This window comes from Pristis pectinata, chromosome 27 (assembly GCF_009764475.1).
Source record: "Pristis pectinata isolate sPriPec2 chromosome 27, sPriPec2.1.pri, whole genome shotgun sequence".
In the NCBI taxonomy this organism is placed as follows: domain Eukaryota; kingdom Metazoa; phylum Chordata; class Chondrichthyes; order Rhinopristiformes; family Pristidae; genus Pristis; species Pristis pectinata.
The window spans coordinates 17,370,784-17,611,949 of record NC_067431.1 but is presented as its reverse complement, the minus strand read 5'-3'; the positions used below and the strand labels follow the sequence as shown (position 1 = coordinate 17,611,949).

The 241,166-nt window shown below is 44.5% G+C and overlaps 2 protein-coding genes across 2 annotated transcripts; one reads left to right on the top strand and one right to left on the bottom strand.

Annotated features, from left to right (window-relative positions):
- Positions 1–28,443: 28,443 nt before the first annotated feature.
- On the bottom strand, positions 28,444–42,452 carry LOC127583720 (uroplakin-2-like). Its single transcript, XM_052039995.1, has 5 exons — positions 42,269–42,452; positions 33,713–33,856; positions 33,487–33,628; positions 31,460–31,518; positions 28,444–29,068 (listed from the first exon to the last, which is right to left on the bottom strand). Exons 1-5 carry the CDS (start codon positions 42,327–42,329, stop codon positions 28,938–28,940), a joined length of 537 nt encoding a protein of 178 aa, XP_051895955.1. The 5' UTR covers positions 42,330–42,452; the 3' UTR covers positions 28,444–28,937.
- A 56,695-nt stretch (positions 42,453–99,147) lies between these two features.
- bcl9l (bcl9 like) lies at positions 99,148–211,129 on the top strand. The gene is given in 19 exon segments (XM_052039709.1): positions 99,148–99,447; positions 153,818–153,942; positions 164,576–164,892; positions 186,957–187,336; positions 195,961–196,080; positions 196,970–197,180; positions 197,881–197,980; positions 200,049–200,241; positions 200,291–200,466; positions 200,468–200,530; positions 200,532–200,855; positions 200,857–200,905; positions 200,908–201,005; positions 201,008–201,167; positions 201,170–201,211; positions 201,214–201,254; positions 201,256–202,381; positions 206,378–206,614; positions 207,727–211,129. Coding segments are annotated over 17 exon segments (4,812 nt in total). The 5' UTR covers positions 99,148–99,447; positions 153,818–153,942; positions 164,576–164,587; the 3' UTR covers positions 208,914–211,129.
- The last annotated feature ends 30,037 nt before the right edge of the window (positions 211,130–241,166 follow it).

The window sequence follows — 241,166 nt, the reverse complement described above, 5'->3', positions numbered from 1 at the left end:
AAATGCTGTTTGCTCCCAGGCAAGATGCAGGATGCGAGTTGCTCAGACACCACATCACAGATCACCTAGAGACTATCCTCCACTCAGGCTGCAACATAATCCCATCCACCTTCCCCTTGCTCTATCCCTCTATTTCCCATTTCCTTCAACCATCCATCCAACCCATTTTCGAATCCTGATCCACTGCTTCAACCCCTTCCTCCACAGTCTCACAACCCTCTGTGAAAAAGCTGTCCGGCTGTTTAACGATTTCATCCCACCTAAAAATATTATAATCCCATTGTTTACTCCCTACTCTTGTTTGTAGTTGTTTTATTAAATCAATATATACTGCTGAAGCCCTCAGTTTGACCCCACATTCCTCTGTGTTTTCTTAAGGAGATCCTGGTTTGTCCTTTTAATTCATAAGGCAGTATTAGATGAATCGAGTATATTCAGTGACTGACCAAGTTTCTTGAATATAAATAAGTTTATCAAAATGCTGAAAAGGAGAACAGATACTTCCAGTGCTGGCAAACCAATAAGACAGTAGAAATTCTATTAAAAGTATTGCCTTTGAATGCAAGTCAATTACAACATACAAGAGAAACTGAGACAATCACTTAAAAAGGAAAAATACTTTAAAAAGCTCAAAAAAAATGGTAATTGGAGAAATCCAAAACTTGCATATATATGGCCCTTTTAACAGATGAAATATCCACAGAGCTCCATGGGATAAACTACCAAACAGAATTTAGGGCAGCACAGTGGGGCAGCTAGTAAAGCCGCTACCTCACAGCTCCAGTAGGTTCAATCCTGGCCTCCAGTGCTGACTGTGGAGTTTGCACATTCTCCATGTGACCGTGTGGGATTCCCCCGGGTTCTCTGGTTTCCTTCTGCATCCCAAAGACATGCAGGTTGGTAGGTTTATTGGCCACTGTAAATTGTCCCTCCTGGGTAGGCAAGTGATAGAATTTGGGGTGTGTTGATGGATAGTGGAGAGAATAAAAATGGGCTGAGTGAAAATCGATGCTTTATAGTCAGCACAGACTCAGTGGGTCAAAGGACCAGTTTCTGTGCTGTAGGACTCTATAAATTTGACACTAAAGTACATAAAGGAGATAGAAGGAAAGCTCAGTCAAAGCAATAGGTTTTAACAATTGTCTTATAAAACACGAGCAAGTTAGTTCCAATCTATGCTTCGCAACTCGAGCAAGTAGTAATGACCTTTATTATGAGAGGATTTAAGTACAGAAGTAAGGACTTCTCACTGTGATTATGTGGGAGTGATATCACACTTGGAATATCGTATATAGCGTTGATGTCCTTGCCTACAAAAAGGATGTACCTGCCTTCGAGAGAATGTGATGAAGATTCACCAGCCTGTTTCCTGGGATGGAGGGTTTACCATTTGAGGAGAGATCACACAGACTTGGCCTATGTTCACTACAGTTTAGAAAAATGAGAAGTATTCCCATTGAAACTTACAAAATTCTAACAAGGCTTGACAATATGGATGCAGAAAGGATGTTTCCCCTGGGCTGACAGTTCTAGAACAAAGTCTCAAAATAAGTAGGCCAATTAGGACTGAAAATGAGGACAAATTTCTTCACTCAGAGAGTGGCTAAGCTTAGAGTTCTCAAATCTGGAGGCTCAGATTCATTCAAAACAGAGACCGATAGGTTTCTGGATGTTAAGAGAATGGAGAGATATGGGATAATGCTGGAAAATGGAGCTGAGGTAGAAGATTAGTCATGATATTCATGAATAGTGAAGCAGGCTCATAAGGCCAACTGTCTGTTCCTGCTCTTAGTGAGCAGACAACTGAAAAGAAACAGATTAAGTGGAGGGTAAATGTTCCCCAGGACAGCAGGAACAAATTTCCCAATGGAATATCTTAAATCTACCCGAGTTTGCAGATGAATAGCCTGCTTATTACTTCATCCAAATTAAAAACCATCTCCTAAAATGCAACATTCCCTCCATACCAGTGTTGCAGCAGCCTAGACTTTCATAGTCAAGCCTTGGACCTGCTACATCTGATTCAGAGGTAACAGTAGTACAAAAATGGGCCACAACTGGCACTTGAGCAGCTGATTTGAAACTCATACTTCAAAAGTTAAGAGATTGTAGAAGACGACACAGAGTGTAGTAGTCCAGGAGATTAACATTAGGGATATTCAAAAATCAGAGGTGATGCAGTGTGCTTAGTTCAGCAAAGTGAAGGTGCAGGGAGACGAGGAAAGGCAAAAGGTGTGCGAGGCAGCATCGCAAATGGACACTATGTGCTGTTGATGGATCAGAGGCAAGGATACGACAAGGAGAAGCATAGACAAAATAGGGATGAGCAATCAGGCAAGAATTTAGCCTACTTTCCCCAATATGGAAGCAGTCTGATTTGCCACAGGCTTTATCGACTGATGCCATATCAACGCAATAAAAATAACTGACTCATTTGAAATGGAAAACTGTCATTTAGGATCCAGAGGACAGAATCATTATTCTTACACATTTAAGAACAATTATTCATAAAGGCTGACATTTATGACTCTACTCTAATGGTTCAAAACCATCAGCAGAATTAAAGGTTTTAATAGTTTTTATTGATCACTTTTATGATCTTTGAAATGATCTCTTTCCAAATGAACTTTTGTAAAAATATTTTAATGTTTTTTTGCTCATGTCAGAGAAATATATAGAAACCAACACACTTCCATCATCCAAAAGTAAGGTGGCTCCAGATGGCCAGTTTGTCTTCCAATCCCCAGACTATTTGCAATCAACATTAACTAACAACTGTTTGTCAAGGGGACAGTGCTTCTGTCACCGAATCCTGTTCCTTGCAGGCAGGAGGTTTATACCAGGCTTCTGGGAACCAAATAGAACAGGTGAAAACTCACCATTATGAAACTGGATCTTACTTTCCAACTAGCAGTCTGGCCATTTGATTGGCAAACCTGTAAACTGCATACAAGTCAAGTCAGTAATGGTCCCTTCAGCACACAGAGTCTTGGTTTTCTTTAAAATTGCACAGTTGAGATTGATGGAAGTGCCAGAATATCTTCGAGGAGCTATAAATGACCACTTGGTGACAGATGAAATCAGTGCAGTTTTAGCCAGTGTCCAGTGGGTGTGTGTATATTTTGGGAAGTGATGAACGATTGTGTGTTTCCAATCAGTGGTGGTGTCACATCATATCTCAATCCCTCACCATGACAAGGTGAGATGGCCAGGAATGAAGCCTTGATGTCTGACAGGTCGGCATCAGGGATAAATTTCAGCAATGCTGTCAGGCTCATTTCAAAGTCACAAACTTGAAGTCAAACTTGTCTCTTGGTTAAAAGCTGACATAAAGCTGGAGGGGTGGGAGGCAAGACTGGAGAGACACAGCCCTCTATTCAACCACTATCAGCACAGGTCCAGCAGTGGCTGCACGTCACAAGCAATTCAATGACTCTGGAACACTTTGACTTGGCCTGAATTAAAAGTGCATGGAAAAAAAAATTGTGGATGCTTGGAGACCTGAAATAAAAACAGGAAGTGCTGAAAATACTCAGCAGGTCAGAGAGAGAGAGAAACAGAATTAATGTTTCTGGTCTATAATCCTTCATCACAACAATATGTTGTTTCCTTTGTAATGTCCATGGTGTATTTGCCCAATTTATATCCAATAAAATCTTACAGCCCAGAAGGGGAGGTCATTCAGCCCATGCTCCCCACTCAAAGTCTTTGATGCAGATGTGCAGCTAATCCCAGAGGAAAGCCACTTGGCCTATCATTTTGACCATCCAGCACCAAAACTACAGTCCCTCAGATTAACAGCAGATTCAAAATGTTTGTTGCAAAGATTTTGGGGATTAACACTCAAACCTTGACATCTAGAGACTCTTGGATACTGGTTGGTTTCTATACATTTCTCTGACAAGGAAAAAAAAATTAAAAAGCCAGCTTTGGGAATGATTTATCCAACTCCCAACACTTTCCTCTTGGCTCACCAAATGTTTTACTTTAACTATTTATCTGATTCAGCTTTGAAAGTTACTATTGAACCAGCTTCCACCTATATCGTTCAGAGAATGCATCTCAGATCATAGCAACAGGCTGTATAAAATATTCCTTCCAGCCCCACTTCCAATTTGGTCCTTTGCAAAATTTTTTAAACAAATGAAATGACATCGGTCTGAGCTGTAGGTTTGCTCTTTCTGTACCAGTGGTTTATGCAAATTGTTAACCTTGCATTCCAGCTGTTTCTTCTTCCATGCCACAGCTAAAATGTTCTCCGACGGCAAACCATTGTTGGCTCGTTGTCAAGGTACTGCATAGTCACACCACTGGGAGGTATAACCTTGAGAAGAATGATCTACTTATCCTGGAGATGGGGGGAGATTGTAACCATACATCCTTATCAGTGGTACACTGAGCACATAGCTGGGTTTGGAATCTCTCAGAAAACCATGATCAAAAAGCAGAAAGACTTCTTACATTTTGTAAAAGTTTGGCCCTTGAGTTGAAGACAATTGTCAGTGCAGTAAACAGAACACTTCAAATACAAGTCAAACATTCCCAACAGGTGCTATGTGGGGTTAGATACAGGTATTAATCACTTCCTATACAAGAATAGGTTAGGTGTAGAGTACAATTCCCACCACACTGCTCCATCAAACACTTTAAGAACAGGTACATAGCATTTAAATTCGTGGCAAGGTTTCCCATGCATAACAAACAACAAATAAGCACCCAAGGGTGTCCCTACGCTCTACATCATCCCATCAAACATTTCCTGACCAGATGTGGACAAGAGGTGGCAGAATATTGCAGATAATAGCACCAGAAGACTGCAGATAATGGGAGCTAACTATTCTTGTGTTCCTGCTGGGGGTTGGCTCCTGTTTCTGACTCATGCCTGTACTCATTATAAGCCAACCTCCTGTAGATATTTGAAATATTCAATAGCTATTTGTTTTCATTTATTCTGCAGCCTGAAGCAAAGTTTGAATATGGATGGATCGATTGGGCCTCAAGGACAGCAGCACCCAGTCTGAGCATAGAGCTGGGCCATTGCCTCAGAAGCATTCAGGGCCTGGAGGAAAACACTGCCTTGAAATTCTACCTCTCTGCAGTAACACTTTCAAGATTATCTGTAATCTGCTTGTGATAAATGTTAACAAAATAACTCTTAATTTATAATCAAGAAACAAAGAGACAGGCAAGAGGGATGATGGTATCTAGATGCATACAGAAGGCACCTGACATATAATGCATAGAAAACACAGTATGGAGACATGCTATTCATTGCCAGTGTGTGTATGCTCGATAGGTGCCTCCACCTATACATTTTCATTTCACCCTTAATGATAGATCCTTCTAATCCTGCCTGCCCCTTGCAAATATATTCTCTCTTTACACCTGTCTATGATAGTCTACTCATCCACATTTTGTGGCAGCAAGTTCCACTGTCTCACTACTCCCTAGGTAAAGGGGTTTCTCCTGAATTTCTTATTGCAGTTGAGTCACTACCATATAGTTATGGCCCCTAGTTTTGGCATCACCATAAGTAGAAATATTCTCTCTACATTTGCCTTGTCCTTCTTTGTAACTGGGTCTAATTCCTGGGACAATCCACCCAACAACACTGTTAGGGGATAAAACAGAGACACTCAGCATGTCAGGCAGTTTCTGCGGAAAGAGGAACAGAGTTAACATTTCAACAATCCTGATGGAGGGTCTTTGACCTGAAACTTTAACTCTGTTTATCTCTTCAGATGCCATCTGATCTGCTGAGTATTTCTAATAAATTGTTTTTATTTCAGATTTCCAGCATCTGCGTATTTTAATGTTCACTTCAGAGACTGCTGAGATCAGCTCAGGATTCATGATATGCTAGTCATGTGGCTAGTGTATGAAGTTACATCACCATACATAAAGAACTGCTTTAAGGGAAGGAGTGAAGCAAAGAACTAAAAGTTTCAATATATTGTCACCTGTTCATCAATTAGGGCAATACACATCCTACATACTTACTGGTTGGTTATTTGCTGTACTTAATCATTAATGTCATTGATTGCCAATGTATTGATTGTCTTGTGGAACAGATGTACAAGCTATAGAACTCCTTGTGGTAACGGACCTCTCATACTGACTCAAAACAGGGAATTAAAGGATACTGATCCCATGATAATAAAAAGCTGGAGGTATTTTAATAGTGACGCAATCAAGACAGGTCACAGGAATGAGAAATAAGTGCTTGGAGTATCCATACTGCAGACAGTGCATCATTGATGGGAGGGTGGAACACAGTGACTTCAGTGACAGGGTCAGTGATAGAGCATCCAGCTGAACATTATCCAAGTGACTGGAGAACAAAATCACACTCATGATTTCAACCTTGAAAGAATTTAAATGGCAAATTATTTCTATAGTGTATCTTACTGTAGTTAATTTTGTTGATATAGTTGATCTCAGTTAAACTTCTGGTCAATGTTAACTACAAGATGTTTATGATTGGAAACTTGCCCTTTGAAGACCAAGGGCAGATAGCAGGACCATTCCACATTTGTGTTGCCTGTCTATGGCACAAATGTTCTCTGATACTTGGCAGAGTAAGGTATTATAGATACAGCTAAGTCTAGATCCATTATGGCAAGCCAAAAAAAATGGGAATTGAAATGTAATATTGGCAAAGCTATTATACACCTTGAGAAAACTGAGCAGCATTCAGGTACAGAGAAGAGCATTAGTACTGGCAGGCAGAGAGGAATCAATTAGCAACAGACTTGTCCCTTTTGAACTGATGAATTGAGTAGTACCGCTCCCCAACCACTTGAACTATAAAAACCCAATTGCATTTCCAACCTTTTCATTCTGGATTGATCCACAATTTCCACAATGTTTGCACTGACCCAGAAATGATTTTCAACCCCCCTTCCTTCTCTCCATCCCAAAGACCACCAACTTCCCCCTCCAAAACATTCATCTTCATCCATGCCTCACACCCACCCAAGTGAAAAAGATTTTTTGAGAGAACATCTCACATTTAGATATTTAAAACTTTTTAATCGATTGGAGCACCACACAGGACAAACACTCTGCACCTTCACTGTCCCAACCATATTTTGAATCTACAAGTCAGTAGCTTTGTCTAGAAAAGTCATAAATCAGCAAATGCTTTCTGCATCACAGCCTGCAGTGCCCCCCAGTGCCCAGAACAACATGACAAAGTACACAAAACCATCCAGAAAACAAAACCCAACATCAAGCCACTCAGATCAACACCAAACCAGTAAATTCCTTGTTTTTTTTCTTCCACCAACCACACTCCTGAAATTTACCTGTTGACCCCTAGAATCCATTTATTTTGCTTCTTCACTGAAGACACTTCACAATTCTTCACTCTCTCTAGTTGCAAAGGTTTTACACTGTTCCCCTTCTTACCCCTAATTTCCCTTGAACTCTTGGCCCTGGGATTACAGTTTCAAATTTTACAATTAATAGGTGGTGCAAATTCCAAGGACAATTGTAATTAACAAGGAAAAAAAAAACACAAACTGGGTTTGTAACTGGCAAATGATTAGTGAGGAAACACCTTTTATGAGGAAGTTCAAGGATAAAATAAATTCCTTTGAAAATGTCTAAATGGATTAGTAAAGCAAGGGGTCACAAATACACCAAGGAGTGGTATAGGTTAATGAAATGAAAACAGCATGCTGGGGTTCAATTCTAGTCAGATAGAATTGAAAAGTGGCAAAGTGTGAAGAGAAAACAAGGAGATTACTAAGAGATATTCTCAAAGTGAATGGGTTTGGAAAAGTGTTCAATTATCTATTTTATCAGAAAAAATAAAAAGCATATGATCTGAATGGTGGTGGATCCAAGGTCCTAGTGCATGATTCACAAAAGGCTAGTGTGCAGATAGAATTGGTGATTTGGAAAACTAACGGAACATTATCATTGTAGACACTAGAGACTGCAGATGCTGGAATCTGGAGCAACAATCTGAAGGAGTATCTCAGTGGGTTGTGCAGCATCTGTGGGAGGAAAGGAATTGTCGATGTTTCAGGTTGAAACCCTGCATCAGAACATTATCGTCTATTGCCGGGGGGAGTAGAATTCAAAATGAAGGAGTTCATGCTTCAAATATATATGGCATTGGTGACACCACATCTGGAAGTCTCCATATGCAAGGAAGGCTGTAAATGCATTGGAAACAGTCCAGAGAAGGTCAACTTTTCTATACTTCAATGTGTACAGGCACAACCTGCTCAAAAACATTCTTCTATGTCAATACCTTCATCTGAGCAATTAACCCAATGAACATCTTTTGAACTGCCTCCAATGCAAGCATATTTTCCCTTAATCAAGGAGAACAAGACTGCACACAGTGGTCCAGGTACAGTCTCACCATCACCCTGTATCAAAACATTCCTACTTATACTCAATATGCCATCACTAAAGGCCAACATTCCATTTGCCTTCTTAATAATTGACTGTGCTTACTCGTTAACTTCTTGTATTTCATGTACTAGAACCCTCAGATCCTTTTGTACCACATTATGGTCTTGTTCTGTTTAAATAATAATTTGCTCATTCATTCTTTCTTCCAAAGTTAATAACCTCCATCTGTGAACTTCTCCACTCACTAAGCCTATCTATATCTCTTTGCCGGTTCTGCACCTCTGTCCTCCTCAGAAATAGCTATCACACCAATCTTTGTCCCATCAGCAAATTTGTCTATAGTACATACAGTCCTATCATCCAAATTGTCAATGTAGACAAGAGACTGCTGATGCTGGAATCTAGAGCAACACACAATCTGCTGGAGGAACTCAGTGGGTTGAGCAGCATCTGTGGGGTGGGGGGGGGGGAAAGAGAGGAATTGTCGATGTTTCGGGTCAAAACCCTACATCCTCCAGCAGATTGTTTGCTGCTCAAAATTGTCAAGATAGATTATTAATAGTTGAGGCTTCATCATCGATGCCTGTGCTACACCACTGGTTAACAATTTCCAAACCAAAATGGACCCATTTATCCCAATTCTTTTCTATTAGAAAGTCACTCTTGGGAGCCACCACTCAGCAAAGGCAAACATCGATGGCGAACTTCACCACCGCCTTCAATGTGCCATTGCAGCCTTTGGTCATTGAAGAAACAGGTATTTGAAGAGCAAAACTCATGGGCTACAGCATGATCCTGTCCTCCTATACACTTCCGAAACTTGGACCTACAGCAGGCATCACGACATTGGGAAAATACCACCACTGCTGTTGCTGCATACTCACCCAGATTCACAGGAAACACAGGAGTATTCCCGATATTAAGGCCCTGGTTACACTCGGTTAACCACACCAGACGTCTGAAACAGACACACCATCCAAGCTCTGCTGTGGGAAGAGATTGCCAGGCACACAGAATCTCCTTGAAGATGTGCAACATCTCCACCAAGTCCTGGGAATATCAGGGGGCAGTGTACACGCACCTGTCTACATCAACGATGCGGAGGTCAGGAGGGTTGAGAGCTTCTTTTACAGATGCACCATAGAAAGCATCCTATCTGGATGTATCACAGTTTGGTATGGCAACTGCTCTGCCCAGGACTGCAAGAAACCGCAGAGTTGTGGATGCAGCCCAGCACATCATGGACACCAGCCTCCCCTCCTTGGACTCTGTCTTTACCTCTCGTTGTCTTGGTGAAGCAGCCAGCATAATCAAAGACGCCACCTACCCAGGACATTCTCTCTTCTCTCCTCTTCCATCAGGTAGAAGATACAGGTGCCTAGGGCACATACCACCAGGACAGCTTCTACCCCACTGTGATAAGACTATTGAATGGTTCCTTTATACAATGAGATGGACTATGATCTCACGATCTACCTTGTTGTGACCTTGCACCTTATTGCACTGCACTTTCTCTGTAGCTGTGACAGTTTACTCTGTATTGTTACTGTTTTTACCTTACTACATCAATACACTCTGTACTAACTCAATGTAACTGCACTGTGTAATGAATTGGACCTGTATGATCAGTTTGTAAGACAAGCTTTTCACTGTACCTCAGTACAAGTGACGATAATAAACCAATACCCAGTCCACAACTACTCAAAGAAGGAACATTTAGGATGGTACCAAGAATGCCAAGATTCCATGCATCAGGAGCACACAGAAGTCCTACATGAGGAAAGAGAGTGGAACACCTCAAACTATCCACCTGCCCACCCCACTGGGTGCCAACTGCCCCATCTGTGGAGTCTGCCATTCCCACATAGGCCTCATTAGCCAACTCAGAACCCTTAAAAACTGAAGTAGAAGACATCCATCCTCACCTCCAAGGGACTGCCTCAGTAAGAAGTCTCCCACAACAATGCCAATGCAGAATAGCACAAAAAAATTGAAGGGGAAATGAGAGAAGTAAGAGCATGTGAAGAGAGAAAGGTTACATTGATAGGATTAGATGAAAGGGACCGAGAGGGGGATTGTTCGAGCATTAACCATGGTATGGATACATTGGATGGAATGCAACATTCTGTATTATTAATACTTTGAAATCTTTACCCCAGGAAAAATATGCAGAACTCAATTTTATCCTTCATCACCTTGACAACTTAAGTTCTATTATCTCCCAGATTCTTTCCTTAAACAACCTGGACTTCCCTGCACAGCAACTCCCCACAGTTGGAATAATCTACAGTGCTATCCTTGGAACCTACTCCCCAATGATACTACTTTCAAGTGCACACTGTTTCCATTGAATTGGTAACAAAGTAGATGGTGACATAATTGACCATTCCGATTAAATCGAAAGAGAATTGAATGTGAATATAGCCAGAATCAGTCTGAGGCCCTTGTGATACATTTACAGTTGTTTATGACTCTCTAATTGTATCTGAAAGGCCCAATAGTAAAGCTAACCACTACACAAACCATCATGTACATTCAGCCTCAATTATTTATTCCACCCAGATCCTCCTACTACAGCGCAGCAATTCTGATAGGTCCCAGAGGCAATGTTAGAGCAGTGCCAAGCGAATCAGGAACAGAACTAATTAAACAGGACACACAGTCCCATAGAGGGTCTCATTGCTTTTTATTCAATCACTCACACTCTGTCCCTGGAATGAAAAGGACTAGCAGTATCTAAACTATGAATCACATAACTCCATTCCATCCTCAAAGGGGGATTCTCACACTAAATGATCAGAATGTACCAGTCATGTTTAGTAAGAAACTCATTCAGCTTCTGGTCAGAAGGTTGAATGCTGAAGTCCTGTTCCAGGGACTCGAACACATTATCCAGGTTGATGCTACCAGGGCAGTGCAGGAAGGAGGACTATATTACTGGAGTTTGTCTTAGATGTCATCCAAGATGGATGTAGGAGATCCCATGGCTTAACTGGTCAATAAATATTCTTCAACCAACATCTAAAAGCTTAGCCCAGATAAAGGGTCTTGACCAGAAATGTCAACTGTCCCTTTTCCTCTACAGATACTACCTGACCTGTTGAGTTCCTCCAACAGTTCATTTTTTAATCTAAAAGCTTCCTTGCACAATTACTACATTGCAATTTGTAGGGGATTTGCAAAAGACAAATTGACAGTCATGGTTCCTACTTTACAAGTGACAACACTTCAAAAGGTTCTTTGCGCTGTAAAACTTTGGGATGTCCCAAGGCTGTGAAGTAGGCTGGGCTTTCAGCTAACAAATCCTCTACAAGCTGATGTTATTTTAGAGTCCCAGATTACAGAGATGGTTCAATATATTATTGGTTGAATCCAGACATGAAGGTGTGAGCAATGGTCTGGTAGGATCATCACCATCATTCAGGACACTTTTTGCTGGGGTCCATTTCTGCCTATCCAAAAATATATCCCCCACCCTCCATATAAACCACAGGCTTGGACACCTCAAACAAAAAAAGCTTTTGCACAAGGTAAATTTTATTTACAAGAAGATTATTTACAGGAGCATCAATGGGCATTTATAGAATTTTCTATGATTTGCAAAATTTAATTGAGAGAAAAACAACCATAGAACTGCTTACCCTGCTGAACAATTGCTCCATAATTTAGCAGGAGAATTAAAAGTACAAGAACTTAGTAATCCCCCTTCCCCTCTGCCCAGGTGCCCACCTGCTTCAGCAAAGGTCACTTCTCCAGCTAACCCAAGGATCTACAGACCCCCGTCTCCAGAGTGGTCCAATATGAAGGAGTGAGGAGGAAGGAGTGGAAGAGTAAATGGGGTAATCTAAAACTGAGCTTCAACCCAGCACAGTGTCCTGCCTGACCTGACACAACAAGGAGGGGCCAATAGGGTTCTCCGAGAGGAGAGGCTGAATGGCAAAATATTTCAGTGGAAGTGAACTCTTTTCCTAGTTGCCGCCATTAAATGAATCCAAGAGTATCAGTCCCCAGTTGCACTCCCCTCGCACATTTAGATCTACTGACTTCAATGGTAATGATTGGAATTTCATCACTCTCACACTTAAATGCTAGTGGCCAAAATCTAAAACCCCTTCTCTAATAAAAGCCTCACAGAAAACATTGGAATCAGCAGCTCAAAAATAAATAAATCAGACATCAGCACATCTGTGGCAACCAGACCATTCTCCCTACTGAAGGAGCCCACCACCTCAGTGTTATAATCCCAGACCTGCTGAATGTGGAGATCCAAATAAGAGAGCACAGTGAGGGAATGGGGAACTACCCACCAGATCAGATGTGTTTGAGAAGCCAGGCTACAGGATAGATGTTCAAAATATTGTTCCCCACATTTATCAGTCTCTTGACCTGATTGCATTGCAAGCTGTACAGAAATGCTAAAAAAATAAAATTTTCCAAAGTTATGGCAAGAGTCCACCAAACTGAACTAATATTTGCAGTAGTTCTGCAAGCAGAAGCCCAATTCTTCAAACAGTGTCAACAGGATCCCTTACTAAGAAAAATAGTATTCAGCACTTTTGTTCCAAAGTGCAAGATGGAGGAATCCATGGGATATAGTGATTGAAAAATAGTCTTGTGTTCTGGCTTTACTATTTCCAGTTATTCCAGCTAGAATTTCCACAAGGGAAGGAAGTGGAGGCAAGGCAGATAATCCTCGAGACATTTCAAGTTCTTAGAAACCAAGCAGGTGTTTGTGGGTTAGAGGCATGTCTGAGGCAGCAGCAGCAGCTAATAAGTATCTTCAGCTGTTAGTCCATGAAAGAGCAGTCAGGCATGGACTCATCCAGAGTAATTAATCCAGTGAAGACTGGAGGAGAATTTCTGCATCACAAATATAAAGAGATTGTTTTAGCTCCGCCTTAACTCCAAAGTTCAGCTGACAGGACACAGTCACAGAGTTTCTCCAGTTCTGTACAATCCTGATAACAACAAACACAGGCAGATAATGGGCAGAAAGAGTGATGTGTAAACTCAAGTCTACTACCCATTGCCCACTTAGTGATTCCCAGGTCACGTAACCCTTCCATTTTAAAATTCACGTCCTCATTTTCAAGTGTCTCTATCCCACTCGCCCTTCAAACCTTCCAGGATCGCCACACACTCCCATATTTGGTATTTGTCCCCATTACTCCACTATTGGCAACTGTCCTCCAAACCCTTACTCACCCGTGTTATTCCTTCCTTAATTTGTCAGGTCCATTTTTGATAACATGTCTGTTTAGAGCTTTAAAATGTTTTGCCTCAAATGGTTCTTTTTAAATGCAAAGTATTGTTGTTGAACTTGCACTTTTAAAGAATGGAAAGTTCTGTTGAGATTTACAAGTTGAGTCAACATGCTGCCTTTATAGGAAAGCAAGGAGCAGTGAAAAATCCTCAATGGCCAAGCTGGGAAGCAGAGGGGATTAGGTTTGGGATGAGCTTCCAATGGATAGGAACATAGATGAAGGCATTTCCAAGGGTTTGGAGTCCAGGGTCCCCCAGCTGAATGATCGGTGACCCAGAAGTGGAACTAGTTAATAAAGAAGTGTTAACTTAGAGAAAATCAGAGACAAACACATGCTTGCAACCACTGGGTAGATCTAAGCAATTTAGCAAGTTTAGACAATTTGTTTAAAAAAAAAGTGGCCACTGCTCTTAGGGATGCAGAACAGAGTAGATCAATTGGTTTTCAGATACCGAGTTCATGGAGGGGTGAGGGGTGCAAAGCAGAGTGAGGGGTGGTAGAGTTTTGAAGTGATATGGTGTGTTAGAACCATAGAACACTACAGCACAGAAAACAGGCCATTCAGCCCTTCTAGTCTGTGCCAAAACAGTATTCTGCTAGTCCCATTCACTTGAACCCAGTCCATAACCCTCCAGACCTCTCCCATGTATCTATCCAATTTATTCTTAAAACTCAAGAGTGAGCCCGCATTCACTACATCAGATGGCAGCCCATTCCACACTCCCACCACTCTTTGAGTGAAGAAGTTCCCCCTAAACTTTTCCCCTTTCACCCTAAAGCCATGTACTCTTGTACTTCTCTCTTCTAATCTAGATGGAAAGAGCCTACTCGCATTAACTGTCTGTCTATACCCCTCATAATTTTGTAAACCTCTATCAAATCTCCCCTCATTCTTCTACGCTCCAAGGAGTAAAGTCCTAACCTGTTCAGTCTTTCCCTGTAACTCAACTCCTGAAGACCCAGCAACATTCTAGTAAATCTCCTCTGCACTCTTTCAATCTTACAAATATCCTTCCTATAGTTAGGTGACCAGAACTGCACACAATACTCCAAATTTGGCCTCACCAATGTCTTATACAACCTCACCATAACATCCCAACTCCTATACTCAATACTTTGATTTAAGAATGCCAGGATGCCAAGTGCCTTCTTTACAACTGTCTACCTGCAACGCCACTTTCAGGGACTATGTATCTGAACTCCCAGATCCCTTCGTTCCTCTGCACTCCTCAATGCTCCACCACTTACTGTGTATGTCCTACCTTGATTTGTCCTTCCAAAATGCAACACCTCACACTTGTCTGCATTAAATTCCATCTGCCATTTTCTGGCCCATTCTTCCATTTGGTTCAGATCCCTCTGCAAGCTTTGAAAGCCTTCCTCGCTGTCCACTACACCTCCAATCTTAGTATCATCAGCAAACTTGCTGATCCAATTTACCACATTATCATCTAGATCATTGATATAGACAACAAACAACAATGGCCCCAGCACAGATCCCTGAGGCACACCACTAGTCACAGACCTCCAGTCTGAGAAACAATCATCCACTACCACTGTCTTCTCCCACACAGCCAATTTCAAATCCAGTTTACAACCTTTCCTTTTGAAAAAAGTTTTGACCAAAGAGAGCAATCCCAGAGAGGTAGTGGAAAGTGACGTTAATCATAATGAGCTCTGAAGTCCAGCTCTAGGTCACTGAAGCCTTGAAGGTGATTGGATGGAGTGGTCGAGGATACAGATCCTCATTAACATCTTTCTCCATCTGCTTCCATTCCATCCCTTCTTTCCCACCACCAACTACTTTCTTTAAATCACAGGTAAATGGTGCAACATTCCAGATGACGTCCACATTCCATGGAGGAACTGGAAATCCCTCTTGTACAGTCTAATTACATCAAAGACTTTCTTCTATTGCAAGGAAAGCTGTAGGTACAAAATCTACAGTCTAGTTAGAGAAGGTCTTCAGATCTTCTGCCTTCAGAGGTAAAGCTCCAGGGATACAACTCCTCAACAACAGTCTTAAAACTTGAACACCACTAAAGCAGATTTGATGGAACCTGTTCTTCCAAGCTTTGGAGTTAGAACCCAGGGGGAATGCAGGCTGTAAAAGTAATGACCAAAATATTCAACAGTTTGATAGGAAACCATTTCAATTATTACAGATCAGCTACTGTTAACTGGGGCTAGCTGGAAGCCTGCAAGCCAGGTAGCAATGTTGGTTAGCCTGTTAAAGGCCCAGGACCACCCCAGATCCCAATTCTGCCAACATAGAGAATGGAAATCTGCAGACTAAGTAGAACATTTTACAGGTGCATTGGTTTGGAGACCCATAGCATCTCATTTATACACACATTACACTAAAAAGGTAAAAGGCAAAATATTTAAGAAACTTATGTTTCTCTTACCGGTAAGTCCTTGCAATTGTCATTCATGATAAACCAAGGAACAAATCTCATCGGTGGGGAGAGGAAATGGGAAAAATAATCTCCACAGTTGGGCCTACTCAGTCAATTCTACTATAACAATCATATACCATCTACAATACAGCAAAACAGTCCAAAGTATTTAACAAGCAGCACATATACAAGACAATTTTGACACCAAGCTGTGGGAGGAGATGCCACGAATTTGTCCGAAAGCTGGGTCAGAGAGGTCAACTTTTGGCGATTTAAAGGAGGAGAAAGGTGGATAGGTGGGAATGTTTAAAGAGGGAATTCAGGAGCTGAAGGTTAATCTGGTGGGACACTCCTGGATAGCAGTGCAGTGATTAAACTCAGATGCTCACAGGTCAGAACTAGCAGAGTCCAGAGATCTCAGAGGGTCGCAGGCAGGTACATGGAAGCATTTGGGTCATCGACAAATGACTTCAAAGTTGAGCCATTGTTAGAGCAGGGTTAACATGGTTCAGTAAGCACGGGGGTGATGGGTGGGTGAATGGGACAATGCAACACATGAGCAGAGTTTCAGGTGGTACAAATCATATAAACAAAAAATATACAAAAGCACATCCAAAACATGCAAACCATTGAAATACTCAAAAAAGAAACATTGAGACACCACATCCTGCCAGGAGAAACTCTTTGGAAACCTTTCCTCTTCCCAGTGTAGGATTTCAAAGTAGACTGCAGCACCCTTCACCAATACTTTAGTCAAATCAATCAAACTCAACATAGGTCAGGATTGAACACCGATATCAAGAACGTGCCACATGGGCAGAGCACTCACACACAAGCTTTCCCTCCAACGATGACGAATTAACTTTACACTATCCTGTTACCCTCAAATGATATCAACAAAACCAGTAGTGTGATCCAAGGGAATGCAGACTTCCGCATCCACAACCATTGGAAGCAGATTTTAACCATTACCACCACAAGCTGTAGACTTCTGACAGTCAGACATGGGTGATTAGAGGATACTGCTTGTTCTGGGGCACTGTTCACACTCATAGTTCATGTTTGACAATTGAGTGCAACCCAAGAAAGGGACAATGGATAGAACTTATCCTCAGAACCCAAGTTATTCACAACCAAAGTTGGAACTTCAACATGTGGTCCACACTCTCATGGCAGACTAAACCTTCACCATGTCCTACACACATCCTTGTGCCAGAATGACCCAGCCACCATCTGTTGTAGGATTATTCACTTACACAGAATTATGACAGCCCTCAAGGAGGAAAACAGTTAAAGAAACCACAAGGTCAGCTCCCCCTCCAGTTAAAGTTACAAGCTCATTAGATGTTAACAATTGATTGGCATGTTAGAGCAGCAGCTAACTTGAATACTCAGCATGCCAATCACAGGGTTTTGGGTGTGCATTTTAGTTCTCTCCCCATCTATTACCACTATCCAGAGGGCAAGGATAATTCAGTAGCTTGAACTAATGAATCCTAACAGAACTAAGTGTCCTTTAGTTGGATGACAGAGGTAAGAGGTCAGATGAGCCCCGGAGTTGGCCAATGTAATCTGTGGGTGCAGAGGTTAGTGTTGGAGCTCAAAGTTCCACATGGAAACCCTTGTGCAATAATTCCAGCTGCATTGGTGCAAGCCACACACACCACTACCTACAACTGCAATGGCAGGTCATTCAAGCTGTCAATATTAACTGTGATACAGATTGCATTGATAAACCATAGCCAAAAGCCAACCAAGTATTTCATTCCCGGATGGAATCAGAACTCCATGTGTGCCCCTAATCTCAGATCACACATGGAGTTCTGATCTACAGATTACTATAGAGCACAGGGACACTGGAGAAGATACAAAGAGAAAGGATTTACTGGAATAATATCGAAACCGAAAAGTTGTACTTACCAGAAGAGATTGAACAGGCTGCTAATCTTTGCTCCAGAGGGGTAACCTGGTAAAGAAAACAAAGGTTTGCTGAAGTAGCCCGTGAAAATGTCTCCACCAAACCAGTGGCACTCCAAGATAGTGATAATAAATCCAAAAGGAAAGTAGGAGAGGAACACATCTAACCTGAGAGAAGTGATAATGTGCAACTTGTTACCAAAAGGTGTTTCAGTCAAAAAGAGACAAGAAATTCTGCAGATGCTGGATGTATCTGGAGCAATACACAAAAAAATGCTGGAGGAACTCAGCAAGTCAGGCAGTGCTTTATTGCATCCAGTGCAGCCTCCTGTACATCAGTGAGACCTGACACAGATTGGGTGACCGCTTCATTGAGCACCTTCACTCCATCTGCCACAACAGCCAGGACATCCCAGTGGCCACTCACTTCAATTCCATATCCCATTCCCATACTGACATGTCTACCCATGGCCTCCTCTACTGCCACGTTGAGGCCAGGTGCAGGTTGGAGGAGCAACACCTCATATTCTGTCTTGGTAGTCTCCAACCTGATGACCTCAACATCAATTTCTCTAACTTCCAATAACACCACCCCTCCCCCCCCACTCCTTTGTCTTCCCTTATTTCCATGGCTTCCTTCCCCCACCTTGATGACCTGCCCATCACCTCTCCTCCCCCTTTATTCCATAGTCCACTGCCAGCTCCTACCAGATTCCTCCTCCTTCAGCCCTTGGCCTCTTCTACCTATCACCTCTCAGCTTATTACATCTTCTCCCCCTACCTTCCCCCCTCACCCATCCCCTGAACTCACCTATCCCCTGCCTGCATGTACTCCTCTCCCCCACCACCTTATTCTGGCTTCTGCCCTCTTCCTTCCCAGTACTGATGAAGGGTCTTGGCCCAAAATGTCAACTGTTTATTTCCTTCCATGGATGCTGCCTGACTTGCCGAGTTCCTCCAGCACTTTTTGTGTATTGAATCAAAAAGAAGAGTCCCATCGCAGGTGAAACTTGTGGAAGGCAGGAGGGAGATGAAACAGAAGGATACGGTGACAACATCAGATGGAGTAGGGTGGCTGGAGGTTCTGGGGAATCATAAATCAGTCAGGCTGAATGGTCCGATAATGCTAGATAATCAGCCTGAATTAATGCAGAAAATTAAACTGAGCTACATAGTTAACTGTACCTTTTGTTTTGCAGATTTTAAGCTTCAAAGGAACCCATCAGAAACCAACATTAGGTGGGACTCTGGTTCCATCCCGACAGGAGTATCAAGATCACATGTACCTGTTCAATATCCACAGGGTGCGAGTATGCTGGCTCCAAACCTGGCAGTTAGATACTCCACTAATACCAAATCAATAGAGTCATGGTTTGAAGCGTAGCACTCTCGTCTCAGAGTGTTATGGGTTCAAATCCCACTCCAGAGACTACAGCATGTAACCCAAGCTGATGTTCCCAGTGCACTTGAGGGAGAGCTGCACTGTTGGTGTCACTGTCAGCTGAGATATTAAGCCAAGAACCCCACCTGCCCTCCCACAGTAATATTTTGAAGTGAGAGAGCTCTTACTGGTGTCCTATCCAATGTTTGCCCCTCAACCAACAGTTTAGGCGGTCATTTATTCCACTGACATTTACAACCCAACACCACACAATGAACTAATAAACAGCACAAGGAGTATATACCACCAGGCCAGTGAGAGGGGCAGATGATGACAGGGGAAGATTCTCTGAGACAGCAGCCATTGGTCAGGGGTTTCTGCTCTGGATATTTAATGATACAGGCCAGTCTTGGATTCACCATCAGCCACAAGTGGGGGTCTCGCATCTGTCTCTGAAAATAAAGAAGGGTGGTTAGCAATCACATGAGAACATAATCCCACACGCAGTCAGAGGAGGATGTGGTTATATGGCTGAGAGAAGTCTGAGCTATGTCCCTGTCTACTTGGACAGTGGAAGCCATGCGGTCAAACTAGTCATCATTTTCTGGAACGTTTTACCATGGAAACACACAAAATACAAGAACTAATGAAAAACATTCCTATAAAATGTCAATACATACAAAATAAAATTTGAAGGCACCTGCATTTCTATAGCACCTTTCACAACAGTGGGATGACCTCAAGTGCTTTAAAACTGAGGAGATCCTTGTGAAGTGCAGCTCTTATCTTATTGTTGTGTTGGAGGGAATGCAGCAGTTGGTTTGTACACATCAAGATCCCACAAGCAACAAAACTAAGTGCCCAGAAAATGTGCTGCCCAAGGAAGAAATAGCAGCTAAAGCACAGATTGATTCTCTTCAACATAGTGCTCTGGGATGGTTTCACCCACCCCACAACAGACAGGACCTCAGTTCAGCAAACCACAGTGGTGGAAGGGCCAGAGGGAGACGGCACTTCCAACGGCACAGCATTCCCTCAGTACTGCACTGGGATCAGCCTATACTCGGCCAGATCATGCCACCAGTTCCAAAAAGAACCACCAACAAGCTGCACCACACACAGCAAGATCTATCAGGCACCTGTACCTATGTATACTGCAGTGGTGAGGAAGCACAAAACACAGGTCAGGCAGAGGCACATCTAACCTCTGGTCTGGACTCCCCCTCAAGTCCAGGGGTTTTCCATAACGTCCTGAACCAAGGTGCGGGATACACTGACCTGTCCCCTTAGCCATGCACCAGCCAAAGGTTGCTCAGCCAGTGGGACCTCACTCATTTGAATGGGGTGGCCAACCTTCACTAGAGTTTAGTTTATTTCACTTAAGTAACAATCAATTTTTTTTTATATAAATATTTCAATTAAGGTTTCAATTTTAAGAAACAATTGAAATTAACTTAAATTACCCGAGCTGGTTAGGAACCACACAATCATGAAAGGCAAGTGCAGCATCAAGGTTGGCACAGTGAGCACTCAGACAGAGCTCAACTGGGCCCAATGTGAACTTACGTCTGAGGTGCAGGGGGCTTGAGCCCAAAGTGTTCCGAGCATGGCACAACCAGCTGACCAAGCAGCAGTCCAGCCCAATTCCCCACGAAGTCCAATTCTCTCATTGCGCTTGATTTCAGGATTCTCACAGTATGTTATGTTTATTTTTACACACATGCAAGTTATGTACAATTTATGATAATTTAAGTTTGTGTTAATATCTGTAATGTACTGTGCTGCTGCAAAAAGCTAATTTTCACAGCACTTATACCCCAGGTATATATGACAACAATGAACTTGAAGATGTTGAGACAAGGGAAGCCTTTTTTAAAAAAAGAAATTCTCAATGGTGTACACTCAAGACCAATTTTTAAATCGATGCACTGTAGAAAGCATCCTATCCAGATGCATCACAGCTTGGTACGGCAACTGCTCTGGCTGAGACAGCAAGAAACTGCAGAGAGTTGGGGACACAGCTCAGGACATAACAGCCAGCCTCCTCCCCTTTCTGTTCTCTTTCCGGTTTCAAGCATCCGCTGTATTTTGCTTTCGTGGAGTATACCTTCTATTTGTGGTCCAGTACAACGTGAATGAGTTGTAAATTAACCAGCTAAGCAATCACTTATTGTAAGGGCTCACTTACTTTCCAAAGTGTGATATTTGTATTTTGCTCTCGCGCCTCAGTAGATTCTCAAGGATAATATTCTCGTTTGCTAAATTGCACTTTTCTTTCAAAATATAATTTAGTCAAGCGATGATCATGTGAGGTAGAACTATGAAGATGCAAACAGATGGGATTCCTCCTCTCTTGAATTTAGCCTCCCGTCCTCTCTCACTGAGAGAAGCTCAAGTTTTGAAATTGGAACCGAACAGGTTAAGTGAGGACGTGTTCAAAAAATTTGTCAAAAAGATTAAATAGAGAAGAATATTTAGCCCAGAAACGAGTGATCTACCTGGAAGTTCACTGGAAGCAGATTCAATAAGTACTCTGAAAACTTACGGGGAAAGATCGAGGGACTGCAACCAAACAACGTTTAAAAGACATTCTTGGACAGGTATGTAAAAGTAACTGAGAATATAAGGGTTAATGTTGTTCAGCTTGTTGTGGCCTAACCACAGCATGACTATAGTAGAGATGCACAATGTCCAGGTGTCTTGTGTAAATCAAAGTAGTTAGTTAAAGGAATATCCTGTCTTTGCAATAAGCGGTTATCCTGGAGCTGTCTGTGACTTCAGATTGTAGCATGATGAACTGCTGCTGAGTTACAGAGTGCTCAAAGATAAGAAAGTAACGGATAATGAGCAAAGACTAAATCATTATGATTAAGCAAAAAAAAATCGTTATGATAGCTCGGTATGTGGAACTTAGCATGTAGGCTTCTTTGTTTTGAGTGTAAAAGGGAGACCCTGGAACATGAATCTTTGAGTCTAATACGGAGCTCAGGTTACACTGCTTACTCTCTGTATCCCTCGCTCTCGCTAGCGTTAAACTAATAAAGCATTAATCATAAGTTCTTTGGTTCTGCTGTTGTCTGATTTATTACAGAGCATGGGTCGATTTTTACAGGTACATGGGTAGGAAAAGTTTACAGGGCTATGGGCCAAACACAGGAAACTTGGTTGTCATGGATGAGTTGGGCCAAAAGACCTGTTTCCATGCTGTATAACAGACCTGATCATACCGGTGCAGTACAGAGGGTAGGTTACACTGTCATAGGTGCCACCCTTCAAATGGAAACATTATCAGTAAAGGTTCACCCACTTTCCAAAGTGTGATCACACTTTTGATCACATCAGTCACCTCAGGTGAATGCAAAAGAACCACTGGGGCTTCTCAAGTAAGAAGCGAGTTCCCCGCAATACTCATCCCTCAATCAGTAGCACTGAAATCAGATCAACTTGCCGTTATCACTTGGCTGCTTCTGGGATCTTGCTGTGTAAAAGTTGGCTGCCACTTCCACAATGTTACAAAACTGACCAGTTCAGTTGGGAAGGAGGCCACGGCAACGTTTAAAGTTGGCTCTTTGCACCAAAAGATGTGGATGACGGCATCACCCTTGATGCACTGACAGCCTCCTTGGCAAAGATTCCCGTCGCCGCCTTCACTGTCACAGCCCAGCACTCACCACCCACAGCCTGTGACATGGAAGGATTTGGCGCTACGTTTTTGCCGCCTCTCCCACGAGCTACTCTCACTCTGTGCCACCATGCCAGGAACTCGTTACCTGCCGACTCCTCTAAAGCAAACAAAACTCCAGGTTCATCTTCAACCATAGAATTCCCGGAGAAATCTTCACTTCCCAAACAAGATTCCAGAGGCGATTCACAATCGGGGCTGGGATCCCATCCCAAACCAGCTCCTGCCCCCTCCCAGCCCTTCCCCACACCTACCCCTTCCAGTTCTTTTCCTAAAAGATTCCTTCCGCATCCACTTCTATGATTTCGCATGCACACCCCAAATTCTTACACCTCCCTCAACTGGCTCCCAGCTCCTGCTCATTCACCACCATTCCTATCCACTCCAGCTCCCAACTTCCATTCCATCTGCAAATCCTGGATCCTGCCCCTGATCCTTCAGACAGATCTTGCTGATACTCCATCGATCTTGACGTCTCCGCAACCACCCTTGGACCTGCAAGTGTACTCTGTGCCCAAGTGAACTGTGACCACAATGGGACACTATCTAAGGGAGATCCATGGTCACTGGGACACTGTATCCCAGATGAGTTCAAGGGCTGGGAGAATCTGCTCTCTTTCAGAAGTTGGATTAAATTCTAAATTTCATTTAAAGGTCAAAACATGCTTACATTAACTGCATTTAAAAAAAGTCAGGAAACAATCCTGCCAGGACCCAGACAAAAGTCAACGATCAAGAAATTAGTAAGTATTCTTTGTTGCAGATATGAACAATTGTGCTGAGATGAAATTAAGGTGTGATGTATCCACCCAAGCACTGGGTGGTCAGTCAGTAGTGACTGATTGCACTAGTTTCACACAACAGCTCACTATAAAGTTAGTTTTCCCATAGTCCAATTTTAGAGATCTTCAAGCGTTTTCAAACTCAAATTATTCACACATACCATCTTCATCCAACTCCTACCATGAACATTAACAGCAGCCCACATTCCAACATGGTGCATGAATTCCTTGTAACCAACTCCAGTTCCAGCCTGAAGAATCCAAGTGATTAAAAATCAAGTATACTATAAACTCAGCTGTCCCACCAACAACTCACACTGTTTCATAGTGTGACAGGCAACCCTTGCTTGGAAGCACAGAACTAGGGGTTACAGTCTCACTATAAATGCTTGGCCATTCCAGATTGAGAAGAGGAGAAATCTCAGAGTATTGCAAGTCCACGCTAGTCCCTTCTCCAAAGGGCTGGAGGAAGGAGAGAGGAAAGACGAGGGTGTGGGGTGGGTAGGTAGGTAGGGGGAAAAGAAGGAAGGCCAGATGGGACAGAGGGAGAGGGGGAAGGAAAGGCGAGGGGTGGGGAAAGGAGGGAAGGCCGGGGTGGGATGGGACAGGAAGAGGGAGGGTGGTGGTGGGGGAGGGGGGGTGGAGAGGAAGGTGCTTGTTAGGGAGGGAGGGACGGAGTTGTCATTCAGCTCCCCGCCATCGACCCGCCCACTCCTCACATCTTGACCCCGGGCAGCAACTTTAAAACCTTTACCCACTTCTCCTTCGTTATTCTCTCCCAGGACGTTTAACCCGAAAGCTCGGAGTTTCTTTAACAAGCTGAAACTGCGTTGACGCGTGTTGGAGATGAGGTCCGGGACTGCTGTCCTTACCCAGGAGGAACTGGTCGGTGGTGGTGGCCAACCCCAGCTCCTCGTCCATTTCCCAGTCCTATAAGCAAGTCTTCAGGTGACAATCCATCCCATTCCCATATCCACGCCCTCTCTCCGTGAGAGCAAAGCCCTTAATGATATTAAACCAGATTCCCCACACCTGTTTAACTTGCACAATTAATTTAATCTCACGTTTTTTTGACGCAAATTTCAGATTTTCAGTAATTAAAATGCGAAACAACTGAAAGGTTACAAAAATAACGTTTGTTCAAAATAAAAGTAAATACGGAACAGGAAAGTGTCCCCGGCAATACTGAGAGTTTTGCCAGAACTCCGGGCAGGTTGAGCACATTAACCTGACCGACGCTTCAAGTCAATGCTAGGGGGTGGGCTCTCAGTGCACTGGGTGCAGTGTGACCGCGGGTGGGGGGCTTCAGTGCACTAAGACAGCAGGTGGGGTTCAGTGCACTGGATGCAACGTCAAGCAGGGAATTTGGGAATTTTCCAAGATCTTACCATGGACCTTCATTTTCAGTTAGTGTTGGAAAGCAGGGCAGATGAGTAGAAGGCTGATATTTTACTTTATGTACTTGCTTAGGGCATTGAAGGAGACCATTCAGTCCAACAAGTCTATACCAGTTCTCAGATCACTCCCATCAATCCCATTTCCTGTGACCCGTTCTCTTGCCCATCAACGTTCCAGCCAGCCCAGATATCCTACCACCCACCTACAGAGAGGGGCAATTTACAGTAGCCAATGTGGGAGAAAACTATCGCAATCATAGAGAGAAGGTGCTCAAGTGTAAGCCCCATTATCCTGTAAGCTTCAATGAATGAGCTGACGATTACATGGGGCTTGGCCTCCAAGCATGCACGTCCTCTGTGTACTGCAGAACATTGACTGAAGTTGGGGTGACCTTAGATCTGGATGGAAGTGATGTTGGTCTAACGGTTTCCCCTTCATCCTGTAGATTAGCAGGAAGCTCGGTGGAGATGTATTACAGCTCTGTGGTGAGAAAGATGGTGAAGGGTGTTGACTGGTCACTCAGCTTTGCTTGGCATCAGCCTACATTAAGGTTGCACCCTATGGTGGCACGGTAGTGCAGCAGTTAGCATGACGCTATTACAGCGCCAGCGTCCCGGGTTCAATTACGGCTGCCGTCTGTAAGGAGTTTGTATGTTCTCCCCGTGTGTCTGTGTGGGTTTCCTCCGGGTGCTCCGGTTTCCTCCCACGTTCCAAAGACAGACAGGTTAGGAGCTGTGGGCATGCTACATTGGCAATACTTGCGGGCTGCCCCCCAGCACATTCTCAGTAACGCAAAAAGACGCATTTCACTGTGTGTTTCGATGTACGTGTGACTGATAAATAAATACCTTAAATACCTGTTGCAGACCAATTGGTTAAAGTCACAGTTTGCATGACATAAGATGGAGAAGAGTTTCCGTGGGGAGCCAGATTTGGGAAAGATCCTCTCATTTGATGGAGTCAAAAGCTCTTATGAAGTCATAAAAGGGAGGAGTGCAGGGAGAATCCTCAGAGCCATGGCTGGTGTATTACAGTAGGGTGACCCTCAGTGCAGTGCCTGGTGTGTTACAGCGAGGAGACCCTCAGAGCAGTGCCTGGTGTGTTACAGCGAGGAGACCCTCAGAGCAGTGTCTGGTGTGTTACAGCGAGGAGACCCTCAGAGCAGTGTCTGGTGTGTTACAGCGAGGAGACCCTCAGAGCAGTGCCTGGTGTGTTACAGCGAGGAGACCCTCAGAGCAGTGCCTGGTGTGTTACAGCGAGGAGACCCTCAGAGCAGTGTCTGGTGTGTTACAGCGAGGAGACCCTCAGAGCAGTGCCTGGTGTGTTACAGCGAGGAGACCCTCAGAGCAGTGCCTGGTGTGTTACAGCGAGGAGACCCTCAGAGCAGTGCCTGGTGTGTTACAGCGAGGAGACCCTCAGAGCAGTGCCTGGTGTGTTACAGCCGGGAGACTCTCAGCACAGTCATTGGCATGTGCCAGCATGAGGCGCTCACAATGCTGTGAGCAGTAAGAACATGAGAAATAGAAGCAGAAATAGGCCATTCGGTCCCTCATCCCTACTCCACTATTTAACATCTTTCATCCTGGCATCTCATTCTGGTACTAACCTTTATCCAACACTATCCAAACACCTATTGGTCTGTCTTGAACATACTGGATGGTTGAGCCTCCACAGATCTCTTCAGTGGAGAATTCCAAAGTATATCTATCCTGAGAATGAAGAAATTTCTTCTCATATCAGCATCTTGGCCAACCTGTTTCTGAGATTTGAAACTCTTGGTTGCTGACACCCTTTCCAAAGCAAACATCATTCCTGCATCAACCCTGCACAGTCGCATAAGAATTTTGTATGTTTCAGTAAGATCACCTCTCATTCTTCCAAATTCGACAAATCATGAGCCCAATCTGCTTAATCTGCCCTCACAGGACAAAACCTCCGACCTAGGAATCAACCTGGAGAACATTTGTTGTACTTTCTCTATGTATGTACACCATTCACTCAGTAGGAAGACCAGTGTGCACACAATAGTCCAGGTCCAGATCCACCAAGGCTTTATATAATTTGATTAAGTCATCTTACAATAAATACTTTCAAACTGTTTGCCTTCCTAGTAGTTCATTTTACCTGCTTAAGTGATTCAGGTACAAAAACATCCACATCAAATCACCAACACAATCTGAACTCTTACCATTTAAAAGAAGTTCAGCTTTTTTTTAAACCAAAGTGTATTTTTCTATATTTTATTCCATTCACCAGGTCCTCACCCATCCGTTGTGCCTATTTATATCTTCCAGAAGCCTCTCTGCATTCCCCTCACAACTTACATTGACATCCAGATGTATGACAGTAGGAGGGATGGTCAGTGTAATGGATGTTGTGTGACAACAAGGGGATGCCATCAGTGCAGTGGGTGCTGGGTGACAGTGGGACAGTGCAGTGGGTGGTGTGTAACAGTGGGACAGTGCAGTGGATGACAGTGGGACAGTGCAGTCGGTGCTGGGTGACAGTGGGACAGTGCAGTGGGTGACAGTGGGACTCAGTGCAGTGGGTGGTGTGTGACAGCAGGGGAGTCTTGGTGCAGTGGGTCAGATCTGGTATCACAAGCTCCAGGAAGCATACTTTGTATTTTATTTCAACAAAGATTGGCCTCGCTGACTTTTCATCAGAAAGATATGTAAACAACATAACAGCTATAGTAAAATTGCAAGCTCTGAAATACTCTCAATGCCTGCGTTAACAACTTTCTTCAGCAGAATGTACAACACAAGACTTAATCCAGGACATTGGCTTCTGGTGGATTCTGTTACTGCTATTCTCAAGCCTCAAGGAATCCAGTCATACCTTTTCAATGTCGTGTCTGTCACCTGAAGATGCACACTGGCACATCAAATCCACATTGACAACACACCAAACCACTCTCCCCAAACACACCCATACACACACACAGACACACACATTCACATCCACACGCACACAATTATACACACATATACCCATATAGACACAGACATTTACATATACACACACATATGCACAGTTACATACACACATACACATATTGACACACAAATTTACATACATATGCACACATACATACACCCCACACATACACACACTTATACACCCATATACACATATATACATACACAACACATATTCTGAACACAAACACAGCATCACTTTCACGATGCATTCAAGATCAAAGCCACACACCCATTCCACTTTCATTGAAAGTGAAGAATGAGACTGGATTATAAATACAGACTTTAATTATAAAATAAAAGGTTTCTGAAATGAACTGTGGTTAGTAATTAGGTTCACTACAAGTGCAGAACCATCATTTCCAGACACTGGGATCTGCTGCACCTCTGAGCAGTCCCAACCCAGGTGTCTGTTGCCCACTGACACATCCATTGGAGCCAAGTGATCCACAAGTGATACTTCAAGAACTGGAGGATCATTTGGAAACAAATGGAGGTTGAAAGTTCTTGGGATCACAGGGGATGAAGGAATGGATCATTGACAGGGGGCCACAAGAGACCAGGAACTTCATCAGGTTCAAGGATAAATATTTTCAAATCTCTACAGATCAAAACATGTTCACAATAGGCAGATATTCTTCTGAATTAAATCCTAATTCTCATCAAACAACAGAGTGCAGGTTATAAAATACATGGCAGATAAAGAGAAAAATTGTTCATATATTTTTGACTGTAAATGTTCCTTCATCCTTCAGCAACAGATTTTACTTCCCAAGTACAACAGCGACAATGAAACAGACAATGAGCACGGCCATGGCGACAACAAGAAGCACAGTGATCACAACCATTGCTCCACTCCGACCAAACCCAGTATCGATGTTCTGGTAATTCATTGCTGAGAAAATAAAACAATTCAGTTACTTAATGCAGGCTGGGTCACTTTCTCACACACCAACTCACACACACACACACACACTCAGTCATACAGACACACACTCATACGTACACACATTCACTCACACACACAAACACGCACAAAGACACACACACACTCACTCTCACACACACTCATATACACACACACACTCATACACAGACACACACACTCATACACACTCACTCACTCTCATACACACACTCACACAAACACATGCACGCACACATACACACGCACTCATATACACACACATACATTCACTGTCATACACACATTCACACACATACACTCTCATACACACACACTCATGCTCACATACACACTCAGGTGCATTTGCACACAAACCTATACACACAACACATGAACATACACACAAACACGCAAACAGTGTATGCACAAATGCACACATACACAAGTATACATACATACATACACAAACAAATGCAGACAACAGCACACACACACACATGCATTTGCACACAAACATATATACACAACACATGCAAACAGTGCATGCACAAATGCATACAAACACACACACAAGTATACGCACATACAGAAACAAATGCACACAACACGTGCATACGTGCACACACACACACACAGAGAAAGTGAATAGTAAGACTGGATGGTGAATGATTAGGCTGACACACTCCACGCCCACAGGATTAGCACAATGATTCCCCAAGACTTCTCCTGGCCATGCATTCCTATTGTAAATGAATGTTCATGGATCTGGATATCAAATAAAATGAAAGGATGGGGAATGGTTACTTGATTTATCCCAAGTGACAAAAGTGGATTTTCGTCGAAAGTGACAAAAATGTTCACCAGTGGACAACTGGGCAATAAACTCTGATAAGCCTCTTCACTTCAGGGACTCAGTGGGTTAATCAGCCATCTGCTGTTGTACTGAGCTCCACAGAACACCACCCTTCACCCCATCTCTGCTCTGCACCGAGTTAAATGATCCATTTCCAAGTGCCACTATCTGTGGATGAGGAACAATGGGAGAGAAGGAGAAAAATCAGTTCTCTACTTCCTAATCATTGTCCAGTGACTCTACATGAAAACAGCTATGTCAATGGAAGCCTAGCCTCAACTATGACATCCAATTGGCCAGAAACAGGCCCTTCAGCCCACCAAGTCCATGCCGACTATCCGGTATCCATTTATACTAAACCCATTTACCAGCACTTGGTCTGTGGCTTTCAATGCCTTGGTGATGCAGGTGCTCAGCTAGATACTTCTTCAATGTTGACTCTAATAGCCAGGTCTCACAGTTCTGCTACATCATTGAAGAATTGGGCTTAATTTGACAAAATTAGATCCTGAATGAATTGACTGTCAGTTCCAGAGGGACTCAGCAGCAGCTTGCTGCCAAAAGGTTATTGTACATTGAGGGGGTGGGTGGGAGGAGTGTCTCAGGTTCACATCAGGGGATCACCAGCTCCATGAAGCAACATCCAGAGCATTAGAGTCATACAGCACGGCAACAGGACCTTCAGCCTGACTCCTCCACACCAACCAAGTTGTCCACTTGAACTATCACCATTTTCCCACATTTGGCCCATATCCCTCTAAACCTTTCCTATCCACATACCTGGCTAAATGTCTCTTAAACATTGTAATTGTACTCTCCTCTACCACCCCTTCTGGCAGCTCGTTCCATACACCCAGCACTCTCTGTGTGAAAAAGTTACCCCTCAGATCCCTTTTAAACCTTTCCCCTCTCGCCTTAAACCTGTGCCCTCTAGTTTTAGACTCCCCTACTTTGGGAAAAAGACTGACCTTTCACCTTATCTACGCCCCTCATGATTTTATAAACCTCCATAAGGTCAACCCTCAGCCTCCTATGCTTCAATGGAAAAGAGTCGCAGCCTATCCAGTCTCTCCTTATAGCTCAAGCCCTCCAGTCCAGGTAACCTCCTTGTGAATGTTTTGTGCACCCTTTCCTGCATAATGACATCCTTCCTAGATCCAGGTGACCAGAACTGCACACAGTACTTCAGGTGCAGTCTCACCAACGATTAAACAGGTTTAACATGACATCCCAACTTTTGTACTCAATGTCCTGACTGATGAAGACAAGCATGCCAATGACCTTCTTTACCACCCTGTCTACCTGTGTCTCCACGATGTACCGGTACCCCTGGGTCCCTCTGTTCTACAACAGTCTCCAGGGCCATAACATTTACTGTTTAAATCCTGCCCCAGTGTGCAACACCTCACACTTGTCCAAGGTAAATTCCATTTTCCACTCTCTGACCTGTTTCCCAAGTTGGTCTAGATCCCTCTAAACTTAGATAACCCTCTTCACCATCCAGCATTGTGGGAATGAGCACTCACCCGTGGTGGTCTTGATCTCCAGTAAGTTGCTCACCTGGCTACCAACATGATAGGACACACTGGGAAAAAAGAGAACAGACTTATCACAGTGAACAGCAGGGACCATTGAAGAAGAGGTGGTTGCATCAAAGGGAAAAAGGAACGTGTGGTGTGGGTGAGCGATACTCAGCAGAAGGGAGAGACGGAGAGATTTGTTTAGTCAGTATTGAAGAGGAATGTAGGTGTGAAACTTCAGCAGAGGTGAGGAGGAGTGAAGTCAGGTCAAGTCAAGTCAAGTTTATTGTCACGTGCACAGCTATGGTGAGGTACAGATGCAACAAAAAACTTGCTTGCAGCAGCAACATAGGTACATAAATTATACATAAATTATACTTAAATTACACAAGACAATGAAAACAAAGACTGTGCAAAACAAGATATTAGTGCAAAAAACACAATCAAAGATATATCCTTGGTAGTGTAAGAGGTAGTCCGTGGTGTTCCATTGCTGAGGTAGGGTTAGGGTTGTGCAAGTTGGTTCAAGACCTGAAGGTTGTAGGAAAGTAGCTGTTCCTGATCCTGGTGGTATGGGACTTCGGGCTTCTGTACCTCCTGCCTAATGGTAGCTGTGAGGAGATAGCATGACCCGGATGGTGGGGATCCTTAATGATAGATGCCGCCTTCTTCAGGCAGTGCCTCATGTAGATGCTGTCAATGGTGGGGATTCTTGTGGAGCGTTCAAAGAAGGGATTCTAGAGAGAGGAGGATGGAATGTAGGGAGAAGGGGTTTAAGGGGAGAGAATGGGAGAGGTGTCGTAGAGAAAATAAGAGATATAGCAGGGGTGAGGGAAGGGTTATGGGGAAAATGTGATGGAGGGGTGTGGGATTAAGTGGAGAAAGGATTTGGGAAGAGTTTGTGGGGGAAGATGTGGGTAGGGAATGCAGAGGTGGAGGGATATAATGGAACTGGCAGTGGATATAATGGTGCAGGGAGAGGAGAAATAATGTTGCTGGGAGGAGATGTAATGTTATTGGGGAGTGGGTGTTTGATGATGAGGGGAGGATCTGAGAATCTGCAATACTGCATGGCGAGGGGATATAATGGCGTGGGAAGGGGATGTAATAGTGTCGGAAATGGATGTAATGATGTGGAGGAGGGGTTGTAATGCATGGGAGGGGATGTAATGGTGTGTTGGAGGGGTTGCAATGTTGGAGGGAATGTAATGGTGTGAAGGAGGAGTTGTGATGGTGCAGTGGGTTGTAATAGTGTTTGAGAGGATGTAATGGTGTGAAGAGGGTTTGTAATGAAGTGAGGGAGGGAGAGGGTGTGTTGCAGTGGGAGAGGGATGGAGTTGGCAGGGGTAGCAGAGTGGCAGAAAGGGAGGAGCCTGCTGGGAAGTAGTGTGATGGAAGGAATGTAGGGGAGAGAGAGGAGTTACAGTAAAACAGGGTGAGGGGAGGTAGGGAGGATAGTGTTATTGATATCGGGTTATTATTGCCACGCGCACCAACCAAGATGCAGAGAAAAGTTTTTGTTTTGCGTGCCATACATAATTACATCGAGGTGGTAAAAAGAAAACAGAATGCAAAATATAATGTTGCAACTACAAAGAAAGTGCAGTGCAGGTAAACAAATAAAGTGCAAGGGCCACGACAAGGTAGATTGGGAGATCAAGAGTTCATCTTTGGTGTATGAGAGGTCTGTTCAAGAGCCTGATACCATCGGGATAGCAGCTGTCCTTGAGCCTGGCGGTACATGCTCTCAAGCATTTGTATCTTCTGCTGGACGGGAGAGGGGAGAAGAGAGGATGACCGGGGTGTGTTGGGTCTTTGATTGTGTTGGCTGCTTTTCCAAGGCAGCAGGAAGTGCAGACAGAGTCAATGGAGGGGAGGCTGATTCAGAGGGTAGTTTTTTATTACAGAATAAATTACATTGCCCAGTTCCTTGTCAGAGCCAGATGCTTGAATTCTAAAGGGTTAACTTCCTGCTCCAGTGAGATGGAGCCCAGTCTCCTACCCTGAACTCTCCCCAGCAAATCTTCACTTACTTGTACTTAGTATTTGCTGTTAGCCCTTTCACCTGGTAGCCCACATTCAATGTTTGTGAAAAGCCATCAGCGTTAGACATCAGACTGATCAATCCACGCTTGAAGCGGCAGAAGGGCATCGCAAAACTGCTTTGTGATATCCCTGAGAGAGAAGAAGAAACAATCAGAAGCTAAATAGGGAAGAAGAAGACAGCGAAGTTAAATTAGCTGGAGTATTAAAGGATACCTGGACTGCCAGCCATGTTGGTGACATTGACCATGACTGTCGTCCCAGCTAAGTTGCAAGGCGGCAGGGTTATAAATGCCGAGGTCGAGCGGATACTTGCCACAATCCCACTTGCAGTCTCGTCCACCAGCGAGATATTAAAATCTGTTCATATTTAAAAAAGAAATGTTTTAAAACATAAGATGAGTGTTGCAGTTGTACAAGACATTGGTGAGGCCGCATTTGGAAAATTGTATTCAGTTTTGGTCACCCTGCTATAGGAAAGATACTATTAAGCTAGAAAGAGTGCAGAGGAGATTTACAAAGATGTTGCCAGGACTCCAGGGACTGAGTTATAGAGACAGGTTGAGCAGGTTGGGACTTTATTCATTGGAATGGAGGAGAATGAGAGGTGATCTTATGGAGGTTTGTATAATAATGAGGGGCATAGATAGGGTCAATGCCCACAGTCTTTTTCCCAGGGTTGGGGAATCAAGAACTAGAGGGCATAGGTTTAAGGTGCGAGGGGAGACATTTGACAGGAACCTGAGGGGCAACTTTTTCACCCAAAGGGTGGTCAGTATATGGAAAGAGCTGCCAGAGGAAGTGGTTGAGGCAGGTACATTAACAACATTTTAAAGGTACTTGTACATGGATAGGAAAGGTTTAGAAAGATACGGGCCAAATGTGGGCAAATGGGACTAGCTTCGATGGGAATCTTGGTTGGAGCAAAGTAGTTAAATTACTTTTAAGTAGTTAAACGAAGTAGCAGAGCATGTTGGGCCGAAGGGCCTGTTTCCATGCTGTGTGACTCTATGGATCTATCTATGACTCTACGAATCTCTTACATCTTTCCTGTCACTTACATAGATGGAAATTGGAACAAAATCCAAGGAAATGTGTCTTTCTTCTTCCCTTTTATAAAATGTGTGCTCCATTTTACACATCCTGATGTTGAGCATACAGCAGGCCCTGCCTATGTAAACACGTCACGTTCCACTGAGGAGCCTGTCACCAGGGGTGGCTGGCGCTGCAGTCAGTAGTGTTGCTGCCTCTCAGCTCCAAGGACCTGGGGTCAATCTTGGCCTCAGGTGCCATCTGTGCAGATTTTGCACATTCTCCCTGTGACCGTGCAGATTTCCTCCAGGTGCTTTGGTTCCTTGTCCTGACAGGTTAATTGGCTGCTGTAAATTATCCCTGAGCATGGAAAAATGACAAAAGAATCAAAGGAGAGTTGATGGGCTTGTGAGAGAATAAATTGAGGGTGAGAGGGAAATAAGTAAGGGGGGAAATGGGACAAATGGGATTGTTCTGCTGGAAGCTAGTGTGGACCCACTGGGCTGAATGGCCTCCTCCTGTGTCATAGTAAGTAACTCACCAGGTGATGCTGCAACACCTTAGGTTCACGTTCCACTGGGAACTGAAGGAGGACATTCCTGCTGTTTCTGTTGGATGATGGACCAGTTTTCTAACTCCATTTGCCTGCCTTGTTTCCACAGCCCACAATAGCTCAGCCTTATAAAATCCATAGACAATTGTGAAATGTTTAATCTGTCCAAGCGCCAGCAGGTTCTTGAGGGAAAGGGTTCCAGATGTCTCCGACATCCTGCCTGAAGAAATTCCCTCTGGTGGCACCCTGAACTGCCTGCTTCTAATTCAGCCCCCCACCCCGTGACAATGAGGAAATTGTGGATTGTACAATGTCAGGCTTCAACCAAAATGGGAAGTGTTGTCCGACCCACTCGTGGTCCCTGGGTCCCTGGCCTCTCTGTCGACCACTCCTGGGGCTTGCCATCTGCTCACATCATCCCAGACCCCAGACTCACCTGTTTGTGCAGTGACCCTTTCCTGCAGGGTAGGACACACAGTGTATGGCAGGGCCCTGGGGAGTGTTACGGAAGAGAGGGACCCAGGGGTGCAAGTGCAGAGTTTGCTGAAAGCGGCGTCACAGGTAGATAGGATGGTGACAAAGGCATTTGTCACACTGGCCTTCATCTGTCAGAGCACTGAGTACAGGAGTTGGGAAGTTATGTTGCAGTTATATAAGACATTGGTGAGGCCACACTTGAAGTATTGCGTACAGTTTTGGTCACTCTGTTACAGGAAAGATATTATTAAGCTATAAAGAGTGCAGAAAAGATTTACCAGGATGTTGCTTGGACTTGGGGGCCTGAGTTACAAGGAGAGGTTGTGTAGACTAGGACTTTATTCCTTGGAACATAGGAGATTGACGGGTGACCTGATAGAGGTATATAAGATCACAAGGGGCATAGACAGGGTGAAAGTAGTTAATCTTTTTCCCAGGGAGTGGGTGCTAAAAACAAGAGGGCATAGGTTTAAGTTCAGAGGCGAGAGATCAGGGGCAGCTTCTTCACGCAAAGGGTGGTGCGTATTTGGAATGAGCTGCCAGAAATAATGGTTGAGGTGGACACATTAGCAACATTTAAAAGCCATCTAGATAAGTACATGGATAGAAGTTTAGAGGGCCAAGGCCCAAAGACAGGCAAGCAGGACTAGCTCACTGGGTAACACAGTCAGCATGGATGAGTTGGGCTGAAGGGCATGTTTCCATGCTGTATGGCAGCAGTGACTGCAGTGCGGCAAGGGACGTGCCTTGAAAAACAATAGTTACAAAGATAGGTATTGTTAATGGCATAACATAAATGTTTTAACCAAGTATAAGAAGTGTTGCAATAGCTTTAGCTGCCCAGAAGCAAAATCCTTACTGACCTAATTGCCACAATTAATTTCATTGCTTTTGCAAATTTTGTCTGTCTTGTCCACATTGTTTTAAAATTCATCCTGCAATTTAGGTAGAGCCTTAATCATCTCTTCTTACTCTGGACCCTCCCTCTTGAGGAAATAGTTTCTCTCTTTCTCTCTCTCCCTTTCTCTCTCTCTCTTTCTTTCTCTCTCTCTCTTTCTCTTTCTCTCTCTCTCTCTCCGACCTCTCCATCCTATTAAACTCTTCCATCATCTTAAGTCCTTCAATTCAGTCCCAGCTCCTGAACCTCCACAGCAGAAACTCCCCTGTTCCAAACAGCTCCACTTTCGTTCCCTAAATAGCTGTGACCTTTTTTTACTCATCAGTAAAGGGAAATCTAAGCACTAGTCAAAGTCGGGATTTGATGGACATTTGTAAAGCAAGGACTGAATACCTACAGCTGGGCCAATTCAGCTGACTGTAAGCCTGAAATAAGGTCATACTTGGCAACTATACTGGAGACAATTGTGAATTCCCTGTTGTCCCCTGCTACAGATGTGGAAAATTACATCTGGTCTTGAGTGTGTAACCACACAGCAGATTAAAGAAAATCTCCAAACTTTCCAATAATTGTCACTCACTAAAGTCATGGTTTTTGATCACGTTTATTCCATCTTCATTTTGCAATGAAAATATCTGTGCTCTTGCTTAAGGTGGGCTCACATGTAAATCACATGCCTCAATCTGCAGTCACAAGGTGATGAGATTCTCTGGTGCTCAGAACAGAACACTACAGGAACCAGCCAGAACGGTAATAAATGAATAGAGATTTCAAGTCTTAGGTTCTACCTGTTCTGCTGGAAGGACTGAGGCTGAACAAGCCAGTGAAAGGTCAACCCCCATTCACTGATCTAGGTGTTCACTCTCTACCTGCCTCAAACCATTCCGGTAAACTCATCCCAAATCCTGCTGCAATCTTTCTTACCCTTGCCATCTGCTGCTTCCCCCTCCCTTCCCTTTTTTATTTTCCCAATGGATGTTGATTTGAGCATGCAGTTTCACACAGTGAATATTCTCCAGAAGGAGGCCATTCTACCATTGTGACTGTACCAGCTCCTTGAAAGAGTTATCCATTCACTCATCCTCACTCTACCTTCAACCTCAGCACCTCATCGAACGTAGAACATTACAACACCGTACAGGCCTTTCGGCCCACAATGTTGTGCCGACATCTTATCCTGCTCTAAGATCTATCTAACCCTTCCCTCCCACATAGCCCTCCATTTCTCTATCATTCATGTGTCTATATAAGAGTGTCTTAAATGTCCCTCATGTATCTGCCCCCACAACCTCTGCAGGCAGTGCGTTCCACGCACCCACCACTCTCTGTGTAAAAAACTTACCCCTGACATCCCCCTTATACCTTCCTCCAATCACCTTAAAATTATGTCCCCTCGTGTTAGCCATTGTCGCCCTGGGAAAAAGTCTCTGACTCTTCTGTTCATGTTCTGCCTGGGCCGTCTCCAACCTGACGACATAAACATCGAATTCCCAAACGGCCGGTCACCGCTCCCCTTTTCCCCATTCTTTACTTTTCTCTCTCCTCCTGATCCAACTAGCCCCCATCACCCTATCACTTTCCCCTCCCCACCCTCTCCATCTGCCCATCACCCACACACTCCTCCCACCGGCTCCCCTCCCCACCTCCCTCCCTTGATTCCGAGCTCCACCGTCCTCTCCTATCAGATTCCATCATCTTCAGCCCTTTGTCACCTCCATCTATCACCACCCAGCCTCTGACATCATTCCCACTCTCCTCCCCTCCCTGATCTGCCTATCACCGCCCTCACTTGGATCCACCTATCATCCGCCAGCTCTTGCTCCCTTCCCCCCACCCTTTTATACTGACTACCTCCCCTCTTTCTTTCCAGTCCAGATGAAGGGTTTTGACCCAAAACACCGACTGTCCATTTCCCTCCACAGATGCTGCCTGACCCACTGACTTCCTCCAGCGCCTTTGTGTGCAGCTCCAGATTTCCAGCACCTGTAGTCTCTTGCCTCTTCCCTCTTCCTCTGATTCTTTTGCCACTCACACTAAATTACTGTCATCTTACACCAGCAAAACTCTTCGAGGTTTTGAACACCTCTGTCAAACCTACTCTAAACCTTCTCTGCCATAGGAAGTGAACAAATGTTCCACATTCCCCTCACGTTCTTGTAAAGTCTCCACCTTCCCCAAAGAATCAGACATAATATTTCACCTGGAGCCTAACTAAAGTTTTAACACAGTTTTGCCTAAGTTCCTTGCTATTTATTAATTGAGCCAAGGATCTACCACACATTCTTTACATAGTTTACCCTTAATTCCCTCTCTTCCACAAGAAGGATGGAGCTCGCTGGTTGGGTCAGAACAGGTACCAATTATTGGTGAGCAGAGACCCGAACTCGGTGAGTTACTTTGCAAACAATTACTGAATGCCTTCTTTGACTAACCAAATATGGATGGCTCTGGAACCAAGAAAAGTTTTTACTCTGAGGATAACTCTGCAGCAGCATCAGAAAGTTTGAGGAGACACAACTGACAGAACAAAACACTCCTGCTTTCCTGTCATAGCTTTGATGCACAGAAAATTCTCAGGATACAGCCCTTTGAAACTCCCCACCCAATATGACACATTTGAACTACTCAAACTTAGTCCTGTTCTGCCCGTAATATCCAAGATGTCAAAACTTACCTTTTACATTTAAGTAAAGTTCTATTTCAGCCAATGGTCAGGATTTAATATTGACCTCAGTCTTTGAACCTGCTTGGGGTTGTACTCTCAATCCCTTCCCAACAGACTCTGTACGTGATGGGAATCTCGTTCAATAGCGTTGCCTTTACAGTCAAACAGCCTTTAATCTGGAGAAATATAATGTCTGATTCTTTGGAGAAGGTGGAGACTTTACAAGAATTTGAGGAGAATGTGGAACATTTGTTACCTTCCTATGCAGAGGTTTAGAGTAAATTTGACCGATTTCAAGAAGGTGGCATCCATCATTAAGGACCCTCACCGCCCAGAAAATGCTCCCTTCATGTTACTACTATCGTGGAGGAGGTACAGGAGCCTGAAGACCCAAAATCAACATTTCAGGAACAGCTTCTTCCCCTCTGCCATCAGACTTCTGAACCATCCATGAACCCATGAACAGTACCTCATTATTCCTCTTTTGCACTACTTATTTATTTTTGTAACTTATAGAAATTTTTATGTCCTTATGTCTTGCACTTGTACTGCTGCTGCAAAGCAACAAATTTCACAACATATGTCAGTGATAATAAACCTGATTCTGATTCTAAGGTGTTCAAAATCTTGAAGAGTTTTGCTGGTGTAAGTTCATCCCCTTGAGTCTGACCCAAAGATCCAGAACTAAAGGTCTAGTTTCAGAGCGCACTGTGGGTCAGGGACTCGGGAGTAGCAGGTTTCCACAGGACCCATAGCCCTGCAACATCAAAGAGGTGGCTGACTGATGTGGGACCTGTACATCTGTTGGGGCAGGGAGTGGGTGGGTAATGTGGGACATGGTCCCAACACATCAACCCAAGACCCTCAATGCCATCCTGAATGCTCCTCCTGCAGATTGAGCAGTTACTGGCCAGGGATTCCCACTGGGCTGTGGGAGGGAAAGGTTTTTCAAGGAGGCTTTGACCACATCCTAGAATTGTTTCCTCTGTTCATCCCTTGCCATGACAGAGCTTGAAGTAAAGTATCGGTTTCAGGAGTCTAGGGTCAAGTGTGTGATCAATATGGCGTCCCTATTGAAACTGACTGAGTGTAATTAGGTCCTCAATACTGGAGATGTCGATGTGGGAGGCGATTGACGTTGGTTCACTTATCCTGCCCATGGATTTGGAGGATTTAGGGCAGACAGCATTAGTGATATCTCTCCAGTGTTTTGAGGTATCTGCTGTAGGTAATCTCTGTCTCAGGAACATACAGGAAGCTGGAGATCACGGGTGCCAGATACACATGAGCTTGGTGACAGGTTTGAGGTCTTGATCTTCAAATACTCTTTTCCTCAGACAGCCAAATCCTAACAGACTGCAGGAAGAGGTAAATGTCCTCATTAATGACTGCCTTTGTTGAGAGGTGTCTCCTGAGAACGGGAAGTGGTCCACTTTTGCCAGGGTCTTGTGATGGGTGGAGGTGGTCATGATGGGGGGGGGGGGGGGGGTGCATGAGAGGGGACGGTGTTGTACAGCAGGGTCAGGTTGGTAGGTTTGTTTTGCAGATGTTTAATGTGAGGCCCATTATTGTGAGGTAAAGCCCTTTCTCTTGGACTCTTCAGTGAATGACTCAACAATGACTCGAAGCTCAGCCTGCAGACGTACTGATACCCAAGTGTGGTCTGTGTATTACAGCTAGATAGAGTCAAAGAAAGATGCAGCATGGAAACAGGCCCTTGGCCCACCATCTCCATGCTGACATTTTGCCCAAGCACAGTAATCCCATTTACCCCCATTAAGACTATATCCTTCTCACCACTGCCTATTTAAGTGTCTGCCTAAATGCCTCTTAAACACAGCAACTGTACTTGATTCCATCATCTCCTCTGGCAGCACGTTTCAGTTATCAATCACTCTCTGTGTAAAAGACTTTCGCCTTGAGTCCATAGCCTTCTGTGTCCTGTTCTCCCCCCACCCCCAATATTTTTACCTCAGCTAATATCATTAAAACAGTGAATAAAAATTAAAAAAAGACGTGACAAAGTTCCATTAGATACAGAATAGAAACAGGCCCTTCGGCCCATCGAGTCCGCACCAACCACACACACACTAAGCTTACGCGAATCCCATTGTTTGATTCTCCCCACTTACTCATCAACCTCCCCCTTCCCCACCCCACCCCGATTCTACCACTCACCTACACACGAGGAGCAATTTACAGTGGCCAATTAACCACCCAACCCACACACCTTTGAGGTGTGGGAGGAAACGGGGAGAACGTGCAGACTCCATACAGACTGAGTTGAATGGCACAGTGAGACAGCAGCTCCACGAGCTGTGCCACATTGTTGCCTCTGAGGCTGAGGTGACAGGAGTGCAGGCAATGTAAGTTAAGCAATTTCCCACGTAGTTTAGTTCCTCTCCAGTGGAAAGCTTGTTGGAGGTGAGGAAAAATAGCAAGGACAACCCAGCCCTTCTCTAACTATTCCAATTATCCAGTGCTGTGCATCTTGCCGTTATTACCAACCCAAGCACCAGAGGGAGCTCCAGCTCCATTCTTAATCACACCCCTCCCTGAAAGTGCGCAAGAATGTAGGAATGTCAGATCACCCAAGCGTACGGGGGCTGTTCGGGGGTAATAGGAGTTAACTGGGGTCCACACTGAGGATCATCAGAAATACGCAGGAGAAAATTGAAATAATAATTTAAAAGTTGTACTTTACAAAAGTTAAAAATTTAGGAGGACGGAAATCAGGAATAAAGTAGAAATTGGGAAAACACCTGTGAGCAATGTGAAGCCACCATAATGGGTCTGGAACCTAAGAGAAAGATAGACAAGGGGGGGAGAGAGAGAGAGAGAGTGAGAGAGAGAGAGATAGAAGGGGAAATAGTATAGAGGGAGAGACAGACACACATCTAGGAGAAAGATGGAGGCAAACACACAGGAAGAGATTTAGAAAGGGAGTGAGAAAAGCAGAGGAGTAGAAGGATTAACAGGGAGAGGAGAGAAAGGTTAGAACAAGAGGAGTAAAGGAAAGTCACAGAGAAAAGACTGAGAAAGGAAAATAAGAGAAGAGCTGAAGAAGAGGGAACGGGACTAAGATTCAGAAGGAGCAGGAGAGGGAGAGAGAGGGGGAGGGAAGGCACAGGGTGAGGAGACACTTACCTGCCGCCCCTGTGATAGAGGCCAGAGCCAGGAGAATGAGCAGCCTCACGGTGTGAGCCATGTCAGTCCAAGGGTGCAAGGGATCTCAGCAGAGGCACTGACTGTGACTTAGGAGGCACTGGGACAATGTGAGGAATCCCAGCTCAAACCAGAGCTTGCTTCGATGGCCACAGCCAATTGTGCAGTCGTCAAACAGGCCGAGCAGGTTCAACCAGAATCATTAACCTGTCGCTCATCACAGTTTACTTCTATCTCGGGCCTCCACACCCAGCCCCTGGGCCTCCAGCTAAACCTGCCCAGCACGAGCAGGCCACAGAATGCAGACGAGACACAAAAGACTGCAGATGCTGGAATCAAACAATCTGCTGGAAGAACTCAGTGGGTCGAGCAGCATCTGTGGGAGGAAAGGAATTGTCGACACTTCAGGTCAAAACCCTGCATCAGGACTCGGCACATCAGGACAGAATGCAGAGGAGCAGATGTCACACCAATCACAGGAGGGTTACAGCATAATATAAGGGGATACCAGCCATTGAGTTCATTCTTGCTCAATGCATGAATAACCCAGTTAATCCAACTCCCCCACTCTCTCCCTGTAAATCCTTTCCATTTAGATACTTATCCAGTTCCCTTCTGAATGCTAAAAATAAGTCTGCCTCTATTACCACCCTGATACTTCATTCCCGACCCTAACTACATGCTGAGACAAAATACTTTTCCCCTCATCCTTTTGCCAATTACCATCATTCTAGATTATCCTTCATCTGCCTATCACCCCCTCACCTGGATCCACCTATCACCTGCCAGCTCTTGCTCCATCCCTTCCCTCCATCTTTTATACTGGCTATCTCCCATCTTTCTTTCCCGTCCTGATGAAGGGTCTCGTCCCAAGACATCGACTGTCCATTTCCCTCCACAGATGCTGCCTGACCCATTGAGTTCCTCCAGCTCCTTTGTGTGTTGCTCAGAATCAGAATCAGGTTTATTTTCACTGACATAGAAGCATAGAAAACCTACAGCACAATTCAGGCCCTTCGGCCCACAAAGTTGTGCCGAACATGTCCCTACCTTAAAAATTACTAGGCTTACCCATAGCCCTCTAAGCTCCATGTACCTATCCAAAAGTCTCTTAAAAGACCCTATCATATCCACCTCCAGCACCGTCGCTGGCAGCCCATTCCACGCACTCACCACTCTCTGAGTAAAAAAACTTACCCCTGACATCTCCTCTGTACCTACTCCCCAGCACCTTAAGCCTGTGTCCTCTTGTGGCAACCATTTCAGCCCTGGGAAAAAGCCTCTGTCTAGCCACACGACCAATGCCTCTCATCATCTTATATACCTCTATCAGGTCACTTCTCATCCTCCATCGTTCCAAGGAGAAACGGCCAAGTTCACTCAACCTGTTTTCATAGGACATGCTCCCCAATTCAGGCAACATCTTTGTAAATCTCTTCTGCACCCTTTCTATGGCTTCCACATCCTTCCTGTAGTGAGGTAACTAGAACTGAGCACAGTACTCCAAGTGGGGTCTGACCAGGGTCCTATATGTCCTACCAAGTACATGTCATGAAATTTGTTGTTTTGTGGCAGCAGTACAGTGCAAGACATAAAGACCTAAAAATTATCATGTTACAAAAATAAGTAAATGGTGCAGAAGAGAAGTAACGAGGTAGTGTTCATGGGTTCATGGACCGTTCAGAAATCTGATGGTGGAGAGGAAGAAGCTGTTCCTGAAACATTGAGGGCGGGTCTTCAGGCTCCTGTATCTCCTCCCCGAAGGTACTAATGTGAAGGGGGCATGTCCCGGGTGGTGAGGGTCCTTAGTGATTCTGCCTTCTTGAGGCACCGCCTCTTGAAGATGTCCTCGATGGTGGGGAGGGTCGTGCCTGTGATGGAGCTGGCTGAGTCTACAACCCTCTTTCGATCCTGCACATTGGAATCTCCAAACCGGGCGGTGATGCGACCAGTCAGAATGCTCTCCAGCATACATCTATAGAAACTTGCAAGCGTCTTTGGTGACATACCAAATCTCCTCAAACTCCTAATGAAGTAAAGCAGCTGACATGCCTGCTTCATGATTGCATCAATGTGTTGGGCCCAGGATAGATCCTCTGAGGTGTTGACACCCAGAAACATAAAGTTGTTCACCCTTTCCACCGCTGACCCCTCAATGAGGACTGGTGTGTGTTCTCCTGATTTCCCCTTCCTGAAGTCCACAGTCAATTCCTTGGTCTTACTGATGTCTAGTGCAAGGTTGTCGTTGCGACACCACTCAACCAGCCGATCTTGCTCACTCCTGTACGCCTCCTCATCGCCATCTGAAATTCTGACAACAATAGTGATGTCAGCGGCGAATTTATGGATGGCGTTTGAGCTGTGCCTAGCCACATAGTCATGAACGTTAGCCCATTCTAGGTTCCCTGTTTATTATGGGGGTAGTTTGTCTCTCTCTGCTCGGTCTATACCCTTCATGATTCCAAGGAGAACCTCCTTCTTGCAAGGAGAACAACCCCAGCCTCTCCAGTCTGAAATAAGTTCAGTGAATCTCTTCTGCACTCCTTTCTGAAGCCTTTCTATCTCTCCTGAAGTGTGGTGGCCAGAACTGGGCAGAATACTCCAGTATGGCTGAACCATTGTTACATAACGGTGCGGCGTGACTTCCTTGTTCTTTACCCGGTGCCTTTGTTTGCTGCTCTCACTGTCCTCTTAACTCGCCTCTCCACTTCTGAACTATGCACACATACGCCCAGTTCCCACTGTTGATGTACCCTTTTCGAATTGCACCCTCTGGCTTCCTCTCATTCATCCCACCAAAAAAATGTCACACTTCACATTCCTCAGCATAAAGTTCCTTCTACCACCTATCTCCCCATTCCACCAGCCTGTCTGTATCCCCTTGAAGTCCTATCCCCCCTCACTACTCACTACGCAACTCAAGAAAGTAGTAGGAGTGGGCAGACCAGCCCCTCAAACCTGCCCCTCCAAGTTCAAGTTTATCGTCATTGGCCCACATACCCAGGGTATAAATGCCATGAAAGTTTGCCTTTTGTAGCAGCAGCACAGTGCATTACAAATATAACAAACATAAGTTACATAAACTTAAATTAACAAAATTATACATAACTTACACGACAAAATAAACAGACAACATTAGTGCATGTTGAGGAAAATACAGTCCAAGGTAGTGTTCAGGTTTTTCAGGTGGTTTCAAGAACCTGATGGCAGTGGCAAAGAAGCTGTTGTTGAACCTTGAGGTGTGGATCCTCGTACCTCCTGCCTGATGGCAGCAATGAGATGAGGTCATGGCCTGGATGGTGGGGGACCTTAATAATGGATGTCGCCTTCCCGAGACATTGCCTCTTGTAGGTGTCCTTGATGGGGGGAGAGCCGTACCCATGAGTCCATCAGCACCAACAACCTGTGTTCAATTCCGGCCGCTGTCTGTAAGGAGTTTGTACATTCTCCCCGTGTTTGTGTGGGTTTCCTCCGGGTGCTCCGGTTTCCTCCCACATTCCAAAGACGTACAGGTTAGGAAGTTGTGGGCATGCTATGCTGGTGCCGGAAGTGTGGCGACACTTGCAGGCTGCCCCCAGCACAATCTACGCAAAAGATACATTTCACTGTGTGTTTCAATGTACGTGTGACTAATAAAGGTATCTTATCTTATATGATACGACCACAACTGATCAGCCCCAAGCCTCAACCACACCGCTAACTTATATCTCAGCTGCAAATCTGGAAATTGTGTCCCATCCTCAGGACCATCCCTGAGTCACTGGATGGTCAAGTCATTAACATGAGGAAAGCAATGGTCCCGTTACCTCTGCCAACACCACACATCCCTTGGGAAACTCCACTGTACAACAAACAACCTTTCACCACAGCTCCATTTTGCCTGTTAATTTGCCCATTTCCTCCCCTTGCTGCTCCTGTCCTCAATGGCAAAGATCGAGCACTGTCCAGCAGCAAATGTAATAAGGAATCCTTAAATACTCTCATAGACTCATAGAGAGATACCACACGGAGACAGGCCCTTCAGCCCACCAAGTCCGTGCTGCCCATTAACCGTCCACTTACACTAAACCTACATTAATCCCAGTTTTTGTTCTCCCCACATTCTCATCAACTGCCCCCCAGCTTCTCATCTAGTGGTCAGTTACTCTACCATCTTGGGATGTGGGAGGAAACCGGAGCACCCGGAGGAAACCCAGGCAGTCACAGGGAGAACGTGCAAACTCCACACAGACATCAGCCAAGGTCAGGACTGAACAGAGTGCAGTGAGGCAGCGGCTCTACAAGCCGCACAACTCCACCCTTATTCTACGGTATGTGAGCAGGGAAAAGAGTTTGTAAGGGGAGAAGTGGGAAGATCAGAGACCCAAAACGAAATTTCGTCATGGAGGCAGAGGACAAGGCTGTGGCACTGAGTACATCATCCATCGGTCATCACCAGGGGAAAAGATACAGCTGAAATACAGCTGAGATTTTGGATGGGCTAAAAATTGATAAAGAGGAGTTACTAGAAAACCTAAATGCTCTTAAAGTGGATAAATCTAGATAGCTCTGTCTGGGACCGCAAGAAACTGCAGAGAGTTGTGGACACAGCCCAGTGCATCATGGACACCAGCCTCCTCTCCTTGGACTCTGTCTTTACCTCTCGTTGCCTTGGTGAAGCAGCCAGCATAATCAAAGACCCCACCCACTCGGGTCATTCTCTCTTCTCTCCTCTCCCATTGGGTAGAAGATACAGGAGCCTGAAAGCACATACCACCAGACTTAAGGACAGTTTCTACCCCACTGTGATAAGGCAATTGAACGGTTCCCTTGTACAATTAGATGGACTATGATCTCATGATCTACCTTGTTCTGACTTTGCACCTTATTGCACTGTACTTTCTCTGTCACTATGACACTTTACTCTGTACTGTTATTGTTTTTACCTGTACTACATCAATGCACTCTGTACTAACACAATGTATGCACTGTGTAATGAATCGACCTGTACGATCGGAATGCAAGACAAGTTCTTCACTGTACCTTGGTACAAGTGACAATAATAAACCAATACCAATACCAAGGATGTATTCTGGGTTTCTGAGGGGAGTAAGGGAGGAAATTCCAGACATAATCTTCCATCCTCTCCAGATTCAGATGTGGTACCTGACGACTGGGAAGTTGTAAACATTACCCACCCTTGTTCAAAAGAGGGGTAACGATAAACCCAGTAACTGCAGAGCAATCTATTTAACCTCAGTGGTTTAGAAAGTTCTAGAAATAATTTTCAGGAACAAAATTAGTAGTCACCTTAACGAGTGCAGGTTGATTAGAGAAAACCAGCGTGGCCTATTAAAGGCATAAGGTTTTTTAAAGATTCATGTTTATATCATCTTCACCATATGAAGGCATCCCAAAGCACTTTATAGCCAACAATATGTTTTTTTGAAGTGTAGCCACTTACTTTAATAATCCTTTACTGCAAGATCCCACACACTGCAACACGATAATTACAAGATGTTAACTGGGGGTTCACCAACAAATGTTGTAAGGTGACTGAGAAGAATGAATGCTGGGAATGTTTTACCTGTGTGTGTAACTGAGGCCTTGGTTTAACATCTCAGCTGAGAAATGGAACATGTGACCCTGCAGCCCTCCCTGAGTACTGTACCGAGCTGTACTCGGTGCTCTTCAGTGGTCTTTGAACCCACAAGTGTCTAACCCAGATACAAGGTTACCCATTGAGCCATCGTCATGTTTCACCAATCACCTGGGCTACAACAACAGTCAGTCGAACCTCACTGTAGGTAAAGGATAGATAAGATAAGGTTCAGCAGGGTTTAATGTACAACTGAGTCAACAACAGGAAGTAACAGGAATTTCACATGGTCTCTGCAGTTGAGTCTGGATTTTTTCACAACATTGGCCCTTCCCTTCTTGTAACCAGATTCAGAAGCTAATCCAGTTCTGACTTTGATTTTTTGGTCCACCTTTGCTTGCCGAGCCTAGATCCTCTCCCAAACTCTCCTCTTCTCTGAGTTGCTCTTTAAAACCTACTTTTTTGACCAAACATTGACACATTGACCACCACCACACTCCCCCAACCACATCTCCCTGTCAATGACTCATAGAGTGGTGCAGCACAGAAACAGGCCCTTTGGCCCACCATGTCCATGCCAGCCACTGGAACTTGTTGGTCTTCAGGTAAGGGGACGTCCACAAGTGAATGATGTCGACTGGCGCGTTCCAGGCTGTGGGAAGTTGTGCCGAGGGACGCAGTGAATCTTGGTGAAGCCACCACAAAGGAGCACAGTCTAGGGTCGTGCCACCACTGAACATTGAGGGGGTGGCCTCTGTGGAACAGCCTTACAAAGGCTTCATGGATGCATTGTTTAAGGAGGAAACATGAGGGGTGTTGACACATTGTCAGAGAACGTATTGAATTGATGGCACAATGAATGACGACATATACCAATTGTATTATAAAGTTTATTTCTGAAGCATAGAAAAATATCACAACCTAACCCCACCCTGGCTTCATGTGATGTTGCAGGCACAACATAGTCTGAGATGAATGCTTGCACACACACCCATCTATCAACACATGAAACACACATTGCACACACATCACACACACTTGTGCACAGGCATACACCCTTGCATAAATGTTCAGACACACACAAACACATGCACACACACACACAGACACACACATGCACGCATGCACACACTCAGGCACACACGCACACACACAGATACACATGCATGCACACAGACACACAGACAAACACGCACGCACAGACACACAGACACACACGTACATGCACGCACACAGACACACTCAGGCACACACACACACACACACACATTAGGGCACACCCTTACAAAACTGATGGAAGAGGCAGTTTGCACATTCAGTGTGCAGGCTGGTGTGAGGTTTTAAGTCCTGAAGGGCCACTGCTCATGCTGTCGTGGTTTCTGCACGTTGTCTACAGATGTTTGGTGTTGGGAGATGGATGGGCCTCACCATTCAGCCCAGGAGATCTGAACAGCTGGGTTTCTGAGCAGATGCAGTCCGAGACTCAACTCTATTCACTGGTTTCTTCTCCTTGCTCTGTTCAGTTTTTCCTCTTCACTCCAGAAAGCTCAGCAATCCCTCCCGTCCCCACCCCTTCCCCATCCTCTCCTTCCTCCTCCCAAACACACCCCCTTTGCCCCACCCTCTCTCTCTCCCTCCCTCTCCCTGTGCCTTCAGCTCCTCCTCCCTCTGCCTCTCCCACTTCCTCAACCTCCATGTCTCCCTCTCCCTCAGTCTCCTTCTCCCACTCCCTTTCTCTATCCCCCTTTCCCCTCAGCCTCCCCTCCTCACCAACCGAGTCTTTTTATGCAGTCCCTCCCTGTCAACAGTCCTTCTTGGTCTTGGGATCACCCTGAAATTAGAACACGGGCCATTCAGCCCATCAGGTCTGCTGCTGTTCATCCTCCACATATTAACAACCCTGTTCCCATTTCCCTTTAGCTTCCTTGTACTTCAACTATCTTCCCGTTTTGCCTCTGCTCTAACCTTGTCACCAGGGTGATGTAAATCCTCGCTACATGATTGTCATTCCAGAAAAGTGAGACCTGCCCAGACCAAAGTCCAGTGACCCTCTCACCCTCCCCTCTGCTCCATGGTTCCTGGTACAATAAAGTCTTGAAATTTAAAATTCTTTAACTCCCTTTGTGAAGCTGTCCCTCCTTATCAGGTGACATTAAGACATTAAGTGTGAGGTTATTGCAATAAACAACATTCCTGGGATTCCTCATTCTCTCTCTCTCTCTCTCTCTCTCTCTCTCTCCACCCGCCCCCCCCCCCCCACCGCCTCCCCCACCCCCACCCCCACAGGCAACAGCTAAACATTTAGAACATTAACTTGTCTGGCTTTCAGCTCTCTGCTATCCCTGATCCATGAGTTCCACTCTGAGCTCTGAGTCCTGGTCTCTGAAATTTACTCTCACTCCTGATTCCTCTGTCTCACTCCCAGTCAATCAGACTGAGTCACACTCCTGGTCTCCCAGCCCTCCGTCTCTCCCTCACCTTCGCGTGCTGTGAGTACATTTTCCATCCCAGAGACTGGAACACAAACAGCCGGCTGAGGCTCCTGGAGCAGCACTGATGAGCTGCTGCACTGTTGTGCGTGCCAACTTTTTGATGAGGCCCTGCCTGTCCCAGTGTTGTGTTAAGGATCTTGTGACACTATTTCAGGGAAGGAAAGAGGAATTACTCCCAAAGTCCTGGCCAATGCTTGTCGCTCATTGAGTCACAAAGGTTTAGAGTGAAGCTAAGATGTATCACCTGGCCGTTGCCACTCGAGGGACTCTGCCCCGTGAGAGCACTGGTTGTATTAGAAGGATTTCATCGGCAATGGGGCACTTTGATTCACCCTGAGGTACAGAAGGGTGCCCCTCCCCTTCCTCCACCTGGCTCCATCTGTCCATTGTGGAGACACAAGGGAGACTGCAGATGCTGGAAGTCGGGAGCAACACACACAGACTGCTGAAGGGACTCAGGGGAGTCTAGACCCGAAGCGACGACTGTTCATTTCCTCCACAGATGCTGCTCAACCAGCTGAGTTCCTCCAGCACTTTGTGTGTCGCTCATCTGCCCTCCTTTTTCACCCATAGCGTCTGTCTCTAAAATACGCCCTCCCCTTCCCCAACCTGCCCATCATTCCCCCTCCCCTTCCCCAACCTGCCCATCATTCCCCCTCCCCCACTCATCTGGCTCCACCTGGTCACCCCTTCATCTCACTGGCTACCTTACCTTCCGTCTACACCCTCAGTCCTGATGCAGGGTCCTGACCCGAAATGTCGACCATCCCTCTGCCTCCGCAGATGCTGCTCGACCCGCTGGGTTCCTCCAGCAGTTTGTTTATTTTGGTGCCAGAGAAGGACGGGCCTTTCATTCAAGGGGGAACAAATCACAAGGATATGGACAGCGTGCTGCATTTCCTCCCATCTTGCATATTTGTATTTTAAAGATAACCTCTGCATCTGAGTCAGGAGTTCTTGACTCAGCACCCACTCGGAAGGGAGAAGGAGTCTGCTGCTTCCAGAGCAGAGGAATGGGAACTCATCTGGCTGGAGATGGAGGAGGAGGGGTTCAAGGGGGAGGGATAAGCATCTGGATTGTACGAGGCTGTGAAAGAGTTCGGTTCTTACTGACCAGTGGGAGGAGGAGACTGTGGACGCTGAGATCTGGAGCAACAAACAATCTGCTGAAGGAACTCCAATGTGCAGGAACATAAGAGGCCGCAGAGGGTTGTAGACTTAGCCAGCTCCATCACAGGCACAACCCTCCCCGCCATCGAGGACATCTTCAAGAGGCAGTGTCTCAAGAAGGCGGCATCCATCATTAAGGACCCTCACCACCTAGGACATGCCCTCTTCTTGTTACTACCATCGGGGAGGAGATACAGGAGCCTGAAGACCCACACTCAACGTTTCAGGAACAGCTTCTTCCCCTTCGCCACCAGTTTTCTGAACGGTCCATGAACCCATGAACTCTACCTTGTTATTCCTCTTTTGCACTATTTATTTATTTTTGTAACTTATAGTCATTTTTATGTTTTGCACTGTACGGCTGCTGCAAAACAACAAATTTCATGACATATGTCAATAATAATAAACCTGATTCTGATTCTGGACTCAGCAGGTCGAGCAGCGTCTGTGGAGAGAAAGGAACTGTCGTCGTTTCTAGTTGAAACCCTACATCAGGACTGACAGTAGAGAAGGGAGATGGCCAGCAGAAAGGGGAGAGTAGAAGTGATGATACAGGAGCCGGGGTGATTGGTGAACTGGGGAGGGGTGAAAGATGATGGGCAGGTTGCACCAGGCATTGGGGGGGGGGGGTGGTGTGGAGTTGGTAGACAGTGGCAGGCAGGTGATAGATGAAGGTAGACAGAGAGAGGGAGAAAAAAACGAGAGGCAGATGGAAGGAGGGGAGGGTGAAGGTTGGAGAAATAAACTGAAGGCTGGAGGAACTCAGCGGGTCGAGCAGCATCTGTGGGAGGAAAGGAGTTGTTGATGTTTCGGATCCAAGCCCTGCATCAGGTTGGAGACACCTGCTGCAGGGAGATAAGCAGGAACACAGAGGGCTGCCAGCGCTGGAATCTGATAAGTAAAGGAGGTGATGCTGAGGATGAGGAACCTGGCAGGGGGGGTGTTCAGGTACAGGGTGGTGAGGGACGAGTTTGGTGTGTACAGGATCGGAGAGGTGAGGGACTGGAGTGCGTTCAGGATGATGGAGGGGTTAGGGCTCAAGTTGAGCTGACTTGTGGCCGAGGCCTGTCACATTCCAGGGCTGGGTGTTACCTGCGGAGGATTCCTGCTCCCAGGTGTTGGCTGTTTCTCTTCCTGCGTCAGGCAAGAGGCAGAAACTGTGGGAACGGGTCGGATCACATTCCTCTGAGAGCACATACGGCTTAACGAAACAAAAGGGTTGATCCAACCAGAGGGAGTCTGAACAAGAATGTGACGCGCGGTGAGAGGAAGTCTTGGCTTCATGTTTGCCATTCACTGCCTCAGGATGTTCCCCAGGGCCTTGTGAGCATTCAGGAGCTCCTGAGATGTTCTGATGTTGCGGCCAACTTGTGCACAGCAAGGTCCCACAAACAACAGTGTGGTGATGACTCAGTGAAAACCAAAACAAAAACTGCAGATGGGGGAAATCTGAAATGAAAACACTCAGCGGGTCAGGCATTATCTGTGGGTGGCACAGTGGCATATCTGGTAGGGCTACTGTCTGGCAGCTCCCAGGACCCGGGTTCGGTCCTGACCTCTGGTGCTGTCTGTGTGGAGTTTGCATGTTCTCTGGGCGCTCTGGTTTCCTCCCACATGTCAAAGATGAGCAAGTTGGTGGGTTAATTGGCCGTTGTAAATTGACCCTAGTTTGGTAGAATCTGGGGGGGTGGCGGGGGTGTGGGAGGGGAGGTGATGGGAATGTGGGGGGGAATCAGATGGGATTGGTGCAGAATTAACATGGATGGGTGTTTGATGGTCGGCACAGAGCTGGTGGATTGAAGGGCCTGTTTCCGAGCTGTATGACTCCAGTAACAGGACGGACACTTTAATTTCCTAGTGATGTGGATTGAGGGTTAAACACGAGGATGGCTGGCAGGGTGAACTGCTTTGGTTACATGCACCTGAGAGGGTGCCTGCGTTTAATACCTCTGACTCTGCAGAGCCTCTCAGCACTTCTTGGGTTGTCAGGCTAGATCATGAACTTAAATCATTGCAGTGGCACTCTCAATTTATAACGGTCCTGATCCAGAGTCTCAACCCAAAACATTCAACAATTCCTTCCCCCTCCCCCCCCCCCCAACAGATGATGCTTGACCCACTGAGTTCCTCCGGCAGATTGTATGTTGTTCCAGATTCCAGCATCTGCGATCTCTTGTGTCTCAAACTTATGGCCATCTGATACAGACAGACTGTGTCGATGTACACAGTCAGCACCCTCAGGAGAGGACGGGGCTGTGCTATATAAATGCAGTGGATACTGTTGAAGGTGTCCATTAGTATAATAGCACCATTAGTATAATAAAACACCCCAGGGTGGTAAACAGGAGTGCAATAAACAAAATCTGACACTGAGCTACATCGGGAGATATCACAACACAAACAAAGCTTAGCCAGTGAGGGTGGTTTTAAGGAGAGTCCTTCAGTTATAAAGAGAAGCAGAGGGAGTTACAGGGAGGGGACTCTGAAGATTGGGGCCTTGTAAGCTGAAGGTGAGGCTGCTGGTGGTGGAGCCAAAGGAAAAGATTTAGAGGGCAGAATTTGGGGAGAACAGTGACCTCCTCAGAAGAAGATTGGACCTGCCCTGTTCCTTGGTGCTAACTCTCACCAACTGCCACCCACCCACCGACCATTCTCCACGAGTTAGCAAGATGGAGAGTGTGCATACATGTGGTATATAAGAATGTGACAAGTGTGCAAGTGTGACCAACTACACATGTCTATGTGTTTACTGATTATTTCTTAAGTGATCCTTCCAAGATCGAGGATATTTTACTTCTGTTCCAGTTCTGTGGGAGCACAGAATGTGATTGAAAAAAAACAAAATGCTGACCTTCAACCTGGGAACGTTAACCCTGTTTCTCTGCCCACAGATGCTGCCTGACCTGCTGAGTACTTACAGCATTTTCCCTTTTTATTTCAGATTTCCAACATCTGCAGTTTGTTGTGTACACAGTGTACTCAACGACTTTCAACTGGTTTTGTTCACAAACCACATGCCATGTGGCAGAACAGCACCTGCAAGTCAATGGGAACTCTGCTCCGGAGTATTCAGAACCAGCTTGACTGCGACATCAATACCCCTTTAAATCTTTCTGTCTCTGTGTTTGTATTAGCAGTGTCGATTGTTAAACACCAGGTGGCAGTGCCTGCCTTACCAGGCGTCTTTATTGTGCAGCTTCTGCAGAAGATCAGCAGCTGATCACGAACCTCTGCAGCTTGGTGACATTACACAAAGATTTCCTTCCAATTACTGTGTTTTTATAAATATTTTTAGCTGTTTTCTCTCCTGGTAGTTGGGAGCCAAATTATATAATTACTTTCATTTGTACAATAATTTCAAAATGGTAAACTATCCCAACAAGCATAAATCAAACAGAAATTGACACTCAGCAGCATAAGACAATTTTGGGACAAGTGAGCAGGAGCTCATAGAGGTGGGTTTTAAAAGTGTCTTCAAAGAGGAGAGAGAAGGAGATGTAGAAGTTAAGGGAGGGAGTTCTAAAGCTCAGACCTTGCCACTAATGGAGCAACTAAATTCAAGGACGTGCATGAGGTGAGAGCTGAAGGATACCAGGGGATTGTAGCCCTGGAGGAGGTTACAGAGGTGGGAAGTGAGGCTGGGAGTTTCAGAGTTGGTGTAAGTCAGCAGGCACTACACAGCTGGGTGCCTGGAAGCTGGAGCAAGATAGTGAGTGGGCTGCAAATTTCAAATGAACTGTTAATGTAGGATGGGAGGATGGCAGAAAATTATTGGGAGAGTCAAATCTGAAGCTGACAAAAGCATGGATAATATTTCAGTGGCAGGAGCAGATGTAGGCAAATGTACAGAGGTCAGCGAGAGCTGTGCAGGGCAAGAGCACAGGCTGCAGGAGTCAGCTGACCATTGGCATATTAGAAGTATAAAATTAAATAAGATTTCTTTATTAGTCACATGTACATCGAAACACACAGTGAAATACATCTTTTACATTGAGTGTTCTGGGGGCAGCCCGCAAGTGTCGCCACGCTTCCGGCGCCAACATAGCATACCCAGAACTTCCTAACCCGTACGTCTTCCTAACCCATACGTCTTCCTAACCCGTATGTCTTCCTAACCCATACGTCTTTGGAATGTGGGAGGAAACTGGGGCATCCAGAGGAAACCCAAGGAGACGCAGGGAGAATGTACAAACTCCTTACAGACAGAGGCCGGAATTGAACCTGGGCCACTGGCACTGTAATAGCGTTATGCTAACTGCTACACTACAGTGCCCACAGCTAAGTTCCATGTTACTCCTCAAATGCAAGGAGACAGATCAGTTGAAGATGGTTGGTCCTTTACCACAATGGGAGATTGAGGCAGAGAGCATTGTACTTGTTTAAAGGAGAAATTGATTCATTATTTGAACCAGAGGTATGGGGAGAACTCAAATTGGTGGAATTCATTTTGGATTGTTCTGTTAAGGAGTTAGAGTAGCTATAAGATGGATGTGAATGCACAGGAGATCCACCGGGATGTCGCCTGGGATAGAATATTTCAAGTTTCAAGAGATTGGATGGGCTGTGTTTGTTTTCTTTGGAGGCCAAAGGGGGACCTGATATAGGGATACACACTTATGAGGGGCATAGCTAGGGTAGGTAGTAAGAAGGAGACACAAGAAACTGCAGATGCTGGAATCTGGAGCAACACACAACTCAGCGGGTCAGGAATTATCTATGGAGAAAAATGGACAGTCGACGTTTTGGGTCGAGACCAGAAGTGTAGATGGTAAGAAACTTTTCCCATGGCAGAGGTGTCTAAACCAGAGGGTATGGGTTTAAGATGAGGAGGAAGAGGCTTAGAGGAGATCTGAGGAAGACTTTTTTCACCCAGAGGGTGGGTTCAATCTGGAATGCACTCCCTGAGAAGTTGGTGGAGGCAGAGACTGTCACAACATTTAAGAAGCGTCTCGACAAGCACTCGAATCACCAAGGCTATAGACCAAGTGCTGGTTAACGCAATTAGTGTACAGGCGACCCCTGAGTCATCTGTGCATGCATCAAAAATGCGAGTTGAAAACAAAAAGTTGTGTTTATTCATTTACTTGTTTTACATAAATTTCATAAGAGCAAACTTGTATTCCATGTCTCAGATTTTTGGTGGTAATTTGCGAATTCTGTAAGAGAGGATTTCTGTAACCCAAACTGTGTTAACGCGGGGGTTGCCTGTAGACAGGCACCTGCTGGTGGGCTAAAGGGCTTGTTTCTGTGCTGTATGATTCTAAGGGATATGATGGGCTAAATGGCCACATATTATGCTGCAAATTCTGTTGCACTTTCATGTCCTCACACACCATCAAGGTTTCACAATTTGCAAGCAAACCCTGTCCAAAACTGTTTTACATCCTCCCGTTATTGGTATTGGTATAGGTTTATTATTGTCACTTGTACCAAGGTACAGTGAAAAACTTGTCTTGCATACAGATCGTACAGGTCAATTCATTACACAGTGCAGTTAACTTGGGTTAGTACGGAGTGCATTGAGGTAGTACAGGTAAAAACAATAACAGTACAGAGTAAAGTTTCACAGCTACAGAGAAAGTGCAGTGCAATAAGGTGCAAGGTCACAACAAGGTAGATCGTGAGGTCAGAGTCCATCTCATCGTATAAGGGAACCGTTCAATAGTCTTATCACAGTGGGATAGAAGCTGTCCTTAAGCCTGGTGGTACATGCCCTCACGCTCCTGTATCTTCTACCCGATGGAAGAGGAGAGAAGAGAGAATGACCCAGGTGGATGGGGTCTTTGATTATCCACCGTCATTGAGCACGGTGTCACTCTCTTGCCACTTCCCTGGATGGGACTGAGCAGAAATGGTAGAGTTCAACCTGGATCCACTGTTCAGTGTTGCCTCCTGGTGGTAGGCATCAGGCTTGCTTTCAATAAACAGACAATAACGTAAATCTAAACAAGATGAACCTCTTTGCAGCAGGTGGTTACTGATACAAACTGCTAGTAATGAGGAGTTGGAGAATGGTGAGAACTCTTTGGTGCTGGGAACCGGAATTACTGGGAGTGAAATCAGGCTCAGAAAAGACATTAACTCTGCCTTTTCACAAGTTCTCAACATTAATGGAGGGCAGGAGAGACCAGAGAAACAACATTGCGACCCGTTTATGGTTGTTGACGTGTTTACTCTGCTCAGCCAATCAGAGCATGAGGCAATGGGGACAGTTGAGCTTTTGATGCACCTGAGTTTGTCTGCTTTTGCCAGGATATACCTGGTGGACCCTTGGTAGATCTGGTTGGGGCTGGTTGTGACTGATTCAATCTCATTGTGTGGAGTTTGACTGGCCTTGATTTTAAGCATCGCCTCACCCCCATTCCAATGGGCAAAGTCAAGCAAAGGTTTTCAATGTAGAAATAGTAGTTCCTGCCTCCAGCTCCATTACAACTATTGTAATATTGTTATCGAGATTTGGGTCATGAAGAGATTTGCAATAAAAATAAATGAAAATAAAAATAAGCTTAAGATTCACAACTGGCACTGTGATCCAATACTAACATAGAATCATAGGCCCATCAGCCCATCGAGTCTGCACTGACCGTCAACCACCCACTTACATCAATCCTTCATTCCTGATGATGAGTCCTGATGAAGGGTCTCGACCCGAAACGTCGACTGTTCATTTCCCTCCGTAGATGCTGCCTGACCTGCTGAGTTCCTCCAGCATTTTGTGTGTGTTAATCCTACATTAATGCCATTTTTCATTCTTCCCACATTCCCAGATTCTACCACCCACCTACATACTGGTGGAAATTTACAGTGGCCAAATAATCTACCGCCTGCAAACAGTTTGGAATATGGCAGGAACCCAGAGCACCCAGCGGAAACACGAACGGCCACAGGGAAAACATACAAGCTCCACACAGACAGCACCTGAGGTCAGGATTGAACCTGGATCTCCTGCACTGTGAGGCAACAGCCCTACACACTGCACCATTGTGCCACCCAATAATAACACCAAGGAAGGAGAGTCTCACACTGTCCCAGAGGCTGCAACTGTGTCCCACTTAAAGTTAGTGCCCACAGGCCTGTGTGCCAGGAAGCATCTGTGTCTCTGGAATTGGACCCCAATGGAAGTCTCTGCCCAGAGAAATGATCCCCAGTGACACTCATCATCACTGCAAATAATTGTCACTGAAAGTCAGTACCTGATATGTCACCATTGTCAACATACTACTGCAGAGGGAGATGAAGGGGGTCACTATTGACTTGAAACTTAATGGGACAAACCGCCTAAATACCATGGCTATAAGAGCAGGCCAGGCACTGAGTGTCCTGCAGTGAGTGACTCACATTCTGACTATCCAAAACCATTCCACTATCTCCAAGGCACAGGTCAGGAGCATGATGGATGACTCTGCAATTTCCTGGATGAGTGCAGCTCCAAAATGAATTTCAGCACCATCCAGGACAAAGCCACCTGCATGATTGGCAGTAATCCCACCAGTAGCTCAAGTGTGTACCATCTACAAAATACACCTCCGCTGGTCCAACAGCTCATCCCAAACCTCTGACCTCAACTAAAGACCCCTCCCACCCCAGACATTCTCTCTTCTCCCCCCTTCCATCGAGCAGAAAATAGCTTGAAAACATGCACAAACAGGCTCAACGACATCTTCTATCTCGCCATTATAAGACCCTTATACATTAAAGACGAACTCTTGACCTCACAATCTACCTCGTCATGGCCTTTGCACCTTATTGTCTGTCTGCACTGCGCTTTCTCTGTAACTGTAACACTATATTCTGCATTCTATTATTGTTTTCCCTTGTACTACCTCAATGTACTTATGTTTTGAAATGACCTATATGGATGGCATGCAAGACTAAGTTTTTCACTGTACCTTGGTACATGTGACAATAATAAACCAATTCCAATTCCAACCGCTGAGGAGGACAAACGTGGAAGGTGGAAGGGCACTCTACAGCCTGCAGGTTCCCCTCCATGTCAATCACCTCGACTTGGAAATCAATAGCCATTCCTTCATCATCACTGTGTATTGGAACTCAATACCCAACTGCACAGATACAATAATTCACCAGGAGGCCTGCAGCAATTCAATAGGTGGCTCAGCACCACCCTCTGAAGTGCAATTTGAACTGGGTAACAAATGGTGACCCCCACATCCTGTTAATGAATGAAAAGCCTTAGCCCACCAAGTGCGTCTGTGGAATTGTATCCTGCGAGTGAGTGCATCTGGAACTGTACCCCAGTGGGCATCAATATCTGTGGATAGAGAGACATCGCCTGTGAAATTGAACCCCACTGAGAGTCAGTGTGTGAGAAGTGAATGGGATAAACAAGTGACAAGATGCAGTGTGCGATTTCTCAGGAAGCCTTGTGATAAGGTAGAGGGAAGTACGAGATCTATTGTCAGTGGTAAGGAGGTACAACGTGGTTCTCTGGCAATCACCAGCTGCCGACAGGTTGCCTCTTGGCGCAGAGATGTGTGATGGGATTTTAAAAAGTGCTGTGACCTGTCAGACTGCTCGCTTTTCACAGAGGAGCCTACGCTTGATGGTTGCCAAGGAAACCATTAGTTACCAAGCAACCGCTGCATCATCTGTGCTGGAGTTCACCGTTTGCATCTAATTAAACTGCCGCAGTGCCTGATTACTCCATTCAAAAAAAACCTCTAAATTAAGCCACGTATTAATTCCTCCGCCCATTTGTTTGGTGATTTTTTGCATCACGTAAATATTTGACTAGTAATTGTCAGCACCTCATTAGTGCTTGTGGTGAATTTCACACGGCTGGGTCTGCTTAGCAATGGGGCAGTAATTGGGGGCAATAGATTAGCTATATCCACTCAAGGAGGCAGGAAAGAAAGACAGGAGCAATATTCCAGTCAACAGCTGTAATCATTCACTGAAACACGTTTAATAGTCTGTTTAACAATTCCACCCGCCTCACTCCCTTCACTGGTGTATGTATGTGTGTCAGAGGAGAGGGTGGATTTCCAGGTCAGGAACATGTGAAGCTAAAAGATGATAGATTGTTCTTAGTAATATTGGCTTATTGTGACAGAAGGAATGGGTGGGTGATGGAATCCTTTGGGCACAGCGAGAGGCCATCCAGGACCATCAATGCTGGGTGTTCTCCACGGGGAGCAATCCTCTTGGCTCTGTTCCCCTGCTCCTTCCCCACAGTCCTGCAAATTACTTTCTATCAAGGGCCTGTCCAATTCCTTTCTGATTGTTGCCATCTCACTTACAGTTGTAACTCTCTGGCGCAAAAATGTTTGCCCTCACATCCCTCGTATGTGCTTTAAATCTGTGCTGCTGGTCCTTGAAGAGCCTTCTAATGAGAAGCTTTACTCCACCTAATCCACTCATATCACAGTTCATATCAATGTTAAATCGGGATTCCTCCTGACTGCACTGGCTGAATCCACTATCACTCCAGTCTTTCCTCCCTCTTTTCCTGGTTTTTCCTTCACCCCCCCCCCCCACCCCACCCACTCCACCTCTGCCCCAAGACTCTACCCTCAAACATTGCCACTTTAAGATCACAGAAGAGTGGACATTCGATAGCGCTGTTTGATAGTTAGCTTTAGGATTAAGTCCCACTCCAGGGGTCTGAGTCTATAATCCAGCCTGACTCGCTTTGACCTGAAGTGTGAGAAGTGCCAGCTTTCTGATGAAGCCTTAAAGCTCACGTCCTGACTGTCCTCTCAGGTGGACTTACATGATTCCGTGGTTTAGACGTGTTGAGTGAGTCAGCCTATATACACATGGCAGGTACAGTATAACTTGAATAAATGGGAAATTATCCCCTTCCATATGAAAAACATAAAGGCAGAGTATTAAATAAATGGTGATAGATTGGGAAATGATAATGTACAACGGGATTTGGGTGTCCATGTACACTTGTCACTGAAAGCAAACATACAAGTGCAGCAGGCTGTTCAGAAGGCAAATGTTATGTTGGCCTTCATAGCAAGAGTACAGGAGCAAGAATGTCTTATCACGATGATGCAGGGCCTTGGTGAGACCACAGCTGGAGTGCTGTGTGCAACTTTGGTCTCCTAAACAAAGAAAGAACGTACTTGCATGGAGGGATTGTGAAGAAGTTCAAGCAGACTGATGGCAGGATTGTCATATCAGGAGAGATTGTGTTGACCTTGTTGATATTCACTGGACTTTAGAAGAAAGATGAGATGAGATGAGATGAGATGAGATGAGATGAGATGAGATGAGATGAGATGAGATGAGATGAGATGAGATGAGATGAGATGAGATGAGATGAGATGAGATGAGATGAGATGAGATGAGATGAGATGAGATGAGATATCTTTATTAGTCACATGTACATGGAAACACACAGTGAAATGCATCTTTTGCGTAGAGTGTTCTGGGGGCAGCCCACAAGTGTCGCCACACTTCCGGCGCCAACATAGCATGCCCACAGCTTCCTAACCCGGACGTCTTTGGAATGTGGGAGGAAACCAGGGAAAATGAGAGGAGATCTCATTAAAATGCACAGAATTCTATAGGACTCAACAGACTGGATGCTGAGAGGAATCTAGTGAGTGTGGTCACAATCTCAGAACAATGGACCTTTAGGACTGATATGAGAAATTTCATTGCTTAGTGGGTGGTGAACCTGTGGAATTCTTTACCACAGAGGGCCGTAGGGAGAAATTGCTGAATGTATGTGAAAAAAGCGATAGATGGATTTCTGGACAGAGGTGGCATCAATGGGTATAGGGAGAGAGCAGAAATATGATACTGAGACAGATGATCAGCCACAATCATGTTGAATGATAGAACAGGCTCAAAGGGCTAAATGGCCCCCTATTGCTCCTATGGAGACACAGGAGACTGCAGATGCTGGAATCTGGAGCAACACACAAAGCACTGGAGGAACTCAGCGGGACAGGCAGCGTCTATGGAGGGAAATGGAGAGTCGATGTTTCAAGTCAAGACTCTTCATCTGGACTGGCCAGTGCAGATGAAGGGTCTCAACCCGAAATGCCAACTCTCCATTTCCCTCCGTAGATGCTGCCTGTCCTGCTGAGTTCCTCCAGTGCTTTGTGCGTTGCTCCTATTTTTCTTTATATCCATGAAGAAGAGTTGTAGTGTTCACCCCAGTTCCTGGCCGGTGATTCTCCCTTACTGCAAACCAACACTGAGAAACACATTATCTAGTCATTACCACAATAATCATATTGGGATCCTCCTATGCACAATTAGCTAGTGTGTGTCCTACATTACAACAAAGGTTACTTTTCAAGAAGTTCGTCATTGGCTGGAAAGCACTTTGGGCACCCTGAAAACAAGAAAAGCCCTATATAAATGCAAATCTTTGTTTCCTCATTCCACATCTTTAAATACATGGGGAGGTTCCTGAAAAAACTGAGTAAAAAACCAATCCTATGAGTGATGAACTGACCCAATGTCCAAATAATCAGGTAATAGATCCTTTCCTGTAGCATCTACTGTATTGATCTGCGTACTGGTGTATTCAAGGGGAAGGCAGTCACCATCACAGTCTGACTGGTTGACTGATTCCGGTCACAGACGGCTGTGGAGGCCAAGTCATTGGGTATATTTAAAGCAGAGGTTGATAGGTTATTGACTGGCAAGGGCTTCAAAGGTTATGGGGAGAAGGCAAGAGAATGGGGTTGAGAGGGAATAAAAATCAGCCATGATCGAATGGCAGAACAGACTTGATGGGCCAAATGGCCTGATTCTGCTCTGATGTCTTATGGTCACTGTAAATGAGTTTGGTGGCTTTGATATTTTTCATCAGCAGGGGGCACCGCTGCTGCAGCTTTGAGCAATGGATTGTGGGAGGAATGACATCACTGGGCTGATGATTCCTGTCAAGAATGATTCCAAAAACTTTGGCTCAAAGCAAGGAACAAATATTTATAAATACCTCAGTGTGGCCAGAATGTAAAAAAGATTCAGGAATTTAGGAATAGGAGAAGACTGCTTGAGCTCCTGAGTCTGTACTGCCATCCAATAACATTTCCCCAATGTCGTCTCAAACCCCCCATTCCTTTGGTTATCACAAACCATTGATATAAAGTTACCAGTTGTCCGAACAACGATTGTCCTTCACGAAAGAGAGCCCCAAATTTCAGCCACGTTCTTCCATGCAGAAGCTTTTCCCTCAAGGTTCTGGTTCTAAATTTTGGACAATCTCCCTTGGTCCTGGACTCAACATGAAGCAATGGCATCTCACTACTTACTCCCCAGTTACCCCGAATATTGTGAAAGGCAGGCAGATCATCCTTTCACATTCCAGGCAATACAAACATATTTTGGATAATCTCTCCTCATTCTTTAAACTATGGTGTCCAGGAATTACTTCAGTGTAAGCCTGTGGTTTACTCCCGAATATATCCTTCCAAATCTTTGACATCCAGAATTAAACATAGTATTCCATGTATTATAAACCCGCAGACAACATTGTCAAATTTCATGTCAAAAAGCATTCCTTTGGTAACATTTACTTTTCAATCCTTTCTTGTGAAGATGCTGACCCTCTCTTGGTTTCAGATCCACAAGGACTGACTCTAACTATATTATTCCTTAGACATTGACCCTCACTGGGGTACAGTTCCACAGCACTGGCCCTCACTGGGATACAGTTCCACTGCACTGGCCCTCACTGGGATACAGTTCCACTGCACTGGCCCTCACTGGGATACAGTTCCACAGCACTGACCCTCACTGGGGTACAGTTCCACAGCACTGACACTCACTGCGTACAGTTCCACAGCACTGACCCTCACTGGGATACAGTTCCACTGCACTGGCCCTCACTGGGGTACAGTTCCACAGCACTGACACTCACTGGGATACAGTTCCACAGCACTGACCCTCACTGGGGTACAGTTCCACAGCACTGACCCTCACTGGGGTACAGTTCCATGACACTGACACTCACTGGGGTACAGTCTTACAGCACTGACACTTTCTGGGGTACAGTTCCACAGCACTGGCCCTCACTGGGGTACAGTCCAGTGGCACTGATTGCAACTGGCTACAGTTCCACTGGAACTAGGTAGTTGCACAGAATGGTCACAAATGGAGTGCTTCTTAAACAGAGTATAAGGTTGAGAATCTGTTCTGAGGAAATCAGCATGAAGAAGATGCTGTCACATGCTACTTGTAGCAATTTATGTAATGAGCAGCACTGATAACTGTGACAACATTCCTGTATACCAACACACAAAGTCCAAGACACCAAGATGCTGACATGCCGGCACTGGAAATGACACTAAGGCACTGACATCAGCCACAATGAACTGGTGACAGTGGGACATGAAACACTGTGGCACCATCACAGATTGTTGAGGATGTGGAGAGAATAAAAGGGAATTAATGTAGGGTTAGTGTAAGTGGGTGGTTGATGGTTGACAGGACTCGGTGAGCTGAAGGACCTGTTCCCATGCTCGCTCGATGACATCAAGTTACTGACATCCAGATACCAAGGCACATCGTGACATGAATACACCAACAATGCAACAGCAACACCAATACACCAAGTCAGAGACACAGTGAGATTGAGACTCTGAGATTGACACTGAGACACTAATAATGAGATACCATCACTGACACCAAAGTCAACTCCAAGGCATAAACTATGAAACTATGAAATCAATGAAACTGCAGAGAGTTGTGGACACAGCTCAGCACATCATGAAAACCAGCCTCCCTTCCATGGACTCTTAAGTACACTTCTCCCTGCCTTGGTAGAGCAGCCAAATAACCAAAGACCCCACCCACCCCGGACATTCTCTCTTCTCCACCCTCCCACTGGGCGGAAGATGCAAAAGCCTGACAGCATGTACCACCAGGCTCAAGGACAGCTTCTATCCCACTGTTATAAAACTATCGAACGGTCCCCTAGCACAATACAATGAGCTCTTGACCTCACAATCTACCTCGTTATGACCTTGCACCTTATTGTCTACCTGCACTGCACTTTCCCTGTAACTGTGACACTGCATTCTATTATTGTTTTCCCTTGTACTACCTCAACGCACTGATGTGATGAAGTGATCCGTATGGATGGCATGCAAAATGAAGTTTTTCACTGTACCTCGGTACATGTGACAATAATAAACCAATTTACATTTTTTTATTTACCAATATGAAAGATGGTCAAGACACTGTCACAGTAATGGCATCAACACTGTGGTCATCACTGAAGTTGAAGCACCAACACCAAGACCCCATGAGACTATCACTCTGAGACACCAACAGCCAAACACAAAGGCACTGTGATGAGACACTGACACTCTGGAAATGTGACTCCGACATCATGCACAAGCACTGAGATACGTCGATACTATCACTGGAACAACACAGTGATACCATACTGGAACACCAGGACAATGGCACCAAGAAATGAGAAACACCGACAGTGAGGCACTGATAATGACACTGAAACAGTGACACCAGCACTGAGTCACTGTGATATCAACGCCAAGGTCCTGAGGCACTTTGATACCAAGGGAAGACCAAAATACCACACCAAGGTACCAAGACTGAGATGCAAGATAAGGGCAGCAACAGTGAGACAGAGACAGAAATGTTTTCATTGATTTCAGGTCAGCCATGGGAATTGCTAAAGATCATCAACAGATACCCATGGTGTTTGTTGTATGTTGCTGTGCTGTTTGATGGAGAGATTAGTGATCCAGGCCTTTGCCGATCAGCAAGTTTAATTGAATTGTGCCAGAGCGAGAGAGTCAGTGTGGAAGGGCACAAATGGGAAAGCTGGGAATGCTGGTCATGTAGTGGATTGAGGACAGCGTGAACTAGCTGCCCTACATCTCACTTCTGCAGTAAGGGCAGAGGTAGGCCATCCATATCTAGCCTGGTGCAATACATGACATTCAATCAAATTAATTAGCTCTGTGTTTAAAGTGTTGACATTCAGTGAGCTGCAGACAGTGGCACAGCCCCAGCACCAGAGCAACTGGCAGAAAAATTGCCAGCATGTTTTAAATCAGATCACCCAGGGTGCCAATACTCTCCCACTCCCTCCCTCGGTCAGTCCGAATAGCCTTCCTGTCATTCCCTCCAATTATACTGTGACAACTCACACACTGAGACTGGGACACCAACACCCCACAAGAATCCCAAGACACTGAGGTCAATTTATGCTAACGGTGCGATCAACACTGAAATAGCAACTGTTGAACACTTACACATTGTGGCAAAGTCACTGCCGTCAATACACCAACAGTGACACTGAGATCAACCCACTGACAATGAGACGCACTTTCCTTAGAAGGAAGCATAGTGGCACAGCTGTTCGCACTGCTGCCTCACTACTCTAAGGACCTGGGTTTGATCCTGACCTCAGATACCCTCTGTGTGGAGGTTGTGTGTTCTCCCTGAGACTGTGTGGTTTTCCACCAGGTGCTCTGATTTCCTCCCACATCCCAGCGATGTGCAGGTAATTTTATTGGCTAAATTGCCCCGTTCTAAGTAAGTAGCAAAAACAATCGAAGTGGAGTTGATGAGCACAGGAAAGAGAATAAGTTGCAAGTCTGTAGGGCTACAGGGGATAAGGAGAGAGAGGGAATAAGACTGACGGGATTGGTCTGTGTAGAGCTGGTATGGGCCAAGTGGCCTCATTCTGCATTGAAATAAGTAAGTCAAAGTAGACTGTGTCACTGAGGTACCAACACCCTAGTACTGAGAAGGGCACATCACTGTGACTGAGACCAAGATACCTTAAGACTGTGGCACTGAGTTACCAACACTGTGATAATGTGGCATCAACACCATGACTGACAATGACATGCAGCAACACCAGTGCCAAACCTGACCAGGACATCAGTGAGATATCAACAGTGATACTTGGCACTGAAACAGCGACATCAACACAGACACACCAATGCTGACACTGACTGTTGTTATACCAACACAGTGATAGCGACGCTGAGATACCGATCTTCTGACACAGTTCCTCAGGATTGAGGATGAGTTTCTGGTTTTGTCGGTTCTGAGGTGACCAACGATGTCAATGTGGGAACGGCAGACTCTTCCATAGATGGGCAGGAGGTACCTGATGGGGCGGTGGGCGGTTTGTGAGGTAGTGCCCTCCTTCTGTCATTTACCCTGAGTTTCTGTCTACTCCTGACACATGGACTTGGGGTTCTCAGTACCATCCCGGTTGCTCCTTTTCCACTTTGACTGGTCACAGGCCAGGGATTCCCAACAGTCAGTGGGGATGTTGCATTTTTCTCATTAGGTTTTGAACATATCCTTGAACCTTTTCCTCTGTCTGCTAAGTAATCTCTTTCCATGAAGAGCTCAGAATAGACTGCCTGTTTCAGGAATCTGGTGTCGGGCATGTGAACAATGTGACCTGCCCAACGGAGCTGACTGAGTGAAATTAGGGCATCCATGCTCATGGTGTTGGCCTGGGAGAGGACACTGAAGTTAGTTCGCTGATCCTTCCAGTGAACGTGCACGGTTTTGCACAGGCACAATGGTGGTATCTTTCAAATGCCTTCTGGTGCCTTCCAGAGTTAGTCCCGGTCTCAGAAGCATATGGAGGGCAAGGATCTCTCCTGCCCGGTGAGCCAGACTCTGGACTCTGACCTCACGATCTACCTTGTTGTGACCTTGCACCTTATTGCACTGCACTTTCTCTGTAGCTGTGACACTTTACTCTGTACTGTTATTGTTTTTACCTGTACTACCTCAATGCACTCTGTACTAACTCAATGTGACTGCACTGTGTAATGAATTGACCTGTACGATTGGTATGCAAGACAAGTTTTTCACTGTATCTCAGTACAAGTGACAATAATAAACCAATACCAATACCAAATACCAATACCATGAGTTTTGTTGCAGGTCGGAGGTGATGCACTAACAATAAAACACAAACACTGACACCAAGACCCTGACATGGGCACAGAGATACCAATACTCAGACACCATGCTATCAACACATAGTTACAAGATAGGGAGATGATTATTAAAAACTGAGATGTGTAGGAGTTCTGCTCACAGAGGGTACTGACTCTCTGGAATGCTCTACCCCAGAGGGTTGTGTAGGCTAGATCACTGGAGGTATTTAAAGGAGGTTGATTCATTTTTGAAGGTCAGGGAATTCAGGGCTATGGGGAACTGGCACAGAAGAGTAGTTGATGCCTGGGGCAGATCAGTCATGATCACACTGAATGGTAGGGCAGGCTTGAGGGGCTGGGTGGCCTAGTCCTGCTCCAAGTTTCTTCTGTTTAGCACCAAAGGCACTGTGACACCAAATCAGCAGCTACACACATTGTCACTGAGTAACCAAGATACCAGCATCAAGAACCAAGAATGAGACACTTTCAGTTCTGTAGCAGGGGCAGCTAGCTGTTCTTCAGTATCTAACTTTGTACAGTCAGCTCAGTACAAGAAATGTTCATTCAAATTAATCAGCTTTACATTTAATGTGTTGACGTTCACTGAACTACAGCCTGCGGCACAGCCCCAGCATCACAGTAACTCACAGAGAAACACTCAGTGCCAACAGGCTTTCACAGAGATCCCGCACAGTGATCATTTCTCTTTCGCTCCCTCCCTCAGCAAATGCTCTCTCTCTCTCTCTCTCTTTCCCTCACTCTCTCTGTAAATGCTGCCCCTCTTCTCTCTCTCTCTTACTCTCCCTCTCCCTCCCTCTCTCAGTAAATGCTGCCCCTCCTCTCTCTCTCTCACACACACACACACACACACACACCCTTATGGAACGATATATAATGATATAATAAATTGCATTATGTCCACCATGGCATCTGGGAATTTACATTTAGTTAATTAAATAACCTGGAATAAAAAGCTCACATCAGTAACGGTGACTATAAAACCACTGGATTATTGTAAAAACTCATCTGTTTCCTTTATGGAAATCTACCCATATTATTTGGTTTGGTCTTATGTAACTCCAGTCCCACAGGAACATGATTATTCCTTACCTGCTCTCTGAAATGGCCCAGCAAGCCACTTGATTGTGCTGAACTGCAATAAGAAAACATAATGATAACAAAGCTGGGTATAGCATCTGGCATAGACATCAGCATTAGGTTTGGATGTGACATGGGCAGGTGAACACAAGGTCCCAACCAGATGAAACTACAACACAGGAGCATGTACATGCTCAGTAGCAGAGAGACCATGCAGTTAATGGAGCTAAGCTGTGTGACAACCAGTGGATCAAAGCTCTGCAGTCCTGTTACATCTACTCATAAATACTTAGGCCATCTCTTGGAATTGAGGATGACTTTTTTTCTACTCTGATTTTATGGGTTCTGAAGTGGCCAACAAGACCAATGTGGGAACTACAGCCTCTTCCATAGATAGGGCAGAAGGCACCTGACAAGGCAAGTGATACATTTTGAGGTGGTACACTCCTTCTGCTGCTTACACAAGACTTTTGTATGCTTCAAATGCATGGCTTACGGGTTCTCAATAGCATCCTGAATGCTTTCTCCTCTTTGAGCGGTCATGTTCCAGAGATTCCAGGAGCCAATGGAAATGTTACATTTCTTTAAGGAGGCTTTATGCACATCTTTGAATCCTTTCCTCTGTCCATCTCGTAAGTTCTTCCCAAGAAAGAGCTCAGAATGGACTGCCTGTTTATGGATGGCAGCAACATAGTCTCCCCAATGAAGCCCACAGAATGCAACTAGGGGATGCTGTTCTGGGAGAGGACACTCACATTGGTTTGCTTATTCTTCCGGTGAATGCAGTGGACTCTGCAGAGACAGTGTAGATGGTATTCTTCCAGCACCTTGCCATGCCTGCTGTAGGTAGCCCAGGTCAGAAGCATACGAGAGGGCAGGGATCCATGCTTCCCAGTAGACCATGAATGTTGTTCCAGGTCTGATGTCTTGTTCTTCAAATACCTTTTTCCACAATCGACTAAAGACGCTGCTGGTACATTGATGCAAAGTTGCATCTCACCAACAATCTCTCCATGGGAGTGGAGCAAATCTTCAGAACTGCTGGGAAACTCTTCAATCTGTGGTGACTACAATCCAAAACCAAGGTCATCCAAACCCCAGATGAGCTGCAGAATGCAGGTGGTACTTGTGATGGCACACATTCAGAGGGAGAGATACAAGCCATTATCGACTCTTTTACTGAAGTCTATGAGAGGATGGGCCTTACAGTCAACATCCTGGACAATGGTCCACCATCAATCTGCCCTGCTGCACTGCACTGCACTGCCCTCGGGCAGTAAAGGTTCACAGCAACAATCTGAACACGTAGTCTACTTCCCACAAATACTGGCAGACAATTAAACAACTAACAGGACAGGAAAGTTCATGAACAATCCCTTGCTCAAAATGGGGAAACCCCAGCATGCATGTGTGAAGGACAAGGATGAATCATTCAGTCAGTGAAGAATCCATCTCAGGATCCTCCTGTGGTGTCAACCATCACAGAAGCCAGTCTTCATCCAATTCAGTTCACTTCACCTGATATCCTTAAAGAGAACTGGACATGGCAAAGACTGTGATGGCAAAAATTAATGTTCTAGTACTAGCCACATGTTCTGAACAATCTGTCCCAGTATTGCAATAACACAAACAGCTACCTGGAAAATTGCCCAGATATGTCCTCTCCATATAAAGTGGGGCCATTCCAATGTGGCCAATTACCACCACGTCAGGCTCCTCTTAAACATCAGCAAATTGAGGGATGCTGGTGCACAAAGTACTTTAAACCATACTTACTGCTAGTAACATGCTCATTAATGTTCATTTTAGATTCTGCCAGGGTCACTTCGCCTCAGATCTCATCACAACCCTGGTCCAACAATGGACAAAAGAGTTGAATTGGAGAAGTGAGCTGAAAGTGATTAGACTTGACATCAAGACAGCAATTGACCAAATGTGGTATCACGGAGTCTTAATAAAACCAAAATCATGGGAATCAAGGGGAAAAAAACTGTATAACGTCTGCAGTAATACCTTGCACTAAGGAAGTTTGATGTGATTGTTGGAGTCTATCACTCAGCCTCAGGACATCAATACAGGAGTAATTTGGGGTAGTTTGCTAAATGCAACATTCTTCACTTGCTTCCTCATGACCTTACTTCCATCATGCAGGCAAAATTAGGGAAACTTGCAGAGGGTTGCACAGTGTTCAGTACCATATGCAGCAGTTCCTAAAGAAAATGACACAATCTTTGCTCACATTTAGTAATACCTGGACACCATTCAAGCAAGAGCTGATAAAAAGACACAGCATTAATGCCACGTAATTCCAGGCTGTAACTACTTACAATTAAAGTCTAACCAACTCCCCACGACATTCAATGAGTTACTATTCCTGAATTCTTCATTGTTAACATGCTGAGGCTCATCATTGACCAGAAGCTTGTTTGGACTAGCCACACAAATACTGTGTGTTCAAAAACAGGTCAGAGGCTAATAATCTGTGGCATATGATTGACCTCTTTACTGCAAATGTCCTTTCCACCATCTACAAGACATAACTCAGGAGTGTGCCCGAATGAGAGCAGCTGTAACACTCAGGAAGCTCAACTCATCCAAGACATAGCAACCCATTTGTTTACTGCCCCACCCATTGCTCCAAATGTACACTTTATCCCACTATTGTGACAACCACATGCACTCTAACAACTCAATAGGATGATTTCAACAGCATTTCCCAAACCCACAATTTCTACATCCATTACTGATGAAGGGTCTCGACCTGAAACGTTGACTGTCCATTTTCCTCCACAGATGCTGCCTGACCCACTGAATTCCTCCAGATTTTTGTGTGTTGCTCCAAATTTCCAGCATCCGCAGTCTCTTGTATCTCCATTTCTACATCTAGGTATCTGAGGAGACAGAAGACCAGATGTTTCAGCTCAATGACCCTGTTAATCTCTCCAGAGATGCTGCATGACCTGCTGAGTATCCCCAGAATTTTCTGATTTTATTTCAGATTTCCAATATCTGCAGTTTTTTGCTTTTAGACCTCAGCAATTTGGTAGGACAAGGGCAGCAGATGCATAGGTACACCACGTTTCCTTCCAAGTCACATGCCTCTCTGACTTCAAAATACATTTCAGTGCAGGCTCAAAATCCTTGCTCTCCCCACCCACAGGACTGCATAAGTATTTTCACCATAAAGACTGCAGCAACTCAAACAAGCAGTTCATCACCTTCTCAAGGAAATTGGGGATGGACAATTACAGGCCTTCCCAGCAATGTCTGTATCTCAAGTACAAATTTAAAATAATCATGCTGAGAACTGTCGCTCTCCAATCCTAGCTATCACTTTTACTGTCTTCTGCTGAAACTGGTGGTTGAAAGTAACATTGGGGCTCTGGGGTGATTGTGTAGTCCTGTCAGAGACTGATTGTGAGCCAGCAGCTTTCAGCTACATCTGTGCAGAGATCAATGATCAGAACACTCCACATGGATAAACCCTAGTCACTCATAACTATTCTGCTCACCTTCCAGGCTGGTTAATATTCAGCACTGAACCCATTCAGGCTCCTAAACAATTTCTGCTCTGCACAGAGCAATCAGAGGGATAATTGATTTTTTTAAAAATCCTGACATATTCCCACACCAGACTGATCCTGGACACTGTGTGGCAGCTGATGGGAATGTGTTCTGCTCCAATAGATTGAGGCTGCACTTTTAAAGAGAATAAAAATGGGTCAACGAGCAAGTTGGAAGGTATCACTAGCCAAAGTTATGGTGTTGGTAAGGAGGCTGCCAAAGCTGGGCACTGTCAGCCACTGCTTCACCACGCAGAGTATCTAACCAATACTCCTCTCAGCACAATGAGTTTCCACTGAGCTTGGGGATGGATGTTTAACCAGCAGCATCGGTACATTATCCAACATGTAGCCTTCATCTAGAGAAAGTGCAGTGGAGATCTACTAGCATGAGCTGAGTGGTATTCAGTTCCATGGACAGAAATGGAGAAGCTGGATTGCTGTCTTTAGAGAATCAGAATCAGATTTATTATCACCGACATATGATGTGAAATTTGTTGTTTTGCAGCAGCAGTACAGGTCAAAGATATAAAATCTATAAATTACAGAAATAAATAAATAGTGCAAAAAACAGAATAACGAGGTAGTGTTCATGGTTTATGGAGCGTTCAGAAATCTGATGGCAGAGGGGAAGATGCTGTTCCTGAATTGTTGAGTTTGGGTCTTCAGGCTCCTGTATCTCCTCCCCGATGGTAGTAACAAGAAGAGGGCATGTCCCAGATGGTGAGGGTCCTTAATGATAGGTGCCGCCTTCTTGAGGCACCGCCTCTTGAAGATGTCCTCAATGGTGGGGAGGGTTGCGTCCGTGATTCGGCTGGCTGAGTCTACAACCCTCTGCAGCCTCTTGCAATCCTGTGCATTGAAGGCTCCATACCAGGTGGTGATGCATCCAGTCAGGATGCTCTCCACCGTACATCTGTAGAAATTTGTAAGAGCCTTTGGTGACATAGCAAATCTCGTCAGAACAGAGAAGTTAGGGCAAATTTAATGGAATCATCTGAAATTATGAGAAGTTTTGGCAGAAGGGGAAAAGCTGTTCCCACTGGCAATAACTAGAAAACATTGGTCATTGGCAAAACAAACAGAGGAGAGATGAGGAGAGTTTATTTTCATACAGCAAGTTGTTTTGATTTTGATTTGAACATGATGCCTGAAAGTTAGGTAGAAGCAGGTTCTGTAGCAAACTTATAAGGGAATTCCTTAAATTCCAGAAAAGGAAAAAAAATGCATGACTATGGGAAGAGGTTGGTGAGTGGAAAAGACTAGGAGGGTAGATCTTTTAAAACTAGTCCACAATGGGCCAAATGGCCTCCTTTCGTGCTGTCGGATGTTGGAGTTTGGATGCTGAATCAGGCAGATTTCAAAAGAAGTGAATGAACACAAAAAAATAAAACTAATTGGGATGTTTTCTCACCTTGAGTATACCAATGCTCACTGTGCACACTTTTGCGATTCTTTCCTGCCTGTGACTCGAGCTTTTTTCTGCCGTATACTGATCTACAGTGCTCCACTGATCTGACTCGACTGGACCAAGAACATGTTCTCACAAATCTGGACAGGTGAGTGATCAAGAGAGATGGCAGACTCTGAACAACAAGCTTCTCTACTTGGAGACATAAAGGACATTATCAAATGACATCTGGGAAAGTGCGGGCCAGTGAACTCAAAGCTCTTCCTGTGGAACTGCAGATGCATTACAAAGTAAATAAATTGTAATATAAATCTTACTTACTAAATAGTAAATGCTTTGAAAGTTCAAAGTTTCAGTGAATTAATTTGAGGAAGGATTTGACTCCTGCTGCCAGGATTGAAGCCATTGGCAGGAGAAATGATTAAAGTGCATGGGTGGGATCACAGACCTTCAAAACTTAGCACTTCCTTTGAAATCTTTGATGTTAATTATAGGTTATCTAATAATTAAAGGAGATTTATCCTTGTGCTGGTGCCAGTTTGCCAGGTCTAAAAGCAAGCATTCTTGCTCATCTCAGACTATCCAGAGTAATGGGAATTAAAACACAAAAATACAAGTCAAATCTGACTTTCTCTTTACTCTGTTCTTCAACTAGACTGAAAATTTTTCCTGTTTTTTTCTCCTCATCATTTTCAAATTCTTCATGACGTTTTAGGACTATCAAAGCCCATCTCTCTGTTACATAACATCCCCACCCCCACCCCATCTCTTCGAAACCTTTCACTTAACTATCAAAGTACTTGTTTGCAGTGTGGAGTTTTTCTTTGCCATTTTTCAGGATGTAGGTGTTACATATCCCAAATTGCCCTTGAGAAGGTGGTGGTGAGCTGCCTTCTTGAACAGTTGCAATCCTTCTGATGAAGGTACCACCACCATGCTGCTAGAGCCATAGAATCAAACAGCACAGACACAGACCCTTCAGCTCACCATGTCCATGCCAACCATCAAATACCCATCTATGATGAAGCAAAAAACAATCTGCTGGAGGAATTCAGTGGTCGAGCAGCATCTGTAAGGGAAAGGAATTGTTGACATTTAGTATTGGTATTGGTTTATTATTGTCACTTGTACCGAGGTACAGTGAAAAACTTGTCTTGCATACCGATCGTACAGGTCAATTCATTACACAGTGCATTGAGTTAGTACAGAGTGCATTGAGGTAGTACAGGTAAAAACATTAACAGTACAGAGTAAAGTGTCACAGCTGCAGAGGAGGTGCAGTGCAGGTAGACAATAAGGTGCAAAGTCACAACAAGGTAGATTGTGAGGTCAGAGTCCATCTCATTGTATAAGGGAACCATTCAATAGTCTTATCACAGTGGGGTAGAAGCTGTCCTTGAGCCTATTGGTATGTGCCCTCAGGCTCCTGTATCTTCTGCCTGATGGGAGAGAAGAGAGAATGACCCGGGTGGGTGGGGTCTTTAATTATTCTGGCTGCTTCACCAAGGCAGCGAGAGGTAAAGACAGAGTCCATGGAGGGGAGGCTGGTGTCCGTGATGTGCTGGGCTGTGTCCACAACTCTCTGCAGTTACTTGTGGTCCAGGTTTCAGGTTAAGACCCTGCATCCAGACCCTTCCCTCATTCCTTTCCCTTCACAGATGTTGCTCGACCACTGAGCTCCTCCAGCAGATCGTTTTTTTGCTCCAAGTTACAGCATCTGCAGTCTATTGTGTACCCGTCTATACTAATCCTGTTTACCAGCACTTTGTAGCCAATGCCTTGGTGATTTTGGTGCTCATCTAGATATTTCTTAAATGTTCTGAGAGTATCTGCTTTCACCACCGACAGAGGCAGTACATTCCAGATTCTAACCACCCTCTTGGTGAAAATGTTTTCCCTCAGATCCCCTCTAAACCTCTTACCCCCCTTAGCCTATGCCAATGCTTCTAGTTTTAGATACCTTCTCTGTGGGTAAAAGTTTCCTACTACCTACCCTATCTATGCCCCTCATAATTTGTATACTTCTTTCAGGACTCTCTGTTCCAAAACAAACTCAGCCCTCATAATTGAAATGCTCCATCCCCCAGACACCATCCTGGTGAGGATCCTCTGCACTCTCTCCAGAGCATCACAGCCTTCTTATAGTGGGGCAACCAGAACTGTGCACAGTTCTCCAGCTGTGACCTAACCAATGTTTTACAAAGTCTTTGCTCTTGTATTCTCTGTCCTGGCTAAATCCTGTAGGTCTTCTTCACCACCTTATCTACCTGTGCTGCCACCTTGAGGAATCCTTGGACTTTTACACTGAAGACCCTCCATTCCTCAATACTCCCTAGGGCCCTACCATTCACTGTGTATATCCGACCCTTATCAGTCCTCCAAGTGCATAACCTCCCACTTATCAGGATTAAGTTGCATCTGCCATTTCTCTGCTGCCTATCTTATCAAGTGATCAATATCATCATCAACAACACCAGGTTCTATGTTATCTGCAACTTACTGATCTTATCACCCCTCTGCTTCTATCACCAAGCCAGTGTTGGATCCAATTTGCCGACCTGCCTTGGATCCTCTGGGCTCCAACCTTTTGGACAAGTCTCCCAAATAGGACTTGCCAAAAGCCTTACTGTGTTGTGTAGGGAATTCCGAGATTTGGACCCAGTGATCATGATGGAATGAAGGGATAGCAATATATTTTCAAGTCAGGGTGGTGTCTGCCTTGCAGGTGGTGGTGATGATCACCAGTTCTTGGTGGTGATCATCATCTGTGTTGGTATTGGTTTATTATTGTCACTTGTACCGAGGTACAGTGAAAAACTAGTCTTGCATACCAATCATACAGGTCAATTCATTACACAGTGCAGTTACATTGAGTTAGTACAGAGTGCATTGAGGTAGTGCAGGTAAAAACAATAACAGTTCAGAGTAAAGTGTCACAGCTACAGAGAAAGTGCAGTGCAATAGGGTGCAAGGTCACAGCAAGGTAGATCGTGAGGTCAGAGTCGTATGAGGGAACTGTTCAATAGTCTTATCACAGTGGGGTAGAAGCTGTTCTTATGTCTGGTGATTTGATAGCAGAATGGTGAGAAGCCAGGGTGTAACTACTAAAAGCATGAATAAGAATTTGAGCAGCAATTGGCTTGATGCAGGGGAGAAGTATCTGCAGTCTTTATGATAGAGAGACTTATTGGGTCAAAACCTCAATATAATTTCAATAGGACGTTGAAATGATAACTATCTGGCTCAGTCTCATACCATTTCAGTAGAGAAGGATGCACTCAATGGCTGCAGAATGGGATTTCCAATGGACCAACCGTTTAGGTCTTTCCACTATTTACTTGGAAGAAATTTCTCCTCGTCGAATGCAGTACCAGGGGAAAAAATATAACGGGGTGGGGAGTGAAGGACCGTGAGATCTGTGAGGGTGGAAGGCAGGACTGATTAAATGACTGAAGTGACCTCTATACATGACAAAAGATGCTAATGGAATATGCCTAGGAACAATAGAAGGGCCCAGAGGAGGTGCAAATTGCTACATTTGGTCCTGAGGGAAATGGGAGCGGTTGTTAAGATGGTACCGTTGCCTAAGATTGGGTTGAGCTCCCTCGGAACGTTTCTGAAGCCGAGAGCGAGAGACCTGATTTTGCACCTCGGTTATTTTCCAGTAGGGGTCAGTGGCTAATAATCAGGAATTGGAACCCTAACGGATAGCTTTCCAACCCCCACCCCTTCACCCACCCACCCCCGCCCGGGGCACTGAGGTCCATTGCGGCATCTCCAATTTCTGCTCCAAAATCCCAACCCACACGGTTGCGAGGCGCAGCGATCTTTGAATGGAGCAGAGGAACCGAGAAATGACAGGAGGCTTCAGCCAGCCGCTCATTTTGTAACAAAGGAGGAACTGAGGAGTTAGCAAGGAGAAAAGCTCTTAAACTTGGCAGAGAGCAGTGTGTGTGTGTGTGTGTGTGGTTGCTTTAAATTTACATTTCTTTATTTTTATTATAAATAAATCTCCCGGACAAGAAGCTGAGTGATGCAGCTGAGGACCGGGGCTGCCCTCCCTCCGCTTCTGCAGCCCCAGACGCCTGCTGAACGAACAGGCTCCTTCTTATCATTCCCTCCCCTCTTATTTTCTGACCGGCTTTTCTGTGAGGGATCCTCGTTTATTGTGTCACGGAGCTAGCATTTGGAGCCAGTCTGCTCAGTTTTTTTTCCCCAAATGTTCGACTTCACATTAAGAGTCCCGTCTCTCCGCCAACCTCCCTTCTTCTCCGCTTCAAAAGCAGCGAGCATATTGCTGCTACAGAGGGGATTAACTCCTCTGTCGCCAAATCTACCCGAGTTCATCCTTGCACTTTGTACCCCCGGGGCACGAGTGCTGACCTTGAGTTTGAATTGATCCCAATAAATAAAACACGAGGTGATCCCGATATCCTCTGATGTCAGCAGCCCCGCCGATCACAATATATCTGATCCCAACACAGCCCAACTGCTGAAACACCCCCCCCCCCCCCGCACCCCGCCCATATTCAAGCGCAACCTTGATCCCAGATTTTCCCTTATAGAGTTATACATCGCGGAAACACGCTCTTCGGCCCAACTCGTCCATGCCGCCCCAGCCGGTCCCATTTGCCTGTGTTTGGTCCATAACTCACTAAAGCTTTTCTATCCAACAACTCCTGCATATTTTAAAACTATTTCAATGTTAATTTTTATTTCATTTTCTTTTTGTCTTGTTTTCCATTCAGGACACATATTCAGAGAGTGGTTGATTCCTGGAACATGTTTATTATTGGTTTATAATATTGGTTTAAAATTGGTTTATTATTGTCACATGTACTGAGGTACAGTGAAAAACTTGTCTTGCATACCGTTCATACAGCTCAATTCATTACAACAGTGCATTGAGGTAGTACAAGGTAAAACACTAACAGAATGCAGAAATGAAGTGTTACAGTTACAGAGAAAGTACAGTGCAGGTAGACAATAAGGTGCAAGGTCATGATGAGGTAGATTGTGAGGTCAAGAGTCCATCTTAACATACTACAGAACCATTCTATAGTCTTATTACAGCGGGGTAGAAGCTGTCCTTGAGCCTGGTGGTACGTGCTTTCAGGCTTTTGTATCTTCTGCCCGATGGGAGTGGGGAGAAGAGAGAATGTCCGGGATGGGTGGAGTCTTTGATTATGCTGGCTGCTTTATTGATGCAGCAAGAAGTATAGTGTATAAGTATAGAAATATAGAAGTCCATGGGGGGAGTCTGGTTTTCATGATGTGCTGAGCTGTGTCCACAACTCTGCAGTTTCTTACAGTCATGGATAAACCAGTTGCCATACCAAGCTGTGATGCATCTGGATAGGAAGCTTATATGAACCATAGAACCATACAGCACAAAACAGGTCCTTCGGCCCACTGTGTTGTGCCGTCCATCAGACCACCCTCACACTACCTAACCCCTTCCTCCCACATATCCCTCTATCTCACGTTCCTCCATATGCCTATCCAACAAGCTCTTGAACCTGTTCAATGTATCTGCCTCCACCACCACCCCAGGCAGTGCATTCCATGCACCAACCACTCTTTGGGTGAAAAACCTCCCTCTGACATCTCCCCTGAACCTCCCACCCATAACCTTAAAGCCATGACCTCTCGTCTTGAGCATTGGTGCCCTGGGAAGGAGGCGCTGACTGTCTACTCTATCTATTCCTCTCAATATTTAATATACCTCTATCATGTCTCCTCTCATCCTCCTCCTTTCCAGTGAATAAAGCCCTAGCACCTTAAGCTCTCCTCATATTCAATACTCTCCAATCCAGGCAGCATCCTGGTAAATCTCCTCTGCACCATCTCCAATGCCTCCACATCCTTCCTATAATGAGGCGACCAGAACTGAACACAGTACTCTAAGTGTGGCCTAACTAGAGTTTTGTAAAGCTGCATCATAACCTCGCGGCTCTTAAACTCAATCCCGCGACTTATGAAAGCCAACATCCCATTGGCCTTCTTAACTGCTGTTTCCATCTGTGAGGCAACTTTCAATGAACTGTGAATATGAACCCCCAGATCCCTCTGCTCCTCCACACTGCCAAGTACCTTGCCGTTTACCCTGTACTCTGCCCTGGAGTTTGTCCTTCCAAAGTGTACCACCTCACACTTCTCTGGATTGAACTCCATCTGCCACTTGTCAGCCCAGCTCTGCATCCTATCAATATCCCTCTGTAAGCTCCGACAGCCCTCCACACTATCCACAACACCGCCTATCTTAGTGTCGTCCGCAAACTTACTAACCCAGCCCTCCACCCCCTCATCTAAGTCATCTATAAATATCACAAAAAGTAGAGGTCCCAGAACCGATCCCTGCGGGACACCACTAGTCACTGCCTTCCAATCTGAGGACACTCCTTCCACCACAGCCCTCTGCTTTCTACATGCAAGCCAATTCCTAATCCACACAGCCAAGCTTCCTTGGATCCCTTGGCCTCTGACCTTCTGAAGAAGCCTACCATGAGGAACCTTATCAAATGCCTTACTAAAATCCATGTAAACCACATCCACCACACTGCCCTCATCAATCTTCCTGGTCACCTCCTCAAAGAACTCTATCAGGCTTGTGAGGCAAGATCTTCCCTTCACAAAGCCATGCTGGCTGTCCCTAATCAGTCCATGATTCTCAAGGTGTTCATAAATCCTATCCCTTAGAATCCTTTCTAACAGCTTACCCACCACAGACGTGAGACTCACCGGTCTATAATTCCCTGGCCTATCCCTATTACCTTTTTTGAACAAGGGGACCACATTCGCAACCCTCCAATCCTCCGGCACCACCCCCGTAGACAACGAGGACTCAAAGATCCTTACCAGCGGTTCAGCAATCTCCTCCCTAGCCTCTCGAAGCAGCCTGGGGAAAATCCCATCAGGCCCCGGAGATTTATCTGTCTTAATATTATTTAACAACTTCAACACCTCCTCTCTCTTGATATCAACAGCCTCGAGAACATTACCCCTACCAGCACTCCCTTCCGCATCATCAAGACCCCTCTCCCTGGTGAATACCGAAGAGAAGTACTCATTCAGAACTTCTCCCATTTCCGCCGCCTCCAGGCAAATTCTCCCACCTTTGTCCTTAATCGGACCTACCTTCACCCTAGCCATCCTCCTACCCTTCACGTACTTGAAAAAGGCCTTGGGATTTTCCTTAACCCTACTAGCCAAAGCCTTTTCATGTCCCCTTCTAGCTCTCCTCAGCCCTTTCTTAAGTTCCTTCCTCGCTACCCTATATTCCTCACGGGCCCTGTCTGAACCTTACTGCTTATACCTCACGTATGCTACTTTCTTCTCCCTAACAAGTCGTTCCACCTCTCTCGTCACCCACGGTTCCTTCACCCTGCCATTCCTTCTCTGCCTCACCGGGACATATTTATCCCTAACATCCTGCATAAGATCCCTGAATATCGACCACATCCCCATGGTACATTTTCCTTCAAAAAGGACATCCCAATTTACACTCCCAAGTTCTCTCCTTATAGCCTCGTAGTTAGCCCTTCCCCAATTGAAAAACCTCTTGTCCTCTCTGCACCTGTCCCTGTCCATGACAATTTTAAAGGTTATGGAGCAATGGTCACTGTCCCCCAAATGCTCACCCACCAATAGATCCTTCACCTGTCCCGGTTCATTTCCTAAAACTAGATCTAACATGGCATTCCCTCTAGTCGGCCTGTCAACATACTGCGTCAGGAATCCCTCCTGGACACACTTAACAAATTCCATCCCATCCAAACCTTTGGCACCAAGCAGGTTCCAGTCTATATTTGGGAAGTTGATTTTTCTTTATTTCAAAAATAGACTTTATTCACAATAAAAATATATACCAAGAAAGAAACAGTGTGAAAAAACATCTACATTCACGGTCGTTACATTCAGTGATGTTTTCTATGGTGCATCGATAAAAATTGGTGAGGGTCAAAGGGGACATGCCAAGTTTCTTTCGCCTTTATAGTTAGATAGATCTTAGAGCAGGATAAAATGTCGGCACAACATTGTGGGCCGAAGGGCCTGTACTGTGCTGTAGTGTTCTATGTTCTATGTTCTATCTTTCTTGGCCATGGCGTCAATGTGGTTGGACCAGGACAGGCTACTGGTGATGTTCACTTGTAGGAACTTGAAGCTCTCAACCCTCTCGACCTCAGTACCGTTTAAGAGATATTTAGACAGACACCTAAATAGGCAAGTCAGAGAAGAAGGTGGGATTAATGCAAATGGGCAAGAAGGTCTGCCTGGTGGGCCGAAGGGCCTGTTTCTGTGCCATACAACTCAATGCCTCTATGATATAATGCTCCAATTCCCCACACTCCTCTGAGAGAGTACCCCCCTCCCCTACTATATCATTCTCTGGATATGATGATCCATCACACCCTGAATGTGGTCTTTCACCATTACCTTTCACAGAATGATAGAGAAATGGGGAGCTATGTGGGAGGGAAGATCTTCAGAGCAGGATAAAATGTCGGCACAACATTGTGGGCTGAAGGGCCTGTACTGTGCTGTAGTGTTCTATGTTCTATAAAAGCACATAAGAAATGGAAGCAGTAGTCAGCCATTTTTTACCTCAATCCCATTTCCTTGCATTATCCCCATATTCCTTGATTCCTTCAGCATCCAGAAATTTATCAATCCCTATTTTGAATACAATCAATGATCACAGCTCTGCAGGGCAGAGAATTCAAAAGATTCATCATCCTTTGAGTGAAGAAATTTCTCATTTCAATCCAAAATTAGCCTACCCTTTATTTTGAGACTGTGACCCCTAGTTCTAGATTCTTCAGTTAGGAGAAAACCCTCCCCACATCCCCCTCCCCACCCTCCCCAGTCCAGATGAAGGGTTTCGACTCGAAACATCAACTGTCAGTTTCCCTCCACAGATGCTGCCTGACCCCCTGAGTTCCTCCAGCAGTTTGTTTTTTGCTGCAGATTCCAGCATCTGCAGCCTCTTGTGCCTCCCCATCTCCACTCTGCTGAGCAAGACTTCTGTCTGCTTCAATGAGGTCACTTCTCAGTCTTCTCCCGAAAAGGGGCCTAGTCTACTGAAGATTTCCTCACATGACTGCCACTGCAACCCTGACAACTAGGAGACACAAGAGACTGCAGATATCAGAACCTGGAGCAATACGCAAGATGCTGGAGGGACTCGATGGGTCAGGTAGCATCTATGGAGGGAAATGGACAGTCGATCTTTCCAGTTGAGACTCGTCGACTGTCCATTTCCCTCCATAGAAGCTGCCTGCCCTGCTGAGTTCCTCCTGCACCTTGTGTGTTAATCCTGACAATTAGTCCGGTGAATCTTTGCTGCACTCCCTCTGTAAAAAGTAGAACCATTTTTTAGGTAAGGAGACTAAGCCTGAACACAATATTCCAGGTGTTGTCTCAGCAAGGCCTTCTATAATTGAAGTAAGACATCTTTAGTGTTTTACTCAAATACTCTTGCATAAAGGCCAAAATACCATTTGCCTTCCTGATTGCCTGCTGTGTCTGCAACATAGCTTTCAGTGACCTGTGTACAAGGACACCCAGGTCACTTTGCACATCAACTTTTCCCAGTCTCTCACAAGTTAAAAAATACCTAGTATTTAGAAATAGCCAGTTGGTAGAAATGGAGAACCTCACATCTTTTCACACTGTACTCCATCTGCTCGCCTACATCCCCTCTTTGCATTCTCATCACTGGTCACATTACCACTTAGTTTCACGTCAGTGACAAATTTGTAAATATGTTTAGTCTTCTTCACCAAATTGTTGAATAGAAAGGGTCCAAGCACACAGTGCTTCACTTACCACAGCCTGCCAACATGAGAAGGATCCATTAATTCCTCTTCTTTGTTTTCTATCTGTTAACCTGCTCTCAGTCCACACTGGTATATTAAACCCAATTCTACAGGCTCTAATCTTGTTCACCAAACTCTGTTACGGGACCTTATTTAATGCATTACGAAAATCCAAATAAACGACAGCCATGGGCTCCCCTCATCCTCAAAGAACTCCAATGGATTAGCCAAACATGATTTCCCTTTCATAATTCCATGTTGACTGAACTCAATCATATTTGATATCACATTATTTAATATAGCTTCCAGGATTTTCCCCACCACAATGTTAGGATGACAGGTCGGTAGTTCCCTGTTTTCTCTCTAATACCTTTCTTAAATAGTGGAATTATTTATGGGATATGGTGTCCCATCCCTGCCATTTCCCAAATGTGATGTCTCAACCTCCCAGTCTTCCACCCCCCAATTTGCAACAGCGCTACGCAATATGTCAGACCAACCACTATCTCAGAGTTCAGTTGTGCCTCATGCTGAGTGTGATTAATTTGTAAAGAACTTTGGTTAGATATACTGCTCTATATACTGTTCTAGTATCAATATTTTCAAAAGGATATTCAGGAATTGGAGAAACAAAAAAAATTGAAAGGATGACACCAAAATTGAGAGACTATAAGGAAAATTTGCACAGGCTGGAGCTTTTTCTGCAGACAGTGATATATAACTTAATATGAAACATTTTTAGATTATGAAATTGTTTGTAAGTGTGGAACTGTAGATATTTGAACTTTTGGAGCGATGTTCCTAATTATAAATAGTCACTAATAAATTCAGCCAGGAGTTCATGAGACAAGTCTTTACCTAGAGTGGTGAGAATATGTGACTTGCTACCACATTGAATAGCTAAGGCAGATCAAATGGATGCATTTAAAGCAAAGCTAAATATGAGGGAGAAGGAGGGGAAGGTTATGCTGATGGGGTTAGGTGGGAGGAGCCTTGTCTGTTTTTGTGCTGTTCATTCCATGTAATACAACTGTGATTCAGAGCTTCACTAAACACAGACGTGTGTCAGGGCAGGAAGTCTTTATAAACCCTAGTAAGCCCTCAGTTACAGAACTGCGTGCATTATTAGGCTCCATTCTGCGAGAAGCATATTGAGACCTCAGTGAAGTCTCAGCACACATTAACAGACATATTGCTTGCTATGAAGAAATACAGAAACAAGGCAAGTATTGATCATTTGGGTTCTATTTTGTTATAAAATGCAAATTATGGGATGATTCTAAGAATTTCTAAAATTATGAAAGGATGGGTCTCCACTAGAGGAGGGTTTGGGAACGAAGAGCTATTGAATCAAAATTAAATGTAAGAGATTTATCAAAGTTGGCAGGAGAAATACCTCACAGAGTTAGGCTGTGGAAATATATTCCAGCATTAATGGTTGAGGCAGAAATTGAGATAATTTCAGATCAAATTGTGTAGTGAAAGGAAAGAAGAAGAGGAGACATGGGAGCAGCTGGGTGTATGTGATCAACACTATTACTCAAGCGATTGGCAAACACCAACTGAGACTGATTGGGCTCAATGTTCTCTTTTCATATTGTAATGACAAGGCACTTCCAAAAACAGATAGCAGGTTCTTCATCTTTTCAAGTAATTATGCAATGTTTCTTGAAAAATGTGGCTGCTAATGTTACCTGCATAATAACAGCAGCTACACTTGTTAAGAAAATGTAGTGAGTGTTAAATTTTTGACATGCTAGAATGCTACATAAATGCAGAAATTAATGCATGTTATTCTGTCTATTCTGTTTTCCATTGACTTTAGCAGCTTCAGGAAAACACACAATATTGACATGTCTCTATACAAGATGTTACAAACCTATTGGAAATAAAACTCTCTGCAATGACCAAATCTCCCCAAAATTTATTTGAATAATCAAAGCAGGGAGTTGGACAACACAGGGGTGTACTGGATGTAAACTACAGAACCACTCAGGCAGAGAGGGGGAGCAAAGCCCGACTTTTATTTCCATGGATAGGAGGGGTTTAGAGGGCTATGAGCCAAATGTGGGCAGAATGGACTAGCTTGCTGGGCAACACAGTCAGCATGGACGAGTTGGGCCAAAGGGCCTGTTTCCATGCTGTATGACTCTATGACTCTATGAATTCAAAAGAAAGATGATCTGATCAAATTGTTTAAAATTGTAAAGGCATGTAACCTTAAAATTCAGGATGGATTGATCAGGAATTAATTCAGGAAGCCCTTTTGCTCAAAGACTGTGGAGAATCAGACTGAGATTTCTAAATGTTTGATTGGTAAACATATCAAGGAAGCATTGATCAGGAAAAGGACCTGAAGTACAGATCAGCTCTGATCCAACTGAATGTAGGGCAGAGTGACCTCCTCCTGTTCCTAATTCCTGATTCCACATTGGTTCAATCCATCCTGCCTTCTACATGTTTACCTACTATTAGCAAGCTGTTTAACTACAGGTGGCATCAGGAGTAACTCCAATCATATCAATGTAAGAGATTTAATGAAGGGAGAAGGTCATGGGAGAGTTGTGAAGCTCTGGAGCAACAAACAATCTGCTGGAGAAACTCAGCAGGTCAAGCAGCATCTGTGGGAGGAAAGGAATTGATGTTTCGGTTCGAAACCCTGCAGCAGGACTCAGAGACTGCAGATGTTGGAATCTGGAGCAACAAACATCCGCCTGAAGAACTCAGCAGGTCAGGCAGCATCAGTGGGAGGAAGTGATGCTGCTCAACAGCTTGTTTCTTGCTCAGATTCCAGCATCTGCAGTTTCTTGTGTCTCCATTGTGAGGCTCTGGGATTCATTTCATGGGCTAAGGAAAGGTACTGAGACTCCAGAGAGGACTGATAAAAATACAAAGAAACTCTTGATAAATTGCATCATTTTTTTCTGAAAGTTCAAATTATTGGGCAATACGACAGAAGCATTTCCAGCTATGCAAGGGTAGGATGGGATAGACATTTTCAGCAGATCAGGATCAAAAGAAAGCGTAAGAGATATGTGAGAGAGATGGTTGGGAGAAACCTCATTATCACACACTGAGTTGTAGGGTGATGGGATTTGCCTCCAAGGCTTATGATTGAGACAGAAACTACTTCAACATCCAGGAATACATTGAAGACTTGGATAAATGAGGATTGGGGCAGATAAAGCCCACACCTGTATTTTTCAGCTCTACTGAATGGTGATCAAGAATGGGAAAATCATCTGATTTTCCCTCCAGCCCAATGGCACCATGACAGACTTCAGTTCTCTTAGACCAGCGAACTTTACGAGCATTCCAGAGGAATCCCTGCTTTATCAAGCAGAACAATTTGGAGTCTTTACCTCTTTTTTCTATTTTTGTGTAACTTTTCCACCCTACATTCCAATCGCTTTCTGCCTCCTATGTTCAGACTGTGTGCTTCTGTAGAGTCTCCTATCGAGCAGGAGGGCAAGGAGCCAAGATTCGGTGGGACTCTTGCAACTGATTGCGAGATGATTTGCAGGGTGTCAGTTGTTTCCTAGCTCACTGGCCTAAATGTTTTGTTTCAAATACTCCTTCTCTCCGTCTGTCTGAGTGGGATCTACACAAAGCCTGCTTTAAGCTCATTCTCAGAATCTTTAATTGGCCATTTCTTTTTCCCCTTCTCGCACACCAACCTCTCTTCATACTGCTCGCCTCTTTCTCTCTTCTGCTGGTGTTATTTTACTTCAGCTTCATTCTCAGTCTTTTTTTTCAAATTCTTTTCCCCAGGGCTGCTTACACTTGGCTGGGACATGCCTGCTAAATATAGCCCTGCCCTAATGTGTAGTCGGATTCACTCAGTGTTAATGATTTGCCCAAAAGTGAAGTTTATTTCTGGTGCTGTGTTCAGTAAGATTTTTCTCTCAGAATCTTTTTTTCCTCAGGTAGTATAACTTTCTGATTGATCCTATTGCTGTCTGTAGCTGTTGCAGTGGAAAGGAAACTAGGAATCTAGGAGCAGGGAGGTGCAGTAACAGTAACTACTGCCCCTCCCCCACTCCTTGGACTCCTTTCAGCCCAGCAATATAAAAGTCCTCTCTCTCTCATACACATGCACACATTGTTCTTCCCTGCCAATATGTCTCTATTTTTTTCTTTTCCTTCTGTGTCAGTCTGCATCTACCTGTACTTCTCCACCTCCTGTTTCTCTCCTTCTCCCTTTTGATCCCCTCCTCACTCCCACTCTCAATCCATTTCCCTTTCACTCCTTCTCCCTCTTTAGTAGCTGCATCATTTTATATTTTCCCCATGCTTTCTGTCCTCTTACAGGATTTTTAAAATTCATTTTCAAGGCCAGCATTTATTGCCTATCTCCAATTGTCCTTGTGAAAATGGTGGTGAGACACCTTCTTGATTCACTGCAGTCTTTCTGGTGGAGGTACTCCCACAGTGCCGTTGGGGAGGGAGTTCCAGAATTTGGACCTAGTGATGATGGAGGATCAGCAATATATTTCCAAGTAGGAATGCTATGTGACATTAAGAGGAAACTGCAAGTGGTAGTGTTCCCGTGAGCCTGAGGTCCTTGTCCTTGGTTGCCAGCTTGAGAAGTGCTGTTGGAATAGCCTAAGCATGTAACCATGCCTTTTATAGATGGTGTACACTGCAGCCACTCTGCACCAGTAGTGAAGGGAATAAATATTCAGGTGGTGGATGGGGTACGAATCAAGTGGGTTGTTCTGTCTTGGGTGCTGTTGAATTTCTTGAAAGTTGTTGGGGGTGCCGTCATCCAGAGAAGTGGAGACTATTCCAACACACTCCTGAATTGTGAGTGATAGAAGGGCTTTGGTGTATCAGAAGGTGAGTCATCCAGCCTCTGACTGGCTCTTGTAGTCACAGTATTTATGTAGCTAGTCCAGCTGAGTTTCCTGTCAATAGTTACCCTCCTCAGATGTTGATGGGTGGATACACTGCAGCATTAATGCCATTGAATGTCAAGGGAGGTGGTCATTGTGTGGTAGCAGTGTTGTGCTCTCAGTGAAGAGAGGCTTTCTTTCCATAAGCACTCTCCAGTAGTCACTTTTGCAATGCTATCATGAGCAGATGTGTTTGCTGGTAGAAATGTGGTCATCGGTTTATCCCCTGTGTCAGTTCTCTCACTAGCTTGCCACAGACCCAGTCTGGCAGCTCTGTCATTCCGGGCTCAGTCAGCATAGTGAGTGGTGCTGGCTACCGAGCTACTCCAGATGACGGATGTTGAAGTCCCTACCCAGAGTACATTCTGTGCCCTTGCTACTTTCAGTGCTTCTTCAAAGTGTTGTTCAACAAGAAGAAGAACTGAGATTACAGCTGAGGGAAGACAGTAGATGGCAAACAGGAGGAGGTATCCTTGCTCATGTTTGAGGTGATTCCATGAAGTTAATAATCAATGATGCAGAACCAAGGCCCTGTGTTGCCCATTAGTTGATCCACCCTGCCAGTGGGATAGGATGTACCTGGGGATTGTAATGAACAAATCTGACACCCTTGCACGTAGGTACAAACCCATATTTCTTGACTAGGGCTGTGGGACAGCTGTACCAATTTAGACACCAGTCTCCAGAAGATATTTGTGAGCAGGACTTTGCAAGGTCAACTGGGCTGAAAACCACTTCACCATGTCTGAAATGAGTGCATAGCTTGATGCCAGGTTTATCCATCTAGTTTTATTCTTCTTCTGCTTCAGCGTGGTGGCAGTAGTACAATTGAACAGTTTGCTTTGCCATTTCATGGTCAGACCATTTGTTGGGATTGGAGTCCACACATAGACTAGACCTAATAAGGATGGCAGACTTCCTCCCTACAAGACCAGGTCAGAGCTGAATAATCTGTGCAAGGGCACAAGTGAACCAGATGGGTTTTTTACAATAATCTGTTTATTTTTTGTGGTCATTATTACTTATGACTAGTTTTTTTCTTACAAAGAAACTCAGGTTTCTGGATTATTAGTCCAGGTTTGTGGTTACCAGTCTGGTAACGTAACCATTGCACCATCCAGATGCCTGCATTCTCTCCCAGTGTTTATTCAAGAGCCAGGCTCTGCTGGCCAGGTTTGCATGCAGAGATGCATGCATGTGCACACAGCTTGACGTTCTCTTTCTTGTTGCCTAAGGAAGTGAAACACATAGTGAGACAGATAGCGCCTCTATGCATTGCCTCAGTTCATTCTACATAGACTGAGAATCAAAATAGGTCAAAGCCAAGCTGGATGGCTCATTGACAAAAAGGTAGTCTTCAAATTCATCTCAGGGGTTCAAAACTGACCCAAAGTCTAGACACACTGAGGTCTAACAATTGTGTTATCTTATAGAAACAGAGGAAAGATTTCCCTGATTTGTCACTCCATTATTAGCAGCCTTGCATTCAGTAGCCAAGACTTTAAACTCTGGAATTCCTCTTCTAAGTCTCTCTTCTCTCTCTCTCTCGCCCCCCCCCCCCCCCCCCCCGTCTCTCTTCCTCTCGCTCCTGGCTGTCTTGACCACTCCTCATGTGGTTTGTTGTCAAATTTTCTTTGAGGATGCCCTTATGAAGGAGTTTGGGACATTTACTGTGTTTATGGTGCTCTATAATGCAAGTTAAAGTCCAAATCACACACTGAAGACTGGGAAGCCTTTCAATCAGGTCATGCCTGAACTTGTGCCCAGCAGCTGAAGAAAGCTCAGAAGTGGAACACTTTCGAACTTGTTCTGTCCTCTGGGTGTTTTTTTTAAAGGTTGCCCTGCTGATGAGGTTGAATAAATCAGGAAGTATTAGCGAGAATCCAGGTGAAAGGCCAAGGCTCTGGGAGAAAAATATCAATAAGGCTGGAAAGCACAGTAGACAGAGGAAGCAGTACTGGATGACGTCAAGCTGGTTGTGTCAGGTTGGAGAATGTGCAGACAACCTTGGCCAAGGCAGAGTTCTGTCACTCTCTATCTCCGGACACACACTCGACGCAATAATAAGTCCAGAGACGCATTATAGTCTTATTGGTACATTTCCCTTGTTCTTGTGAATTTAAGTTTGTTTCTGCATTAAATTATTGATGTTTTGAAAAAGTCTGAGTTTTCCTAGCATGTAAGAATTTTCTCTTCCCTGAAATGTTAAGATTATTGGCTGGTGCCAGGGGACACTTTGTAAACTAGGCCTAGCCAAGGTTGATGACATCAGCGTGTTTCACTCATGCTGTAGATGGCAAAAGCCTGCCCATCTATGGCAAGAAGGTGGTAGAAATCAGACAAATGGAGGTCAGGGTGGAGTTATCCTCGACTTCTCTTCTGTTTGTAAATAAACTTTGAGATGGTGTTTAGAGTTTGGGGTCTTTCTCAAGTTTTCTGATTAATTTGCATCTATTTGATTTCAGCCGGGGGAGTTTCAGCTGCATGGATTATTGAGCAAGTACCCAGGGTTGTTAGGGGAGGGGTGTCCTACATCATTGCCCTAGTTACCCCAAGCTGCAGCATCCTCATTCTGTGAGCCAAAAGGATATATGTGTCAGCTGAGTGCTATTTTCTCAGGCCAACTCTGACATTATAAACAGAAAGAGACTGCAGACGTTGGAATCTGGAGCAAAAATGAACTGCTGGGTGAACTCAGCAGGTCAGGCAGCTTCTGTAGAGGGAAATGGACAGTTGATGTTTCGAGTCGATGCCCTTCATTTGGACTGGCCAGTTGAAGGCCTGGATAAAGTGGATGTGGAGAGGATGTTTCCATTAGTAGGAGGGTCTAGGATCCGAGGGCACAGCCTCAGAATAAAGGGACGTCCCTTTAGAACTGAGATGAGGAGGAATTTCCTCAGCCAGAGGGTGGTGAATCTGTAGAATTCATTGCCACAGAGGGTTGTGGAGGCCGAGTCATTGGGTATATTTAAAGCGGAGGCTGATAGGTTCTTGATTGGTAAGGGGGTTAAGGGTTACAGGGAGAATGCAGGAGAATGGGGTTTAAAAACAATCAGCCATGATTGAATGGAGGAGCAGACTCGATAGGCTAAATGGCCTAATTCTGGTCCTATGTCTTATGGTTTATGAAGGGTCTTGACCTGAACATGGACTGTCCGTTTCCCTCTACACATGCTATCTGACCCACTGAGTTCTCCAGTAGTTTGTTTTTTGTTACAAACAGAAAGGTTTGGTTGTAACGTTTGTGGAATAGTTGGAACAGTCCCTGCAGAATCAAGATCTGCAAAAATAGTTTGCTGTTTTTCTTCTTCTCTACTTTCTCATTCAAACCATCCACTCCCCTCTTCTACAGGTGTTGTGTGTAATTTCTCTGACTATATAAATGCCACACATTTTCCAGCAAGTATCTTCAGAAAAAAAGACCTTCATTTATATAATGCCTTCATATCGTTTCAGAACATTTCAAAGTGCTCTACAGTAAATGAAGTTCTTTTGAAGACAGGTCACGGTTGTAACATAGGAAATAGGGAATCCAATTTGTGCACAGCAAGCTTCCACAAAGATTAATGTATTAATGATCAGATAATCTGACCTTCTGGTAAATCTGTGCTGCATCTCACCTCACACTCCTAAGAGTGATATTCTGGATCTGGGCCACATAAGTTGCTCCCAGACTCAGCAGGATTTGGAGCTCTACAACTCAATTGCTTGCCCTGGGATCAAGGAAAGAGGAATCAGCCAGTGTTCATGCTTCTGACTTCCATTCTGTTGCTCTACAGGAAAGCACATGTACGTGCACATCGGGTGAGACAAGATTAAGATCAGCTGTGATGCTCCCACGTCTAGATATTAGATCACGTCCTTTGGTTCACATTATATGTCAACAGTGTCCAGTCAGGAAAGTTGCAGAGAAAATACAGGAAATAAAGACAATCGTAGGGTTTTAAGTCAAAACTGATGTAAGAAAAATCTGTTTCTAAACAAAAGCAAAAATGCTTAAGTTTCAGCAAGATGTACCTCAGGATGTGAATGGCGAGGCCCTTCAATCCCCCGACAGTCTCTGAAAGAGCTATCAATTCTCTCAGTCCCATTGCATGCATCATTTGAAATCTTCCCTTTTAAGTATTTAAACACTGCTCTAAAAGCTAGTATGGGTTCAGGAGCAACTCAGCAGGTCAAGCAGCATCTGTGGAGGGAAAGGGATGGTTGACATTCAGGACTGATACAGGGTCCCGACCCAAAATGTCGACCATCCCTTTGCCTCCACAGATGCTATTTGACCGACTGCATTCCCCCAGCAGTTTATTTTTTCTTGCTCCAGATTCCAGCATCTGCAATCTCTTGGGTCTCTATTATGGGTCCTGCTTCTAACACTGTTTCTTTCCAGACATTCATGTCTAAATATCTTCTATTTAAAGTTCTCCAAATCTCTCCTTCTTTCTACTAGTGAATATTTGTCTTCATTTCCCAATTCACCAACCAGACGATGTTGTCCCAATCTGATGTTTAATCTGAAAACCTCCTTATCAAGTCTTCTCAGAACCCAGAATTAGTTGAATGAAAGCAACACCTTGATTTGCAACCAATGGTGATTCAATCACAAAGATAAGGAACTTCTGGAACCTCAGTGGAGAACCCAGGGAATTTTATCCGGAACTCTGTGGAACTCCCTACCACAGAAAGCAGTTGAAGCCAAGTCATTACATATGTTCAGGAGAGAGTTAGATATATTCTTAGAGGTAAAGGGATCAAGAGATATGAGGAGAAAGAAGGGGCAGGATAGTGAATTTGTATCAGCAAACAAACTGCTGGAGGAACTCAGGGGACCAGGCAGCATCTGAAGAGGGAAATGGAGAGTCAATGCTTTGGGCCGAGACCCTTCATCTGGACTTGTCCGTTTCCCTCCACAGATGCTTCCTGACCCACTGAGTTCCTCCAGCATCATGCTTGTTGCTTCAGATTCCAGCATCTGCAGTCACTTGCGTCTCCATACTGAATTTGTAATGATCAGCCACAATCATATTGAATGGCAGAGGAGGTTTGAAAGTCCAAATGGCCGGATCCTAAATTCCATGTTTCTATGAGTTCTGGCCAACATTCCTCCTTCAGTTATCACACTGAAATAGATTAACTCATCATTTTGGCAGGGGGAGGATCTTGCTGTCCACAAATTGTCTCTGCAGGCGAGCACACTTTGACTATAGCAGACTTTCAGGAAGTGCAATGTGCTTTATAAATGCAAATCTTATTCCTCAATGAGTGGGATAACCCGAGGACTAAAACACATTTTGAAAGGGTCAGAGCTTGAGCACACAGCAGCCTTTCTCTCAGTGTTCAGGGTGTCGTGGATTAGAGTGGGAGGGATATTCAGAAAGGGCAGCAGCTCGAAGCCAAACCTATGTTCAAATCAGCTGCCAATCCCTCTGTAACTGCCGACTGTGGAAGTAAATTACCGACACACACAGAATGAGCTGAGTGCACCTATTCAATAAGCAGAATGTTCTGGAAACCCTTCACTCAGTCCATGGAAAATTGGATAAATAAAACAGCCTTGTGAGTGCTCGTGGATTTATCCACCAGAAGAAATGTTATTCTTTTTGGTTTCCTGACGGTGCTTGTGTCAAGAAATTGCCAGACAAATCTCTCTGCTCCTTTACACAATTTCCATTCCTAACTCTCACAGTGTGGCTGACCATCTGACCCTGCCACTATCTGATCAACCATCTAATCCCAAGTCCTGCTACAGTGTGATTGACCCTCCAAGTAATATGACCCCTGTTACAATGCAAGTGGCCCTTCATTATCACTTGCATCAGGGTGATAATGGAGAGCATTTAAACTGTCCATCCAATCCTGCAAACCTGCCATAACGTGACTGACCCTCCCAAGATTGCAACCCTATCACGGTGTGAGTGACCATCTAATCTTTCAATCCTGCCAGAGTGAGACCAGTACTCCCAATATTATGACTCTATCACAGTGTTACTGACCCTCCAATCATGCAGCCCTGCCATAGAGACTGACCCTCAAAATCCTGACCCTATCAATGTGACTGACCATCTGCTCCTGTAACTACGTTACTATATGACTGACACTCCAGATACTATAATCCTGTCATAATGTAAATTACCATCCAATTCTACAACTACATTACAATAACTATGTCTGTTTAGATACTATGACCTCGTCATGGTTTAACTGGCCATTCCATCTGCAACCCAGTTAGTGTAACCAAGGCTCCCAATCTATTATTGTATCCCTGAGTAGATTAATCTACTAATGCTGTGATCATATCACATTAAATACCGCAACCCTATCACAGTGTTACTGACCGCCGAACATCGCAACCCATAACAGCTTGCTTGATCACCTGATCCATTACAAGCCCTTAGACTTCCATTGCCATCTTGATTCCACCTCCTCTATTCACTCCACTCTCCCAGTTTCTCTAGCTCCTTCACACCTGTTCTGACAATAACTCTTTTCGCATCCACTATTGAGATGGCTTCCCCTCCACCAGGCAGACAGGGATCTCAAACCACATAGAACAGTACAGCACCGGACAGGCCATTTGGCCCACCATGTTGTGCTGATCCTGATGCCAATTTATATATGTCCTCCTCCTGTTTACCATCCCATCTGTACCTTTCCTACACTCCTGCTCTCTCCCACTCCCTTCCCACATAGAGCAAGGATAGGGTTCCTCCTGTCCTCACCTTCCACCCCACTATCTCCACATTCAATGGATCATCCTCTGCCATCTTCAATGAGGAGCCACAAACAGACAGAATTTCCCCTCCTCTCTCTTTTTAGCATTCCAGAGGGAGCATTCCCTCCAGGACCCCCTGGTTCACTCTTCCATTCCCCCCAACACTCATGCCCCTTCCCATTGCATTTTCCTCACAATCGTGGCAGATGCAACACCTCCTTTTTTATCCTTCCCAAACACTCCTTCCAGGTGAAGCAACAATTCACTTGTATTTCTTACAATTTAGTGCACTGTACTAGCTGCTCACAATTTGGCCTCACCATTGGAGAGATCAAACACAGACTGAGCGGCCACTTTGCAGAACAACTCAGTTCAGTTGCAAATTGCCTGCCGCTAAAATTTTCAAACCCACTGCCACTCTGACCTCTCTGCCTTTGGCCTCTTACACTGTTTCATCGAGGTTCAAGGAACAGCATTCGACACGTTCCAGTTCTCAGGACTCAGCGATGAATTTAACAGTTGCAAGTAATTGGTCTTTCCAGTTTGTATCAGAACTGACCATTGCAACCTGTAGCATTAACTCAGTTTTTCTCTCTCCCCAGACGCTACCTGACCTGTTGAGTATTTTCAACATTCTTTTTCATTTTCAGCAGCTGCAATGTTCTGTATCCCACAGGTCCCGTGTTCTCTCTTCTCTGTCCTCATTCTCCGTCTCCTGATCACATCTTCTCCAGACAGCTTAGCTGTGATTAACAAATCAGACATACCATCGTCACTTGCATAATTCAGTCCCTTTTGGGTCTTTGCCTTATCATAGACATACCTGTTGTTCTCTCCGCTGCTTCCCCCTCCTCTGGAAATTGAAACATGCCTGTTTCTGAACTTTTCCTGCTTCTAATGAAAGGTGCTACGCTAACTCTTGTTTCTTTTCTCTCCACGGATGCTGCCTGACCTGCCGAGTTTTTCCACCACCTTCTGTTTTCATTTCGGATTTTCAGCATCTGCAGTTTCTGCTTTTCAATCTTATCCTGTGACCCTGCTACAGTGTGACTGAAGCAACACACACAAAACGCTGGAGGAACTCAGCAGGTCAGGCAGCACCTATGGAGGGGAATGGACAGTCGACGTTTCGGGCCCAGACCCTTCATCAGTGTGACTAACTCCCCCAAATCTGGTCACAGTGCCATTGTCCTCCCAACACGGTGATCTTCCACTGAATGTTTCACTGAGCTGAATACAGAGATTGATTTGCTGTAACTGTGCTGCAATTCGATCAAAGAAAGGAATGACTTGAACTTAAAAAATGTGCTTTTCATGACCTGAAGCTGCCAAAGTGCTCTACAACCAATGAAATTAGTTATTGTGGTAATGTAGGAAGCACGGCAGCAAATTTGCACACAGCAAGTTCCCACAAGCAACAATGTGATAATGACCAGATAATCTGTTTTTCAGTCATGTGAATTGAGAGATAAACATTAGTTTGGATGCAACAACTCCGAAACGTATTTACAGAGTTGTGTTTAATGTAGCAAAACACCCAAGGCATCTAAGGAAATTTCGTCAAACAAAATTTGATACCGTGAATAAAATGAGACATTGGAGCAGGTGACCAGAAGCTTGCTCACTGTGGTGGGTTTTAAGACAAAAGAGACTGTAGATGCTAGAATCTGGAACAAAAAAATACAGAACACTGGAAGAACTCAGCAGGTCAAGCAGCATCTGTAGAAGCAAAAGGTGTAAGTTGACATTTCAGGTCAAGACCCTGCATCAGTACTAAGAGGGAAGAGGAAAGATTGCCAGTGTATAACAGTACAGGGGAGGTGGAATAGAGACTAGTAGGTGATAGGTGGCCTCTCATCTACTAGTCTCCCATCCCCTGCACTGCTATACACTGCCAATCTTTCCTCTCAGTCCAGAGGTGGGTTTTAATGAGTACCTTAAAGGACAAAATGAAGGTAGAAGAATACAGAGATTGTTGAAAGGAGCTCAGAGCGAAGGTGGATGCAAGCACAACTACCAAGGGTGGAGTGATGAAAATTGGGTAACGGGCCAGAACTGGAAAAAAAAAACAGATATCCTGGAGGCACAAGAAATTCTGCAGATGTTGGAATCTGGAGCAATACACAAAAAGTGCTGGAGGAACTCAGCAGGTCAGGCAGCATCCATGGAGGGAAATAAACAGTCAATGTTTCGGGCTGAGACCCTTCATTGGGACTGGAAAGGGAGAGGGCAGAAGCCAGAATAAGAAGGTGGGGGTGAGGGGAAGGAGCACACGCAGACAGGTGATAGGTGAGTCCAGGCGAGGGGGGTGGGGAAGGTAGGTGGAGTGGGGTGGAAGATGTAATAAGCTCAGAGGTGTAGTATCCTGGAGGAGATGGCAAAAGGCAAGGGATGAGAATGTTAAAACTGAGGTATTGTCTATCTGGAAGCCAGTGTGAGTTGGCAAGCTCAAGGAATGGAACCTGGGTGCAAACTGGGCAGAACAATAGAGATTTTAGTGACCCAGAGTTTACAGAAGATAGAACGAGGTGTTTTGTTGGAATAGTGTACAGCTAACAGAGGCACAAGGCTTCATCAGTAGACGAGCTAAGGCTGTGGTGAATTGGTGATTATAAGGGCTGAAATGTAACCTTTGATAGAGCAAATATGTGGTCCATGCTCATTTCTAGATTATCTAAGGTTATTCTGGTTTAACTTCAGATAATTGCCAGGAACACTGATGCAGTTAGTGGAGAGATTTCTGTCCGGGATCGAAGTCAATGGTCTGGTCTTCCCAATATTTAGTTAGAGAGACTTTCTAGTTCTTTCAAATTTTGTCGTGGAATATCTTACATCTATTGAAGCGCATGGGTACGGCCTTGGATTAATGTTTTAACCGAAAGACGTCACCTCCGACAGTTCAGCAGCCCCTCAGTACAGCACTCTCGATCTTTGTGCACCGAATTGTCAGGATTGCAAAGGGCTATGCTGAAGACTTTCAGTGAGTTAAATGAGAACATCCTCTTGATGCGGCCGTACTGAGTGTATATGTGCAATCGAGTGTGAATGCCAGACTCTCTCTTTCTGGCTGCGTTCAGTTGCTGAACTCGCCATAGCAGCGCTGGGTGTGTATAGTGCGCTTAGAATGAGCTGAGAATGCCGTGCTTGCTGTGGGCTGTGTTGAGTGCTGGTGCCGCTTGGAGCTGCTGTGGGAGGGAGCAGGGACTCTTATTGTGACACGGCGGCTCCCTCAGCCCCTTCCTCTCGCTCATCCATACTCGCTGCCGTTTGACAACAACAGAGGAGCAGCGGCGCCGAGCAGCGGGAGAGAGAGAGACACACACACACAGACAGACAGACAGAGGGAGGGGGCCAGGGCTGCTCTCGAGGTTCGGGTTAAGGATTGTCCTGGGGCTGAGGTGGGGGCGGCAGGAGGAGCAGGGACGCCGCCGCCGCCACCGCCGCCGAGTTGTCCCCGAGCCCGGGGCCCCGGTCATGGGCCACGGGAGGTGGAAGAGGCCGAGGCCGCGCTCAGCGAGCAACATGAGGCGACTTGCCACCGGCGCCCCAGGTACGTGCCGGCTTGTGCTGTGGGGAGGAGGGGGGGCGGTTGGAAACAGGTGAGGGCGGCGGGTCCTTTGATCGCGGCGCGGTCGGCAACATTGTATCGGCGCGGTCGGCAACATTGTATCGGCGCGGGCGGCCCGTTACTTTGTTGCCTTGCTGTTAACCCTTTGTCTCCGGACCTGTCTTGGCCGGGCTGTAGCCCCGTGTGAGCGAATCCTGTCGCCGGCAGACCCCCGCTCACCTTTCGGCCTGTGGGAGCTTGTGATCATTTAATTTTTCTGTAATAAAAAAAATTTGTTCATGTCAACCGAACATCACCCGGGAGATGGGCCGTCACTCGTTGCCCGGTCTGGGGAGAGTTTTTTTGGGGGGGGGGGGGTGTGAATGATTGACGTGATATCAGGCCAACCAGTAGTAGGTGAATCCAGTTTGCGTGCGGGATATGGCCATCAGCGTTCGGGGGGGCGGGGGCATTTGTCGTCAAGCGTGGTTGGGCGCTGGGGGGTTCGGGAATTGTAGTCCGGTTGGCTCCGGCTCCTCACCTGAGGGTGGACAGTGATTTCGGCCAGGCTGCCCGCCGGTGCCCTGGAACCGACCTGGCCGTCACAGACGGAGGGGGGAGGGTGCTAGAGGGATGTTGTGGTGGATGGGTGTGAAGTCCCTTGGCCTTTGGAGTTTGTGAATCATAAATAGGCGAGTGTTGGAGAGACGTGACCAAACAGCTCCGTCTCATGCCTCACGGCTCCTCGGCAATCCATGTGGTTTAGGTGCAGTCTCAGTTATGCAGGTAAACAGCAACTGATCGGTACACAGTATGATCCCATTACTGAAAGTGAGCATCTGGGGAGGCGTGTTGATTAAATGAGAGAGAGAGGGGCAACCAGAAGAGAGTTGCTGTGAAGCATAAAGACATCTGAAAGCAGTTGGGCTGAAGTATTTTTTTGTGTGAAGCTTCACGATGGTTGTATGAGTGATCAGTTTCCAATGTATTTGAGGGGGGGATAGTACATTGGTAGAAGGACGAATATTAACCAAATGGCAGCAGAGTCGGTTTCCACAGATGCTGCCTGGTTTGCTAGGCACATTCAGTATTTTCTGTTTTCAACCAGTGAAACCATATGAAACTCTATGAACCATAAGTACTCAAACACCCAGTTTTCCAAGAATATTCTATCCAATCATCTCTGACATGGTTGGATTCACTTGGTACTGCACTGGGGGACGTCACCCTAGGATATGGACAAAAGAGTTGCAGATACCAGGAATCTGAAATAAAGTCAGAAAATTCTGAAATTCTCATCAGGTGAGGCAGCATCTATGGGGAAAGATATAGCTGACCGTTCATTAGAATGGGGGAGGGTTGTATCTTGGAATGGGACCTGAACCCATGACACTTGGATTTCAATGGAGTGAAGTCTACCATATGAACTGAGTTGGTTGAATGTTGGAGGAATGTAGACGAGTGTTGCGCTTTGAGGAGTAAGTATGTTTCATCAAGCTTTAATGGGAGGTAACAAAGGCGTGAAGAATATTGAATGGGTTAAAGTGTACCACAAGTAGTACTGTCTGATACACCAGCATGCAGGACTGCAGATCTCAAGTCAAGGTGTGCAAACATGCAGAAGATGTCAGGAAGTCATTCCCTGCTGAAGAGTCACAGTTTGATTGGAAACCATGAACTTCAGCTGAAATTAGAATTCTGGTCTGTTGTATGGTGCATTGTACTACAGAGTCACTGTCAGAGCAGAGAAGGCTGGTGCCAGGTGAATCAGGCAGGAATGAGTGAAATAAGATTATGTGTGGATGTGAATGTGGGAGCAATGTCAAACCTGGTTTGCAAAGTGCTCAAGGCATCTGTCAGACCCCAGATGTTCTTTAACCATCTGAGCTTAATTTAAATGTTTAGAGAGCAGGAATTCTGCAGACCCTGTTCCCCCAAATTTTGATATGTTGGAGGCAGATATGCATCAATTTACCCAACAGACCTGCACAGATTTCGGGAAGGGAGGTTCATGTACAACCTTTGTGGGAGAGTGGGGACAGATGTTTGAAGGGGTGTCAGCTTTTGGTGGCAGCTGGATAGAATTGTACCAGTCTGCACATCAGTGTTCATGTAGTTTAAATCTGGCTTTTAAAGGGAAGAGTAAATGAGGACTGAGAATTTAAAAGAAACAGTTGTATTTGTGTAACTGCCCTTGTGAATGCAGGTGCCTCAGTGTAAAGTACAGCCAATGAAAGCACTTTCAGAATGTAGTCACAGGTTCAATGTAGAAAAGTTCTGGTGTTTTGTACCACATGGGAAAGGGTTTGGTTAGGAGACCATGCCACAGCACAAAGTAGGTTCATTTCAGCATTGTAAGAATGTGGGGTAGAGGTGGGATGGAGTTTGGACCTAGTGGAAAGACAGGAGCGATCTCTGATTTATACACAAGCTCTCCACGGAATGACCCTTGTAACCTGTCCACTAGACTGACCTCTAACAGTGCAGCACTCCCTCAGATGCTATATTGCAGTATTCATCAAGAATGTGGTTTCAACTGGAGTTGGGATTCAGCCCACAACTTTGAGGAGCCTTGGATGCTATATAGGATGGTTTCTGTGCTGTTAAATAATTCAGGCTCTTTACTATACTGAACTATTCCAGCATTGGCTGTGTGATGTGGTTAGCAAACACAGTAAGTTGTGCAGATGAGAGCAGGAAGTGGCAAATGGACATAGCTTTGCCCACTCATGTAACTGTATGGCAAAATGGAATTCATATGGCAAAGTGTGAGGTTAGCTTCTTCATACACAATAATACAAATGTTAACACTTTTTAAATAGTGAAAGACCAGAGGGTGCAGAGGAGCAAAGGGTGCTGAAAGCAAAGCAAAGAAGTCATTCTGTGGTTGCTTACACCTCATCCGGAGTATCTGCATTCAATATTGGGCACTACACCCCAAGGTATACAGTGCAGAATTGTACTCTTATACAAGAGTTTAAAGGGTTAACTCATCAGGATACTGTTTGTAAACCCTGCATATAAATCTCATGGAGATTTTTTCTATGAAAAGATGGTGTATATATAAATGCACATTGTTGTATTTTCTCAAGTTCAAAAGTGTGAGAGGGGTGATCAAATAAGAATTTGATGGGGTAAACTGAAAATATTTTTTCTGGTGGGGGAATCCAAAGCAAGGGCAGAACTAAATTAGAGCTAGGCTGTTCAGGAATGAAATCGGGAAGCACTTTTTATCTCAAAAGCAATTCTGTAACAGTGTCTCACAAAAGATTACAGATGCCTGCCCCTAAACTCTTGAATTCTCTCCCTAATCTTTCTTTCTCTTTGCTTCCCCCTTTCTCTACCTCTTATCTCTCTCCCTCACCCTTTCTCTCCCTCTGCTCCTTTGCTATGCTCTTCAAAAGTCCATTCTTTGACTAAGTTTTTCTTTGGTTCTAATATCTCATTGTAGGTTTGGTGCCATATTTTGTTTGAAACATCCCTACAAAGTGCCTTGGGATATTTTACTGTTAAAGGCTCTAAATAAATACAATTTGTTGTATAGGAAATGAGATGACTACATTGTAATGCTGAGTTGTTAGATCAGAGACTGTTGGTACTTGACTGATAAAAATGAAGCGATAGCAGTCGAAAGTTTAGGAACTTTATGAAATTAAAATAAACAGTTTCAAGTATGTTCCATAGTTTTCTGTTGGGTAAAGCAGTTCTGGTGCCTACAGTTTTCCAATCTTGCCACAGCTTGTAATTGCTGATTCATCCCTGATCTCGATGCCAATCTCTAAATCGTCAGAAAACCGTGCAATTTCTCTCAACCCCATCGCCCTGCATTCTCCGTTCATCAGTGATATTTTGTTGCTCTGCTGACAGTATTGACGTGCTTAATGTAGTTTTATGGCAATGATCCTTCCCTGGGTTGCCCTTCTACACAAAATGCTGGAGGAACTCGGCGCGGTAGGCAGCATCTATGGAGAGAAATGGACAGTGGACATTTCGGGTCGAGACTAAGGACAGCTTCTATCCCACTGTTATAAGGCTCTTGGACAGACCTCTTGTATGATAGTGATGAACGCTTGATCTCTCAGTCTACCTCGTCCTGGCCATTGCACCTTGTTTGTCTCCCTGCACTGCACTTTTTCTGTTTCAGTAACACTATATTCTGCATTCTGTTATTACTTTCCCTTTTGTACTACCTCAATGTACTTACATTTGTAATGATCTGTCTGGATGGCATTCAAAACAAAGCCTTTCACTGTATCTTGGTACACGTGACAATAATAAACCAATTATTCCAATTATTATCTGGACTGAAATGTCTCGACCCGAAACGTCGACTGTCCATTTCTCGCCATAGATGCTGCCTGACCCACTGAGTTCCTCCAGCATTTTGTGTGTCGCCCCAGATTCCAGCATCTGCAGTGTCTTGTGTCTCCGTTGCACTTCTCCAGTACCTGACGTTCCCTTGGGCACAGATCATGACTGTCCTCGGATATAAGTGCCAAGAGGACATTCTTCATCTGTGATTCTTAAAGAGTGAATTTTGATGTTGTTCCACTGTAGGATGCATCACACTCATTTGATCCTGTCACTGGCCAATATCTGCAGGCTGGCACCCTCAGGATTATGTGCACAGTGATTAGTTGCAGTATCTCCACCTAACTCCTTTCCACTGTAAATTTTCATGTTCCAACTCCTGATATGAGCAAGCAATGAATAAAGCTGAAACTATGGGTCTGTTTAATGACGAGGCAGAGAGTGAACTCTTATACTCGTACATTATGTTATATTACAATCACAGGTTTGATTAATTACAAGATTCAGTTACAAATTGTTGGGGTCCATTGGCAGTTGGTTGAGACTGTTATCAAATGCTTATTAATGATAGATTATGACACAAAACCAGAGCAAGTGCCTCAGTTGATGCTGCAGAGTCTGAATGAGAAAAATTGACACTGATATATGTAAGAAAGAGCAATCCTGAAGTGCCTGCTCCACATCATCTTTTCCATTCAGTTGATGCATGATTTTGTTGATTGGGGTGTAATTTGTACACACCTCGATTGGAATAGAATTCTTTGCGAGTTTGACCACTCTTCCTGCCCTAGATTCCAGAATGAAGACATTTAGAACCTCCCAAACCAGGGTTGGTTTTCTCCATTCCATTCAACTGCCCCCTCCCCTCCTTCTCTCCCTCCTTCCCTCCCTCCTCTTAACCCACATAGCCCCCAGCTCTGATAACGCCTAAGATTTAAAGTGCTTATCCATGTATTTAAGTCCTTCCGTGACATCACTCCTTCGTTTAACTTCTTTGTGCCCCACAATTCTGCACTTTTCCATTCCTGGCATTTTTGCAGATCCCCAATTTTGATTTTTATTACTGCACTCTTGGTGGCAGGCCCTTCATTTGCTGCAATCTAAACTGTAGAATTCTCCCCTTAAATACCAACCGCTCTGTGCCTGACCCTTCTGAAAATCTGCCTCACTTGTTCTAATATCTCGTGATGTAGAATGAAATTTGTGTCATAACCATGATATGCCTTGGGATATTTCAACTGCATTAAAGAATTAAGTAAAAGCAAAGAAACAACCCCAAAATTGCTGGAATTACTCAGCAGGTTAGGCAGTGTCTATCAAGAGAGAAATCTCAACTGCCTCCCTCCACAGCTGTTGCCTGAACTGCTGATTATTTCTTGCATTTTCTATTTTTTTTCTAGATTTCTAGCACCTGCATTTTTTTTTTCTTTTTGCTTCTATAAATGCAAGTTGTTGTTTTTTGTTGACAGGTGTATCTCTGTGTCTGGTAGTGAGATGCATTTTTGGATACTTAACTGAGTGCCTTGACAGTGTAGATGAGACCAACAGAAGAAAAAGAAGCTGGAGTAGATCTCCCAACCCCTGAGCTCCCTCTCCCACTCAACTAAATACTGATCCTGCGCTTTGTCCACTTTCCTGCCCAATCATCATGTCCCCCAATCAACATCGTGTGCAAAAATCTATCCATCCCAACCTTGAGTATACTCTGCCTGAGAATCTACAGTGCACTGAGGTAGAGAATTCCAACTTCTTGCATTCATTGGAGTGAAAAAAACTTTTCATCTTAATACTAAATGCCATTCCCTTTTCTTGCGATTATGCCCCTTTCTGGACTCCATCAAACAGAGATTCTGAGCTTCTACCATATCATTTCCACTCAGAATCTTGTACATTACAGTGAGATTCTGTCTAATTTTAAATTCCAGTGTGTATACTAGCTTCATCCCAGGCCAGTAAGCATATCCTTCCTCAAGTATGAAGACCAATACTACAGATACCCAATATGGTGTCAACAAAGCCTGCACAATCTCAGCAAGCCTACTTTTGTGCTCCAGATCCTTTGCCGTAACAAACCAATGCACCATTTGGCATTTTGATTGCTTCATGTTTACTTTTTGCATCTCCTGAACCTCGATCCTTCTGTACAGAAACATTTACTAGCTCATTGCCATTTGAGAACATATTCTGCTTATCAAAGTGTGCAGCCTCACATTTTCCCATATGGTACTCTAGCTACCATCTTCCAGTCCATTTGGATAACTAAAACTATTCTCTCCTTTTTTTATTGAAGGGTAGGTGGGAAAGTTCAGCAAATTGAATACTTTGCATTCTGTCTTTTCATAAATTACTATCAACATAGTGTCCAATACCATGGCACTCCACTAGAAATACTGCATCAATCTGAAGAAGATCCCTTAATTCCCACTGTCCTTTAATCTATCCTTGGTTATACGTTATCCTAATTGGATGAGCCCATTTTTTGTAACAACTTTTAATTGGTATCTTTTAAAAGAGCTCTTGAAGACCAACTTGTGTTGCTTTCACTGGTTTACCCCCTTCCACCCTCCTTGCCACCCGAATCTTAAAAAAAGATTGTCAAACATGATTTTCCTTTCCTAAAATGGTTATGGAGCTGAGTAAAATAGAGGGCTATGGGTAAGCCTAGTAATTTCTAGGGTAGGGACATGTTCGGCACAGCTTTGTGGGCTGAAGGGCCTGAATTGTGCTGTAATTGTTCTATGTTCTAAACCACACTGACTCTGTAAAATCATGATCAGCTAAGTGCCTTGTTGCCACTTCCTTAATGATGGATTCCAGCATTTTTCCAGGCTAATAGGTCTATAGCTTCCTATTTTTGTGTCTCTCCTTTTTAAGTGGCAGTGTTACATTTGCTACCTTCCAATCTGTTGGCACTTTTCCAGAATCTAAGGAACTTTGGAAGATCATCAGTAATGCATCCACTATCTCTAAAGCCTCCTGTTTGAGAACACTGGGGTGTGAGTTGTCAGGTCCAAGGGATTTGTTGCTTAGTTTCTCCAGTATACTCTCTTTAGTGAAATTAATTATTTTAAGTTCCTCACTGTCATTAGATTCTTGGTTTCCTTTTTGTTGCGTATATCGTGCCTTCAAGGATGAAGATAGATGCACAATATCTATTTAATGCCTTCACAATTTTATCCCCGATAATTTAACGTGCCTTTGTCTCCAAAGGACCCAACGATATTTTTGCTATTCTCTTCCTTTTTACATAGCTGCAAAAGATGTAACAATCATTCTTTTATATTTCTTACTAATTTACTCTCATAATCTTTCTTTATCTTATTTTTGCCTGATTGTTGCCACCCCCAATGCACTGTTTCATTCCTTTTTTGGCAAAGTTGTAAGTCAGACACTTTAATATTATCCTTGACCTCCTTAATTATCCACAGATGGATCACTTTTCTTGAGGAATTTTTGTTTCTTAATCAAACGTACATTTTTGGAGAATTTTAAAATATTTCTTTAAATGCTTACTTCTATTTCTTACTGCAAAACCTTTTAATCTATTTTCCCAGTATGTTGCATGTAAGATGCCAGCAGATTATCTGACTCATAGTTGTGAGGCAGGTATTTGACGTAAGAACCCACAGAGCTCAGTGGCCCCTCCCCCCATAGTAGGTGCTGTTGTGACGTGTGTGACCTTTGTAAAGGGTCATTTTGTTTTGAGTGCTGGATAATCTTGAACCCTCATTGCATCAGTGATAAGCAGACTGTAGTGATTAAATTACTGATGTTGTTTCTTCTCTTGCCCCAATGTGTTAAACTAGGAATGTACAATATTAACCAGTGATCTCTTTTTTTTTAAAAAATAAACTCTTGCAATTTTACTTCACTGCTTATAATCTTAGACAACTCAGGAAGCATAAAACTCTATTTCTTTTGGAGCATACTATATTAATGTAGGAAAACCAGCAGCTAATTTTTACACAGTAAGATTCCATAACAATGTGGTATATGATCAGGTAGTCTGCTTGAAATGGTATTAGGTTCGGCATGATAATTGCTCAGGATGCCAGTAAGGAATACATTGCTCTTCAAAGTAGCGCCCCACATGGTGCGGAGAAATAGAGTGATGACTGTAGAGGACTGGATTGGGTTTGGCCATGATGCTCTTGTGGTTAAAATCTGACCGTATTTGCATCTCAAGCTCATACAAAGCTGAAATATTTGGTTGAGTTAGCTGACCTGAATCCTCGGAGGCACCCTTCCCTTCACTAGTGCTGCTTGCAACATGAACACGGTGGGAGTAGAGTTGACAGTGAGGTCAAGAGCAGGAAAAGCAAATGGTCGTCAAGTATGGTGGTGAGTGGAGCTGGTGCAGTCTTTGCAATGGCAACGGTTTGACGTGGTCTGTTTTCACTTGGTCCTGACTTCAAATGCAGCTGGTCTGGTGAACCTTTGTGGTTGACATAATGAGTTAGGACCATGGCCTTAGTGCCAACGGTTCAGTATGAATTGGCTTTAATCTGGTTGTCTCACTCGGGCAACATGAAATGTGTTGTGGTATGATACCTGGCATTGTAGTGCTGGAGCAGAGTGGAGGAAAGTAGCTACAGTGAATGATCTAGTAGAGCTGGATTTTAACATGACTTGCCTTGGCCCTGTACTAGCCACTGTGATCCCAGTCAGCACAACTGGTTTAATTGTGATAGGTGAACATTTCACAGGGTTTAACAGCTGAGCCCCAGAACAAATCTACTGTCAGAGTTGGAGGGGTATTCTGAGAACCTGCTTTCTTGGGCATTGAAGTGTCCAGAAGAGATTGGTCTTTGTACGTTCCCGCGGCAACAGTGTTGGTTTGTGGGTGATTTTGGACTGTGATCTTTTCCGATTGATGCCAGGATTGAATGTAGTGCCAATATGCATAATTCCATGGTGGCAGACTCCACACATAGCAGTATCCATGTATACTACATTATTTTGAGGAGTATATGTGTATTTGTTTGTCACATAGGTTTTCTCCATGTGCTCTGATTGAAGTTCATAAAATTATGAGAAGCATAGATGGGGTAGACAGCCAGAATCTTTTTCCCAGGGTAGAAATAGCAAGTATTAGAGGGCATAGCTTTAAGGTGAGAGGGGGAAAGTTTAAAGGAGATATGCAGGTCAAGTTTTTTTTCACATGGAGTAGTAGGTGCCTGGAATGCACTGCCAGGGGTTGTAGTGGACGCAGATACAACAATGGTGTTCAAGAAGCTTTTGCGTAGGCACATGAATATGCAGGGAATGAAGGGATATGGATCATTAGTTTAATTTGGCATCATGCTCAGCACAGACATCATGGGCCGAAGGGCCTGTTCCTGTGTTGTACTGTTCTATGTTCTGGTTTTCTCCCACATCCCAAAAACATGCAGGTTGGTAGGTTAGTTGGACACTGTAAATTGTCCTTAGTGTACAGGCAAGTGGTAGAATCTAGGAGGATTTGATGGGAATCTGGGGAAAATAAAATGGAATTAATCAAGATGGATGCCTGATGTAAGCAAGAGCTCAGTGGGTCGAAAGGGCCTGTTTGACTGTGACTCAGCGTAATAGGATGAGGCAGCTTATCATATTCATTGTTTTGGATGGGTACCTAGTTTATCAAATGTTTTGTGAAGGTTGTTGGAAGCTGAGATTCCTTTTAGGAGAATGAGGTGTGATCTTATAGAGATGTATAAAATCTTTAGGGGCATAGACAGGGTGAATGTGCACAGTCTTTTTCCCAGGGTTGAAGAATCAAGAACTAGAGGACATAGGTTTAAGGTGAGAGGGGAGACATTTAATAGGAACCTTAGGGGCAACTTTTTCACCCAGGCAGTGGTCAGTATATGGAATGAGCTGCCAGAGGAAGTGTTTGAGGCAGGTACATCAACAACATTTAAAAGGTACTTGGACTGGGACATGGATAGGAAAGGTTTAGAGGGACATGGGCCAAACACAGGCAAATGGGACTAGTTTAGATGGGAATCTTGGTCAGCATGGACCAGTTGGGCTGAAGGGCCTGCTTCTGTGCTCTATGACTCTATGGACAGTGAGTGTCCAGATTGGGATGTATCTCAAGCTCAGACAATCAGAGTTTAACACTAATACAGTATTTGTCCGCCTGTTGAAGATGTGTGAACCAGCAGCCTGGTTGGGGTTTCGGGGTTGCTGTGCACCCACAGCCCAGTGTTGGGGGAGGGTGGTGATGGGGGAGGGGATGAGGGAGAAAGGGAAGGCTAATGAATTCACATTCCCGGGGGAGAGCTCAGTACCTCCAGCACCTGTGGACGGACAGGCCTCGGAGAAAGGGGGATCATGGGTGGGCTGTGGACTCTCAGATGATGGTGGGTAGGGTTTGATGTTGGGAGACAGCTGTCTACTTGCATTCCTAGGATGGAGAAGGTGGGAGGGGGTAGTGGGTGTAGTTTCCTGGGCCAGTTAAAGACCATGTGGTTTTGTTGGGGGAATGCAGGCTGTTCATCTACGGGCTGGGGATTTGGAGAAGAGCCGATGAGTGGAAACCGGACCTGCGCCAAAAGCCTTCCCTTCAGACCCATTCTCTCAGAACAGAATCTTGGAACACAGCACCACCTCACAGCAGTTAGTGCTGCTGTCTCTCAAACCCAGGTTCGATCCTGACTTCAGGTGCCTGCTGTGTGGGTTTCCCCCAGATATTCTTACCCCAAAGATGTGCAAGTGGGTTAATTGGCTGTTGTAAATTACACTTGGTGTAGGTTGAGTAGCAGGAGAATCGGGGCAATTGATGGGCACATGAGAGAGAATAGACTACAGGGAAATAAGTGGGGGAATAGGATTGATGAGTGTGCTCTGAGAGCTGGCATAGACTTGATGGAATGGCCCCATCCCATATTGTAAAGCAATAAGATAATATATACTTACTGTATTAAGGACTCAAGGGATTTTGATGCCATTTTAAATGAAATCAATGGTGAGAAGTAGCTTCCTGTAGGGATAGTCCTGTTGCAGGAGACGTGCTGTCTGCTGAAGCTTGCAGTTTGATGAATTGCAGGCATCCTAGGAATTGGAGCTCTTCATGGGTTGGTGCATCCTATTTTTTCTGACTTTTTCCATAAGAGATTGAGGGAGGAATTTCTGGGAATGGTCCTTACTTCTTGGGGTGTTATTAATACTGAGAGAAGCATAAAACAGAAAATTCTGTTTAGTGTGTAAATGGCAAATATAATATCAGTATTAGTACGTGTGAAATGATACATTCAAATAGAGCCAAGGAGCTTCATACTACTTGGGAGTCTTGGGTAGATCAGCAAAGATATCCAGGGCCTATTTTAAATAAAGTGAAGCTTCATTTCTATCAGAATAGAATTGAAATGTGGTTCGGTTCTGTTAAGCTTGTACAGTTCTTCGTTTGGGTAGACCACATTTGAGTGGCCTGAGTTTGATTATCCAACTGGTAACTACCATCCTCCCTCACCCAACCCCAGGATGGGGTTGCAGTCTTTCCTGATGTTAAAAATATAGATGTAACTAGTGTGCCTGCAGGGTGGCCACTGACCTACATTCATGTTTGTACTTTATCCCTGCAGCCTGATGCAGACGGCCAGCAGAATGCAGACTGAGCTGCCGTACAAGAGGTCTCCTCTCTTCCATCACAGAAAGGCAGTGTAGTAGTGAGATGTTGTTTTCTACACTAGAGGGATGCATAGACTGGTGTTTCATCTGGGTCTGACATTAGGATGTCTGTTCTTTTTGGTGCATTTTAATGATTCGGATGCACATTTAGGGCACAGTTTCAATGTTTGGATTAAAATTTGGAAATGTAGTTTAATGCAAGTGGGGTAGTAATAAGTTTCAAGGGAATAAAGACAATAATAATATGACAAAAACATGGCAGGTGAAATACCATGCTAGATAATGTGAAGTGATTTACTTTGGGAAGAATGTGGTGGGATAGTATTATCAAAATGGTGTAATTTTAAAGGGGATGCAGGAGTAGATAGACCAGGGTGATTTAACACAAATCTCTGAAGGTAACAGTTGGACATTTTTTAGCATAGTTAATTCAGGCATATGGTACAAAGGCACACAACCTTGCTCAATCTGAAAAAATTTGGTTAAGCTTAGTAGCTTGTGTCCAATTCTGAGCATCAAGGGTTTAGAGTGTTGAAAAGACTTACTGGAAGGAAACTCGGGGATAATAGACTTCAGGTAGGCGGGGACACAGATACTGGAGCTGTTGTTCTTAGAGCAGAGGTTGAGGAGATTTGATAGGGATGTTCAAAATCATGAAGGATTTTTATACAAGTAAAGAGAAACTGCCTCCATGTTAAAATTGTTGGCTAGCTTACAGGCTGAAGATAATTGGCAAAAGTGCCAGAGGCAACATGAGGAAACAATTTTTATGCAGGGAATTATGATGATCTGGAATGCCAGGAAGGTTGGTGGAAGCAGATTCATCGGTAACTTTCAAAAGGAAATGGAGTTACACTTGAAGGGTTAAAATTGTAAAGCACAAGGAGAGAGAGGGGAAACGAGGCCCAAATGGATATCTCTGCCAAAGAGTTGGCACAGGCATAATGGGCTGAATAGCCTCTGTCTGTGGTGAATTGTTCTATGGTGTAATCTGTCGAAAATTATCAGTTTGTAAATATACATGCAGGAGAAGGGGGTTGATTAGAGTGAGTTTGGCATAGATACGTAGATGTCTTTTGCAGGATTTTTTTAATATGCTGTAAAATTATAAATTATTTTTGAGAGTGTAGATTGAAACTTTTCTGGTGTAAGTCCAAAACAAGGGGGCATAATGTTAAAATTAGAGCTGCCCCACTTAGAAGTAAAATCAAAGAAAAATGAAATCTGGAATATGAATGCTGGAGGGCAATAGAACAACTCAAAACTGTGATTATATATTTTATTATGTAAAAGGAAGGAGGGTTGCAATGCTAAGATGGAAAAATGAGAAGGTATATACCAGTCATTGTGAACTGAATGGCTGAACAGGTTGGAGGGCCGAAAATCCTTCTCTTTGTTCACATGTTGCACAGAGTTGCTGTTTATTCAGGGGAAGGATCACACATTGTGTAACTGTACTGTGACTGCTCATAGTCATTCTACAGGGTAAGAGCTATTCACTACAACAGTATAGAATTGCTGTTTATTCAGGATCATGGTTCTTCACTGTGTAACTGTACAGAGGCATTGTTTATTCAGGGTAAGGGCCACTCTGCTAAACCATGCACAGTTACTGATTTTTCAGCAGGGTAAGGGTTAACTTCTAGTGCCTTTTACCCATTGGAGAGGAAGGTGCTTCCTCTCCTTAGCTGTTGGTTTCCTTTTCATATCGGGTGTCCTGGAACCTGTGCAGGAATTGGCGTGTTCGGTTGCAAACAGTGACACGTCACCTCAGTAACTATAAATGTTTCACCAGTTTTTAACTAAAGTGTAGTTATATTGTGTTAACATTCAGAGCTGTGGAAAGAAAAATCCTTAAACTAGGTTCTAAGATTTTGTCAGCTATCTCCCCAAGTTCTCCCTCCTCTCAAGACTTCAACTGTTGTTGGGCTATGTGTTCCCAGTTCTCTTGTCCAGTGATTGCAAAGTCAATTATCTGTGCTCGCAGGAAGGCACAAAGAATTGACTGTGTTGTGATGGGACTGGAGTCAATGCATGGCAGGCCAAGGAGGGGTTTCTATCCCTGGAGGGTGTTAATAAATTAGTCTAATTTTTATATTAATATGGCAGTTTTGCAGCTCATATTCCTATTGCCAATCAAAAGTTGCCAGATTTGTTGACATCTGCAAAGTTTCAGGTTCCTTACTGCTCCTTCTGAATTTAACTCTCACAAAGGTACAGGTCCCCATCTGTCCTGAAGATGCCATCTCTCACTGGTGTTTCTAGGTATGTCATGCATGTAAATTTTTTTTTATGCTTGAGCCTTAAGGCTGACTATTGACAGGACATTTACCCACCCTCGTCTGAGTGAGTGTGCAGCAGTCCTCACAAGCATCAGTGTGTGAGATTGAGTGTGCAGCTGAGAGAGGGGCTTTAGGAGCGAGGCCCAGTGAGTGAGAGTGTGCAGCTCTGCCCCATGAGGATTGCCATGGACTGTGAGTAGCTCTCTCCGGGAGCTCAACTACTGGCTGTTTACACTCTGGGTTCAGATGGCTGAGTGTTTGTTATTTTTTTATGAGCTGCTAAAGCTGGAATCTCTCGGCTCTGCCAGAAGAAACAGGACGGAATTTCCTTTGCCGTGTGCCAGCTTTAGCTGTTTGGACCTGCTGTTCCTGCAGCTGGCCTTCTGCCAAGGCAGCCGGGCTCTGTCTGTAACAGGCAATCCATGTTAACCCTTTGCTCTGTGCTGTGTTAGCCCAGACCCAAGCTTGGGATCTGTTGGGACTACAGGGACCTTGAGGAAGATAAGTAAACCCATGGGTGATTCAATGCTGTAGGAATTTCTCTGATTTTCTATTTAAATCCAATGTTCTGTGGTGGTTTTGCTGACTGATACTGGGTGTGGTTTACAGAGACTTTGGTTTCAGTCCTGTCCCACACACTGAGTGGCCATGCTTTCTGTGGGAGTCCAGATAGTATGTCATCTCTGACTATTGGGGGAATGCCAGTTCACTTGACAACATGCATCCAAGCCTCCTGTGCATGCAGAGAACTTGTATAAATATACACACACCATGGGCACAATCTCTCTTTATCGCCCACCATTCTATCACATTCCCTCTCCCTCAGCTCAGTCTTTCCCTGCTCTTTTTTTCCTCCACTCTCAGCTCCTTCCCTTGGTCTCCCTCCAACCCTTGCTGTTCCCCAGCTCTTAAAATAGACTAACTCTCCCTCCTTCCCTCAATCTCTCTCTTCCCCCACCTTATCCCATCACCCATGCCCATCCCACCTTGTCCCTCCCCAGGCCCTCCCCCTCTTCTCCCAGAGCTCCTCTTTACCATTTCTTTCTTGTCTTTCCCCACTTCCTCCTCAGCCTCCCACCTTGCTATCTCTCTGTCTTGAATTCCCAAATCTCTTTCTTCCTATCCTGTGTTGATCCTTAGCCCAACAAGGAAGGTCTTGTTTCTGAGAGTTTGTGGACTTTCTATGGTCTACCTATTATGTGCTGTCCTGTTCTATGGGGTCATTACCCAAATGTTCTGATTTATCTCTTGGGTCTGCTCATGACCATTATGTATTATGCTGAACATTTGGTTCAGTGATGTAAGGACTCCATTTCCTGTTCTCTGAATGGATTTTGTATGAAACCAGAGTGAATGAAGTAACAGATTTAAAACACAAAGACTTAGTGCTCTTTGGTGGAAGCCCATATTCCCTCCATCTCCCTTGACCCCTTCAATCCCAATCCCAATATCCCACTCATCCTGCTTCCGGGGCAGTAGCTATTGAGGCCATTATGGGACTTTGCTAAGGAAAGCATAGATCATTTCCCAGAACCTGAATTACCTCATCTTCCAGAGACTGACACACTCGTTGGCAAACATGCTCTTGCACACATTATCTCTTCATTTGCCTGCATATGTTTGTGCACATGTGCATATGTACATTGGTGACGGGTGCACGTGCTCCCTTCTGCTCTTGTCCTTTCATTCATAACCTTGCCCTTTCTTCCTCTCACACTCCCATTTTTACCATAGCTGTCAACTACATCTTGGTTCACAAACTGTTAATGAAGTCAGATGTGCAAAGGTGCTTCACTGGAATGTTGGCCAATGCATTTTGATACTGAACCACTGAAGGAGGTATTGGGACAGGTAACGGAAAGCTTGAGATTAGCGAGAAGTTTATAGGGGGAGACGAAGAGGGGTGGAATTCCCAGGCTTATGCCCTGGGCTTCTGAAAGCACAACAGCCCATAGAGCCAGTGATTAAAATAAAGTATGTGCAAGGGGTCAGAATTGGAGGAGGACAGCGATCTGTAGGTTATGGGTCTGGTGGAGGTTACACTGATAGAGAAGGCAAGGGCATATATAAATTTGAAAACAACGAGGAAAATGTTTATATTGGGATATTGCACAGATGGTAACCAATGCCTATGAGTAAGCAGGACTTCATATGTCTTTAGGATCTGGGGATTAGTAATTTTGATGAGTTAACTTTATGGAGAGTGGAAGATGGAAGGGCAGGATGAGAACATTGGAAATGGAGGTAACAGCACGAATTAGTGTTTCAGCAACAGATGACCTGAGGCAAAAATGTTATGGAGGTGGCAGCATACAGTCATGGTGATGGTATGGATTTGTAGATGAAAACTTGTGTCAGGGTAAAATAGGACAAGAAGATTGCAAAGAATTTGCTTCAAACAATACCCGGGGTAGAGGTGGTGGCAGTGGCAAGGGAATGGTGTTTGTGGTGAGGTCTGAACGAAGTCTTGATGTAATGAGTCTGGGACTTGTCTGGACTATTTGGCTCATCTAATCTCTGGATAAAATCACTCAGCATTCAAGTTTGTATAGATTCATGGTAGTGGTGTATATGTGTACTGCTAGTTGAATTTGTGCATTTTCGAATGCCTGTACTCATGTTGAGCACTGTTGGCAAGTTCTGCCTTCATTAAATGAGCTATTCAATATTGAGTAGTTTTGTTGGAGTAAAAAAATTAAAAAAACTTTCCACTGGCAGGAGGGTTGGTAACCAGAGGACACAGATTTGTTGTTAGCCAAAGAACCAGAAGGGAGACAAACAGATTTAAAAAAAAATGCAAGTATTTTTGTGATCTTGGATGCAATCCCTAAAAGGGAGGTGGAAGCAGACTTAATCACACTGAAGAGAATATTGGATGAATATTTAAAGGGGAATTTTGCAGGACATTGGGTCTACTTGCTTTTGCAAAGAGCAGACATGGGGTGAAGGGCCAAATGGCCTCTAGCTATGTTGCAAGATTTCGTTATTGGCGAAAACCAGCTAAGCTCTGCCTGTGGCAAAAGGTTGTCATGGATGAAGTGTGTCTTGACTACGTGGAATTGTGACTCTAGGAGGTTAGATTTACTGAGGCTTGTCTCAACTGTGAGAGACGTAGCTTAAGTAGATTCTGAACAACAGTTGGACAGGAGTGAATTGTGTGTCTTTTCATTGTTTCTACATTCTTGGATCATATTTATCTGCCCAATTCTGCCCTTTAATGGAGTCTGTTTTAGGAAACATAAGGCAATATGGCTGCAAGATTTATTTATTGAAATGATCTGAATCCATGCCTCACCAACTCATGGTCTCATTCCCCTGTCCCTAGCTTGCTTGCTGTAGTTTCCCCCACCCCCTTGCCTCAGCCCCTTCTCACACCTTGCAAATTATCCAAAACAATTTTAAAAAGCTGTACTTTTCCAACTTCCAAATAACAATGAAATTTGGAATGACTGGTTCAGTACACTTAGGAACAGACTGCCATCGGCAATGAAGGGGCACAGATTCTCCCAAGCAGCAGAATTATAGAGCCCACGTTTCAGTCTCCTGCCTGTGCTGTGACTTGCCGTTGAAGTCTCCTCCTCCTGTGTAAAAGTATGGAAGGGTATCAGCTGTATTCCACTTGTACTTTGTAGCTCACAGAGTGTAATGCAATCTTTAAAAATGTGTACAAAAGCAGAAAGAATGCCAATTTTTTTCTGTCTTGAGATTTTCCTGACCTTGAGAAAACCTGATGGGATAGCCAGCTTCTTTCAACAACAAAACGAATTAATTTCAGGATCCACTGGTCTTGGAGCATCTTGTTGTAGAAACTGTGCCCTCGGCATCTTCTGGTATCTCCCACTGAAGAAAGGTTTTTTTTATCTTGAGTGTGCTCCCTTTGCCACACAAAGTGGGGGACTGTCTCTTTAAACAGCAGTGTCTGTGGATTCCTGATGGATTGCGAAATGTGAACTTACTCTTGCTGCTTGCTCCACTTGGCTCCATGTGCAGCATTCCTTGGGGGAGGGGATGGGGAAACATTCACCTTTAACCCCCCAGAACATGCTCACTCTCCATGTGTGCACACTGACTAATCATCCTGCTCTGTCCTTTCTCCCACTTTGACTGAGAATGAAAATTGCTTATTTCCTCTCGGCTCTCCTGATTAGTTTTTCTGGCGGGGAGGGGAGAAATGGACGGGAACCTGAATTAGAGAGGGGAGAAAGCTTTTTAATGAACCAGAACTGGGCACTCTGTGCTTTCCTCATCCCTCCCCATTAGGTTTAAAATGAGATTAAATTCAGCTTTTAAAATGTGATTGTCATTTATAAAACTTCCAATCAGTGCACCCTGGAGAGAGATTTTCTCCCAAACTGGTACTGGCATTGAGGGACTTCTGTTTTATGGAGAGACTTTAAAAAAAAAACTAGGGTCATTCTTAGAGCAGAGGTTAAGAAAGTTTTAACAGAGACGTTAAAAATCCTGAGGCATTTCCATAGAGTAAATAAGAAGAAACTGTTCCTGCTGGCAAAAGGGTCAGTTACCAGAGGACCAAGATTCAAGATGATCAGTAAAATAAACATTGAGGAGGCGCAGAGAATTCTTTTTCTACATAGGGAAATGTTGTGAACTGGAATGAACTGCCTGAAAAGGAGGTGGAAGTAAGTTCAATGAAAATGTTAAAACAGAATTGGATAAATGCTTGATGGGGGTGGTGGAGGATTGTAAGACTGGAAGGTAAGTGGGGCGGGAGGGGGACAGTGGTGGGGTTGCAGCAAATTTAAGCACATAGTACTTCCAAAAAGTCATAACAAATATGATTTGATAAGTTAATTGGGAGTAACGTCATATTGGTCACCTTACTGAATTAGTAACCCAGAGAACTAAATTAATATTCAGATTGAAGTTCAAATGCTACCACGTATGCAGGGGAATTTTAATTTGGGAGTGGAAAGCATGTGTTTTATAGGAGAGATTGTCTCCTGGGTGCTGCTGGTCGATGCAACTGAGTGGTTGCTTGTTGGTACATTTTCCAGCAGGGTCCCTAATGACGGTGCCTTTGATTTTTGGAATAGATTTCTACAACATCACTTGTCTCTGCCCTTGCATCAGCCCATCAGCTGAATCTCTTATCCATGCCTGTTACTGTGCATTTGATTATTCCAATACTTTCCTGGCTATTTTCCACCTTATACACACTGGACCTTCAAATCGTCCAGAACTGTTTGAATCCAAATTCCTCATCACTCACGCTTGATAATCTGTTGGCTTTTGCTTTGATTTTAATATCCTCCTACTTGCTACTCACTGGGGTACATCTTACCAAGGGTACATATTGTACAGGAACTGCTTTGCACTAGGTGTACATTCCATGGGCATTGAATTCACTGGATTACATCTTCCATGGTTGTTGAATCCATGAGCATTGACAGCACATCTGACCAGGAATGGGATCACAACTTGAGTCCAATACCACCTCAGAGAGCATATGTGGTGCACAAACTGAGCTAGCAGGCTGTTGGTGATTGGGAACAAGAAGCTTGATTGACTTGTCCTTTATTCCTCCCAAATAAACTGAGGCTGATCATTGGTCCTGAGGTTTAGCACTAGTCTGTGATCTCTTTGCTCCCTGTGGTTCAGTGATACTAAGAGTTGGAGGGATCGCTTCTATCGATCTGACCATTTACATCCACTTGATCTCACTGAGGACCTTCTGCCCATCGGGGGGGGGGGTGGAAGAGAGAGAGCCTTTAATCCCATCCATATCCTAGAGATAAAACCCACAGCATCGTTCAGTCATTCTCTCTGAGACCCAGACAGCATCAACCCCAGATGTCTGTTTTGGCACAAACAGAGCAGAGCTTCAACTTGATTTGCTGTATGGTTCACACACCCCAGGGGTTAGATCTGTCTGAGTGCAAGAGGCTTGGAGTTGGTTATCTACCCATTCTGGGCAGTTAGGGACAGGAGCTCTCAGCCAACGAACAAGTCTTTCAGGCTGTGACTCAAATGACAACCTTTTACTGAGAATTTTACTTCACAGCTTAACAGGAAGTGGATAATAATGACCCAAACAGGAAATGGTTGGAGGTTGTTATTTGTTCAAGTGTTGACGCTTGATGTTGAATGAGAGGAGCCGGGGGACTGGGTATGACGGCGGATTTGACGCGTTCCTTGTACATCTGAGACCAGATGTCTAATTGAGCTTGTGCTTGTTGCTGAGATTTCTTTCTGGTGTAAGGGTCTGAGCCTGTCAGCTGTGTGTAGGCAGAAAAAACAGTGCACACAACACTTAATATGTCATTAAAATTAGGTCATAGAAAGAAGACTTTCTGTTATACAGTGCCCTTCATGACCTTGGGACATCACAAAGCGTCTTGTAACCAATGAAGTACTTTTCAGCATTGTAGTCACAGCTGCAACATAGGAAATAAGGCAGCGACTTTGTACACAGTAAGGTCCCACAAGCATCCATAAGATAATACTCAGATTTTTAAAATTATTTTGTTTAATGGAATGATATATGCCAGAACACCAAATAATTTTTTAAAAAATAATTCCCTGGGATTTTTTGCATCCACATGAGAGAGCAGACTGGGCTTGTAATTGATGTGTCTTCATCAGTACAGTGCTCCCTCAGTATAGCACTGGGGATGATGGTTTTGATTTTGTATTTAAAGTGTTTGGATTGAAACTTTAACTCACAATTTAATAGGCAGCTAACAGTCCTTCTGTTGACTAGATCTTTGAGTCTTTTCTCATTTTTTCACAGGGATATAGACATCATTGGCAAGGCAGGCCTGTATGGTCCATCTCCAGTTACACTTGAGAAAGGAGTGATGACCTGCCACCTTGAACTGATGCAGTCCATGTGGTGATAGAACTTCCCTGGTACTGCTAGTAGGGACTTCCAGGATTTTGACTGAACTTGTGAACATGGTGTATGACCCAAAGAGAAATTTGCTAGTGATGTCGTTCTTGCCTTTAGCCTTTTAGCTGGTAGAAGTCATAGGTTTGGGCGGTGCTATTGAAGAAGCTCTCGTACATCTTATAACAGCTAGCTACAATGTCTTGATGAAGGGGGAGTAAATGTTTAAGGTGAAGGATGGGGTGTTTGGGTGATGTTAAACTTCCTGACTGTTGTTGAATTTGCACTTGTATAGACGAGTGGAGAACATTCCATGACACTCCTGACTTGTACTGTGTACATAGAGAAGGCTTTAAGGAGATGAGAGGTGAGTCATTCACCAGTACTGAGCCTCTCACCTGCTCGTGGAGCCACAGTTTTTATGTGGCTAGTTCAGGTAAACTTTTGGTCAATGGTTCAGGATATTGAGCATGCAGCAGAGGTTATGCCTTAGAATGTCAAGGAGGAGAGGGGAGTGGTAGTGAGGCACTTTTGTGTTGAAAATGGTATTCACTTGGCAATTCTGATTTGCAAATATATTTGAACCTCAAGTCAAAAACAGGTCTTGTAGAATGTAAGCATAGACCCATTCATCAAGTGAAGCATCTTGTCAGTAAAAATTGATGTTATACAATCATTAGTGAATGCCCCTCCCCCCCAAGTTCTTTCCTGATGATGGATAGAAGATCATTGATGAAGCCACTGAAGATGGCTCAGGAGAACAATGTCATGAGATGTACTGATGTCGTAGTGCTGAGGTAATTGGTCTGTGACACACATAATGCCTCTTTCCTTCTAGATATGGCACCAACCAGTGGAAATTTTATTCCTTTGATTTCTGTTGTTCAGTTTTACTAAGAATCCTTAATGCCACATTAGGTCAAATGCCACTTTGAAATCAAGGGGAATCACTCTCAACATGCCTTTGGAATTCAAGTCTTTTGTCCATATTTGGAGCAAAGCTACAATGAAGTTGGGAGCCAGATGGTTCTGGAAGAACCCAAACTGGCAATTGGTGGGGAGGTTACTGGTGAGTAAGGGGCACTTAGTGATTGACTGTAACTTGATAGGAGTGATTGACAGGTTTATATTTGTCCTAAAGGCAAAAAAACTTCAAGTGCAAGAAATCTGAAATTAAAGCGGCAGTTTGGGTAACATCTGTGGAGAGAGTAACAGAGTTAATGCATTAGGTTAATGATATTTCATCAGATCACTTATCATTCTTTTGGATAGGAGAGTATTGGGCAACATTTCTAACTACTGGGTAGATGCAATTGTTAAAACTATACTAGAACAGTCTGGCTAGAGGTGTGGCTAGCTTGGGTGCATGTCTTCATTAATACATCTGTGTATCGGTTTATCTTGTGTGCTTCTCCTTTTCTTGAAATCTTGTAGAATGTATAAAATTAGGTGAAGAGTGCCTTCAATGATGATGGCACTGCAGGCAAAGGTTAGATGCATCATTAATTGGATATCTCGGCCTGATGGTTGTAATGCTTCAATCTTGTCTTTGGCACTTGAATGCTGGCAAGAAGCTTATTCAAGGATCCTCTTCCTCCCATTAATTGTCCACCACCATACATGACCTGGAAATGGTAGGATGGAAGAACTTGATCTGTTTCATTGATTGTGGGATTAGTTAACTTTGTCTCTTGTGTGCTGCTTCCAGCATTTAGCATGAACGTGATCCTGTGTTACAGCATCAGTGGGTTGGCACATCGCTGGGCGTTTTTTCTGCACTCATCACTGAACCAGAGTTGGTTCCCTGGCATGGTAGAATGTGGGTCTTATAAAAGCATGAAGTTTCAGGTTATGGTGGAATCCAATTCTATTGCTGTTGATGGTCCACAGTGTCAACTTTGAATTGCGACATCTCTTTTCCATGTATGTAACGTGATGAGCATGCTACAGAGTATGATTTACTATGGGGTGGTCACAACTACCAATATTGCCATGGATAGGTGTATCTGAGATGGGTTAGATTGTTGAGGACTAGGTCAAGTAGGCTATTCCTCTGGTGTTGGTTCTCTCATCACCGGCTGAAAGCTAACTTCGTTTCCTTTGTGCTTCAGAGTTTGGCCAGCTCAGTTGGTGGTGGTGATGCTGAGCAACTCTTGGTGATGTACATTGTAGTTCCACAACTTGGAGTACTTTCTGAGACCTTGATACCCTCACTGTTCCCCTCAAGTATGTTCATGATGGAGTTGGACTGATTCATCAGCTGAGGGACGGAACTTGGAAGTTTCCTTGCCCTAGTTTGGCCTGATGCCATGAAACCAAGGTCCAGGTTCAGTGCAAGCTCCCACAGCCACGTACCTCTGACGAGTCTTACCTACTGTTTGGACAAGACATGCCCTGTAATGGTAATCGAGGTGCCTGGGAAGTTATCTGCAATATCTGATACCATGAAAATAACTATATCAGACTGTCCCTTGACTAGTCTGTGAGTCAGCTAGTCAGGGAGAATTTTTCCAAGGTTTGTGCCAGGATGTGCCTTGTTATATGCTACATTGCCTTTTTGGGTTTCTTCTGTTTTGCAGCAGTTTGATAGGTGCTAGGCCATTTCAGAGGACAGGAAAGTCAATTACATTGTTGTGCTTCTTGAGTCACACATGAACCAGACAGGGTAAGGACAGCAGATTTCCTTACCTCAAGGACGTTCATGAAGTAGATGGGTATGTATGGTAATTAGGTAGTTTCCTGGTCACTTTCACTGGACGGATGTGACTTTGACGTACTGAACACTGAGATAAGACCAGGGAGGTCTCTGAGAATGAGCGACTTAGAAGGCTGTGTTTGGCCAAGGGGCAGAATAGCGGGCTCTGGGAGTGGCGTCTCACTGATAGTCTCTGCTCCCATGCCTCTTTACTCAGCAAACAGCAGCCGAACTTGAACATGTTTGCTAAAAGACTATGTAATTGTTCTGTCACCAAGGCAACTGCCACTTCCTCGGTCCCTTTTATTTCTTAGCAAAAAGGGAGTAGCAACTGGGGCGTGTCTATCAATCAGCGCAGGCTTGCTGTGCTGCTTTTGCCGTTTAAAGCCTTGTAGTCCATGAAGCATCTCTGGTGATGGAAGTACATTGCATAAGCAGGCCATTTGATCCATTTGGTACACTCCAGTGTTCGTACTTATTACTTCATTTAAGGCCATCAACGTAACTTTCCATTCCTTTCTCCTCATTTAGTTATCTAGCTTCTCTTTAAATGCACCAATGCTGTTCTCCTTAGGCTGTTTAATATGGTAATATTTTCACCGCTCACTAATTAAGGTTTCTTCTGGATTCTCTACTGGATTTATTGATATGTGTCTTGTGTAAATATAGCCCCTAATTCTGGTCCTCCACACAATTGGAAGCAGCTACCCTATTGAACCATTTTAGAACCTCAAAGACCCTTTATCAAGTCACCCCACAGCCACCTTTTCTGAAGAGCTTGCCATGTTTCTAGTGTTCTGTGTGATTTTGTTTTTGCTGTAATCAAGAGTTGGAGAAAGGGGTTTGGGATTATTAAGAAAAGTTGAACTGTACTTGCCTCAAAACCTCACTAGAGATGTGGGTGGAAGGAAGTAAAACATCAGTTCCTTAGGAGAAAAGTGGCCTCTCACACTATATAAAACATCTCTGCTTGAATCTTTCACCCACTCCATGACTCCAAACTTTTTAACACTTGGGCTAGGTGAACTCTCAGTGTTTTCTGTTTAAGCCACTAATTCATATTAACTTTATCATAGGTTGACCCAAGCTATAACCTCAGTGTGTTTGCTGATGTTTGCATGCAACTTGCCTTGAATTTAGTGTTATTGCTTAACTGAAAATGGAAAATGATTTAATAATCTGAATTAAGCTATATGAGTAATACAACTAAGTAGGGACTTTGTAGAAGAAAATTTAGGTATCAGGTAATTTGAATAAAATGACTAAATAAAGCATAGCAGTAAAAGATCAGGGGTAAGACTCTGCAAACCTTTTAACACTGTATATTATAGTTAGATAGTGCACTGAGTTGCGCACACTGTGGTGCATGGTGCAGGGTGTTATACCCAGTAACCTGCAAACTGGTGTTAGTATGTAGAAGGGTGTAATCTCTATTCATTTATTGTGTGTTTATACAATGTTTACATCCAGTGATAGTCGATGTCTCAGTGTGGTTTACCATGTGGAGAGGTGAATCCATGCTGTAACCCTTTATCTTAAATGATTATATGTAGAAAATTTAAGAAAGCCAGTATTTGTGGATGGGAAACAAAGGGTTAATGGTGACCATACTATTCTTACTGTACAGAAGCAATGTTTCAAGCAATTTTCAAGTTTTATTTCAGACTTGCAATGTTTCTCATTTAATACATCTCCTGCAGCTCAGTGCCCTTCATAAAACATGCAGGATAATTAGACAACTGTCCTGGGGCTCAGGAGCTGGTGAAAGTTGGATGTGTCGATACCATTGAAACCCTTCTGGTCACCTAGAGCCTGATGTTGTTCCAGTGATATTAACTCGCCTCTTTATTAGCCTCTGAGAGTCTCTTGGTCAATCCACACCTCCAGGGTACAGTGATGGTTTAGAACTTTTAAGTTAATGAACCTAGAGAGAGAGAGAGAGACTCTGAGCTTCTGTGGGAGCAGCAGAGGTCTTAAAGGACGGCCTCGAGTAGTGTTGGACAGTCGGCTGCTCAGTCAGGACCTGGTGATGAATGTGCCTCAGCATAGGCAGCGAGGGAAGCAGGAAGGCTGATCGCACCACGGCTATTTTGGGAGTCTGTGCTAGCTGTGGAATGTGCTGCTGATGTCATTTACTACAGCAAGAATGGAACAGATGGTGTGGGGTGAAGAGCAGACACGGCTGGGACCAACTGGGTAGTTTTACGTTGCATTTAACTCTTTCCACCTCAGACTGCATCAGATGCTCTTTGTGTGATCTGTTTACCATTTACTGCCCATTTAATTTACAACCAACTAAAATAACTTGCTAATATATTTCTCCTTTACCATAATAAATGTCCTAAAGAGGGTCACAGAAGTGCTGTCAAACAAAATTTGACACTGAGAATGTAAATGCATAAGTGACTCAGCTGGGTCAAAGAGGTATGCTTTAAGGAAAGGTGAGGAGGTTCAGTGAGGGAATCCCAGAGTTTGTTGTTTGAGCAGTTGAAGGCAAGGCCACAGGTGGAACAGAAGAAGCTGGGGGATGTGCAGGAAGCCAGAAATGGAACTTGTAGGTTTGGAGATGATGACCCAAAATTAGATAAGATAAGATGGATGTGCAAGATAATGGGAAGGTTTGATAAAAATGGATGAGAATTTTCGCATTGAACTTGCTTAAGCAGGAGACAGTGCATGTGTAAATAAGAAAACCAGTGAACTTTGTGCACCTTGACCATCTCTGAAGATTCCATGTGCTCACACATCCACCCTTGAGACTTGAACACCTAATTCAGGCTGTTAGCGACTGAACATTATTTAAGGAATACCATGTGGTCAGAGATGCTGTGTTGTGGATGAGATACTAACTGAAGGCACCGTCTTACATCTCAGGTAGACAGAAAATACACTACAGCACTATTTGAAAGAACAGCAAGGGTGTTCTCCCTGCTGTCCTCTTGAATATTTACCTATTCAACGATACCAAATATGGCAGACCCGCAGTCCCTCAGGGTCAAAGCTGACTGGCTTCCACATTGGTTTGTGGGCTCTGAGGCCAATATGGGACTGTGGACTCTTCCACAGATGGGGCAGGAGGTGCCTGACTGGGCAGGTGGGTGAGTAGCTGTGAGATGGTGTGCTTTTTCTGCCATTTATGTGGGGCCTCAGTGTGCTCCCAGTGCATGGTCTTGAGGTTATCAATGCTAAGCCAAATGGTCCTATTCCATTTTGAGCTGCTGTTTACCAGAGATCCCTAGGAGTTGGTGAGATGTTGCATTTCTTCAAGGAGGCTTTGAGTGCACCCGTAAAACTTTTCCTTTGTCCACCTGGTAATCTCTTCCCATTCACCAGGATGTTGCCTGGGATAGAGCAGTTCAGGTATGAGGAGAAACTGGAGAAGCTAGGTTTGTTCTACCTGGAGCTGAGAAGGTTAAGAGGGGACATAATTGAGGTATCTAAAATTGTGAGGGGCATAGATAGGGTAGACTGTAGGGAACTTTTCCCCCAGATCAGAGGTAGATAAAACTAGAGGATGTAGATTTAGGGTAAGGAGGAAGAGGTTTAGAGGGCTATGAGGTGGACCACTGTCACCCAGAGGGTGGTCAGTACCTGGAATGCGCTGCCTGAGAGATGAGCACTCAGATGGCATGGCAGGTGATGGACCAAGTGCTGGGAGATGGGATGAATACAGAAGGGTGCCCACTGGTCAGCATGGAAAATATGGGCCGAAAGGCCTGCTTCCATGCTTTACGATTCTGTGACAGAAGTCAGAATAGGTTGTCTGGTGTCAGACGTACAAATGACATGGACTGTTCAACGGAGCTGAATGAATGAAATCAGGGCCTCAACGCTGGGTTATGTTAGCCTGCGAGTGGATTTTGAGGAGACAACATTGGTAGTACCTTCTGAGTGTCTTGAGGTGTCTGCTGTTGCTGACCAGAAATATTATAGGAGGGAAGAATTATTCCTGCCCAATAGACCATGAGTTTTGTAATAGGTCTGAGGTCTTAATCTTTAAATGCCGTTTTCCTCTGTCGGTCAGCCTGGTGTTTTCTATATTGTGGTGACTGCATTTCAAAGTCATCTCTTTAGCTGTAAATCACTTTGAGACACCCTTGGTTCTTGAAAGGCACATTGAAGTGCAGGTCTGCTTGTGTTTCTTTGTGTGAAGAGGAGTTCCTGATCATTCGTGCTAAATTGGCATTCATAAATTTGAACCTTGTATGACTGTTGTGGTTTGGTTTACTGTACCTAGTTCCAGTCTCCGCCTGTTAGGGTTTGATTTATTGTACCTATATCCACTGTAAACTTGGTTTGGCTTAATGCACTTGAGTCCAGGGTCAGACTGTTGGGATTTATTTCATTTGTCATTAGTGTGTCCAGTACCCAACTGCCAAGGTTAAGTTTAACGTAGTGTTTTCTGAAATACTCTAAGGTTGTCTATCTCTATACCTCTATGGTAACTCTACTCGAGACCACCTCTTGCTTGCAAAGCCTAAATTCTGCCAGCCCCTCCCAATAATTTGAGCACCCTAGTGATGCTGTCAGTGCTGCTCCCGAAACTCCATAGGTATTAGAATTTGCAATAGAAAGCTCCTCGTTGTATCACTTTTAACATTTAATAGAGTCTTAAGTTCTTTCATAGAACCGTTATCCAACATTGGGTGACAATTGAGTAAACTCCTTGTCATGGATGGTGTAGAGCCACTTGAGTGTTGTTAGATCAGCACTCATCCACGTAAGTGGAGAGTATTCCATCAAACTCCTGATGTGCCTTTGTAGATGACAACAAGCTTTAGGGAATCAGGAGTTGAGTTACAAAATACCCAAGCCACTGATCTGCTTCTCCAGCTGCAATATTCATGTAATTCCTCCAGTTCTCTTCCTAGTCACTAGTGGCCCCAGGATGTTGTTAGGAGACAGACTGCAGTTGTAATGCCTTTGTGAATGTCATGGGAAGGTGTTATACTCTTTTGCTAGATATGCTAGATAGTCTTCAAACAGCAAGAGTAACATGGCTACTTGCTATTCCATGTCTGAATATTGTACACAGATGGTTTTATTATGAGTTTCTAATGGAATTGAAAGTTGCCCAACTATCAATCCAGGAAATAAAGGTTGTTGGGCCTACAATCTGAATCAGAATTTATTATCACTGTCTTATGACGTGAAATTTGTTGTTATACAGCAGCAGTACAGTGCAAAGACTTAAAATTACTATAAATTACAAAATAAATAAATAGTGCCAAAAAAAAGGAATAATGAGGTAGTTTTTATGGGTTCATGGACTGTTCAGAAATCTGATGGCAGAGGGGACGAAATTGTTTCTGAAACGTTGAGTGTGGGTCTTCAGGCTCCTGTACCTCCTCCTTGATGGTAGTAAGGAGAAGAGGGCATGTCCTGGATGGTGAGGGTCCTCATTGATGGATGCCACCTTCTTGAGGCACCACCTCTTGAAGATGTCCTTGATGGTAGGGAGGGTTGTGCCTGTGATGGACCCTCTGCAGTCTCTTACAGTCCTGTGCTTTGGCACCTCCATACCAGGCTGTGATGCATTCTGTCAGTCAGAATGCTCTCCATCGTAAATCTATTGAAATTTGCAAGAGTCTTTGGTGACATATCAAATCTCCTCAAACTGCTAGCATAGTGGAACTGCTGGTGTGCCTTCTTTGGTATCAGTATTGGTTTATTATTGTCACTTGTACTGAGGTACAGTGAAAAACTTGTCTTGCATACCGTTCGTACAGGTCAATTCATTACACAGTGCAGATACATTGAGTTAGTACAGAGTGCATTGAGGTAGTACAGGGTAAAAACAATAACAGAATATGGAGTAAAGTGTCACAGCTACAGGGATGTGCATTGCAGGTAGACAATAAGGTGCAAGGTCAAACAAGGTAGATTGTGAGGTCAAGAGTCTATCTCATCGTATAAGGGAACCGTTCAATAGTCTTATCACAGTGGGATAGAAGCTGTCCTTGAGCCTGTTGGTGTGTGCCCTCAGGCTCCTGTATCTTCTGCCTGATGGGAGAGGAGAGAAGAGAGAATGACCCGGGTGGGCAGGGTCTTTGAGTATGCTGGCTGCTTCACCAAGGCAGCAAGAGGTATGGACAGAGTCCATGGAGGGGAGGCTGGTTTCTGTGACACGCTGGGCTGTGTCCACAGCTCTCTGCAGTTTCTTGCAGTCCTGGGCAGAGCAGTTGCCATATCAAGCCGTGATGCATCCAAATAGGATGCTTTCTATGGTGCATCATGATTGCATCAATGTGCTGGGCCCAAGACAGATCCTCTGAGATGTTGACACCCAGAACTTAAAGCTGCTCAACCTTTCCACTGCTGACCCCTCAATGAGGACAGGTGTGTGTTCTCCTGACTTCCCCTTCCTAAAGTCCACAATCAATTCCTTGGTCTTGCTGATGTTGAGCGTGAGATTGTCGTTACAACACTACTCAACCAGCCGACCTATCTCACTCTTGTACGCCTCCTCGTCACCATCTGATATTTCACCAACACCAGTGGTGTCATCTACAAATTTATAAATGGCGTTTGAGTTGTGCTTAGTCACACAGTCGTGAGTGTAGAGAGAATAGAGCAGTGGGCTAAGCACGCATCCTTGAGGTACAAGTCGCAGCCATCTTCCAGTGGCTAGATATGATTCCAGCAAAGGGAAGAATACTTCTCTGAATTCCTATTCACCTCAATTTTACCAGGATTCCTTAAAATCAAGGGCAGTCATTCTCACCTCAGCCTTGGGATCCTTTGTTTGAATTAAGGCCGTGATGAGCTCTGGAACTGAGTGGTTCTGGTCAAACCTAAATTGAGCATCAGAGATTATTAGTAAGTAAGTGTCGTTTGATAGCACCACCCCTTCCATCACAAGTCTTCAACTCCCATAAGTCTTGCTGTATCCAGTGCTCTGAGATCTTCCTTGATTCTAAGTAGATTGAATCAAATTGGCTGGAGACTGCTTTTGGTAATATTTGGCACCCCAGATTTGGCATCAAGTTGCATCACCAACCCAACCCTTCTGATTGAAGACAGCTGCGGATGTTTCAGCTTTGTCTTTAGCAATGAAATGCTGGGCTCTGCTACCACTGAAGAAGGTGATGTTCTTGGAGACACTTCCTTATGTGCTATGTTTTTTCATTATCAACCACTACTCATAATTGAATGTAGCAGGATGCAGAACCTCAATCTCATCTGTCCATGAGAATGTGATGAAAGTGCAGATTCAAAGTCAAGGTATTGCTTGAATGGGAATCAATGTAGATCAGTGAGCAAAAAATAACTGCTGGGAGAACTCAGTGGGTCAAGCAGGATCTGTGGAGGCAAAGGAATAGTTCACATTTTGGGTTGAGACCCTGCATTAGGACTGAGAGTGTAGAGGGAGGATAGCCAGTATATGGAAATGAGCGGAGGGATTGAGACAAGCTGGTAGGTGATAGGTGGAACCAAATGAGTGGGGGACGATGGGCAGATGGAACTGGGTGGGATAGGAAAGGCGAACCAAGGGAGAAGAAGCCCAGGTGGATAGGTATGTGAGTAATGGGCAGTGGAACAAGGTGAGGAGGGTAACGTCTTGGGACTAAGGGCAGGAGGAGGGATGGAAAAGATGAACGAAGGGAGAGAGAGCCTGGGTGAAAGGCGGGAGTGGGAGAGGAACAGGAGGTGTGGTTACCTGAAAGTGGAAAATTCAGTGTGGATACCATTGGGTTGTAGGCTATCCAGGCAGAATATGGAGTGTTTTTCTTCTAATTTGCATTTGGCCTCTCTGTGGCAGAGGAAAAGGCTGAGGACAGACAGGTCAGTGCTCTGCAAAACGGATGCTTGGTCTATGCTTTGTTTCACTAATGTAGAAGAGGCCATATCGGAAGCACTAAATGCAATAGTCCAGGTTGGAGGAGGTCAGTGAACACAGGGCTGATGGGTGAAAGAGTTAAATTATCAGGTTTATCAATTAGTTTATCAATAATTCAATTCCAAAATTTAATGAATCAAGACTTGTATTCTGGAGTGAACAAGACTGAAATGTAATACGATTGAACTGTTAAAGATGAGGTAGATATGGAGAACTATTTCCACACCCACATGATACTGTAGAAAACACAGCAGCTAGTTTTTGTACAGCTGGGACCCACAAACAGCAACAATCTTAATAAACAGATAATCTGTATTTTAGGTGATGGTTGGGGAATTTTGATGCATTTTTTTGAGGACACCAAGGAGATGACTCTTGATCCAGCCCAAATCCAAAGCTGATGTTCTGGATGCTGGTTGAGGTGTGAAGATAACTTGCCTTGAAATGCACAATCAGCATTTTTGAAAAGGAGAGTCCTGGAGTTTGAATCTAAAATTGTGATTTGCAAATCATTATGATCAACATTACTTGAGTTTCAAATCTGCACTTGAATCTTTGGTGTTTCAAATTAACAACCTGAGTCTGGAGAATGAAAATGAGTAAATGGAAGATTAAATAGCGTAGGTGTCAGAATGGGAGATGTTGAGGCTGCTGATGAATTGCTAATGCCAGGCAGCTCTCTTTAGCTTCACACTCTCACACTGGAGTAGCTGGAAGCAGAGAATGCACTCAAATCACTCACATCAGGTAACGCAAAATTAATGAGCTGCTGTTTGCAAACTAAGGGCCTCGGTAATAGCTGTTTAGCACCTCCTGCCTGTTACAGCATCGTTTGGAATGCCACTGCTCTCCCTCCAAGCAAATCTTTATCTAATTGGGCCCTGGTGTGATTCTGAAAGGGCAGAAACTCCTACAATGAAAGAGAGGCTGAGAACAGACCAGGAGATATTTCTGTGAGATGCGACTCACTGGTTCTGCCATGTCTATTGCACTGAAGTGCAGTGACTGTGCCACCAAGGTCCTTCAACCAGCAAATGGACAAGTTGCTAGCTAATTCCTTCTGGCAGTTTTGATAGAAAATACAACATTTATTCTTGTTAAGCAATTTGAAAACGTATTCAGAAGTACTTCATTAGTTGCAAGGATGACCTGAGATTGTAAAAGGTGCGATGTAAATGTAAAGTTTCTCAGCTGCATGTGTGGTAACTGCAGACGTACACAGCTGCTGAGTCAGACATGTGAGGCACGATGCTCCAGCATGGAACAGTTGGATAGGCAGGAAGTCCAACTTTAGATGATATTCTTGGGCTGGTAGTCGGCTAATTTTGTCGATGTTACAGGAGATGGTGTTGACCTGACCTCAGTACGATACATGTCTCCCAACTGCTTCCTGTGCTGTAAGTCAATCTGATGGCGGGGGGAGCAAATTACAGCAGGCAGTAAACCTCCTCTCTCCAGCTGGGTGAGCTGTTTCACTTCACCCTTGAACCATTACTCGGCTCGAGGGCGGTCAGTCCAGGGGGCAGTCAGTCCAGGGGCCGGCTCGAGGGCGGTGAGTCCAAGGAATGGTCAGTCTAGGGGCCCGCATAACAGGTGTCAGTCTATGGGGCAGTCAACAGTCCAGGGGCCAGCTCAAGGGTGGTCAGTTCAGGGGCCGGCTCGAGGGGAGGGGGAGTCAGTCCAGGGGCCAGTTTGAGGGGAGGGGTCAGTCCAGGGGCCAGTTTGAGGGGAGGGGTCAGTCAAGGGGCTGGCTCGAGGGGAGTCAGTCCAGGGGCCGGCTCAGTGGGGGGGTGTCAGTCCAGGGGCTGGCTCGAGGGGAGGGGTCAGTCCAGGGCCGGCTCACAGCTGCTGGTCCTGTTTGTTTGGTGGTGCGTTTACTTTCCTTAATTCCTGCTGATTTGTAGTTTACAGCTTTAGTAGAGGAGGGGTACTTTCAACAGCGAAGGGGTGACAATAAGAATGGCAGCGGAGCCTTTGATCCGATTGACGTCTACCATTCATTTATGTCTCATGCTCCTGTGTTTTTCCACATTCCTCCATTCTTACTGGGCCACAGTTCCCCACCCATTGACTCTCATTAACTGTAGACTGGCACACCGGTGTCAGGGAAGAGTCAGCCCTTTTAGCACCATCTCTTGGTCACCCTTGTCAGCAAGCACGTGAGGTTTGCACAGTGTGTGGCCAGGAACATTTCACTACATGATAGCGTGATTCATAAGCTTCAAGATGTGAGTAGCCCTCTCACCAACGCATTGTGCCCATCCGTTCAGAAGAATTTCACATCATGGAAAAAGATTGTTCCCTTGAGCTACACCCATATGTTATTGTACCACATGCCTCCCAATTGCTTCAGGCATTCCCCTCGCTGTGGATATTGGGTGAAAGTAAATTACTAAAGCCCAGTGGGAGCCAGTGCCTTTGGAACAGTGCCCAGTGGGGGGCCATCTCCACCTACTGGAGTGTATTTGAGGATGTCCCCATAGAACACACAAGGAAGAACCAGTGGATGTGGTGTTATTGGATCTTCAGTAGGCCTTTGATAAAGTCCCACATTAGAGGTTAACGTATAAAACTAAAATATATAGGATTGGAGATAATATGCCTGCATGGTTTGAAAATTGGTTGTCAGACAAGCAACAGAGTAGAGATAAATGGTTTTCTTTGGGTGGCAGGCAATAACCATTGGGTACCGCAGGGTTTAGTGATTGAGCCCCAGCTACTCACAATATAGACCAACAACTTGGACGAGGGAACTGAATGTAACATTTCTAAGTTAGTCAACAAAATGAAACTGGGTGGGATTGTAAAAGTTAGATGAATTAGACAAGTTGAGTGATTGGGAAAATACATAACAAATGCAGTATAACATAGATAAATGTGATGTTATCCATTTCAGTAGGAAGAACTGACAGCAGAGTGTACTTTAACTGGCAAGACATTGGAAAATGTTAATGAACAAAGGGATCTGTGTCCTTGTATAAAATTCACTGAAAGCAAACTTGGAGGTACAGCAAGCTGTTAAGAAGGCAAATGGGATGTTGGCCTTCAATACAAGAGACTTGAGAGGTATAGAAGCAAGGATATCTTACTGCAGTTATACAGGACCTTGGTGAGACCACACTCGGAGTATTGTGGAGTTGTAGTCCAGTGAGATTCAGTGCCACCAGAAATGGAGCCCAGTGAGATCAGCAGGGAAGGAGTGACAGGGAACAGTGAAAGAGGGAAGGGTTTGATGGTGCAGGTAGGCATATTTCCTGGTTCAGCCCTCCCCAAGTTGGCTTTGTATCTATCCTGAAGCAGTAGGATCTGTGGGACAATAATTGGAAACAGTAGTGGAAAGAGCAGTTCCTGCAGAATGTTTTCATCTTCCTGGGCCACAGAAATTCTGAAACATACGTTACTGCATTTCTATAGTGATCTACCTGTGTTCATTCCATGGAAAACCATCTCATCTGACCTAACCACCACACAGACCAACGAGGTCAAAAATACCACATCTCAACTGGGAAACATCAAGGCCTCTGCTGAGGTTCTAAAAATTCATACGTAGGAAATTCAGATGGATTTTAATCCAAGCAAGTATGAGGTGTTGCACTTTGGGAGGGAACGTAAGGGGAATGTACACAGTTAATGTAGGACCCTTAATGACATTGATGTACAGAAGGATTTTGGGGTCCAAGTCCATAGCTCCCTGAAAGTGGGCACACAGGTAGATAAGGTGATAAAGAAGGCATATGGCATGCATGCCTTCATTGGTTAGGGCACTGAGTATAAGAGGAAGGAAGTTGCATTGCAGCTATGTAAAACATTGATTAGGTCACACTTGGAGTATTGTGTGAATTCTGGTCGTCCCATTACAGGAAGGACCTGCAGGCTTTGGAAAGAGTGCAAAAGAGGTTTACCAGGATTCTGCCTGGATTAGAGGGTATGAGCTATAAGGAGAGGTTGGACAAACTTGGGTTGTTTTCTCTGGAGTGTCAGAGGCTGAGGGAAAACCTGATAGAAGTTTATAAAATTATGAGAGCCATACATAGGGTAGACAGTTGGAATCTTTTCCCCAGGGTAGAAATGTCAAGTATTAGAGGACATGCATTTAAGGGGTGAGGGGGAAAGTTTAAAGGAGATATGCGGAGCAAGTTTTTTTTTACACTGAACGGTAGGTGCCAGGAATGGGCTGCCAGGGGAAGTGGTGGAAGCAGGTACGATGCTGGCGTTTTAAGAGGCTGTTAGACACATGAGTATGCAGGGAATGGAGGGATATATGGATCATATACAGGCAGAAGGAATTTAATTTAATTTGGCATTGTGTTTGGCACAGACGTCGTAAGCCGAAGGGCCTGTTCCTGTGCTGTACCGTTCTATGTTCAGACACATTAACAGCTTTGTCTCCCACACCCGGGAAGAGGAGATGGCATGGATCCTCAGAAATGCTGTAATTGTAAGTGAGTTGAGTTGAGTTGATGGATTGAGCAAAGATCCAGATGAATATTTTTATCCCCAGTCGATGCTATCCTTATCTTAGTGAGTTACTGTCCTCAGGAATGAAGAGGATGATGCCCCAGAGAGACACAGCATTTTCCGGAGAGGCGGACACCCAGTGCCAATGAAGGAGTTGGCTCCCACAGGAGAGGGAACCTGCACCCTAATGAGACTCAGCACATTTGGGAGGGGCCAGGACCTGCAATTGGTGTTCTTGGGAGCTGGGGGAGCATAGATTCAGTACCTTCAGGGGAGGAGTTGTGTACCCTGCGAGAGGCAACACCTACAGCAGAGGGGGTGGGGGAACGCCTGTTTTAAATGATTGCAGCCAGATTGAAAGGCGTGTCATTGCTGTGAGACAGGGCCAGTGTTCATTGTTCCCTCTCAGTAACACAAGACGGTGTTTAGAAATCAAATGACATTTAAGATTGTAGTTTTATGCTTTCTTTGCACAGAGGCTCCCTCTTTTTTTTGAGGGACCAGCAGCTCCAGTACTGACTGATCACATTACACTCTGCATTTCCTCCAACACGTCACGTGACAGGACCCTGCAGCTATTTATGGAACAAGTGAGAAGCCTGCAGAATAAGCCGCAGCCAAAAACGCAGCCTGAGTTGCTGTCAGAGCCCTGCCTCTCAGCCTGATTTGTCCCTCAGCAGGCTCCCCTGCACACTCTCACCTCCCTGCCCCCACCTTTTTCTTTGCTCGTCAACCTGGCCTGTGCCCCCAGTGAGACTCTTCTCAACACACCACATCCCCCATCTTTGCACTGTCCCAGGTAGGACTCTCCCCCCCCCATCCCTCAACACAAGCCTCCATCCTCTGTCTCACCGTCTGAACCACCCCCTACCCCCACCCCCCCCGAAGCTTCCTCCCTGCGCCTCTGGCTCTTGGCCTCATCTGTCCCCCATTAGAGATTCTATCACAGTTACAGCTCAGTAGCAGCCGTACTGAGCGTCTGATTAAAAACATACAGATCCCTCACAGACCTCGGGTTGCAAAGGAACCGGGATTTGTGGAAGATCTAAGTCAAGCGGTATTGATAGCAAGTGTGCAGGGTGTTACCTGAAGCAACCTCTCACCTGGGTGCAGTAAGCTGCAGCCTATGACTCATTAATCTCCTCAGACTTACCTTTAACCACTCACAAGCACTCGCCATTGATTTCCTGTCCTCGGATGTTGGCATGTTTCTCACAGTGCCAGGCAGGGAGCTTCCAGTATGTTTGTAAACAGTCATTTATCATCCCAACGGAAGCAATTAACCTCCTCACTTCGCCTTCCCCTGGGGAGAAAGGCTTTATACAGAACACCACGTCTGTTTATCCCTGCAGACGCTGCATCCTGAGCTCCCAGAGGGTCTCGCCAAGTTTACCCACTGAATTGGGACAGCAGTGGGCTTGTGTGTATGTATAATAACCATGCTTTAAGATAGTAAATCATCCCACGCCTCTGCACAGGAGTGTTATGAAGTAAAAACTGACACCTGGCACACAACGAGATATTCAGAAGCTTGGTCTCAGCATTTTGCAGGGTCTTAAAGGAAAACAGAGGGGTGGAGTGGTTGTGAGAGGGGTTTTCAGTATGTCGTTGCTTGGCATCACCTCCAGTGGTGGGGCTCTGAAAATTGGAGATGCACGAGAAGCCAGATTTGGAGGAGTGCAGGCATTTGTGAGTGTTTTGGAGCTGGAGGAGATTACAGAGATGGGAGGGCACAGGCCACGGGTGGGGGGGAGTGGTGGGTTTGAAACCAAACGTGAAGATTTATATATCAAAGCTTGGGTTGGGTAGAGGACGTTAGAATTCAGCTTGGATTCCTGCTACTCATCACTATCCCATAATACATCTAAAAAACCCTTCCACCATGTGACCTTTGACTGTGCTGGGATGCTGCCAAAGTGGTTTTGGCATGACAGTGAGAGTAGTTATGCTTTAATGCGTGGGAGGGATGAGGATGAGGAAGAAGTTGTGTCCCAGGGATCGACTGGGGGGTGGTTCTCAGACACCCTCTGTAAGAAAGAGCAGTGCAAGTTGGACGGGGAGGGGTTCTCTGAATGTCGTCGGCATGTTTTCACTTAATTAATCTCCTCTGATTTAGTGATGTCATTTTATGGAGAGACTAATGCTAAAATTGTTCTCCCTAGAATGGGAAAGATTGAAAATAAGTGTGTAAAATTATGAAGTATTTTAAGAGTGGGATTATCAGCTAAATAGAGAGAAAATGAGTATTTCTTTAACTGAGTGAGTTACCAATATACTGCCTGAAAGGGGAATGGAAGGACGCTCCATGGAAACTTGGTTAATTTTTTCCTTTTCAATTTCATTGTGAATCAGGGTGACCTTTTCAAAGAACTTTCACAGGCATGATGGCCCAAATGGTGGCCTCCTGTGCAATTTGATTTTGTGTTCAAAGGGGAAATCTGGGCAGGAGCTAATGAATGGTGGACTGATAGCAATAACTGAGATGTGGACCGCCTCTGTTTGCACAGATTCAGTGTGATACTGCTAGCTCGGTGCTTTCAAGGTCTTTGTTCAGAGGCAGTGAACGTTTTCCCAGAACATAGTCACCTGATTGTTGTTTCATCATTAACTTCTGCACAGTTCAACACGATGGCGCCATGCTCCCAAAGGACAAGGTGATGGTGAGAATTGTGCACATCACAATTTCAAAAGCCAGCTCTCTACAGGCCCCAGTAGTGGACTTGTTTGCAGTAACTATCTATCTCAAATAAATACAGAGAAGGTGGATCAACATACAGCAAGTTGGCCTTTCAGTTTCATGGTCTTGGTTCAGTTACAACATGGACTCTTCTGAAGTTAGGGTGACTGGGGTAAAGAAGGAACATGAGGAGTCCCTCAGGCCTGCTCCAACTAATCAGTTTAATCATAGAAGATCTGCATCTCAGCTCCATCTACCTACTTGGGACCCGCTGTGCTATAAAATCTGTTGATTCTAGTTTTGAAAGTTTCAACTGACTCTCACTGTCCATAAACTTTTGAGGAAATTTTTCCAGATTTCCATTGCCTGCTGTGTGGGGAACTGGCGCAAAGGAAGAGATGAGGACTGCTGCAGATCAACCACAATCAGATTGAATCGCGGAACAAACCTGGGGGGCCAACTGCTCTTATTTTCCCTGCACAGGAGTCCTTGTGATTTCTGTCCTGAATTGCACCCCCCCCTCCACCCTTCTGTGCTCACCCTTCTTTACCTTATCGGGCGGCGTCACCCCCTCTCCCCTCCCTCGTGCCTGTCCCTCCCCCTCTACCTCCTTGCCTTCTACCCTGCTCCTCCCCTCCCCCTCCATGTTCTCCCTCCACCTCTCCCTCATCCTCGCCATCCTCCCTCCCTCTCTTCCCCTACATCTCCTCCTACTCTTCTTGCCCCATCTCCTTTTGACACACTTTAAACACTTGGTTAGCCCCTCTGTGTCTTTTTTACTCAAGGAAGTAGAAACCAAATTAGTTCATTCTGTTCTCATAATTAACTACCTGAAGGCATCATTCATGTGAATCTGCATTGAATCCTCCAACTGGCTAATGTATCATTACTTAGGGAGGGGGCATCAAACTGAACACAGTTGTCCAGGTGATGTCTGATCAATATTCTGTCAGACAGAAACATAACAGACTCACTTTGGTGTTCCAGCTTCCTTGTGCATCTAGACCCCTAAATCTATTTTCTCTCCTATTACTTCCTAGTTTCTCACCATTAAGAAAAAAGTCTAGTTCATGTTTTATTGATACAGGTTGGATGACATCACACTTCCCCACACTGAACTCCATTTGCCTCAGTTTTGGCATTGACTTAATTAATTCATCTACATCCCTTCTTGCTTGCCACAGCAAGAAATGCGATGGGAGCAGTTGTTAATTGTTATTTTCAAACTTCAGTTTGCAAATCTCTAATGCTTCATCCAGTTTATTGATAAAGATTAAGATATCTTTATTAGTCACATATACATCGAAACACACTGTGAAATGCACCTTTTTGCGTAGAGTGTTCTGGGGGCAGCCCACGAGTGTCGCCACTCTCCCGGCGCCAACATAGCATGCCCACAACTTCCTAACCTGTACGTCTTTGGAATGTAGGAGGAAACCCACGCAGTCACGGGGAGAACGTACAAACTCCTTACAGACAGTGGCCGGAATTGAACCCAGGTCGCGGGCGCTGTAACGCATTACGCTAACAGCTACACTACCATGCCTGCCCTGAAATACATCGAAGACCTGAGAATCCTGTGAAAGGCTTGGGTCACATCTGACTAACAAAAGTAAACAACCTTTATCCCTAATCTTTGTGTCGTAGCTCACAACACATTTCCCGAAGTTATTTCCAAATTCGTTTGCATTTGTTTTTGATGATTAGCTCTTGCTTGACTTCTGAAAGTTCAGGTAGACTATTCCTGTAGACATTCTCATAATTACCATGTCAGTGATCCCCTCAAACATTGGAAGCAGATTAGATTAGTCAGGTGTTACCAGCCTCGAAGTTTTAGTCTGACGTTGTACCTGACTCGTATTTATTACTTTGGACATTAGAGAGGAACTCCTTATTCTGTATTTAACCTATTGCTATACTTGGGAATCTTTGATGAAATTATACAGAGGGAGTTTTGATGAAATTATACAGAGGGAGTTTTCCTCTGTGTCTAACATTTAACATACTTGCTACTGTAAGTGCCAGATGAATCCAAAGCAGAAACACAAGAGATTGCAGATGCTGGAATCTGAAGCAACACGAAAAGCTGGGGGAACTCAGCAGGTCAGGCAATGTCAACTGTCTATTTCCCTCCATAGATGCTGCCTGACCTGCTGAGTTCCTCCAGCTTTATGTGTGTTTATCTAAAGCGGGTTGCTTTTAAGTGGGGAACTTACGAATGGCTTTTACAGAGGCTTGACCAAAACCTATTTGGAATACTGAGTTTTTTTATATGAACATCAAGAAGGATCTATGGACCTTGTGAGGCACAGGTTACCAGAATGATGCCAGAGCTTCAGTGGTTAAACTGTTAGCATTGAAAATAGACTTAATGTATTCCTTTGAGTTTATAAGATTATGAGGTGATCTAATCAAGGTGTTTAAAATTATGGTAGGATTTGATCGAGAGAAACTATTTCCTTTGGTAGAGAAATCCAGAACAAGGGGCCATAACCTTAAAATTGGAGTCAGACTATAGCAGTGGGGCACAAGAGGGGGATTGTTTTAAAAAAGTAAATCTGGATTCTGTTTAATGACAAACATAAGAATGGGTAAAGTTTGCATAATGTATAATGGAGCAACAGTCCCCATCCCCTCCTGTTCCAGGTGAGGAAGGTGAAAATTATTCCCAGTTCTACTGATTATCATCCTGTAACTCCAGTTGAGAAGCCCTTTTGTGTGGATGCCAACCAAGAACTGATTCAAACTGGTTTGTGTTGTTCCCCAAGAACTGCTTTATGTTCTGCCTTCATGTAGGAAAACGCTCTTCACAGGTATGCAAATCAAATAAAATGTGACGCTGAAACACACAGGGATATTAGGTCAAAAGGCCGGTCAAAGAGGTGGTTTTAAGGATCGCCCTGAAGAGTGAGTGAGCAGAATGGTTTAAGAAAGGAATTCCAGAGCCTGGAGCCCAGGCAGATGAGAGAGTGGCAACAAATGGTGACTTAAAACTTGGGATACACACGAGATCATAATTAGGGGAACGCACAGATCTTGGGAGGGGGTTGAGGGTTGCAGAGCTGGAAGAGGTTGGCAGGGTCGAGATGGGGGAGGGATTCAAGCACTATTTTGTGAATTAAGTTCAATATGTTGGCAGGTGAATAGATTAGAGATGAGTAAAGCATGGTCCAAGTTTGCACAGCAGAATATCTCACTCACCACTGTTGTTTTGGTCACACATGAGAAATGGAAACTGAAGGCAAGTGACACGGGAAACCAAGCCAAGGAATGAGGGGAGTTGCGACATTTACACATTAAACACTGAGTGATTCAGAGATGTCAGCAAGTGGGCTCTGATGACATACTTTCCCCCACCAACCCCTCTGGCTGCTTCTCTCCCCTTTTCCTTCCATCACTTCACTGGAGACAGACAAGAAGTCTATCCTTGTCTCTCCCTGTTACTCTTTTCTCCCCTACTCTCTCCACCTCTGTCCTGCCTCTCTCTCTCTCCCTTCCCCCACTGTTTGACAGTCCTTTTCATTACCCCTTCTTTCCATTTCCTGTTTCTTCTCCCACTCACCTTTCCAACTCTCTCTTTCCCTCTCCCTCCTACACAGTTTTCCCCTCCAGCCTCACTCTCTGTTCCCATTTGTTACTCCTCCCCCACCCCCTCAGACACAATCTCTTGCCATTTTACAAGGAGTTTCACTTGATTGGATAGATTATTTGCACCAAATCAATTTAATCTCAGCCCTGGGGGAAGTGGGGGAGGGAAGAGGGGTAAGGTAACGGAAAGGGAACGTAAATGGAACAGAAGAGAGGGTCGCAACAGAATAGGAAATAATGGGTCACAGTGAGAATGCAATCTAAAGGAGTAAGTAAATGAAACGGGGATGAGGACGAAGAAAAGTGTGGGAAGGAGAGTGCCAGTACAGTGCTTGTGTGTATCCAGGTAACCCAAGCTGATAGCTGTGTCCCGCCCTGTTGTGTCACGTTGTCCCAGGTGACTCACGACTGCCTTGCACAGAAACTACTGCAAGTCTGCTCTCGAAACCACAGGGATGTGACTGAGAGAAAGGGGCGTCTCGCTGGAATCCTGAGCTCGCCGTCCGAGCTACTGGAATAACACTAGTAAGAAAATTCCTTTGTTGGGAGTAGTGGCCTCGGATGCAGTTGTCAGTCTCTGCTGTAGGGAGAGTGTGTGTGCAAGAGAGGGGAGAGAGAGAAACTTGTTGTACAGGTTTGGGAGTCAGTTCTTGAGCTGTAGGAATTCCTGATTCTGTGTCTCAGGGTGTGTTGTGCATTAGAATCAGTGTTTTATAGCTGTTGCAGATAAGGGCTTGGCCAATTTACTGCGTTGTTTCTCAGTCTTTACCCGATTAGAGAAAATATATAATTTAACTTGGAGGTGAGACCTAGAATGATGAGAGAGCACCTTTAAAGGGCACATGCTGTGTCCAGGATAAGTTCAGTGGCTACGAAGCCTTGATGTTGGGACATTTACTTCTTGGTTTTAAAAGATAAATGTACATTTTAATGCCTAGTTTTCAAGCTCTTGTGTCATCCTTCACTATAGGTTGTTGATATTTCAGAAAACTACCTTGTTTGGGGATCTGAACTGGGCTGGGATATTGACAATGAATCCCCAAATGGTGAACTCCGATCTCATCTGGGCTGACAGAGAGGAGAGAAGGGGCAGGATTGAACTGTGACCCAGACATTTCCCAAGGGAATAGCAGCTCGTTCCTCCCTGCCCTTGGGCACTCCCTGCTGGTAGGCAACTACGCAGCACGTACTCTGTGACATGAGTGTTTCCATCCCTGTACCGCAGCTGACAGATGGCTTGAAGAAGCTGGATGTACCACGTACTGTCATTGTGATATCTGTAATGCTCTACCTCATGTGAACTTTTCAAACTGTGTCCAGCCTATCAGACAAAAAAAACACTGAGGGGTAAATTAAGATGATGTTGCACCAGACTTGGTCTGTGTCTGAAATTTGTTTTGATTGTCAGTGGGTAGCGGTCTGGCACTCTATATCACCGGGGTACATCACCGGTGGATTTGGATCTGTTGCTGTATAACATCGGTAAATAGTACTGGTGGGTACTGTTTGTTCACTGTGTTACACTCTCTGTGGTACAACACTGGGCTTGAGGCTGGTGAGAATGGGACTGTCAATTTATAACACACTAGGGTACAGTTGCGTCACTGGTATGTTTGGTATGTTGTACTTATGGGAATTATTAAATCACTGATTGAAATCACTGCAGGAAAAGAGGATGGTGAAACTAATCATCGTTCAATGCAGATTTTAAGAAATGGGGTTCAGAAGAACACCTACTGGACACTGAAAGACCTGGATAGAATGGAGCTTGAAAGGATGTTTCCATTAGTAGGAGCGTCTAGGATCTGAGGGCACAGCCTCAGAATAAATGAAGAGGAATTTCCTCAGCCAGAGGGTGGTAAATCCATGGAATTCATTGCCACAGAGGGCTGTGCAGGCCAAGTTATTGGGTGTATGTAAGGCGTAGATTGATAGGTTCTTGATTGGTAAGGGGTTAAGGGTTACAGGGAGAAGGCAGGAGAATGGGGCTGGAAAAATATCAGCCATGATTGAATGGCGGAGCAGACTTGATGGGCCAAATGGCCTAATTCTGCTCCTATGGTCAGTCACACTGGTAATACTAACTTGCACAGTTCACACCATTACTGTCACAATCTTTGACACTAACACAATTGTGCACACCATCAACCCATTGCTCACAGTCCTTCATACTGTTAGTATCATTGCTTCACAGTCATTGACAGGGTTAACACTGCTGCTCTTACAGCTGTTCACACTGCTAATTTGGCTAATTTCAGATATGTAATCTTCAAGTTTGTGCATTGGAAAAGGTGGATGTTGCCCTTAAAATGGCTCCAATAAAACACATCCAATGTCGAAGTGCTTTTCTCCATGCATTGCTAAATGATTTAGATATTACCCACTGTCTTTGGGATCCGCAAATTGTTACCATTGGAAGGACTATAAATATGAGGGTCATCCAAAGTTATAACCGATAAACAGATCCATAATGCTGGGAGGTATTTATTGGAGCCAGGTGAGAGACCATTACGCATTATATCACAGCTTAAACCTGAGGAGTGGTGTGGATGTGGAACTCGCTATAACAAGGAACAGTTGAGGTGTAGCACAGATATGTTTAAGGGGAAGCTAAATAAATGTGGCAGAAAGCAATATAGAATCTGCTAGTGAGATGAGAAGGAGACTTGTGTGGAACATGCACATTGGGACTGATAGGTTGGTCCAGTGGCCTCTGTCAATGCAGCCATTGTGAAATGTAAGCAGTGGCTGTGCTGCACTTCACAACTGAGGACTGAATTTAACCAAACTTTGGAAGAATTCTCCTTGCATTTGTGGCAAATGGACTGACTGACACTTGGAGGTGGAAATACTAACCTGGTAAGAAGCACCAAATCAAAAGGCTTTTGATTCCTATCTGAGGGAAAGGTTTGTGACAAAGTGATGGATGAAAAGTTGGTAAATGGGATCTTTAAGGAGAAGCTGTTGAATGAGTCTCACTTGGTTGTTTGGATTCTGATTTTCTGAGTAGCAGTGTGAATTGTGTCCCAGAGCTGATAAACCTTTAAATGGCTGATGTGTTACCAGCAATTCACTGGCCCCGTTCCTTTGCCCTTCTGTTCCTGGAGAGCCAGAGGGCGAGTGGGAGAGGAGGGGACCTTTCCCTCTGGCCTGCCATTTTTGCCTTTCACTCTCGATGGCCCCTCATCCCAGCCTCATGTTCCCTCTTTCCCTCTGAGTATATGTAAAGGTGTATGCCTGATCTACTTTGGATATGTTGCATTGCCTCAGACTGGGACAAATGCTTTAGAATGGGGCGGAATGGCAAGTCAGTAATATCAGTTTAAACAGCACACAGCAGCTTTGTGTCACCCTTTCTTCCACAGCTATGAGGGAATGACAAGTCTCCTGGGAATCTGAGCTTGAGAGGGAAGGATGGTAGCAACCATGGGCCTAATGTCAGGCTTTTAATGACCTCGCTGCGACAATAAGAGCTTCAGGGATTTGACTCGTGATTGTCGAAATATGTTCCATTAATGCAGGTTTCAAGTATTCCATCTGTGGTCCTGTTCCTTGCACTTCTCTAAGTTTAACTTTGCATCTCTTCCCCTCTCACAGCTGACATCAATTTTGGTGTATTTTTTTCTATTCCCTTTCTCTACATTTCTGCTTCACTCCTTCTCGTTCCAACCTCCACCTTGTTGCGTGACTCTTCCCTCCACTCACTCGCTCCCATTTCCACTCCCTCAGTTGCTCTCTTCACCTCGCTCAATATCCCTTCCCCAAGCGCTCTCTCCCTCCCCTGCACTCCCATCCCTCCCTCCCTCCCTGTCCCCCCCACATGCTCCCATTCTCCCCCACCCTCCCTGCCTTCCCGCACTCACTCCCCCACTCCCATCTATTTCTCCACCCCCCCAATCTATTTCTCCACCCCCCCCAATCTATTTCTCCACCCCCCCCCCCCCCCAATCTATTTCTCCCCCCTCTGGCCTGCTCTTTTCCACCTCTCTGCCTTGCCCTCTCTCTCGGTCTGGGCCCCTAATTGAAAATTTAACAGTTTCCCTGCTGAATAAGCTGGGACTGTTTGAAATTACACAGAAACTTTGTGATTGGTGCTTTCTCAGGGAGTTCTTGGAAGGGCAGACTTCCCATCTGTAAATAATGACCAGCTTGAATGAAAATTTACATAAAAATTCCTGTGAATCAGTTGTGTGAGGCTGGGCCTGATTGAACAGGCCCAGAGCTGGTTTAGGCCTCTCTGCATTAGGCCCTGTCTCTGTGGCCCATTTAAAAAAAATTCAACATTGTAAATATTTTGTTCAGCAAATTTACTGCTTTTTAAAAATACAAACCTGTTTGCAACATAGTGTGTGACAAATTGGGATGGGAATTGACAACAGTAGTAACTGCTTTACATCTGAAAATACGGATCCTGCTTTCCCCTCTGACACTAGTGCATGACATTCTTCTTCAGTGAGAGTTGTTGCCTGTGAAACTGTGCTCCCTTGGGAATTAGTGCCCATAGCACTGTTCCCCAGTGAGTCAGTGCCAGCTGATCTGTTGCCTGGTGAATCAGTGTTCGCAGGACCCTCCTTTAGTTGGAGGCAGTGAGTGTCAGTGTTTTCGACAGATAAGTGAGTGGAAAGTTAGTGCTCTGATCTACTTGTTTACTAGGAAATTGCACACTCAGCATCCAATGTTGGAACCGATCTCTAAATTTGTCACTGGAAATGTGTTCTACATTGGGCCAGAGCAACAAAATGTCACAAGCAAAAACCACTGAAGTGAGGTGTATCTGAGATGCCCATTTGTACACAATAAATAAAAAATAGATTTGTGTTTCTCTACTCTGCATCAGGATGTCCCAAAGCAAGTTTCAACCAATGAAGTGCAGTTACTGTGCTAGTTAGGAAATGTACAGATGAATTGAGAAACTAGGTAGTTTGTTATAATGGTTCTGGAATATACCTGGGGTATCGGCCTGATGGGGGTTAAAGAATGGGTATTGTATCTCTAAGCTCACACTCTCAGTTTGGTTCAAAAAAAATTATTATTATCCTGGAAGCGATACCGGAACTTGCAAGTACACACCTAAGGTGGTCAAGTTCTTGCATGTGGATGTGCAGACATTCACACACATGCACATTTGAGTGTACATGTATGCATTCACACTGACATTTGCACATGACATTTCCAGCATTTTTAAGTTCCAGAACGACTCAGATCTGTATATCTCTCTGTCCCTCTCCTGCTCTCTTTGACCTCGTTATAACCTTGCACCTTATTGTCTACTTGCACTGCACTTTCTCTGTAGCTGTGACACCTGACTCTGCATTCTGTATTTTACCTTGTACTACCTCAATGCATTGTGTAATGAATTGATCTGTACGAACAGTATGCAAGACAGGTTTTTCACTGTACCCCGGTACAAGTGACAATAATAAACCAATTCCAATTCTTTCTTTCTTCTGGGCTACCCCATTTCAACTGTTTCCTGAGCTTGCCCTCAGTGAATAACTTGAATTTCCATCTTAAGTGTTTCTAGGCTAAGATGCAGTGGCTCTTGTTTGCCTGCAGTGGATTGGGGTTAGGGTGGGGTGTTCACAGTCACAGTGCCAGCTTTGTGGGTAGTAATTGATTTACTATATCATCAGTGTCATCTCTTACTCATAGCTCAACCTGAGTCAGTGAGAGTATGAAAAGAAATAGTACCAGAAGTTTCAAGTTAGAAGGACTGTTGTCGGCAGCATGCATGTGGCTCAGTCTACAGTACCCCCAGAACCAGGTAGGCCTGTGTGTTTCCACGCTGCATTGTGTTTGTGTGGCCCGTCTTGTGTATCCCTGACTTTAATTGCTCTATCATTGTCAGGTGTGGTTTTATCTACCTTTTGGATTCCATCAGCCACACCATTTCTCTATCTCCCTTCCCTCCTTTAACTCTGACCGTATGCCTAGTCATCTGTAGTAATATCTCCTTCAGTAGCTTGGTATCAGCTTTTGTCTGATAGGGCTCTTGTCTATCACCTTGGGACATTGTTACTACATTAAGTTGTTGTAGCATGTACTAGATCTAAGTGGATTACAATCAACCCCTAAAACACAGCACCAGCACTTTGAGGAGATGGCAGAATGCTGTCACTCAGAAGGGGGCATTCGCTAGTCCTCCAATCACCAACTGCTTGAATGTCCAGCTCTGTCTGGTTTTGGACTTCAAAGACATGGGGGAGAAGTTTGGGGTGGAGGGAACCTAGGTTCCTTCCTCTGTTCAGTGTTGATCACAGGAAAGGCACCTGTTCTGAAAGGACTGGATGAATCTGTCAGGAAGGAGCCGCTCTTGCTCCCTGGCAGCTGCAAGAGTGGCTGAGAGGATCCTGGGTAGCAGTGGTTGAGTGCAAGAGGGGATATGTGAACCAGAACCAACCATGATCTGAGCGCACGCTCAAATGTAGTGCAAGAGTTGAGAGCACTGACGTATCCTGATGCCTCAATGAGTCCTCTACCCTGAAGCGAAAAAACAAACTGCTTGGAGGAACTCAGTGATGGGGAGGGGGAGAGGGGAAGGGTCATGACCCTGCATCAGGACTTCGTTTGTTTTTTGCTCCAGATTCCAGCTCCTGCAGTCTCTTGTGTCTCCAGTCCTCAACCCTGGTCTGTTTTAACAAAGAAACATAGAAAACATCTCTGGAGCCTGTTCTACCACTCAATATTATAATGGCTGTTCCTCTATCTTAATGCCATATTTCCATTTTCCCACACACCTTGATGCCTTTTGTGTCTGGAAATTAATCTCTTTCCTCAATAAATTCAGCAGCTTGGCATCCACCACCTTCTGTGGTAGAGACTTCGACAGGTTAGTTATCCCACAAAGTTAAGAAATTTCTCCTCCACATATTCCTATATGTGTCTTCCTTCATCCTGAGATCACTTGTTCTAGATACCCTAGCCAAGGAAAACATACTCCCTGCATACTAAGTAGCCCTGTCAGAATTTTGTGTTTCGATGAGATCCCCTCTCATTCTTCTAAACCTTACTGAATACAGGCCAAGTTAACCGAATGTCTCTGACAGAACCATACCAGAATCAATCTGGTGAACTTTCATTGAGCTCTTTCTTAAGCAAATATATTCTTCCTTGGGTAAGGAAACCAAAACTACAAGCAATTCTCCTGTCTCACTAAGACCCTGTATAATTGGAGCAAAACATCTTTGCTCCTGTACTCCAAACTTCTTGCAATGAAGGCCAACATACCATTTGCCTTGTTAACTGCCTTATTAACCTGCATGTTTGCTTTCAGTGACTGTTGTACAAGGTTAGCCAGGTTGCAATCTACATTTCCTAAATTATTGGGCACACCATTTAAATAGTATATCAACCTTTTTTTTTGCTAGAGAAATGGATCACTCCACATTTATCCACATTCTGCTTCATCTGCCCTATATTTGCCGATTCACTTGACTTGTCCAAATTCGCTTGAAATCTCCCTGTGTCTTTGCAACTCACAATCCTACCCTGTTTCGTGTTGTTGGCAAATCTTTGAAACAGATCTTGATGGGATTTGGTGATGAGCCATGAAGTATTATTGGAAAAGGTTGTTTGTGGAAGGATGAACCGGGTGGTAGGGGGAATGATAGGCAAGTCACAATTTGTCCTTGATCCCTTTCAGTGAAACCTGTGTGGAGCAGATGGTTTCACTCAGATCTGTTTGGTCCAAAGTGATGTGCATAGATGTGTGCAATCCAGTTATATTTGCTGAACCCAGACAATCCATTCAGATACGTAAAAACGTGTGTCATCCCTTTGAATTTATCTAATCATAATTGCAAGTTTCACAATTCGAAACGCAGAATGAAATTGGTAAGAAATTGAATGGATTCATTTTCATTATTTCTCAGTTTATTCAAGTGTCAGCTTGGTTGGTCAGTATCAGCAGGCTTGGTGAACTCAGAGTCACGTGGCATGGGAACAGGCCTTTCGGCCCACCGAGTCCGTGTCAACCACCAAGCAATCATTTACACAAATCCCGTTTAATTCTCCCCACATTCCCATCAACTCCTCCCAGATTGTACCATTAATGTGCACACTGGGGGGCAATTTACAGTGGCCAATTAACCTACCGACCCATACGTCTTTGGGATGTGGCAGGAAAGGCAAGCACCTGGAGGAAACCCATGCAGTGATGAGGAGAATGTGCAAACTCTGCACAGACAGCACAAGAAGTCGGGATCAAATTCAAGTTGTTGAGCTGTGAGGCAGTAGCTCCACACTGTGCCGCCCCAACTCTCCATTCATGGGTCTTAATGGGTGGCTCCTTGATGTTAAGGCTATAGTTGGTTTTGAAGAATCCACACACATTGAGGTTGTTGGGTCTCTCTGCACTTTCACCCACCATCCATTATTTTTTGTTGGACTTTGGTCTATAGATGCCTGTAGATCTATGTTTTATTTCCCATGAGTTATGATGGTGCTTCCAGCCTTATTATGGTGATTTATTAGCCTCTAGATCTCCTGCTCCCTTTTACCAAATCAGTCTGCGTGTTTGCAGGCAGAGAAACTGAGAGTCTCTTCATAGGTGCTAATTATGCTACTCAGAGTGGACAGGGCATTATGGACACTCCGTGGCTTCTGTTGGTTGGGCAGAGTCAGGTTGTCTCTGAGTCATTTGTATATGGAGCATTTTTAGCAGGTTCCTTGTGTTGCTTTGTCTTCAGCAACGGTTTTGTTGCCATCGCTGTTTAGGAGTCGGGTTGATGAAGATGACAAGAATGGATTCGGCAGAGGATGGTCCAACACTCAGTGGCTCCTATTGAGGTTCACATGAAGCAGACGTTCTTGCAATCCCTTGCCTAGGCAATGATGTAGATGAGCAGGGTTGCAGGTGAAGCCTTGTACTTGTCTTTGAAACAGGGTGTTGGTTATGACAATAATGTATCCATCACTTGAATCAGCACATGTTAATACTTATGTGGATCAGTGGGAGAGCTGTACTGTAAGGGCAAAAGTGAGGGAGTACGATGCCATCAGAGGGGGAATACTGAGGGGACACAACTGAGGGAGCTCAGCACTGTGAGGGAGGGGAACTTTGCAATGTTGGAGCAAAGGCTGCATTCCCAGTGGTGCGGTACTGAGGGAGCACTGCATCTTTGAAATGTGCCAACTCTCAGAAAGGTGGTACTGAGATTTTGCTGCATTGACTAGGTCCCCTTTGTTATCCAGGGTGAACATACAAAAATCCTACAGCATTTGAAGACGAGTAAGGGCATTGTGTTCCCAGGGCCAGAAGTCCAACCTGAAGCAGCATTGCCAAAAAACCTTAATTTAATGAGATTTTCTTTCCACATACCAAGAGTTCCTGCACTTCAAAGTACAGGAACTATATTATAGCAGAGACTATACTTCAAATAGTGCTTCATTGGCTGCATGGTTCTTTGGGACATCCTGAGGTTGTGAAATCATTATATAAATGCAAGAATTTCCCCTCAGCTTCTTTCAAAGTAATCATTGTGAACAAAAGCAGGTGAGAATGAAAGGACAAGTTAAAGTTTTAGATGCAGAACTATGGCTGATTTGAAACATTAGTCTGACTTTTCCACATCCAAATCAGAAAGAACTTTAAGATGGATTTCCCAGGAGAAACGGGCCATTTGACCCATCTGGGCCATGCCAACATTTATGTTTTACACTTCCTATCCCCTTCAATCATCAAATCCGATCAGCATACTCTTTCATTCCTTTCTTCTGTGTTTCCTCCTGAGTGGATCATTGCATTTCAGCTACACAGCCATTTGTTGTGGTAGTAAGTCTCACCATTCTTGGGATTTATTAACGTATCTCATACACCTTGGAGTCCTGGCAGAGTGGAAGTATCTTCTCCACATCTATTCAACCAAGACCCAAAATAATTCGAAAGGTATCCATCAAGTCTTTCTTCATTTCTAGAGAAAAGAGCCTCGTCTTGTTCAGACTTGTGTGTTTGGTCTTGGGTATCTTGTTACCTCCTTGTATTAGTAGGTTAGAATGTTTTCTTGGCCACTGCAGGTGTTTGGTGGAAGGGTGTTTGGAGTGGTGCTACACTAACAAGCCCTGAAGTGCCAGGTATCAATTGCCATGCTTGGTGAGGTACTGGAAATTCATCTACCAAGGTGGCATATTTCAGAATGCTCAGCAGCGATGTGGGATGAAACTAGCAAGTGAGAAAGTCATGCATAGAGACGTTCAGATTGTGGCTATAGATGACACGCTTCCCTTCCCCACACCAGCCTACCCATGTCTTCCATGTTTCTTCCCCCTCCCTTTTGCCCCTTCACTCCTTTCTCATGGAAATGGTGCCTTACTTTTGGGGCAAAGTTACACACATAGTTCCATTAAACCTGTGCCTTATCCGCCATGGCTGTCCTGAGTTTAGAGTTGCATGCCATTTCAATTCCCCTTCTCATTCCCACACCAATTTGTCCTTCTCCAGGGTGAGGACCAAAGCAAACTAGAGCAACAACACCTCTTATTCCGCATGGGTTGTATACAACCCAGTGGTATAAACATCGAATTTTCCAATTTCAGCTAACCCTCACCTCTGGTGTGTTTCTCTCCCTTTTCCCACCCCCCCCCCCCTTCCAATCCTCTACTGGTCCTCCCATTCCCCATACCCCTCCTCCAGCCCCACATTACCCAGTTTTGTCCCCTTCCCCCTCTTGGTTCCATCCACTTACTACCCACGTATTTCACCCACTATATTCCACTCTTGCACCCCTCCCCAAATCTGGTTCTTGTTCCATCTACCCTTCACCTCTCCCCTAATGGCTCCCATTATCACCTTCCTTCCTTAACAGATTTCAGCACTGGTAGGCTTTGTGTTCCCGTTTAATACCCTCCAGCTTCTGTCTCCACCTTCACCCTCCCCTGACCACAGCTGAACTCCATCTGCCTCTGTCTCCAACTCCACCCTTCCCCCTCCCCAACTGGCTCAATCTGCCCATCATCCTTCACCCCCTCCTCAGTCCACCAGTCATCTACTGGCCCCTGTCTCACCACACTCCCTCTCTTTATACTGGCTATCTTCGCTCTCTACCCTTAGTCCTGATTGACAATTCCTTTCCCCCACAGATGTCACTTGACCCGCTGAGTTCCTCCAGCAGATTGTTTGTAGTTCCATTCTCGTTTACAGCGCTCTGTCACCCCTCAAGATGTGGGAGTATTGCAGTAGACCCAGTAATTCCCTGCTGGTCAAATCTAAGGCCGCTTAATACAAGCATACATACATTCGAATTGAGAGCAGAAGTAGACCACTCTTCCCCCTTGGACTTACCCTGGAGTATAATAAGATCATGCAGATCTGACTGTACCCTCAGCTCTGCATTCCCATCACCCAGGTAACTTTTCACCCCCTTGCTAAAGAAGAATATATCCACTTCTGTTTTAAAAATATTCAGCGAGTGGAAAAAAACTTCATCTCATCTCTGTCTTAAATGGGTAACCCCATATTTTTAGCAGCAACACACAAAGTGCTGGAGGAACTCAGCGGGTCAGGCAAGCATCTATGGAGGGAAATGGGTGAGAGCCTTCATCGGACTGAGTCCAGGTGCTCTTGACCCGAAATGGACAGTCAATATTTCCCTCCATAGATGCTGCTTGGCCTGCTGAGTTCCTCCAGCGCTTTGTGAGTTGCTCCAGATTGCAGTATCTTCAGTCTACTGTCTCCAACCCCATACTTGTAGACAGTCCTAGATTTTCCCACAGGAGGAAACCGCCCCTCCACTTCCACCCTGTCAAGGCCCCTTGGGATCTTGTACATCTCAATCAAATCCCCTCGTACTCTTCTAAAGCTCAGTGGACACAACCTAACATAGCCTAACCTGTCCAAAGAGTTGATATGTAAGGTCAGCCAGTTGATGTTGAATTGTACAAACATCACTGTTGGCAGTGGGGACTACAGCTGACCACTGGCAGTGATACAGCTGATTGGAGGGGTTTAATTCTGTGTTTGAGGATAGACTCTGGAGCTCCCCCTAGTAGACTAACAGTGCAAAAGCTGGTGTCTCAGTTAAGCTGTAAGCAGTGTCACTCATTCATGTTCTTTCTGTTTGTTTCACAGACCAGTGAGAAGCGCTGATCCCAAAATACTGCGGAAGGAACAGGAATGTGTTACTATCAGGCTCTCTCATTGGTCGCTGCTTGCTTTCCAACTGCATAAGAAGCTGCCTGATTGGAGAATCTTCAGTAAGGATCTTAATTAGATTAAAGTTAAACTAGTTAAGAAGATGGGGAAATTACATCAAATGCTCTGATAGGGAGCTGAGTTTGGGAACAGTGTGATGGGCTGCCTGTCTGGCACAGCAGTGAATAGGGATGATCCTGCTGGGACAGCTCGCTAGGCAGCATGCTGTGGACCCAATGTCCCCCTTCCTACCAAGATTCATATGATTACAACACAGTTGTCCTCAGGCAGGGTTCCATTCCTGTGAACTGTCTGTAAGTTCTGTTCACAAAGTCAGAATTGGGGCCGCGAACCGGGTTCCCACGCAGCAGAGGTTGCCTGCAGCCCCTCAGCAGCTGGCAAATCCATCCTGCCGGTCTCCTAAATGCTCGCTTGCGTGTACGGACTATACGTAAGTCGGGTGTTTGTAACCTGGGGAGGACCTGTTTTTGGTTTTGGGGAGAGATTATTTTGGAATAGATCTTAGGGTGGGGGTAGGGAAAGGGTGAGGGGAATGGGTAGAATGTTCTATTGGCATTGAGATCAGGCCAGCTTTTTGCCAGTTCAGTTAAATTGTTACGGTGCGAATATTCCTTGTGTGTGGTTGTTTTTCTGTGTAGGGAATTGGCTCCTGCCCCATGTTTGATGACAGTGTATGGCCGGTTTTTGATGAGTCCCTGAGAACTGAGTTTGGGTGTGATGCGATGGGGGAGCTGGCATTGAGATGGTCTGAAGGCGGAGTGGGCTTTGAGACAAATGAAGGCAGTGCTGAGGCAGTAGGATGGGGAATTGGGCACTGGGTTGGTGCACTGGGGGAGTTTGATGGGGAAGTGAGGATGCTGTGTGTGCTGAGCAAGCCCATCAGGGGAGTTGGCAGGGCGGGTGGTGACGTGAGAAGGAGGGACTGCTGGGATGGGATGAGGATGCTGAGGCAGGACAGGAGGGGCATTGGCATAAGGATGGTCCAACACTGGTGTGAGGTTGGTTACAGTGGGAAGGTGAATGGCTGCCAGGATGTTGTGAGAAGATAGTGAGCATTATGAGAGGAGAGTGTGGGCTAGGACAATGTGAGTGCAAGGAGGGTGCAAGAGGAGAGTTTCTGATAGCTTGGTGCAAGAAGGCCGTGAAGTTTGGGAACTATGTTATTGGCGTGTGATGTCGGCCCAATGGATGGAACAATTTTTCTAAAAAAATATATACTTTATTCATAAAATATGTTGTAATATAGTGTGCCAAGCAATTCAGTACATTCTCTTACAATGTGTCAATATCACTGGTGTCTCATCTTCAAGCATTGCATCAGTTGAATTTTGGAGAGGCTGTTCCACAGGGCCCTGTCCCTTGGTGTTCAGTGGTGGCAGGATTCCAGACTGATCTTTCACCGTAGAGCCTTGTGACGGCTACACCCAGTTTCAGCTTGTCCCTGAGCAAGTCCTCCTGCCCCTTGGATTGTGCCAGTTGACAGCATTGAGTTGCAGTTAGCTCCTTGCAACCAAAGTGTGTCTTTTAGCTGACGTTTGCCTCAGCGTACATCCATGGTAACCGTGTGCAATTCCTCAAGGGCAGCATGTGGTGGGGTTGAGAGTCTGGCTGTGCATGATGGATCTGACAAGGAGGGCCCTCCCTATCACCAGCCACACGAGGTCTTTGTCCCTGTTTCCAAGCTTGGGTGATGAGGCCTTCTGCCAGATAACATCGACAGTGCTCGGGGAATCATTCAACACGATCCACTGTCTCCTTCTCCTACAGGACATCAAGGATATGCCATGCAGACCATTGCTTGATTGACGTAATCAAAGGCATTTTTCTGCAGAAGAGGGGGATATAGTGTGGCATTGTACAACTGAATGGAATGTTCTGCAGCAAAGGGGCCAGGCCTGTTTTTCACAACACTGGGGCCAGATGGAACCTCAGCACACAGTCATTATTTGGTATCTGCTTACTTGGGCTTTGTGGTACAGCTTTATGTGGCCAGACACATAGAAGACCATCAGGGGTTTATTTTCCTCTCCCTCCCACCCCCCCCCCCCCTTTCTCTGGAGACCTGTATATAATAACAACCTTCTGATCTCCACACAAAATGGAATGACTTGAGACTGCCTTATCACAGGATATGAGCTACACCTGCACCATATTACCTGGTAACCTGTTTCTTTCCCATGAGGGTGTGTGCCACTCCCACATTCCCAGCATGGTTTTTTGCTTCAACCATTTGTTGCTGCGTGCACGAGCTCCTCTGGACCAGATTCCCAGCACCATCAAATACCGAATCTTATGGAAAAGAAAGCAACAAATCAGTCAGACCAGTTGCTAAAGAACATGGCATCACTTTTGCTATGATTCACTCCGGCCTCTGAAGTCGGTTCAGACTAGCTGCAGATGCTTATCGATCCACAGAGATAGTGTGTTGGTGCAGAAGATGCTACATTGTTCACGTACAGGAAGGCTTTGACTTCAGTGCCCCCATTACCAGGGATCATCACCCCCTACTTTATTCCTTTCTGATGGATTTTTCAAGTTTCAATACAACACATAAACAAGACAGAGGAGAGAATGCAGCCTTGTCCAACTTCAGATTTGATCAGGAAGCTTTTTGTTTCCCACCTGTTGATATGACAGCACTGATGTCTGTGTAGAGCAGTTGTATCCAGTTATGGATTCACTCCCCAACAATGGAGAGCATGTTCATTATGTATGTATGTGCTATTCTGTCAAAGGCTTTATCCTGGCCCATGCTGGATAAACAAGTGTCCACCGCCTTGTCCTGTATGCAGGTTATTGCATCCCTGAGCAACTCAAGGTCATTAGAGATCTTTCTACCGGGTACAGTGCAGGTCTGTCTGGGTAGGGATTTGATTAACTTAGCAATGGCCTTGGTAAGAATCTTGAAATCCATGTTTAACGGTGAGATATGTCACCAATTTCTGATCTTCTCCCTTTCCCCTTTATAAATGATGCTCTTTCTCATGGATCCTGACATGCTACCAGGTAGAAGCATAGTGTTGTACACTTCCCAGCAGATCTGGGTCCATCCAATCCCACAGAGCCAACTACAACTCAGCCAGTCTCAAAGGAATGGATAGAGTTTGTCAGCAACTCCAAGGACATAGGAACGCAAGAACATGGAACAGGAGTGGGCCACTGGCCTCTCAACCTGCTCCACCATCAATATGATCATGGCTGATCATACATCAGGCCTTAGCCCTCCTGTGCCATTTCCCCATACCCTTCTGATCTTTATAAAAATATATCTACCTTCCCTTTAAACACCTTCAATGATCTGACCTCTACAAGCTCTTGGGTAGAGATTTCCAGTGACTCACCACCATCTGTGAGATGTTCTTGTGCACCTCAGTTTTGAATGACTGTCCCTGTAATTTCATTGCAACTCTGTCCCCTTGTTTTAGATTCCCCCACTAGTAGAGACAACTCAACACTTGCCATAGGATCCTACATGTTGGACTGCTTCAGTGCTCGTATATACTTACCTAAGTGAGGAGGCCAAATCTCTGCACAGTACTCCATGTGTGGCCTCACCAATGTCCTATACAATTGTAAGGTTACTTCCCTATTTCTTCACTCCAGCCCTCTGCCAGTAAAGACCAATTGCCATTTACCTTCCAAACCGCAGCCCGCTAAGTTTTTGCAGTTCATGCACAAGAACACTGAGATCCTTTTGTACTTCACTCATCTGCAATCCTTCTCCATTTAAATAATAGTCTTTCTTTAGGTTCCTCTCACTGAAGTGCGTAATTTCTCTCATTCCCACACCAAACTCCATTTTGCCAAGTTTTTGCTCACTCACTCAATGTATCTGTATCCTGTTGCAGAGTCCCAATATCCTCTCAGCAATATGCCTACTGACCTAGTTTTGTGTCATCAGCAAACTGGGATACTTTACATTCTGCCCTCTCCTCGAGTCATTCATATACATAGTAAATAGCTGAGCGCCCAGGACTGATTCTCAGGGCACTCCACTAGTTACACCCTGCCAGCCTGAAAAAGACCCATTTATTCCAATTCTCCATCTTCTATGTAATAACCATGCTAACACACTTCCCCTAATACCATGAGGTCTTATCTTGTGCACCAGCCTTTTCTGTGGCACCTTGCCAAATGCTTTCTGAAAATCCAAATACACACATTTACAGGTTCCCTTGTATCGACTTCACTTGTTACATCCTTAGACTTTACTGAGCTCTTCATTAAGGCTGCTAGTCATTGAGCTCTCTCTGTGAATTCCTTGGAAGGAGAAGTACGAACTCCACAGATTGCAGGGTGATCTTGGAGAATCCCCAGGCTCTTTGTGTTGGAGTTCCTTCTCCAGATCCACCCCCACTGACCACAGCAGGAGCAGATTCTACATGCTATTCTGGAGTTGACACAACTCCTCCTGACTCTTTCTCTCTTCTTTTCTGAACATTTTTAATGATGAAGAGCCTCTTGATATTCACCTTGATTGCTTCCCATCAGTACATGTGGAAATCAAAGAGGGTTTTTCACAGATATCCAACCTGATTAATACCTTTTAAATTCCTCTGTTTTATGGGGTCAGCAGTTTGACTTGTCAGCTTCTGTGTCCCTCTGCCAACCTTAAGCTCTTACTGTCAGTGACAGTCAGGCAACAGGAGGCAGTGGTCAAACAAGAACACTGACATGATACCGGTGGATCTCACCATGAATGGGATACAAACAGGAAGACTGCCTGGGACCGAACTGAGCCGTCTGGTCATGGCCAGGTGCATTGCCACAGTGCTCCTTCTACAGGGCTGCTTAAGATGTCGCACACCTTGGCATCTTTTACAGCTCCCATCAGGACTCTGGAGGTGACGTCCACTTTGCTTTCGACCCCTGACGCAGTTGATGTCCCCAGCCAGAATGATTGGCTGGGGCATCGACAGCAGCAGCAGGAGTGGCTGGAGTGCAGGGACACGGTGTACGCATTGATTAGCCAGAGCGGAGTGTTTCTCATCTGCCAAGAGGAGATGTCTATTGATGACTAATTTAACTTCAGTGATGATGAAGTTGCCTCCCCACTGTACCGAGGATGAAGGAGCAGCAATCAACGTGCCCCGACCACGTTGATTGCCTGTGGGACCACCATCACAACCACTGGTGATGCTTGCTGAGCTACAGTAAGCTGCACTCCTGTAGAAACAGCAGATCAGTCTATATTTTGGCAAGGTATCCGAAGGCTGCAATGTATCGCGCAGCACTTCTCATGCTGCGTGTTAGTTGGTGCGATATTTAAACCCATTGTATCGTTTAAATTTAGTGTCCAAAGTCAGTCAGTTTCTCTGTCCCAGCATTTCCAATCCAGCATAAATTGTTGCATGTGCACTGATTTGAGATACGAGCCTCCATTGCATTGAAGCTGGCAGCATTGCTGGTTCTCGGTCGCTGTTGTCTTCTCCATCTGATTCAGGTTCTGAGCCGATGTATCCAGTTTCCTATCACTAATGTGCCTCGGGCACTGCATTGCCCGAGGTCTCCCAGACCTGCTGTGCATTGGGCAGTGTATCGTTCCTGGTGCTGGGGTGCCCAGGCAGTGCGTTGCTCCCTGACTCCAGAGCTGGGGTGCATCGAGCTGTTCCCTTCCCTAGCAGGTTCATGGCCAAGGCTTCTTTCCATCATTCTGTCCCTTTCCTCTTGACACTTCTTCCATTTGTGGTGTTGACCTGCCTGTGAGCCTTAATCTTTGGGCAGGGAGAAGCTGCTGGCATCCACCTGGGATATCCACTGCTTTTTTCTATTCATCTTGCAGTTGTGAGAGGTCACAGAGGGCAGTTTATACGTTTTTTTTCTCTCTCTTCACAACCTGCCATAATCCTGTTTGTTCCCCTACAGCCTCCTCATTCATTATTTCAGTCTCCTGAGGAAGAGGCCAGGGGCTGACAGCTGGAGGTGGTTGGAATTTCCTTCCTTTCACTAGGCACAGTCTCAGCTGGAGTCTCAGCAGGGAGAGGGGAGGTGTTCTCCAGTTGCCCCTGTTATTTTCTGTACTTAGGTGGAAGAACATGTGGGGCAAGCCCTATGCAGGTGGCCTTCCTCCCCATATGGTCTCCTTGCAATCCTTGGTCTGGTGGCCTTCCTGCTTTCAGTTTTTAGAGTTGAGTGTGTTGCATTGGGTTGACCAATGTCCAGTTTGCTGCATATATGGCACTCTGGATGGTTTTGAAAAAATCATGTGATCATGGTTTCCTCTGGTTGTAGAAGATGGATGGCGGGTGGACAATGGCTTTAACCGTAATCTTAACCTGATGCTTTTTTGTCCAGATCTCAGAGGTTCTTCATGTAAGAAACTTCATGCAATGAAGTTTCCTGCTCCCTCAATGTAATCTAGACAGGACGTCAGCATATACACAGCAGGGGTGCAGAACTGTCAGCATGTGCTCTTTCTGCATCAGGAGAGTGAACAGAGGCTCTGACTTCAGAACCGACAATGCACTTCACTTCCCTTGTCCCAGAAGGATAGCGGCAGCTTTAAACGTTGGGCAGCATGGTAGCATAGCAGTTAGCGTAATGCTATTGCAGTGCCAGCGATTGAGGTTCAATTCCCACCGCTGTCCGTAAGGAGTTTGTACATTCTCCCCGTGACTGGGTGGGTTTCCTCCGGGTGCTCCGGTTTCATCCCGTGTTCCAAGGATGTACGGGTTAGTAGGTTAACATGGGTGTGATTGGGTGGCGCGGACTCGTTGGCTGGAAGACCCTGTTACCATGCTGTATAAATAAAAGTATAAATGTTTAAAAGTAACATTTGGGCAACCTGCAACAGAACATCAGAGGCTGAGGGAGACTTGATAGAGGTTTTTAAAATTATGAGAGCATAGATAGGCTAGATATGGTGTACCTGGATTTTCAGAAAGCTTTTGGTATTGGTATTGGTTTATTACTGTCACTTGTACCAAGGTACAGTGAAAAGCTTGTCTTGCATACCGATTGTACAGGTCAATTCATTACACAGTGCAGTTACATTTAATTAGTACAAAGTGCATTGATGTAGTACAGGTAAAAACAGTAACAGTACAGAGTAAAGCGTCACAGCTACAGAGCAAGTGCAGTGCAATAAGGTGCAAGGTCACAACAAGATAGATCATGAGTCCATCTCATTGTATAAAGGAATCATTCAATAGTCTTAGTGGGGTAGAAGCTGTCCTTATCTAGTGGTATGTGCCTTCAGGCTCCTGTATCTTCTACCCGATGGAAGAGGAGAGAAGAGAGAATGTCCTGGGTGGGTGGGGCCTTTGATTATGCTGGCTGCTTCACCAAGACAACGAGAGGTAAAGCAGGGGAGGCTGGTGTCCGTGATGCACTGGGCTGTGTCCACAACTCTCTGCAGTTTCTTGAGCGTCCTGGGCGGAGCAGTTGCTGTACCAAGCCGTGATACATCCAGATAGGATGCTTTCTATGGTGCATCGGTAAAAGTTGATGGAGTCTGTATAAAAGTTAAGAATGCAAAATTAAAGTGCATGTTATGGATTTAATGTATATATGTTCTATGTAGACAGAATCTTTTCCCCAGGGTAGAAATGTCAAACACAAGAGGAGATGCTTTTAAGTTTGGCGGCGCGGGGTGGGGTGGGGATGGAGCTTAAAGGCAACGTGAGGGGGCAAGTTTTTTTTACACACAGAGTTGTAGGTGCCTGGAATGAGTTACCAGGGGTAGTGGAAGCAGGCAGTTTGGTGGATTTTAAGATGCTTTTAGATAGACACATGAATATGAAGGGATGTGGATGTTACACTGGAAGAGGACATCTTATATAAATTGGCATCAAGATCAGCACAACATTGTGGACCGAATGGCCTGTCCAGTGCTGTACTGTTCTGTGTTCTATGTATTTCCAAAGGTAGCATCGAGATACCCCCGCCCTGAAGTCCTGCAGGCAAAAGCCCCTGGTTTCAAAACAGCAGCAATCCGAGAGAACCTTCTTGACAAAGAATACGTCCAAAGGGTTGCCTGCCACCCTGTGTCCCACTGCCATACTGACCGTGTTGCAAACACCTTGTCTACCTCCCAGATTTGTGACCATGGCTTCTACGAAAGAGCAAGCCGCAGTATATATGAGCAGGTAGAAGTCCTTTGGTGCTGCCTGTCCCCGGTGGCTCAACTTTTTCTCCCTCTTTGAATGCATAAATTACTGTTCATCATACCAGTGACAAACAATGTTTCTCAACAAACAATCTGCTGGAGGAATTCAGCGGGTCGAGCAGCATCTGTTGTGGTGGGTGGTGGTGGGGGATGCGGGGGAAGGAATTGTCAATGTTTCAGGTCAAAACCCTGCATCAGGACTGAGAGTGGAGAGAGATGACCAGTTTGTGGTGTTATGAACACATTAGCAGACATAGTTTCAGCATGTGGCACTGTTGTGTTTTTTTTTCTCAATTACATTTATGGGAATGTAGGAATGACTGGATGAAAATATTGCCAGGATCTCCGATGAGTTCACCACCGACCATCCTATTACTGGAATTGACAAATCAACAAGGCTGGGAGAAACTTTCGGAATTGTTGGTCCAAAGTCATAGAACAATAGAAATCTACAGCTGGCCATTTAGCCCATTGTATTCATTTTGACCAAAAACAAACTAATTAATATGATCCCACTTTAAAGGTCTTGGTCTGTCACTCTGTAGCTGTCACTTCTAGTGATAATTAGGTAATTTTCGCAATGCTGGGGAACTAATGCTCAAATAAACTGGTCAAGTGAAATTAGCAATGGATGAGGTCCCTTATACGATGAGATGGACTATGACTTCACGATCTACCTTGTTGTGACCTTGCACCTTATTGAACTGCACTTTCTCTGTAGCTGTTACACTTTAATCTGTACTGTTATTGTTTTTACCTGTACTGCATCAATGCACTCTGTACTAACTCAGTGTAACTACACTGTGTAATGAATTGACCTCTACAAGCTGTATGGAAGACTAGTTTTTCACTGTACCTTGGTACAAGTGACAATAATAAACCAATACCAATACCAATGGAATCCATTTGTTGCAATTCTTGGAGCAATATTTTGTGAACCCTTTCAGCAAACAAGCTATTTTAGTTATGGGAATGTGTAATAACACAGGATTAATTAGTCACCTCAGTAAAGTATCCTCTATGGGATATGATAGAACTTCCCATTCACTTTAAGCGTTAACATTTCAGGTTGATGACCTTTTGTCAGAGTTAGTTCTGATGAAAAGTTATTAACATGAAACTTAACTCTGTTTCCCCCTTCCGCATATGCTGGCTATCCTGCCAGATATTCCCAATATTTTTTGTTTTTATTTCAGATTTCCAGCAATATTTTGCTTTATAATTCTAAAATAGGGAGCTGCAGAGATAGTGGATGTATTGTTTATGATTTTTTAAAAACTTCCTTCGTTTCCTGATTGGGAAAACAATAAATTTAACATTCAAGAAAGGATAAGGAGAGAAAACGGGGGACAGACCAATTGGGTTAATATCGGATGTTGGGAAAATGGAGTCACAAGAGATTGCGGATGCTGGAATCTGGAGCAATAAGCAAACTGCTGGAGGAACAAGCGGGTCAGGCAGCATCTGTGGAGGGAAATGGACAGTCAGCATTTTGGGTTGAAACCCTTCATCTGGACTGAAAGAGTATAGGGGAGGAAGATGTTGAAATCCATTATTAAGGAAGTGATAACACAGAACTTAGAAAAGGTACAGTCAACGTGAGTTTCATGGAAGGGAAATCATTTTTAACATATTGGAATGCCTTGAGGATTTGATTGGCAGGATGAATATCATGGAAGCAAATGGATGTATATTGATCTCCAAATGATCTTCAGTAAAATGGCACAACAAAGATTACTGCATAAGATAAGAACTTATAAGGTTGAGAGAGTAATATATTACCTTGAATAGGGGATTGGTTAACAGATAGAAAACAAAGAATAGGGATAAATGGGTCATTTTCAAGTTGTAAGCTGTAACAAGTGACTTGTCTCGGGTTAGTGCTGAGGCCTCAGCTATTTGCAGTCTGTATGAATGATTTAAATGAAGGGGCTGCACATAATATATAAAAGTTAACAGATGTCACAAAGATGGTCATTAAAGTAATTTGTGAGGAAGACCAAGAGTGAATGCAAAGGGATTTAGTTAGGTTGGTGGTGGACTATAATGAGGAAAAAATTATGAGGCATCCTTTTTGGTAGGAAGTATAGAAAAACAAGATTACTTAAATGATAAGAAAGTATTAGTTGTCGGTGTTCAGAGAGGTTAAGGTGCCTTCGTATAAGACACTCAGAAAATTTGCAAGCCAGAGAAATAAAAGACTGCAGATGCTGGAATCTAGATGAGAAACACGATGATGCTGGAGGAACTCAGCAGGCCAGGCAGCATCCGTGGAGAAAAGCAGGCGGTCAACGTTTCGAGTCAGTACCCATCTTCAGGTCTTCCAGAATCATCATGTTTTTCAAATTTGCAAGCCAGTTTGGCAAGTGATTATGAAGGCAAACGGAATGTGGCTCTTATTGGCAGGGGCTAGACTATACGATGAAGTAAATATTGCTGCAACTCAAAAGTTTCTTGGCTCCAGATTATATTTTTGGCTCCGGGTGATGTTTTTGGTGGATTTTGTGTTTTTTGTTTAAATTTTATCTGGTTGCTATTTAATTTTACATTCTTTTTCTTTCCCTCAGTGAGCTCAGGAGATGAGAGAGTACCGGCAGCAAGAGCAGGCTGACCCTCAGCGGATACTCTCCGTGCCGCAGGAGCTCCCCATCCTGGAGCAGTTCGTTTGTCAGAAGAAAAACAAGAAGGAGAAAACTCGGCTGGCAGACAGTAAGATGTTGGCCGGCTCACAGAAGCCAGCCCGAGCCCAGAAGAACTCGAGCCCCAACAAGCACTTAAAAAGCCCGGGCTCACCTGGCATGATGTCCCACAGCCCAGGCACACTTCATTCGGGCTGTTCCAAGCCTCGGGGTCTGAAGAGCCCCCCACTGACTGACACACAAAGGTATTTAATCTGCATTACTATTGCCGAAGGGCCAATGCAGGGTGTTTGGAAGAAAGTTGCCGCTAATTTGCGGATATTAACTAGAAGTTTGGTTTGTGAAATTTGACATCTTTTAAACTTTGTGCAATGAATTACAAGTTTGGGGTAAAGGTTTGAGAAACAGGGCCTGGGGAGGAGGAGGTTTTGGCCCTGTCTGCCCATTCAGTTGCATGTAAAGATTTTTGAATCGATGCAAATGCAGACTTCTGCAAACAGAGGTTTTTTTTTCTAGCTGTCGGGCATCTTGTGTTTATTGTGAAATACAGTGAGTCACACTACAGAGCATTGGCCATCTACAATGGAGAATTGATAACTGTGCCCTGTGGCTGGAGTACTGGAGACTCATTCATAGAATGGGTTAGTGTTGGAAGTGCATAAACTTGCAATGTAGTTGGCTGGACAGTGCAACGATGTTCATTTACTTCCACTGGAGGGCACGTGATAGTGTTGAACCAGTGTCTCTTACGAGCAGCATGGTTGGGCTGTAGTGAAAGACGAGTGGCAATACAGGTGAACTAGGGTAAACAGACAAGTGTCAGCACAGCTGAACTGTGATGGCAGCATCTGTAGACTGACTAAATACAGCTGGACTGGAGTGAACAGAGTAACGGCAGCACAGCTGTATTATTCTGAACAGACAATATTAATAAAGATGGGTTACAGTGAACAGACTGGTGGACTGTAATGAACAAGCGTACTGAAATCACAGAACAAGAATGAACAGCCCAGTGACAACACAGATTGACAATATTGAACAGATTAGTGTCAGCCTGCCTCAACTAGAGTGAGAAAGCTAATGTTAACATGGCTGGACTGTAGTGGGCCATGTATTGTCACTACAGCTGGACTATAGTGTGTAGAATAATGGAAGCACAGCAGGAACGTGGGGGACAGACTGGTGCCACAACTGGATTGCAAACAACCTACGAGTGAGTGTGCAGTTGGGATTAGTCGGACAGACTGATGGCAGTTCGGCTGGATTACTGAATAGGGGTGTCAGTTCAATTAGACTATACTGAACAGGCAAGCATCATTGCAGTTGGACTGGACCGGACCGCACTGCACTGGTGTGGGTCGGTGCAGTTGGACCGGACCGCACTGCACTGGTGTGGGTCGGTGCAGTTGGACCGGACTGCACTGCACTGGTGTGGGTCGGTGCAGTTGGACTACACTGAACAGAGAGCAATTTTCAGCATAGGTGTTCAGTGAACAGACCAGCAGCAGTGCAGCTGGAATATAGTGTGGAGATAAAGGGCACCGTGTCATTAGCGTGAGACAACAGGGTGAGACTGGTATAAGTACAGCCAAATGGGTTTGCTAATGGCAGATTGTGATCACGGTGAACCAACTAGAAGTGGCACAGTTGGACTGTAATTGACACTCAATTCATTACAGTGATGATCATGAACAGACTAGTGTTGACCGACTAGTGATGGTACAGCAGGATGAAATTGATCACTGTGTTCTCTGCACAGCTTACGATGGACAGAATTGTAGCATTGCATTAGACAAATGTAAACAAATGTGTCAGTACAAATAAACTGGACTGAACTGAACAGTAGCAACACGGTTGGACTGAATTGAGTGCGTACTGCTGAATTAGTGTGTGTGGAGCTAGATAATAGTGAACAGACTTGTGCCAGTGCAGCTGGGCGGGTGAACTGATTTCAGCACACTTGGGCTGTTGTGAACACACCAGTGTACGTACAGCTTTAACATTTTCAATAAATCAGTTTCAGACACGGTTGGACAAGAATGTGTCAGCAAAGCTGGATCATGGTGAACAGTTAGTTTCAGTACAACTGAACTAGAGTGAACTTGCCACTGTCAGTACAGCTGAATGAAAGTGTGCAGGCTAATGACAGTGATGATGATAATGAACAGAGCAGTGTCAGTGGAGCTGGGCCAGAGTGAACAGACCTGTGGCTGCACAGCTGGGCCAGATTGAATAGACTAGTGGCTGCATGACTGGACAACACTGAACTAATTTCAGCACAGCTGGACAGCAGCTAGACTCATTGCAGCACAGTTGGACTATTGTGGAAGGAGCAGTGTCAGTATCGATCAAACCTGTGTGAGTACAGCTGGCTGGGCTGTACAGACTAGTGGTAGCACAGTGGACTATTGTGAGCAGATAGTGTCAGAACAGCTGGACTATGGAAAGGACGCATCAGTACAGCTGGACTAGAGTGAATGGGTCAGTGTCAATGCAGTTTGACTAAAAGAAGCAGTTAATTTATGGTAATATTGGGTGATAGTAAAGAGAGCAGTGTTACTGGAGTGAGATTATAGTGAACATGTATAATTCACCATTGGTGTAATATTATAGTGAACAAATTGCTGTCGGTAGAATTAGATTACAATGCATCTAATGAATCTGCACAACTCCATTTCACCACCATTGTTGTTGACTGCCCAATTAATGGTTTTGTTGATAGTGAGGATATGAGATCAGAAACTTTGCTCCTCTATCCAAGTAGAGCACCAAGAAGAGGAAAAATAGTTTGTATGTCCACGAGGTAAAACAAGCAAGTAAGTGTATGTCAAGGGAATTCAAAGCTAAATTGCATCTATTTTAATGCAAGGAGTATAAGCAGTAAAGTAGATGAACTCAAAGCTTTAATTAACATGGGGGTCTACGATATTGTTGCCATCAGAGACATCGTTGAAGATCAAGCAGGACTAGCATCTTAGTATCCCAGGGTATAGAAATTCTGGTGAGACAGAGAAGGGTATAAAAGGGGAGGAGGTATTGCACTGTTAGTCAAAGATTGCATGACTTGAGTATTGAGGGAGGATATCCTGGAAGGTTTCTCAAATGAGGCCGTATGGGTAGAGATCAGAAACAAAAAGGGTGTTGTTGCTTTGCTCGGGGTGTATTACAGACCTCCCAATGGTCAACAGGAGATAAAGGAACAGATATCTAGGTAGATATCAGACAGATGCAATAAAAATAGGGTTATCATACTGGTGGATTTCAATTTCCAAGTACTAACTGCTTTTGAGGCTCAGAAGGGGTGGAATTTTTTAGATGTGTCCGGGAGAGCTTTTTGATGCAGAATGTAGATAGACCAATGAGGGAAGGAGCATTCCTGGACCTTACCTTGGGGAATGTAGTTGGTCAAGTGGAGGGAGAATCAGTGGGGGATCAGTTTGGAGATGGTGACCATAACTCCATGTATTTTAAAGTGGTTATGGAAAAGGATAGGGGTGGACCAGGAATAAACTTTTTAAACTGTGGAAAGCCCAATTTCATTAACATAAGGGAGGAGCTGGCAATGGTAGATTAGGTGCAACTACTGGCGGGTAAGCATACATCTCCCTTGAATGCTTCCCAGTGTGTGGAAATAGCAAGAGTTCAAGGCCAACTTGTTCCTGTCAGGGTAAAAGTCACGGATGACAAGTATTGAGAACCCTAGACGTTGAGGGATAGTGAGGGTTGGATAAAGAGGAAAAAAAGGAAGCGTATGACAGGTATAGGGACTAATGATGGAGAAGGCCTGTCAAGAGTATGAAAAGTCTATGAGAGGTGCTTAAAAAGGAAATGAAGGCTTAGAGGGGTCACAAAAGATCACTAGCGGATGGGATTAAGGTAAATTGGAAGGCGTTCTATAAGCATGTTAAGGGCAAAAGAACAACTAGGGAAAATGTAGGGACTGTTGGGACAACATGGGGAATCTGTACTTGGAGCCAGAAGGTACAGGTGAGGTCCTAAATGAATACTTTTTATCAGTATTCACAAAGGAAACAGACTTTGTAATTGGAGAATTCATTGAAGGCATGGGTGAAAGTCTAGTGCCGGTCTTCATAAATAAAGAGGAGGTACTTGATGACTTAGCAGGCTTAAAAGTGGATATATCCCCAAGAGCGGATGGGATTTATCCATGGCTGCTATGGGAGACTAGGGAAGGGATGGCTGGGGCTGTGACTAGTGGTGTCCCACAATGATTGGTGCTGGGACCCCTTGCTGTTTGTAATTGTGAATGACTTGGGTGTGGGAGGCGTGATCAGTAAGTTCGCGGATGACATGAAGATTGACGGAGTTGTTGATAGTGTGGAAGGTAGTTTTAGGCTGCAGAGAGATATTGAAGTATTGGTGAATTGGGCTGAAAAATGTCAGATGGAGTTTAATCCAGACAAATGTGAGGAGATGCATTTTGGGAATACTAACAAGACTGGGACATACACCATGAATGAATGGTAGGGTCTTGAGGAACAGAGGGACCTTGGAGTACAAGTCCATGTATCCTTGAAGGTGGCAACATGGGTAGAAAACGTGGTTAGGAGGGCTTATTAGAATAGTGGCCTTCATTGGTCAGAGCATCGAATACAGAGAGGTTATGCTCCACCTTTATAAAACCTCGATCAGGCATCAGCTGGAGTACTGCGTACAGTTCTGGTCACCTTGCTATTGGAAGGATGTGATAGTGCTGGAGATGGTGAAGACTCACCAGGATGTTGCCTGGGATGGAGCAGTTCAGTCGTGAGAAGAGACTGGAGAAGTTAGGTCTGTTCTTCCTGGATTGGAGAGGGTTAAGAGGGGACATGATCAAGGTGTATAAAATTCTGAGGAGAATAGATAGGGTGGACTGCATGAAACTTTTTCCCATATCAGAGGTAGATCAGAGGTAATAGGGTAAGGGGGAAGAGATTTAGAGGGGATATGAGGGGGACCACCTTCACCCAGAGAGTAGCGAGTATCTGAAATGCATTGCCTAAGTGCTATGAAGCTGGGTCACTGACACCAGTGTCTAGATGAGCACTTGAATCACTTAGGCATAGAAGACTATGAACCAAGTGCTGGGTGATGGAATTAACACAGATGGGTGCCCACTGATTGGTGTAATAAGTTGGCTGAATGGCTGTTTCCATGCTGTACAATTCCATGACTCTTCTTTGTATGGCTCTATGACCATGGCTTCAAATGGTTTGGTCCACCACCAGGCAATGGTTAGAGAAAGCTAGAGAACAAAATCCAGTGGTGGGGACCAAAAACAGCAGCTTCAGACTTCCCCTAATTGATTCCTGGGTCTCTGCCACTTCGTGCGTTTTAACTGTTATCAGAAACTGCTACATCACGTCAGTGAGGGGATGATGACCACCCCCTTTAACTCTGCTCTCAAAGCTCGCTTCTGCCCATCTATAGCTGAGACCAGCAGTACTGGTCAAGTTCGAGCTCTTCTCTCTGAGACAGTTGGCCTAAAACCCCATGAGAAAGAACACTCGCATTTGTCTGGAGGTGCTGGGTGAAAAGAGCAATCTGGGTTCTCACCTGATAGCACTTGTGATTACTTAGAGAACTCTCTGCTATTACCAGTTTCAGACCTGGATGGCTGCTTTGTGTGTAGGTGGTACATTTGCTCGTCATTCTGGGGAATTTCACAATTGGTAATACAGAAAAATGTTTTTGGTGAAGTGACGTGTTAACTTCCTATTCAACCTGACAGCTGCTGCTGATGTCATTGGGTGTCACCCTTGTCTAAATGCCACTTGTGAATTTAGATGTTTCCTTTAAACCATTTTGAGTTGTTCCACGTCCCCCGCTGCCCCCGGACCCCCTTTACCCAGTGGTTTAAAAGACCTGCAAATGAAGCAAAGAAGAAATGAGGGGAAAAAAATGTTCACGCACTGGCCAGATTAAATCGAAAAGATTCTGATGGGGTTTTGACAGGGCAAAGGCTGTGAAGATATTTCTCCTGGTGGGGAAGTCTAGAGCTCAAGGCACTGTCATAAGATAAATAGTCGACCATTTCAGACTAAATGAGGAATTTCTTCTCTCAAAGAGTTGCAAATCTTTGGAATTCTCTACCCAAGACCTGTGAGGGACAAGTATTTTCAAGACTGAGATGGATTGATTATAGATGAATCATGGTTTAAGGAGCTGAGGAAGGAAAGATCTGATCAGCTGTGACCTTACTGAATGTCAGAGCAGACTTGAGGTGTTGAACGGCAATCTCCAACTTCTGCTATTTTTTTGTTGTTCTGCTCTTTTGGCCTGGAATAGAGTGGTTGAAAGGGCAGCTGAAGCAGACTGAATAAAAGCTTTCAAAAGGCAAATGAATTAAAAAAAAATTGAATGGCAACATTTTTTGCAGGGTCATGGTAAAAGGGCAGGAGAGCAGAGACCATTTGGTTAGCACTTCTAAAGAGCCATTATAAATACGATTGTCATTTTAACAGCTTCTACTGTCTAGTTCGATGAATCGTCTTTCCACAGTCACTGCGTGTGTCTGATCTGTGGGTTGTGGGGGTGTCCAGTAGTGAGCTCTTGGAGTTTCAGGTCTGCTGTGGGAACCAGTGGGCTGAAGCTTGTTGCAGCTGCTGCGTGCTTCCCTTTCCTCTGGGGGTTTCCCCCAGAGAATCTTGATCACCTAGCAACATTAAAAAGAATTACATCCAACTTGTCTCGACCTTTCCTCTCACAGCAACTTCACCATCTGCCAGAACTACTTCACCTCATTACATCCATTTTCACGAAGAAGTGGTTTCTGAAATCTGAATCCCCAGTCTGAGTTTTGACCCCTTTTCCTCAACTCTCTCAGCAGTACAGAACATTTCTTCCGTCTAATTATTTTCAAAATCCCAAACCCTCAATCAAATCATCTCACAACCGTTTATCAGAACATAAAAAACAGAAGCAGGAGGTGGCCATTGGGCTCCTTGGGCCTTCTCTGACATTAACCCCATATTCCTTGATTTCTTTAGTATCTGAAAATCTGTCTCTACCTTGAATATATCAGTGATTCAGCTTCCACAGTACTCTTAGGTACGGATTTCCAAAGATTCATTATACTCTGGGTGAAAAAATTTCTTCCATCCCTGTCCTAAATTTCAAAACTGTTGGGTGAAGCATCATTCTTGCATCTATCATAAGATGCTTGTATATCTCAATGGCATTCCTTCTAAACTGTAATGACTGTAAGCTCTGACTGCTTGACCTCCTAATCAGACAAGCCATACTGCCCTCCCCACCCCACATCTTCAGAACCAATCTGATGACTCTCCATATCCTCTATTGCAATATATCCTTCCTTGAATAGGGAAAGTATACAGTATTCAAAGTGCAGTCTTGGAAGGCATACTCAAACCCTCTTACAATAAAGACCAACATAATTCTTCCCTTCCTAATTCCTTGCTGTATTAACTTTCAGTGATTTCTTTAAGAGGATACCAAGATCCTTCTGAACCAACACCTTTCTGCCTCTGTGCCTATTTCTTCAGCAAGGAATCCTCACCTCACCCCACCCCCCCAACAGACAACTCTTTCTTGCCTCTCCAGCACTCTCCTCCTACTTGGACACTCCCTTCTGGCCTTTTACCTTGTCTTGATCATCTCGTTTCCAATTGCTGATGTGACATTGTCCGCTTGACTTCTCCACCCTCCTCACTCACTCCAACCTTACTGCCTCCGAACAAACAGCACTCTGCTCACTTTGGACCAATCCTGGCCTCGTGATCAAACCCACGGACGAGGGTTAGAGTTGTACACCTCCTCATACCTTCCCTTGGACCATAACCTGTGAACAAACATCAGGACTCTGTCTCCTGGGCTATTACAGATCTCATCGCATCAGGAGATCACCCCTTGATAGTGCAACTTGATCTGTTACCTATTTTATTTAAGTCATTGTTGTGTGAAAAAAGGCTCTTTTGGGATCTTAAAGATGGAGGACTCTGGACACAGGCTTTGGATCTTAAAAATAGTTTAATCGCAAAGGCAAATGCAGGAACAGAATGAATGGGAACGAATGTACACTTGCACACACACAGGAGATCACGAAAATAAGGGAAATCACAACGAGGGTGAGATACACACACACACCACACACACACACACAAAATAAAGTTACAACTTATCAAGGGATAAACACTTCAATGCCTGAACACCTTGACCTAGACAAGCATTGGCTCTAACACTCCCTGGAATCTGACTAAGATGCTCCCAAACCTCTTGGTGGTGCACACTCTTACCAATGATCTCTGCAACATTGTTTCACTATTCCTAGAGCAGTGCAGAGAGAGGGAGCCAGAAATGTGCAGCACTCTTTATAGTGCTGGAGGGCTGGGTGGAGCCAGACCAGGTACTTTAGACAGGCCAATGGTTTGGGGGTCAAGGACAAAGGTGTTTACCAAGGCCAATGGTCAGGCAGGCCCAGGAACAAAGGTGCTCTTCAAGGCCAATCCCTATGCTTGCAGCTGATGGGCGGGTGGAGCCAAACCTTGATTGACAGTGGTGTCACTTCCAATCCGATGAGCAATGCTGTCCTCCGATCAGAGGGGTCAGTGTTATCACTGTCACAGGACAGCCATGTGCTTTCATACTGCAGTCATGATGCAGGGTCTTGACCCAAAATGTGAACCACCCCTTTGCCACCACAGATGCATTTTGACCCACTGAATTCTTCCAGTGGTTTATTTTGTGCTTAAGATTCCAGCAGCCTCTTGTGTCTCCACCTTTCAGTCTCTTATATTTCAACAAGTTATGATTTTTTCCATAATCTAATCATTGCGCTCCTGTGCTATTCTGATAAATCTGCACTTCAGGCCTCTGCAGCCTTTCCACAATGCTGCTTTGTGTACACATAACCCAGTAGATTCTAAATAACTTGAGACTTCTTTACCCCTCATTATAAAGGCTAACATTCCATAGCCCTTTTTATATTTTATACCTTACTACAGCATTTTCGTGATCTGTATACATGGACCCCAAAATTGTCATTGATTCTGGCTCTTCACCATTTAAATAATACTTGGATCCATACTTTTTTTTAGTGTAAATGGTGACCTTGCACTTGCCATCAGTTAATCAGTGACTCTTATTAATTTTTAAGATGGCTTTACATACCACCCATCTTTAAATCGTTGCCAGATTGTGATACGTGACTCTTGCCCAAGCCGTGTTAAATATAGTGAATCGCTGAGAAGACAATGTACTCTTCCGAGCACCACTACTGCCCAATTCAAAGACATGCTCATTACTGTATTCAAATGTTTAATCAGGTCAATAATTTGCCTTCAATTCCATGCTATTTAATATTACCCAATTCTCTCTTGCGCAGAATCATATCTAATGTCTTCTGAAAGTCGTATAAACTACGCCCACTGAGATTCTACAATAGTTGTTTCAAACAATTCAGTTCTATTTATTATACATGACTACTCTTTATAAAACTACGTTGGCAATCCTTAATCAGTTCAACTTTCTACTAATGCAGCTTCCTCCCCACTGCTCCATTCCTTGCCCTTACCTCCCTCTCAGATCTGCATATTCATAATCCCACCAGGTGAGTGAACTGGTTCCAAGAGCCTTGTTTCATGACAATGGCAATCAGCATTGCTGATGATGTATCCCAGTCAGATAAGGCAGAGACCGGAACAAAAACACCTTGCCCTTAATGATCACCATAAGATAATTAAAGGGGAGATAAGTGAGTGGGGAAGGCACCAAAAGTGCGGGAACCCTCATAGCTTATTGGGGGGGGGGGATGGTGGGGGGGAGACATGAGGAGTGCCACTGAAAACGTGGCACCTTGTGCGTCTCCAATTTTCATTGCTCCATCACTGGCGGTTGTGCCATCAACTCCTTGGATAGTACACTGTGGTTTTCTCTCTAAACTTTGATCTCTGTGCTTCTCCACCTCTCTGCACCTCTCCCCTTTAAAATACTTCATAGAATCCATCTTCATGACCAACCAACCCTGATAACCACCAACAACCTCCTCCACCCGATCCTCCCGGATATCCAACGACTCACTGAGGAACTCTGTACAACCAGAAAGCTGAGACACCAGGGTAAAGGTTCACATCAGTGGGCCTGCTCCTTTACCCCATGCATGTGCCCTGCCAGGAATAGCTGGCACTGCACCTCAAACACTGCAAGTTGGCTCCAAGATCACCCTCATCAACACACCAAGTTCAAGTTCACTCAAACATCCCTGGCTCACTCACCATGCTAACCCAGTGGCACTGACTATATTTATAAAGTGCTTTGACAGAAGACAATTCAGTCATGAGTGGTGCAGGTCCACTTGTTATTCCCAGCTAATGTAGCTGATTTAAGAATGAAAATATATTTACATAGCTGATGATTTTGGGACATGTCAAACGGCCAGTGAACTACTTTTGAGTTTAGAAAGGCCGATTAAAATAGACATCATTGCCCAAACAGCACCAGATCTTTCATATGGTTGACTGATAAATTGGGCATGGGAGGCCTATGGAGAATTCCGCACTACTTCTCAAAGTCCTGTCCTCTTAGGGTCAGGAGAATTTGGGATGGGGAAATTTACCAGGGCATTTCATTCCCAGTTGATCGTATTGTGTTAAAAGTAACAGGCATGCAGACCATGAGTTGTGACACAACAAAACTCAGTGATACACCATCATGGTCGAGGAACCTACGCTTCTCACCATCTCTGCCATATGTTGGCCATTTGGGTGCTGAGCTGGAGAGAAATGATGGAAGCAACTGATCCCCAGTTTGGGGCACAGTTGGGTTGTCAGATTATTTTACCCTGCAGGTCCAGTGCCTGTAAGGACATTTTGTGCTTTGCACCAAAGGTTTATCAGGATTTCAGTGCCCATATTCTGCTAAAATCAGGATTCTCCTGGGCTGAGTGCTGATTTCCTTTTATCAGCTAATGGAGCTGTTAAACTTGAATCACAAAATTCCCTGGGCAGCACATTAAAAAGAATTAGCAAACAAAGTATCTGACAGGCACTCCCCTCTCTTTGCCTACACTCCCAGGCAAATATTAAAGAATCCAAAAGTGTTTTTGTTTAATCTGAAAACCGTTGAATCTTGCAGCGCTTGAAGGGACTTGAGTTCAGGGACACTTTTAACTTTGTGTAAGCTCTCCTGTTTTCTCTGCCTCATCTCAGTTTATAATTTGGATTCTATAGAGCAGCAGAGAGCAACAAGGAGAGTTTATTGATTCTGCCTGCAGCTGCTAACTTCCTTTTGGTGACAATTATATTTTTAAGTTTCCCCAGGGGCCCTCGGGGATCACTCAAGTCAAATATGATTGGCTGTCTCATAGCGCATTTTCTGAGTTAATTCAATTCTAACAACCCCCATAAACTTACAACGTGTTTGGAAATTCCAAGTGACTGGGACTGTTAGTTTGAGCCTGGATCTCCTTAACCCCACAGCACTGGTTCACGATCCGGAGAATGGTATAATAAAACTCCTGTGGAAAGCTGTGTAGAGCTAATTGAGGGTTAATTGAATTGCCTCATTCCCAAGATAATAGTTATTTTTATTTTGCCCTATCAAGAATACATCAAGTTGTAATTGAAAAGTGATTAACAATTTCTGTCTTGCCAGTTCAGTTTTCCCAGCTTTTTATTGCTGTAAATCCTTGGTGATTCCAGTCCATGGTGACCCACTGCTTCAGTCAGCATTCCTCATTTGTAACCACCCTTTTCCACATCTCGTCCAAGTTTTCCAGGTTGAATAATTCTTACAGTCTGACCGTGTGCTGCCTTGATCGCATCGTCATTTTCAGGTTTTGAAGATTGTGTCGGTATTCTGTGCTTTTAGTCTTGCTTGATTTGCTGTTTCGAACATAAACATCAGATTCTGGGATATGTGAATGATCAACACCTATGTTCCAGCCAGCAACTCGCTAGTATTAGAAAAATAAAGAATGTCATAATACCAGGAGATTCCCAAGCACTTCACAGCCAGTAAAATATATTTTTAGTGTTGCTACTGTCGTAATGTAGAAGAATTGAATTATACCCACTCAGAAAAGTGACAAGTTAATCAATGTTGCTACTATCTTTGGTTGCCTTTAATTATTGGGTGCTGTGCCTGTGATGACAAGATGGGAGACCCCAAAACTGGCAATGCTCGATGCACTGGTTATCACTCATGGACTGAAAGCACGTCCTGCTTCTGCTGTTGACAGACTTGATCCAGTTGTTACAGCATTTCATTACACAACGATTTATAAAAGAAATATGAGAAAATGCTGCAAGTACTCAGCAGGTCAGGCAGCATCAGTGGAGAGGGAAACAGAGTTAATGTTTCAGATCATTGATCTTTCATCAGAGCTAGTTAAAGGTTGAAATCAAGCCAGATTAAAGTTGTAGTGGAAGGAGCGGGAGGCTGGTGGAGAGAACAAAAGGAAGGTCTGCAATAAGGTGGAACCAAGACAGACTGAGTGACACACTGGTGGTGGTGCCAGCTGAAAGAGAGTGCTAAGTGCTGGTGAATAATGGTGACCCACTGTTGTCGGGAGTGTCAGACTGTGTCGGGAGGAGGTGCAGATAGAAGAAGATGAATGAAATCCGAAATGAGAACATAAAACAGACCAACCCATCACATCTGCTCGACCATTCAACGTGACGGCTGACATTTTACTGTGGCACCATTTTTCTGTACTAAGCCCATATCCCCACATCCTCGATTCCAGTTATACCCAAAAATATCTCAAGCTATGAATATTGAGAGAGAGAGAAAAGAAAACTGAATGCTGGAAATGAGAGATGGAAGACTAGAATGGCTGATTCCCCAAAGCAGTTCATTGTTGTGTCCTGAAGGCTATAATCTGCCAAGTTGGGAGGGGAGGTCTTGGGCTTCATTGAAAGCCAGAGGAGTTGGAGTGGGAAGGAAGTCACTGGTTTACCTGGAAGGAGTGTTTTGGTCCCTGGATGTCAGGAAGCGAGGAGGTAAAAAGGCACGTGTTGAGAAGATGTCATATAAAGGGAAAATGTATTTGATGGAGAGGGAAGAGTGGATCAGGGTTCACAGTGGGATTGGTCGCTTTGGAATGCTGAAAGTGGGGGGGGGGGATGAGGAAAGTGTGTCAAGTGGTGGCATTTTGTCAGAGGTGTCGGAAATTGCAGAGAATAGTGGATGGAAGGCAAGGACAAGGGAAAATCCTATCCGTGTCCTGTGTGGGAGGAGAGAGGCTGGAAAGGAAACAATGGTTGAAGAGAATGGAATTGTGAGGGGGACATCTTCTGACCAAGTGCAGCAGGGATGGAGAAGCTGTGAAAATGGAATGTAAACTGAAAGAGGAAGCAGGGCTCAAGAAGTGTAGTCAAGCTTGCAAAGTGAATCCGTTGACTTGTGGCAAAAACTGGTTGTTCACCTGTCCCTGAGACGGAGAAAGGGAATGGTGGACCAGGTGAAAATGAGTAGTTTTATTAATTACCTTTTTAGTTTTACTGGGTTCCAGAGGGAGGAGCGTTGGCTGCTGTTGGAGAACAACTATTTTAATTCATCATCTTATAAAAGGGAATTTCTCGGTTGTAGCAGCTGGAGCTCCACATTCCTGCCTCAGCCCGGGGTACTTTCCACTGGGAGAGACCATAGGAATGTGCTTTTTTTTAAACAATGTGCTTTTAATATTTACAATTAAATTTGTAATATTTTTAAAAGGGGCAGGTTGTGAAATGATGGGGATAGTGGATGCAAGATGTTTAAAGACTGTCTGATCATTTATTTCACTGCTGTTTGTCAGACATTGCAGAGCATAAATTCGTTGTCTTATGCCTTGGATTGTAAGAATAACTATACGACATTAAGTATTTCATTGGGTGTAAAGTACTTTAGGGTTTCCTGATGTTCTAAAAGTTGCTGAAGAAGTGGAGGCCACCCTGTTCTTCCTCACTTCAGTTTCAGTCTGAATCCATCTTGCTAGCCTGCCTTTCTAAATATGTGCACGTCCCTGTCCATGGACTGGCCTCTGAGAATCTGTTCTATGTTTATGTTCCTCCTTGTGATACACGTACAGGTCCTCCCCTGGTTACAGCAAGGTTCTGTTCCTGTGAACTGTTCATAACCCGGACAGGTCGCAAGTCGGAAATGTGGCCGCAAACGGCAGAAGAGATGCCTGTAGCCCCGCAGCAGCTGATAAATCCATCCCACCAGTCTCTCAACGACTCATACATAAGTTGGGTGTTTGTAAACTCGGGAGGACCTGTATCTGCTCTGCCCATTGGTCTACATCAATGTTTATGCTAGTCCTGAACCTCTGCTCAGCTCTCTTCATTATGATCACCATCTATCAATGTTGACTGTTTCGTTCTCCCTCAAGCGCTTAACTGGTTTTTAAATGACCATCCTTCTCGTTTTGATTATTCAACATACCTCATCACTTCTTGCTGAATTTCCCATTGGATTTATTTCACGTTTTATATTGATGGCTCCTTGTCCTAATCCCGCTGTACAAAAATGGAACTATCAAATCTGAGTCTGTGCTATCAAACTGATTTAATAATAACGACCCTAAAAGGCCAACTCTCAGCCTTCTCATTTCTAAGAGAAAATAATCTATCTGATGTGCACTTCTTCAACTCAGCTTTGAGATTTCTTTCGTAAGATCCCTTCATTTGTCCCAGTACCTCACCAAAACGCAGCTTTTGTCCTGGTGCAAGGAGGGTGCAATGCATGAGGGGATAATGTTGACTGACTGAATTTGTGGAGTTGGGGTGGGGCTCCTGACCAGCACTTGCTTGTGTGTGCCTGCACAAATGACGGTGCCCGCTGCTGACATCTGAAGGGTAACACACTCGGTGTGCTGGGTGGGAACCTGTGTGATGTGCTTTATGAGCTGAACGGGGCCGTTCTGGAATCACAATCTGTCTACTGAGGTTTCCATTGAGTCAATCTGGAGCTCTTTGATCCTGAAGCATTTGGATGCATCTTGCCAGTATTTGTGTGCAGGCATGCAGGAGCACACTCTCTCCATTCCAACCCGCCCCATAAAGGCTGTACTCCACACTTCACAGCCTCTCCATTGTTCACCACACATTCTGTCAAACACGGTCTTTTATATCCAGGTTTTGTACTTCCTCCATTTCTCTCATGCACCTTCAAAGGCATCGTTTCTCCCAAGGGGATATTTCCACAAATACCGTCCTCTCTCTGGGCTATAGGCACACAGGCTCAGACTTGCAATGAGCTACAGTTCCACACGCTGACCCCCACAGTTCCACAGGCTCAAGCTCCCACTGGGCTACTGTTCCCCAAGGTCTGGCTCTAGAAGGTGGAGGGGAGACATCTAGATAACTCTGTTTGAGAGAGAAGGGATTTTTGTAAGTGCAACCAAGTTTCCCATTCAGGGTGTAATAACCCGGCTACTGTTCCACAGTCTCCCTGCTCCCACTGGCATGGCCTCCTGCTCCCACTGGGCTACCGTTCCACAGTCTCAGCTGGTCCACTGTTGCTCAGGGTCGGGCTCCCCAGCAGGCCATTGTTCCACAGGCACAGGCTTTCATCAGCGTGCATCGGTTTTGGACATTGTTTCCATGCTCCTACCCTTTTCCTTATGGTGGAAGTACAGATTTTACATCTGGCTGATCTTCATCGTTAAGCCCATCATCCTTAACCCAGGTTGCTACCAATTCCAGAGCTGCTCCTAAAGCAAATAGGCATGGTAGTGTAGTGGTTAGCATATCGCTATTACAGCGCCAGCGATCGGGTTCAATTCTGGCCACTGTCTGTAAGGAGTTTGTACATTCTCCCTGTGTCTGCATGGGTTTCCTCCGGGTGCTCCGGTTTCCTCCCACATTCCAAAGACGTACAGGTTAGGAAGTTGTGGGCATGCTATGTTGGCGCCAGAAGCGTGGTGACACTTGCGGGCTGCCCCCAGAACACTCTACGCAAAGGTGCGTTTCACTGTGTGTTTCGAAAGAAATCTTATCTTAAATTTGTAAATCCCAAAAGCTCATCTGTTAATGACAGGTCAATGATTATCTGCTGTAGACTGTGTCTCTGCGAGGGTTAGTCACACAAAATCAGGATCAAAATATCACTCCTAGTTCCTATGTTTCATTTGCATTTTTAACAGAAACTATTAGACTCAGCAGGTCAGGCAGCATCTGTGAAAAAGAAACAATTAACCATTCAGATCAAACCCTTCATCAAGGATCTTCAGTTTGAAACATTAAGCCTGTTTCTCTTTCCACCAAGCCTCCCGACCTGCTCAGCATTTCGCTTCTGTTTTGCCTACCCTCTGCCCCATTTCACTTTATAGCAACCCTCTTCGAGGCTCCACCTGTACATACACGCTTTCTGTTTTTATTTCTAATTTCCAGTATCTGCAATTTTTTGAATTTCAATTACATGTTTTAAAAGGTCACATTTGTTTGTGCATCTTCTCCTACGATCCATTTCACCACATGCCTCAATCTCTACCATCCACATACACGTCATATTTGTCAGTCCCTTCACACTGTAACTCTCAGCCTCCTTTACAGTTCACTTGCACTTTTGATGGACAACCTACCCCTTAACCGCTTGCATTTATCTCCATCCAATCAAGGCCTGTGTACAGCTGAACATGAACTCGCTGCATTGAGAGGCTTGAAGAGGGTTACTGGAAAGTGGAGCGTGGGAGAGTAGTAGAGAAATGAAAGGGGCATTTCCCCTCTGTAATTCACTGACCCTGTCTTGCACCTCCCTGTGAGCAAGCAAGCAAAGTGGGGACTTTTCTTGTCCCTTGGCATTCTCTAATGTCACTCACCACCAATGCATACTGTAGGATTCCTAGGTATGGTGGGAGGGCTAACATACTTGAGATTAGTGAATCATTCTGTGCCCAGTAGAAGCTTTATACTGTGGACAGCCAGACGGTAGTGGTTCAGCTTTTGTATGGTAGTGATGCACTATCTGTGGATTGACCAACCCATTCCCATCAATCTCTTTTCTACCTCTATTACCCACCTGTTCCAACTTTATTCCTCACTTGCCCCGTCTTCTCTCATGCCCAACTTTGCTCCCATGCCTCTAAATTTGATCATCTCCCCGTATTCCACAATTCCATCCTATTGTCTGCAGTGGCCCCACAGCATCCCCTCCAACCCTTCAATCATCCACGGTTGTCAGTACCCCTCGATTTACTCACTTTTCTGCTGCCCCTTCCACCTTCTTCCAAGACTTCTCAGCTACCCCCTTCTCCCCCACTTGTCAGCCCCATCCCACCTCTCCCCGTCATCGTGTCGTGCCATCTTCAGAAACATTTGATGCTTTTTCTAACATCATTTTCACTTTTAATATCTAGCAACTAATTCCAAATCCTTTTAAATGGAGGAAATCTCAATTTACACCCTTATTCAGAAATTCTTCGCGGATATCTTGTTCTCTGGGATTGGTCCCTGGGAAAACATTATCCCAAATTGATTCTCCTCTGAATCCTGAAAACTTGGAGTTCTGTCATCTCACAATTGCCAAGTAAGAACCTTATCTCAATTCTGCAATTCACCCCAGTACTTAAAATAATTTCATCTAGCACCGTCTCAAGCTTTGTGTCCCTGACATACTGAATTATTTCTTTATTTGTCTGTGATTCATTATTTTTGCGTTGGTTGGTTGCATTCCGAACAAAGTACCTCACTTGTATGCACCTCACTGATCTAAGGTGAGCCCCTCACCAACAGTGATCTGTCTCTCTTAACTATGTGAATCTGGCCCTGTTGGTTGTGTTTAAAGGAGCAGTGATGTGCTGGTAACCACTTGATGGTTCCCAATGTCACTGGCCTGTGGGAGGTTCCTTTTACACCTAACCTGTACAGTCCCACTTTTGTTCCCTTCTGTGAGATGGCACGATGTTTATGAGTAGCAATTTCTAAATCATTCATTGAATTAGAACAGTTTCAAACTGAATATTTGTCTTTTTTATTTATAAGTTTGGTAGAGTCTATGCAGGTGGAGGCTTGAAGAGGGTTGCTGTAAAGTGAATTGCGTGAGAGTGAAGGAAAAACAGAAGGGAAAGACTGAGCAGGTCAGGCAGCTTTGTGGAAAGAGAAACAAGTTATGCCAAGTTCAGGCTGCATGCAAAGGACAGATTCTGTTGGGTCACAGCAAAGTAGATGAGAAGACAACGAGTTCGAACATTGGAGTGTTTTGAGAGAAAAAACGAACGAGGTCCTTTGTTTATGCCTGAGATTAAGAGCAAGGGTCTGAGAGCTGAATTCCACACATATAAATCGTGTAGCGACAGGCTGTGGTTTCAGGCATGAGTCATGCTTTCGTTTGAAGTGAGCTAAGTTGAGGGGAGGAAGCAATGTAGGTGCGAGGATTGAAGCCCTGTTCTGTAAATGTAGAGGGGAAGGAGCAGGCGGTCACAAGTGTGAGCGATTGGAGTCACATCGCCCACCTATTGTGTGATGGCAAGCTTATGCTGGAGGAATTAGCGACATTTAGAGCTGTGTGTTGGTGTAGTGTACGTTGTAGGGCTGCGAGGCAAACCTTTCTTCTGGGTGAGTAGAGAAATGTCTTGAGCTTTGTATAACAAAAGGGTCGAAGCTGGAGGAGTGATCTCTGTTTATAGTATTAAAAAGATAGAGAGAGTTCTTGTTTGAAGTTAGTCACTTCTCTCAGCTTGCCATATTCAGGCCACCAATATTTATTGAATAAATTTAGTTTGGCATGATTTGGAAATGAAAGAGTTCTGCTTTAATTTGTCCTGTGAACTTTTGACTGTCCCGGTCACCAAGCATGCCAGCAATTGGATAGATGTGTAAATGAAGTGCTTCTGGAGAGAAGAGTTGTCTGTACAGAAGCTTGTGTGAGGACAGGCAGTAGCTGTGCACTGGCCAGGTGCAAACTCTGTGTGCAGATTGACTGTCTATAACTGCAGTCGCCAGGTGTGCACTGCCTGTTTATTGGGTGCAAGTGAGAATTGGTCAGGTGTCCTCAGGCCAGATGTTAGTTGTGTATTCTGGTTGACAGTGTATGATTGCAACCACCAGGTGTTCACTATTGGGTGCAAGTGAGAATTGATCAGGTGTGGTCTAGCCAGATGTGAGGTCTGTGTGCTGGTTGGAAAACTGACTGCTGTGACCAGGTGTACATTGTCTACTTATGAGCTGCAAGTGAAAATGGACCAGTTGTGCATTGTCCACATGTGACATCTGCACACGGGCCCATTCGCATACCAGACCAGATGTCCACTGATCAGCTGCGCGCTGTCGGTGGTGACTGACCAGGGGTACTCTGCCAACTCTGAACCTCACTCTCTATCCCTGGATGCCTTCCCTGATAGACTATTGTGACCACTCAGTGCTGAATTGGTTGGTTGGGTTGATGGTCTACTTGTAGTCATCAGTTCTCTCATGTTCATCTTCTGAAAGCTGTACTTGCCACAATCCAAGAAAGATTCTATTTCTGTGTCTTCAGTGGACAGTTCCTACCTGTTCCTTCCTGTTTGTGGGAACCGTCTCTCCACAAATTAGCTGATACATTTCCCTGTTAAAAGCGATGGCCTCACTTTAAACGGATTTCATCTGTAAAATGATTTGAGACAGCTTAAGGTTGTGAAAGACACTAGAGAAATATAAATCTTTCTTCCCTTCTTAATAAGACTCCCAAGTTATTTTCTTTCCATGATTTATTTTCCCAGTAGCTGCTATTAGTTTTCCTCACTGTTCCAAATTTATTCCAAAGATAAAGGGTGCGATTAAGACAAAGTGCTGTAAATGTTCAGTAGATTGTCAGCAACTGATGGAGAGGGACACAGTTAGCATTTCAGGGTGATGACCTTTCACCAGGTTCTGATGGATGCCAGTTGACTTGAAACGTTCCCTCTTACTTCTCTCACCACAGATCCTGAATGACCTGCTGATCATTTCTAGCATTTTCTGCTTTCAATTTAGTTTTCCACCATCTGCAGTTTTTTGCTTTCCAATAAGTGACTTGTGCCTTTGTTCAGTTTAGAATCAGTGACCTCAGGAGATAGAGACAACTCAGCTCTCGATTTCTCCCCATTCTTGCCCCGTGGTCAAGTAACCATGAGAGGTCAAGGAGAAATCCTTCTGTAAATTTATGGTATCCTCTGCTCTGTGTTTAGTGCCCCCTCCCCACCTGAAGACCCTTTGTTTGTGCTGGAGCACTATGTAAAGTTCAGATCGTCAACTATTGGAAGAGATGTAGTTGCACTGGAGAGGGTGCAGAGGAGATTCACCAGGATATTCGAGGGAAGGAGCATTTTAGTCACAAGGAGAGACTGCATAGGCTGGGTTTGTTTTCCCTGGAGCGAAGGAGGCTGAGGGATGACCTGATTGAGATGTACAAAATTATGAGGGGAATTGTTGGTAAGAAATTTTTTCCCTCCCAGCAAAGGTATTTAAAACCAGAGGGCATAGGTTTAAAGTACGGGGTGAGAGGTTTAAAGGGGTCTGAGGAAGAATGTTTCCATCCAGTGGATGGTTAAAATCTAAAACAAACTGCCTGAGAAAGTAGTGGAGGCATAGAGTTAATATTTGAGAAGTATCTAGAGGAGCACTTGAATTTCCAAGGCATAGAAGCTACAAGCCAACTGCAGGAAAATGGGATTAGTACAGGTGGGACCTTGATGGTCAGGATGGACATGTTGAGCCAAATGGTTCCTGTGCTGTATGGACTCTGTTACGTAAACTACTCTTATGGAATACAGATGACTGAAGAGTAACTTATTTAACAGCTTCAGGATTTTGAAAGGAACTGATTGAGTAGGTGGTGAGAAACTCCTTCCAGTGGTGCAAGAGTTTATGACAATAAGACAGAATTTTAAAATTAGAGCCGGGCATTCCAGAAGAAAACATCTCTTCGTATTGTGAAAAACTTGCCAGAAAGAGCAACAGAGCTAAAAATTTAATATCTACGATTGACATACTTTTGTTATACACAGTCTCGAAGGATATTGGAGAAACAAAGGACTGCAGATGCTGGAATGATCACAGAGGTGGAGCAGTGAGAAAGGGACTAGCAAAGCTCCTGTCGAAGAGAGGAAGAAAACTTCTTCAAAGTGGGCACCCTTGAAAAGATTTCGCAGTGGAGCAGTAATACTAGAGAAGCAAAGTCTCTTCAAGGGGTCCCACTTTGAAGAAGTTTTCTTCGTCTCTTTGACAGGAGCTTCGTGAGTCCCTCTCTCAGTGCTCCCCCTCTGTGATCTCCTCTGCTCTCCAGTTCCTCGACATTTTTCGTCTAGAAGGATATTGCGTTGCACAACCTGAAAGAAGTTATTGTCTGTGATAATCGTTTGAAGCGTGATAACTATTGTAGGGAGTCGTAGACTTGTACAGCATAGAAGCAGACCCTTCATCTACACTAATCCCATTTGCCCACATTAAATTAATAAATTGGTTTATTATTGTCACATGTACCAAATTACATTGCAAATCTTGTCTTGCATAAAGTTCATACAGATCAATTCATTACATCAGTGCATTGAGGTAGTACAAGGTAAAACAATCACAGAGTGCAGAGTAAAGTGTCACAGCTACAGACAAAGTGCAGTGCAGGTAGACAGTAAGGTGCAAGGTCATAACGAGGTAGGTTGTGAGGTCAAGAGTCCATCTTATCGTATTAGGGGACCATTCAATAGTCTTATAACAGCGGGATAGAAGCTGTCCTTGAGCCTGGTGGTACATGCTTTCAGGCTTTCATATCTTCTGCCCGATGGGAGGGGGGAGAAGAGAGAGTGTCCAGGGTGGTTGGGATCTTTGATTATGCTGGCTGCTTTACTGAGGCAGCGGGAGGTGTAGACATTAGGATTGTATCCTTCTATACCTTGCCTAAATTTGCACTTTGTACACAGGAAGCTCCCACAAGCTGCACTCTGATAATCTGTTTAAGTGGCAACTGAAGGATAAATATTGGCTTAATCCTTTAACTGTAAGATGCACTTCCAGCAAGCCCTCCTGGTATTTACAGGATTCCCAGCCATACCTGAGATGGGGCTTGAACCCAGAACCATCTAATGAGGAGAAGCCAGCTGAGCCACAGCCAATGTGTATAAATGCACGCAGAACTACATCAGGCGTAATCCCATTCTAAACGGTAGAATAACCTCAAGAAGCTAAATGGCAACCTTTCCCTCTGCAACCAGCCAGCCTCAGTCTGTAAACTCATTTGTAGTCTTCTGACCACTTGTAAATTGTGGCTTTGCAAGCTGTCTGCCATCATGCATCTACCAGAAATTTGCAATTGCATCTGATAGGAACAGGCGTGGTTGTGATTTGTGTGGGGTATTTGCAAAATTGCATTTTTATTTCTATTAATTTTGACTTTTTTTGAACTTCTGTCTTGGCAGGTTTTCTGAAAACAGTTTGAAAATAAAACACGAGACAGAAATCCGGATCCCACCGGTCCCATCGCCAAAAGCCGTGACCAATCAAATGCACCCGGACAGTAAACTGCCAAATCATGGCAAGCCAGTCAATAGCAATGCCCCACCCCCAAATGCAAGCCAGGGAACGCCCTGCGGCCTGGGGTCAAAGGCCACAGGAGCAAGTAGTCATGGTGGAAAATCAAGTCAGATCTCTCCCGGAAACTCTGGACTAAAAGGCTCCCAGAACTCCGTGACGAACCTGGGAGCTTTGAAGGGGAAGGTAAAACGGGAAAGGAGCATCTCGGTGGACTCAGGAGACCAGCGGGAGGCCAGCACACCAGTCATAGACACAGAATCTAAAGGTGGGTTTGTGTGGTTACTGGAGGCGGTACAACAGAGACAATTAGTGTTGGAATATAGGATGTCGTCCTCCTTTCAATAAGGTCATGATCATCTCTCTCTTCACACCATTTGCTTGGTTCCATGTCCTTGTTCATTTCTCATTCTTGGGTTGAACAATTGCCTTAGGAGCAACTACATTTCAGGAAGAGAGCTCAAAAGTTGCAACAGCCTTTTCACATGGCAATGTTTAGTAACTTCATCCTGAATGGTCAGGCTCAAACACCTTGCCTTGTGCCCCTAAACTCTAGAGCCCCCAAGCCTCTGCTATAGTTTTTTTTGCCATCTGTACAAATGAAGGTGGTTTGGTGATGAGGAAGGTGGAGGGGATACAGAAGCTTTCTTCTGTGTCCCTCAGTATGGTTAATCTACAAGGCAGGAGAAGTTTGTCTGGGACAAGGGAATTCCATGGAGGGGTTTGAAAATTCTGCGGCCTACTTACTAAAGTGCAACAAATTAGTATCATGTGGCGCAATGGATATGTGGATAAGAACATGGACTGCAGTATTTTGAATATTAAACAATGCACAATGTAGTATGTTGGGGAGGTTCACAGCCTTCATGTGTCTGGAACTGGTGTTTCTTTTCAAAGGTTTTTTCCCCACATATTTCTCCATTTGTATTTGAAAAAATACTACAAGGGGCAATAATTGTGATCATCTTCAAGAAAGGAGACAAGTCTCATTGTGGTAACTAAAGTAGTTTGCCAGGGGAATGTCGTGACCAAGGTTCTTTACAACTGCCACTTCTCAGTAGCCAAAGAGCTGCTCCCCATATTGCAGTGTGGATTCTGTCCATCTACAGATACGATGGACATGATCTTCACAGCACTTCACAAGGGAACAGCATTAGACACTATACGTGGTCTTTTTAAACCTCAATAAAGCCTTTGATTCCATCAGTTGAGAGAGACTGTGGAACATCCTTCCCAAATTTGGCTGCCTGTGGAAACATGTATCCATTTTTATTTCTGCTTCATGAAGCAAAGCAAGTCATAATTTTAATCAGTAGGTTCACAACAGACCCAATTACACTGCAGACTGGTGTCAAGCAAGGTTGCATCACTGCCATAACACTTACCTCAATTTTTCTCCTCATAATGCTGAACGTCACCACCAGCAAGCTTCCCACTGAAGTGGAGCTAAGCTGCAGACAGATGAAAAACTATTCAACTTGCATTACTTCCACTTGAGAACAAGGTCACCCCAACTTCAGTTAACTAGCTGTGGTATGCAGAAGCTGTTTGTGTACACACGTATTTGGAGGCCACTTTGTCCTGAATATTGTTGAGTTCCTTGAGTTTTGTTTAAGTACTTATCCTTGCAAATAGAGAGTATCCCATAACATTCCTGACCTTTGCCCTGTATCTGGTGGAAAAGCACTGGGAAGTTGGGAGGTGAAACGCATGCTGCAGAATATCCTACCCGATGTCATCATCAAACATAACCACCATTTTCCAGTTAGTTTAACTTTTTGGTCCATTCCTTGTCCAAACAATGGTGATGCATGTAAAGTCCAATTATTTAAATCATTTCACTCTACTGAAGTGATACTACATCCAAATTCAAATCAGATTTTTTAAATATATATGAAGCCCAGACTAAACATTAATGGAGAGGAGACATGAAATAAAAGTAAATTGAACTAATTGACACTCATGCAATATGACCTGTGAATTTACAGTGGTGTAATGATTATGTTACTGTACTAATAATCCAAAGGTTTGAACTAATAATCCAGCGACATGGGTTCAAATCCCAATCTGGCAGCTGGGGTATTCAAATTTGATGAAGTAAATCTGGGGAAACACTTTGGAGTCGGTAAGGATTCACCTAATGTCTTTTGAGGACTGAATTCCATCATCCTGAGCCGGTCTCCAGACCTGCAGAAATATGGACCACTTTTAAAATTTCTCTAATCTGATTGAAGAAGCTGCAAAATAAAACCTGCTGTGTTTTGCAGACGTGGACTGCAGCATTGCAAGAAAACAGTTCACCCCCAACTTCTTGAGGGAAATGAAGGTGGCACAATAGATGCTGCTGGAGCCTGTTGGCTTTGCCAATGACTCCTGCAACAAGAACATTGTGACACCAGTGCATGTGTTGTTGTACTGTCCCCAGTCCGACATGGTGGAGCACCCAAGGTTTTGGGCATCAGTGAGGTTGACAATGAAGAAGGTGAAGGTGAAGTTCATTGAAAAGTTTTGAACTTGGGTTATTGTACAGGAAAGAAAGGGATGACAGACGGAGGTCTGAAGTCCCACTGGTTTGTTGCCTTCAGTGAATTTGCTGGAGGATGTAACAATATGGTGAGTCGATTTCAGGGAGGATAGTGAAGAGGAGGGGGAGTGTATCGATGCTTAGTTTAAAGTAAAAGGTGTCTTAAAATGTAAGTGTTTGGTTTTGTCTCTTGTTCCACCAGCCCTTATAGCCACCATATATTCTCTTCAGCCCTGAGCCTGGGACTGTGAAACAACTCATTCCTTGACTGTGAAACACTCATTATATGGCCCAGCTATATTTTGCTCTCTTGAAGTGTGTGAGGATGTTTATCTATGTCAAGGGTTTATATAGAATTGCATTGTTGTTGATAGTGGACCAACAATGTCAGATCATACTGTATACCAATCCCAAATTCTACTAGCCTTTAACCAGGGATCCAATGATTGAACTAGTTAGGACTCATTTCTCTTGAACAGAATGGCTGAGATGTGAAAGACCCTCAAGATTCTGAAAGTGTTTGTTAGGGTAGACGTGGGGACAATCCAAACCCATATTGTTTGGGCAGGATGGCCTCTTTCAAGGGGACCAGGCAGCTGAAGACACAGCTGACATGTTGGGGAGAAGACAAGACAACTCAGAATAGAAATGTGGAAAATCGGAGCAGGAGTAGGATGTTTGGTCATTCAACCCTGCTCTGCCATTGAACATACTCATTGTCTATCTCAACACCATATTTCTGCCATCTCCCCATACCCCATGATGTATTTCATGTTAAGAAATCTACCTACCCCTTCCTTAAATTTATTCAGTGACTTGACCTCAAGTCTTCTATGAAGAAGAAATCCACAGGTTCACCAACCTCTGAATGAAAAAATTTCTCCTCATCTCAGTCCTAAATGTCTATGTCTTACCTTGTATCCTGAGACACGAGATCCCCCTCACCTCTCCCACCCCCCCCCACACACACACACACACTCACACCCTGCATCCAATCTGTTTAACCCTATCCAACCTATGTACATGTCAATGAGATCACTCTCATTCTTTTTATCCTTTCTTAAGTAAGGAAACCAAGCAGCACACACTACTCCAAATATAATCTCACAAAAGCCCCAGTATAATTGCAGTAAGACTTCTTTGCTTTTGTAGTCAAAACCTCTTGCAATAAACACCAACATACTATTTGCCACCTTAACTGCTTGTTGCATCTACATGTTTGATTTTAATGACTGGTGTAGAAGGTCACCCAGGTCCCTTCGTACACCAGCATTTCCCAATCTCTCTTCATTTAAATAATGTTCTACCTTTCTGTTTATCCTATCAAAGTGGATAACTTCCCATTTATCTGCACCTGTCTTTCAACCAATTTTCAATCTATCCAAGTACACTACCCTCAATCCCACATGTTTTAGCTTTGCACACTAACCCCTTATGTGGGACTTTATTAAAGGCCTTTTAAAAATCCAGATGCACCACATTCACTAGTTCTGTCTTATCTATTCTACCAGTTACATCCTCAAAAAAAAAACTCCAGTACGCTCGTCAAACATGATTTCTCTTTCATAAGTGCATGTTGACTTTATACTTCTATTGATATTTTCTAAGTGTCCTGCTATCATATCCCTCATTATATGCTCTGGAATTGCCTCACTACTGGTTAGGCTAATCAGTCTGCAGTTCCCTGCTTTTTCTCTCCCTCTTTTAAATAACAGACTTGCATTTGCCACCTTCTGCAGGAACATTTCTGTAATTTACAGGATTTTGGAAGATGACAACCAATGCATCCACTACTTCTCTGCCTGCTACTTTTAGTACTCGGGAATGCAGGTTATCATGGCCCTGGGGATTTACCGGCTTTCAGTTGCATTGCTTATTCCAGCACACTTTTTTTTACTAGTACTAATTTCCTTTAATTCCACCTTTTTATTGGACGCTTTGTTCCCTAGCATTTCTGGGAAGTTATTTGTGTCCTCCTCCATGAAGACACAACCAAAGCATTTCTTTAATTGCTCCACCATTTCTTTGTTCCCCATTATTCCTGACTGTAAGGGACCTATTTTTGTCTTCAGTAATCTTTTTTGCATATTTGTAGATGCTTTTGCTGTCCACTTCTACATTCCTTGTACCTTTAGTCTTATTCTCTACTTTTCATCTCTTAATCAGGCGCTTGGTTTTCTTTTGCTGAATGCATAGATCTTGAAGGTCAGTAAGGTTGGAGAAGATTGCAGACAATGGAGGAGCAAGAGTCCAGTTAACAGAGGAATGCAAATTTTGAAAATGGGGTAATCGTTGAACAGGGAGTCATTGCCACAGCCAACCCAGGAGTTGTGCAATGTTGGCTAGGGGATGACCTAATGTTTGTGGAGGGTAAACTCAGTAGGAGCTGATTCCAATGATATTTCTGGAGCTGCAGATTTTATGACTTACGAACGATTGCAAAGATGGTGATTACTTTTCTGCAATTCAGTAAATACTTGTTCTGTTCTTACCCATGTAAAAGGCACTGCTGATTTTAGGTAAGGTCAGATCTGTGGACATTTTCAATCAACAGTTTGTAGCAGGTTAACATGATGAGATTGTGGTGGTGACTGTGAACAAATCAGAAAGCCAGTTGATGAATAGAGAATTCTTTAAAAATTTAGTTTAATTCAATTCTCTTTAAAAGAAATTGTACTTTTGGTTTTGTACAATCTCTGCTTTAAAAGTGGGAACATTGCACCTACACAAACTTACTAAATGTCCTGAGAACTGCATTTAACACTCCCACTGCCACGCACCCCCAGTGAGCACAATGTGCAGTAATTCACCAGTTGCTCCAATCTGAATCTGGACTGTAACCAGGAAGATTTAAGGAGAGAGGTTGCAAATGCTGCCACCCTGGGCACTGTGGCCAAATTTATCCCTCAAACAAATTGTCTGGTGATCCTTTTATATTTTTGTTGTTTTTAGGATCTTGCGGAGTACAGGTTTACTCTGCCACCGCGACTACATTCCTTCATTGGATGCAGGCATTTTGGGATGTCCTGAAGTCATGAAAGACATTACATTCAGTCAAATTTAAATGCGGATTCATTCCGCAGCCCTGCTTTTCCTCTGTGTGAATATTATTTGAAGCATCTGTTCTTGCACCAAAGACCTATTGGGATAAAAACAGAGGCACTGATATGAAATCAAATGGTAACAGAGCATTAACTCAGATTCACACCCTCGAGGGCGATCGATAACCCTCTGCTTCATCAGTTGTGAACGGTTTCTAGGGATTATTTTGGGTTGAGGCCAGCTGAAACTTTGGGCACTCATTATTACAAAGGGGCCGGTGAGTCACTGACTGGAGGAAGAGCTTCAGAGTTTCATTCCTGCTCGTGCAGCTGTGAGGTTCCCCTGTATTTGAATATCCTTCACTGTCTGGGCTTGTGTGCAAAAAGTAATTAACAAAACACTTGCATTTCAATAGCATTTTTCACAACCTCAGGCTGGCCTAAAGTTCTTTGTTGTCAATTTGTAGTCTTTGCTTTAATATATGAAAACCAGTAGCTAATTTGACCAGTTCCCTAAAGAGCAATATGATAATGTGCCAGAGTTTAGTGATGCTGATTAAGAACTAAGTGTTAGCCAGGATACTGGAGGTTACTCTCGTGCCTTTTTTTTGGTGATGATCCTAAGGAATTTTTTTACATCCTCGTGGGAAAGACAGTGCAGCACTCCTTAATGTTACACTGGATTCTCAGCATCGTACTCCAATTCCTTGAACCCTATTTGATAGTAATTGACTCGTTAAAAAGCTGCAGATGTTGTAAATCTGAAATAAAAACAGCAAATGTTGGAAATACTCAGCAGGCCAAGCAGCAGCTATGAAATGGATAAAGTTTCAGCACAATGATCTTTTATCAGAACTGTGCCACAGAATAAATGAAACAATTGTAAACTTGCAGAGGAAGGGAGTGGGAATGGAAAGAAATGTCAGTGATACGGTGGAGACCAAGAGAAAAAAGAAAATGGATTGAGGTTGATATCAGCTGAGAGAGCACAGCAAAGACTCTATTCTGTGTCTTCCAGACAGATTAGCTGCTAGGAAGCCTTCACTGCACTCTCTCAGCTGACACCAGTTTGTGTCATCCACTTTTTTTCTTGGTGTCCACTCCATCACTGAGATTCCCGTTGTTCTCTCTACCCTTATTTTGAGGCTGTAACCTCTGGTTCCAGACACCCCAGCCAAGAGGAGCATCCACTCTGCTTCTACAGTGTCAACCCCCACAGAATTTTGTACGTTTCAGTGAGATCACTTCTCACTCTTCTCAAGTCCATCGAGTATAGGCCCAGTCTGCATCCCAGCAATCAAGCTGGTAACAATAGCCAAGTACATTTAGATAGCCACATTAATATAACAGACTCCTCAACTGATTGAGTCTACACCAACCATCAAGCACCCATTTACACTAATCCCATTTTATTCTCCTGACATGCCCATCAGTTCTCACACCCCCCCCCCCCCCCCCCCAGATTCTGCCACTCACCTACACACTAGGGGTAATTTACATGGGCCAGTTAATCTACCAAACCACATGTCTATGAGGTGTGAACGGGAAACCAGCGTACCCTGAGGAAACCATCCAGTCGCAGGGAGAATGTGCAAAGTGCACACAGCATCTGAAATCAGGACTGAACCTGGGTCACTGGAGCAGTGAGGCAGCAGCTCTGCTAGCTGGGCCGCTGTGCTGCCCCTCTTGTACCAGATGGCTTGGTCAAAGAGCTAGGATTTGGAGAATCCAAAAGGAGGAATGTAGATTATGTCAAGGAATGTAGATCTGGTTGTTCCCTCTGGAGCGGCAGAGGCTGAGGAGAGACCTGATAGAGGTTTATAAGATTACAAAAGGCATGGATAGAATAGACAGTTGGTATCTTTCTCCCAGGATCAAAATGTCTCATACTAGAGGGCATGCATTTAAGGTGAGAAGGGGTAAGTTCACGTGGGGCAAGTTTTTTTTACTCAGAGAGCGGTGGGTGCCTGGAATGTGCTGCCAGGGGTGGTGGTGGAGGCCAATATGATAGAGGCATTTAAGAGGCTCTTAGATAGGCACATGAATATGCAGGGAATGGAGGGATATTGACCTTGTGTAGGTAGAAGGGACTAGTTTAGTTAGGCATTTAATTACTCATTTAATTAATTCGGCACAGCATCGTGGGCCGAAGGGCCTATTCCTGTGCTGCACTGTTCTATGTTCCTTTAGAGTGATGAAGGTTTACGAGGAGAATTCCAGAGCTTTAGGACCACTGCAGTTCACAGCACAACAGTGCATGGTGAAACAGTTAAAAGTGGGGAAATGTAAGAGGCTGGAACTGCAGGGTATTTCAAAGGGCTATAGGGGTGCAGGAACTTGGAGTTGGGGTGGATGAGGCCATGGAAGGACTAATAGACAAGGGGAAAAGTATTAAAATTGAGGATTGGTGAACTGGAAGCCAGTTTAGGCCAGCAAATGCAAAGTGAAGGGGGAAGTCTGGATGTAGCATCTGTGTTTTGGACAATAGTACGAGGGAGGCCAAGCACAAGTGCATTGGAGTTGTCAAACTTGGAGGTAACAAAAGCATGGATGAGAGTTTCAGCAGCAGAGCAGTGGAGATGAGGCTGGGGTTGGGCTTGAAGAGAGCGCAGCTATCTGGTGCCAAATGAAGGCAATCAACAATCTGTTCCAGCTTCAGACAGTTGCTGGGGAGAGGCTTGGAAGAGAGGATGGCACCTGAAGACAATGGCTTTAGTCTTTCATCTATGTAATTGGAGGAAGGTGATAGAGGAGGTGGGGAGGTCAAGTAAGGTAATTCCAGTGCACACGTGCAAACTGACCCCAAGGGGCAGCCTGCAGGTGAGAAATTGGAGGAATTAAGGGTTGATCCTTGGGAAACACAAGACTGTCTGACCAAACTACTGCACTCAGGCAAGTCGAACTGACAGCCCCAGACAATTCAATCCACTGTCCCCAACAGCTCAAACTGTATGCACCTGATCAGTACCCTCCTCAAACCAATTGCCCTCTTCCTTCCTAATCCCCAGTTACCTCAAACTCATGGCTATCAGGAGCTCAAATTGACAACCCTTAGTTCTGGCAGAGTACCATCCTACAGTCCTGATGACAGAATTGAATAGAGCATTAAGCTCTAATTTCCCATAACAGCCCAGTGGTTCTGTGGCCTATGGGTTATGGAAGCTTTGATGTGCCTCCATTACTATGTGTTTAAACTTTGAACAGACGGTTGCTGATCTCAGAAGACAAGGATTCATTTTGCTCTGTGTGTGAGTAACGTGATCCTGTGATGCAGACAGACTCCAGCTTGTGATCTTGTGCTTATTATTTGTGCTTCCCTGGCGGTAGATGGAGCCCCACGGAGCAAGAGGCGTTGTGTTCTGGAACGCAAGCAGCCGTACAGCGGGGATGAGTGGTACTCGGGACCAGACAGTGAGGACGAGGATAAACCTGGAGTGGCTACTCACAGTGAGTAACACAAGGATCGGTATCAGCAAATTCCTCATGAAAACCAGTAATAATGAGTGTTCGTTAACAAATCACTAAAATCTTACACGAATGCCTCTCTAATATTTAATTGAATTATAGTCCATATTTATCTCTATTCTGCTTACCTTCCTTTCTCCCTACCTAGAAATAAATCTATCAGTCTCAATTTTGATATTTTCAAATGTTTGCCACCCCAAACAGCTTTCTGGGAGAGAATGTTTCCAGTAGCCTTTGTATGAGAAGTGCTTTGTGGCAAAAGTCCTGAATGGCTTAGCTTTAATCTTAAGGATGCATTCCACCAGAAGAAGTAGTTTCTGTACCGTGGGGAGGTATTAGTGTTATCAGCAGACTTGGGACACGTCACTGCTTCTTCATCCCTGTCCTGCAAAGGTTTGCTGAACCCCAGTCTGCAGCACCATCTGGTGGCCACTGGCAGAATCAGGATGAATCCTGAAGCAAGCAGTGATATCCCCTATTATCTTCCGCAACCCCCCCCCCCCCCCGCCGCCAATTCTACTCCCTGCCTTCCTCCCTCTCTGATGCCCCCCTCTGCTTCCCTCCCCCTCTGATCACTCCCTCTCTGCTCCACATGCTCTCCTCCCCCTCTGATTCTCCGGTCCCTGCCTGGCCTCCACCCCCTCGGCTTCCCTTCCTCCCTGTTTTCCACCCAGCCTCACCCCCTGAGGTACTTTCCCCACCCACCACTCTTCTGTTTTCCTCAGCCATTCTGTGTGCCCTGCAGTGGTTCTGAGGGACAAGGTTGTGACAGAGTCCAGTGGGTGGGGAGGATACCATGGACCCTGCGGGAAGGAACACCCGGGAAGAATGACAAACTTGGGATTGACTGTCTTGTGTTTATTTTGTGCAGATTGTACTGTGGTGGAGTCTGCCCTCTCGGGGGCGGTTCAACCCTCTCCCAGTTCGAATCCCCTCCCGACAGTCAGCGACAGTGCCCCTCCCAGCGTTCCTCACAACCCAGCAGGCGGGCCCTGCCTGCGATCGGACAGTGGCAATCCCAGGAACCCCAGCAAACCACCTTCGCAGTTTGTTTACGTCTTCACAACTAACCTGGCCAACATGTGAGTGTGCGGAATTGATGCAGCAAAATGCTGGAAAGTTCTGGGAGCTCAAGCAGCATCTACGGAGCTGGGTTTGAGGTTGACGGCAATGAAATTACTTAGTTCTTTATACGCAACTCCAGGAGCCAGGGAGAGGAGAAGTGTAGGACGGACAGCGAAGGACTGGAGCGAGTAAATCAAAGATATTGTAGAGCAAACGTGGGTTGTTCCAGAACAAGTGAACAACCTAACAGATGGGTGAAGAGGGGTTGTAACCTAAACTGAGGGGAAAGAAAGGTCTAAGCAATAGAAGGCTCACAAGGAATGGGAGAACGCGCAGGCCCCAGGTGTGGACCACCCCATCAGGCATGGACTAAGAATCCCCACACCAGCACCACTCCACATTATCACCGCACCCACTGGTTCCAGTGGAGCTGTCTTTGGCTTTGTATTTGCTGAACAATATTCACTCCAAAGATCTGGGAAAGCAGGAATGCAGAGGGAGGAAGGGCGATGTAAGTGTTGGGATGGAAGGCTCAGCGCAGGGTGAGGGGATGGTCCAAAGGAATTGAGAGTGTAGGATTAGCGAGGGTGAAGGAGGATTCAGTGAGGGTAGAGAAAGTGGAGGTTGGGAAGGTGGGGGTCAGTGAGAATTGGGAGTGAGGAGGTGGAAGTTGCATTGAATGTCCCAGCTGCATTGATATTCTTTATTGGATGGCAGGGCTGCGGAGGCCGTAATCCAGGGCCGGTCAGACTCAATCGTTGCCTATCACACGCACAATGTGCCTCGCACGAAACTGGAGCAAGTATACGATCCGAAGGTAAGTGACAATCCAACGGCAACTTAACTTTACACAGCGGTTTAAACTTTTCATGTCATCCTTCAGAGTTTAAACATTCATAATCGTTCAAGTCGCCACTGAGCACTGGCACAGCAAGATTCCATTTAGCCCTCCCTCCATTTAATCAGATGGTGGAGGGCGGAGGTGGGTTTCATGGATGGTGGGGGGGGGGGGGCGGGGGTGGTGGTGGTGGTCTCCGCTTTCCTGCATTTCCCTTGATGCTTCCACCTAACAAAAGTCTCAGGTCTTGAAGTGTTCATCTGGCCTTGACATCCCCTGCAAGTGAAAGCTCCAGCTCTCCACTACGTGAAAATACGTCCTGATTTCAAGGATAGAGGGTTGAGCTAAAGCCAGGTGAACGAAGTGGGTGTTGAGGAGGATCAAAGGCCGACTGTGGATGGATGGATCGCGTAAGTGGTCCCCACATGATGGGGCTTCTCTGGCTGACAGTGGTGAGGTGAAGCGATAGGAAATACACAGTTGATCAGTGTTGGCAGAACACACCCACACAAAGGTAGCGGCAGAGACGAGGTGAGGCAAGGGCACAGAGATGTTTGAAAATAAGGGTGAGGATTTTTAAACTTTTTTTCCCATGCGGGAGTTAACGTCTCATCAAGTATTGAATGTATTCCTGAACAGGACTTGTTGCAAGGCAGCGGAGTTTGGGTTGAGCAGAAGCTTACAGAAAATAGATGTGAGGGGAATGTTGAAATCATTAGCCCAGAAATAACAAAGAATAGATGAAGCCTTTGTCAGGAAAAAGACTGCTTCAGGGCTGAGGACAGGTGATGTAGCAGTGCTGGGGATACATCATCTTAGTGATTAACAGGATTATGCATTTGGAAGCTAAGAGTTCATTACCAATAGTCTGGTTTAGAGTCTTGTAACAAACAGGGGTGGTCCAGACTCTGATGATGGCTGGGGATGGCGATAGAGCCATTGGTCAGGGAACAAGAGTTTATGGCAGATGCTAAAGGCAATGGTGTTCCCAATAATGAGCTGCAAGTTGTGCTTTATCCAGAACAAGATGTTGGAAAAGCAATATTAAAATACCAAAACGTGACCTGAAGGGGTAGAATTGGCGGTTGTCAGCATATAGGTACAATCTGGCCCGATCCGAGTGATGCCAAGATCCTTGGCAAACTTCAGCAATGATTGTGCAAGGACTGAAAGAACAACTGGATAGATAGGAGTGGGACGATAAAGGGTAAACAACAAAGTGATGCAGGAGGAGGAGGAGGAGGAGGATGGCATGATTAGTCACAGTGCAGGCTGTGGAGGGTGAGGTGGAAGTCGCCATCACAGGGAATGTTATTGTAGTTAGGGACATTTTGGTCTGACTTTGGAGAGAGGAATGTTTAGGGATTAGACAATAGTTTGGAAGATTCAGAAGTTTGGGTAATTTACTTGAACACGAATTGGTTCTATGTAGGAATTGATTGGCAAACTTTTGTTGTATGGAGGAGCTTTCATTAATAAACATCAGGGACTAGCCGCAGAGTTTGTACCTCTGTTTGGAAATGGTTAGCTGGGGAAGGGGAAGTTCTCAGTCACACCCTTGAAGCCAAAGTTAGCCCTGCATACCCCAAGGCTACCAACACCTAACATTTTAAATTATTTTTAAACCGCTCCAAATACACTTGCACACCAGTCTTGTCTCTTTAAGATTGGTAAAATCAATTTGGAGAATCAGAATTCAGTGTCAGATTCTTAGGACACACATGCAGTGGATTAGTATTGTTGCCCAAGCAGGGGTTTCAGTGACTTTTTGGCAAAGAAGCATCACTCCTTTGAGGAATTGTGCATGTTTGCATACAAGTGCAGTTGAGTTTGAGCCCAACAAAATGGATTAGAAAGAAATTTGGTTGTAAGGGGTAAGGATTCAGCCTCTTCTTCCTCATCCAGGGCCCCACTTGCTGTATGTTTGTATGGGGGATGTTAGTGAAATGAAGCTGAGACCCATACTGGCATAGTTACTTACCTACCGCTGGTGTGTGTGGGTTTGACTGGAGCAGGGAGTAACGTCTTTCCTTCCTCTCACCGACAGGCTTCCCATGCCGCCCAGAAAAGGATCCGGACTTCAAGAGCAGCTGTACCGCACACCCCTCCAGCCTCGCACACCCCAGCCACAATCCCAGCAACAGGGCCAACCGGCTTACAGCCCCCCAGCTCGCTGCCTCATGAAGGGGAGCCGGACCCGAAGCCTTGCACTCGGACATGGGTTTCCAATCGATGGAGAGGCAATGGCGGAGCTGGGAACCAGCCAGGGAACGCTCACCCCAATGTCAGCAACACAGCCGCCAATCCGCTCCAAGGGGGTTCCAGTTGATCCAGCCAATGGAGGAAGTGGGGAGGCCAACAATCCAAATGGTGAATGGATCGTTGTCATGAACCTGCACGGCAACACTGGAAGGCTTGTCCAAGGAGCACTAGAGCACAGAGAACGTTCGTTGCAGACCCTAAGGGGACATTGAGAGGCTCTTATTGCGCAGCAGTGAGAGTGAATTTCCTATGAAAGGACAACTGCGGCCCTAATGGGCAAGGAGATGGGCAACAGGTCATGAAGAAGCCAGAAGAACCTTTACAGTCCATGATTTCCCAAGCACAGACTTTGGGCGGAGTTGAAGGACCGAATATGGAGCAAGAGACTATGCATCATCAGGAGGTAATGCAACATGACCCAATGGGACAGCAGGTCACCATGATGATGAATCCAGTCAACCAAGAGAATCTGACTCCAGAACAGGTGGCCTGGAGGAAGCTTCAGGAGGACTTCTACGAAGAGAAAAGGAGGAAACAGGAGCAAGCTGTGGTTCAACAAAGAACAATGCAAGAAATGATGAATGCAGCGGCCAATGGGGGGTATGATGGTACGAGGGCCTCCCCCTCCCTACCACAGCAAAGCCGGGACCAATGGCCATCGGGTATGGGGAACCGTTCACAGGCCCCATGGACGTTCCTTGATTCTATGCAACCCCGAGGAACTGCCCCTTTCTCAGGGCCCGGCGCTTCCCCAATAGCCAGATGCAGAGGGTTAGTGGATATGGAGGAATGCAGAACATACCGATGGAGGCTTTGGGGGGCCATGAATCCAATGCAGGACGGACTGTGCGGCCTGGAATGGCCTGGCCAGATGACATGCCACCGATGGGAGGCGGAGGGAATTTCCTCAAGGAGGCATGCCGTATCATCCCGGCCAGGGTGATCCTGAAAGTTCATGAACCCAAGGGCCAGGGAAGAGTTGTTGCGGCAAACAGCTGATGGAAAAGAGATCTATGGGTATGCAGCGCCCACTGAATCTGAACAATGCCAACAGCATTGGTGGCATGAACCAAGGAATGGAGATGGAGCGAATGATGCAGGCACAGAGACAGATGGAGCCAGGGGCTATCTCTGGGATGTTTCCTGGCCAGTTGCCTGGAGATAATGTGAGTGGAAATCCAATGGGATTGGACTTTGTTGGGTCGAGGGGAATGTTGAGCCCTCCCCTGGGGCAGGCAGGACCTGTGCGTGATATGGACGCATCGATGGGTCCTGGTAATGTCAATATGAACATGAATGTAAATATGAACATGAACATGAATCTCAATGTCCAGATGACACCTCAGCAACAGATGATGATGTCACAGAAAATGAGGGCACAGGAAATGATGTCACATCAGGTTTTGACTCCAGAAGAGATGGCAAGAGTCAGAGCACAAAACGGCAGTGGGATGATGGGTGACCCTCAGAAAATGTTGATGCAGTCGCAATTCCCAAATCATGGACAACAGGGTTTTCCTGGTGGTCAAGGGCAGTATTCCAATATGTCTCAGGAAGTCAATAGCATGGGGAATCCTGGGGAGATGTTTAGTCCTGAACAAGGCCCCATGCCTGTAAGTAGCATGAGCAACACAGCCAGACTGAGCCACATGCAAATGACCCCAACTTCAAATCAATCCAGCAACCACGGTAACGTGGGTGCAATGCTTCCAGCGTCCCAAAGGGGACTAGGCCGAAGACCCTCTGACCTCACGATCAACATAAATCAGATGAATTCTCCCAACATGGGTCACCTAAAGTCACCAACCATCAGCCAAGTTCACTCTCCTCTGGTCAGTTCTCCGTCTGCCAATCTCAAGTCTCCCAGACGCCGTCTCAGCTGGCAACTTGACGTCCACTAATGCCTCGGGTCCAATCAAGTCTCCCAGGTCATGAGCTCATCACTTCCTGTACGCTCTCCAGCAAGCTCTCCCAGTCGGCTAAAGTCACCGTCGATGTCTGTCGCCTCACCTGGATGGACCTCATCACCCAAGACCACCCTTCCAAGTCCTGTGATCAGTCAGGGGAAACAGCCAATGAGCTTGAACTCTTCTGCCCCATTGGGAAACATTGAACAAGGTGAGAAAGGAGGTTGAATCTGTGCACTAATCACTGAGTAGCCCACCCGATCCAGCAATCAAACCTCAAAGTATTACATATTTTTGCCAGATTATTTTCTTTATGTTCCCATTGGAATCCCCCAACCCACTTCGGACACCAGGAGCAGCAGAGAGACGCAGCTAGTAGTAGAGCTGCTGCCTCACAGTTCCGGTGACCCAGCTTCAATCCTGATCTCCATTGCTGTCTATGTGGAGTTTGCACGTTCTCCCTGTGACCACATGGACTTCCTCTTCCCACATCCCAAAGACATGCAGTTTAGCAGGTTAACTGCTCACTGTCAATTGTTCCTGCTATTTGGGTGGGAGGTGTTGATGGGAGGAGTAAAACAGGATTAGTGTAAATGGTTGTTTGATGGTCAGCATGGACGATGGGTTGAAGGGCCTGTTTCTGTCCTGTGTGACTCTATGACCAGGCACCATGGGATGGCAGCCAGGGGCAGGTTGGGGGCAACACATTACGTCACAGCCGGCCCTGTGCCCTGGATGTCGTTGCATTGGAATAGTGTTGCAACTTGACTGATTTTTGCTCAACACAACACCACTCCCCAACCCCACACCGACCTGCTCCCTCCAACCCCGTTATCCATCATCTATTCATGTCCTTTGTTTTTTTTAGGTGTGTTTGTATCTTAATGCAAAAAAATCAAGAATTTACAGTTCATTGACAGACTACTCAACTGTTCCTTCATTTCTCTTCATCTTACCTTATCATTGCATCTTCCACTTCCTCTTCATGTGTTTATAACTTAACTGATCTCTGTGTGTCAGTTACTCATGAATGTGCATGTGTACTTCCCTCATCTCTCTGGTCAAAGAAGTTTCTCTTATTAAATTTATTAATGACCATCTCATGTTCATTGGTCCTGGTTTAAGAAGAAGCCATTTTATCTGTTACTACATTATCAAGTCTGTTTACAGACACCAGTTTGCTGTTTAACATTTGTCCAATTAAGGGTGGAGATGTGCCACTCAACTATTGGGGCCAAGACTCCACTGCTTCTGCCTCCTGAGAATCACAAGTTGTTTCCAGCCCTTCCCACTGGAGGGTGCCATTTCCTGTGTCCTGGCCGATGGTTCGCTCTGCAGTCTTGGTGCTGGTGTTCTGGTCGTTGGACTTTAGCTCAGTACCGCAGTTATCTTTTCATAATCTTCTGCTTATTCAGTCCGTGGATTTGTTCTGATTCTTCTAAAGTCAGGTCCCGTGCCAATTCCTTCAACTTTACAGGGGTAGGAGGGTTCTTGGACAGACATCAGGTGCCTGAAGGAATCAGTCCCTGGAACTGAGATGGTTAAAGGGCAAAGCATCACATTACAGCTGGAGGTCACAGACCAGTTGCAGGGCATTCTAAAGTGGGAAGCTAATAGCCAGATGTCTTGGTCCCCACTGGTACCAATGACAAAGATAAAAAGAGGATGAGCTCCTTCAATAAGACTTCAGGGAGCTCATGGAGATTAAAGAGTAGGACCACTGGATTACATTTATTCATGAGGATAGGATAGGCTAGGTGAATGTTTGTCTTGAGGAATGGAGTAGGAGACAGATTTCTGGATCACAAGGACTGTTGATGGGGAAGGTGGGATCTGTACAAGCCGGACAGATTGCATCTGAACCAGAACAGGTCCAACATCTTGCAGGAAAGTTCACTAGTGTTGCTGGGAAGGGTTTAAACTAATTAGGCAGGGGAATGGGACACAGAGCTGATGTACAGTTGGAGGGGAGGTGCAGTCAAATGTGCATTTAATCAAAGGTTTGCGAGTCTAACGTCAGTGGTTGGGAAGTTATTGAAAAAAATTCGGAGGGACAGGATTAATCTACACTTGGAAAGGCAGAGATTAATCAAAGGTAGTCACCATGCGTTTGTTAGGGGGTGATCCCGCCTTACAAATTTGATTGAATTTTTCAGCGGGAACAAAATGTGTTGATGAAATCTATGTGAACTTCAGTAAGGCATTTGACAAGGACTCGCGTGGGAAAGTGGTTCAGAAGACTAGAGTCCATGTGCATTGGCATATTGGACCCAAAATTGGTTTGATAATTGGAGGCAGGGTGTGATGGTGGTCACAGAGAATGTGCAAACTCCACACAGACTGCACCAGGGGTCAGGATTGAACCTGGGTCACTGGAGCTGAGAGGCAACAGCTCCACTGTGTAGTGGGAGTAGTGTAGGCAAGGATCTGCAGTGTGTTTCGTAGATGGTACACACTGCAGCCACTATGCATCAGTGATGGAGGGAATTGGTAGTTTGGCAGTCAAGCTATCTACTTTGTTCTGGCTCCTTGAGAGTTGTTGATGCAGCACTCAGCAAGAAAGCGGAGAGTATTCCCTCACACTGTTGACTTGAGATTCGTAGATGGTGGTAAGGTCTTGGGATGACAGGAGATGAGTCATTCACCACAGGATACCCAGCCTTGGTCCAATGCCGCCTAGAGGTCATGGGCAATCACTCTCACCTCGCCTCTAGAATTCAGCTCTTTGGTCCCGGTTTGGGTCTGAAAGTCTGGAGCCAGGTGGTCCCAGGGGAACCCGAACTGAGCACTGGTGAGTAGGTGCCACTTGATGGTAGTGACGACTACAGCTTCCATCACTTTGTTGATGACTGAGAGCTGTAAGATCAATCCCCTCCCCCTTATCCACACCATCTCTTCCCATCTCCACACCCCACAGCATCCTTGATGCTAAACATGCAGGTGCTGTGCAGTTAAGATCATTTATTTCATATTAGAACCGGGAACATGTGCCATAACCTCAGAGAGAATTCAGATGCTAGGTGTGAACTGTGTTGTTGGTGTTTATTCTCAGCTATGTTATTTCACTGATCTGAGGAAGGGTGGAGTATTTTGTTTCATGAAGTTGCCAGGTTCAGAACTTGTTGTTATCTCTTTCTCGCTTGAAAGCCCAAGGCCAGTCACACACAGTTAAACCTAACCCAGACCCACCCTGGGTAGCGCAGTTCTCACTTCTTCCAACAGCCTTAACAAACTTGCAGACTGAAATAAAACTATTCAGGGTCTTCACAAATGGCCCAGGTTCCAAGGTGAGGCAGTTTCCTATCAAACAGTACCTCAGTGGGAGACGGTGCCCATGGAACTGTACCTTTTCAACGCCAGTAATGGTGGAACTGTATCCCAGTGAGAGTCAGTTCCTATGAAACTGTGCTAGTTCATATTAATTCCTGAGAAACAGTGCCACATTGAAAGGGAGACTCTGGGAAACTGTACCCCAGTCAGTCCCTGGAAATAGTACCCCAGTGAAAATCAGTGCGTATGAGACTGCACTCTAGAGAAAGCCATTCCCTGTGAAACTGTGCATCTGTAAGAGTCTGTTCCTTTGAAACTATAACTGCAAAATTCTCTCCATGTGAAACTGTGTGCAAAGGAGAGTCATTCCTTGTGAAACTGAGAGACAGACCCATGGGAATGCGTTGACACTGTGTCCCAGTGAGAGTGAGTTTCTGTCAAACTATTTCCCAGTGGAGTCATGTTTTGTCAAACTGTTCCCCAGGAAGTGTCAGTGCACATAGTTGTATGTTTGGAGAATCAATTGCTGAGAAACTGTTACCATCAAGAGTGCCAGTTTCTGTGAAATTGTGTCTCAGTACAAGTAGGTTCTTGCAAAACTGAATCTCAGTGTGATTATGTGTCTGTGGAACTGTTTTCCCCGTGATATTCGGTGCTTGTGGGACTGTACCCCCGGTGACGGTCGGTGCCCATGGGGCTGTTCCCCAGTGACAGTAACATAGAGTTACATTTCCTATGTAACTCTTCTGGGTGTCAAGGTGGACCGGGTAAAGGAAAAGGCGCCCAGCAGGATCCATTGCATCTCCTTTCACACAGCATTTCTTGATGCTCAGCCTGTCAGGCTGGTTTCAGTGGGATCATCTTTGAATAGTGCACTGGAGTCAGTCAGATTGGAGCATTACTGAGATTCATTTTGCCTTCTCTCCATCCCAAACAGGTCCTATTGTCTCCGCCTCTCGCTCCGGCCCCGGTCCCGGCCCTGGCTTACCTTATAACTCACCGGATTCAACACCTTCCCAGAATCCCCTCTCGCTCATGATGTCGCAGATGTCCAAGTACGCCATGCCAAGCTCCACCCCGCTGTATCATGACGCGATTAAGACCATTGCCACCTCTGATGATGAGCTGGCCCCAGAGCGGTCAATGACAATGATCCAGCCCACAAGTGTTTCTGGTAAGTGAGGCCACAGTCGAGAGAGAACTTGTGTTTCTAAAGCACTTCCCATGCACATCTTGGCCAATAAAGTACTACTTGAAGTTGATGGACAAAATGTGCGAGCCAATTGGGGCATAAACGGGAATATGATATATAACTAAATAATCTTTCACAGTGAAGTTGATTCAGGGATAAATATTGGCCTCAACATCGAAGCAGTCTTCCCAGCACTACTTTCTTGGCACAGTAAGTTTGTTTATTCTCTTTCAGCTGCTAGGGGCCTAAGCAACAGAATTCCCTCCTTCAGTCTAGCTGCCTTGTTGCTGTTCTCCCCCTTCAAAGATGCTGCAGAAAGCCTCGTTCTTTGGTTAAGGATCTGGTCACCTGTCCTAATATCTTGTTTGATTTGGTTTGTGTTCCTGCAAATTATTATGAGTTAAATGGTATTGGTTTATTATTGCCACTTGTACCGAGGTACAGTGAAAATCTTGTCTTACAAACCGATTGTACAGGTCAATTCATTACACAGTGCAGTTACATTGAGTTAGTACAGAGTGCATTGATGTGGTACAGGTAAAAACAATAACAGTACAGAGTAAAGTGTCACAGCTACAGAGAAAGTGCAGTGCAATAAGGTGCGAGGTCACAACAAGGTAGATCGTGAGGTCGTAGTCCATCTCATTGTATAAGGGAACTGTTCAATAGTCTTATCACAGTGGGGTAGAAGCTTTTCTTAAGTCTAGTGATACGTGCCTTCAGGCTCTTGTATCTTCTACCCATGGAAGAGGAGAGAAGAGAGAATGTCCCGGGTGGGTGGGGTCTTTGATTACGCTGGCTGCTTCACCAAGACAGTGAGAGGTAAAGACAGAGTCCAAGGAGAGGAGGCTGGTGTCCGTAATGCGCTGGGCTGTGTCCACAACCCTCTGCAGTTTCTTGCGGTCCTGGGCAGAGCAATTGCCTTACTAAGCCATGATACATCCGGATAGGATGCTTTCCATGTTGCATCTGTAAAAGTTGGTGAGAGTCAGAGGGGACAAACCAAATTTCTTTAGCCTCTTGAGGAAGTAGATGGAAGTTATAACTGGGATTGCTGGGTGACTTTAGTAACATCTTCTTCAATTCCTTTGCAGGAATGAGTGGGAGCCAGAATCCACAGCCACATATGGTGTCACAGAGTGTGGTGGGGCCAGGATCTGCCAACAGCCCCCTGGCGATGAGCATGGTGGGGCAGCCCTTGTCCCATGAGCCCCCAGCCTCCATGATGCCATCTCCCAGCATGATGGGACCCAACATCCCAATGCACGAGGGGCATGGCCCTGGAATGACTGTGCAAAGCCCCATGATGGTGCACCCTTCCCAGGACTCGCTGGGGCAAGCCTGTGGTCCGTTAACCGGCAGTGGTTCCCAGATGCTACCTCAGAACCCCATGGTCCTCCAGCGAATGCAGCATCAACCCCACAATCCTCTGCAATCCCCAGGCTCCGGGATGCAGCAGGTGTACCCTCCAGGGATGGCCATGTCCCACGACGAGGGTGTTGCACCCCACGGGGTCCCAACTGGACCGGCCCCTGCTCAACAACAGCAACAACAACCTCCTCCTCCCCCTCCACCTCCACACCTGATGACCAAGAACGTGTCGAGTCGAGCTGGAGGCGAAGGCTACCAGCTCTCGGGAGTGGCTTCGGTCCTCAACGACCCGGAACTTCAGGACGTCATCCGCCCCTCGGCAAGTGGGATTCCGGAGTTCAATCTGTCACGCATCATTCCTTCAGAGAGACCCAGCAGCACCCTGCAGTATTTCCCCAAAGGAGAGTCCCAAGCGTCAAAAGCCCCGTCTTCCAACCCTCACCTCATGAACCTTCAGAGCATGATGCTGGAGCAGGCTCCTCCCAGCAGACCCAACCTTCCAGGACAACAGCAGCAACAGCAGCAGCAGCAACAACAGGTGGTGCAGAGGGGCCTGAGCATGCACATTTTCCACCCGGGGCAGGTGCCAGGTCCCATGATGGCAAGGACAGGCATGCCGGGCCAGCATGGCGTGATGAGCAACAGCCTGCACCAGGTTCTCATGTCTCCGCAGCAGAGCTTGATGGCCCAACAGAACATGATGCTACAAGCCAAGCAGAGGAGCCTCTCGCTGTCGGGGGAGATGTACGGACAGGGAGGTCACATGCTGCCTCCGCAGGTGGGCGTGCTGGGTACGCCGCCCCACCAAAGCATGATGTTCCCTCAGCAGTTGAGACAGAGGAGCATGTCCTTAGATGCACCCATCACCTTTGTCCCAGGACCAGGGAACGCTGCCAACATGCCCTTTTAGCTCCTCTCATCGACTTTTCGTACAATTAGGATTTATGCAAGTCATGAAGCAACAGTGGTGGGAAAATAAAAATAATTTTATTACGAAAAGTGAGGCCCGAAACTGAGGAGACGAAGAGTTTATACCAAGACGGGGCTGGGAAGTGGGGTGGGGGGAGGTGTGGGAGTCAAAGATTATTTTTTAACAGAGTGAGCTCGGCCGGAAGACTTCCAGACATTTGCGTTTTCGATTTTAAATTTTTTATTTTTTCTCTCTGTCTCTCTTTCTCTCTCTCGTTTGGTTTCCTCACCCGCTGTTGTGCAAAGGGATTTTATTATCGCTGTAAATATTCTGCCTCGGTCTGTGATTTGTTTTTACGGTTCCTGTAACTCTGTGTTTTCGCTAGAGAACCATCTAGAACTGTGACAGGGAAATTCCAGGAAGGATCTCTCTCCCAAAAGAGAACTTTGCTGCCCATCAGGTTTCTGAGATTTTCGTCCTGAGGTCAACAGTGGGGTCAAAGTTCTCAGCCCCTGCCATCACTGCCCCGCTCCCACCCCATGCCTACCGGTTCCCCTGGATCCCTGCAGGTTCCATCAGGTGTGGCCTCATTAGGAGCAATGTCCAGTAAGCCATTGGGGGTGTTTGGTGTTGAACACAAAACCGTTATCCTACTCAGAGCCTGAAATCTGGGTGCAGTGTGGTCTCAGAAATAACAGGGAGAGGAGTGGGAGGGAAACCTGTGAAACAGGTCTAGCCCTCCCTGACAGCTGGTCTATCTGAGACTGAGAATGTGCCATTCATACTCATTTTGTGTTTCAGTATGGGGAAATGGTGGGGAGGAGAGGACAGGAATTAAAAATAGCCCCAGAGCTGAGGAACTATATCATGTCTCAATGGGTTTGGTTCAATCAATGTTTCTGTGTTCTGCCCCAGATGCAGGATACACACGGTGGGTACTGGGGTCCAAGGGGCCGTGTGTGTAGTTTAAGTTGGGAGAAGGTTCACCTGTTAGGAAGGCCTCAGGAGTGGGTGAAACGTGTACGTCACCTACTCCGGTATTGTTTCCCGGAGACCTCTGTGGAGGGCAAACCAGCTGGGGTGAAACCAGAGCTCAATCCTGGAACTTCCTGAAGGGAGTACGTTGGGTTAAATTCCCCTGCCTCACCCAAAAAATAGCATCTGAAGAACCTTGACGGCAAATGATTCAACCAGTCTGTAGTAGGGAAAAGTCTGTTGTTCCGTGAAGTGGTTGGCAGTGCTTCAGGAGTCGTTCCGTGAGCTCTGAAGGTTATTGATGCTCTGAGTAACCTGGGGTTACTGGACTGACATTTGCTTTTGTGACCGGGATAGGAGGACCTGAGGAATTATCACGCCCACCTGCAGGCACACTTGGGTGGGTGGGAAGGAGAGCAAGTGGGTGAAGATCGACCCACTGATATGGAGGTTTAACAGCAGAGATGAATGGAATCATTGGATACTAACCCAAAACATAGCACAAATCCTGAAGTATCCTCAAATAAAGCACGATGGCTTGTTAATCGCTGTCAGCCAGTAGCCCAGAATTACCAATCAATTGATTGATCAGAGGGGTTGAGGTTTAGTACTCAGCAGCTCACACTGAATACCACCCCTGCTCCCAGATGCAACCAAATCCAGTGACTTAACCCAGTCTGCAACATCTACCCACCAGGCTTGGTTTTTCAGGTGCTCCTTGCAAGGATTTTACGAGCTTTGTCTGAGAACACTCGCTCACAATCTAGTGTATGTGGTGGGAAAAGCAGTTTGCAGGGTTTGGGTTGGGGGTGGTACCTCATGGCAAATCATTCTCTGGAGAAGTGTCCGAGGGAATGGAGTCTCTCGGAGGGAGGGAGAGTTTCGCGAGGAGGGTTTCTTCTGGGGAGGGATTTCTCGGACAGATTTAACTGTCACAGATCTTCATTTGAAACTTTTTTTTTGCACCTTTTGGTCCAGAGGCTGGTTTTGTTTTTGTTTATATAATACAGACATTCATAAAATAAATGAAATTATAAAAAAAAATGATTTTGCGAGGAGGAACATTTTTAATGAGAGTTGAAAACTATGTTTCTGACTGTTTTTGAAATCCCTGGAACCAAATGTTCAAATCAATGCAAGGAAACTCTTGGGCCGATGAGGAAATTCCCAAGGATGACGAGGAAATTCCTGGGAAGCAGCAAGGAAACAATGAGGCACTGAGGTGTTAAATCTTGGTTGGATGTTATATTTCCGGGGACCAACTAAGGAAACTCGAGGGAAGAATGTGTCATTTGGAAAGTGCCTTGGAACCTATCTGGAAGGGCAAGTGGCTGGTGAGGAAATAAAACGTATATAGGAAACGGGGAGGATGAAGCAATGTATTTATTTCCACATTATCCTGACATGCTCTAACTATTCTTTTCCAGGATCGGGAAATTGTAGGACTCCTCACCACTTTCATTCTGCCTTTCTAGATTTGTGGTCATCTAATCAGAGTAATCCCACCTTCTCTTTCAGCTTGTTGGTGCCCTTCTTGAAAAGTCCCTGCCCTCCCAGTTGTGGTAGCCCCAGTCTCATCCAGCATTATCCGTGGCTTTCTTGTTTGTACAAGAATGAATTCATTCCTGTCACTTCTGCTCCTGACTCTCACTGACAATATAACCTACTGCTTTGTACTTTGGATCCATAAGTGTTTGGTTCCATCAAGACCTATAAATGGCTGGGTATTCTTTCCTGGTTTATGTTCTGACTGGGCCAATATTAATGAACGTGAACAGTAGGTGCTCAGAGGATCCCCATAGCTGAAGGAGTGGTTCCATGTGTTCACCTTGGCATCACAAAGTTGTGAGTTCAAGCACAGCATCACTTGACAATCCCGAGGCTAAACCGAAAAAGCACTGCTCTGACATGTCATGGGGGAAGCAATTATTGAAGACATTTTAGCAGGGCACTTGGAAAATGCAGGGTAATCAGGCAAAATTAACATGGTTTTGTGAAAGGGAATCTATGTTTAATACATTTATTGGAGTTCTTTGAAGAAATATTGTGCTGTGGTCAAAGGGGAATCAGTGGATAAAATATACTTAGATCTCCAGAAGGCATTTGATAAGGTGTCGCATCAAAGGTTATTGTGGGAAAATAAAAACACAGTGTAGGAGGTAATACATTAGCTGGCTAGCAGGAAACAGAGTGGGCATAAATGGATCTTTTTCTGGTTGGCAAGAGGTAACAAGTGTTGTGCCACAGGGATCTGGGCTAGAACCTGAACTTTGTACCATTTATATCAGTGGCTTGGATGAAGTCACCAAAGGTATGGCTGCTCAATTTGTTGATGACAAAGGGATTGGAAAATAAGTTGTGAATGAGACATAATGAGGCTACAAAGGGATATAGATAGGGCAAGTGAGTGGGCAAGGGTGTGGCAAATGGAGTAAAATGTAGGAATAAGTGAAATTGCCCATTTTGGTGGGAAACCTTTTTTTTAAAAAAAAGCAAATTACCTGAGTGCTGATAGATTTTAGAGCTCCAAGCAGCAGAGGGATCTGGGTGTTCTAGTGTATAATTTGCAGGAGCCGGTGTGCAAATACCCCTCAAGTAATTAGAAAAGCTAGCAATGTTACGGTTAATAGGAAAGCATGTTTCCACCATGAGCAGAGCTAGAACTAGAGATCACTGCTTAAAAATAATAGGTCGCCCATTTAAGGCAGAGGTGAGGTGAGATTTGTTTCCCTCAGAGGTTTGGGAGACTGGATCTTTCTTCCTCAGAGGATAGAACATAGAACAATTACAGCACAATTCAGGCCCTTCGGCCCACAAAGCTGTGCTGAACATGTCCCTACCCTAGAAATTACTAGGCTTACCCATAGCCCTCTATTTTACTCAGCTCCATGTACCTATCTAACAGTCTTTTGAAAGACTCTATCGTATCAGCCTCCACCACCGTTTCCAGCAGCCCATTCCACGCACTCACCACTCTGAGTAAAAAACTTACCCCTGACATCTCCTCTAAATCTACTCCCCAGCACCTTAAACCTATGTCCTCTTGTGGCCACCAATTCAGCCCTGGGAAAAAGCTTCTGACTCTCTACCCTATCAATACCTCTCATCACCTTATACACCTCAATCAGGTCCCCCCTCATCCTCCGTCCCTCCAAGGAGAAAAGGCCGAGTTCCCCCAACCTGCTTTCATAAGGCATGCTCCGCATCCCAGGCAGCATCCTTGTAAATCTCCTCTGCACCCTCTCTATGGCTTCCACATCTTTCCTGTAGTGAGGCGACCAGAACTGAGCACAATACTCCCAGTGAGGTCTGACAAGGGACCTATATAGCTGCAAACTACGGTGGAAACAGAGCCGTGGAGTCATACAGCACTGAAACAGACCCTTCAGCCCATCATGTCTATGTTGACCATCAGTCTTTGGATATTTTTAAGGCAGAGGTAGATGCTTGATGAGCAAGGAATTGGAAGGTTATTGTGGGTAGGTGGGAATTCGGGATTGAAGTTGCCATCAGATTGGCTGTGATCCTATTAAATGGTGGAGCAGGCTCATGGATCCAAGTGGCCTACTGCTGCTAGTTTGTACATTTGTGTGTATATCAGAAGTGACATCAACGAAGGAGCCATTAAACTGAGGACTTATTTGTCTCTAAGGTGAATGAGTTCCCTGGCACAACTGAAAGAAAAGCTTGGAGTTCTCCCTAATGTTCTGTCAAATGTTTATCTTGCAACATCACAAGAAGAAGACTTTGCTGTGGTTGTTTATGGGTGTTTGTGTGTATAAACTGTTTGCCGTGCTTACAATGTAATAATAGTGACAATACTTTGAAAGTTTTATATTGGCTGTACAGCATAAGCCCTTTGTCAGTGACCAATACACTCTTGGCACTGGCCAAGGTTATGTAAGTCAATTATTCTGCTCACCTGGAAAGGTGGCTAATTGCACCTTAAGGTGAAACGACAAGATTGAAGGTGCCATTCAGAGTCAGTCACTTGGGCTTTGAATTGGGGCTTTCAGTTAAAAAGATCCATGCTGATGAATGTGCACCACACAGGTCTTCCACCCTTCATCTCGTCTGATATCCTTCCATTACTTTCTCGTGCATGCTTATCCACCCACTGCATTCATCTACAGGTCCTCCCCAGCTTACGAATGCCTGACTTATGTACAACCCATACATGTGAATGTGCGTTTGGGAGACGACTGGGATGGGTTTGCAGGATGCTGCAGGCATCTTCTGCTGTGTGGGAACTAAGTTTGCACCTTCATTTGCAACTTACAAACTGTTAGGGTTGTGAACAATTCATGGAAACAGAAACCCTGTCGTAACCTGGGGTAGACCTGTATGTTATTTGACTCAACTAGCAACTCTCGGGGAAATTGAAAATACTGGAAACACCCACCAGGTCGGGCAGAGCAATGGACAAAGAAACAGTTAACCTTTCAGATTGACGATCATTAATACCAACTGGGAAAGTTTTCAAAAAAAAACAAGTTAGTGTTAAGTTGCAGCAAGGGAAGAGAAGTGATGTTGGGATAAAGGGTGGCCAGGGTTGCCGTGGTGATCTGCTGTTTACAAAGATATTTGGTTGATACAGTAATGAGGGAAGTTATTTGAATAATGAGAAAAGGGACAATTAAAAGCCATGAAATGCTGATCAGAGCTGTTGCTGAGGCCAGAAACCAAAAGATCTCTGGAAACACTCAACAGACCAAGCAGCGATTGTGGAGGGAGAAAAACTTGAATTAGTGTAACAGATGGATAACCTCCCAGCAGAACGGGCCGGTTCTGATACAAACCGCAAACACAAATTATTCAAAATTGCTGAATTCAATATTGAGTCCCAAAAGCTACAACGTGCCCAGGTGGAAAATCAGTTGCTGTTCCTGCAATTTATGTTGGAGCAGCACAGGAGGTAACAGAAGGGCAGAGGGAGAGTGTGGTGGAGAATTAATGTGACAGGTAACTGGAAGCTCAAGATAACCACACCTTGCAGACCAAATGGAGGCACTCCACAAAGCTGTGACCCAATCTGCAATTAATTTCTCCAGTGTAGAAGAGACCACACTGCTAGTAATACACTAAATTGGTAGAAGTGCAAGTGAATTGCTGCCTCCCCCAGAATGACAGTATGATGGATGGTGGGGTGGGATGAGGTAAAAGAGTGTTACATCTCACAAGAAGAGTTATAAGAAGAACAGACCCTCAGAATGTGGAAAGGGGAGGAGGGGGGGGGGAAGGTGTGTCTGGTCATGGAATCTTATTGAAAGTGGTGGGAACTGTATAGGATGATCTGTTGAATGTGGAGGCTGGTGGGGTGGAAGGTGAGAACCAGGGGCACTCGATCAATGTTGAGAGAGGTGGCTTGGGTACTGAAATAAGGAATACTCTCTGTTTCCCACAAAGAGACTTGGGTCCATGTGAGTTCCCATAAGCCACCTACACTGAGTTGGAGTAGGTGAATGATCTCTCTGGGAAAGGAAGTTTACACCTAATTCATAATTAGACTTTACAGTGACTATGTTATGTATTTTACCCTGAGTTTGTTCTCCTGTATACTGCTTAAATTTTTTGTAAGGCTTCTTGACAAGGTTCCATATGGTAGGCTTCTTCAGAAGGTCAGAGGGCATGGGATCCATGGAAGCTTGGCCGTGTGGATTCAGAATTGGCTTGCCTATAGAAAGCAGAGGGTTGTGGTGGAGGGAGTGCATTCAGATTGGAGGGCTGTGACTAGTCGTGTCCCACAAGGATCGGTTCTGGGACCTCTGCTTTTCATGATTTTTATTAATGACTTGGATGAGGGGGTAGAAGGGTAGGTTGGCAAGTTTGCAGATGACACAAAGGTTGGTGGTGTTGTGGATAGTGTGGAGGATTGTCAAAGATTGCAGAGGGACATTAATAGGATGCAGAGCTGGGCTGAGAAGTGGCAGATGCAGTTCATTTCGGAGAAATGTGAGGTGGTACACTTTGGAAGGACAAACTCCAAGGCAGAGTACAAAGTTAATGGCAGGATTCTGGGTAGTGTGGAGGAGCAGAGGGATCTGGGGGTCCGTATCCACAGATCCCTGAAAGTTGCCTCACAGGTGGGTAGGGTAGTTAAGAAAGCTTATGGGATGTTAGCATTCATAAGTTGTGGGATCGAGTTTAAGAGCCGCGAGGTAACGATGCAGCTCTACAAAATTCTGGTTAGGCCACACTTAGAGTAATGTGGCCAGTTCTGGTCACCTCATTATAGGAAGGATGTGGAAGTGTTGGAAAGGGTGCAGAGGAGATCTACCAGGATGCTGCCTGGTTTAGAGAGTATGCATTATGAGGAGAGACTAAGGGAGCTAGGGCTTTACTCTTTGGAGAGAAGGAGGATGAGGGGAGACTTGATAGAGGTGTACAAAATATTAATAGGAATAGATAGAGTGGACAACCAGCACCTCTTTCCCAAGGCACCAATGCTCAATACAAGAGGGCATGGCTTTAAAGTAATGGGTGGGAAGTTCAAGGGAGATATCAGAGGAAGGTTTTTTACCCAGAGAGTGGTTGGTGCATGGAATGCACCGCCTGGGGCGGTGATGGAGGCAGGTACATTGGTCAAATTTTAGAGATTGCTAGATAAGCATATGGAGGAATTTAAAATAGAGGGATATGTGGGAGGAAGGGGTTAGATAGTCTTAGGTGTGGTTTCAAGGTCAGCACAACATTGTGGGCTGAAGGGCCTGTGTTGCGCTGTACTGTTATATGATTCTATCAGATCACCCTGAAGATTGCTTTTCTTTTTCAGAAGCTCCGGCCTTCTCAATTTTTCCTGACAGATAAAGCCTCTAAGTTCCAGTGTCATCCTAAATATTTTTTTGGATCTTCTCCAGTACCACCATATTGTAACGTGGAGATGAAACTATTAACTCCACTCTAACACATATTTAATATAACCTCTACTTTATAATTCAATCGTGCTGAATGTAAACCCCAATGATATAATTTAATGACTTACTTGTCTTGCTAGTTTTTTTTGTGATTTATTTATCTATAGCCTCCCTGATCTCTCTGTTCTTCTACTCAATTCAGGAATTATCCAAGTGGTAAGGACCCCACCCCATTCTACCTACCAAAATTATCCAACTTAGATTTAACTATATTGAAATTAATTTGCCTTTTGCACAATCACTACTGCATGCTTATTAACGGAGCCTTGAGTTTATTTCTTTCAGTTCTCTCATGTATTGACCATACCCTCCCCCTCCTGCACATTTTGCAGTTATGCTGCTGATTCCTGATCCAAATTGTTCATATAGAGTCATAGAGCAATACAACATAGAAATAGGCCCTTCAGTCCAACTTGTCCATGCTGACCACAATGCCCATCTAAGCTAGTCTCATTTGCCCATATTTGACCCATATCCCTCTAAACCTTTCCTATAGATGTACCTGTCCAAGTGTCTTTTAACTGTTGTTATTGTACCTGCCTCAACCACTTCCTCTGGCAGCTTGTTCCACATGTACAGCACCCTTTGCGTGAAGAACTTGCCCCACAGGTCCTTTTGAACTCTCCCCCCTCTCAGGTTAAACCTACACCCTCTAGTTTTTGATTCCCTTTCCCTTGGAAAAAGACTAAATGTCCAAGCACCTGTCAGTGGAACATCACTAATAACGCTTGGCGGTCAAAGTAATTATAATTAACTCCATCTCTGTTTTCTGTATTGTACTCTATTTATATGGCATAGTACTAGCTCCTTGATTATAAAAGTTTTGATCTTATTCACTAGCCTATTTTGTGGTAAGTTATTGATGGCCTGTATTCCCTTACTATAAGGTTGGCGAAACCTGGCCTTGTCTTTTGAAGTTTTAATTACTCAATCATTTACAGATTCTGTTTTTCTACTATATTTGAGTATGCATTCCATTATTGTTCCTACCGCTGACGTTAACTGTGTCATGGGTGTCAGCTATCTTAGTGCTGGGAAATGAGTAATTGCTGTCAGTTTCTACCCACAGAGTACAGTATGAGTCATTGCGGCATGCAAGTGTGGGGAATGCATGTGTTTGTTTCCATCTCTACAAGCAGAGATTTTTTAACTCCTATTGTACCTCACCAAGATAATGCATCAACCTAAGGAAAATACTGCTGGACATCTAAAACAAAGACAAAGTGTTTGAGCCAGTCAACAGGTTGGGCAGCATCTGTGGAGAGAGAAACGAGTTATTGTGTTAGGTTGATGATCTCGTCAAAGATTTCTCTCTCTCCACATATGCTACCTGCTCTGCTGAATGCTACCAGTTGCTGGTTTGGTCATCAAGGTCAAGAGTATGCTAGGATGGTGAATATAAAGCACTGCTTGAGGGTTTGCATAATTTAGCTATAGTTCCTGATTAGAATAAGAAAAGGAATTTAATACCCATTCAAAGTTTCAATAAAGTATGCCCAACCTGTCCAAATTGAGACTGTCATTCTGAGATTATCACCTTGTGAATTTGTCCAACGGAGAAAATAATGTCTCTTTTTTTGGAGGCCTATTGTTGGCTAGCCCAAGATTTATTGTCCGTTACTACTGCCCTTGGGAAATGGATGGTGAGCCAACATTTTGAATCACAGGTGAAGGTACCCATACTGCATGGTTTGGTGAGTACCAGGATTAAGACCCAAAGCCAAGTTGGGATAGTGTACTTATTGGAGGGGAACCTGTAGCTAATGGTGTTCCCATGTCCCTGCTACTCTTGACCTTCATGGTGGCAGTGTCATGATTTGGGTGGAACCCATCTGTTGTTCAATAATACCATGATCGATATTCCAATTCAACTTCACACTCATAAACACCCAGATTCTTTTGAATCATTTCCTTAGTATTGTATTACCAATCACACTCTGACTTGAATATATTCAATCACTGACCATCTAGAGCCCTGTGAGGTAGAGAATATCCCTATTCTATTACCAGGGAAAACATCCTCCCAGCATCCATTTTAGGGGAATATAGGTTTCCTATGCTCAATCTCTCCTTCCTAGGACAATCCCTCTATCTCATGAATCTCATAAATCTTTGTTTCCATTCCCTCTGTGGTTATTTTATCTGGGTGAAACAATGATTCGCTTGCACTTCTTCCAATCTAGTCTACGGCATTCAGTGTTCACAGTGTGGCCTCCTATACATTGGAGAAAACAAACACAGATTGGGTGATCACTTTGCAGATCTCCTGCATACAGTCCACTGGGGTGACCCTCAGGTTCTTGTTGCCTGCAACTTTAATTCACCACCCCACACCCACGCTGACCTCTGTGTGTGGCCTCCTGCGCTGTCACCACGATGCTCGGTGCGAGCTGGAGGATCAGTACCTCGTCTTCCAGTGGGGTATGTTGCAGCCTTTGGGATTCAGCATCAAATTCCCAACTTTTGATAACTTGCTCTTTCTGTCTGTGTCAGAACTGGCCGTTTCTTCCTACCATCATTTTCACGCAGTTTTTCTTTATATTTTCTTTATTTTTTTAATCTAGTCTGGGCTGATCCTATAGGTTGATCATTAGCAACACATTGCACTGACAAAGAAGCTTAATCTGACCTTTAACTGCCACATTTGGTCATCTGGTGTAACCTTATAGGAGCTGTTTCCTTTATCTATCTACCCATTCCTCTTCCCTAGCTTCTCAGCTGCCTAGCACTAAATTGTTTTCTCATTCCCAGTTCTGATGGAGGGTCCTGGGCCTGAAATGTTTACTGTTTCTCTTTCCACAGATGCTGCCCGACCTGTTGAGTGTTTCCAGCATTTTCTGTTTTTATTTCAGCTTTCCAGCGTCTGCAGTTTATCTTTTGATTTTCAATTTATCTTTGCTTGGATGAGAAGACCAAAACTGTACACATGACTCTTAATTGTGGTCTCCCAATGCAATAAGACATTCATTCTTATTGCAGAGATTGTGGATTTGGAAGGTGCTATTTGCCATGGTCTTTGTGATAATAACTGCTAACACATATTCCATTCATTTTCTGTTTTGCTTGCTGCAGCTTAACTTCACACACAAGGATGCCCAGGTCACTGTGAATACCAACGTTTCTCAGTCCTTCGCCTCTTTAATAAATATTCTACTTTCTGTTTTACCACCTGAAGTTCATATTTCATCATATTCCATCTGCCACTTCTGTAACCACTCGCTTGTCAATGTCCCTTTTCAGCATCTTTGTACTCCTGTAGTTCATTTTCCTAGTTGGCTTTTTGTCGCCAGTAAACTTGGATAAATTACCCTCAGTCCCCTCATTTTCATTGTTTGGGATCTGGGCATCACTGCCAAAGCCACCATCTCTAATTGCCCGCTGTGGTGGTGAGCTGTCGCCTTGAACCACTGCAGTCCCTCAGGTAAAATTACCCTTCAATGCTATTGAGGAGGGAGTTCCAGGATTTAGACCCAACAATGACGAAGGTATATTTCCAAATGGTATGGTGTGCGACTTGGAGGGGAACCTGCAGGCTGTCGTGTTCCCATGTGCCTGCTACTCCTGCCCTTCTCAGTGGTAGAGGCTGCAGGTTTGGGAGGTACTGTCAGTAGTGATCGCAAGTAACTACAGTGCATTACATAGATGTCACACATGGCAGCCATTTTGTGGTGGTGGTGGGGGGGAATGAATGTTGAGGGTGCTGATGGGGTGTGAATCATGTTATCTGATTTGTCTTGGACTGTGTTAAGCCTCTTGAGAGTTATTGAATTTGCACTCGTACAAATGGAGAGTATTCCTACACACTTGTAAATGATATAAAGGCCGTGGAATGTCAAGAGATGAGTCATTCATCACAAAGTACCCAGTTTCCAAACTGGTCTTGAAGCCATGGTGTTTATATGGCTGGTCCCATTGAATTTCTGGTCAGTGGTGACCCCCCCAAGGAGTCATGATGATGTTAACGCTATTAAATGTCAAGAGGAGGCAGTTAGACACACTCATGTTGGAAATGGTCATTGCCTGTACTTCTGTGGTATATATTATATATTGTGGTATATATTATATACTGTGGGCTATTTATCAGATCAAGACTGAATGTTGTCCACATCATACTACTTGTAGGCATGGACTGTTTCATTTGTTGAAGAGTTGGGAATGGAATTAAACATTGCACCATCAACAAAGAACATCCTCACTTCTAAAGAGATCAATGAAGATGGTTGGGCCTCGGGCACTGCCCTGAGGAACTCCTGCAGTGATGTTCTGAGGCTGGGATGATTGACTCCAGTAACCACCAACATCTTCCTTTGTGCAAAGTTTGACTCCAACCACTGGACTGTTTTTCCTTTGATACTTGTTGAGCTCAGTTTTACCAGGGCTCTTTGGTGCCACATTCACTCGACTGCTGACTGGTATCTAGGGCCATCACACCCAGCCCACATCTGGAAGTCAGTATTTTAGACCCTGTTTGGACCAAGTCTGTGATGGGATCCGGAGTGGAATGGTTCTCAGAAATCTCAAACTGGGCATTGGTGAGTAGGTTATTGGTGAACAATTGCCATTCAAAGGCAGTGTCAATGAACCTTTCATCAGTTTACTAATGATTGAGAGTAGATTGATTGGGTGTTAATTAGCCCGATTGGATTTAGAATCATGGAGTCATACAGCATGGAAATTTTGGCTGCATTGTCTGTGATAGCCATCAAGCACCTACCCTTATTATTTCCATTTGGTCTGTAGCCTCCTATGCATTGGGCTTCAAGTGTTCATCTAAATATTTCTCAAACGTTGTGAGCGTTTCTTTCCCCACCACCCCATCAGATGGGGCATTCTGGATTTCATCCACCCTCTGAGTGGAAAAGAAATCCCCACTTCCCCTTTAAATCTCCAAACCCTTCACCTAAACCTATGCCTTCTGGTTGTAGACACCCGCTAGGGGGAGGGGTTTCTCACTGTCTGCCCTATTTATGCCCGTCATGATTGTGTACACCTCCATCAGGTCCTCCCTTGGTCTTCTCCACTTCAAGGAAAAAAAACCAACCCATCCAGTTTCTCCTCACAGTTGAAACACTCCATGCTAGGCAGTATTCCAATGAATCTGCTCTGCACCCTCTCCAGTCGATTCCCATCATCCTTGTCGTGGGAGTCCTGATTGTTGGGAACAGAATGTATCTGGGCAGCTTTCCACGTCATCTGGCAGATGCCAGCAATGTCACTGTGCTGGTCTTACATACTGCAGCTGCAATGTGTTCTTGTCCCAGAGCACTTGCTATATCCTGTGCTCTCAGCCATTGCTTGATATCACAGGAAGAGAAGCTAATCGGCTGAAGGCTGGCCTCTGGATCACAGGAGGGAGCTGAGATGAATCATCTGTTCGGCACTTCTGCTGAACATGGATGTGAATGCTTCAGTCTTTCACTAGCAGTCACATGCCTGCCCTGTGGTCATGGAGGTTGAGGATTTGCTTGGAACTGCCTCCTCCCATTAACTGTTTAATTGTCCACCAACATTCGGGACTCGATGTGGCAGGACTGTGGAGCTTGGATCTGATCTGGCAATTGCCTTCTGTTTAGCACACATAGCTTCACTAGGCTGGCATCTCATTTCTGGATACACCTGGTACCATTCCTTACATGCCCTTCATTGAACCAGGGTTAATGTAGGGTGTCTTTGGTGTGAAAATGGGACTTCACCTCGACAAGAATTGTACATTTGTCACTCCTACTGCTGCTATCGTGGACAGATGCATCTGCCACAGCAAGATTGCTGAGGACGAGATTAGGTAGGTTTATCCCTCATTAGTTTGCGCACTACCTTCCATAGACTTGATCAAACAGTTCTCTCCTTCAGGACTCAGACAGCTCAGTCAATACTGTTGGGACCAAGTCACAGTGCCTTCAGTGCCCTTACTACTCTCTTTGCCTCTTCCAAGTGCTGTACAACATGCAGGAACACTGAAGGAGGACGGTAGGTGGTTATCAGGGTGAGGTTTGACTGGGACACCAATGACTCCTCCAAGACCTGCTTCTTCCTGCCTGTAGCCACTGGGCTGCCACCTCTGGTAGGTCTGCCTTACTGGTGGGATGAGTCTTACCATCATTTGCAAAGGAACCTGGCACATTGTCTGGATGTGAGTGCAGATAAATCAGGCTGTTGCTTGACTAATCTCTGGAACAGCTCTCCCGATTTACGCACAGTCCCTAAATGTTTGAGGAGGACTTTGCAAGATTGACTGGGCTAGAAGCAACTTTCTGTGTCCACATTCGGTTCCTGGGTCATCTATTTCAGTGATTAGTTTCCACCTGAAGCTTGAGCACTGATCCCTGTCGTATCCCTTCGATGCAACCTGCCAGCTGAAAATATCCCTCTCGCCTTTAACTAATCCTCAATCCTCAATCCACACTAATATATAATAGATATTAAGGAATTGGCTATTTTAAAAAATAATTTCTTGAGGGAAGCTTTATTGAATACTATAATGAAGCTTTAAATATATTACATTATATACTAATAGGCCACTTCATCCTTGAACCTACTCCATATTTAACTGGGTAATCCGGACACTGATCTGATTATAACCTCAACTCTCCATTCCAGTTTCCCACAGTAAACTTTCACCATTAATCAAGAATATATCTACGTCAAACTTAAAGATATTCAAAGAGGGTACTTCACCGCCGTTCGAGGAAGACCCGTCACCTCAGAGTAAAAATATCGCCTCATCTTTGACTTCAGTGGTAACCCCTTATTTTTAAACAGTGACCCATATTTCTAGATTCTTCCGCAAAAGGAAACATCCTCTCCATATCCAGCCTGTCGAGACCTTTCTCTTACTTTGAAATTTCTAAATACAAGCCTAGCCTGTCCGATCTTTGCTCATAAGATAACCCACCCATTCCAGTTATTAGTCATGTAAACCTCCTCTGACTGCTTTGACACATTAACATCCTTTCTTAAATAATTTCACTTAGTACTCCAGATGTGGCCTCACCAATGCCAATATAACTGAAGTATAACCTCCCAAACTTTTATCAGAATCGGATTTATTATCACTGACATATGACGTGAAATTAGTTGTTTTGCAGCAGCAGTACAGTGCAAGACATAAAATTACCATAAATTACAAAAAGAAACAGTGCAAAAAAAAAAGGAGTAATGAGGTAGTGTTCATGGGTTCATGGACCGTTCAAAATCTGATGGTGGAGGGGAAGAAGCTATTTCTGAATCATTGAGTATGGGTCTTCAGGCTCCTGTACCTCCTCCTTGATGGTACCCCTAACAATAAGCCTAACATTCTGTTGGTTTATCTTATTATTTGGTGCGCCCACATACTAGTCTTTTGCAAGTTGTACAAAACGGTGGTGATCTGCAATCTTTCACCATTTGGATAATCTGTTTACTTCTCCTTCTGAAAAGGAGAATTTCACATTTACCTCCATTTGTTTTCTTTTGTCCCCTTTCCTTTTGTAGCCTCCTTATGACCTCATAGAATCACAAAATAATACAGCAAGGAAACGGGCCCTTCGGCCCAACTCATCCATGCCAACCTAGATGACCCTCTTAGCTAGTCCCATTTGCCCACATCGGGCACCCTCTAAACCTTTCCTATCCATGTATCTGCCCAGTGTCTTTTTAAATGTTGTTATTGTTCCTGCGCTAACCACTTCCTCTGGCAGCTCGTTCTATGTACGCACCATCCTCTAAGTGAAGAAGTTACCCCTCAGCTCCCTTTTAAAATCTTTCCCCTCTCACAAACCTGTACTTTCGAGTCTTTGATTCCCTTTCCCTGGGGAAAAAGACTGTACATTCACCCTTATCTATGCCCCTCACGATCTTATACACCTCTATAAAGTCACCCCTCAGTCTCCTATGCTCAAGGAATAAAGTCCTAGCTTGCCCAACTTCTTCCTATAACTCAGTCCCTCGAGTCCTGGCAACATTCTCATAAACCTTCTTTGCACTCTTTCCAGCTTAATGACATCTTTCTCATAACAGGGTAACCAGAACTCTGCACAATACTCCAGGTGTGGCCTCACCAATGTCTTGTACAATTGCAAGATAATGTCCTAACTCCTATCCTCAGCACCCTGACTGATGAAGGCAGCATGCCAACAGCCTTCTTCACCACCCTGTCTACCTGTGATGCCCCTTTCAGGGAGCTATGTACTTGTAGTCCTAGGTCCCTCAGTTCTATAACACTCCCCAGGGTCCTACCGTTCACTGTGAAAGTTCTACCCTGGTTTGATCCACCTACCTAGCTGATCGCGATACTGCTGTAATTTTGATAACCTTCTTCACTGTCTACAACCCCACCTATTTTAGTGTCATCTGTGTACTTACTAACCGTGCCTTGTACATTCTCATCCAAATCATTTATATGAATGATGAACAGCAATGGGTCCCAGCACTGATCCCTGTGGCGCACCACTAGTCACAGGCCTCCAGTCTGAAAACCTTCTACCATCATGTTCAGCTTTCCACCATCGAGCCAAATTGTGTATCCACCTGGCAAGCCCTCCCTGGATCCCATGCAATCTAACCTTCCAGACAGGCCTTCCATGTAGCACCTTGTCAAAGGACTTGCTAAATTTCATATAAACAACATCCACCACCCTGTCCTCGTCAATCCTTTTGGTTACCTTTTCAAAGAATTCTAACAGATTTGTGAGACACATCCTCTTCACTAGCTCAAAACAAAAACCTTTAAGGAGTTTTTAGATTTGCAAACACAATTTTCCTTTAACTTTGTTGATGGCACTGTCTAGATAAATATAAAAACAGAAAATGCTGGAAAACCTCAGCAGGTCGGGCAGCATCTGTGGAAAAAGAAACAGTTAATGGGTTAGGTCCAGGACCCTACATCTATTTCTCTTTCCACAGTCACTGCCTGACCTGCTGAATTTTTCCAGCATTGTCTGTTTTTATTTCAGATTTCCAGCATCTGCATTTTTTAAATTTTTGGTGATATATTTAAGACCATCTCCAAAAGAACAAAAGATGGACTAGAGGACTTCCTTTGGCAACAAGGTTTGTTGTTGCATGAAGCAGAATTCAAAACATCTTTAAATGGGGATGGGCCAAGGAAATTGTTACTACCAGGGTGATAACTGAGGAAATGGTCAAGGGCCAGGATCTTTCACAGGGAGGACATGGACAATGGGGGAAAGGGTGGATCTGGGCCGTGAGACAAAAGTTGTCTCAAATTCATTGGGAAATGCAAACAATATTAATTTGTTAGAGATTAAATTACATGGTTTGTTTGGATATGTTGAATAATATATTTCTGTATTTTTGACACAGGAAATGAGTTCTATTGTTCAAAATATGCATTAATCCCAAAATGGACCACGTACTGTGAGGATCTCAAAGAATGCTGGATTAGAAAGAAGTGACCGAGAAATACAAGGGGATGTCCTTCCACCAACCCCTCTCCCTCTCCCTTCCTCAACCTCTTTGAGTTATCGTCCATGCTTCTGTGGGGAGTCCCACCCCAGACACTTGGGTACACAACTCAGGATGGCACTTCAGTGTGGAACAGTGAAGAAGTGCAGTCTTTTGGATGAGGTGTTGAACCAAGGCTGTGTGTGCTCTCTCCGATGGATACAAAAGACTCTGTGGCCTTTTATTGTGAAAGTAAGCAGTGGTTATCCTTGAAGGCCTGACCAATTTTAATTAATATTGTCACATAGGCTGTCTGTGGGAGCTTGCACTGTACAAATCAGTTAGCATATTATAAGATATCTTATTAGTCACATGTACATCAAAACACACAGTGCAATGCATCTTTTTGCATAGAGTGTTCTGGGGGCAGCCCGCAAGTGTCGCCACGCTTCCGGCGCCAACATAGCATGCCCACAACTTCCTAACCCGTACGTCTTTGGAATGTGGGATGAAACCGGAGCACCCGGAGGAACCCCACGCAGACACAGGGAGAATGTACAAACTCCTTACAGACAGCAGCCAGAATTGAACCTGGGTCACTGGCGCTGTAATAGCGTTACGCTAACCACTACACTACCGTGCCTGCCCACATTACCACAGTAACTTTACTTTAAAAGTATTTTCTTGGCTGTAAAAGGAGTCCAGGCCAACATTAGCCCATTAAACACACTATATGATGGAAGAGTCTGTCTCTTTCCCTGATCTCTCTACCCTAGTTCTTTACATACATTTGGCACAGCTTCATTACACATGTTGAAAAGAGATGAAACATATTCCGCCCATGAAGCAGACTCAGCACACATCTTAACAATCTGTCTCACAAAAGATTCTAAGCCATCCCATTTACACTTGGTGCCAAAGTCCAGAAAAGATCATCTCTGCCCTTCCACTGGAAATGGGACTGAAGTCTGGGATGTATGCCCAACTTTAGTTCCCGTACCCTAGCTCTAGGGTCTTGGGCCCACTGACTTTGAGCCCTCAGTCTTGCTCAGAATCAAAACATCCATCCAATATTGCACGTGCATACATATTGTCCATTTCTTTCATGTTCAGAACTCACCATCTCTTTCTGTCTCTTTTCTCCTTTGCTATATTTTCCCAGCTCATTCTGCCATTCTGTCTGTCCTTAACTCTTTCTGTTCCTCCCTCACTTTCACTATTAAATTTGTTTTCTACTTTTCTATTTCTTTCCATCTACATCTTCCTATTTATCTGTTGTGTCTCTGAATGATGCACATACCTTCCATTTTCGGTGGATTTGTCTCTGTGCTACACTTTACATCGTTTGTTTGCACTTTCCTTGGAAACATTCAGGACATGCTAATGTACATCCCTGAGTTGGAAACAGTTTATGCCTGGATTTAAGCCAAAATTTGTTGCCTCCACCATAACACAGGTTATGTGAGGTGTGCACTGTATCTCTGACTTGTTCAGGTTTCTAACCAGAAATCAAGACCTTGAAGTTCCTCTCACTTGAGATAAGCGGATAGTTTGAAGCAGTTTCTGCTACCAATCTTATCAGATCTGACACCAGGTACTGAGTGAAAACAGAACTAAGTGGTTGTGCTGTTAATTAGAGCAGGCAGTGGGGGTGGGAGAGCATTAGACAGCAGGAACAGAATGTATATGCTTTGCTCCCCACTCCTTCCTTTGGTCTGATTTGCATCAAAGTCCAAAGGTTTATTTTTTTTTGTTGTTGTGAATCTATCAGAAACTGGTATCAGGCACTGTAATAACGCATGTGTCTTACATTCCGAGAGTGGTCCTTCTCCTTTGGCACTCCCTCAGGATTGAGGACAACCTGCTTCCATTCCATTTCTGTGGGTTCTGAGGTGGCTGATGAGGCCAGTGTGGGATCCGCAGTCTATGCCGCAAGTGGGGGAGAGGTGCTGAGAGTGAAAGTGGGTGGGTAGTAAGGAAGGTGGTGCACTCCTGTCATTTTCACTTGGCTTCTGCGTGTTCTTGACAGAGACTCCAGGTTCTCAGTGGCAGCCCACATCTTGCTCCTCCATTTGGAGTGGTAATGAGCAGAGCTTGCATGGGTCTGTGAGGGAGCCACATTTATTTCAAGGAGGTTTTCAGAACATCCTCGAAGTATTTCCTTGCATCTCTTGGTAACCTCTTGCAGTGACAGGAGCTCCGAGTAAAATCCTTGTTTTGGAAATCTGGTGGCAGGCACAAGAAAAAATATGGTTTGGCCATCAGAACTGGTTGAATGTATTTAGAACTTCATCATGGGGAGTGCTGGCCCTGGAAGGGATGCTGTCATTGGTTCACTCCTGCCAACAAAAGCTTACTGTAAGTAGTCCATGTCTCAGAAGTGTACGGGAGAGCTGGTATCTCTGCTGTCTGGCTCAAAATGAACTTCGAGCTGGTTTTGAGGGCTTGATTTTCAAGCTCTTTTCCTCAGACACCCAAAAGCTGTACTGAGTGGTGGTGAATTTCACCATCCATGTCTGCCATTGCTAAGGAATGGCTCTCAGTGTATGGGGAGGTGTCCATGTTTTCCAAGGTCTCACCTTGGACTTTTATTGTCCAGGAGTGGTGTTGTGCAGCAAGGGCAGGCTGGTAGAGGACTTTTGTTTTGTGGGTGTTCAACATAAGCCCCATTCTCTCCAAAGGGTTCAGTGAATTAATTATCATTAACTCGGAGTGTACGCAGATGCAAGCATTGTCTGTCCACAGAAGCCTGATGACTGAACTTGGTTTTGAAATGGAGATAACATAGGACAAAAAAAATTCCTGTTCATCTTAGAGATTAGCTCCATTGCAGTGGTAAATTTGTTGGACATGTGGTGTTAGAAAGATCGAGAAGAAGGTTGGAGCAATAGCACAGTCTTGCTTGATTCATATGGTGGACCCATTGGATATGTACTTCACATAGTAAATGTAGCATGGAAAAGAATTTCTGTGGCCAGCCAAATTTGAGAAGGATTTTTCACAGTCAGTTGATTCCACACATACCTATGCATGGCGCCGTGTGACAGTGAATCTGTACCAGCCACAAAAAAGAAAGGGTCACATTGACCATGCACAACTGAATTCTTACAAAAGAAATTTGAAAATTGAGCCTTACTGTTTCCATTTTGGTTTTGAATTTTGCTATTAGGTAATGTAATCTAGATCATAACAGTAAAAAGTAAATGAAAAGAGAAGAAAAACTGCAGAAGCTGGAAACCTGAAATAAAACCAAAACTGCTGGAAAAACTCAGCAGGTCGGGCAGCATCGATGGAAAGAGAAATAGTTAATGTTTCAGGTCTGGGTCCTTTCTGGGGGGGAAAGAAACAGAAGCAAGTTTGTCTAGGTCTTGAGGAGTTGATGTTAACAAAAAAGTTCTAATTTCCTCCCTGTTTGTACCTGAAGCAGTTTCACTTTGCCTTTCAAAGCCCTTCTTCATTCTGAACACCTCTATTAAATTATCCCTTAACCTACTCTGCTCCAAGGAGAACATCAGCTCTTTCAGTCTGTCCACCTAACTGAAGCCCCTCTCCCTTTGTACCATAATAGTAAATCTCTCCTCTACCCTCTCCAGGCCTTAGTAAAATCAGTGCCCACACTTGGGAAATGTTCCATCTAAGACTCAGCCAGTGATTTGCAAAGACTTGGCACATTCTTCTGATAGTTCTGCTTTTTAGTCTGGTGCTTTCTGAAGTGGTCAGTGACTAGCAGCACTTTAGCCTGCGTGAATAGACAGGAGACTAGGGCTGGGAACTGAGGCACAAGCCGCACTACCGAATGAAGAGAGCGGGAGTCCGGGTGAGTTGAACATGGTTTGGGTGGTTCATCAGCACCCTAAGCTGTGCACAGAGTGGTGATGAACCACTCACAATAGCAGAACTTCTACGATTGAATCAGCATTTGAAAGAGTGACTATCGTACATGTTAAAAACAATACTCTATATTTTCCATCACTATAAATGATGTGGAAAGGGAACAAAAGCCCTGCAGGTGTTGGAAATCTGAAACGAAAGCAGAATTCAGGCCAACTCTTGGTTCTCCCTCCACACATGCTGCCTGAACCGCTGGGTATTTCCTGTAGTTTCTTTTTTGTTTTTACAATAAATGGCAAAGAAACTAATTTAAAAACAGAAGTAGACTAAATGCATGGTCAGGAGTGCATGAGAGCAAATGACATTCAGAGTGGTTGCCGGCTGGTTGATAAAGAGGTTGGATGGGCACATTTCTCTCATTCAGGGTGACTCTGTCTGATTAGAGATGAGCACATTGTACATTTCCTGAGGCAACAGATGTTGGATTGCATCCAGCTTCCGTGATACACTGGTGCTCGCACGATTGATCATAGTGCATGTTAAAAACAATGTCATATATCGCTGGTGAATGTAAATGACACAGAAGCCGACTAAAAGCATGAGCAGACAAGATGCATGATCAGCAGTGTGTGAAATGCAGAAGATATTCAGCTGGTTGATGACTGGGTGATTGTGGAGGTGGGTGGGGCAAGGAGAGGAAACATGCCAGGGTCTGATCCCACAGTTCAGGGTGCTGGAGGAAGGACACAGTCACTGGAAGAGCTCCATAATGCAGGGCATAGGGAAAGAACACTCTCCCATTAGATAGGGCACCATTCCACAGGGTAGGTATTGCGGGAAGGACACCAGGGGGGGAAATATCCTCCACACAGGTCACTAGGGGAACAGTGCAGTCCCATAATGCTAGGCACCAGGCTTAAGGTCCTGGAGCTACAGTACAGGGCAGCAGGGGAAGGGCACAGCTCCCTAAGACCAGGCACAGGGAAGAGCCAGTCCCACAGGGCAAGACATTAGAGGAAGATCTCAATACTTCAGTGAGGGGCAGCTGGAAAGGGTTTAGGTCTATGGGAACATGAGGAACTCTGGTGTTATTTACGTAGAGTTTCTGCTTTGTGGTAGCTAAAGTTGAAACTAATGGAACTGAGCGCAGATGACTGACCTAGTTAGAAATTGGCTGAGTAGCTAAAGAGCAAGGAAAGAGGTAGTAAGCATGTGGGTGGTATCCCATAGGGGATGTTTGGAGATCAACTATTCATCGTCTTCATCAGCACCTTGGATAATGAGATGGAGGACCATATATCTTAAGTCTACTGTTGCTAGAATTGTACAGAGTAGATTAGTTCAAAGGGCAAAGCTGACAAATAGATTTCAAGCTCAGCAGGTATGGTCACGTTTAGAATTGACTTCAGCAACAAGATTTTTATGGATTTTTCTTAATCAAAGCTTTTAATGTATTTAGGACAAAATTGAATATATTTAGTTAGGTCACAGGACAGCCATGATTTTGTTGACTGGTTGGAAACCAAATGGTATCCTCATTGAAGGTGAAGGACACATTCCCAGTGCAGGCACCAACAAGGCTGATAAAGTGATTCGGAGCAGGACTGAGTTTGAATAGATGGTGCAGAACTAACAAGAGAGAATGTTTATACGATGAGATGTTTGGACTTAGGAGAGACAAGTGAGCAAACATTTGATGGAAATCATCTGAAATCACTTTCATCAAATGGAGAATAGTTTCAAAGGAAAAAGGAAGAGAAGGGTTTGAGGGTTCAAGCAATTGAGGTGCTATCCTCAGATGCCCTCCTTTTTCTCAAATACAGATCATGAATTTGAGAGCAGGCTAGGTGAATCTCGGATCTGGACGTAAAATCAAGTACTTCTGTAAATTCTGAGGTACCCATCTTTCAACCCCGCCCAGGATCTATTCTTATCAGTTCTGGGAGTAATGAAAGTTGGGTTAAAATCTCCCCATTGTCTGATATTCATTCTTTCCCTCATCCTGACCCTACAGTGTAATTAAATTGTTTCATATGATGAAATGATTTAATAGGGTTAGACAAAAGCTATTTCTTCTGGTGAGGATGCTAGAACAAGGGGTTACATCAAAGTGAGACCTGGACCTTCCAGTGGTAATCAGGAAGCAATTCTTCACATGAAGGGTACTGGATTCCTTGGGAAAACTGCAAGATTAGTGGGAATTGTGAGGCTATGGGTTTGGGGGAGGGGGCAGGGGTTGTGTTGGTTGTTAGTTGAACAATATTAAAGATCATGAACCAAGGAAGGTGGACAGAGTAAAGATGCATTTTATCCTTGGTTTAACTGCATAGCAGAACAGGTGTGAGGGGCAGAATGTCCTCCCTCTTCTCTTCTAAATACTTTATTACTCATTGGAACTTTTTGAGGAAGCTGAAGGTCTTATATAAAAGGAACAGTGACATTATCCTTTTTGTCATTTGGGTATACTTCATAGCCTGATTATTTTAAATAGGTTTTTCTTTGGTTTTTGATGTTTTTTTTTTAAAATGTGGTTCATCAGCAACTTGCAGGTGCATCCTCCATGCAGTGGCAGTGAGCTGCTCATCTCAGTTCTATCCATTTGTATAAAAAAACATCCTTACCATTCTGCTGCCCTCATTTCCTGCTTAAAAATTCAGGTTGCAATCAAAGTGTTTAATGCAAAAATATTTTTATTTTGAAAGTCAATTCTGATACTAGGTCACCAACCTGAAACATTAACTCTGTTTTTCTCTCCACAAATGTTGCATGAACTGCTGAGTATTTCCAACATTTTCTCTTTTCTTTTGTCCCAATACAACAATGACTACACTTCCAGGTACTTCAATCTCTGTGCAGTGTTGTGGAGAAAAAGAGTCACTCACATAAAGTCCGTTCTTGAGTCAAACAAAAGCATTTTTATTCAATTGATCTCTCTTCTACAAGAGGGAGAGAAACCTAATCACACACATTCTCTACAACTGTGAGGTGCGATGTACACATTCTCTCCAACTGTACAAAGCGTGGTATTTTTATACATACTTTGGAGGCGAAGCACAACAATCCCGCCAATGTACAAAGGCTCATTTGGCATCTCTTAACCAATCCAAAGCAAGAAAGTGTATGATCTGCTACTTCTGACATTACTTTCCCTGTGTGACCATTGTGTACCTTGGAGATCCCTGCCTCTGGTCAATATCTGATCATAGGAAGACATTCCTTTGATTTAATTAATCAATATTTGATTATTAACCACTCTCTCCAGGGGTTACTTGTGCCCAACAGATTGGTTCTTCTCAGCCACATTCCATCAGGTGACCATCTAAAAGACTTGTCACCTCTCCCTGCATCATTGCAGAGATTAATTGCCTCAGAACAAGCCTACAGGAGCTATTTCTGTCAGGAGATCCATTATCTTTTCTTCCACGTTTTTTTAGGCATCCTCTATCCTGGAAACAGACCCATTAAAAACATAGCAACACAGAAAATCGGAGCAGGAGTGGGACCTCTGCCATCAACATGATCGTGACTGATCATTCACTTTCACACCCTGTTCCCCTTCCCTTAGTATTAAGAAATATGTCTTATCTTCTTGAATATATTTAATGATTAGGCCTCCACTGCTTTCTGTGGTGGAGAATTCTTCACCCTCCTCTGGATGAAGAAATTTCTACTGGTCTCGGGTCAAATTGGCATATCCCACATTCTCAGACTGTATCCCTGATTCAGGGCTCTTCACCCTTGGGGAACATCCTCCCTGTATCTAGTCCATCTGGTCCTGTTAGGATTTTATAGGTTTTAAAGGGATCCCCCTCTCATTCTTTTATACAATGAATATAGGGCTAACTAACCCAACCTCATCATATATCAGTCAATCACTCCAACAAGTCCAGTAAACCTTTGTTGCATTCCCTCCAATGGTAGGAACATCCTTCTTCGGATAAGGAGATCAAGACTGCACACAAAGTTCCAGATAGGGCCTCACCAAGGCCCTGTGCAACTGCAGCAAGTCAGCCTTGCTCCAGTACTCATATCCTCTTGCATTGAAAGCCAACACACCATTTCTCATCCAGCTGCTTGCTGCAGCTGAACAATTGCTTTCAACGACTGATGTACAAGGAGATCAAGTTCTCATTGTACTTTTCCTTTTCCTGATCCATCACCCCTCTGATTTTAGTACTCAAGTGGATAACCTCACATTTATCCATGTTAAGCAGCATCTGCCATGTATTTCCCCACACAACTAACTTGTCTAAATCACACCGGATCCTCTTTGCAGCTGCTCACAGTAGACATCCCACCTCCAATCACCCCAACCCACATCCCCAAGCTTTGTGTTGTCTGCAATCTTGGACATGTTGCATTTAGTTCCCTCATCCAGATCATCAATATATAATAGTTGGGGCCCAAGCACTGATCTCTGTAGCATTCCAGGTCACTGCCTGCCACTTGGAAAAAGATATATTTATTCATATTCTCTGTTACCTGTCTGTCAACCAACTCTCACTCCATGCCAGTACGTTACCCCCAATCTCATGTGCTTTAATTTTGCACAATAACCTCTTATGTGGGACATTATTAAAAACCTTCTGAAAGTCTAAGTACATCGCATCTACTAGTTCTTCCTTATCTATTCTACTGGTTAATCCTAAGAAAAATGCCAATAGATTTGTTAGGCCTGATTTTCCTTATTAAAAAAAACATGCTGACTTTGTCCATTTCCATTAATGCATTCCATGTGTTCTGTTATTCCATCTTTTAAAATTGATTTTAACATTTGCCCCGCAACCAACATTTGTCCTACTGCTCTGTAATTCTGTGTTTTCTCTTCCTGCTTTTTTAAAATAGTGTGGTTACATTTGCCACCCTCCAATCTATAGGAAATATTCCAGAGTCTAAAGAATGTTGGAAGGTGACTCAAAGCCTGTGTATTGTGTTTAAAAAGAGAAAATAACATTGACATATTTGGAGAAAATAGTCAATCAAGTCTTCACCAGTGTTCTGATAAGTGTCCTTGTGCTAAACCAGGCTATAATTACCATGGATCATCTATAATCCCATGGCCTCTGGGAAAGAGTGGTTATCTTTAAATGAACATTGTTTAAGAAGGGCAATAGGAATAATCCAGGAAATTATAGGCTGGTGAGCCTCACAACAGTGGTAGAGGAGCTATTGGAAAGGATTTTAGGAATAGGATTTATTCACATTTGGAGGAACATGGGCTAATTAGGGACAGTCAGTATGGCTTTGTGTTGGGCAGTTTATGTCTTACGGACTTGATTGGGTTTTTTTAGGAGGTGCCAAAGGTGATTGATGAGGGTAGGGCAGTGGATGTTGTCTACATGGACCTTAGGAAGGCATTTGACAAGGTCCCTCATGGTAGGTTGTCAGGAAGATTAAGATGTCTGGGCTCCATGCTGACTTGATAGTTTGGATGCAGAATTGGCTTGTCCATTGAAGACTGGGTAGTGGTGGAAGGATATTATTCTGGCTGGAGGTCTGTGACCAGTTGTGTTCCGCAGGGATCCGTGCTGGGGCCTCTGTTGTTTGTATCTACTATATATTTTTACATTATGATATGTAAGTTAACCCTACATTTATTACATACTGAGATTGTGAAAGTTGCTGTATTAATGCAAGTTTGTAAATATAGTAAAGCAGAAATTTCAAACTGAGGAACCCCTGGTCTCTAATCCATGAGCAACATAGATCAAAGTTACAGAGGTCCAGGTGTACACAAATAATTCAACGGACTCTGTACAGTGTAAGATATGCCCTTTATCAGTGAATAACAAAATCCATCAACAATGCAACAATATATGATTGAGTTTAAATCGCAAAGCTTTGAGCAGTTTCTAATAGTCTATATATGCAAATTCTTACCATCAGTTTGCAATCAATGCAATATTACATTCAAAACAGGCAAAACAACATATTCCTTCATTTTGTGATGTGTCAACAACAGGAACTGGTGACTTCAGGGCCAAATGACAATTATTGCTACAGGTTAATCACAAAAAACCATGACATATACTGCATTCATTAAAAATTCTGCATATCCGTCAAGAGATTTTCACAAAGATCATTGTAGACATTGGAGCCAGAAAAAATCCCCTTCTTGTTCATTGCCAACGAGGCAGTTCCTCTTAATGTGAGCAGTCAGTTTTCTGCTGTAAGATTGTTCACAACAAGTTTACTGAAGTTCCATTTTGGGGTGCATGATGGTGATGATATTAACCAATTTGTTCTACGAAGCATCTGTAGAGTCTGTGTGCTTTTCAAAGGTTTCCACTGTCATGAGCAGTCATTTAGTGAGATCATTTTCACCCTAAATTGTGGCATATTTACAAGCAGTCACGATTTTTTTTTACCTGAAGGAGAGTACTCTCACTGTATCTGTGGATATTTGGAGCTCATTTCTTCCACTACCTCTCAATCATCTGTTCAACTGCAGAAGCATCACATATAAAGTATTAGATGGAACTCAAGGTAACTCAACAACTTCTTGTCGGAGTGCATTGGTGGACAGTTGTAACCTAATTGAAGGAGTGAATGTTTGTATATCACAAACAAATAGGTGCTGGACTGACTAACAATACTTGGTGACAGCAACCTTTCCATTATGTTATGTATAGGTCACTCTTTCAAATTATCACTCCATCATCCACAGGTCTTCATTTCTGGGCACCACATCCTAAGAAAAGTTATAGGCCTTGGAATGAGTGCAAAACAGATTCACCAGAATGAAACTAAGTCTCAGCTACACTGGATAGGCCATGTTTTTCACAAATCTGACACTAGATTTCCGGAACAGACACTGTATTCCAAGACCAGGCAGACAGAGGAAAAGATTCAAGGATGTTTTCAAAGCCTCCTTGAAGAAGTTCAACATTCCCACTGATTCTTGGGAATCTCTGGCCCAAAACCACTTACAGTGGAGAAGGAGCATGTGGGAAAATCTTGAGAACCTCAAGCTCATGTATCAAATGTACAGACACCCTGCATAAACAGTGGAAGAAACAGAACACCCCACAAACTGCCCACCCATCTGACTCATAAGGCACCTTCTGCCCCATCTGTGGAAGAATCTGCAGTTCCTATATTGGCCTCATCAACCTCACCCCCCCCCCCCCCCCCCCCAGAATTCACAAACTTCAAGTGGAAGCAAGTCATCCTCAATTCCAAGGGACTGCCCAAGAATAAGAATACTAAGGCCGAAAGGGTTAATTTATGAGACAAGTTGCATTGACTTAACCTCTGAGTACATAAGGTTGGGGAGGTCAGTGCTTAAGATGATTAAAAGAAGATAAAGAATAGATCTGTTATTTGCAGTTATGGAGGGATCCAAAACTGGAGGCATATCCTTAAATTAAGAACAAAGAATGAGATCAGGAAATAGTTTTTGATACAAAGTAGTTGTAAAAATCCTGAATTTATCGAGGCAAGGCATCAACTGCAAAATTTAAAACTGAGACAATCTTTGTTAGGCAAAAGCTTTAAATGTTACAAAATCAAGGCAGATAATGGGAGGTATGCATAAACCATTATCCAATTGAATGCTTAAAAATGCTCAAGGGACTGAATATATTTCTCCCGTTCTTTGATTAGCAGAGGGAGGAGAGGCAGTCATCTCTGGGGTGCCACTCATTACTTCTGAGTGTCTCAGATCATCTGTGAATAGTTTATGTGTCCACAGTTCAGTGAGGAAGGTGTTAACCAAAATCACAGTCCCATAGGGAGTGGTGGTGCAAAATACATCTTCGTACCTTTTCCCTGTGATTGACTAAGAAAATAATCCTGTGGAGGTGCACTCACGGAATACATTGGAAATAGTTTCTTTTATAAACAATACAAAGTTGGAATCAGAGAACAGAGGATTCATATTTGTTTTCTTATGTAATGAGAGAGATATAATTAGTAATCTGAGAGTTAAAGGATCTTCTGAGGAAGAATGAGTTTAGCACTATGTTTGATAGTGACATACTTGTATCCAAAATTAGATTTTAAATTTTAAATAAAGTCAATTACATAAATAAGGGAGCAAGTTGATTTAAAGTCGATTGAGAAAAGTAGGTTATAAAGAACTATTTGAAAATTCTTAATAAAATTACCTTCCTTTGAGAAATATTAACTCCATTTCAAAAGCATGGTAATTAAAGAATTTAAAGTTGGTATTAGATTGAAAGTTGGCGTATGATGTTGCAAAGTAGCGAGTCTAAGCATTGGTAGGATTTTTTTAAGAATTACTTTTTCCTGTTCATTTATTTTTTGGGGGGGTGTGGGCATCATTTCATCATTGTCAATCCCCAACTGCCCAAACAGATAGCTTGCTAGGCCACTTCAGACAGATTTTAAAAGTCATCCACATTGCTGTTGTGTCTCATATAGACGGGGTAAGGACGGCAGATTTCCTCTCCTCAAGGACATTAGTGAACCAAGTGAACAGGTTGTAATAAGGAGACACAAGAGAGTGCAGAAGCTGGAACCTGGAACAATACACAGGGTGCTGGAGGAACAGGGTAGGTCAGGCAGCATTCTATGGAGAGAAATGGACAGTCTACATTTCGGGTCCAGATGAAGAGTCTTGACTCAAAACATGGACTGTCCATTTCTCTCCATAAATGCTGCCTGACCTGCTAAGTTCCTGCAGCATCTTGTGTGTTGAACTGGTTGTAAGAGCTAAAGATATAAAAAGAAAGAGTATGAAGGAAAGTATAGGAAAGCACAGAGGTGGAGAAATTACAAAGTAAAGCACAGAGGTAGAGAAATTTTGATGGGAGAGTAAGTAAATTGCTGAGATGTTTAACAGGTATTTTTGATTGATATTCATAGCTGAGGGTACAAAAATATTTCAGATGTAGCAGGGCACTGAAGGACTGATAAGAGTGAGGGAAGTAATTAATGTTCACAATGAAATAGTGCAAGAAACACTGATGAAATATAAAGCCAATGAATCCCCTGGGCCTGATGTCCTGCATCTTAGGGTTGAGATAGTGGATGTACTGGTCATGATCAAACAAAATTCACTAGACTCTAGAGGAGCTGCAGTGGAATAGAAAACTGTATCTATAATACATGTATTCAAAAGAAATGAGGGAGAAAGAAAACAGGGTATCACAGGCCAGTCAGCTTGGGATCAAATGCTCATCCATTTTTCAGGAACTGGTACCAGGTCACTTAGAAAAAACACAATTATGCAGTTAACTTGGTTTTATGAGAAGGAACATAATCAATGAAGAACCAATGTTTGAACTTCAGCTCTTATCTGCATTAACGTCTTGGAGACTTAGAGAAAGAAACCAACTATAAAATATCTAAATTTATTGACAATATACAAGTGGCAAAGTAATCTGCGAGGACTCAGAGGTGTGGACAGGTTATGCAGGTGACCAAGATGATGGCAGAAAAGTAGAATGTGAGGTTAACCATTTTGTTAGGAAGAAGAAGAAAAACAGAATATTTTTATTCAAATAGAGACCAGTCTTTTCCAATTTTCTTTGTACATGGATGACAAGTCCATATAAAAATGCAGCAAGCAATTAGCAAGACTAATGGTAATGAAGCCTTTATTGCAAGAGCTAGAATACAAGAGTAAAGAAGTCTTGGTTCAATTGTACAGGCCTTTGGTGAGACCAAGCTTTGTCCTTTTCTCTGGAAGGATGCAATGTAGTCCAACAAAGATTTGCAAGGTAAACTCCTGGTATGAAAGGCCAATCCTATAAGGAGAAATTGAGGAGAATGAACCTATGTTCTCTGGGAAGTGATCTCATTAAAATAAACTGGCTTGACCAGTTGGATGCTGTGAGGTTGGTGGAGAATACAAAGCAAGAGCCCTTCTCTGGATAAGGGGTTGAACATTTAATGCAAAGGTCAAGAGGAATTTTTTCACTCTGACATTTGCGAGTTTTTGGAATTTCTCACCCCAAAGGAATGTGGAAGTTCAGGCAATGCATGCATCCAAGACAGAGATTGATAAATTTTTACAATCCAAGGAATTGGGAAGTTCAAGAAGGAATATGCTGAAGAAAACCAGCCATGATCTTGTCAAACAGAGAGCAGACACGTAGGATCATGTGGTTTACTTCAACTCCTGTTTCTTATGTTTTTTACAGATAAGAGAATTTTTTTTTAATCCAGTGAGTGATTAATTATAATGATCTGGTAAGCACTGCCTGAAAAGATGGTGGAAGCAGATTTAATAGTTATTTTTCAAAACATTTTCTTTAAAAGACAGGATATTTATGGTGTGTGGGTGTTGCTGGCAAGACCAGTGTCTGTTGCCCACTCCTAACTGCCTTTAAGAAGGTTGAAGTGAGTTGCATTTGCTATTGAATATAGAATTCCTAGTGATGATGAAAGAATGGTGAAATATTTCTGGGTGACAAAGGTGTTTACTTGGAACAGACCTGCAAGTGGTGGTGTCCCCATGCACCTGTTGGCCCTTTCCATTTTCGTGGAAGAGACAGCAAGGTAGGGAGGCTATCAGAATAGCAATGCATTTTTGTTGATGGTACACAATGCAACCACATAGGCCAAAAATGGTGGGAGTGAAAGCATAGGGTGCTCGATAGGGTGCTAATCTTTTGCAGATGAATTTTTGCTATCAAATTTTGCTAATCAATTTGCAGACTGATTACCTTGGTTGGTGCCAGTCTTCTTGAATGTTGTTAGAGAAACACTCATCCAGGTAAGTGGAGAATAATGATGGTGATGCCATTGAATGTCAAGGGTAAGTGCTGAGATTCTCTTTTATTGGAGATGTTCACTCCCGTCACTTCTTTGCTCATGCCTGAATACTGTCAAGCTCTTGATACACATAGGCATAAGCTGCTTCATTTTGTGCATGGCCCCCCTCCTGAACTTATGAAGGTGTGAAAGTCATTGAAGAACCAATTAAAAATGGTTTGCCCTGAGGAACTCTCCTCTAATGTCCTGGGTCTGAGATGATTGACTTATGACAACGACAAACGCCCTCCTTTTGTGCGAGATATGACCCCTAACTACTGGACACCTATGCAAGCCACCTCCTCAACCTTCTCTTATCCAGCAAAAACATCAACATTTGTTCATTCTTGCTTAATAGTTACAATGTCCAAGTTCTCATATCACCCATGTGAATTATTTTTGTAGTTTCCCCAGCACCATTCTGTAATAT

Bases quoted from the DNA above. Each gene is read 5' to 3' on its own strand.
- LOC127583720 (XM_052039995.1), bottom strand. From the start codon at position 42,329: ATGGCTCACACCGTGAGGCTGCTCATTCTCCTGGCTCTGGCCTCTATC. The intron at 33,857-42,268 runs GTAAGTGTCTCC...AAATATGAACAG, and splicing joins CTCTATCACAGGGGCGGCAG to ATTTTAATATCTCGCTGGTG. The intron at 31,519-33,486 runs GTAAGTGAAGAT...CTTTTTTCCCAG, and splicing joins ACAGCAAATACTAAGTACAA to TGTGTCCTATCATGTTGGTA.